The 278,771-nt window shown below is 39.6% G+C and overlaps 31 protein-coding genes, 3 long non-coding RNA genes and 2 other non-coding genes across 66 annotated transcripts; 19 read left to right on the top strand and 17 right to left on the bottom strand.

The window, feature by feature from the left end:
* Window positions 1-4,911: 4,911 nt before the first annotated feature.
* On the bottom strand, window positions 4,912-6,320 carry LOC138131284 (protein snail homolog Sna-like). The gene has a single exon (XM_069048209.1). It carries the CDS (start codon window positions 6,244-6,246, stop codon window positions 5,227-5,229), a length of 1,020 nt encoding a protein of 339 aa, XP_068904310.1. The 5' UTR covers window positions 6,247-6,320; the 3' UTR covers window positions 4,912-5,226.
* An 87,763-nt stretch (window positions 6,321-94,083) lies between these two features.
* Window positions 94,084-98,445, top strand: LOC138130987 (uncharacterized). Of its 4 annotated transcripts, XR_011159684.1 has the most exons (3): window positions 94,593-95,058; window positions 95,111-95,252; window positions 95,519-98,445. It is a non-coding gene; the product is annotated as an uncharacterized lncRNA (long non-coding RNA). The 4 variants fall into 4 exon arrangements; XR_011159686.1 differs by lacking the exons at window positions 94,593-95,058; window positions 95,111-95,252 and adding an exon at window positions 94,084-94,161; XR_011159685.1 differs by lacking the exon at window positions 94,593-95,058 and adding an exon at window positions 94,084-94,161 and having other exon boundaries at window positions 95,111-98,445.
* On the bottom strand, window positions 95,634-98,285 carry mdy (midway). Of its 2 annotated transcripts, none has more exons than XM_069047720.1 (7): window positions 97,822-98,285; window positions 97,235-97,363; window positions 97,093-97,187; window positions 96,990-97,042; window positions 96,829-96,934; window positions 96,296-96,777; window positions 95,634-96,247 (listed from the first exon to the last, which is right to left on the bottom strand). In XM_069047720.1, the coding sequence occupies exons 1-7, from the start codon at window positions 97,929-97,931 to the stop codon at window positions 95,741-95,743; spliced, it is 1,482 nt and encodes a 493-aa protein (XP_068903821.1). In that variant the 5' UTR covers window positions 97,932-98,285; the 3' UTR covers window positions 95,634-95,740. The 2 variants fall into 2 exon arrangements, with proteins under 2 accessions (XP_068903821.1, XP_068903822.1); XM_069047721.1 differs by lacking the exon at window positions 97,822-98,285 and adding an exon at window positions 97,658-97,795.
* slmo (PRELI domain containing slowmo) lies at window positions 98,356-101,491 on the bottom strand. Its single transcript, XM_069047729.1, has 3 exons — window positions 101,125-101,491; window positions 100,910-101,075; window positions 98,356-99,170 (listed from the first exon to the last, which is right to left on the bottom strand). The coding sequence occupies exons 1-3, from the start codon at window positions 101,154-101,156 to the stop codon at window positions 98,697-98,699; spliced, it is 672 nt and encodes a 223-aa protein (XP_068903830.1). The 5' UTR covers window positions 101,157-101,491; the 3' UTR covers window positions 98,356-98,696.
* A 1,168-nt stretch (window positions 101,492-102,659) lies between these two features.
* On the top strand, window positions 102,660-102,782 carry LOC138132362 (U5 spliceosomal RNA). The gene has a single exon (XR_011160059.1). It is a non-coding gene; the product is annotated as a U5 spliceosomal RNA (small nuclear RNA).
* A 471-nt stretch (window positions 102,783-103,253) lies between these two features.
* On the top strand, window positions 103,254-125,305 carry ck (myosin-VIIa ck). Of its 2 annotated transcripts, XR_011159682.1 has the most exons (9): window positions 103,254-103,414; window positions 110,284-110,318; window positions 115,996-116,256; window positions 117,232-117,795; window positions 117,843-120,071; window positions 120,118-123,068; window positions 123,119-123,386; window positions 124,660-124,957; window positions 125,029-125,305. XR_011159682.1 is itself a non-coding variant. In XM_069047713.1 (8 exons), exons 2-8 carry the CDS (start codon window positions 110,301-110,303, stop codon window positions 124,864-124,866), a joined length of 6,498 nt encoding a protein of 2,165 aa, XP_068903814.1. In that variant the 5' UTR covers window positions 103,254-103,414; window positions 110,284-110,300; the 3' UTR covers window positions 124,867-125,305. The 2 variants fall into 2 exon arrangements, 1 of the variants encoding a protein (XP_068903814.1); XM_069047713.1 differs by having other exon boundaries at window positions 124,660-125,305.
* On the bottom strand, window positions 105,497-108,121 carry LOC138130988 (uncharacterized). Its single transcript, XR_011159687.1, has 2 exons — window positions 107,475-108,121; window positions 105,497-107,414 (listed from the first exon to the last, which is right to left on the bottom strand). It is a non-coding gene; the product is annotated as an uncharacterized lncRNA (long non-coding RNA).
* Su(H) (recombining binding protein suppressor of hairless) lies at window positions 125,211-128,087 on the bottom strand. The gene is made up of 2 exons (XM_069047719.1): window positions 126,795-128,087; window positions 125,211-126,511 (listed from the first exon to the last, which is right to left on the bottom strand). Exons 1-2 carry the CDS (start codon window positions 127,638-127,640, stop codon window positions 125,831-125,833), a joined length of 1,527 nt encoding a protein of 508 aa, XP_068903820.1. The 5' UTR covers window positions 127,641-128,087; the 3' UTR covers window positions 125,211-125,830.
* Window positions 128,088-128,747: 660 nt separating this feature from the next.
* On the top strand, window positions 128,748-129,344 carry LOC138130327 (uncharacterized). Its single transcript, XM_069046762.1, has one exon. It carries the CDS (start codon window positions 128,748-128,750, stop codon window positions 129,342-129,344), a length of 597 nt encoding a protein of 198 aa, XP_068902863.1.
* A 550-nt stretch (window positions 129,345-129,894) lies between these two features.
* mus201 (rad2 superfamily protein mus201) lies at window positions 129,895-134,637 on the top strand. Its single transcript, XM_069047714.1, has 5 exons — window positions 129,895-130,696; window positions 130,761-130,936; window positions 131,379-133,277; window positions 133,327-133,540; window positions 133,590-134,637. Exons 1-5 carry the CDS (start codon window positions 130,609-130,611, stop codon window positions 134,594-134,596), a joined length of 3,384 nt encoding a protein of 1,127 aa, XP_068903815.1. The 5' UTR covers window positions 129,895-130,608; the 3' UTR covers window positions 134,597-134,637.
* A 32-nt stretch (window positions 134,638-134,669) lies between these two features.
* On the bottom strand, window positions 134,670-135,916 carry Paf-AHalpha (Platelet-activating factor acetylhydrolase alpha). The gene is made up of 3 exons (XM_069047728.1): window positions 135,699-135,916; window positions 135,318-135,647; window positions 134,670-135,268 (listed from the first exon to the last, which is right to left on the bottom strand). Exons 1-3 carry the CDS (start codon window positions 135,762-135,764, stop codon window positions 134,987-134,989), a joined length of 678 nt encoding a protein of 225 aa, XP_068903829.1. The 5' UTR covers window positions 135,765-135,916; the 3' UTR covers window positions 134,670-134,986.
* A 121-nt stretch (window positions 135,917-136,037) lies between these two features.
* Window positions 136,038-136,858, top strand: Cbp20 (cap binding protein 20). The gene is made up of 3 exons (XM_069047730.1): window positions 136,038-136,280; window positions 136,327-136,544; window positions 136,593-136,858. Exons 1-3 carry the CDS (start codon window positions 136,221-136,223, stop codon window positions 136,795-136,797), a joined length of 483 nt encoding a protein of 160 aa, XP_068903831.1. The 5' UTR covers window positions 136,038-136,220; the 3' UTR covers window positions 136,798-136,858.
* On the bottom strand, window positions 136,846-140,493 carry LOC138130978 (gamma-tubulin complex component 3-like). Of its 2 annotated transcripts, XM_069047717.1 has the most exons (7): window positions 140,334-140,493; window positions 140,107-140,282; window positions 139,619-139,852; window positions 139,493-139,571; window positions 138,626-139,444; window positions 138,068-138,257; window positions 136,846-138,017 (listed from the first exon to the last, which is right to left on the bottom strand). In XM_069047717.1, exons 1-7 carry the CDS (start codon window positions 140,416-140,418, stop codon window positions 137,105-137,107), a joined length of 2,496 nt encoding a protein of 831 aa, XP_068903818.1. In that variant the 5' UTR covers window positions 140,419-140,493; the 3' UTR covers window positions 136,846-137,104. The 2 variants fall into 2 exon arrangements, with proteins under 2 accessions (XP_068903818.1, XP_068903817.1); XM_069047716.1 differs by having other exon boundaries at window positions 138,626-139,571.
* Window positions 140,494-140,545: 52 nt separating this feature from the next.
* On the top strand, window positions 140,546-141,661 carry LOC138130983 (uncharacterized). Its single transcript, XM_069047727.1, has 4 exons — window positions 140,546-140,651; window positions 140,697-140,893; window positions 140,941-141,088; window positions 141,132-141,661. The coding sequence occupies exons 1-4, from the start codon at window positions 140,580-140,582 to the stop codon at window positions 141,480-141,482; spliced, it is 768 nt and encodes a 255-aa protein (XP_068903828.1). The 5' UTR covers window positions 140,546-140,579; the 3' UTR covers window positions 141,483-141,661.
* Window positions 141,662-141,715: 54 nt separating this feature from the next.
* Window positions 141,716-146,038, bottom strand: Kap-alpha3 (karyopherin alpha3). The gene is made up of 4 exons (XM_069047718.1): window positions 145,658-146,038; window positions 144,826-145,524; window positions 142,425-143,117; window positions 141,716-142,374 (listed from the first exon to the last, which is right to left on the bottom strand). Exons 1-4 carry the CDS (start codon window positions 145,718-145,720, stop codon window positions 142,279-142,281), a joined length of 1,551 nt encoding a protein of 516 aa, XP_068903819.1. The 5' UTR covers window positions 145,721-146,038; the 3' UTR covers window positions 141,716-142,278.
* Window positions 146,039-146,132: 94 nt separating this feature from the next.
* dock (SH2/SH3 adaptor protein dock) lies at window positions 146,133-150,403 on the top strand. 5 transcript variants are annotated; one of them, XM_069047724.1, is made up of 5 exons: window positions 146,138-146,300; window positions 146,584-146,741; window positions 146,809-147,035; window positions 148,406-149,098; window positions 149,222-150,403. In XM_069047724.1, the coding sequence occupies exons 2-5, from the start codon at window positions 146,630-146,632 to the stop codon at window positions 149,429-149,431; spliced, it is 1,242 nt and encodes a 413-aa protein (XP_068903825.1). In that variant the 5' UTR covers window positions 146,138-146,300; window positions 146,584-146,629; the 3' UTR covers window positions 149,432-150,403. The 5 variants fall into 5 exon arrangements, with proteins under 5 accessions (XP_068903827.1, XP_068903825.1, XP_068903826.1 ...); XM_069047725.1 differs by having other exon boundaries at window positions 146,581-146,741; window positions 146,809-147,029; XM_069047722.1 differs by having other exon boundaries at window positions 146,581-146,741.
* A 12,594-nt stretch (window positions 150,404-162,997) lies between these two features.
* On the top strand, window positions 162,998-168,592 carry Arr1 (arrestin 1). The gene is made up of 7 exons (XM_069047951.1): window positions 162,998-163,198; window positions 163,273-163,672; window positions 163,721-167,126; window positions 167,178-167,832; window positions 167,881-168,024; window positions 168,073-168,202; window positions 168,249-168,592. The coding sequence occupies exons 3-7, from the start codon at window positions 167,018-167,020 to the stop codon at window positions 168,339-168,341; spliced, it is 1,131 nt and encodes a 376-aa protein (XP_068904052.1). The 5' UTR covers window positions 162,998-163,198; window positions 163,273-163,672; window positions 163,721-167,017; the 3' UTR covers window positions 168,342-168,592.
* A 476-nt stretch (window positions 168,593-169,068) lies between these two features.
* LOC138131141 (serine/Arginine-related protein 53-like) lies at window positions 169,069-171,142 on the bottom strand. Of its 3 annotated transcripts, XM_069047969.1 has the most exons (8): window positions 171,006-171,142; window positions 170,872-170,952; window positions 170,713-170,805; window positions 170,234-170,666; window positions 169,915-170,183; window positions 169,755-169,861; window positions 169,437-169,709; window positions 169,069-169,384 (listed from the first exon to the last, which is right to left on the bottom strand). In XM_069047969.1, exons 2-5 carry the CDS (start codon window positions 170,943-170,945, stop codon window positions 170,082-170,084), a joined length of 702 nt encoding a protein of 233 aa, XP_068904070.1. In that variant the 5' UTR covers window positions 170,946-170,952; window positions 171,006-171,142; the 3' UTR covers window positions 169,069-169,384; window positions 169,437-169,709; window positions 169,755-169,861; window positions 169,915-170,081. The 3 variants fall into 3 exon arrangements, with proteins under 3 accessions (XP_068904070.1, XP_068904069.1, XP_068904071.1); XM_069047968.1 differs by having other exon boundaries at window positions 169,919-170,183; window positions 170,872-171,085; XM_069047970.1 differs by having other exon boundaries at window positions 170,234-170,654; window positions 170,872-171,085.
* A 36-nt stretch (window positions 171,143-171,178) lies between these two features.
* Window positions 171,179-176,461, top strand: LOC138131135 (integral membrane protein 2B). Of its 4 annotated transcripts, none has more exons than XM_069047958.1 (4): window positions 171,179-171,317; window positions 172,156-172,864; window positions 172,914-173,049; window positions 175,923-176,461. In XM_069047958.1, exons 1-3 carry the CDS (start codon window positions 171,237-171,239, stop codon window positions 173,042-173,044), a joined length of 921 nt encoding a protein of 306 aa, XP_068904059.1. In that variant the 5' UTR covers window positions 171,179-171,236; the 3' UTR covers window positions 173,045-173,049; window positions 175,923-176,461. The 4 variants fall into 4 exon arrangements, with proteins under 4 accessions (XP_068904059.1, XP_068904058.1, XP_068904057.1 ...); XM_069047957.1 differs by having other exon boundaries at window positions 175,830-176,461; XM_069047956.1 differs by lacking the exon at window positions 175,923-176,461 and adding an exon at window positions 173,178-173,499.
* Window positions 173,505-178,443, bottom strand: tim (timeless). 3 transcript variants are annotated; one of them, XM_069047914.1, is made up of 11 exons: window positions 178,227-178,443; window positions 177,624-178,177; window positions 176,939-177,573; window positions 176,065-176,425; window positions 175,732-176,015; window positions 175,323-175,521; window positions 174,711-175,260; window positions 174,462-174,662; window positions 174,257-174,410; window positions 174,112-174,192; window positions 173,505-173,906 (listed from the first exon to the last, which is right to left on the bottom strand). In XM_069047914.1, exons 1-11 carry the CDS (start codon window positions 178,303-178,305, stop codon window positions 173,669-173,671), a joined length of 3,336 nt encoding a protein of 1,111 aa, XP_068904015.1. In that variant the 5' UTR covers window positions 178,306-178,443; the 3' UTR covers window positions 173,505-173,668. The 3 variants fall into 3 exon arrangements, with proteins under 3 accessions (XP_068904015.1, XP_068904014.1, XP_068904016.1); XM_069047913.1 differs by having other exon boundaries at window positions 174,257-174,662; XM_069047915.1 differs by lacking the exon at window positions 174,112-174,192.
* A 1,617-nt stretch (window positions 178,444-180,060) lies between these two features.
* Window positions 180,061-181,210, bottom strand: Ccm3 (programmed cell death protein 10 Ccm3). Of its 2 annotated transcripts, none has more exons than XM_069047977.1 (5): window positions 181,075-181,210; window positions 180,849-181,026; window positions 180,673-180,805; window positions 180,458-180,622; window positions 180,061-180,406 (listed from the first exon to the last, which is right to left on the bottom strand). In XM_069047977.1, exons 1-5 carry the CDS (start codon window positions 181,144-181,146, stop codon window positions 180,322-180,324), a joined length of 633 nt encoding a protein of 210 aa, XP_068904078.1. In that variant the 5' UTR covers window positions 181,147-181,210; the 3' UTR covers window positions 180,061-180,321. The 2 variants fall into 2 exon arrangements, with proteins under 2 accessions (XP_068904078.1, XP_068904079.1); XM_069047978.1 differs by having other exon boundaries at window positions 180,673-180,799.
* Window positions 181,211-181,371: 161 nt separating this feature from the next.
* On the top strand, window positions 181,372-182,749 carry LOC138131130 (WD repeat-containing protein 55 homolog). The gene is made up of 3 exons (XM_069047945.1): window positions 181,372-181,945; window positions 181,998-182,172; window positions 182,225-182,749. Exons 1-3 carry the CDS (start codon window positions 181,387-181,389, stop codon window positions 182,721-182,723), a joined length of 1,233 nt encoding a protein of 410 aa, XP_068904046.1. The 5' UTR covers window positions 181,372-181,386; the 3' UTR covers window positions 182,724-182,749.
* A 269-nt stretch (window positions 182,750-183,018) lies between these two features.
* Window positions 183,019-183,209, bottom strand: LOC138132369 (U2 spliceosomal RNA). The gene has a single exon (XR_011160065.1). It is a non-coding gene; the product is annotated as a U2 spliceosomal RNA (small nuclear RNA).
* Window positions 183,210-183,662: 453 nt separating this feature from the next.
* On the bottom strand, window positions 183,663-204,159 carry LOC138131131 (transcription factor SOX-15-like). Of its 4 annotated transcripts, XM_069047946.1 has the most exons (8): window positions 204,029-204,159; window positions 203,097-203,327; window positions 190,713-190,870; window positions 186,336-186,503; window positions 185,956-186,031; window positions 185,708-185,898; window positions 183,887-184,300; window positions 183,663-183,803 (listed from the first exon to the last, which is right to left on the bottom strand). In XM_069047946.1, exons 1-7 carry the CDS (start codon window positions 204,048-204,050, stop codon window positions 184,001-184,003), a joined length of 1,146 nt encoding a protein of 381 aa, XP_068904047.1. In that variant the 5' UTR covers window positions 204,051-204,159; the 3' UTR covers window positions 183,663-183,803; window positions 183,887-184,000. The 4 variants fall into 4 exon arrangements, with proteins under 4 accessions (XP_068904047.1, XP_068904051.1, XP_068904049.1 ...); XM_069047950.1 differs by lacking the exon at window positions 186,336-186,503; XM_069047948.1 differs by lacking the exons at window positions 203,097-203,327; window positions 204,029-204,159 and adding an exon at window positions 192,573-192,966.
* LOC138131827 (sideroflexin-1-3-like) lies at window positions 197,562-198,820 on the top strand. 2 transcript variants are annotated; one of them, XM_069049054.1, is made up of 5 exons: window positions 197,562-197,814; window positions 197,854-198,202; window positions 198,254-198,339; window positions 198,387-198,514; window positions 198,563-198,820. In XM_069049054.1, exons 1-5 carry the CDS (start codon window positions 197,651-197,653, stop codon window positions 198,811-198,813), a joined length of 978 nt encoding a protein of 325 aa, XP_068905155.1. In that variant the 5' UTR covers window positions 197,562-197,650; the 3' UTR covers window positions 198,814-198,820. The 2 variants fall into 2 exon arrangements, with proteins under 2 accessions (XP_068905155.1, XP_068905154.1); XM_069049053.1 differs by having other exon boundaries at window positions 198,387-198,820.
* park (parkin) lies at window positions 203,697-206,872 on the bottom strand. Of its 2 annotated transcripts, XM_069047929.1 has the most exons (8): window positions 205,939-206,870; window positions 205,661-205,877; window positions 205,247-205,612; window positions 205,052-205,200; window positions 204,805-205,003; window positions 204,618-204,755; window positions 204,372-204,579; window positions 203,697-204,325 (listed from the first exon to the last, which is right to left on the bottom strand). In XM_069047929.1, the coding sequence occupies exons 2-8, from the start codon at window positions 205,874-205,876 to the stop codon at window positions 204,216-204,218; spliced, it is 1,386 nt and encodes a 461-aa protein (XP_068904030.1). In that variant the 5' UTR covers window position 205,877; window positions 205,939-206,870; the 3' UTR covers window positions 203,697-204,215. The 2 variants fall into 2 exon arrangements, with proteins under 2 accessions (XP_068904030.1, XP_068904029.1); XM_069047928.1 differs by having other exon boundaries at window positions 205,661-206,872.
* A 702-nt stretch (window positions 206,873-207,574) lies between these two features.
* LOC138131165 (protein FAM32A) lies at window positions 207,575-208,065 on the top strand. Its single transcript, XM_069048003.1, has 2 exons — window positions 207,575-207,827; window positions 207,880-208,065. The coding sequence occupies exons 1-2, from the start codon at window positions 207,615-207,617 to the stop codon at window positions 208,000-208,002; spliced, it is 336 nt and encodes a 111-aa protein (XP_068904104.1). The 5' UTR covers window positions 207,575-207,614; the 3' UTR covers window positions 208,003-208,065.
* On the bottom strand, window positions 207,993-209,332 carry Alg2 (alpha-1,3/1,6-mannosyltransferase Alg2). Its single transcript, XM_069047939.1, has one exon. The coding sequence runs from the start codon at window positions 209,282-209,284 to the stop codon at window positions 208,022-208,024; it is 1,263 nt and encodes a 420-aa protein (XP_068904040.1). The 5' UTR covers window positions 209,285-209,332; the 3' UTR covers window positions 207,993-208,021.
* A 47-nt stretch (window positions 209,333-209,379) lies between these two features.
* On the bottom strand, window positions 209,380-219,033 carry sfl (N-deacetylase and N-sulfotransferase sfl). The gene is made up of 9 exons (XM_069047919.1): window positions 218,831-219,033; window positions 213,483-213,677; window positions 213,107-213,359; window positions 212,892-213,057; window positions 212,054-212,687; window positions 211,274-211,436; window positions 211,037-211,219; window positions 210,767-210,987; window positions 209,380-210,714 (listed from the first exon to the last, which is right to left on the bottom strand). The coding sequence occupies exons 1-9, from the start codon at window positions 219,031-219,033 to the stop codon at window positions 210,030-210,032; spliced, it is 2,703 nt and encodes a 900-aa protein (XP_068904020.1). The 3' UTR covers window positions 209,380-210,029.
* Window positions 218,916-240,480, top strand: LOC138131156 (larval cuticle protein 1-like). Of its 3 annotated transcripts, none has more exons than XM_069047988.1 (3): window positions 218,916-219,055; window positions 238,138-238,400; window positions 239,681-240,480. In XM_069047988.1, exons 2-3 carry the CDS (start codon window positions 238,150-238,152, stop codon window positions 239,868-239,870), a joined length of 441 nt encoding a protein of 146 aa, XP_068904089.1. In that variant the 5' UTR covers window positions 218,916-219,055; window positions 238,138-238,149; the 3' UTR covers window positions 239,871-240,480. The 3 variants fall into 3 exon arrangements, with proteins under 3 accessions (XP_068904089.1, XP_068904090.1, XP_068904088.1); XM_069047989.1 differs by lacking the exon at window positions 218,916-219,055 and adding an exon at window positions 232,920-233,037; XM_069047987.1 differs by lacking the exon at window positions 218,916-219,055 and adding an exon at window positions 233,065-234,562.
* LOC138131164 (cuticle protein 19-like) lies at window positions 219,984-229,648 on the top strand. 2 transcript variants are annotated; one of them, XM_069048002.1, is made up of 3 exons: window positions 219,984-221,054; window positions 222,471-229,208; window positions 229,262-229,648. In XM_069048002.1, exons 2-3 carry the CDS (start codon window positions 229,188-229,190, stop codon window positions 229,601-229,603), a joined length of 363 nt encoding a protein of 120 aa, XP_068904103.1. In that variant the 5' UTR covers window positions 219,984-221,054; window positions 222,471-229,187; the 3' UTR covers window positions 229,604-229,648. The 2 variants fall into 2 exon arrangements, with proteins under 2 accessions (XP_068904103.1, XP_068904102.1); XM_069048001.1 differs by having other exon boundaries at window positions 220,275-222,394.
* LOC138131163 (cuticle protein 19-like) lies at window positions 231,992-258,884 on the bottom strand. 5 transcript variants are annotated; one of them, XM_069047998.1, is made up of 3 exons: window positions 258,862-258,884; window positions 232,349-232,444; window positions 231,992-232,294 (listed from the first exon to the last, which is right to left on the bottom strand). In XM_069047998.1, exons 2-3 carry the CDS (start codon window positions 232,442-232,444, stop codon window positions 232,031-232,033), a joined length of 360 nt encoding a protein of 119 aa, XP_068904099.1. In that variant the 5' UTR covers window positions 258,862-258,884; the 3' UTR covers window positions 231,992-232,030. The 5 variants fall into 5 exon arrangements, with proteins under 5 accessions (XP_068904099.1, XP_068904101.1, XP_068904096.1 ...); XM_069048000.1 differs by lacking the exon at window positions 258,862-258,884 and adding an exon at window positions 232,485-232,646 and having other exon boundaries at window positions 232,352-232,435; XM_069047995.1 differs by lacking the exon at window positions 258,862-258,884 and adding an exon at window positions 232,485-232,627.
* On the top strand, window positions 240,635-241,533 carry LOC138131158 (larval cuticle protein A2B-like). The gene is made up of 3 exons (XM_069047991.1): window positions 240,635-240,774; window positions 240,950-241,087; window positions 241,136-241,533. The coding sequence occupies exons 1-3, from the start codon at window positions 240,760-240,762 to the stop codon at window positions 241,403-241,405; spliced, it is 423 nt and encodes a 140-aa protein (XP_068904092.1). The 5' UTR covers window positions 240,635-240,759; the 3' UTR covers window positions 241,406-241,533.
* On the top strand, window positions 245,363-250,425 carry LOC138131169 (uncharacterized). Its single transcript, XR_011159721.1, has 8 exons — window positions 245,363-245,506; window positions 245,840-245,967; window positions 246,024-246,155; window positions 246,217-246,420; window positions 246,571-246,756; window positions 246,826-246,999; window positions 247,057-247,216; window positions 247,285-250,425. It is a non-coding gene; the product is annotated as an uncharacterized lncRNA (long non-coding RNA).
* Window positions 256,088-264,966, top strand: LOC138131152 (cuticle protein 7-like). The gene is made up of 4 exons (XM_069047983.1): window positions 256,088-256,243; window positions 256,296-256,370; window positions 259,325-259,679; window positions 264,773-264,966. Exons 1-4 carry the CDS (start codon window positions 256,226-256,228, stop codon window positions 264,880-264,882), a joined length of 558 nt encoding a protein of 185 aa, XP_068904084.1. The 5' UTR covers window positions 256,088-256,225; the 3' UTR covers window positions 264,883-264,966.
* Window positions 264,967-268,557: 3,591 nt separating this feature from the next.
* Window positions 268,558-272,422, top strand: GV1. The gene is made up of 2 exons (XM_069047976.1): window positions 268,558-268,743; window positions 271,647-272,422. The coding sequence occupies exons 1-2, from the start codon at window positions 268,723-268,725 to the stop codon at window positions 272,262-272,264; spliced, it is 639 nt and encodes a 212-aa protein (XP_068904077.1). The 5' UTR covers window positions 268,558-268,722; the 3' UTR covers window positions 272,265-272,422.
* Window positions 272,423-278,771: the final 6,349 nt, after the last annotated feature.

The raw sequence follows: 278,771 nt of genomic DNA, 5'->3' as shown, positions 1-278,771 counted from the left end.
GTCCTAAAACGGGAAAGAGAATATCTGCTTGGTGTTGAGGTAGCAGAAAAGAGAGATTTAGTCATTTGAAGATAAAGATGAAAATAAAATAAATCAGGTAATTAATTGCAAACAAGATTTCAAGGGAAGGGAAAATAATGGCACTAATGATCCAAAAATGGATAAAGGAAAGTGCCACATTAATGTATTTGGTCATTACACTAGAGATTATAAAACAGGTTCTAAGAGGAATTTCGAAAAAAAAGCTCAAACATAAGCAAATAATAATGGTACTACGGAGTACACAAAAACGGATAACGGGAAATGGTGATTAATGCATTTGGACGTTACTCTACAGATTATAAAACAGATTCTAAGAGAAATTTGGAAAGAAAAAGCACAACAGGTACTAGTGGTACTACGCAGTACACAAAAATGGATAAAGGGATTAATGCATTTGGTCGTTGCTCTACAGATTATAAAACAGATTTTTTAAGAGGAATTCGGAAAGAAAAAGCATAAGCAGGTACTAGCGGTACTATGGAGTACACAAAAATGGATAAAGGAAAATGGTAAACTAATCTAATTGGTTATATTACACTACAGATTTTTAAAATTAAAAAAATAATACACAAACATAAGTAGGTAGGTACTAGTGGTACTACGGATAACAAAAAAATGGAAAACGGGAAATGGTAAATTAATGTATTTAGTCTTTATACTATAGATTATATTACAGATTCTAAAACAAACATAACTAGTAGTACCTACTACGAATCACAAGTACCAAATCGGAAATACCTTATTTAACTCTTCGAAGGAACCGGTTATAAAATAATTGTTCACTCGATGTTAATCTTCCGTTTTGTGCCACTGTGGTATCTTCTCCAAAGCAGTACTGTCATAGGAGCAACAACAAAAACCTAAAGTAGCAGCTGCGACAGGTCCGGGTTTTACAAAAAGGAATCAAAGAATAAAATGATTGCTTGACTAGATCAGAGTCTAGAGAAAAAATCCTTAGCACCTATTGTCTTTTGAATCCACATCCAACTGCAAATCTTCTCTCAACCTATTGAGATGTTGTAGATTTTTTAAGTAGTACCTTCATTCTATTTTTCTTGAGTTTCTTACCCCATCTCACACACTGTTGCTTTTAGGCGGTCATTTCCAGGTCAAAGGTATTTGGGTACTTCTCACAACTCTACGCTTGTCATGTTTTATTATTCTTCCATCTGGCTATGTTTTCTTCAGTACTTGCAGTATTTCTTCACGTAAATCATCACCGAGTGAAACCTTCCCAAAAATTCGTTGTACTAGCTCTGGATAGTTTTTAAATATCGGAAGCCCATGACTGTGGTAAAGTTGAAGATTATGGGAGCAGCTTTGGTTGTAATAAAATTTGGGCCAATTATGTTGTTGTTGTGGTCCGGGGTGATTTGGTGGAAGGTGTGATTTTCGGTCAATCCCCGATGAAATTGACAGGCCGATCTGCAAAACGCAAACCTCCAATTACACATCTGGCTCCTATTTACCATTCATTTCCCATTTTGCCCGCCAACCTCGGGCCCCAATTACGGCGTTGTTCACCATTCCCACGATGTCAAAACATGTCCTAAACCCAGTGGAAATTCACCTGCGATGCCCACAATGCAAATCTCATGAGTCATCCTAATCAATCCTTTCGTCTTGCATTATTCATGTCGCGATTTTTTCCCGAGAGCCCTGAAATCGCCAACAAGTGTCTGCGACACACCTTCTCGCAAAAATCCTCACACATCGCGGGTCAGGGCCGCGCGGTTTCCGCCCGGAAAAATCCGGCAGAACCGGCACATTTCTCGGTGCAATTGTGCCGTGGAGCGGCCGGTTTTTAACAAATTGTTGGCTAACTGCTAACAATGAGTGCACAGATCATTAATAAAACATGCGCCACACACGAGGTCACGAACTTCTAGCCACACAATGCGGACCTTTATTCGCTTATTGCAAAAACGGACCAATTAATGCCGGCTCGAAAAAACGGCGTGGGGGGCGGCGTGGCCGCCACTCCGAAAAATTTCAAACAACAAAAATCGCCGCTGCTGAATCATCCCGATCAGGAAGTTGGAACAATGACGATTTTTCCGCGGGACTCTTCCAGACCCACGGACGGCAGGGTCTGAAGGACAAGTCGCCCCCGCGAGACAAAGAGATGGGTAAAAATCTTCCTTTGTCCTTGTCCAACCGAATGAAGCTTTGCCAAATCCAGGAGATAAGGAACGAATCGCGAAATAAATCTGTATGTCACAAGTGTCCCACTCAAATTCAAGTAGGTATAAATCGGGTAAGCAAACAATCTACAAGTATTCATTTTCCTTTCTAAACAGCTCGGTGTGACTTTCGCCAAGATGCATTTGGACCAACCAGCTGACCAGATATTTTTGGGGGTCAGATTGCAGGACTTGACAGCATCTTTCGGCGAGTTTTTCAACCTCGCCGGTTTGAAACAGGCACAAGAGCCATCAAGATCGATCTTTGTGTGAACAAAAATGAAAAAGCAAATAGTCCTGCAGCAGTAATTTGTGTGGAAGAATTACAGTTATGTGTTGTAAGATTGTTCCGGTTTGAATCTGCCGAAACCGCCTCAAAATAGAGCCATCAGTGTTATCTATCACACGGTCCTCTATAAATCCTCGCCTATTAGCATCACAATTTCAGTTGTTTACCTATTTAGAATAATGGCCTGCGAGATAAAATCTCCGAGCACTCGGAAATTATCGACGAAAGTCACGAATCCGGGCCGTATCCGCCGAATATCATCCAACTGTAAATTTTCAGGAACCTTAATCGCATATTCACAGCGAAGATTTGCACATAAAAAAGGTCAATTATGAATAATGCAAAATGCAAAGATTGATTGCGATGAGTCATGCGGAGAATTTACACCGTGGGCAGGTGGATTAACCTATTAGAAAATCGAACGAAAAACAGGGAATCGAACTGTAAAAGCTCGCCGGGAGGAGGACAAAAAGAACGGGCCGATATCTCACAGTCATCCTTGTAAATGAACTCTCGCGATACACCTCTGTATGGAACAATAACAACAATGCCCGATTGTGTGTGCTTTCGAGAATTAATTAGATCAAACCGGAAGAAATGAAACAAAAGACACTTTTTCGCCCTCTCGCGTTGGGCAAAAATGCGAAAGCGACGCCACTGCACAGGAGTAATTAATTGCAATCAGTGTCGGCGCGACGAGGAAATTGCTTCAGAAGCTTGCAATTAATCGCAATTCGACGGGAATTAGTCATATTCCGCGTACAACTCAATTCACCTCATTCTAATTGTACATGTCGGCGATTACGCGTCCAGCTAATCGGTTTTGTAATTATTATATTACTTACCACAACTTAAGAAGTCTGTTAAGCTGCTAAAGCACGCTGTTAATTTGCTTTTTTCATTCAATTTTTTACTGGAATGTTTCAGTTTCATTAAATTTTCCGTTCATTTTGTTTAAGTGGACGTGACAAAATGAAATTTTCTGCTCTGTCTAAATACAAAATGGGGGATGCGCTGCCAGAGGGTGTCCAAAAATAACACGAGACACGACGCAACAAAAATAATTAATTTTATTCCGGTCTGAATGCTGCGACAATTATTTTCAAGTCCGTAGAATTAATTACAATTAGAAACAGGTTTAATCGTATTTAATGCTACTGTTTAATTATAAGACTGTTCCTAAAGGATGTTTACTTAATTGGTAACTGTTGTACTAATTAATTAATTATCTAAACTTAATTAACACCAATTAGAACCAATGTTCATATTTTGGAATACCCAAAACAAATAATAATTTTCCAATCATAATTTTAACGTTTTTTTTTACTTTTCTACATTTAATTTAATTAGGTAAAGTAACAACATTTTTCAGCCGCTTCATTTGACACAAATGAGAGTAGCAAAGAAACAATTCAAGAGACGCCACTGCCTAAGCATAATTAATTTCAATCAAAGTCCACATAATGAGAAAATTGCTTCAATTGTTTTGTAATTAACCGCAATTAGATTGAAAATTAATCATCTGTGAGTACCTCAATTATTTCATTTCAAAATTGTAATTGTGGTTTTAATCATTAAGTGTCATTGCTCATAATTAGGCTGATTAGGTAGCGACTTTCAGGATAAAAAATTCACATTACTTATTATCTTATTAAACTTCTCAACTGTAACAGCTTATAAAACATTTAATATTCAGTTTCTGTTTATTCTTATCCAATTAGGTACCTATCTCGATATAATTTTATTTTGTTAATCTCTAAACTCGTTTAAGTTGATTTGACATTTTCTGGTCTTTCTATAAATAATACAAAATGGAGAATTCTCTTTAGAAGATATCTGGAAAACTGTCTAAAAATAACATTTCCAAGAGACACCATCAAACAAAGATAATACATATTATTCCAGTCTGTGGTGTGCTATAAAAGTCTTACTAATTAATTGCAATTACGGTCAGACTTAGTACTATGTAGCAATTAATTCCATTATTTAATTACCTATAAAATTGTACTTAAAGTGTTTTCTTAATTAAGGATCTTCAAATCTAATAACGAATTAACTGACTACATAAAATTAATTGTTAGGTGTTATTAGGACTTATTATACCAGTAGGTACATTAGGACCTACTTAAATTCAGTTAAACTAATAAAATTACTCGTTTTAAATTTTATTATAAATTATTTAAAAATTAGAATAAAGGAAATTTTTAAGCCACAATTATTCGATCATATTTTAACAACATATTTTAATGTTTTCAACAAGAACTGCCTCTTGTTCTTGTTGTAAAATAAATAAATATTCATACTTACCGTTTTTCCGAGGACAAAACTAGCACTTAAGTAATTGATTTAATTGAATTATAATTTTCCTGTGTTGCTTTAATGAAATGAAAGAAAATGTACTTTTTGAGTTTTTTTTATTAAATAATAGTATAAAATCTGCATATACGGTCAATAAGACTAAGTAAGGCACTATACAATGGCATAAAAATAACGTATTGACTAGAGAGTGGGGGCGGCACCAGCCGCCACAGTGTATTTACAAAAATATATTAAATTTTCTTAATTCTACTATATACAAGTGGTAGGAATTACTTTGTACATAATTTTCCTTACTGTCAGTCTTCGAAAAAGGCACTATTTACCAAAAACAAACATAAAATACTGTCAAAAAAGGAACCGAAAGGAATGTTTTTTCTGACATTAGGAAACAAACTAGTACATCTTCTCGGGATGCACACCTCCGTTGCAGCCTCCTTCGGCGTGCTTCGTCAAGAGAGACATCCTCGAGAAGGTCTTGCTGCAGGTGGAACACGAATACTTCTTCACGTCAGAGTGCGTCTGCAAGTGCGCCCTCAGATTCGACCTGTCGGCGAAGGCCCTGTTGCAGTAAGTGCAGGAAAATGGTTTTTCTCCTGTGTGCGTCCTGATGTGCCCTTGTAGGAGCCAGGGCCTGGAGAAGGCCTTCCCGCAGATGGTGCACTTGCAGGGCAAAGTGTGCGTCCTGATGTGCATCTTGAGGGCCCCCAACGAAACGTACACTTTGTCGCAGAACTTGCAGTTGAAGGACTTCTTGGGGCCGTCTCCTGCGGCACAGTGGAACTGGCGGTGCTTGGATAAGCCGGAGAACGTGGAATAACTCTTGCCGCAGTCTGGGCACTGGTGGCGCACTCCCTGGCGCCGCTTCTCCGACAGGTCCTCTGGGGCCGCACTCGGCGGCGGCGAAGCCGTCCAGGACGACGGGCTGAGCGACGCCTGGTCCACCGGATAGACGGTGGGGCGCAGCGCCAGCGGCTGGATCGGCTGGACGTGGTGCGGCGGCGACAGCGAACTGTCGCTGTACGGCGACGCCGGCCCCATCCCCATGTATTCGCGCACAAAGGGGTACATCGGCGGGTAGAGCGGCGCAACGCTCTGGTGCCACGTCTGCGGCGCGTACTCGGGGCTGATGGGGGCGGGGTAGCGCGGCTCGGGCTTGTAGAACGGCGAGGGCGAGCGGCGTGGTGGCGACGGCGGCGGCGAGGTCTTCACCGACGAGTTGGGCGACACGGGGCTGAGCGACGACGGCGACACCGACGCCAGCCGCCCGGTTCTGCTCAGGTCCTCGGGCTTGGTGCTGAGGTTCTCGGGCTCGTCCGGGAACGGTGCCGACGGGCCGGGCGCCTCGTCGAAGAGGTGCACCGGACGCTTCTTCAGCGGACAATGCGAGTAGTTCTTAGCCATGATATCCAGCATCACTACGACACGCAACACACACTCACGAAACAACCTTCCTCTCTAAAGCTCTGGTCGGATCTGACCGGATCGCGCTTGCTACCTGTGTAATAACCGGTCCCCCCCCTCTTCGAAACAGCTGAATCCACGTGCCGTTCGGCCAATCGCGGCGTGCCCCACTGGCGGCGCCCAATCGCGCTCTTGCAGGAAGGGGAAGCAGGTGTGCTACCGAATGGGACTGAAAACATTGTTAAACGCGATTTCTAGCGGGTGTTCGTTGTTTTTTGCAAAATCGCGGTTTCGTCATTTGTTGCGACAGCGCTCTTTATCCGCACCGATTTGAACGGACGCTGTTGCGACAATACCCCCCCATATGGGGGGTGCGTAACGGTCGCTCGGGCGCAGCTGTCGGCGCGTGCCTCCGCTGGCGAAAATACCTCCGATTTGGCGCTGCTTTCCCGACAAGTGTGATGTGACACTTGCATCTTATCAACCAGCAGGTTTACACTGATCGATTCATCGAAAATAAATAAACACACCTTGCATCTTTCATATAAATTTCCGCTGTAAAATCAACTGTCGTCGCCCCTTATTTGCTCAAATCGACAGAACGGTCTTTATGCTAGGTGCGCCTCGAAAACAATTTGTTTGAACTGGCATCCAGATCCAGAACCGGCTCTGGGAACCGACTCTTAATTCAATGGATCACCCAGCAATTAGCCTAAACTCGCGCTCCTCCAGCTCCCTAATTATCCGACATCTGATTTCGACTTAAACACCAACTATCGGATGACAAGAGGGGTGTTATTGGAATCGGAATTCGAACACCTTTGGCGGCGACAGATGCGATTTCTCGAACAATTATATCGCTTGTGCTTCCCAACTACATCTGGTCACCAGATTGATCGCAACGGTGGTCCCAAATACCTGAAATTTTCACGATCTTGCCCGCTACGTGACACGACAATCGCACTTTTCGCATAATTAATGCGGCGTGTGCGAGGGAGGCTTCGTTTTCGACGGGTTTATTGTCGGAAGGGCTCTAAACCGTCGGACAAGTGGTCGACAAGTGGCGGCGACAGAGCTGGATAAATACGCAAATGTGCGAAAATTTTTCTAAGCTTGTTGTGAATTTGTCAAGTCTTGAGGGCCAGATGTGGACGGCGGAACGAAAATACAGTTAGGCAGCTTTTGACTGACATTCGAAAATTCGCAAATTGAAAAATTCAAACAGACATAAAAGGAATTAGAAGATACAAGTGGATCAGATAAGAAAGGAAGAACTTTGCCGTCGAAAAAGACAAAGATCAAAATAAAATTGGTACCTAGATAATGTAAGAAATCGTGAAGTGAAATCTCTGAAACAATAAAATTATCGAACAATGTATTTAAACAATTAGCTTTTCATTTTTTAAATCTATTTACTCGGGAAGAAACTTCTGAAAGATTCCAAAAAAAGAAAATGTTATCTATCTCTCTTTGATGACAAATAACTGTCATTTAAAGATTACGTGACAAAGACATAAAGGATAATTAACAAATCACGCCACAACACAGAAAAGACATTAAATAAATTTATTGCAAATCAAATAACCTGAAAACATCTGTTGAAATGAAAAATGTAAAGACAGAACAAAGCAGTCGAAAGAGTGTCATTAAGGAAGAGGAAAACTGCACAATAAAAAAATAACATAAATAAATCAATAATTAATCTACACCAGAAATAAATAAAAAATACCTACAAGATGCTGTAACAAAACTATTCTACGATGCAATTATAAAACTATAGGTACAGGGTGTCGCAAAATTAACGTATTCCATGTCAGGGGTCTTGTAGGGAAAAATCTCAGGAATCTCGAAAAAATAAAATAAAAAATATAGGGGAGGTCTTTACAAAGATATATGGGTCTGAAGGTTCAAACTTTTCATCATGTTTTCTTCAAATAAAAAATATAAATGGTTGACATTCATTTTGAAATATGGTGAGGATGATTACGTAACATATTAAAATAAAAATGAAAAAACATTTCTTGAAAAAACAGCTTTATCCCGAAAAAATAAAAGTTTTATTTTTCCAATTTTTGTTCAAAAGGGAAGTACAACATAGCTAGAATATTAATCAGGTACTTTTGAACAAATATTAGCAACTTTGATATTTTTTTCAAAGTGAGCAATTTTTTTTTAAACATTTTTACTTGGTCAACAGGATGTCCCCTACTAAGCCTCGAACTCGGAATACGATAATTTTAAAACACCCTGTACTTTAGTTTTGAATGATACTAAGTACAGTTGCGGAATTAAAATTTTGGGCAGTATTGTCATTTTCATATTGTAAATTCTAAAACAACCTTTATGTTAATATAACCTCATTTTTTACTCTTGTCATATTTTGTCATTTTGATTTATTGATATTAATAAATAGTGATTTATAGCATATTAACGGGTAGGCAGCAGGTGGAAGCGATGATTTAATTAGGTACACTCAGTGCAATTATCGCAAAATTCAAAAATTGACTGCGTGACCGACACAGAAAAGTTTAATTTTCGAATGTCAGTCATGATGACAGGAAAAGGTGATTTTGTTGAAGTGACAGAAAAATGCTGCCCGAAATTTTGATTCCGCGACTGTACATACTTTCGATACTAGTGTAATTAAATAATTATTTGAGTAGATAAAAATTTTATAATTTCTCATGATATGAACCTGTTCAAAAGATAAATAAATATTTTTTCTACAACCGTCAAAAAAACGTGACATTTATCTACTTATGCATCGTTATCAAGTCGCAAAGTATGTCAATTTTGATAGTGAAAAAATATTTGTCAAAAAGGAAAATTTGACAAATATTTCAGCATCCAAGGAAAATTTTACAAAAATTTAAAAAATCAAAAATTTTAAAATGCGATTGTAGAAAAAATAGTGTTTGTATTTCGTGCCCCAACAAAAAACAATCATTTTGCCCACTTAATACAAAAATAACTATTCAATTCCCCTTTATTTACTTAATTTAATTTGAGTAAACCAAAATTTTTTGGTGATTCTGAAACACAAAATGGAGACTGTCCAAAAGTTACATAGGTGTGGCACACAAGAAATTAGACTGTTTAGTCCAAATGACGTAGCTACTTACCTACTATAAGTAGTTACTAATTCCATTATTTACATAATTACTTTCAAAACTTGTCACATTCTGTGAGCAATTCAATTGTCAAAGGTCTAAATTATAAAGCGTCATTGGGCACCTATTGGTTACCTATACTAGTATACTAGTATAATTCAGTAGGCGTGGATTATCTAAAGTGAGCTTTATGTTATGTCAAAAAAATTACTAAACATGTGAAACCGTCATTACTTTATTTTGAGGTTATGCGTCACATTATTTTGACATGGTTTTGACCCACAGCAGAGATAACCCATTTTGAACTTTTTTACACTTTGCGTAAATGAAACAAAGAAATTCCAAATAGATACGAAGGTTACAAAAAAAAGAAACCCAAAACGATTGACATTTCAAAATCATACCTATTAATAGCGAAGGATACCAACAGCGTCGAAACTAGGGTATTTATTAGCAAGACTCTTGCTGCCAACGTAAATTTGAATTTTCAACGCTTACTGCGATGCCACTTATTCTGAATTATAATATAGGTTAATTAATTAATTTACTCCGTTTTAATTCCTTAGCAAAAATTTTATTTTATTCATTCTCAAACAAATTTAATTGGAGTGAGGTTGACAAAATGAAACGTGTGAGTGCAAAATGGAGGACCCATTTAAGGAGCGAGATACCTCGGAGGGTGTCTAAAAATAAATGTATTTTCGTTTGTCGTCGAATTTAGCTATCAGTTAGAATGTACTCTTAATTGACCTGACTGAGGAGGTAAAAATTTGTCATTACTGTTCGGAAATGTTAATAAGAAGATTAATATTTTTTTTGATCAAACAAAATTATGGTTTGTATATTTTTGAAACAATTTGTTTTTGGGCTTTCCGGGAATCCGCAAGAGAAAATATTTGTGAGATGCTTCGAAACAACAGACTTATCATCGAGACATCACTAAACAAACATAATTAATTTTATTCTAGTTTTTGTTCTGGTAACAGTAATTAATTACGATTACGATCAGATGTAATAATTAATTCCATTGTTTAATTGGGTAGAAAACTGTAAGCGTCTAAAGTGTGTTGTCAGTGATTAAGTAATTAACTAAGTACTTCAGAAAACTAATTGTTCTGCACTTTTCAAAAGATACAACATAAATCATTTCTAAGAATAAATTTTAATTTCAAGAACATTTTCACTCACCATTCGTGCGACCCATGGAATAAATTACCTGAACAAGAATTTCACTCTCTTGAAGTGATCTCTGGTATTAAAACTTTCCGGAAACAAATTAAGAAACAAAAGAAATCACAGGGACTCGGGTCTGGACGTTAGAGAGGACTGGAGCCTTAAATTTGTGGAATTAAAAACCATTTGATTTGTTACAGGGTGGTCAGTGTGAGCTGCATTATTAGTCGATCACCTGGTAAAGGGGGTCGCGAGTTTCCCACAGATTCCCCAAATCTGCAAAAATCTCACGGTATCAAGGGTGGATTCCAGCCACAAATTCCGTCTCTCTGTGCGTGTTCACGTCGTCACGAGACGGCGACAACGAAGTGGTCTGGTCGCTATTGTCAGCCATAAATAATTACTTGCATCTAATTAATTTGAAATTATAATAGAACTGGTGCAATTAGAGACGCGCCAGTTGATATCTTACATTATGGGATTAACGGAAGTTTCGTGAAGGGATTAATTCAGATCGATTAATTACAATTAGTTGGTGGGTGCGGCAGCCAGATCGATTCGTCCGATTCCTGGAGCCAGGAACGCATAAAATAAAAACCAGCGCGCAAGGGTTGAAAAATGGAGGTCGTCGTCGTCGTCGGTTGAACGGGGGCAAGCTCCCCTTTCCTAACCTGCTCCCGTGATGGACCATTTGAGATGAGCATGGACCGGAACAGACATCCGGTTATGACGCACACCTCTACTTACCACTCCTTAAGATGGCGGATTAAAATTATTGTAGGCAAAACACGTGCATTACGCGGTTATTGTGCTACTTGTTATGGTCGAAGGGCGCATTCAAAAGGACATTATAATTTACATTTACAAGTCGGTGCCGGCGAAGGCGATTCGTCGCTTTATGGCGCCGTAAATTTCGTAAATTGCCCATCGAGGCCTCGCCGATGTTTATTAATCGCAGAAGGGAGTGAATAGTCGGCGAGTGCGACATTCTGCATAAACATTAATTCGAGGAAGTTCAATCCCATCGCTCGAACGCCTCGTTATTCATAAACAATCGTCTTACACCGATGACTCACGATAATTAATACTAATAAATACTTCAAAACACCTTAGTGCAATCGTCGAACACATGCTCGGAGACGAACAGCTGCCGACGCCCCCGTGACCGATTTGCCGAATGCTCGAGGCCAGAACAGAACACCAAAACGCGAATATTTTTCGAAAAAAAAAATCTTGAGCAGAGTTTTTGGGAGTTTGTCAAATTGGAGTTAAATTGTGAGCACGCATGAGCGCGGGCTCGATTACAAACAAATAATAATAGTGGTGGTAATAATAAACGTTGACGGGGTTAAGAACCGGGCTTTGTCTTGCCCCCGGCCGAATCTCGGCCGCGATTTATAATTTATACAAAAAAACCCGTAAAGGGTGCAGGCTCGGTGGTTTATTTCTATGTGGAGCACCTGGCAGAGAAACCAGGTCGGCAAGTTAGGGCACACCTGGAGCGACTCCGGCACCCTTGATTTACCAAGTGGTTTTTATGCAGATTGGAAAGTGGTTGTTTGAGCGCGTCGCCGGATCAAATTTGTCACGGATTCTGGTTGACCTCTTCGGCAGCGCTTCCAACAAACAAACAGTCGGGCAGGTCGGTTTGTTTGTCTGGCCGGGGCTTAATGGCAGCAACAATAAACGCGAAGCGCTCTCTAAATGCGATCGCGATTGATTCGCCCAAAGACAGCTCCATTAGGCCGAGATTGCCGAAGGACAGATACCGTTCGGATTGACATTCGATTGTTTCAATATTTGAACGCGCAGTAACCGTCGTTGCCGCGGTTTTTACGCGTTGCGCAACCCGCGCAATTCGGGAGGGCCGACGCTCGAGGGGAAGTTATCGCTTGTTTGTTGTTTCTCGTCAAGGTTAAGAGATAAGAAGGGTGAAGATCCTGCTGTTTGCACATCAATTTTGGTTGTGAGAGTTTGTTCAAATACGGGGGAATTCGTTGCAATCGAAATCGTCACGCTGTCGCAGAAACAGAAACAGAGTGCAGGTTATTTACCAGTTGATAAAAATTTTCTTTTCTATTTATCTTGTAATGGAAATTGCGATGCATCACCACCAATGGTGATGGCATTTCTAGGGAATGTTTAAATTAGTTTCTGGAGTACTCTTTGAGAAGAAATCCTGGGTTGAGTAGGCGTTGGAAAAATTAAACCGTTTAGAACAGTGCAAAGTTTGAATTTCCCGCCTTTTGACAAGAATGACATTTGTTTATGTTTAACCGGGACATAATTGAGCATGTTTGTTTTCAGCAAAGGGTGCCCTTAGATATTTGCTTCGAGAAGAGTAATCGTTAAGTTATTCTATTTTAATGTAAAACATTGCAAAGAAAGAAAAAAAGAAAGATTTCGTTGGCTCTAAATTTTAGGTTAGCTGTCAACATGCTCCAATTAATCTACGCTTTAAAAAAGCACAACAACTGACGGTTTCCAACGCCTTCCCAGCGCAGGATTTCTTTTGAACGCGCGATATAAGATTAGAAAATAACACTTGTATCGGGTGTTCATTAAAATTTTATCGTCAAAGTTGGCGTTGAACAGTCGATTGTGAACGCACCACTCGTCAGTCTGCGAGATAAAAACACAAACAACACAAAAAGTAAATTACACTTAAACAGCCGATCCGTGACCTGTAATCCGTGGTGCGTTCACAATCGACTCTTCAACGCCTACTTTGAGAATAAATTTAAATGAACACCGAATACTTATTGAATGCTTATGTGATTAGATACGCCTAACGTTATAGAATAATATTGATATAGCAACCATAGCACATGATGTCCCTGTTCCCAAATGATTTTTAACAGTAGAATTTACCGAAATGTATCAGATTTAACATATTTGGAAAAAATTTACGAGTGCATAATTAGGTATGTTACATTTAATCTGTGCAAGTGACAGACTGTTGTAACGATGACTCACCGTTGATCTTGGGCTCGTTGAGAAAACATCTTTCTGTCATAAGTGCCTTTTGTTCGGAGCATAAAACGAACAAATAGACATTTTATCGCAAATTGGATGTTCAACTTGACGAGCTTGTGGTGCGAGTTACAAGGTTTTGTAAGCTACAGCGTAGGGAAAATTAAGAGAATTTGTAACACTGCACTCTCGATCAGATTTTGATTTGGGCACCCAATATGTGCAAATTGAGCCTATTTTCAGAACAGTTAAGTCGACTTGCTCCAGAATCAATTGGCCTTGACTTTTCACTAAACCAAACATTTTCGATAAAAAAACATAACAGAAAGATAAACGGATTGTCGGAGACGTAGGTATGAAATAATGATCATTTGACGATAGTATGGAAGAGAAAATATTGCGCGTGAATTATTTGTACGATGATGTAATGGTTGCTGTGGGATAAAGAAAATAATGAATCGGTGCGGTCTAAGAAAGCAAAGCTATAGTTAAATATGGAAAAGAGAAGAAATTACGTTAATTATTTAAACATTTTTTTTTTTTTAATGGAATGGAAATACGGGTAGGAACAATATACAGGGTGACCCAAAATTGGCGTACAAACTACTTACTACCTTATCGAGGATGCTTAAATGTACATGAAAAAAATATGGAAAAAATGTTTCCGACAAAAAAATCAATTATTTTTATTATTATTATTAACGGTAATACAATGTAAACAAAGTTATATTCGTACATCATTACCTTGAAATGTTACCGTAGTGGATTTAAAATATTTTTTTCGATTTCCAAAGCTTCTAAATTCTCTATTATGCAGGATTAAATATTGGTAGTGACTGATCTTGTACTTTGTGACAATATGTACGACTAGACGTAGCTGTCATGAGAATTTCATACAGATTTTTCAAAATAATTGACGTGCTAAGTGCCACTTTCAAAGACCGCCAAATCAGCAAATAAGTCCAATAGAATTTTTTAAACATTTTTCTGACGTTTACGGTAATCTCTGCTACACCGTAGTGCACCGTTAGTACGCCATTTTTGGGACACCCTGTATTTCTTTGAAATACAGGACATGTTCTTAAATTTAAAATTAATGAAAATGCCTCCTGAAATGAAATTTTTTTTTTGTTCGACACTCAGAATTTGAGAATTTTCTCTTGTGTGAACGGATTTTGATAAATGTCACAACTTGTCAAAACGAAACGTCAAGCTAATTTTAAAGATTTTAAGCGATTTGGCTCGTCGAACAAAAAAAACGTTGTATTCAACTCGTTCTTGTGTAAATTGGGTCTTTTTTGGCACTCGTGGGCCACTTGTGAGAAGAAAGGCCCAACTTACACACGAACTCATTAAATAAACTACTAATAACAATATTCCGTGCCCGGATTGTTTGTATCTCTTGCATTATTATAAATTATTTTATATCATAAAAATGAAGGCTGGCTCAAGACGCATAAATAGAAAATATGTCAGTCCCACCTTGAAAACCAACCAAACATTAACAATACAATTACTACGTATTAGTTGTCACATGGGCGTTGCAAATCAAAAATAATTAAGCAACCTGAAACATTAACGAATTTATTTTGTTGTAACTCGTATAACTATAGAGTCACTGCTGAAGACAGGGACGAGAATTAGCTAATAATTTATATTAATTTTTTTCTATCAACTCGACATTCGAGAAACATTTAGGTACGAATATAAATTCAAACAGAGAGTTACTCTGGATTTTTTTTAGGTCAATGTCAATAAAAGGGTTGCTTGCAAAAATTATTCTTCAAAACTTAATTCTTTTTTATATCTTATTGCTTGACTTACAATTTTGGAAGAAAAGTATCAAAATAATTCAGTATCTTTAGAGTCAAAGATACATTTATTGGCGCCAGTTTCCTTACTAATAAAATATGAACCAAAATTCTACTCTCAGCAAACGCTAATTTAAAATTGCTTCTCAATGCCATAACGTCAAGAAATTTGTCACTTGTCACAAATTAAAATATTTGTTGAATAGTTCACTTAGTTCTGATGACAAAAAATTTGTCAGTTGTCGCATATTACCTAAATTAATGCATTAATCATGATTGAGACAGCACAATATTATATGAATAGATCTATTTCCATTCCACTTCTTTTTCGGTAACTTTTCAAGAATTTCCTGAGCCTCTATTTTTTTATATCTCTTTTTCCTTATTTAACCTGCAGTTCCTGTGATTCCCAACTGATTTGTGCAGTTCTTAATAGCTTTATAAAAATAATCTTTATCTATATTAGGTATTTCCAGGAATTTTTCACACGCCTTTTCTTTAATGACCTTGGCATTTAATAAATCGTTGAAATTTAATACATAATACCTAGTGAAAATATTGTTGAACAAAACCTCCATATTGAAAATGAAGCGGAATAATTTGATAAAAAAAAAGTAGGTACAGTTACGGCCACGGAATTTCGTCAGTTATTTTACTGTCAATTCGAAAAAACTTGTGTAGCCTAAGCTTTATTGTCATTATGACTGCCATTCAAAATTTTTGTGACAGAAATTCTGTCACGCACAATAAAAATCAAAAAGCCATTAGTAGCATCCATGTCAAAAATACAATGTGAGGTTAGAAATATATAAAAAACCTGGTTTACAGCTCATGTCAGTTAAATGACAACGACTGACGAAATTCCGTACATTCTGTACATTTTTTTGATTTGAACCTCAGTTTCCAAGTAATCAAGTAATAAACGTAAAAATACGTCAAAATTAATTAATTTTTAGGAAGCGTCAAACATAAATACAGACCCTTGAAATTTGCCCTTTCCATAAGACACAATGCTCTTTGAAAATAATGTAGTCAAATGGCTACAGAGAATATTATGTATTTTTTACCAAAAGAAAGATTTTGACTTCGCCTAAATTTTGAATAAGGCCCTTTTACACACGACAACCTTTGCACATTTTTAAATCTATATTTACACACGAGTTATCGATTTAGCAACGTGCAAGGTTTTACTCTTTAAATATCAACAGAATAATTTTTTTTTAACTCCAATGACGAAATTTAGTAAACAGATAATAATACAGTACAATTCCTACGAGTAATTTTTTTTAATTCTAAAACTTTAATTTTGACTCTTCCAATAATAATTAAAGTGTTTTTCAATGTAACACAAATACAGCCAACTTCTTTGATGCGACACCCTGTACAACAGTTGTACTTCTTGTAAACAGTCGTATCCACCAAGAGGGTAACATTTTCCAAGAAACATCATGATTTGCCATGCAAAAGCATTTAGTTGTTGGTTTAAATCAATACTGATAAGAACAAGTAAAGTAGGTATTGACACAGCGATTCATCAATTTGTAAGAAACCAAAAGACGTTTTACCCAAGGTCACATTTTTCCTATTAGTTTTGCACTCTTACGTTTGTAGCTTACATCACAGAATGTATTATGAAGAAATTAGCAAAAATACTATTTGACTATTTCAAACGCAAGTACCTTATTTGTTTGTGTGTTAAAGATAAAACGAGAATTTAGCTTTATTACTGATTTCAAGAAATAGTAAATTATGCACCGAGGGCTACAAACTGCACCTCGGGTAAAAATCATTCACTTCACTCCCTCGGTGCATAATTAATTATTTTATTTAACGCATATTCTTTTGTTACACAGAATAACAATTAAGAAAACTCCCAAGATATTCGAGTGACAAGCACAAGATATTGAAGTAGCTCTGTTGCCAAATTGTCTGTTCGAACACGTGTCCTTGAACAATTTACTTTATTACGCATTTTCCCAACACGATCCACTTGAGACAGTTTCCCAAATCACTTCCCGCTCCTCTTCTCGTGATTGCATCACCTGGGGAAAACCCGGCAATTTCCGGAACCTCTCCGGAATTTCCCCGCCAGCTCCATTCACACCTATACAAAACCTAAAGTGACCCAAGTCCTCATCCAGCTGCTTGAGCGCGGCGCACGTGCGTGGGTGTGCACCCTAGAAGCGTGCCCGGGGATGTTTACTTTTGTCTCGCCGCCCCTCGCCAAATATAGCAACGTGAGGGTGTCATCTCGTCTAAGAAGCGGACATCTGGCCCCGCGCTCGCCAGATTTACGACCCTGGACATGTCGAAGATAAACCGTCGATAAGCGATTGCTCGGGAGATGATGTGGTAAATCAGAGGAAAAAAATGCAGCTGATGAATGCGTCCTCTGGTATGTGTCGCAGTGTCACGTTTGGGTGTGCGTATCAGAAATTCATTTAAATATTTTCACGCAGAGATCTCGAAATGCGCTCGGATATGAGGTGGAGGAGCGGGTTACGTAACCGTGTGACATTTCCACGAAAGGAGGAAGGCGAAGTAGTTCGATGAATGGTTTCCAATTTCTTGTTCGAAATTGGAAAATTGCAGGCTGAGTCAGGGGGGCTGAAGAGTTACTCACGAATGATTGGCAGAAATTGTGTCAATAAATGCACTACAATGTAAGATAAAACATAGACAAAATTCTATTTAATAAAGAAAGAAAGAAGAATTAAAGTAGATATATAAATAAATCTCTGAAGAATACTAATTCAATGAAGAACCAACGGTATTAACGAACAAATAAATGAGAAGAGATGGCCTGAAGATAATGGTCAAATTATGACCTGATTTGGTGCTCCAACTAATCAGGCACTCGGCTTTGACTCGTGCCTGAAACCCAGTTTAGGCACTGTAAAATATCCCTACCGTACTCTAATGTAAATAACTATTGTTTGTTTCCTAATCAAAACTGCTCCAAAATCTCCAAAGCATACAAATTAGCATTTTTACGTAGCTTCTTTATTCTAGTTTTGAAATGTTTTCTTGATTTAGGTTCCCATCTTGAGAAACTTGAGAAAATAAAAATTATACATAAAAAATATTACGAGGAACCAAAATAATACTTAAAATAAATTATGTCAAACACTTGATTTCAGTGGAATGACAGATAAGATTATTAATATTAGATAAACATACTTGTTTATGTACACAAGAATAATTAGACTCCGAGACTTTCAAATGACAAACAAAAGAAATCTACTTTTAGGTTCCTTACTTGTCACCAGTGTGGCAGTAGGTATTGGATTTTCTCATGGGCTATGAGTCATATTTGGGCAAACGACGAATATCGGTCTCAAGTAGGCGCTACAAACCGACCGGAAAACATCGTCATTCGTTACATTAGTGTCGTCTCTCTTTCATCTATTTGAATGTAAAGTAGTCGATGTTTTCAGTTTTCATTTACAGTTGTTTAGCTGGTTTATCGCTCCGCCTTCGCGCAGATATTTCCAAGGTCACAGCCCATGAGAGAATCCAACATGTTTACCAGTCTTTTGCAAAAATATTGTTAACTTACTAACGATAATCCTAGTTCAACGTTTAACGTCATAGAGACTTATCTATAGTCCGTTTTTTTAATAACCAGTTGTCAGTGTCAAAATACAGAAAAAGACCAAACTGTATATTAAAAATCATTGACATTTGGTCCAGTTCTATCTCAATTTCACCCTAGATTTCCCCTAGAATATTATTGAGGTTATGTTGCATATGTTAATGAGTGTAAAACACGTGATTAATTTAAATTTAAATTGTCAAATGTGACAGTCGGTGACAATTTCAAAAGTCAATATTTCAAACGTGATTTATAAAATTCACTGTTTCGAATTTTCTGCCAACCTGACAACACTTTGATTAGATATTAAAAAAAAAATTAGATATTTTTTAATTTTCGAGTATTTCTTCCAGACATGTGCTTCTTTTTTGTCAGGAAATATTATTTTTATATTTAAATTATTTTTTCACAACACGATACATTTTTCAATACAAAAATACAATATTTGACACTTTGCTTCAGCGGTAAAAAAAAATTAAATCTAACCTCAAAATGACACCTTCATAGTAAGCACACTTGCCGTTACCAACCTTTGATTTTATCTAAACTGGTTGTGTCTTGTCTTTGTCTGTTATAAATAATAATGAATATTGACGTGATTATTCGCCAACAGAAAGACCCGAACTACCTCCTATTGATTTGCGTTGGCATCAGTTACTGATAGATTACTAAAACTCTCGTTCCTTAACTCATCTATTAAACATCAACTTCTCTTCAATCATTTTCAATTCCTTCCTACTTCCTCCTTATTCTCATCGGTCATCGCACAATTCCACTCGACCCAACCGATTGAACTTTTCTTCACGCCAACTCCTCCTTCACGAATAACTCACACAAAAATAGCCAAACCAATAAAAATTCTCGATCTGTAACCTGTCGTCTTTATTTCTCGTAGTCGCCCAATTTACAAGCCCAAATCCACCGGAACCTCCATTTACAAAATTTATTCGCTGTCTTCGCATTTTCGGTCGTGTCCTCTCGCCGATAAATAAACAAGAAACGTTACTCGACACGTCAAACCTCCAAGCCCAAACCGCAATTTGAATCAGTGAATTTGTCTTCGCGGGTCCTCCACATGTCAGGCAGCGGAATTCGCGAGAGACGGCAGGTGCATTCGAAGAATTTCTTGTGCCTTACCTGTCCCGGTAAGTGCAGCGGGACCATCGCCCATGGTATTTCGACCAGTCGCCCATTCTGCTCCTCCGCGTGGTTCACCGCCACGCAGAGGTCAAGACCACTGGTTCGTCGCAATTCTCAGACTGTTTTGTACAGTTTGATGGTTAAATTTCGCTCGCACGTGAAGAATGAAATTGTTAAAACGGCAGACGGGGCCGCTCGAATAAAGATATAATAAAGTGAAAGTATCAAAGTGATAATAAAGCCGCATCAACGTGCGCTTATAATGAACAATGAACCATTAATTTGTGGTGGAGGCATGTTATTAAGTAAATTAAATCGAATTAAATAAATCAATTACGGCCCACGGTGCGCTTACAAAACCCCGAATTAATTCGTAATGTCAAGATTATAATTGCTGGGTTTTTTTGTGGTGCGGATTAACGTTACAATCGCGGGACCGACTTTTTGGGACCCATTGTCCCAACTCTTGTCCGCGAATAATGAAGCGGAGGTTCGTTTTGGAAAATAATGGGACGGAGTGCCATGACCTGCACTAATTAATTCCATCACTGCTTACAAAATAGACACAATCGGACTGGGCCTTCTTTCGTAATTGGACCTTTTGCCGGCTATTTCTTATCTTGACGTGGTCGCCACGAGCTACGGCCATTTTTATGCGCACCAACACCGTCCCCAATTAATCTGAATTAAATAATAATAAGTCCGTTCTGAAACAAAACTACAGCCGCCTTAACTGGCTCTGATGGTACAGTTACAAGTCGGGGCCACGTCGCCATCGAGCGGAACATAATGGCGCCGGGACCGCTGCCCTGTGACACTGAAAACAATCTTTCTTCACGTCATTCTTCGACAAACCATCCACTTTTTATATCAACATACATGTAAATTTATAATACACGTTCCTACCCCACAGAATAGTACATGTCGCCGTTACGGCGCCATCGACTGTATTGCTTTTCAAAACTTCACCACGATACCAAATAGTAATATAATAATAATAATAATCGACCTGCCGCCTCTAAGGCGGTAGCCACTCTATAAATTAGCATTGATTGCATTCCAAGAATTCGCGATAATTTAAATATCATTGCCATTCCCCTGTTTTAAAAGATGTGAATTTTTTCCTAGGCCAGACAATACAAGTGCAACGTTTATGATTCGAATGATGATTGCGCAAGTGGATTTATCGTCGAGCCGAAGCAGGAATACCGAATTGAGTGGCGTGCTCGCAATAGGAAAGGTATTCCGTATTATCGGCCATATTTATTATTTTCACTTAAAGTGTAAGAGAGTTTAACGAGCGGACAGCCGCTGAACCAACATAAGTATTCCATTATATCATAGGGAACAGGTGCTATTATAAAAATTCGGCCCACGCATGTGGTTCCGATTCACTGAGCCAGCTTAAGTCGAGACACGGCCGACCACTGCTGTGTCAATGCGATATTAATTAGAGACGTTTATGTGGTTCGCGGTTGTGGTGTTGCAGGCTTGTCGCCGCTTTGCCCGCTTCTGCTGCCGGTCGGCGGCTGCGGAGGTGCTGGAGGGGTTGGTGCGCACGTTCGGGACGAGAATCTGCATCTTGGTCCTACGAGCCACAAGTCTGGGGTTCTTGGTGGCCACATAGAAAAAAAATGGACAGAATGGGTTGCTTTTAGAACGCGTTCTGCGACACCACAAGACACAAAAATGTTGGGAAAAGCTTTGGAGCACTTGCTAATCAGTTCAGGTCTTCCTGCTGTCTATAGTGTTCGTTCAGCAACACAAGATTTTCCTAAGATCTTCGCAAATTCTTAATTTTCTACAGAAACTAGCATGGAATATTTGTGAATGAGGTGAAAATGAAAAATTGGGGATTCGTCATTTAGCTAAAAATTTCGATAATTTTTGAATGTATTTACCAAAGGAAATCAGAGGAAGACAGTTCGGGTCTTCCTGGTGGCCAGTGGCCACATTGAAAAATGACCATCAGAATCTAAATCACGGCTTTTAAAACGCGTTCTATGACACTAAGAAATTTCTTGTTCTGCTTTGATTTGTTTTCCTAGAGCTAGCTTTGGAGCACTTGCTGGAGATATTTATGCAAATATGTTTTTTGCTGGTGCCAGAAGTAGTCAACAGGAGACAGTTCAGGTCTTCCTGGTGTCTAAAGTGAAAAGTGATAATCAACAAATATTTGTGCAGCAGGACAAAACTTTTCTGAGATCTTCACAAAGTCTGACTCATTTAGTGCCTTTACATAATTTTGCAGAAAATAGCATATACAGGGTGTCTTAAAATTATCGTATTCCGAGTTCGGGGCTTAGTAGGGGACATCCTGTTGACCAAGTAAAAATGTTAAAAAAAAATTCCTGTCACTTTGAAAAAAATATCAAAGTTGCCAATATTTGTTCAAAACAAAAATTGGAAAAATAAAACTTTTATTTTTTCGAGATAATCATCCTCATCATATTTCAAAATGAATGTCAATCATTTATATTTTTTATTTGAAGAAAACATGATGAAAAGTTTGAACCCTCAGATCTATATATCTTTGTAAAGACCCCCCCTATATTTTTTATTTTATTTTTTCGAGATTCCTGAGATTTTTCCCTACAAAACCCCCGACTTGGAATACGTTAATTTTGCGACACCCTGTATACAGGTGTATTTCAGAATAAAAATCTCTATCAGAATTTCTAAAAAAAATGTATGTGTTCCTATTTGAAAAAATTTTTTTTGACTGACGTGAATTTAGTAGGTCATTTTATAGCCTATTCACAACAATTTAATTTGGTGCATAGATAATTAAAATCGTCGGATATAAGGGAGCTGTGGCCTCGTCTTTTTTTTTTTAGGGACACTCTGTATGTATATAGACATAATATTCTTGAAATGAAAAACTGAGCATTCCTTAATTGGTTAAAAGTTTGGATACATTTTGAAAATGTGCCAAATGTGCCAGAGGAAATCAATGGGAGACAGTTCTGGTCTTCCTGTTGATTACATTGAAAAATGACCATCAGAATCTGAATCGAGGCTTTTAAAACGCATTCTACACTATAATAAATTTCTTATTGTTGTGCTTTGTTTTGTCGAAGCTAATTAAAAAACTGAATTTCTTGCAAAAAATATCATACCTAGATATGTGTTTCAACAATTTCTGAAACGAGATGAAAAATGTAAACCTGAGCACTATTTGGTCAAAAATTTGAATAGATTTTGAATATGTGTCATGTGCCAAAGGAAACCAATGGGAGACAGTTCTGGTGTTCCTGGAGGCCACATTGAAGAATGTAAAACACCTTCTACAACACTACAAGAAATTTCTCATTGTGTTGCTTCGATTTGTTTTGCCGGAGCTATCTACGAGTACTTAGTAAGGAAGCTCGAAAAAGATTTGGACTATTCATGCGGAGAAAAAACAGAATTTAAAAAATATCATTTATGGTGGCAGAAGGAATCAATGGGAGCCAGTTCTGCAAGAAACCAAGGCTTTTCTAAGTTTCACAAAATCTAACTCGTTTCATTTTTTTTACAGAAAATACAACAGATATGTGGCCAGCACATTTTTGAGATGAAAATGAAAAACTGTGTGAATAAATTCTGAATATGTTTCAGCATCAGAAATCTGTTAGTAATTGACACCAGAGGAAATCCGTGGAGACAGTTCGGGTGTTCCTGGTGGCCACATTGAAGCAGAATGTTATTAATTGGTGCTGGGAAAATTCAGTAGGAGATAAATAGACTAAATAATTTTCCCAAGGACTAAAAAAAATGCCAGAAAATTTGCAACTGAAGGTATCAAACTTGTCATGACTGCTTCGCCCTGAGGCACTTCCATTACGCTCCAGTCTGAAGTGTTTCCAATTATGCTTAAACGTTGTGTGTTTAATAAAGAGAGTAATAATAATGAGCCCAAGTTGGACCCCTGTGGTACACCGGAACCAGTTAATTCTACAATTTGTATAGATTTTTATTTTGAAAATGATTTGTGAAAACAGGTCCGACAGTGCCAGTTTCTTTCTTTCCGGATTATTCAACACGTGTTTGGTTTTCGCCGTCCCAATCTCTGTATTAGCAGCGAACCAATGACGGGTGTAGAAACCACGGCAACAGCTCATACCCAGGTGAACTTTCCTTTGTGACGGTGTAAATAACAGCAATCCGTCCATTTTTTAATAGAGGCCTTTCGACCGTCGCATAAATCAGTGCAGTCGAATTTTTGCCGTTGCTCTTGCATCACCACCGGACTGACCCGATTCGATGACAGACAGCACACACGCCAGCAGTTTTGAAACAAATTTATGTCCAAAATCACGAGCGAGCTCGTTTCTCAATCGTGTCGAAATTATTTATTTAGTGTTAATTCCCGGCGAACAACGATACAATCATATCTCCGGACCAGTCAACCCACTTGCTCCAAGATTTAAGAGAGTCGCGGTGCGTTTGTTTATCTAGCGAGCCTTGGAAGGCGCCGCCTGCCCAGATCCATAATTGATTTCACTACAAGGCAGTATTGTTCCACACGAACAAAATCAAAATCACCTGCTATCGATTTTAATTAATGAGAGCGACTCATTTTCCTGGGCTCGAGTACCGGACAAAAGCATTCTTCGGCGAGACACATTTTTTAAGCATCGTCGGATTTCCATAGATTTAATCACGTATGTGCGGTGAGGGCAATGTTTTGTGAGGATTTGAGTGCGTGATCGCGCATGTCGCCCCTGATTCAAAGACAGGATGAGCTTTCAGGCCTCTTCCGTCCGACACTCGCGCACTCAAAAGACCGAATATGAAAGCGGCCGCGAGATGGGCTTTGAGGGGCGAACACGCGGAATTGACGAGGACAATGGACGCGGGTCATCTCCGTCGGAACACAAAAAACACAAAAAGGGAATGCTGAAGACCGTATCTGGATCAGTCCGTTTGTTTTATCCCGAAGAGACGGCCAAGACATAATTCTTTTCACCAGTTTTGTCAAATAAAAACCTTGAAACATGGTATGTTGGTCACTCTGATGGTGATTCGCGTTTGACAGTAGACAGTCTAACTTGCATGTGGCATCTTCAATTGTTTGTTGCAGTCCAAAACGCGGTGTTTTTTAAATGGGGGAACAAAAAGAAGTCAAGAGGAGTCAAGTCAGGTCAGAGGAAGTTCTACACTTATCAATTGGCTCGGGAAGAACTCTTCTAAATAATGAATTGTTGTTGTTGCAGTGTGAGCACGAGCTGAGTCTTGTTGGAAATGACCGTTTGTTAGTTCCACGTCATCCAGTTGATTTATGAATGATTCAAGAACGAGTATTTGGGATCTTTGAGTGTGAAGAGTTTCATTAAAGAAGAAGATTTTGAGGAATATATGATGATCAAGTTGCATGATTTTGAGAGTTGATGAAAACAGAAGGGTGAAACCATGCTTCATCAGAAAAAATGTAATATTTCATATTAATCAACAAAATCTAATTAAATAATGGCAAAGTCAAAGGGCAAATCTACATAAATTATCACCACTGCTGTTTCAGCAGTAGGTACTTTATGTTACCTCATGGCGATTTAACCGGATGAATTTTCACGATCAGTACCGTGGTGATTTAAACTATTCGCTGACTTCTTTTGTACTCACTCATGCATTCGCTTGCACAAGCTTTCAAAATGTAAAGTACGACTGCAATATTCTTTGATACAATTCAAATTTTGTAATTTCTTCTCTACACATCGATGAACAGTACCTACTGAAGAAAAAAACATATAACCATCAAGAAAATTAATATCAAGGACTGGTTCTATTTAAACCGTACCAAATAAAGACAGAAAAAAAATAACTCAAAACGAAGCAAAAAGTATACATAGTACCAAAAATGAAAATTTTTGAATTTTTTATATGTAATGAAAATAATGTGGACCAAAATAGCGTGCGATCGAAAATTAAAAAAATCGAGATCATCAGATGTCATTAATTACAATAGAATCTAACTGTCATTCCGGACTGTCAAGGCACTTACTCGTACCAACAACTTGCCTGGATTATTTTGTTTTTCCATACCTGCAAAACAACGTGTTCAAAAACAGGCCTGGCACAATTCCCGAATTAATGCAAGTCATTACTGATAACTGCAATTTAATTGATGTCCCGACTTTACGAAGGTCATTTGAAAACATGAAGCGAAGACAGTAGCATTATGTTTGGAAGCTGAAGGCAGACATTTCGAACATTTACTCTAGTTCGTAAATACGATTGGAGCTCCTCATGATTCTTTTACAACCGACAGGTCACACATAATTTACACCTTTATGAAAATCAAGATTTCAGCGTTCTCAAAATAACTAACCTAACTTTTAAGACTGACATCTGATAATTGAAATTTTAACAAATTGCCAACTGAAATTTTTGGTCACAGCCAACTCTAATTTTTTTTCAATCCACGGTATTACGTAGATTAATGCTACAACTGCAGAAAATAGAAAGTAATTTGACCATTGTTTCTGCTCTATATGAAAGTTTGTCTTGGAGTTGGAAAGTACTTTCCACATGAAAGAGTTTCAGACGAAGCAGATATATTTTTTATAAAAGAAGGATTTTGTGTTAAATACATTTAATATTGTTTGTATCTCTCACATTCCTGTTTTGTCAAAATATATGTTTTTATAATAATTTTTTATACCTTTTATCATGTCAGTTGTACCTAAAAATTCTTATTCTTTCCTAGATTTGTATTTTTTAAATATTCAAAAAATCTTTCTGTTCCTTGGATTCACATTTTTAGAAATAGTTTCCAACTGCAGAGCACCGCATAAAACTGTCACAATCTTCTTTGTCCACCTCGCCCATCAGATAGGGAGCCATGAAACGTCCAAACATTTTACTAGAAGAAACTAAGATGTCCGTTGCGATTTGGTCGAAAAATCAAGATTAAACACGAATCGACAGGCAAGGTGTCACTTGACAAGCACTACCTGACGTTCGCTATCTCGTTTCGATATCTTGAACTTTTCGATGGTGCACAAATCGGGAGCGTACGTGGGCCGTTTGGCACGTCTTATCTGCGACCCGTTCGGCGATCACCTTTCTCCGTACGCACGTGCGGGAGTGTACCAAGAAAAATCGCCGTAGTTTCGGGCAATATCGATCTCGAACAAGGTTGCCAGCATTTTTACGAATTCTTCCGTTGCGCAACAATACAACAATTAATTACGTTCTAAAGAGGCGATTGTGCCTCCAGCCGTCCGGCCTGAAATGAGTAAGGACTACCTCCGGGATATTTTCAAATATCAGGGCAACCTTTCTTACAACTCAATAACTCTCCAGTTGAACCGTGGCGGGATTCCGCTGGTACTATATCGGTTCGGTTTTTATTGGTGTTGTTCGGACCGAGTACCGTTTTATTTATGCTAATCGGACTTGTGCAAGGGAATAAAGACGAAAGCTTGTTAAGTAAAGCGTGGCCGGGCATAATTCGACGTAATGAGCGGTTGATGGTCGACCCACCTGGGTCTCGGCTCCCGGTTTGCGCCGGAAGTGACCCTTCCGCTGAGAGGTCTTCGAGTGGAACCGCGAAAGAAGATCTTCCGGCAAAGAGCGCTTCTTCAAACCAATCAAATGTTTACCAAAGGCTTCACCGAGCTGGACCGAAGTGGACACGGCGCTTATCTTTCACCGTTCCGGTACCAACACCAAGACACCAGTACCGCCAATTAGAAACGAGACCAGCGACAGATAACACTCCTCATCTGCAACAAATTTTATTACAGCAATGGAAACCATCAAGGATATTTTGGTCTCAAGTCGGTAGTACCAACAGTACTGGTATTTTCAGCTGGTAATCTTTGAAAACTAAAAAATTCTTTTGATTCTGACAGTATGTTGGGGTGCCCCAAGGGTCCACCTTGAGTCCGATTCTATTTTCAAAAAAGTTCTGAACGGGTTAGTACTGGCTAGTTAGACTACCACGGTCGAGTACCACCGCGTCCGTATGTTCACCTTTATCCGAGTGCGTCGAAACGTAACCTGCATGACACAAAGCAATCCATTTAAAAGTGCACCAATCTATTAAAATGTGGTCCGATGAAGAGATACGGTCACATTAAGAAACTACCGCGATTATGTAATAACAATAACTCCCGCCAGGTGGCACACCCGTCGATTAGAAAACAATGTCGTCGTACATAGATTTTTTTCTCAGCCAATCACGCGACCGCTCACACCGTTTGAAATCTTTATCCAGTCGTTTTTTTTTTTTGAGCCTTCGACCCACAATAAAAGAATTGTTTCGGCGCAATTAGCTAATGGAACAAAGCCAGACAGATGGATCATCGGTCAGGTATCGACACCCCGCGGGGGCGCATCTGCCGACCACCCCCACGGAAAGTAAAAGTTTGTGGTCAGCAAAACGGCACGTCACTTCCGGGTTGTGAAATATCGGCGGCACGTCGCTGATTAGAGCGTCCAGCGACTCGTGTCAGCATAATCGCCAAATTAAAAATGGCGGCGAGGTTTTAGGCTAGGTTTGAGGGAGCCAGCGCCGCTAAGTAGATGCGTGACAGCCGTGACTCGGCGTCCGAAGCGATCTACGACTCGGTGTTGGTTTGTCAGGGCCGCTGCTCCCGAATTGTCCGGTCGATAATCGGCGCAAATTACACACATGCGGCGCGCAATTACGCGATAAATATTAAGGTTACTGTTTGCCGTTTGAATTCAATTAAAAATCTCGTTTGCTAGAAGGCCAATGGCGCCGGCTAGAAACAGGATTCCGGAACTGTAGGTGAGAACAGTCGAACTTAATTGCGAAAGTACGTCCAATTGTGAAGTTTTTCCCGTTTGGGATCGGATCGGCCGGCGTACGTAACTCACATCAGAAAAAAACTCGTTTGCATAAATCCAACATTATTAATCTAGCGGAACAAGTGTTGTTTGTTTTTTCGAAGTGATTTGCATAAATATTATTGCAAAAATAAATTCGCCGTCGAGAAGCGCTCTTCAATATGGTCAGGCTCGCATAAGTAGCGGCGCGACGTTGGCGGCGTTATTTATGGGGAGAAGTCGTCCGGACCATTCCGGACTAATTGACCCAATCTCGGATTTGTCATTATTCCGGGCCGTATTCTGAACACCTGTTTTAATGGACGTCTTCCTTGTTGCTGATTTATCGGCGTATTGAACTCTATTTGGTGTGGGGTTGGCGTAAATCTTGTTGATGTGGGTCTTTTGCGCAGTTTCGACGGTAATTGAGGATAATTGTTTTTTTTTCGGGTTGGCGTCAGGTGGATGTGGGCAGGACCAAAGACACAACCGGCTCGACTCGTGAAATACTCGTCTTTGATGGACAAGATAACCCAAATGCGACCAGCTAACCTTTAACTAAGACAGACCAAGATACGGCCAGATAGAAAGATAATTTCTACAAACGTAACCAGGCCACCAGGCGTGTTCATCCTAACTTAACTACAACAAACTTAAAATAGCTAAAAATGCGACTAGTTACCTAATACTTTTATTATTTATTTATAAATAAAATCTGCAATTTATTTTTACTGTTTTTTTCCCAACCTTATTGAGATATTCTTTTAACTAGTCGTTTTAAAGAAGATTAGTTAATAATATTCTTCAAATCATTTTTTTTTTGTAATATGTATAAGCTCTATTTTAAACTTTAATTTGCACTGTTTTTCGCAAACTTAATTGACCTGACCGTTCGTTAGAAACTTTATAATTTCCCAAAATCGTATTAAGATGAAAATTGGTAGCCGACTATAATCGACTGCTCCAAGTTCAAATGAAATATTTTCAAAATGGCGACACTTCCGGAATTCGACGCCATTTTTGTTTTTTTAAATGGAAAAACCCCATTTTGACTTCATATTTAAATTCTACGTTAAATTTTGAGTTTATAACGTTCTTTTGTTAACACTTATCTGTCATCGTTTTTGACCTATGTCATCTTTTTCGAAAAAAAGCCGAGTTGCAGGGCTTCATTAAAAAATTTATAACTCCTGAACCATTGGAAATAAATATATTTTTTTTAAATTGAATTCCTAGAGACTTGGACGTTCTTTTGCGCCATTAGTGAAATTTCTTTATGTCTCATACGCCTACTGCAATTTTTCAAAATTGGTAATCAAAAAATCAGAAAACTTCATTTTTTTTAAATGGCAACTACCATTTCTGACAACCGATATAAATGTAGAATTTAATTTTAAGGCCACTTTTATTAACATTGTGTATGCCCATTTCCAGCCGTTTTGGCGTAATTTCTATTTTTTGACTAAAATATTCTTTTTTATTATCAAGCAATTGTTTTATTTGAATTTTTATTCAAAAATCGCATGCAATAGACAGTAGATAACAACAAAATAAAAAAAAAAATAAGCAAATTAAAAAAAATATATTTTCAATGAAAACGGTGCACACATTTACATTAAAATATTGTTTTGTTAATTTGCTTATTTTTTATTATTCTGTTATTCTGTTATTAACTATTTATTGCAATGCTATTTTTCAGGGTTGGCAAAAAACATGTTTTTTTTATTTAAAACAAAACATACAGTTTTTTTTATTTTAAACAGTTTTTTTTGTTTAAAACATGTTTTAAACTTGGTTAAAAAAAACATGTTTTAAACCAATTTTAAACACGAATAAAACAGTATTAAACCTGTTGAAATCTTTATTATGTTGCTGTACTTTTACGCTCGACCACTGAGCATGCGCACTGCGCAGTTGTATTGCAATATTGCAATGCAAACTGCGAAATTACCGAAATTTAGATTTCTTATTATTTTTTCGTGTTATCTTCTAGTGGTACAATAGTAGTTTATTTAACGAGTTCGTGTGTAAATCGGGTTTTTTTCTGGTACTCGTGGACCTTTAAAACGCGAGTGAAACGAGCGTTTTAAACTAGACCAGTCATACCAAAAAAAGCCCAATTTGTATTGGAAATGTGAATAATCTTAATAAATGAACGTGACTAAAAAAAAGTTGAATTCTTGTTTTTTTTTTGTTTTAAAACACGGATTAAAAAACATGTTTAAAACGTGTTTTAAACAGTTTTAAACAAACGTGTGTTTTTTATACAACATGTTTAAAACACTGTTTTAAACTGTAGATTAAAACATAATGTTTTAAACATGCCAACCCTGCTATTTTTGAATAAAAATTCAAATAAAACAGTTGCTTGATAAAAGACGAATACCCATACACAATGTTAAAATTAAATTCTACATTTATATCTAGTGTGAGAAATGGTAGTTGCCATTTAAAAAAATGGAGTTTTCGACATTTTTTGATTATCAATTTTGAAAAATTGCAGTAGGCGTATGAAATACAAATAAAATGTCGCTAATAGAGCAGAAAATCGGCCAAATCTTTGGGAATTCAGTAAAAAAAAATCAATTATTTATTTCCAATAGTTCAGGAGTTATAAATTTTGTAAGGAAGCCCTGCAATCCCGCTTTTCTGCGAAAAAAATGACATAGGTCTAAGGTCAAAAACGATGACAGATAAGTGTTAACAGAAGAACGTTCTAAAATCAAAATTTAACGTAGAATCCAAATGTGAAATCAAAATGGGGTCTTTCCATTTAAAAAACAAAGGTGGCGTCGATTTTCGGTATTTCCGGAAGTGTCGCCATTTTGAAAATATTTTGTTTGAACTTGGAGCAGTTGACTATAGTCGGCTACCGATTTTCGTATTAATACGATTTTGGGAAATCAGAAAGTTTCTAACAAACGGGCTACGTGAATCACCCTGTATTAATTTAAAATGATTGAAAATGAGACTACGTATCTTGAAGCTTTTATCTAGAACTTGTAATCCGTTTTAACGGGATTAACTAATATTTACAGAAGATTTTGTTCGAAACTGATTTTTTCAGCTCATTTTCAGAAAAAATTAGATAATAATATTAGTTATTTATTTGTAATATATTTCACAAGCTCTGTTCTAAATTTTAGACTGCAATTAACTAATATAAAACTTAAAGTGCGACTAGCTATCTTGAAACTCTTATGTAGAATTTGCAATGTGTTTTAGCTAGGTTAACTAATACTTACGAAAGTTTTAGTTAGAAAATGTCGACCAGCTGATTGTTTTTTCCACCATTTAGGTAATTTGTTGTTTGAGCCAAATTAGTTAATACATAATTCTTCCAACCAAATTATCTTTTGTAATTTTTATTATATATTTTAAACTTTAGTTTGCAATTAATTTCAGCCAAGTTAACTGGTCGGATTAAGCCTTAACTAATTTAAAACTTAAATTGACTAAAATGCCACTAGTTATTTTACAGCAGAGTCTTTTAGTTTAATTTATAAGCTGCGTAATTAGCTGACCGTATTGGATAAGTTTTAACTATTCCAAGTTTTAGCTGCTCACTACCTACTTAAGCTCGATACAACTTATTAAGCGATATCTTTACAGATTTTTTTTCACTTCTAGTTTGACCACCTTGTCAAGTCCTAGTTTTTATTATTAACTAATCTTGAACTTACTTCTGTATACTTATCCTAAACTGAAAGATCGACGTTACAACGGAAAGAATTGAGATAATCAGAAATGGCAAAAAATTAAGGGAAGTTGGAGAACTCTCGTCTCCCTTCTCTGGCCCCAGATCTTGAGAAAAAATGTGGTTTATGCAAGACCCTCGCTCCTTGTACCTCGGCATGTTTCGCAGCAGGCCTCGGTTTTTTCCTGGCCACTGTGATGCAAATCTCCGACCCTTTGGCACTGAACAATTTAAAACATTTTAATCTGCCAGCTCTACGATCTGCATCAAATCACGGGACAAAGACCCGCATAATTTCCGTTGTTTTTTTCTCTCCCGTTTAGTACCGTTTGAGGGTTTAATCTCACACTGTGAAATTAATAAATCTAAATATTGTGCTGAATTATCGCACGTAAAAAGGCCGTGAGAAGGTTTATTGGATTAAAATGTGAACCGGCTTGTAAATTATCGGATTTTTTGGTCTCGACTCGTTCTCCGCCAGTTTTCTTAGTACCATTATGGGTAATTTGCTGTGTAATAGGTCGCAGCCCGTGGCGTTCTAGATGTATCAATGTATTAGTTTATCAGAGCGCAATTATAATCGTAAATTATGACATGTCGATGCTTGCCTTAGATACCATCGAGACTGGGTGCCCATTAATTTTCGAAATTATCGAGCCTGGATATCGTGTCTTAATTGATCACCGATCGAAATGGGACGACGCACTAGGATCAATATTGATCTAGAGAAACTGTGACCCTATATTTGATACAAATAAAGGTACGGTGGGAACTGCCAATAATCCCAACGGTAAACACTGATGCAAAGTGGAGAGATATGGGGATTTTTTGACCCGCAGAAGGTGCACAACACTGACTCACAAGGAAAATGAAAAAAAAATTAAAAAAGCTTCTTCGGATGTTTAAATGTTGTATTTTCGTAGATATTAAGTGTTTTGGTGCATTTTTTGTGGCGCGCAGTGTACGCCGCTCGAGAGCTGCGGAGTAGTTGCGTCGCGGTCACGTGTCACGCGCGCGATTCAAATGAGGAACTGGTCGTTTTTATTCGCGGAGGCATTTTCAACGTGCAAGGACAACGGACACGCCAGGACAGTAATATATGCGCCAGACATCAACACAATTATATAATACATAACCGAAACCCACGCGCATAAATATTTAATATCCAATTGAAAGCCATTAATCGAGACACAATGTATCGTTTAATGCAATAAATTTCGATAATAAAACAATAGTTAGGTATTTAGAAGTGGCCGTAGCCGGACTGTGGAAAACAATACCGTTCCACTTCATGGCTGGTCGACGAGGTCTAATTTAAGGCGGCCACACATTACCACAACCAACACAATCAACAAACCGCAACACGACCAACACGGGAAAAAACGGCGGACGCCAAGTGCCGACTTATCTTCCTATCATCTCCATCATCCATCATCTCGCGGCGTTTTTGTCAGCTCTAATTGTGGACTAATTGTGTGCAAAAAGTTCAGGAAATCGGCGGTACTGGAGTTTTTGCGCGTTTCGTAACTAGGCGTCTAACTAGACTAACTAGTGCGTTTCTTAAGTGATTACGGATGGCATGTCTGTATGTTGAGGCGCTCGCATACATGAAAGTTTGACACAACTGATTTAGATTGATTGGCGCGACAAAGGCGTTTCTAATTAGTTGGACTAATTGATCGGAGATATGCTTAATAGGGTCCAAGTCGGGACTTCTTGCTGGTCATTCCGCAGACGCACCATCTTCAACCCAAGAACAAACTGTGATTTACATATTGCCAACCACCAACGGATACAAAGTTGGCATTGTAGAGAACTGTCAAAAGATCAACTGTCAACAACTTATGGTTTTTGCCAAATGTGCGAAACTACCTTACCTATTTGCAAACAGATGTTATCGACATTTATTTTTCTCACACAGTTCAGTCCTTTGTATTCTTCACGTATTGTAGTCAAGAAGGATAAATCTTTTTTCTTTCATCTAAGTATTTTTATTTGACTTTCTAGATAACATAGCATATTTTACATCTCTGAAACCAATCACCTACAAGTACGTATTGTTATTATTATTTTCTTATTGTTATCCCAGTTGTTCTGGGCTGAGCCTTGCAAGACGCACTGGAACTAACAACCTCTTTGCCTCTGCTGCCCCCGTGCAATTTCCAGAATTTTTGCCATGGGCGTACCTCGTTAGCTAATTAACCCTATCAGAAGGCAAATCTAAGAAGCCTAGAGCTGTACCGTTGATGGTTTGGGCTAGATTTCCCTCTAATCGGCCAAATAATTGCAATCCGGTCGTCCTTTCGTCATCCACTTAACTGGAGGTTAATTGGAAATCTGATCTAACCGGGGGTGAGTGGGCGGCGTAACAGTACTCCGAGAGCGACACTTGTCGTCGCCAGCTTCCAGCTCGTCCATTGACGGCGTCGAATCGCGCCGCCCACGATGGCGGCGGCGCGAGCACCAGCGTCGTGACACGTGCAGATGCGCGATTGTTCCAGGATGCGTCCCGTAACGGTCATCGGGGACGCGTGCCGACGCACTTGCCTCTATGCACGGGGGCTTAGGGACGCTTTTGGGGTGCGAGCGCATGCGAGGGCTGCGAGCTTTGTGCGAGGGAGCAGGTGGGACGGCGCGAGCGGCTTGGAGTGGCGGCCGCCGACGGGATGGTACAGGGTGGATGCGCAAAAGGGCTCCAACACGCAAAACTGCAACGAAATGTATAGTTCCCTAATTCCAAAAATAAATCACAAAAATCTTCTCTTGTCTTATTTTCTTCATTTCTTTCTTGTCATTTTTCCTTTCTAATCTTCCATTATCCTGATAATTGAATATTGAAGACCAAACACCTAAACTTAAACAATCAAAAAAATTCTTTTGCTTCTTTCTTGTCTCAAGAACTCTTTGCAAAAGTACCAATTTTTTCGTTTTGAAAAAAATCATTATTATTATTTTCATTACCACTTCACCTGCATTTCCCCTTTGCATTTTCTTTTTTTTTCTTTCTCAAGTTCTCTCCGTTGGCCTTCTTGGCCCCACCCTGTATCCGTCGCGGACGAAATTCCTCCGAGGGTCCGGGGTCTGGAACAAACCCATAACCTGTGCCATTGAAAGCGAACAATGCGCGATTTCTTATAAAGAGCCAAGAAAGCGGTACCTACAGGACACCTTATATTGTGTTTAAGGTTGGTTTTCCTTTCAAAGACATCACCAACTGCATTCATTCAGCCGAAATCGTTCATTGAACGCTTTTTGCACACAACCAAATCGTAAATTATTGTAGCTGACGTGTCGCTTTTCCGTCTAGGGGTGGGTCCCCGAGATTCGCCCCGCTTCCACATTCCCCAGCTCGACTCGTCTTTGTTTCACCAGTGACAAATTCGCGCACCTGTTCTGCAAGAAGTGTTTTGTCTGCGCGATTAGAATCGGGGCTGCGTGGGGTGCTTGCGGGACGCAAATCTGGTCAAAATTAATTTGAAACGAGCTCTTATCGGTACTTATTAACTAAGTACACATCACTAATCTACTACCTGTTTGGTTTCTATTATTGCAGATAGAGGAGGCGACTGATAATGAATGGCAATTAAGTAAATAAACAAGTGGGACAAAAACAAATAAATCGAATGAGGAGTTGGTTCGAGTGTTTTCTTTTCGGAAAAGTATGGATGTGGGTCATCGCGTAACAAGAACCTGGCTCTCTTTTCTTCGAAATCCCATCGCATTCAAATGACCCACCCACTTGGTGTCGTTATGAAACTAACGAAATTGGAACAAAGACAATGGGACATAAAATATTAGATTTATTCATTAGACATTCGAAATATTCATAAAGCTGCGACTACAAAAGCTCCCAACGATAAATAGTCGCCGAATCAATTTCTTGCGCCCCTGTCAAGGTGTTCCAACCGAATCTTGAGGGCTAACTCTAGATATTGCACAATGGGCCGACGTTATTCCGATTCACTCGGAATTACCTGCAGAAGGGCATGTGCCATACCGACAGATGCATGATATATGGTACACATGTCCCGCTCCCTTCCTGGTAAAACCAGAACCGTCTACTCGACCTGGCACCGGTCCTAGACCCAAAACAACCAAATATTTTTCAAAATTGCTCAAATCGAAATCAATCACTCTGGAAAAATTCTTAAAAGCGAGAATAAACTGAACTGTTTGTAAGAAGCATCTCGGTGACGGCAAATGTGCTTACTCTGGATGGCCCAATTTTGAAAAAGTTTGAATTGGATTTTGGGGTTTTTTTTTGGGTGACAGATAAGAAGAGAAGTTAGCTTCTTGGGTGAAAAATGTTTTGGTGAGATTTTGATTGATTTTAATGGGGGGATGTTGTTGGGCCACCGGGTAGATGCAGGTAGGGAGCCGCAGATGCAACGGTAGCGCACCTTTCAGTTGAAACGTGTGTGGATGAAATATGGTCGAGTGTAGAATATTTCAATTTGGCGGCGTTATCTGTTGCAGCGAGCGCTATCGTCTGGCCCCGATAGGGATGCATCTTATTTATAGATAAGCGTATTTCTAAACATAGACAGGGGATGAGTCAAGCGATAAATCGGCGCTGTTCTCGGATCTGTAGGAACAAACACTTTCCGATTTCTTGCGTTATCGGTGTCCAAACACGATAAAAATCGAACGCTTCTAGGCAAACAGCACATCCTCACCTGTGGAGCACAAGGGGTCCTTACATCTGCCATCTTGAATCGGTACATCTGTCAGCGCGAAGGGGTTATCACGACGAAAATGAATAAGCGATTGTATTTAGTGGCGGTGCAAGACATGATTAATCTTGCACCGACGTTAAACAATACCATAAAGAGGCAGTTCAGCTCCACCCCCTTCCTCGGCGGACACGTGTGTGGAGTACGCGTGGCTACACGTGTGGCGATGACGCCTCGCACATCTGCCGCTTGTGTGGAAAGTCGCAAAGAAAAAAAAATTCAAATCTCGGGAAGTCATAATTCGACACCGAGATTAAAGTCCGGGGATTTTTTCTGGACCGGAGAGCAACAGAACAAGTGAAAATCGCTTCCTTCTCTGCGAAACGATGATTATACTTTATCTCTTTAGCATCTCGAGAATTTCGTCGACGGACAAAGACCGGCTCTGCTTTCAACGGTTGACAATGATTATCGAGGTGAAATATATTTTCGACTTGGCAAATCAGAACGACAGGTAGGTAAGAGTTCATTCTTTGCGCCGAATACGTTGCATTGTTGGGGCTTTTTGTATCTGCACAGGTATTTCGCTCGGGCTTGCGATGGAGTTTTATTGCAAGAACCAGCGATGGGAATCGCAGGTCAGGTGAGGGCCACAGAAAATAAGAAAAAATGCCGGGGGAATTAAAAATACGAGAGATTCAATGGCACGTCAGCTCAAGATTGTTTTCAAAGACTGAAAAAAATAAAGAAAGATTTTTTTATTTGCTCTAAGTATTATGCAAATCTAAATACACAAAAATGAGAAGAAATAGAAACAAATCAAAGTACCTACTTAGCTACTCTACAGTTTAGAAAATTTGTAAAAGGTAAATAAAATAACAATAATTTGTGTTATTTTTGAGTCTTGTTTCTTTTAAAAAATTATTTCTATTAAATCAATAACAATAAAATAAATAATATATTTTTGTCAAATATATTGATGTACTAAATAAGTATACAATAAAAATGGGAAAGCTATAAGTAAGGATAAAAAATAAAAAAATAAATAAATGGTGTAATATAAAAAAAATTAAGAAATACCGTGCCTTCAAATAAATTCGGAATTAGAGTAGGCTTATTATGAAGTTGGTAATATGGAATTTTTAAAGGCACAGCCGTGACCTTGGACAGTACAATATTTTTTTATACACGTGTTTAAACGTCTATTGCCAACCGTTAATAGACAAAATATATAAATCATAGCTTCCGTAATTCCGAATTTATTTGAAGACACGGTATATTGTGATGTAACATGATGTTATATCGCGCGTTCAAATGAAATCCTGGGCTGGGAACGCGTTGGAAACCGTCAATTGTTGTGCTTTTTTAAAGCGTAGATTAATTGGAGCATGTTGACAGCTAACCTAAAATTTAGAGCCAAAAATCTTCCTTTTTTTCTTTCTTTGCAAATGTTTTACATTAAAAATAAAATAACTTCCTATTCTCGAAGCAAGTATCTAAGGGCACCTTTTGCTGAAAACAAACATGTTCAATTATGTCCCCATTAAACATAAACAAATACCATTTGTGTCAAAGGGCGGGAAATTCAAAATTTACACTATTCTAAACGGTTTAATTTTTCTAACGCCTACTCAGCCGAGGATTTCATTTGAAACAGGATTAAATTAAGAAATAGGGAAGTGATAATTAAAATCTGAAATAATAGAGCAAAGGAAGAAGTAATTAGAGCAAATTTTTGGAACAAAAATCTTAAATAAATATGTAATAACAAAAGTTGAAACATTAATAAATTGTCCGTAAGTGAGAATCGATAGTTTTCAAAATGTTTTAATAGATGAGAAAGAAGTCTTATATAAAATGGTCCCACATTTGAAATTAAATTAAAACATAAAAAAATAATTATCTTCGGGAGGACAACAATTAATTAAAGAACATCTACAATTTCCAAAAATCAGATTTTTCTTACTCGCCCTTTAAATTTTTGATTAAATTAGGTTATTAGGTACCGTAACGTCAACACAATGTTGCTATTTAATAAAGCATTGCTACAAGAATACATATTTTGGAAAAAATATTATTTTTTATCGAAACCCGAAGCTATATTAAATGATTGGAAAGTAACAATTTTTTGTGTTTTATAATCAATACAATTACCTATGTTACCTGAATCACAAAGTCTCCCAGGCTTTGAATATTTTTTGGCATTCACAATTGAAAACTTAGTTGCAAAAAGGAAATAATGCCATTTTTAGGCGAATATTGTAACAATCATAATGATATCACTGATACATTCTTTTGCATTGTATGGGGTAAAATCTATTCAAAATAAACAAATGTAGACGTTTTTGGTCATTGTTCACTTTAGCTACTTCTGGAATTTTCCCGTTTTTTGGCTAGATAGCCTCAGGGCGTCCTCCTAGATCGTTTTCCAACACTCAAGCCTTGTGCAAATGAATTTTCCTTACCCTTTAGTTATACTAAGACATTGGCGTGACCTTGACGCGACCTTGAAACACAACAAGATAGAAAAAAAGGCATTTGCACAAGGTTTGAATGGTGGGAAATGATCTAGAAGGACGCCCTGAGGCTGTCTAGCCAGAAAAAACGCGAAAATTCCAGAAGTAGTTAAAGTGAACAATTACCACGTTTTTTTATACTTATATTCCGGTACTGTTTGAAGTAAAAAAAGAGACAAATTTCGATTTGGATGATCAATACACCTTTCTGTATTTTCTATTTGTTTTATTTGAAATATAGATTTAAAATTAATTTTCTTTTATAATAATTTCTAGTAAAAATTAAACTTTGGAGCAAGACACCCTTTTGTAAGTAATTTTTTAGAAAAACTGATACAATAATTCTATAGTAGGCTAAATTTTAATAAACGTGTTAAAAATCAAGAGTCATTTTTAAATTGCTAAAATTTAGTTTTACGGAGTTTCTTTCTGCACATCATTTTTAGCATCACACCGTGATGCTAAAAATATTTTCAAACATTTTTCTTCTTCTTTAAGAACAAATTTTCTTTTGTAAATCAATTATGTGACTTTAGCCTTTTCGCGGTTATCAAAAATAGTAAAAATGAGATATTAAAATGAACTGTTTATGAAACGCAACATTAGTAAACTCTGTACACTGATTGCACGTTTTTTGACAGACACAGAGACAAGTGTCTACGCGGTAAAAAGTAGAATAGCGCCCAAAACATATCATTCATACTCGAAGAATCAATACTATCAACAACAATTTATAACAATTTAAAACACTTGCACTGAAATAGATTGACAGCTGTAATTCTGTAAACAACATCATAGGCGTATTACTACTGGCGGGAGAATTAATCTGCAAGGCTAAATAACGTGAAACAATTGAGATGGAGAGTTTAGTATTTTTCACTGCGTTATGTTTTGGAACTAGAATTTAAAAACGTGCAATCTATCAGTGTACCGAGCATATCAGCAAATGTGTGCTCACTCTGAAACTCTAATTTTGAGAAAATCAGATTTTAATTTTTTTCTTAAAAATAAAAAGAAGTTGGTAGAAAAATTATATCTCTCGAGTAATGGCCTAGAGTTTCTTCTTTAGGTGATATTTTTTATGATTCCAGAAAAAAAATAAAAACATTTCATTTTAATTCAAAGTCCATTAATTGTGACTTATTAATTATTATGAATAACACTGAAAGAGTGATGACCCAAATCTTAAAGTGTTGTAAGCACGATGGTGTTCAAAATCGTATATGGATAACTAGTTGTAGACAACATGAGATTCAGACGAGGATCATTAATTTTGTGCAAATTAATGAAATAAGAAGCTAACGGTAGTCGATATTCTCCCAATAAAGTCATGTTGTTAATCTAAAATAATATTTCTCTTTTGATTATAAAATCCTTTCTATTTGTTATCCACGACTCGATCAAAAGCAAATTTTCCTTATAAAAAACAGACACCTTTAGCAATTCAAAAAACACCACTCTTCTAGGTTCGATAACGGTGTTATCAAAACACGTGCAGCGTCTTTGATAACAGAAGTAGTTACTTTATCTACACCACTAAAATTCTTACATCTGGTGAACAACTCCACCCCAAATCTGGCGACACTTGAAACATCATCTGCCGCTCTGATAAAAAAAAATTGCATCTTAAAATGATGCCGAAAAATGTTCGTTCAATATTTTTCCATGGACAACGAATTCGTGTACAATTCCTCCACTTTTCGCTTGTGCCGTTTCGAACTTGTCGAATCAAAGCCCGCACCCTGCCGGTGTCATCGATCCCCACACGATGTTGATATTCGCTGGTTAAAAGCCTGCCCTTCTTACCCTTGATCCAGGCCGGCAGCTGGGACAGGTGATGCGTATTTAGGTGGACCTGCACACATAATGCACGCGGTTATGTCAAAAAGGGCATGTGCTCGCTCCTAACGGACTTTTCGATGGGACACCTTTCGCCCATTGTCCTCCGATTGATTGTTGCAGACTCCGGATTTAATTTGCCCCACTACCTGGAAATCCGTTGCCGAGTTCCGGAAGCGCTTTCCCACAGCGACCGGGGCTTTCCCGATTCGGCCGGCGTGTCAACAGGAATGCGCCGGGGGGCGGCGGTGCCGGCACATGTGAGCCAGCTGTGTGGAAGCTAATCGATTGACGCGTGGCCCTCGGCGAGGCCTCCCAGCCGATCCGGTAAGCCACCCGCAGGTGTGCGCCGTCGGGACAGGGCCGGCCTGGGGCCCCAACTCGGTAGCATATTTACCGACGACAAACACTGCACTCTCTTTGTCCTCCTTTCCTCTACACACTCCTCCACTCCAGTTTCTCTGATCGCGCACTCCGCGACACAGCATCCAGGCCGCATCCTTTCTTACTAGATTAATTTGCGTTATAAATTTATTTACGTTGCAACTGTCTCTGCCTCGGCCCCTTTGATCCGACAGAATTGCGACCTGTTGATACTTTATTTAGTAGAGATTTCGATCGGCTGGCATTTACCTTTTTAAATCAATAAAAAATAATTCAAGGATCCGATCTAGTTGAAAACTGTCATTCACCTGTGATAAAAATCTTAATACAATTAAGAAACGATAGAATTTGAGCATAGAATTTATAAAGCTTTCACGACCTTCTCCTGAATTAAACATGAACACAGAAATCTGAACACTTAAAGACCAACACATAAACATAATAAAAGTTATCTGATAGTCAATAAACGCGGCAGGACCACGGTCAACGGGTCCAGCGTGACACCTGTTGCGTTCTCTTGTAACTGTTCCTCGACGAAATAATCTTTGAATGAGAGATTAAAAAAAAAAATGTGTTGCAAAAGTGAAACCGTAGGTGTTAGAATTTTGATCTTTGACTCTTTGTGCGGACTTAATGAAGTGTCTTTGTCCGTGTTTTGAGAGTGGTCGAGATCAGTACCGTTGGTACTGCACCAAACAAAATACGAAATGGGTCAAGCTAATTCGCAAGAGAGACACACGCGTCGCCTCGGAGCATTGCATAAAATATCTGGAGCTTAATTAAGTGTAAAGAGCTCCAATAAGCCCGTAATGCATGGATTTACAAATATAATGCAACTTTAACACGAGCCCCGGCAAGTGCTTTATCTTGCAATGACAAGACAGTATTGGTTGCGTAGGCTAGCGACCGACGCAGCTTTAAAATTAGTCTATTCAATTTATTGTCCATTGAGAGCCCATCGACCATCGTGGGAAACGCGAGACCCGGCGTCGCGGAGTACTCGCGTGTCCGTCCGGCGGCGCGCCACCTGACGGCGTCCGACCGAACCCTGACGAGACAAGTGAAGGCGGTCACGATGCGATATTGTTTCAATGACGGTACGATTTCGCCATCCGATTCCGATATTGTTCGGTGAAATTTACAGTAGAACAAAAGTGAGTTATGTCATTGTGGCTGAGGCGCACGTAACCGCGCTGATCTTTAAGGCATTGTTGGGATTTCGCAACGGTAGAAGGCCGGATTGTGCCCGATGCGAGCTGATATTTATCGGAGTTTTTGTGCAAGATGGCGGACGGAAGCGGGCACACGTGCCCTTGCGATTCTATTCTTTCGGAAGCGGCGTCTGGATCGAGTTACTCGTCGGGCTATTTGCGTAACGGGGCTATTTCCGGATTTCGCCCCTGGGATAGGGGAGGTGGAGCGATGGGGAACAAAGGCGAGAGAATTTGGGGAGAAATTGGGCCGAGAGGAATCATCACGTTGCAACTTTTCAATCATTTTTATTCAGGATTTGCTTTGTCCCCATGTTTTGTTTTGTTTCCTTTTCATTTTTGTCAAAACAATTCTCAGCATTTTTTGAAATGATTAAACAATTGTTCTTCATTTGTTATTTTTAATTCAGCTGAAAATATTCAAATTCAAATCTGACAAATTCAGAAACAAAAACTATCTAGTCACTCAGCTAAGTGAAAGATTCCTCAAGATACGCGAAAAAAACTATTTCTTTCTGCTTTTTTATTCACGCGTATAAACTTTATGGAGATATTCTTCTATGTATTCTATGGAATTTCTCTTTGATGATGGTTCCCAAAAATGTTATCTTTCTTATCTTCCCTTTTTTATCTACCTAGGTATAGAAGAAGCTCTATTCTTCTATGTACCTATTTGGAATTTTTCTTTGATGATGGTTCCAAAAAATGTTGAAACAATTAAAAAAAAATCTTCTAAATTCTTCTTTTGCCACTCTTAAATTATTTTTAAATGGTTTTTGGAAAAACACAAAAACCTCCATCGGCAAACTTCTAAAGAGTATCTTAGGTTGTTTTCCTTTCAGAGTAAAATAAAACTTCTTCAGCCCAATTACCAGATGCTTTGCTCTCATCGAAGATGTATTCTAATTCTTCAGAATCGACTGTTAAATTGTTCAAATGAAGATTAGATAATAGAGCGAGCAGTCTCTAGTGGTAGAAATCCAAGAAAGAAGTGTACCACTTGCGCGTGTTGTTACCTCCTTGGGTCATAAACTTGTAGGGCACCACCGAAATAACTCAATTAATTTTTACGAGTCCGGTGATCAGTGAACCGTCGTAGCTCGCTGCCCATCGTAATTATACCATCATCTGTGTAATTTTTCGTTGTGGCAAGATCGCGCCATTTAATTAATCGGCCCATATACCCGGTGATTATCTCGATTGGTGAACTTTCCAGCATTTCACAATTCCGAGCGCTGTATGTGTTCTTACAGTAAATCACCATTGTCACTCCTATGATAAAGCAAAATCGCCTTGTTACCCAACAACAATACGGCTCTTGGCCTCCATTAAACGCATTTGTTCGATTTTTCAAATAAGTCACCTGCCCCTCAGTAAAATTGCTTCATTTCGTGTGATTGCTAAGTGGGACGGCGCGCTTGTAATTCTCTCTCTTCACACTCGCTGATTTTATTACACGAGCTCGCCGATTTTTCCAGACACTTCCGTATCGTAACCGGAGCGGCGAGTTTCTAATTTGTTCGATCCGGGCCCCGCCGTTTTCCGGAGACGTGTCACGGCGCGCTTTTCCATCCATTTTCTGCGGCTCTCCGGCCGCTGATTTATCGCTAACGTGCGGACAAATAACCGACCAGCTACATGCATAATATTCCTTCTACCGTATAATTGATTATAATTTATAATACGTCGGCGGAGCGCCGCAGGACGTATCGCACCGCACAAAAATACGCGCTGACCTCTGAAAAAGGCGAGTCCGCCGCCGACAGCGGCTGCCCCAAAAATGTCGGCGGATACTCTTTTCACAGCCGGAAACGCACAAGTTTCTCGGGAAAAAAGCACCAAGAAAAAATTAAACGGTAGCGCGGTCGGGCGAGCGTTGAGTGTCTGACGCGCCGTTCAAATCACCGCCGCAACTTTACATTCCGCTCTAGAAGAACGTGGTTCTTCACTCATTTTTTTTTCTAAACGGATTCAACTTGTAGAAGCTAGATGTATTAATTAAATTTAATCACAGCCTACTAGATTTAATGCCAGCTAATATTAAATCACTTGACCGCAACTATAATTTTAGAGAAACACAATTTGCATTTATTTGGAGCAACATAGAAGCCATTAGTTGGTCTCATTTTTAAACTATTTTCTTAAACGCTGTCCAGCCACTTTAATCAAGTTCTGTTTTAGGTTGTACACTCGACTCAGCTCCTAACGTCACAAAGTTTGGATGCAGACAGGTGTACATAAACTTCCACTTAAATTGTCGCAAATGACACTTTACACAAGAAATACCAAGTAGATTGGGAAAAAAACTTAAAAAATTTTTTTTAAAGCAGAAATAAAATGTCAAAAAGGTCAATACTAACCTGACGTTTTCATTTTTACTCTCTGGAAAGGAAATTCCTATTTTCTCTTGAGGTGGTAGAAAATGGTGTATTTTATGACAAGGTTCTAAAACGCATCCTTTCGTCTGAGTCTATTGCACAAGTGCAGCGAGGACAATAATTACACGAGTGTGCAACAGCTTACACCCCATCAATTTGAGTGAAATAAATAATGTTTCATTTCTGGACAAGCGTGTCTTTGTCGGTTCCGTTTCTGACAGCAGCGTCAGAGCTGTTGAGATTTCCTCGTCCGCGAGAACCTAGACCTCTCCCCCAGAGGTCGGCACGACTTTTCGCTTTCTCGCTCCGCTTCAAAGTCGACGGGGTGGTTATATTGCCAATTTACGACCTTGTTGGCGCCCATAATCTTAAATCACTCAGAATTTAATTCGCGTGTTAATACACAGTTCGGGCAGTGTTACGAGTAGCACTCCGACCACTCGTAAAGTCTCTATCGAAGAAGAATTGCACTAGTCTCTTCGATGAAGCGATTTACGAGTCCGACAACGAGAAAATGCCATCAATTTTAACACCTATAAGAAAACAACCCGAGGCCTGGATACCGTTAATAACCAAATCAAAAGATTCGTTTCACGAGAACGGCTAATGCAACTTTAATGGCGAAATAAAACGAGCCGTCTTAATTACCGACACAGATCTGACGTATCTGTAACAAGAGCGAGAGGAATTTAAGAGGAAAGCGAAAATGCTGCGCGACGTTCACGAGACGCGATTTCGACGCTTTTCGCAATTAATTAGCGGAGAGCTGTCAGGATGGTCGTTCGCGAGATGCACATAATAATCATTAATTCGCACACGTAAGACGTCAAACGGCCGCAGGAACAATAAATAACAACGAGCTAAAGGTACGCACACAAATTGAAAACGAACATTGTACATGCTTCCTTAAACACGCGGCAATTACCGCAATTATTTAAATAACAATAATTACAACAGGTACAACACATTCATTAATTTATTGGCATGAAAAGGAGCCGTGATTAATGTTTGTTTTTTCGCAAATCCGTGAAAGGACTTTTATTTTCCCATGCTATGCATAAATTGCACGGATGTTTGTGAGCTGGAGGAAGTACGGGTTGCGCAAGCGGTGTAGGTGGAGCTGGGAATATTTCGGAAAAAACGGTAAATGGAATTGGAAAAAACGGTCGCGAAGAAAAAATCTTTGTAGAAATGTAAATGAATGGGTTCGCATAGTCGTGATAATTACGTGTTAATTATACGGTATAAAAAATAAATGGAAATACATAAATGCAAAAAAATGCATTAGTAAAACGTAGAAATAGAAAAATATGTAGGTATAGTGAAAGCATAATTTTAAAAAATATTTTACGGAGAGTACAATTTTTCAAGAGAAAAGAATTTCTTATAAATGTTCAAGAATTTTTGGTTGAAAGTCCATTGAATGAAGAATGTAGAACTTATCTTATCTACCAAGGCAACATCATCTATTAATTTCAAAATTCTTGATTTCGTAAGAAAAGGAACAAAACAAAAATTTTTCGGTGTTAGAGTAAAAACTGGCCACACAGAAGTTAGTGTTAGAAAGTATCAAAAGTTGTCTAAACAAGGTAATAAAAAGAAAATTTATAAAATTTGAAAATGTAGCTTAATGAAAAATCTTGCAATAAATTTATTAAACTTATTAAAAATTAGTCTTGGTGTGTTATTCTTAAACCAGATTTATTTGGTGAGAAAAAAAAATAACAAGAACGTAAATAAAACCCTTTCTATTTCTAAGAATGAGAAGATAAGAAAGTAAGACAATATCGAGAATTGATTGAATAAAATAATAGCAAAAAAATTTTAAATTGAAAAAAAAGGTTTTTCGAAAAGTAAAAAGAAATCGCGGAATTAATAGGAAGAAAAAAAATTGAATTTATCTTATCTCTATATCCAGGAATCTAGTCTGTTTCTCTTAAGTCAATCCAATTGACCAGGAAAGAAAAGAACAAAGACGAAAATACAAAAATCTTTCTATTTTTAAAAAGCAGAAAGCAATATACAGTATGTCCCCGGATTGAGTTTAGAAGAGGAAAAACATTTTTATTTTTGATGTTACGTAAAAACTTCAGAGGAATAACATTTTTTGCTTCATTTGAAACCCCCATTTGCGTTATTAAAATCTCAGTATTGATACATTGTATTCTTAAATTAACATTTTTTGTTAAAATTTGGACTTGGAATTAATTTTCATGTTATAAATTTTATTACAATTGGCCTGGTTTTTGACAAACAACTTATTACTTTCAAGATGTTGTCTTTAGAACAAAGAATTTATTTAATCCAATGTTGGACCGGTTTTTGTCACATAATTACAAAATTTAATGAAAAATTTCCCAACAGTTATGTATCAGGCATGGGTGTTCAGAAGCTTAAACTTCGACACAGGGTTGAATTATGTACAGGAAACGGCGCATAGTTTTATAATCAATTATCATTTGATTTTTTCAAAAAAAAAGGAAAATATTTTTTCTTCATTTTCTTTGATTTTAATATTAAGTGTTCCCCTGTGTTGAAAAAGACTTTTTAATAGGTAACAGAAATGGGGGTTTCAGATGAAGCAAAAAATGTTATTCCTCTGAAGTTTTTCCGTAAAATCAAAAATAAACATTTTTTCCCTCTTGTAAACTCAATCCGGGGACATACTGTACATATATTTGACAAATCTGAAGTTAGAAGGTGTCATAGGTTATCTAAATACAATCACGATAAATAAATAAAATATCGGAAAGTTAATAGTTTTCTAAAAAAATCTGAGGTGTTTCAAAAAATTATGTCAAAATGTGGCTCTTTTGTGAAAGCTAAAAGTAGAATTCATGGAAAAGAATACATGGCTCAGCAGATAATATGAATTATCTTCTGAGCAATACCACATGTTCTTCTGAAATACACCTGGTGAGAGAACAAAAACATAAACAGAAAATCTTTCAATTGGTAAAAACATAAAATACCAAAAACTGTATAAAAAAGTAAATCACAAAGAAAAAATTTCTAAACTTTCATAAATTTGTTCATGAATGTCCACTATGTATGTATTTAAATGTTGTAGAATTAAAATTTGAGTGTGGGTTGTCATTTAAAAAAAATGAGTGTGACGTCATGAACAAGTGAGGAAACTTAAAATAAGCATTATGAGAAATAAAAATTCACGTGTTTCAGCGTTTTCGACAAATGTCATTAGTTATGAAGTTACTGAATTTATTCCATAAGTAGTTTCCACACTGTATACATAAACATGACTAAACCTAAAATATCAATTCCAAAAATTTCCAAAATTCCGCCCTGGCGTTCTTCCTTTCTTCTTTCTTCATGTTGTTCCTTGACATTCCCATTTGCATTTTTTGGGTAACAATTTCTCTATTTCTTCCCAGCTCCTGTCCTCTATCCATGTTTCGACCAGCCCCACTATCTCAAATTCTCTCACGTAATCCCAAAATTCTTCTTTTTTTTTAATCCGCTACGTTCCAATATAATACCCTCACTTTTGCCGTCTTCGTTATTTTTTTTTGCTTGTCCTTCGTTTCTTCTCTCTTGTGTTCCCCTTTGTGCTTCTTTTCCGGATCTCACTTTTCTTTGTTCATCTGACTTTTTCTTTGTCTTCTTTCCATTTCCGTTGTCTCCGTTTTCTCTCTCTCTTTCTTCATTCCATCTCCACTGTATCCCCTCTGTTGTTATTTTCCTATTCCTACTTTTGCTTCTTTCCCTGCTCTTTTTTCTTCTTTCGCGAAGGTTCTTAGTTTCTTCTGTATCTCTCTGTTTTTCTCTTCTCTCAGTTTTCCCTTTTGCTTCATCAATTTTTTTTCCCACTTCTTGTTTATGTTGTACCAATCTTTGACTTCCTCTATCTTTTGTTTTTATAAAATTTTCTTTGTCGTGTTTGATCTGCTGCTTGCTCTTTTATTCACTTCTCCTTTCTTCATTTTCCATTTTCCTTTCCAGCCGTGATACTCTCTCAGACATGTTTTCCCTATTCTTAAATTCTTCCCTTACTCGTTCGATTTCTCTCCTGTATTTCAGATGATGCACAACTGAAATTTAAGTAAAAAAATAAAAAATGTGTCAACATACATATTACAATTAGAAAGACAATTACATAAAAGGTTACTTTCTTCATCACAAATAATCAGAAAAATAATCAGCATCGAGATTAATTTGAACAGAGTAGATAATAATAATCTTTACAAAATTTTGAAATTGTAAAAAATGTTTAAAAATTAATGATATAACACTGCTCCAGAGATATAATTCTTTCGACAGCATTCTTTTGATTTAAAAAGAAATCTCACAGAGCATCAGATTAAACACACTTGTCGCTACCAAGTTGCGTTTTAAATAATAGTTATTTATGCAACGAGTTTCTGTGTAAATTGGGCTTTTCTAATTGCCCGAGGGACAAGATTGAAACACGAGCGTAGCGAGTGTTTTAAGGCCCCGAGGGCAATTAGAACAGCCCAATTTACCCAGAAACGAGTTGCCTACAAAATTTTATTGTTTGAAACGATGTCCCTGAAGCTTCCAAATTTTTTAAAAATGGTTTCGCATTTGCTTTTGACAGTTTTGACAAATTTTTCAAGACCTGTCAGAAATATGACGTTGAATGTGTTGTCTAGGGCAACGGTTCGTTATCTGCTCATTTTGCTTTAGGGCAGTTAAGAGGCAGTTTACAAAGGAGAAAAATGAAAATTTATGACAGTTGAAAATAATAAAAACAGTTTATTTTATCCACACCGGTTGTCTTTATTAGATATCAAAAAAATGTAGGTGTATCAGCATAAAATGAAATATGATTTATTCAAAAAATTGAATTTTGGGTGATTTTAAAAATTATGTTCCACGTTAAGAACAACGGTGGCGATTTAGAAAAATATCTCCAATCAATTTCAATAATGTTGTGCTATTCATATTAATAAATACATTTTTTCTTGGTAAATCTTATTACAAATTATTCAGATTCACTGTAGTTTTTTCACAAATGTTCAAGAAATGACAAGTTGAAGATTTTACTGTACTTCATAGTGAGAGAAGATGCCATACTTTCAACCCTACAACAAAGGAGAAAGTGCCTACTTTCTACAGAGGTAGTAGAGAAAACCGCTTATAATTATTATTAAATATGATTTTTGAGAAAATTCAGAGCCGAGAAATCTTTCTAATTGGATTCGAGCCCAAAAATTCAAGAAACTATTAATTTCTGTAGAATAGAACGAACGAAAAGATCAAGATCTTCGAGAAACTTTTACCTCAAGAATTAGATCTCTCTTACTGACACCACCACAATAGAGCAAGGTGATCTGGTAATCAAGCACCGAACAAATAACTTGAAGAGTTTATACTTGACAGTCTAGAACAGATTAAACAAGACCTATTACATTTACTCCATCGTTCCATTTTTTTCCGGCTCGCCACAAGGTGGCACACTTGTCCCCATTTTATTTCCAGCACAATCAGGTCTCTGAAAACGTCTTCATCCCGGAACTCGCACCAATTCCACGCTGACCATAGGAAACTGTCACAGTGACGCAACATAGTGGGTGGCGCTTTCGATATTTCGTCCTCTCATTACTAGGACAAAGTGATTAAATTCTAATTGGATCGGTTTCGTCATCGGTTGGGCAACGAAGACGCCGCTAATGGCCCATTGCGATTTGGGCATCGCTCATTGATAAATCGTTGCCCAATCGTAATTAAACGGCGATACAATGGGCATCGCCAAATCCCGACCGTGTAATTACCGACCAATTAAATAATGGGTCCGAATTTGCGCAACCCGACAAGGAAGAGGACTCGGCGGTTGTGGGCGATTCGGGGGCCAGGGCCGGACTCGGCCCGAGAGAGACTACGTCGTGGGCGCGGTGCGCTACAACCTGCTGCTTTATATCTGCGCTCCCAATAATAAATCTTCGATTATTAGAGCCTTTCGAAAGTTTATGGACGGGTATCTGCTGCAGATAAAATTGTCGGCCATAAATCAGAATGTTTTCTTTACGAATTGATCAAGTGGAAACGCGTCCGGCGCGCTAATAACACGCGTTGCGAAAGAGCCACTGCCGGACCCAAACTGCAATCGAAAAATATCGAAGTTATCTGCAAGTTCACGGTTCGTTGTTTCGCGTCATTCAAGTGTCAGCCGGAGGTCCATTTGTCTCTTTTAAATTGATTTTAAAACCGCACACATCGTTTGTCTCTGTGTCAAGTCGTTTCAGCTTAATCGTGCTGATAATATTTATAATTCCGAATTGGATGGTTGGGACATGCGGTTACATTATACCATTGTTCATAAACCTACTTTCGTCGGACCACAGGATTTTATGGTAATGTCTGCACCACTTGACATGCATGTCTGCACCGAATTAAATACGACGCCAGATTTTAGGACTTTCTCTCTTTTTCTTCTTCACCAAAAAATACCGACGAATCTTCCAGACGCAGACTGCTAAATCCTTTCTTCACCAAATTATTTTCACGACCAAGACGAAGTTCTACAATTTTTACTTCCACCTTAACCCAGAACAACGTAAATTAGATTTTCCATGATTGAATTTCAGTGGTCGTCTTTGCTCACTGAAAATAGTGAGCAAAGATGGCAATTGAATCACTAGTGAGGAAACAATTTTTCTCACTAGTGAGCAAAGTGTAATGTTTTGCCAGTTGGTCGATAGAGGGCGCCAAATATGTTGCAGTGAGAGTTTTTTAAATCTGTTTTTAAAATACTTTCTGAATATTAATAACTAAAATTTGTCTTATTTTTGACTTATTTAAATTTTTAACCTGTTATTTAGATTAAAATTGACAAAAAAACGTGAAATTGCTTTGGGTTAACTTCTGGAAAAATTCATGCTAAGTTCATCATGTGTTGGTAACTCTGATTAAACTAAAATCAGTAAACCAATCACAAACACGCAACGCCTAACAACAACAACATAACCTCTTTTGTTTGGAACTTTGTTGATCCACGTTTTGTTCTGAAAAACTGTTTTCGTGAGGTCTCTGTTGGGCTAATTTTGTAGAAATTATTGTTTCAGTGATTTTAACAGTTATGAAAAATAGTGATGCATGATAGGTATGTTCAGTTTACGTAAATATAACTTCATCTTTTACTTTTGTCATGTTTTTGTCATTTTGATTTATTTACATTAAAAAATAGTGATTTGCGGCATAATAAGGGGTAAGCAGCAGGTGAAAACGATGATTTAAATACACTTACTGCAATTAACTCAAAATTCAAAGTGACAAAAAATGCTGCCCGAAATTTCGATTCCGCGGTCCTATTTTATGATCATGGAAAAAATCAAATACAACACGCATGAGCAAACGTGCATGTAATCACTTGTACGGTTGGGGTCCTCGCCTTCGGCTCAGACGCCTAACTCCCGTACTCGTGATTAAATGCACTACTTTTCTCACTTGTATTGAAAATAGCTATTTTTCACAAATGTGCTAAATCACACAACCTAATTTCTTTTCATTAACTACAGACTTGTAAATTGAAAACACTGTTTCCTCTATCAGTTGTGAAAAAATCTCTTGGTAACGTGTTCTTCTTGCTGTAACAAGTTTTGTTAGATATGGAAAAACTGTTTTGAGATTGTAATTTGCCTGGTAAAACAAAGAAACTGAAAAGAAGAAAAAAAAAAGAAAAAAACCATATTCTTGACAAAATGATCCTACGATAGCAATTTATTTTCAAAATTTGTTTTATTTACAAATGCCTCTATTTTACTATTTGGAATGACCATGATATCGTTTTTCATATTCCAACAGTTACAAATCCCACCAATGAGCCTCAATTGCCCTTTTCAATGTAGTACTATGTGATTTGATAAAAAAAAAACATCTTTACTTGAAGAAGTTTCCAAGGAAAAAAAATGTCTAGAAGAGATATCTAACTCTCTAACTTCATAATAATGCTTCAAGAAGTTCGACTCTTTTTTTCTGTTTTTTTCTTTCTATTTTTTAGTTATTTTAACTAATAAAAAAATTCAAAAAAATCTTGAAGGTTCCTGAGTGACAAGAAAAAAATACATTTTTACGGCATAAATATAATTGTTTGTCGAGAAGCTCGTTTAAAAAAAATAGTTTGTTTTACTCGTCAGGTGAGGTCATGTCAGGTCAATTCGGGTTCCAAAATGTGACATTAATTTTTTCTTCCCTAAACAATTATTTTGCTACTTAGACTAATTCAAATTCAAAAGATATTTATGAAAATGTACAGGATATTTTTTAAATTCAGCAGATTTCAATAGTAATAGCAGGTGTTCATTTAAATCTATCTTCAAAGTAGGCGTTGAAGAGTCGTTTGTGAACGCACCAAGGATTACAGATCACGGATCAGCAGTTTAAATCTAACCTCACTTTTTGCGTTGTTTGTGTTTTTAGCGAGTGGTACGTTCACAATCGACTCTTCAACGCCAACTTTGAGGATAAATTGAAATGAACACCAGGTATAACTTCATAAATAGTTATTTGTATCACAATAGTTAATTGTTAATGTTTTATTAAAAACTAATTTTTCTTTTAGATAATTCTACAATTAAATCATTTTTTCGAACTTCATTTTTCCAAAATAATACATTTTCACAATCTATAATCTACATAATATGTACTTTAGTTTTGGAATTTTTGGATTTTCCTAGATATTAAAAAAAATAAGAATCAAAGTTTCTATTTGTACTTTTTTCAGTAGGTACAAAGAAAACTACAAACTTTTTTTCTTCCAACTATAATTTTTACATTATTAATTTATTAATTTTTTTTATAGTTTATTTATTTCCATTTATACTTCATTTACCTACTCGTAGAATCCCTACAGTTTATTTTTTATCTACATATCTAATTTATTTTTTCTTCAAACGTTCGTAAATTATGACATTATACTGCTGCATTGATAATGCTAAAGTGTCACTTCATTGTCATGGCATCTAACGACCTGACCAGCGTCCGTAAAGTTATTATCTCCGCTGAAGAGCGTCCGTGAAGTTATTATCTCCGCTGAGGGCGTCCGTGAAGTTATTATCTCCGCTGATGAGCGGCTGTAAAGTAAACTAGCCAAATCATTTGAAATTCCTACCTGGTTTCTTAACATGTCTTAAATAATTTGTTATGAATGTTTGAAGAAAATTTATTTTATTTATTTAAAATTGCATCACTCTTCCAAATAATTCCCCAACAAGTTTCTTCCTTGGAAATTTATTACAAACTTCACAACGAAAAAATTTAACAATCTATGGTCAAAAATTGCTCCCAAATTTAATTTTAAAACCTTGTTCCTGGACTTTTCGGACAGTTAGTTACTTCATATATTAAGAAAATTAAATAAAATTTCTATTTGCGCAAAGGAAATTACAAACTTCTTTTATTTCAAGTTTGATTTTCAAATTATTTATAATAAAGCGATCAATAGATTTTAATTCTAAATTAAAAATTTCTCGATACTTATTTAAAACTCAGTTCTGGTATTTGGCACATTTTTCTTAATTCTTCAGAACAACGTAATTATTATTATTATTATTATGTAACATGATTGATGAAAATATCGAATGTTAATTGAAGGACAGTTACTTTTAATATCGCTTCCATGTGAAATTCGCAACAGTAGATATAAAAAATGGAGTGTAAAAATAAATGGACTGAAAAACCGATTAACAAAAATATATCTCCGGATTTGATTGATTTATTAGATCCGCGCTTAACTCCGTGTAGGTTTTAAAAATAAAATCTTAAATGTTTTCAGCTACACCGATCACCCAGTAATTTATTGCGACTTTATGCTAATGCCACAACAGAAAAACAAAATAAAAGGACAACAAAGAAAGAATGGGAGAAAGCTGCAAGTTTGTTTTGAAAAATTTCGGTTGTTTGGCGGAGAATGTGCTCTAGAAAAGTGTGAAATGTGCGAAAAGGTGAACAGAAAAATGAAAGTTTAGCACACTAAATCTCGACCTAAACGGATATTACACATTACCCGATCCGATTCCATAACTCATGCTGTCACTCATTGCCTTGGAAAGATCTCTAGGAAAAAACGTCGAAAATTAAGTCGTTAAGCGAAGCATGCACGACTATCCTTCAGATTGACACTAAACCGATTTTGGCAATCGCAAATTGAGCCCAATAAATCGCGTCCGGCCGAAGGTAAATCACCCGAAAACCCACAACAAAAGTGCGAAGCCATTAGCGTCGTCCGGCCGAAATTGGGAAATAAAAACCTCAAAGGCAACGAAATCGTTAGGAATAATTAATGTGCGAGTCGGGGAGCCCACGATTCCGCAATTAGCGCTGAAAAATCCTTTCAAAATCCACGGCTCAATTAGCGACCAATTAAAGCTGAAAATGAGTGCATTAGTATCTTTCGTCTTGAGCAAACAGCGAAATTGCACCGCGCCGACCATAAATTAAGTCTCGTAAAAATGCAATTACACACCGGTCGGCCAATTGGAGGCGAAGAAAGCCACTCGAAAAAGCGCCACGAAACGTGCCAAGGCGACGGCGACGCCGTCCAGGACTCTCCGGCCAAGGCCGATCACCTCTAAATGCTCTATTTATCCCGGTGACACGACCCAACAGCAATCACGTCGCTAATTATTAGTCTTAACAGCTACACTCCTTAAATGATTGGCCGGCTCGGCCGTTTAATACGGGCGAAAAGCGCTTTTTACAGCCAGCTCTCGCTTTCCGCGCGTATTTATGGCGTATAAACAAACCACCGATGGCAATTAGCGCCGATCGGGCTGTTTTATTGGCGGTTCGGAGGCAATTGCGCCGCGCCGGAACGATTTATGGGATCGGGGAGTTTTCAGGTGCGACCGGCTCCCTTGGGAAAATGGGAGCGAACGGGAGGGTGAAGTGGAGTGGTGAGCGAGGAGTCGAGCGGGAAAGATTGGTGACGGAGGACCTGGGGGCAAGGTGCGGCCGGCGCGCGGCCCGCTGAGCGATGTGGCAGCTAGCCAGTTCGCCGGTACCGCTCTACCGCTGAACGCCCCCGCGGCAACCTGTCCTCGCACTTACTTGCTCCACAGACCGTGCTAAACTGTAGATGGACGCGGACAAGAGGGATTTATGTGAACCGAAAAGTACCAGGTGGTGAACTGAAATAATCTTCTCTTGGGGAGCTTCATCTGACAAGTGGTAGTGCCGTCGTGGCCTCAAACTGTAAAAACCTTCTGTTGGAGGACCTCTTGCAATCAGTTTTTCTCAATACGCTAAACAGTAGTACCGTCGTGGCCTAAAACTGCGAAAACCTTCTGTTGAGGAACTTCCTACAAGTAGTTGTTCTCACTACGCAAAATAGTACCGTTGTCGCGGCCTCAAACTGTAAAAATCTTCTGTTGAGGAACTTGCTGCAACATGTTTTTCTCAATACGCCAAATAGTAGTACCGTCGTGACCTCAAACTGCGAAAACCTCCTTCAACAAGTTTTTCTCAATGTGCCCAATGGTACTACAGTGGTGGCCTCAAACTGCAAACATTTTCTGTTGAGGAACTTCCTGCAAGAAGTTTTTCTCACTACGCCAAATAATACTGCTGTCGCGACCTCAAACTGCAAAAATCTTCTGTTGAGAAGCTAGCTGCCACAAGTTTTTCTCACTACACCAAATAGTGATGATGTCGCGGCCTCCAACTGTAAAATCTTCTGTTGAGGAACTTGATCCAACTAATTTTTCTCAATACCCAAATTATTATGGCCTCAAGCTGCAAAAACCTTCGATAGGGAATTTCCTGCGGCAGGTTTCTGTCACTACGCCAAATAGTACTGTCGATGCCGTCGTAGCCTCAAATTGCAAAAATCTTCAGTTGGAGAACTTTTTCCAACAAGTTTTCTACAACAAGTTTTTCTCAATGTGCCCAATGGTAGTACAGTCGTGGCCTCAAACTGCAAACATTTTCTGTTGAGGAACTTCCTGCAAGAAGTTTTTCTCTCTGCGTGGACTGAAATGATCTTCTCTTGGGGAGCTTCATGTGACAAGTTTTTAGAACACTACGCCAAATAGTAGTGCCGTCGTGGCCTCAAACTGTAAAAACCGTCTGTTGGAGGACCTCTTGCAACAAGTTTTTCTCAATACGCTAAATAGTAGTACCGTCGTGGCCTAAAACTGCGAAAATCTTCTGTTGATGAACTTCCTGCAAGTAGTTGTTCTCACTACACAAAATAGTACCGTTGTCGCGGTCTCAAACTGTAAAAATCTTCTGTTGAGGAACTTCCTGCAACATGTTTTTCTCAATACGCCAAATAGTAGTATCGTCGTGACCTCAAACTGCGAAAACCTTCTGTTGGAGGACCTCCTACAACAAGTTTTTCTCAATGTGCCCAATGGTACTACAGTCGTGGCCTCAAACTGCAAAAATTTTCTGTTGAGGAACTTCCTGCAAGAAGTTTTTCTCACTACGCCAAATAATACTGCTGTCGCGACCTCAAACTGCAAAAATCTTCTGTTGAGAAGCTAGCTGCAACAAGTTTTTCTCAATACACCAAATAGTGCTGCTGTCGCGGCCTCTAACTGTAAATATCTTCTTTTGAGGAACTTGCTGCAACAAGATTTTCTCAACACACCAAATAGTACTGCCGTTATGGCCTCAAGCTGCAAAAATCTTCGATAGGGAACTTCCTGCGGCAGGTTTCTGTCACTACGTCAAATAGTACTGTTGATGCCGTCGTAGTCTCACATTGCAAAAATCTTCTGTTGGAGAACTTTTTGCAACAAGTTTTTCTCACTACACCAAATACGTTGTACCGCCATCGCGACCCCTGTCTGCAAAAATCTTCTTAGGGGAGCTTCCTGCAACAGAGGTACTACCATCACCCCTGTAAAAGTCTTCTCTTTGGGAGTTTCTTGCAAGAAGTTTTTCTTAACTTGTTCTTTTCATACAAATATCTTCCTCTAGAAACGTTTCCTTGAAATTTTGTTCTTTGTGATATACTCGTAGCACTTGAAACTATACATACAGAATTCTTATTTTTGTTTTCCTTGAGTTTTTTTCTACAACCAACACAAATCAATACATATCTACTGAAATTTCTCCAGATAGAATTATTTTAACAATATTATAGATAACAGCTACATTATTTTTTAGCTTCTGATCTGTGTCGGTACTTTAAAATAATCAACAGATTGATAATAATCAACAGATTATTTTATCGATAAAAATGATAACTGTGACTATTCTCTTGAATTAGTTCCTACAACAAACGTGTTTTTTTTATTAAATCTTCTTTACAAAATGGGTTACAGCTCTCATCTCCTGCATGGAAGTACCATATCAGCATTTATTAAAACAAGTAATCTCTCTTATCCTTTAACACCTACAGATTTTTTAAATAGTTTTAAATGACATAAAAAATTCTCCTATCCTTTCAGCAACTATTTTTTTTTTAAATAACTACACTATTTAACTAACGAATTTAAAATAATGTAGTATCATTTGAGAAGCTCTTTTAGGCATTCAGAAATTAAAAAAAAATGGTTTAATTTTATGTCAAAACTACAAAATTATCTCAAAATTTTACAAAATTACATGATTCCCAATTTAGACTCAAAAGGTACCACTTTTCAATTTTTAAAAAGAATTAAAGCAGTTTTTTCCCTTTTTGATGAAGTACTATTGATGTGCCACTTTGATTAAAAAAGTATTCTTTAGATTAGGTACAAATTACCTTCAAATAAGCTCTTATGATAACTTGATGATGAATTTAATTTTATGTAATGTATTTACCAAAGCTGTCAACACGTTACTTAAGTCATAAAGATTATTTCTGATGTTTCCAAAATCATTATTTCCATTACAAATGAATCGTAGTGCTTTTTTCCAAAAACTACATTTTTTTTCTAGCAGGTACTACCTCTTGTAGGTACTTGTCTTATTTCATTTAAAATCTCGTGAGGATTAATTTCTCTTCTAAGTTATTTCTTCTTAAGAATTATTAATACATATACCTAATAATAGTACATATTAAAGAACAAGAAAGTAGGATCAACGTTTAATGAAATGAAATAATCTCACTGGTAATGTAGAAAATAATCGGTACATCCATCTTGAAACAACAATTGTTCTCTTCCAAGAAGTAGTACCATTTTTCTTCACTCGTTTGTTTTAACTTTATCAAGAAACTTTTCTAAGAATTTTTTTCCTCAATTTTTCAAAACGAAGAAACCATGGTCTTCCAAAATTTTGAAAACAAGTTGTAGTACAAAAAATGCACATATTTGGTACCTGCTCTTGAAACCTTTGAGATCACAACTCGTTTGGTCAGATTCGTATAACCGGAACAACATTATAAAATTCCTGAAAATTTTATGATGACGAAAATTCAAGCGAGAGCATCTCCACGACGTTCCAAACAGTAGCAACTGTTACGCAACGCTGAAAAAAACCATTATTATAATAAAGCACAGTCGACAATGTCAAGGCCTGACTCGAGGCCAGTAACTTTTCTCTCTAACAATGTGACAGCACAGCTATCACCGATTCTGATAACGCGAACAATACCCACAACAAACCTCGAGCCTCAAGAAACCAATTAGTTTTTTCACGTCGTAACAGGTTGCTTTCCTCACCCACCATCGAGATCATCGTCAATAAAACGAATCACCTGTAATTTATAACATTTTTTTCTCTTCCTCTCCACCGTTTTACTTTTACGATAATCGACCACCGTCCCACGAACGTCCATTAATTCACTTTTCATTTATATCATTTCCCTGGACCGGCACATTAATTTGTACATAATTTACTGGGCCCATTCGGCCCACAACTGGGCATGTTTGTAATTTAATAGAGTCGTGTTTTTTACCATTGCGCCCGTTGGTGGTCCACGCCGTCTCACGGGAGTCCAACAGTTGAAAAATGAAAGATGGTTAACCGTTTGTTGACTGTCTAGAGTCTGCAAACCGAAAACCGGTTAGGTTAAAAATTGCTAAAATGGTAAAAAATACATTTTTTGAAAAAATAATGTTTCAAGGAAAAATCTAGTTTTGGTCGACCGCGTTAGGTTCGGTAGTACCTGAGAGTACCTCTAGTTGAAATGAAAAAATGTTTTTGGAAAATGATCTTTAAAACTTCTTGGAAAAATCGAGTTTTGGAGTTTAGGTCGAGCGGTCTCGTCTTGGTAGTACCCGGGAGCACTTGGTTGAATTGGAAAATAATGTTTCAGTGTCTGAAAGATTCTGGTGTAGGAGTTTTGGTTGAGCGGAGCCGGTTTGGTAGTACCTGTTCGGCGCTCCAGGTTCCACTTAGCTCAATGATCGAATGATAGTGTTCATATCCTATACGGTAAACCGTATAAGATTGTTGCCTTGGGCGTTTCACAGCGCCGCATGATTACTCATTAGCGATTAACTGATTAGAATTTAGTACTACTGCGGCCGATAGATCCATACCAGAGAGCTCCCGGCCAAGTCCGCTCTTATTGGGCAACATTTTTTCCATCTCGTGTTATAATTTATGGACAACACCGACAAAAGAAAGTTCGCGTATCCGGGTACGACTTAACGGCGAACAAGTGCAGCTAATTTTTTAATTATGCAAATTGAACGATCGCTAATTTATCGACCGATTAGCGGACAGGTTCGCCGGTACTGCCTGGAAACCTTGCACTTTCCGAAATCACCACCAGGAAATCTCGTTTTGGTGCGGTTTAATTGTCGGAAAGTAATCCGAGATTGGTTTTTCTAAATCGGTTTAAAAATAATACCTCATGCGGATTTGAGACGCGAGGAGTACCGTTAGGTCGGGAGCGCTAAGAAGCTTAAAATGAGTCTTCCGTGTAAACATAAATAATAAATTGCTGATTAATAGATTTAATTAAATTTTCAATTACTGGCGCAGATGTGATGGTTTTATGGACCGATGGGATGGTACCGGAGATGGTGCGCATTGAAAAAGGATTCAAAGGCGCTACCAGTTTCGCATTCTTTATTTGCCGAACAAATTAAAGCTTGTTAGGAGATTTAAAATCTAAAAAAAAAAAACAAATACGACAATAGGATTTGAATGAAAGAAAGATATCTGAAGTACCTACCTGTCATAAACGGTACACCACGATGTTTCACAGAAATGAAAAAGTGGGAGTTACTAAAAGAAGTAAATGACAAAAAAGGAACTAGATGTAAAGATAAATTAAAACAGACAGTGCTGGTGAATCATAGTGACAAAGAAGCGCTAAATAATAAGAAAAATATAATAAATAATTCAAGCAAAGACCCGAATAAAAATCTATAGAATATAGAAGGAAATAGATAAAGACAAGTAAGTAATAGATCTAAATTATGAGATGGAGAAATAAAATTCTAAAGTAAAGGAAGTCACAAGAAATAACGTTGTTATAAGGTAAAAGTAAAAAAAAAAGACGTTAGCACATAGAGAAAAAAATACGAGTAAGAAAGAAAAACTTAAAATTCAGAAATAAATGAATTCAAACATGACAGAAAAAAACTGAATTTAATAAATGAATTAGGTATAAAGAAAGTCTCCGAAATAATAGGAAAAGAAGAATTTTTGTAATGTGAATAATGAAAAAGTAATCAAAGATGAAAATTTAAATAAATACAAAAAAATCTGAAAATTTTCCAGAACAAACTAAATGTTTTATTAAAGTATCAAAAAGAGTAAAAGAAATATAATTGTGAAGTTAGTAAAAAAATAGATAGGGTACTAAAGAGATTGAAAAATACATATACAAAAGTAAAGTAAAAAATTAAATATGTACAGTGTACTCTCTCTTTGCGGACACTCCTCATAAGCGGACACTTTTTGAGGGACCGACAAAACATGTATGGCTTTGCTAATAAAATTTTTCCTCTTAAGCGGACTCCCTATTAACCGGACACGGACACTCTATTTCGGTGTTTAACGTCTCACAAACCTCTCTTATGCGGACAGTCAGTGTTGTAAAAATGTAAAAACATCGGGATTTCCCATGAAGTCTGCTCACGGGTGGAAACGGAACTATCTAAGAACTGCGTGCAGTAGTTTTACTCGAAGAAGCAAACATGTCGCTACCAAAAAAAATGCATTCTTACGCTTAAAAAAATATAAATGTACCTAGTTGAATTTTATGACAAGCAAAAAGATAGTGTTCATGCTCTAGCTGGTAAATTTCAAATTGGGAAAACACAGATGACGAACATTATAAGCAAAAGGGTGAATTTTTACAGAAGTGGAATTCCAATGAGTACGTCACACAAAAACCAGTTTTTTTTTTTAAACGAACGGATTTAACATCGACAAATTCACTTACAAGTATGTACTTTGTTAAAGCAAGAAACAAAAATATTTCCTTGTTAAGACCTTCTAATAAGATCAAAGGCGAAAGAAGTTGCATTACCAAAATTTTCTGTTTCGTTTTTATCATAGTCACTGACCAAAGACAAATTATGATACACATACGTATGTATTACATATTAAGAAAAAAATTCCTCTTGAACGGACACCTCTATTAAACGGACACAATTTCGGGAACCGCGGGTGTCCGCTTAAGAGAGAGTACACTATATACAGGGTGATTCATATAGTTTCATAAATATTTTAACCAGTGGCAGATACCGGTCTCAAAAGGCTCTTGACAATAAAATTTTCAGTCATACATCAAAAATTGGCAAAAATTACCATATCGATTTTTTCACTATTAGTAAATGCCATTGTAAGAGTGTCTAGGGGTTGGAATCTACCACCGGTTAAAGTTTGTATGATATTATATGAATCACCCTGTATATTAAAAAACCCTACATAAAAAGAACAGATAAAATGAAAATAGATAAGGAAAAGAAGAACCTAGATTTAAAAAAAGACACAAGATTTAAAGTTAGGTAAGTTAAACAAAATGTAGACAATTATTGTGTGTAGTTAGTAGAAAGAGAATACTAAGAGAAAAAGAACTAAACAAAGAGGGAACAACAAGAAATTCAAAACGATAAAAGAACGCAAGAAGAATCAAATTTTCCAAAAAAAAAATTAAAGAAATGAATCAAAAGATGAAATGGACAAGGAAATAAACATATGGAAATCCTAAGAGCAAAAATTGATATAAATAAGAAACGAAGTGGATTTATAAAACAAATAGTAGTTTATTTGACAAGTTTGTGTGTAAATTGGGCCTTTTTTGGCACGAGTGGGCCAATTTACACACGAACGAGTTGAATACTAGTAGTTTATTTAACGAGTTTGTGTGTAATTTGGGCTTTTTTTGGCATGAGTGGGCCAGTTTAAAACTCGAGTGAAACGAGAGTTTTAAAGGTCCATGAATGCCAAAAAAAGCCCAAATTACACAAGACCGAGTTGAATACAACGTTTTTTTGTTCAACGAGCTCCCCAAAGGCTCCAAATCGCTTAAAATCTTTAAAATTTGCTTGACGTTTCGTTTTGACAAGTTGTCAAATTTATCAAAATCCGTTCACACAGGAGAAAATTCTCAAATTCTGACAGTGTCGAACAAAAAAACGTTTTTTTGTTCGACAAGCCCCTTAAAGGCTCCAAATCACTTAAAACCTTTAAAATTAGCTTGACGTTTCGTTTTGACAAGTTGTGACATTTATCAAAATCCGTTCACACAGGAGAAAATTCTCAAATTCTGACAGTGTCTAACAAAAAAATACATTATGATATTACAAAAAGATGTAACGAAAAGTACTAAATAAGGAAAATGAGACTAAGAAGGTGAATTTAGAAATAAAAATATTAAAGAGTTTTTATAAGAATGAAGAAATAAGATCTGATAAAGAAATTTGCAAATCAAAAACTTATGTGGAAATAACGTCTAGAATAGAAAAACGACGAGATTAAAAAAAAAAGAGAAAATGATAAAATTAAACTAAAGAACAAAAAAAAACATACAACAAAAAGAAAGTAAGCAAAGAAACAAATCTAGAAAAAATTTAATAATGAGTACAGGAACAAATAAAAAACCACTTTATGCAGGCAGTTAAAAAAATTATCAAAATAAAAGTAAATAATGACAAAAATAAATAATATTCAGCAAAAAGGAGTCAGAAGGCAATTAATACCTAGAAACGGAGCTTGATAAAAACACGATCGAAAAATTAGACTAAATAAGTAATCCAAAAATTCTTTAAAGCTAGAGCTAAAAGAAGAAGTATGTAGAAAACTAGATGAAAACAAAATCTTAATAAATATAATAAATAAGAAAATTTAAAAAAAATCTATAATAAGAAAAGTAGGTACAGTGGCGAGCACGGAATTTCGCACACATGGGACATTTTACTGACATAATTTTATTAAAATGAGGTACTGGCGGCAGTTTCGTGACAGTTTAGGTGAAACATCAGTCATGATCACATATACCATGATTGATTATAACGACAATAAAGCTTAGACTAGATAGTTTTTTTTAATGGCATACAAATTGGTGTGCGAAATTCCGTGCTCCCCACTGTACTTCGTGAAATTAATATAAAAATAAATAACAAGAAAATAACCAAGCGGTGCAATAAAGAGGAATATTAAAAACACTATTCAATAGAACATTTAAATTAATAAAATCTAATTTTAACAACCGAAAAATTCTACTGTACTACCGTTGCTCTACAGTACTTTTTCTACAGATCTTATGTAATCAACCTGCTACACTTTCTATTTAGATTTGATAAATAATAGACGCATGTACATCGTATCTAGTGTATCTAGTGAACCAAAAGAAGTACCAAATATCATCTGATTTTTTTCTGAAGTATATTATAATTAGGAACATTATCTTAGTTATCATTGATTAAAGTGAAATTATCCGAACAAATACCAAATGTTACCAGGTCAAGCTTTATTTGTAACTTATTGTTACTGCAATGAATAAACCGCACCACGAGTCACAACATCATCATGATCATCATATCAAGTAATGCGATAAACATCTCAAATAATCAAAAAAGGAACTGAAATAACGATAATCTCTTATGCGGACTTACAGATGTTGCCATTTTTTTTAAGTTGTTCTCAATTTAATTGAAAAATTTTGTTATTTTTAAGAATGTAACTTTTGTTTATTTTCTTAGAATCGCTCGACCGAGACGTTTTGTTTTTCCGCGGTAAATCTCCAGATCTGAGCCCGCTTGAAACTTCGTGGTCAAAACACGAACACCCAACACCTGAGCCCTCGCCATAAATAATAATTGTGCGATCCGATCGATAACAATCGTGGTGTGGTGAATATGGTTTTCATCAGTCCCGGACCCGTGCCGGAGCGCATTTAGATTAGTCCGGATTTGGAGCAGACCGTTCCGTCCAATTAAAACCCAGATCTGAATCTGTTCAAATGGAGCTGCTCCCACATGTTTATCGAAATCAGCCGTCAGCTTGGCGCAATTCTTCCTCCAGTTCGGCCGTGATGTAGATGTTTCGGTTGCCCCGGAGTAATTCGCCTTAAATCCACATGTAACCTAGTAGATACGGTCTCCAGATAGCGAAACGGTAATTATAATATTATAATTTATATGTTCGAGTCGATTTTCAAACAACCCGACCGTGCACACTCTCGCACGCTGACCTTTGTGTCTTGCGCAAAAATGTCAAAAGGAAAGATTTCCACCGGACAGTGTCACCTGACGGAGGAAAACTTTCGTCAGAAGGCCCAAACAACCAGGACGCATAAATCAAGCGAACGAGCGTATCAATTAAAACGAAATTAAAGCCAAGGTTTATAAATCACGATTTGTAAAACTAATTTTAATTAATGTCAAATGGCACTTCTTTGGATGTGGCGAAGGTTCCGGCCCTCCCTCGCCTTGAAACAAAAGCAAAAACAAACGATGCCGGCTCACACTATCTAGTAGGCGTCCATGGCCTCCTATGTTGTTATATAATCCGAGAAAATTGCCTTTTGAATAATTATTATTGCAAAAGAAATTTACGAGCTGAAAGGCGCTGAGGGCGCTGCGGTTCCCGGAAAGCTCAAGATCTCCGTATAAGACCTCCACAATTACCTGCGATCCCCGGAGAAGTTTTTTGGAAAAATAGCATTTTTGCGATTTCCGGTCGGTTAGTGTGTCAGCGGTGTGGGCCGGAGCGCTCCGGGTCCGGACGATATTCCACAGCCCATTAACCCGAACAATGGTGAGTTCTTGTGACAGTTGAGGGCGTGCCTGATCCGTATCGACGATGAGGCGATCGTCCGACCTGCTTCCTTCTGACCCCGTCGTTCATAATTTCAATCGGGAAGGACCTCCGACATGTCCTCGTTATCGCCGTAATCGATCGCGAAATTAATTCGGATCCTTTCAGGCTAATTGGGCGCGATTCAGCGCGTTCAATGGAGGCGCAATTTGGGAATTTCTCGAGAGATCGATTCGATCGGATCGATTAGGTCGATTAAATTCGAATCAATCTGTGCGGACTGGTTTGACGGTTATTGATGGGCCTCCGGAAGCCGGACCGTGGAGAGCGATTCGGATTGATTACGAGAAAAGGTCGAGGATTGTTTCAGGGTTTGCTGGTTTCGATAAGCTGAAGAGGATGTGAACGGGCATGTGGAGTGGAGGACGTGAGGCTTTAAAGAGGAAATGAATAGGAACAAGTGAACTAAAGTAATGGGAGGGAAATGAAAAAAATATTCTATCAAAAAATTTATTAAAAATCAGATAACTTCGAGTTTAAATTAAGCGAAGTGTGCAGAAAATTTTATAAAAATATGTTTTGGTGGTAGTTTTTGAAAGAAGAAACATCAAAACAATAAAAGAAAAACAGGGGATTCAAAAACAAATTATACAGGGTGTCTTAAAATTCGCGAATTCCAAATTCAGAGTGTTGTAGGGGATCACTTCAGTAGTCCAAATACGGAAATAAAAAAAAAATCGGGACTCCCCCCACAAAGACACTGCGGATATGAAGGCTGCTGTGTATTGAACAAAATTAAAGTGCTTATATCTTCTTCAGGAAAAGCGAATTTTTTTTTCTAAGTATTTTTCGAGCTCCACTGGGTTCTTCCCTACCACGCTCTGAAGTCGGAATTCGCGAATTTTGAGACACCCTGTATAAAAAAAAATACATTAAGAGAATATAAAATTCAGAAATAAAGAGCCGTTAGAAACCAAGTTAAAGCAACTAAAGAAAAAAATAAATATGTACCACCAATTTAAATTTTTCGATGAATTAAAAAATATTTTACAAATTTAAATAATAGTGCCTAAATAATAGAAAAAAATTTCAATAAAACAATTTTTTTTTCCACCTCGACTTCATCGCGGTCTTCAATCTCTGGGCTTAGCACAAAAAGACTCACTTCTACTCTTAATGATATAATCCACTATTATTTAGTAAATTTTCCTATATTTACGGATGATAATACATTTCAAATTTTATTCTTGTAAAAATTTAAAAAATTATCTAATTTTAATTTTTTTGTCAAAATAGATCTTTCATGTACTCTTTTATCATATAATTAATTTTTCATATTTTACTATTCCTTCAGGAAATAATTAATTTACTCTTCTTTTTTCAAAATCTCAGTTTACATCATTGTGATAAATTCTTGTATTTAATTTTTTCCTGCACCTGAATTGTTCTCTTCTCCAACTACGCCGTCTCTTTGTTGCTTCGAACAATCTTCTTCTTCGTCCTGGATTCTGCTCTCTCACCTCGGTCTCACATCTCTTCAATTTTTGCATCAACGTCCCTTGTCGAACATCGCTCGCTCTCCAACTCCTCGTCTTCCATATTAATTAATACAAAGCGAACATGCGACCACCATCATAGAGCCCATAATTTATGCAAAACACAAGCAGAGCATTACCGGTTCAGCTCGCACTGTCTGCATTTCATAATTTATCGTATCGAAAACATTGTTAATAGACGGAACCGGCCGCATAAATCCTCCGCGTTGATTTTTCCCTCTTCTGCACCAGATCTTCCGTTTCCTCCTCCGGCGAAGAGATGCCGGTTAACATATCGTCGCAGTTAATCGATCGCACCGGCGGAATGCGATTTGTGTCCACACACACTAACAGTACCAGAAAGGTTTTTCACGTCTTCGGAAGACACCTCTTCGGCGCCGCCTGTTGAGCAAGCGCTCCTTGTAATTGCGTTGCAGGGACCAATTTGCAACAGTTTGCGCCAGAAACGGGTGAAGTTGATAAATTCAGCGGAGTCTTGTTTATGAAACATCGTGACTTTGTCAGACGGCAGAGTGGCATAATGGAAGAAAGTGTTGTGCTTTTATTGTTAATAACTGTCATTAGTGGCGTTACGGCAATGGTAAAATAACAATTACAGTTAATAGGACGGTAGTGTTGTTCTGCCCTCGCTTGATTTATACTTTGATACGATATTTTACACGGCAACTTGTCGCTTTCTTTCTTATTATTCGCGAGGTGCTATAAATCACGGATAAAGAATGTGGAGAACAACGCTCCACGATTAATATGGAATTAAAGATAAGCGATCGGACTGGATGTCGTGCCATTGTCGCCGGAACGGCGACGAGAGAAATGCACACGGAGAATGCACTGACACGTGGATATGCCACGACAAAAATTAGAACATTTCTAGGAGAGAGGCGCAACAAGTTTGGGACCACTAGAGTAGGCTCAACAGACAAAGCAAATGTTTTTCTGGCCTTATAAAACCAAGCTTCATCAGTAAAAAAAATATAGGTACTAGATGGGATGAAAAACAATGACACTGACGCAAATACAAAACGCCATAAAATTCATGCTCAAACTAGAAAATTGTCCGGAAAATCCGGGTTAGTTATTTTTTGCGCCTCCGGACCCGTCTGGGCCACATATCGAACCGGCCCCGCGGCCTTCCCGTGACCTTCTAGTTGCACTTTGATAACGATTATCTCCGAAACCCAATCAAGTGCACTGGGCGTTCCTCCTTACCCTAATTAAATTAGTCGTATTAATTTCAGTGATTTACGAGCAAAAACAAGGAGCGCACCTATTCCCACATGGAATTAATTTAATATCAGGGTCGGCCCGCTAAATGTTAATTTCCAATCCGACGGGTCAAATGTTAAGCGTCGTTTCATTAGCGATCCAGTTTCTCTTCTGACAGATTTCGCAACGCCGTTACTCAAATCGTCCGATTTTCCCCCTTGTCCGCCGAATCGATCACGGACGTGACCGCCGAGGCGCCTCTTTGTCGCATTAATTGGACGTTACGCGGCAGATTTCGATTGTTTTGAGCCGATGGGGTAACGTTCGCGGATTCCAGATGCCAGCTGGATCGAGATCAAAATAGCCGGTGGTGTGGGAGTCGGCCCCCGTTTACGGCACTGGCTCTATAAAACGACCGCACCCTGGCTGGGACAAGATCGGCGCCCTAGGAAGCCACCTACCGATAAATATTTCACAGTGGCGGACGCCACCTTGCACGTATTTACGGCCCCGATGGGCAGCAGCCGCCTCCAGACTCGTACGCGCGAGAACTGGACGTCACGTGGGGTCCACCCTATGGCGCTACCGTGCGAATCCTAACCCCGCCCATCCTCTTCTCCACAAAACACCCCAATCGTGCAATTTCCACTCCGCTTTCGATTAATTACGCATGACCCTATAAATCTCCCATCGACAGATTTATGGCTGGCTTTGTTGGTCGCTCGGACACTTCTCAGAAACGACTTTTTCCAACAAACACACTTAAAAGCTCTTCGCCTCAACCCAGCAAAAACTATAAACATATACCACGTCGACAATTATTCTCGCGGATACCTAATAACATATAATGTAGATGGGATTTTGCGAAATTGCCATGAGCGTGTTCGCCATTACGAGCACTTTGTATTTTTGCCAAGTGTGACGTTTAGGCGTACTACAATGACGCAACATTTCTGTCGAGATCCTATCTTAATCTGTTTTACGGCAGCAACAATGGAGTCTGCCTCGGCTATCTAAACATTGTTCGCGCGACCCGCAAGGCTCAACTGTCGGACCGATCTTGTGCGCGGAAAAATGTGAGGAGTTGGCCCCGACGGTCGCGCTTTGGCAGACGAGTCCCGCACCCCGCCCCCGTCAAAACCATAATTTAAAACACGTGTTCCTCCGTCCACAGATAGGGGAAAAGTGCGTGTTCTCACCTGTCGGTGATCGCCCACACATGGCACGCAACGAGCACGCGTCTTTCGTTAAATGCACTCACACGAGCTTTTATAACCAATTACTTCTTGTCAATATACGGCGGTGTGCCAGTGACAAGCTTGTTTGTTTCGATCCAGGTAATAAAGCGACGTGTCAATGACAGATTTATTGGACGAGAGGGAACGTGCTGCTCGTAAAGAGTTGTCAAAATGGAGCGTTTGCAAAATCGCAGCATCTCAACATAATGGGCGAGTGCTGATTTGCCAAAGAGCCATCCAGGAGACAGGAACTAATCGTACCGATAGCGACAGCACGACATTTCAGCAAAAGATTGAGATCGCGAAGAAATTGAAATCGAACCAGATGGTTCAATTTTAGAAGATCCGGTAGTACTAGATAGATTTGGGCACTAGAGGTTTCTCCGCTGCAACAGAAAAAAATCATTTCAAGATTTGGAAAGGTTCTTAGATGTGTAAACACATGTCAATGGTACTTGAACAACAAACTCTCTTCTCTTCAGTACTATTCTTGTCCACCCTGTAACCATCTGGGCTCACGTCAGTGTTTGGGCTGACACAACATTAACTAATCCATCTTGACACCTCTTTCTAACCCCTGAAGACTTTCAAGATGTTGTGGTCTTGTAGTGTCATGAACTTATTGTGGATGATGGTGGTACCGAAGTACCTATAATAGCAAAAAAGATTAGTTTCTGATTTTTGCTCAACTAATTGGAGTGGATGACGAGTTCTCTAGTTTGTAATGCATTTGGTACGACTCTGGTGTTTATGGTACTAGGTTGTTCCAAAAAGAAAAATCTAAAGAATTTGATTTTTATCAAGGTGGAGATATAAACTGTTATGGTACATGGATGTCAAGATGGATGGAGATTGCAGCACCCTTTAGCAGATCTAGATGTTGTTTTAAGAAAATGGAAGAAAGTAATTTCGATGGACAGGGAGTAATATGTTTGCAGATGTAGATAATTTCCAAAGTGCGATAAATCTGTGCAGGTTTTTCGAGTGAGAATTACAAAACAGATCTGAAGAGATAATTTTAGAGTGGAAAAGAAGTGAAACGTGTGGCACGTGTGGTCGAGAGAAGTAGTAGAATATTGGATAAGAGCGCAACAAGCGTCAAAAAGAGAAATTTCGTCTGGTTGTCCTATCGCCATTTAAATATCAAATTGAGATGTTGCCATATCCCATAAATCACAACCCTGCTACCATCAAGGCTCCGGGAGTGTTACAAGAAAGCTTCAGCTGGGCGTAGGTCGTCGGTTGCTAATTTCACTCGAAAAACACCGTGCACACTCCTTAACATTTTGATAAATCGTCCTCCGTCGACAATAAAGTTGTAATTTATTAAAAATCCGTCTTTCGAGCCTAGAGAAACCAATAAATTAGACGAATCGGTACCACCCACTCGATGACATCACCGGACCCATTCGTTACCCTCCGTTGCGCCACCAGATGCCACAGATCCATCAAACTAATGAATTTTCCATTACCAAACAAAACGACGAGCGCATCCATGACACCTGATAGATTCTCATCTGAGTCACGGACAGCATCCGGTACGAATTCGATTAAAACGGTCGCACGTGTAGTATCGGGGGCGGCGGGGCCTGCTAATTAAAGCGCACCAACAATATGCCAGAACAACAGAGGCACCCCTGTGGACCCGTGGGAATCGCGGGGGACGCGTGTGACCAATAGAGAGTATCCCTCGGGATGCTGCACACTCTCATACATCCCTAATTTAGTCGATTACGGGAGACGTCGGGGTGGGAGCATCACGCAATCATCACGGGATCAAGTGGAGGGTGGCGATGACATTGTGCAAGGGTGGCGACGGCGGTTTGGGGATGGCCCGTGGGAACGCGCGTAAGTGGCCGGAACGCACTTGTTACGCAACGGGGTGGGAAGATAATTGTATTAATTCGCAATGAATAGATGGGTGCCAAATCTGGTGGACGCGTGGGAACGCTCCAAATCAGAGCTGGCGAATTTGAAGGAGAGGACCTTAAGTGGGCACCTGTCGTGACCGCGTTCCCAGATGGAACGATAGGTACCGCTCGGCGGAATCGTGACCGCGAGACGGTACTGCCCATCTAGCTGCCGTTGGACGACGTGACTGGATCCAGAGTGCCGTGAAAGCGCACAGGTGCCTCGGATCGCCCGACTAATGCTCTAATTAGTACCGGGAATCGAATCGCGCCCGACGATCGCGTCTCCCTTGCAAATTGGTACCGCTCCGAGTACCATCCCGCATAAACCATCGATGCTCTACTCGGGTATCGCGATAGGAGCAGCTGCAAATAGATTCCTTATCGGTACTGTTTGTTTTCGCTCCGAGAGCGACCAGTACTGCTACTACAAATTGACTCTCCGACAGCGCAGCCCATTAGCTGCGATTCTGTGTCTCTCAGCTTATCTCGGACGAGATAATCGCCGCTTAATTGTACACTTCGATTTGTAATCAGCGGGAGAACAAATCATGAACAGCGCAATTACGCGCTGGAAATGGTACTGCCACACACAGACGCAAAAACACAGTTTCCTATAATCTCCACTTGTGATGGTCGTGCATCATGCCACAAAATCAATAAGGGAAAGTATCGGTACGATCGGTACCGCAGAAATGTGAAAGCGATCGCTGGCTTATCAGACTTATCAACCGTTACCGGGTTAGATAACAGGTAGGTACAATTAGCAAAATTGATACGACCACGACCAACTCCTCCGGTACTCATCCGGGTACTGCCACGATGATGATTCTTCTTCCTCGATTATTGATTGCGTCATGTGGGAATCGAACAGTGCAGCCACCCCCAGCCCCATAAGTCACAAATTAAACAACGGACATGCGTTCGATTCTCGCAATATGTTGTTTGTCTACTAGACCGGGTTCCCATGTCAGTTTAAAACGCATCCATCACCTGCACCCCATCGCCACAATATACAAGCGATAGTGTTTTGTCTTTGCTGCAGTCACGACTAGATCAAGTAGCCGGGCTCTAAAAATCATTGGGGCAGAACCCTAGATGGCGCTTTTCCGCCGGAAAATCACGACCGATTTTCTTCGTGCTAGGTGCGCCAACGTGAGCTGGACTCACCCACACTCGGCTACCACAGACGATTTAATCTGAACGTTGGCCAACTATGATATATTAGAAAATATAATTGATGGAGGAATTACGCGCAACAAACGGAACGATTAAGAAAGCGCGCTGAAACGGCGTAATTGGTAATTTCTTAATTCGGTCATGTCAAATGTTCGTGATAAATGTCGCGAGATGGCGCAATCAGATTCGCCGACGCGCGAACTGGAGCAGGCGCCCTCTCTAGTTCGGCGGCGCAACTAACAGACAACCTCAGCTACAAGGAAAAAAAAATTGTCGTGGTGGCAGGATTTCCCGATTGGAATGAAGAAACGCGTTTTTTCTGTCGAAGAAGAGGAGGAAGTGTTTGGGGCTTTGACCTTGCCCGTCGTGCCATAAATTTCGTCCGGGTTGTCGTAATTTTGTTGGGTCGTTTTCGGTATTTTAAAGCATCACACGTCGATAAAATCAGTTTAAATTAATATCCTCGGCAAATTAGCCGTGATCAAAGAGAATGTGTGAAAAGTTGGGAACATTAATCATAATTACAATAATTCCACACTCACTTTCAGGCAAAACATAAAATTATAGCTCATTACGTTCTTAAATATTAAAATATGTTGATACATCATGGTTGAAGCGCACGTCGCTGCGGGGCCTTATTCAAATGAGAGTGGAGCAGGCGCCTGAGAACGCACCTTAATCCATCGGTTCGATTAATTTCAGCTGGTCGTACAATGGGCTGGATGGTCGAGGCGCGGGTTTACGATTTTTCACCGAGAAGAGAGAAAAGAACGGGCGAGGACGTTATCTGCCAGATTTGTGCTCGTTGGGTGGAAATGATATCGAGAACGCGACCGATTTGCATATTTTAAATGTCAAATATGAGATTGAAATTCCGAACAAGTAGTTCCTAATGATGCTGAATAAGATATCTCGAGAGAGGCATTCCGATACGACGTAACCACACTCGGACAACAAATATTCGGAAAAATTGCGCAACCGGAGCAAACTGGAGGAATTCTTCAAATTGTTGAGACAAGTTTGGATGAAGAAGCGCTCACGGACTTGAAAGCGAAAAACGAACGAGTTCGCCCAATCCATTCATTCCTACTGAATTTTTTAAACACATTTCAAATTAATATTCTTCATGATGCTGTGGTTCTGCTACCAACTCCACGTTCCTATCTGGTAATTTACATTTTAATGTCAAAATATCAGTTTCTTGAATGGCTTAATAAAAAGATAGCCAATTGCTGCGCCAAACAAAATTTTGGGGCAACCTAAAGTTGTCTAAATAATTTTAAAGTAAAGTGACGATAAAATAGTGCCTGTGACTTATTCAGAAAACAACAAAGTAAAAACACTGTAATTGTGAGTAAAAGCATAAAATGAAACATCAAAGAAGTTGCTCAAAATGCTTGCCATCGTTTGCAATGCAAGCTTCAGCACAAAAATACTGCACAACGTTTACAAAGATGCTGCACAACGTTTACAAAGGTTCGTGCTTTGGGAAGTGTCCTTTGAGGAAACTTTTCACCGTAGATTTATTGTGCTAGCTCTGAATGTCCACGGGCTTCGCCATAAATTAAAAACTATATCGGTTTTCGCCAAGTTGATGAAACCCATTTGTGATTTAAATTGGGGTTAAGATTGATGTCAAAGTGATTTAATTTTGAATTAAAACAAAAAAATGTTTTTTTGACCCACTTTTTCAAAAATTTAGTGGCTCCCAACCTTTTTTTGAAAAACTTTGGGTCCCCTTTTCTCGATAAATTTCAACATTTGTATAAGGTATTATTGGTTCAATCGTTACCTTTTGTGGGGTTCTATCACAGGTTGAAATATCTGCATAACCTTCAAAATCACCCTGTATATCATTTTGGAAAAATATGAAATTTGACAAATTTTCCAGAAATATCTGAACAATGCTTATTTTCAGTGCCTCTAATTTCCTCAAATAGGGAAAAATTTATATTTTCTGGTGAAGTAGAAGACAAAACATTTTATGGAAAAAGGAAAAAGTTCTAATCTTCCAGTTTTGCTTTTCAGAGAATATTTTCAAATTTATATTATTTCAAATAATATTGTAGGTAGAGAGAGTTCCTTAACCGTTCGTTAGACATTGAGCAACAGAAAATTTTAATGACCGAGTAGACCAAGAGAGACCTTTTAAGTTTTCAGGTTAAATACAATAGAAGAGAAAGAGCAATCAAAAATTTTAAATGAACCTGTAAAATGATTAGAGTGTGCTTGAATGCCGATAGAGTTGCACCACCTTTTGATACACTTAACCAGTAATATGCGATCATATCTGCAGACATTGTAAGTGTTTGCCAAGATAAATTCAGAATTATTGATATCGTCAGACAGCCAGTCAGACATGTTGTATTACAGCTGCACTCTGATGCCATTAAAAATCATTAATCCCACCTCGGAGTCCACACGGACGTTGGCAACAAATCATTTTCAAAAACTCAACAGCACTGTCTTAATTTTGGATTTTTTTTGGATTTGTAAGTTTGTGTTTGTCTAGAAAGAAAATTTGAGGCGTGACAGTTATGTTTGCGGACTGGAGGCCCTCTCCGATCGGGCCCACATGACACGGACCACCGTGTCTGGCACCGCCAGTCATTAATATCCCACGAGTCGGCCCCTTTGCCAAAATAACGAGCGTCTTCTCCGTGAAATCACGATTCTAAATGATGCTTCTAATGCGTCGCGATTTTTCGATCAAGGGGTGAAATTGAGTCATCCGTCTGGTCGGGGGCGCCACCGCGCGCCGCTGGAAGCCCCTAGCTCGGGGATAATCACGTGGAGGTAAGCATTTCGGTGAAACCGGCACTTCGGAACGTATCATTACGTTGGAAATTGCCATTTGTTATGCGAGACAGTTTGGTAACTATATTGGGCAAGTGCGAACTATTTCGGCGGCTCGTTAATCCTTCTGGCAACCCTTCATTTACCATAATTGTTTAATTGCACGCTACTGACGCCGCAACGCTGTTTATGGATGAGGAGTGGCCCCCTTGCCAAGTCTTCCTGACGGCGCGCCGAAATTATTAGGTCTTGTGTTTTCGGCAAATTAAATCAATTTTTCACCCGGCCCAGACTACGTATACAGGGGGATCAGTAAAAATAAGCGTCCAGTATGGGCAATTTTACAAAAATATGGAACAGGATTGTTATAAATGTTTCTAGCAGGGGAGTTTGTGGATTGTGGTGGAAATTGCCACCTACTACTAAAATTTACATGATTATGTGGTTGCCTAAAACAAGGCGCTTCTAGATAAAATAATTAAAAATAAAAACAGTTAATAATAATAATTGTCTACTGTACAATTCGACAGATCCGCCATATTGTGGTGGAACTGGGAAATTGCAAATTGACAAGTGCGACCTGTCAAATGTCAAATTTACAAATCCAAGAGAAGCCAACTGTGAAACCACGATGTCAGAAACATTTACAAAAAACTCCTGTAATGTCAGAATAAAATTTGGAATAAAATGTTTGTTTTGGATGTGCTTGGTGATATAACTTTCCCTCTGGAGTGTACTCATGTCAGATCTAGTAACAAACTAAATTTAGGTTATGTTTTGTTTTTTTAGCCAATTTGAGGTGATTTAGTTGGTGGTGCGAGCCGTCCGCTCCCAGGGGGCGCTCTTTTAACAGTGTGAGCGCCTTAACGAGTGTCTTCATGTCAAAAATGCCAATTTATCGATTGGCATTTGCAAGATAGTTCCGTTAAACGCGTGATTGTTAATGGCCTCGGCCATTTTGCCGCATTTGAGAAACGAGAAATCCATACAAATGATCACAAGTGTTCGGTTGTGCCCTTTTTGCTTTTGCACTTGTTATGCACAGTCCATCGCATAAACTATCGAGATGCGAAAAATGCGAAGATAAGTGCTCCGGTAACCGGTAGAAGTCGCGGCAAGCTCCTATATTACGCCACCTACGCAACAGAACGGCGTAGTTCATCCAGTGCTGCCATCCGTCAACTTCACCACCCGCTGTTATCATTTGCAACCGGTAATTACTCCGGCGCTGCAGTTTTCTGCACAACTTCCTAGCGGACGAGATTCCCAGGAGAGCGTCGGCCGCGACTTGACCCACTCCTCCTCGGTGAAGACAATGTTGAGACGTCTTCATAAGGCGGCCGTTCATGCCGACCGTAAAAAGCTCGTAAAGCTCGAAACAACGCGGTTTGCGCGAATGGGTAAATAATGAGCGTGCGAGAGAGCTTAATATCGCACCTCCTCGTTAGTTCGTCATAAATTTCGGTGGTAATAATGGCACGGGCGCGTTAGACCGACCCTTCTGGTGGCCGATGGGTCCGGCCATAAAAAGCACCAGCTGGCCACGATTACGACCGGCCCTCCTACATAGTTTCGAATTAATATCTAATTTCAGTAAGCCACAAAAAATATTATGAATTCTATTAAGAGACTGCTATTAGGAATTTTGATTAAATTATAGGGGGGCGCTTTTTTTCAAATCGGCAGCTCCGGGTAAAACAAATGGGAGGTAAATTGATGTTCGGAAATGGAACGAACGCACCACTGGTTCTGATTGATCGATTCCAGTTCGGTGTTTCCTCAAAGCGTTTTTATTTATTTGTGGGACTACCTACGATTTGTCTTGGAGTTTTCGACATACATAAATAGATACGAACTTGGTGGGAATTTTCACAGAAAGAAAAATTTCGAAAAGCTATAACAACTTGTTTTACGTGTATTTTTGTACTTTCTGGCAGACGTTTTTTAAATAATTTAACGTTTTCAGTTGTGTAAAGTGGCAAGAATCAGATATATTGCTTTCAAAAATAAGTGCTTGATTTCTTGGCTAATACCTACTACCCAATAAAATTTATTTATTTCATGAAATACACAATATGTAATTTAAATTTTAAAAAACAAAGCAAAAATTATTAAAAATATAAAAACCTTTTATTTTTGAGTTCCATATTTCCTGTGCTTCTTTTAGTTGTTACTAAAATATTAATTATTTTTGTTTTTTTCTTTCATCATTTTAATTAATTTTTCAATGTATTCTTTTAACAGCTTATTCGTCTTTCTGGAATGTTTTGAGTTCTAAATTTTATATTCTTCTTTTCTCACTATTTTTTAAACTCACTTTTCAAACAAATAATACGTTTTAATTGTTTGTAGGTATTAGTTTTATACAGTGCGTTTGTAAAGTTCGGAATAAATTCGATAAAATTGTAAGTATTAATTTCTGAGAAAAATCCTCGAAGAGGTCAACTTTGTTTTTAAAAAGTGCATGTTGTACAGTACGTTCTTTAAGTTGACAGCTTGTCGTCTCCTAATAATGACGTCATCAATAATTTTTTTAAATGACAACCCTAACTTTTTTCATCTTTTTCTGGTACACCTTCTTAGTACTTAAACGACTAATGAAAAAAAGTGATACCTTACATAACAATTTTTTTGAGAAAATGACAAATTTTACTTAAAAAATGTAACTTAATTTTTAATGTAAAAATTTTAATTGACCTCAAACAAAATCAAACAAACATCTCAGGTTAACAATAAAATTTAACGCAAATGTTGAAATTGCCTCCCGCCAACTATTTGGCACTCACCGACACTTTGTACACTGGGCTCAATAATGTCAGGGCTTATTTGTTCCGTTTCAGTGCGAATTCTCTACCGCAAATCGTTCTAAATTGTTTGGTCTATTAAAATAAACCTTCCATTGTAACTAAATCTATTGAAAAAAAAAAAAATTAAGTTAAAAATTAGATTAAATTTTTTGAAGTCAAATTTGTCATTTTCTCAAAAAAATTGTTATGTAAGGTAACAATTTTTTTTATTGATCGTTTAGCTAGTACGAAGGCTTACCAGAAAAATAAGAAAAAAATGGGGTTGTCATTTAAAAAAAAATATTGATGACGTCATTATTAGGAGATGACAAGCTGTCAATATAAGCAAAGTACTGAACAATACGTACTTTTTAAAAACAAAGTTGACCTGTTCAAGGATTTTTCTCAGAAATTAATACTTACAGTTTTATCGAATTTATTCCGAGCTTTACGAACATGTACACTTTTCAAACGGAAAAAAGTTGTATTTTTTTACATATTTGTATGAATACCAAAGTGTGACCTCCGTTTTTTTTTCTGTTTTATTTAGTTCTATTTTGTCATTTTATTTATAAATTTTGTTCTTTCTTTTATTATTCAGTTTAATTTTCACTTTCTCGGTTTAGTAAATTTAGAAAGTTTTTTTTATTTACTTGTTTTCTTAACTGTTTTCGTGAGTTTTTTTTCTAATTTTGTATTTTTTTATATATCTATAATTTATTTTAATTTCTATCCTTTTTACTAAACCACTAAAAACTTTTTAGTATTCTAGAAGCTATTAACATGATGAATTTTAATTAATTTTTTTTTATTCCGTTTATTTCTGAATTTTGTGTTTTTCTTTTCATTCTTTCATTCTTCATTCATTCTTCCCATCTACCTACAAATTTCATTGATCTGGTTATTGTTCTTGTCAATTAAATTTAGTATTCTATGTCACGTTCAGTTCTTTTTGTTTTAAATTTTATTTTTTTATTTCTTCTATATTTGCATTTTCATTCCTAATTTTCTTTTACGTTAGACAATTTCTTCATGTTGCATTTATACAGATCTATGCCTTCTTGATTTTTTTTATTTCTACATTTTTCTCATTATTTACTTATTACATATTTATCATTTACTTCTTTTACTAATTTCCTGATATTCTACTTTAATTAATTTAGACTTTTTTCTTCTGTTCTCTCTCATTATCTCGTTTTTTTTTATATTCTTCTTTTATACGTTCTCTTTATGTAGACTTTCCACATCTTTTAGTTATTTAAGGTGATATTTATCTCTTTTGATTTTGATGCCTTTCATTTTCTCATATTATGTGTCTCATTATAAATATGAGCTTTGATTATTGTTTTTTATTGTGATTTTTTCTTTTCTTCATTTTTTGACGACTACTTGCATTTTTCTGTTAAATTTTTTAAAAGCTTTTTTCTTTATTTTGAAAAATGTTCTTTTTTTTTAATAATCTCAGAATCACTCTTTTTTTCATTTTCCTTTTTTATCAACTTAAAGTATTACTCGTTTTTTATTTATTTATTGAAATTTTAATGTCAAAATCTGATTTGCGATTTTTCTAATCTTCATTCAGTTTTTTTTTCTTTTTTGGTTTCCTCTCATTTAATTAATAAATTCTCTATTTTAAAATTCTAGTTTTTGAAAATTTACTGTCTGTCTGTCGTTTCCCTTTCTTATATCTAGAGTTTTTTGTTTTGTTGTTTTTTATCTACGCGTATTATTTCGTTACTGTTTCTTCCAAAATTGAATAAAATCTCTGTGGTACTTTTCGAAACGATAAATTGGTAACAATGAATTGATAGATAAAAAAATAGATAGATGTACTTGTGTTAAAAAATACAAAGTAATTTTACACGAGTTTAAATATCGCGCGTTCAAATGAAATCCTGGGCTGAGTAGGCGTTGGAAAAAATAATCGGGACGTAATTGAACATGTTCGTTTTCAGCGAAAGGTGCCCTTAGATATTTGCTTCGAGAATAGGAATCGTTAAGTTATTTTATTTTTAATGTAAAACATTGCAAAGAAAGAAAAAAAAAGAAAGATTTTTTTTTGACTAAATTTTAGGTTAGCTGTCAACATGCTTCAATTAATTTACGCTTTAAAAAAGCAAAACAATTGACGGTTTCCAACGCCTTCCCAACCCAGGATTTAATTTGAACGCGCGATACAAAAATCATATGTATTAACAGATAAAATACAAAATAATGAAAAAATTACAAATGATTAAGAATAGTTAATTCATTAAATTGTTAAAGTTGTCAATGTTCTTTAATGTGCAGACGGTTTCTTCGGTAAACAACTCTTTGACTTTTAATTAAAAAAAAATTGCAAGAAGGCATTGCACTTTTGCAGATTTGAATTATTGAAGACATAAAAACTAAACGTCTTGAATTGGAAAATTATCAGAATTTTCCTTTCCACTTTCGCGGTTGACTTTTTTCCATCACCCTGTATACTGTATGACAGCGGTCGTCAATTAGGGCATACCAAACAAACGGCGATACCGATCTGGCGATTATCGCCGGTTATTGATATGTTGTCACGTGTCCAAGATGGCCGCGATTCGCCTCGCGATTGATCGTCCGATAATGAATTTAAGTCTTGGCGATATATTGGCGCGACGTAACCATATAATTAAACCACTGCTAATATATAATGCGAAATATAATCACTGGTGACCCTTAAAAGTAACCCCGATCTTATCAATAAAAGCAGTTATGCGAATCAGAATTTATTTTCGGCAATAACGACGTGAATACATCTCCGGAGATCTTAACGGGCGATTGTTTCAACAGCACGTGGTAATAGTTTTAAAACATCGATTTAACGGTTATGAATTTCGGATGGGTTTTTTCTTTTTTTTTTGATGAATCGACCCCGACACAATGGCCCTTGCGATTTTCACCTGTCTATTGATCGTGGCCAATTTGGTGGCTTTTTATCTATCATCTAGCCGCTTATTAGGATTGATTGGAGTTCGCAGCGTTAGGTGTGAGCCTCGGTAATAGATCTCGACACTTTTGCCAGCGAATTATCATATTGATGGGCTGGGCCTATTAACTGGACCCGAGCTCTACTCGGAATTATCTAATAAACCAACAGCTCCCACAAGCCGATAATTAATAGACACTTCGCAATATTTTCACCGTAATTGGTCCAATTTACGCTAATCTAGGGCGTTCCGCAAGGGTCCACTTTAGATACATTCTTGTTATACATATTTCTAAGTAGTAGCTACTTAGAAACTGAAACTCTCCAGCCGCGCAATGAAATCTAGTTGTTCAAAAGTACCAGTTCTAGTTAAACAGTACTATCATAACAGGAACTTGGGTACTATTTTTATTGCTAGATCTCATAAAGCCGGTACTTGACCAAGCATCACTTTTATATTTCAATCAGCTCTTACAAGTATCGGTCTCTGCCTATAACGTTCATGGTACTTTTCGAACCTAGAACCAGACCTGGAGACTTCAAAATCTCCTTAGGACAAAATCTACTCCACGACAAGAATCTGCATAACAAGGAGCCTCAAACCTAGCCCAGAGCGTTTTGCGTCCTTTTTGTTCTGTTACCAAGCAGAAGAAAAAATATCACTTCAAGAGATATCAGTACCAAATGCTACGTTCTCTTTTAATCACTTCTTTTACGTAACCACAGTTGCTTAGAGAACTCATGGTACTGCACAGGACCAGGAGCTGTCAGAACTGAAAGCTCAGGAGGAAAACTACTCCAAGAAAGAAGAATCGGTGTAATCACAGAGGTTACTTCAAGAATCCAAAGCTTAACGTTTCTCTTTCTTTTTTACTGGTTTCTGGTTTTACCACCACATAGAAAACTTGGAGAAAAAACTGAACCAAGCCATTATACAAAAACATAACAGGGAAGAGTTTTATCTTAATTTTAAAATGACTGACTTTATAAGACCACCAGAAGGAAGTGTACCAGAATAAAAATGTCAAAACGAGAACTATATGAAAAAATCAAAAAGCAGTAGATACCACAATAGTATCTAAATAGAATTTCGATTTTTTTTCTTCCTTTTTTTCCTGTTTTTGTAGTCTCCTAAAATTATCGGCTTCTATTTAGAGAGCATATGGTATTCTTCCAAAAGCAATAAGAATCTAAAATTTAGAACAAGAAATAGTCTAGGATACAAGTTTGGTACCACAGTGAGGAAAAGCAATAAAATGTACCAGTTTTTTTTTTTCATGTCTTTCTATTTATGTCATGTACAAGCTGCCATTTAGAGAACCCATGGTACTCATACGACCAAAACGGTACCCAAAATTCAAAATACAAACTAATACACCAACCGAACCCAGAACTAGAACATAGCAGGAGTCAGTACCACAATAAGAAAAAAACTACAATTCAACATCTCCTTTTTCTATTTTCTCCTGTTTCTAGCATCTCTTTAATTACCTACCAAAAGAATCTATGGTACTCGTCAGATTCAAAAACACGTCGGAATCTAGAGCTCAGTTTAAAAACTATTAAGGAACATAAATGATCACTACAAAAACAAGTACCAAAATGGAACCCAGAAATGGAATACACGATTTCTTTTTCTTTTTTAACTTCGCTAGTTGAAGAGCGCATAGTACTCTTCAAGCCCAAGAATAAAAACTACGTTAGAAACTAGAGCTCCGAAGAAATACTCCAAGAAAGTAAATACAGTACCAAAATGAGATAAAGTACTCAACGTCTCTCCCTTTCTATTTTTCTCTGATTCTACTACTTTGCTGCTTAAAAACTGAGTGGTACTTCTCAAATTCAAAAGTAGAACCACTTCAGAATCATAAAAACTGTTCTAGACACAAAAATCGACACTATAACAGAATCCCAGAATTCAAGACATTTTTCTTCCTTTCTATCCGTTTCAAACTTTACTAGTTGGTGGGAAAATATTCGAAAAAAAGTACTAGATAACCGAAGAAATAGCTTTCTCATGATAACAGTGGTCTAAATAGCATGGACAACAAAATAAATAAAAAGGCACAATGTGACAAAAATCGAGAAAGTAAGAAAAAGGGAAAATATTTAAAATCTATATATATAAAACTGAATGTCTGTTTGTTTGTATATTTTGTATGCAAATCTACAGTTTTACTCCGAACTTAATGAAATTTTGTACACTTGATCTTCAAAACAAGAAGAAAATTACTGTCTACCTTAATTTTACAAAAACCAACCCCTACTACCATTTTCAACCCTGTTAAGAAAAAAAGACACTTTTTTCTAGTTGGAAATACCCTCACCTTCTCCGCTTCACCCCTATTTCATCCTCTGAGTATATCGTCACCTTCGCCGCTTGACACCCACAAAAAGCAACCCCTATTATCATTTTTAAGCCTGTTAAGCAAAAAAAAAAATTTCCGAGTTGGAAATCGCGTTTGGATGATATGTTCAGGTGTCATGAAGTTTTCGTAAATTTTTTTCATGTTTCTAAGATACACTTCTATCTTTTGAAAGAAGTTCTGCTAAGAAATAATCTAGAATTAATTTCGTGGCATAAGGCATAGAAAGAGGTACTATTTTCCTCCTAATAAACGTAAGACTCTTTACCACATCTTAGGCACAATTGACGATAAGTACCACCGCTTCTGTTCAACTGTCGCCGCTATCTCGGACACCCGGAGATTACTTTGTCCCGGTACTCCGGTACTCACGTTTCGTTATCACATTTCCAAGTTTTTGCTCCTTATGCGTGCGCGTAATTGAATGACAAAGGTGCGTGGGTGCGGCCGTAACCGTTACACAATTGCCTCTGGTGTTGGTTAGTTCTTCATTGTAATTGTTAAATTGGTTATGACCGAAGGCGCAATGTCCCTTAATCCCAATCCGAATGATTACACGTGTCAGCGCCCGTTTTTACCAATGGTCGAGAAAGCTCCTCGTGATGTGTATTTAATGGTATCGCCGCTGTCTAAACAGGAGGCGATGACTCGACTTTTCTCCCAAATTGATGGTTGGAACGCATATTTCCGAAGCAGGTGTGAAATCGTCCATGATTTTTCACCTCATATTTAATTACGGGGTATAAATTACAGACGCACACACCGATTTCTGACGCTCCTCATAAATAAAATAGACTGCCATCAGAAGAACTGAGCCGCTAGTGCTTTGTGCTTTGTAATTGTAATGTCGCAAACGCAAAGCTAATGAACTGGGCACTAAATGAATAATTAATTAGCGAGAGATAAACTAAGAGGTCCGACAAAGAGATTTTAACGCAACGTTTCCATTTGCAAAGTGCCTATTGTCGCGCCCAATTAGTACACCTAGATCCTATCACGCATTAATCAAATTTTGTAATGACACAAGAAAATGGGGACAGTTTTTTTGTGACTCCACTCCAGAAACAATCATTTATGCGACGTGCGTATCAATCCGTTTTTTTTTTACAAGTGGGAAGGTAACGCGCCCGAGCGCAGCTTGTTCGATTTCGTGTGTCGAGAGCGGTTTCGTCCGGAGCTCGCATTCCTGCGACGACAAAAATCCGAAATAAACTGTAAATCGACCTGTTAGTCCTGACCATAAATATAAATAATATGCACTGAAAACGTCAATTATAATCGGTGATAAATCTCTGGTAAACCACGTAACCAGTCAACAATAAAATATGAAGTGGAGGAGTCGAACACGATCCGCTCTCGATGGACGAGCGATGCTCCTCTTCGGATTGTCGAATTGTGCAATTAAAAACAAACCTCGTTGGCCAATCGTTATCATAACCTCTTGGTCCGATCGCTTTCTAAAATAATCGTCGTTCGTTAGCGAGCCCTCTGGGAGCGCCACTTGATCTCTTCGTTTCGGCACATCACAATGCAGCCGATTTCACACACGTAACTGCCTTTTCGTGTGTAATGTCTCAATTATGCACTTTTACAAAACATGATACGGCATGAAGCAACGGTCCATTGTACGGAGGTTTTCGAATGAACGGGTTATTGTGCACCTCGAGTGGACTAATCCTTTGGTATTTTCGAGGTGTTGAGACGCGCGTCCTCCAATTTGCACCACAGACAGCTCTTTGTGCCAAAAATTTGTTTTGCGAGGCCGATCGAGTGTTGCTGACACAGATCATGAACATATGGCGCTAACGTCAACCGAAGCGGTGACATTGTGAGACAATGAGAGACGCGGAGGACCCCAAAATGGGACGCAATTGACAGGAAGAGCGACGAGGCGAAGCCGAGTGTCTGATGAGTTGGAGCATTCAACGATTGAACTGTTACGTGTTAGCAATAAATTGCAAATTGCAGAACCATCTGATCCAATAACGATTTGCATTCTTCCCTGTTAAATTTAGGGAGTAAATTTTCTGCTCTATGGGAGGTCCCCACTTTACTAAGTACGACGGACATATGGTAGCCCCTGGACGAAAGGTGGTCCAAAGCATCAATAAAGGACAAAGGAATAAAGAAAAATTTTTTTTCTAAAATGTTCAATGCAAAAAGATGATATTTTGGTTGCAGTTAAAACAAATAAATGAAAAGGAAGCTTTTCAATATTGATAATGTTTTTTTTTTAAGATCAATTCTGAAAGAAAATAATACCCAACTCTTTTCCTACTTTGTTTTGTTACCACACGTACAGAAAAAATAAATTATCGCACTTGGGACCACTTTGGTTCGGAATCCGTGTAATATTTATGGCGAATCCGCCCTTCGAGATGGCCATCAGTATCCCATGACTCTTGACCTAGGCGCAGGTCGGGGGCGGCGCGTTCCGAAATTTGGTGACGAGTGTTTTACTGGATGCGTTATCGACGATCGATCTCCAATCCGGTCCACTCTTTCATCGCACCGGTCCCGTAATAGCTGTCCCAAAAATGACGTACTAACGGTGCACTACGGTGTAGAAGAGATTACCGTAAACGTCAGAAAAATGTTAAAAAAATTCTATTGGACTTATTTGCTGATTTGGTGGTCTTTTTAAGTGGCACTTAACAGGTCAATTATTTTGAAATATATGTATGAAATTGTCATGGCAGCTACGTCTAATCGTACAAGATCACTCATTACCAATATCTAATCCTGCATAATAGAGAATTTAGAAGCTTTGGAAATCGAAAAAAATATTTTAAATCCACTACGGTAACATTGCAAGGTAATGATGTACGAATATATGTTTGTTTACATTGTATTACCGTTAATAATAATAATAAAAATAATTGATTTTTTTGTCGGAAACATTTTTTCCATATTTTTTTCATGTTCATTTAAGCATCCTCGATAAGTTAGTAAGTAGTTTGTACGCCAATTTTGGGACACCCTGTATAAAATGTTATTTCTGGGTATGTGGCATGCGGAAAATCATTGAAAACAACTCAAAATAAGGCAACCAAATATTCTTCAAAAATCAATAATTTTTTATGCACCCCAAAAGTACCCAAATATCAATAGACCACCAAAAATTGGGCACACGAAGAAACAGGGTAAAATCCTACAAATTTAGCTATTTTCCCAAAAGTACAACAACCGAAAAGGATCTAAAAAACTTACAAAATGCCTTGTTTTTAAACACCCCAAAATGGCTTTTTATTTTTGGACCAGGGCATTTGGCGTCTTAAAAGACAGGTTAGAATCCTACAAATTTAGCTGTTTTCCCAAAAGAAAACAACTGAAAAAGGCCTAAAACCCTTTAAAAAGAATTAACTTTTATGCACCCCAAAAGTACCAAATATCTGTAGACCACCAAAAATTGGGCACATGAAAAAACCTTAAAAATCACCCAAAATCATGCAAAATTATCTCAAGAGCACTCTGAAAAACTTTCAAAATCCGTTGTTTTTAAACATCGGAAAAATCATTGAAAACAACTCAAAATAAAACATAATTACTTTAAAGGCAACCAAAAATTCTTCAAAAATCAAGAATTTTTTATGCACCCCAAAAGTACCCAAATATCTGTAGACCACCAAAAATTGGGCACATGAAAAAACCTTAAAATCACCCAAAATCATGCAAAATGATCTCAAGAGCACTGAAAAACTTTCAAAATCCGTTGTTTTTAAACATTCCAAATGGCTTTTTATTTCTGGACTAAGCCATTTGGCGCATGCAAAAAAACAACACCAAACAACAAAGAGGGATATTTGGCGCCTTACAAAACAAGGCAGAATCCTAAAAATTTATGTTTTTCCAAAAATAAACAACCGATAAAGACATAAAATTCTTCAAAAATCATAATTTTTTATGCGCCCAAAAAATACTCAAAAATCAATAGACCACCAGAAAATGGCTTTTTATTTCTGGACCAAGTATTAGGCTCCCCATCTACGATTGTGCATATTGTTAATATTAGTTAATAAAAACCTGCCACCTAGCGGAAAATAATACAATTAAAGCATTGCAGGTCTGTAAACATAACGCCCTTCAAAATTTTTTTGAATTTTGGGATTCGTTTTGAAATTTTATTTTACAACTTGAAATTTTTATTTCAGAATCGCTATGAAAAAGGTTTTTCGGCCTCCCAATCTGGGAAACATAGCGTTACCTTACACTTTAGGTCAAGGGAGCTGCGATTTCCCGAACGATGTCGAAAATTTCTAGTGGAGTGTTGGAAAAATCTGGTGGAGTGCGGGAAAAATGTGCGGACACCGTTAATTTATTCTTTTCACAGTTTCTTTAAAATTAAAGTGTTCAAACGTTACTATAAAATTTCTTAATTTTTTAAACAATTTAAAATAATGACAAACAATAGTAAACTAGGACTAGCTAAGAAACGCAGTCGAAAACAATAAATTAATGGAAAAAACAAAGAAAAGGTTCTAAAGCTGACACTAAGAATTTTAATAGGTACTACCACTAAAAAAAAAATAGAAAACTTTGTATTCTATTTACATATTTAATAATAAATTAGTTATGTCTTTTTTCTGTTTAAAGTTTTTCTTTCGCAGTTACAGTTATTGACAATAACACCGAGGACATTTAAGTAATTTAAAAATTATCGCAGCTTAGACATAGTCGTGTTTCATTAAGGTTTTAAGTTTTTAAGGATTGTAGAGCGCTTTTAGTTGTTTTTCAATGATTTCTGTACGCGCCAATTTGGGGTGTCTAAAACCTCTCGATTTTAATAGGTTTTGATTGTTTATTAATAGTTTCATATTGGTTCAGAAATGAAATGATAATAAGTATTTTGGGAAGTCTATGGAATTAGGGATTAAAAATCTAGGGTCCGGAGTGGCGAATCCTAATTTCAAAAGGATGAAAAAAAAGTGTCTAAAAATGAACGACTTTTATAATATTTGGGACTAATTTCCATGGTCTTTTTGAGAATTTTAATTAATTTTAATTCCCAAACATCCTGGTCCAGAAATTAAAAAATTGCCATTTTGGGGTGTTGAAAACCGAGGAATTTGAATAATAATTTTTTCGGTTGTTTCCTATGTTTATAATTTTTTTGGTCGTTTTTAAATAATTTTTGCATGCGCCAGTTGGTCTGGTCTAGAAATTAAAATTATTTTGGGATGTCTAAAAACAACCGATTTTGTAAGGTTTTTTTTTGGGTGCTTTTAAGGTTTGATTTTGGAAAATTTTAACGGTTTTCTCATGTTCCCAATTTTTGGTGGTCTAAAGATTTTTGAGTATTTTTGGGGCGAATAAAAATTAATGACTTGAAGGTTGTTTACTTTTGGGAAAACATCTGAATTTTTTTATTCTGCCTTGTTTTTTTAAGGCGCCAAATATCCTGGTACCATCCCAGTTTGATTTGGTGTTATTTTTCCTTTTTTTTTGCATGCGCTAAATAGCTTGGTCCAGAAATAAAAAGCCATTTGGAATGTCTAAAAACAACGAATTTTGAAAGTTTTTCAGAGTGCTGTAGAGATAATTTTGCATGATTTTGAGTGATTTTTAAGGTTTTTTCATGTGTCCAATTTTTGGTGGTCTACAGATATTTGGTACTTTTGGGGTGCATAAAAGTTAATGCTTTTTAAAGGGTTTTAGGCCTTTTTCAGTTGTTTTCTTTTGGTAAAACAGCTAAATTTGTAGGATTCTAACCTGTCTTTTAAGACGCCAAATGCCCTGGTCCAGAAATAAAAAGCCATTTTGGGGTGTTTAAAAACAAGGCATTTTGTAATTTTTTTAGATCCTTTTCGGTTGTTTACTTTTGGGAAAACAGCTAAATGTGTAGGATTCTACCCTGTTTCTTCGTGTGCACAATTTTTGGTGGTCTATAGATATTTGGGTACTTTTGGGGTGCATAAAAAATTATTGATTTTTGAAGAATTTTTGGTTGCCTTTAAAGTAATACCTAATGTTTGATTTTTAGTTGTTTTCAATGATTTTTCCGCACACCACATACCCTGGTCCAGAAGTAACATTTTATATACTAGTCGTAATTCTTAATTACATGTTGGTTTAAGTCCACCCTTGGAGTAACAAACCGGCGCTATTACTCACGTACCGTTAGCGCCCTTATCCCGCCGCCGGCCCGGGCCCCCGCTATCTATAATAGAATCAATTTAGAAATTAAAGGTGGGCGTTCCTCATTTCAATACAACATGAGCCAAACTCGATCCCGCTTCATTAACAGATTTGGCTCTGTTGACTCAGGTTAATTGATTTTTTGTGATCGGCGGCGGCGATAAATCCGGCCCCGCAACATCGAAAAGACATTTGCCGCATCGCGACGTACCTCCAGACTCTTGTACTGGTCGTGTTGTGACAGACGTGTCGAAGTGGAGGATGCTGTAAATCTGGACCATTTCCATTCCTCCTCTCGCTTTTTTCCTCTTTCGTTCGATTCCTCCGAGCTGGTTCGCACTGATGTAGTGGGACAGGTGATGTGTGATGATATCTGGACGATATCGCCAATGTAATTAATTTTAAAAACACTGCGTCATGTCCGTACGCCGGATCGCAACGTAACGTTTCGTGGTTATTAATTAAACCGACAATTTGTCTACAAACATTATCCGTTAGGTAATCTCCGGAGGAGGAGGAACCCGGAGGTGTCCAACTCTCTCCGCACTTTGTCCAGAGGTGACGTATCGAAAATCGAAACAACAACGGTCCAAGTGTTTGTTTGAGATTCTCTTCCAAATGATTTTGATTCCGGAAGAGTTCCACAGAGATCCCTTGACGACCACTGACACACCGGATCTTAGAATCTCGTCCTAGGGGTCATACAGATCTCGTGCTCCAGCTCCGGAGGACTCCATGGAACGGTATTTCTCGGAGTTTCTTGCACATGCCGTGTGGCGCGTTCCGCAGGGTCCAGTTCGAGGACCTATGCTGTTCGCGTCGGGAGGGAGCCACCCCCGCCGTAATTTGCATAACGAAATAAACATCTACGGCGGCTACAACAATGCGTAATGAATCACTGGTTTGCGCGAAATAAGGTAAGGCCAAGCGGACCTTGTCCAGCAGACACAACATGTAGGAACTTCCACGAGCTCCAACATTAAGAAGGCTGCGTTGGCGCCGTCGCCAAATTATGCCACGGTTCATTCATCATTTGAATCAATTACAATTCATGTATTCCAGGTCGGCTCGCATTAAGTTCCCGGAAATTTAACATTTAAATAAATATGAATGAATACATTACTCGTAGCAACAAAGCGGCGGAAAAGTGAGCTGGCTGTCGGACAGGTCGCAAGGCGGGGCCCCTCGCCGCCGATAAATCCCCCATTATCGTGTTGTAAATTTGTGGCTTTTCGTCGAATCGCTCCAGACTGGCGGATTGGATTAGAAATGTTATGTAAGCGCGCCGGATCACGAGAGAAAAAGTGCAACGGACACGAGACTCGCGTGCTATATGAGACGAGGCAATAAAGACATACCGGACAAGTAAGGCAAGTTGTCGTCTAATGTCTGGGCAGGACAAGACAGACGCTGCCAGTACCCACCTGTTGGGTTCGGCGGCGCCAAGGCGTGGTTGCTCCTTACTACTTCTTTTCGGCGGGTTTCGGCGCCAGAGGGCGCCAGCCTCGACGCGCGACTCCAGGCGTCCGTCCGCCGGAGTATAAGGAGCGCGGCGCGCTAATTGAGAGCGTCGAGGCGACAACGGACGCGAGACAAGTGCAACAATTCCGTCGCTATCTCGGAAGATCAGGATGTAAGGAGTCGACAGGCGTGGTGTATGAATGTAATAGTATAGCTGCCATTGTCAAACAGGTCCCCGGTTCATATCCATACATGCTCGCGTACATCTCATACATATTTATCACAAGGTTAATGTATGTAGATTTAACCAGGCTGTACCTCGCATCCAGCTCGCCTTAAGTCGGTGCAAAGTGCACGGTTACTCAACACCTCCAATTGGTGGACCAAGCCCAAAATGACAGATTGCGCCGCGATGGACTCTCGTTTAAAGTCGATCGAGAAAAAACGAATCAATTATCATAGAAATCGGTCCGAGTGACAATTCAACCGCAACATTAAAAAAATTATTGTGTTTCTGTCTTAGACGAATAGTCCAATTTACAACCGACATAATCCGGACAAATGTATTCGGATCGTTAATGGCGCTATAAATAAACTTCCCACCAGTCCAAAGGCGAACGGTTTTACCACGAGCAAGGGACACTCCGGACGGCTCTGGGGGCCCAGAAGCGATGATTAATGGACGCTCGACGCTAAATTATTACAACAACATTACCACCGATTTCTACATGTTTCGGACACAAAGTGCGACCTGGCCCCCCAGCTATTGTCGCTCATTTTATACAAGTTTGCGCATTTTTACTCGACGAGACCGCGACCTAGGCGGCATCTACCGGCACCGGCGCGCACCGCGAAATGTAACATGACAATTAATGTATCTGGCGATAGCCGAGCGCAATAATTACGATGGACACTCACGATAAGACCAAAAAAGCCCTCTACAGGAAATTAGCTCGGTGTTACACTTTTTGCAAATTAATTTTGTCCGCTCGCCTCTGTCATTACTCCTGCAGCACTGGCAGAAGCTGTACACCATAATTTGACCACGATCAATCTTTATTTAGAACAGATTCTTCGAATGCGAACACGTCCGGAATTCATTTCCTAATACAATACATAACGAGTTGCGTAAAACGCTCCCGGTGACAGCAAAATGTTCATCTGAGCTTAGTTATCTACTAAACTCGACACTTATTCGATAAAATTTACGAGATAAGATGCAAATTTTCTATGTACAGGAGCAGGAAGGGTTAATTCTAGTGTTTGAATCTTTACAGTGATGTATTTCTTGGATTATGGATAGTTCAATTCGAATTTGGCGCCAAGCTGGTGCCGCCACCTGTCATTTGATCAATTTAACAGAAATTCATCGCGATCCAACAGCTTCATTGTGACTCTTCTTGCATTATCTTATCAATTATCGTGAGTTATGGTGGGTTCATGCACAAGGAATTAACACTAGCATTAATTTAATTTAACTTTTTGAAAAGTTAAATGATGACAATTTACCAGAGTCGTTCATGCACACATTTAGATACTTTAATTTAATTTAGTTTAACCGAAAGTTGGGCAACTTTTATCTTTGCTCTTAAAAATTAAATGAATTCTATTCTGCGCATGTGTGGGAAACGGCAAGATGTCAAATGTGCGTCAAATTCAAATGTCATGTTGTGGTCAATGTGGTCAATTTGTCATATTCATGAGCATTTCATATTTCATAGTTTGGTGTTCTAAAAAACCAGTATTTACTGTTTACCTGTGGTGTTTAAATATTCGACGGCTGTATTATTATATTAATACGTACGAATTTATTTTCACATTTGGCAGCCTGCATGAACGGCTCTTTTTAGTTTAGTGTAAAAGTAGATTACGTTAAATTAAATTAAATTAATGCTACTGTTAATTCCTTGTGCATGAACCCACCATTAGTGGTTGAGTTGGGACAAAAACGAGATATAGAAATGCTATTTTCGGTATTGGGCACAGTGTGAATTAACTGACAGGTACAAACAATCCTTATTGGTGAAAATTTCCTAAAATTTCGACTATCTTAACCTCAACAGAGACTTCTGAAGTTCTCTTTTGCTCCCGTCCTCATTGTTGTAGCACTAGATGAAGTTCTAAATTATAATTTAAATGCAGTAAATCTTTATTTGGACTTGAGTGACCAGTTTACATGTTCTGAACCTACGAACATGCAAGAATTATTTTCCCAGTAAAGTAATGTAGATAATTATGCAAAACACTGCCGCGAAGACGTAATTACAAACGGTTTTTTGTCCAATATATTCCTAGCTTACTCGTGAGACTAATCCTCCAGTTTTGGTCTTCTAATTTTGAATTTGGCGCCACATTAGTCCTGCCCCCACCTGTCATAAATGACAACTTTGAGTGATTTTTTTCGATATATTTTTCTTTGCAATAAAATAACTAGTTTCGTGATGGTGTTTGGTCCTTAATCTCGCCTCGAGGCGCAAGTTAAACTGGAAAGAAAGTGTAGAAATGGAATTTTGGACGAAATTTGGTTATAACATGACCTGACTTGACTTGACTGTTGCAAACTTTTCAGCAGAAAATCCCTAGAAATTTTGAAAACCTAACCTCAAAAGATGTTAACGCCTGGGTGTTGTCCCCCTTGGGGCACTAGCAGAAGCTGGTAAAGTAATTTAAATACAATCAGTCATTACTTAGATGAGAGGTGGATTCTTTGAATGTAAACACGTCCAGGAATTAATTTCCTAATACAATAACGTAACAAGTATGCAAAACAATGCCGGTGAGACATAATTACTGTAGTATTTTTGCAAGCCTCGGATATTCCTAGTACGTACCCACACAATAAAGCGTGGCTTAGAGTGTAAGTTTGCTTTTAAGTTTATTACGCTCGACCATGCATGCCAGTAAGCGCCATCATTTATCAAACGTATTTTAATTTATCTCGATAATTTATAGATCGGCTCGGGCGCTCGGCGGCTAAAAAATGGAAAAGTTACACACCAAGGATCAGTGGAAGGTGTCGCTCCAAACTCTGCGGGCTCCACATGTGCAACAGTATCCTTGTGGCCTGAAATAATTCGCTTCTCGGAATGGAAAGGTCTCACATTAGTCGAGTTAAACAATTAAAACGGTGGTATTGCGGCAAAGTTCAATTAAAAATTTTTTACTTCTCGTGGTACACTTGATTGATTCGTGTCTTATAGTTTTGTCCCGGCTCGTAAAAAGGCGAAGAATAAAGTGAGAGTTAAATTAAACATTACATTGGCAGGTTGATTTGTCGGCTGCGTATGTAGCGGAATGTTAATTAACATCAATATCGTATCTCCTACTACTAATAAAATCACTTCTTTTACTCTTTTGCAGAATTATTTACTTCGCTAAGTTCACAAGTGAACCGTGACTTGATGATTAGCTGGGAAAAATGGCGGCGCAAAAATCGCGCGTTACACAACAACAAAAGAATTAAAAGAGCAACGGGTTTCTTGTAATTGCGCTTTTTATTAACTCCAAACACTTACATAACAAAGGTAATAAATGCACTTTGACCATGGCAACCAACAAAAACTTACAAAACTAATCAGTCGTTCACACGTGTCCGTAGTCCTCCAGCAGCGACTGTCCGTAATGAGTGATCACATAATCGTGGTAATACATCATGATGCACATAGGCTGGCCTATAATCAGTGACGCCCAGACGACGATGTTACCCATTCGGGGCCCGTAGTTGCGCTCCATGAACTTGGAAAAGTGTGACAGGGGGATCTGGCCCATCATCCCCATGAAGGCCCAGATCTTGTAGGTCTTCAACGGGATGCTCACCATGTACTCGTGGAAGAAGGCACTGATGAAGAAGACGGTCGTGCCGGCGACGTTCTTCCCGTAGCCCATGTCGACCAGGGGGAAGTACAGGTGCCTCAAGGCCCACCGGTGCACCGGCAGGTTCCACGTCCGCCAGAAAGTGTCAATGTTGTTGGCGTTCCACCAATCTCCGTAGAAGTTCCTGTCGGCGAAGTGCAACACCTCGCCCAACAAGTTCAACCAAGAATTGAACATAATGTAAAACATGCACAGCCAAGCCAAGTGATTGGGGATCTGAAACAACCACTTTAGCATCGTCATCTCAAAGAGCGAAGGAATTACCGCAAGTTTCAGGAGGCGCTCGGAGGCAAGCGTCACGTCCATGTTGCTGAACGGTATGAGGGAGTTTTTCACCGACGGGATCATATATTGCTGGAAGATGCACAAGATCAGTTGAGTCCCCGCCAGGACTTCAAAGATGCGCTTCAAAAGGAACCGCTTCCTTATCCTGTCGGTCCTGGGGAAGTTCAACTCGTAGCAGAGAGTAGGAGCGCACAGGAAATAGAACAAATCTTTCAAAACTAAATTGTCGGGGTATTGCACTAGAAGCTTTTCAGTATTGCTTAAATCGTCTTTGGAGTCTTTGTGGTGAAGACTCTTGGTATTGTCGTCTTTGGGCAAGTTGTTGTACGAGAGCGACTGCCTCCTCAGACTCTTGTTGCGCGCGTTCTGTCTGGCATCCCTGCACCAGAGGTTCACCTGGATGTACGACCACAACTTGAGGAAGAGCACGCTGTAGAGCGTGGTGACGGTGGAAGCGCCGACTGAAAATCAATAGAATTAACAATTGACCAATTGTTTACTCTAGTAATTACTCAAGCTGAAGCCGTCTTTGTAGTGGATCATCACCATGGGGAGGAAGATCAGGACTAGCAGATTGACCACGTGCATCGTCATTCCTACGCCTCTGTTGATGATCTCCTGAAAGCAACGGTCAAATGAGTGGGGGTTTGTGGCAGAAACTGGTCACACTTACAACGGATAAAGCTTTTTCAGTAAGTAGACAAAAAATTACTGGGACTACTGAATCTACAAAGAAAGTTGTGCATGAAAAGAAACTGTGCAAGTTTCTAACCTACAGAGTATCAAGATGATGGACGGATGTTCGCTTCCTTGTTCATCCTGGCCGGTCAACATGTAGAACCACTGTACAGGATCGACTCGAATTCCGTATCTGCGACAATCATTGTGAGCAGTCGTCTAGCGTGGACCTGCACTTACTTGATGAAATTTTCGAGCAGAAGACGCAACCCTCCCATGGACAGGAGCAGGAAAGCCCAATTCACAAAACCTGTGAAGTTCTCGAATCCCGACGTCCATGATAGAAGCGAATCGCGCGGTTTGTGGATGCTGAAATTCAAATTTGGCGCCGGATTAGTGGTAGTGCTGCCACCTGTCCCACTCGACCACTTCGACAGAAATTTACAACAACGTAACGTAATAACTTCAGTTTCAGTGCTTCACGGAGGCTGCTCTATAGTATTCTACATATCATTATCTTATCACATGTGGTTAGTTGGAAAAAAGACGGCCGAAAGTGGTTTTTGCTAAATGGGTTAGCGATGTGACTTGACTTGACCGACAGGTGCAACCCTCACCGACGAAAATCCCCACAAATCGCACCACCCTAACCTCAAAACGGACCTTTCGGTTTGTGTCATGTTGCACCAGCTCTCTTCGGCAGCTTTTTCCGCAGCGATTTAACCTCGCGACTGGCAGCTTGTGAAACAGCGCGACAATACCATTATTATTTACGTACTTTGCAATCATCGTAATTAACAAACGTTGTAGTTTGAAGGTTAACTTACGGCTTATCGGGTTGCGACTTTCTGATTTTTTGTTCGACAGCTTGGATTTCTTCGGCTCTTGTGACACTCTGCGCCCTCCTGCACCTCACTCCTTCCTGTTCACCGGACATCTTCGAGACGACAGTGGCACATCTATCGCTTGTACTACGACTTCGACAGTCTTCAAATTGATACTATGATACTCGGAAGAAATAAACATGGACACACACCTAACATGTTTAAGGGGGGTTATCATGCCGACAATGACGCGACAGCAAATACTAGAAAGAGAACGTTATTGGCTTGCGGTGTGAGAGAGAGATGCTGGATGGAAACGCGTAGAAGAACCGCGGCGAAGAGGCGGATCTAGAAGATAATTTTATTTGGGGAATCGGAAGTTAGTTTTGGGCGCAGCCGGCCCTTAAGGTTTTTTTTGAGGCGTTTTTTCGACGTGTGACCTTTGAACTCTCTTATCTTATCCGAGACAAAGTTCAGTGTCTACTCCTATGAGTCATTGGGTCAGAGTCTGCTCGGTTACGTAACGAAACCAGAACATCATAGTGCACTAGAATTTATTACAATTATGTACATCTAATCTACAACATAACATTCATAAAAGGAATGTCAATAAATAATTTCTTTAAACACTTATATACATTAATGTACATCACAATAATCCTACAGCAGGCACCGCCAAACAATACATTTTTTCGTGAGTATTCCACTAACTTTTCGAGTAAAAAAACGAAACAGGTGAAAACTGCACTGTACAATCAGCCTCAACAATCAATACAAATAATTTAACAAAGTGAGATTGAATAAATAATAAATTAAATGCTAATACTTTGTCATTTAACAAAAACAAGTAGAAAAACAACCTAACGAAATTAATTAAACTAGAATTCTGTAAAGTTCGCCGACCGTAGATTCTGTATGTCGTCGAAGCTCTTCTTGGCCTTTTGGGAGATATCATCCATGGATTTCTTCGCGCTCGAGGCGATATCGTCTATCGACTTCTTCGTCTGGTTCAGGATCTCGTCTGTACTCCTCGTCAGATCCTTCACTTCATCGTTCAACTTTTTTATCACCCATTCCATTGCCTGTCGTCCTTTGCCCGCGTTGTTCGATATCCTGTTGGCCAGGATGTCCTCCATGTAGTGATTGAGCGGAACACCTTTGACTGTGACCACCGCCTCCTGTTTCAGCAGCGTCTTGCTGGGGTCGGAAGGGTGTGGAACGTAGTTGAGAGTCTCGTTGACAGCGATGTGCCGGCAGAATGTCAGATTTATGGTCCTGAGGATCATCTGTCGCGACAAAGGGTTCACCTCGGAGTGCTCTCGTGCGTAACACACCTTCGCGCTCCCGATTAACTGCAACAGAAACGGTAAATTAAGAAACGCTGCAAAGAACAATCGACAAGAGCGTTTATTGTTGGCCCAAGACGGAGTGTTAAAACGTTTGGCTTTGCTCTTGACACTGCAAGGTCGTACGAGCGGCAACGTTGACACTTTTTATTTGGAAAGTAGGCGACACATTACGTAACGTGACGAAATGTTCGTAAAAATGTGCCAAATGAGATCAACGACAACACAGATAAGATAATTATTTCTATCAGCGTCACAACTGAGATGTTTTGAAAGATTGACGTTTTAAACAAAGATTCACCGGATAAAGACACGCACGCACATTCCAGACAACAAATAAATTTCAATTTAAAAGAAGGAAACTATTTCGTAATGTAATAAATTAAATTGTAATTAATTCCACAAGGAAATTATTTGTTAATTGTAACGCAACATTTATAATTATTTAATGTGCATTCTGTTTCAGGTAATTGATTTGGTCTAAATCTATCTCATCCAAGCGGACTGAATTGTTGATAACTTCAAGGCCTAAGTAAAAACAACTGACAAGTAATATTAGTCAAATCCGCAAGGAATACTTTAAATCATGGATTTAAATTATCAGTCAGAGCTTATTTCATTCATTTCCACTTGTTGCGCAAATTGGCATTACACAATTGTTTTCTACTTTTACCTTTTTACATCATAATCGTCTTTATTTTTAAATTACATCACCCAAAACTTCTAAATTATATTTTTAGACATCGACGTTGGTCCACAAGGTATTCATTCAAGTTCATAAAAAAGGTTTTATTTATGTCGAGAATCTCCGTGGAATAATTTTGAGATTTCCATTTCGAAAAATTTGAAATGTACCTAGAATCATTTCCTACCTATTCCTTTCGAGGGAATTCCTGCGCACGTCACAAACGTATATTGGTGGAAAATATTCAAACGGAATTTATAATGAAGTGAATGATTCACCGAACAAACAAGCAGTGTCGTCAACAGGTCCGTTGTTGTTGGGATAGTACGGACGTCATGAAAAAGGAAGAAGCTTCCATTATACATAGTTTCATCGGTGTGGATTCCCACCGTAATAAAAATTTAATTGCACGTGTGCGCAAAAACTACAATAAGTGAACCATCGAACGTAACCTCATCGACGACCCCTTATCCAGGTCACGGAATTTTTGATAAATCGTCCAGGCGGTGCGTTCTCACGGACAAGACAACCAACATGCAATTAGTGATCGAAAATCGATAAATGTAAAAGTGTGATATTGAATATTTGAAAAGGGCGACCTTGTCGCAAGCCAACACATTCTTCAATAAACGCTGAAGAGCGAGTGAATATATGAAAAGGGCGACTTTGTGGCGGGTCAAGGACCCTCCTCTTTAATCGGGATCCACGGGCCGCCCGTACCAAATGCGCTTCACGTGCCGTCCAAAGGTCGGAAATAAACCACGAGGAAATCGGAATCCGGAGTATGTCGGGACGGTTCAGTCCACTCGTCCTAAGCCGCCGTCCATAAGTCGCACTTTCGCGCGCGCTCGCCTAATCAGTTACGTTCTAGAATACACTCGCCAACACCGTGACTTAAGCCAGAACAGACAAAAGACAGACGGGGGATTATCAAAAGGAAACGTCACTTAACGTCACTCGATTGTCCGACCTCGCCAAAAGCGCACGTGTTCGCAAAATTAAAAATTGGCAAAGCTCCACCGCGCCTGTTGGGCAACAATGACAACTTTATGTAACTCACCGCCTGCGCCCATTTCGGAAAATACCAAATGGAACTGACTAGTCTGTGGGTGTGCAGGACTCCGTCGACCACTTTGCGCTCCACCACGTCCGTCCCTATAACCGCGGGGTTGTGCGGATTGGGGTACTTCCTCCACGCTGCAGTGGCCACCGTCTCCCACGGGTGACTGCAAACATTTCGTTAAACCGGACTCGGCTGAATCGACACGGACTTACTTGAATGTGTGCTCACTCGTCCAGATTTTCATGTCGTGGATGGGTTTTCTTTCAACTTAAACTAAAACGAGATCACAGTTTCGGACAGGACACCGACCGCCTCTGCAGTGCTTGACAGCTGTGTCGGGAATATTCCGCGTTGCCATCCTCGCGCCGTTAAATGTTACTAGGAGGAGCGCCATCTGGCGGGGTGTGACGCGACGCGCACGCGGAAATTATGAACGAGGGGAGTAGCGGGACTTTGGCTTTTCTCCATGGAGGGCCAACAAATGGGTGAAGGTGAAGGAGAGATCCCGATGTTTATTTCAGGTGACAGGAATGTAAACAAACATGCGTCACACCCACTGCGATTGTCAACCACGAAAATGGCAAATGACAGGATTGACAGACAGGTCCTACGTCACTTGAAGTATTTTACGAGTAATTCGGGTCAACAATACATTGAATTCTCAAGGAATTTTTTTGACAAATAAAATACATGACAATAAAAAAAAGGATAACAAAGCGATTTCATACGAATAGGATGAATTTTCAAATATGTTAATAAAAGCTGCTCCATTTGATTTTAGTACTTTTAATATTCATTGTCCCAATTCCCAATCTAGGTATTTTGGAACAACAAACTTTAACATCGTCTCTGGACTCTCTGGACTGACTTCATCAGACTTTATACTATGGTTATGAAACTAATTTAAAAATAGGGCAAATTCCTTGAAATATTTGCTTTTTGAATATATGTACTATTCCGGACACGGAATCTTGGCCAACATTTTTTTGAAATTTCTAAAAAAAATGATGTAAACCAATCATTAGTGTCATTAATAAATGACAATTATTAAAAATCACTTTGAAGTTATTATTCTGACATCAAAAAAGCAAGGAAATAGCATTATCGAGTCAAAAGTTGGGTTATATTCAATAAAGGCCAGTTCACACATATTTGTCAGTTATGGCCAAGATTCCGTGTCCGGAATAGTACCTTTAAAAACAGGGTAGAACTTTTGAAATATTTGCTTTTTTAATATACCTATTTTACTTTTAAAAACAGGGCAGAATCCTTGAAATTTGCACTTTTTTAATAAAGGTGCCTAATAACAGGGCAAAATCGTTAAAAATGTTACTTTTTAATATACTTATCTTTAAAAACAGGGTAAAATCCTTAAATTTGAACTGTTGTGCTGAACAGATTCATATAGTATAAACTTAAAAACAGGGGAAAATCGCCTATAATCCTAATTCATCAATAAAGACAAGACTTTTAGCATAGCAACCAGAACCTATGGCAACATTCGGAAATAATTTACAATTGTGTTGTCAAAGTGCAAATGATAATTCTATTGTTATGTCCTGAGTACTTGCAAAGTACTCAACCAGGGCCTGAGTCATTTATTTACCGTTTAATCAAATATGTAAGTGATACAAGTTCAAAGAATCGGTGATAATACGATAGGTACGCAACAGAGGGCACGACGGATAAGACTTCCCCACTTACTAATGTCCCTTTATTGATAAGTATCCCACTTGACGATCAAACGGTACTCTGGTTTCCCTTCAAAGCGAATAAATCTTTCGCCTTTTACTAAAGATTTCCGTGGAGGGGAACAATTTAAATGAGTCTATAACTAATTTTTCGTAGCCCGATTGGTTCATACTGATTAGGCGATTAATCAATTTAAAACATAATCAAAAATTTGCAGAATCTTCGATTCTTTATGATAGAGCTAGTTATTAGTTATCCGATTAATTAGTTAAGGGAAAGGCCGATTGGCGATTGCACCAATTCAACGTGAGTTCAATTTAATTACCTACAGATTAAAATATACGAAAACATTATTATAACAATAGGTAACTAAAGTAAGGAAGGAAGCAATTTAACCTTCAGTTAACTTTTAACTGGCGTAGGTGCAACCGGCCCTAAGAGTTTTAAATCAATTTTATTAAACAAATTAGTCCAACAAACCAAATTGCTCCAAATAATCCAAATGTAGATTTCTCATTTTTTTTTGTTGATGACACCGGCACAGCCTGTGCTCAAACCTTTTCCGTTCGAGCTGGCGCCCTCTTCCAGCGTGTAACTGCGTCCAATTCCTCACCTGTCCGTTGGGGGCGCTGCGCTCACCTGAGCGCAAGCAATTAAAGTTAACAGAAACTTGACCATTTGGTGATTGTTGAGTGTGGAGGTACGTTACTACCCGGATCAAATGAAGTGTTAAGTGTCACGAGTTCGTGTGTGTTTAAGTGAAAAATACCACCCATTATGATAAGGATTAATCGTCTGTAACCCGTTCAGGTAACCGCGAGCAACTTCCACAAATCCACGTAACCCGTCCTGCAAGAACATCTTCACGGTCTACCATTCGTTGGTAGGAAAAATGACGAAATCCACCTCATCAGCCGATGATGGAAATTCGTCTGGGGATAATAAATAACAGGTGCCAGCCGGGCCGGGTTAACAAGTTTTTTTACTTGTGGCAGACATTCTTCGGACTTACCGGTACTTCAGCTCCACACGCATTCCGCTAGATTCAGCTCGGAGCCGTCGAGTGCCTCCGAATACTGTTATCTGCGTGGTTTATCATTGTTTAAAGCAAACAATCGCGCTGTTTGCTCTGGGGACAGGTGTCGGCGAGGTGCGTCACATGGGGGAGTACCGCACGGTGCCGGGGTTGCGGAAACAGGCCGGGAAGTACGCCCACCGCACCGCTCGAACTAGACAGGTACCATTTTGACAGCTCGTAGGCGGAGAGCGATCGCGTCTGGACCGCTGTCTCACCCTCCATCAAATCGGTACCACCATCTGACACACAATTCTATGCGCTTGTGTTTCATGAACAACCGGGTAGATCGGAAGTACCATAGATCACCAGTACGCGGAAGATATGTCGTTCGAGGGTAATTAACCATCGGAATCACTAGATCGTCACAATCGGAAATAGTGATCGCGGTAGGTGGTACTCGCGGTGAAAAAAGTCCCACATATTTTTCGCAGATAAGCAAAGTAGATAAATATTTTTTTTATCGGGGATCAGTGACACTTTCGAGATGTTATTAATAGTGGGAAATTTTGTAACAAGTGACGTTTGTTTGCTTCGCCGAAAACAACAAAATCTCGAGTACTACTAAAACAAAACCGAATAAAATGGAGTGGTTAGAAAGGCGTTGCTTGTTAAGAATGCAAATCGGACCCGGTAAAGCTGGCAGTTCTGTTAATTTTTACATAATCGCGTTACGAGATTTCTCTTGATTGTAAAAAGAATGAGTGTAATGCTAATGACTAATAAGATTAGAAAAACAATGGTAATATAAATAAATAAACACGACAAGGAAGGGACAGTTTTGTAATTCAAAGAATCTTGGAGAAACGTGAAATTGTCACATTTTAAATTAGCTGTATAACGGTTTCCTAGATGTGACGTCACTCAAGGAATTAATTACAAGTATGTAGTACCATGTGTTGTCTGGACTGACGTCAGAATCTGATCAAATTTTAGTTACGTAAGCGTAATTAATTAGTTTTTATCAATGTTCTAAGCTGAGTTAAATTTAGATTCTACATATACATAAATATGACAGCTGTTTGACGCTTTACCGGGTGAATCTAGTTTGTCTAATTTGTTTCTGTTTAAATGGCACACACTATATTTTTGCGTTTGACAAATGTGCCCATGTCTCTCGGTGAAAGTCATGGCAATTCTAGAAAGATATTTTTGATAATTTTGGTAAAGAAAATCTTTATTCGTAACCTCAAAATCTAATTTCATGACAAACGTCAAAATATTTGATTTATTCCGAACGACCTTCATTTCTTATCTAAATTAATTAAAAAAGATTACCTATGTTAGTTAAAAATATTTGTTAAAACTATTCACATTTTGAATTACATATTTTCAATATATTTTTTTATATTTATGTTTAAAATTATAATAAATTGCTTGACATTTTGTCCGATAGGGCTACTTCGATAAATTGATGGATTTGAATATTTATTGATGATTTTTATGCAAATGTGACAATTCAAGGTTATGTACAGTTTTTCAAAATTCTTCGAAGCAGAATGGAATGAATGAACGAAATTAAAAAAACATTCAAATGTTTTAACTTTGAGTGCAACTGTAAATAGAGTTAGTTTCTAAGAGGCAAGCTAAATTTTATTATCAAAAAGTCGCTCTTCTTAACACTTTGAAATTACTATACTTATTAAATTAAGAACACCTCTTTTCACAATAGCTACAAAAATGTAGGTATCTGCAGATGAAATTATTTACCATAGACCTTTATCAAAAAAGATCCCATTTAGCCTACTTTGCGTGACCCTCCCAGGCAGTTTTTCATTATTTTTAAGTGTCATCACTCTCAAGGTTATGTAAAACAATTTTTTTTAACACATCGTGTTATAATTTATTTCCACATCACTTGCTGATTACACGCGAATGATGAAACATTTCACATCACAAACGTACATAAAATCTAAATTTGTTTATTATCAATTTCCTACAAATCTGTGCATTTTTTTCCTTAAAGAGAATGTTTTAAATGTCAGTGTGGTATTTGATGACACGATGATGCAATCAACGCTTCGTTGCACGTTTCTAATTATTTCACCCAATTCACTTTCAAATTTTTTGATCATTTTTGAAAAAAATTTCAAAAACTTGTCAAATTTTAGTTGGCACTTTCTTGTTTCCTATTCCTCTAAACTTAAAAAAGTGATTGTTATCTTGGTGTTGCTGTCAAAGACACAACAAGGTCAAAGACTTTCTGATCTAATCCTATCACAAAGGGAAAAGCACAGAAAACTTTTTTTTCGGTATAATCGCTCTGTATTTCAACACATTCCCAGTTTTCAATTAACATCAATTCGTTTCTTCAAAATGTGCCAAAATCACAGACCACACTTCTTCCATTCGCGATTCAGGAATAGACGGTACTCGATTGGAGTCAGATCAGGATGTAAGGTGGATGATTCAAATTCTCGTCACATTTTTAAATAACAGTTTCTACAAGAGTCGTCATAAATTAATCTTCGCCACTCACCAGCGGCAAAAATTTATTTTACCCAAAGGGGGGTCAATCTGACCCCAGTGTATAAAACTACGTTTTGCTTGTGTCAAAACTATCAAAAACAAACAAAGTTTTCACTGTAAATATTCTCTTCTATAAATGTGTGAGATTACTGGATTCAACGACAATTTGAAAAATATTGTACCAAGATAAGTACCTGGGGTCCACTTGTACCCCATAATAAAATAAACTGAATTCATTTTCACAACCTCTTCATCTTATCTGAAGTAAGGCTATTGTTAACAATGCAAAATACTAATCAAATCGTATTAAAATTTTCTGGGTCGGCGATGACCCAGGTGTGGCGAGTAATCAAGATGCGTTAACAACTGACATTTTTTTTCGGTGTTACACAAATTGCTGCAAATTAGAAATCACATTTTTTTATTTTACATAAGAAGCGTTTTGAATACAAGCAATACCATCTTGATGGACCAAGAATGCAAAAAAAAGTCTCTGGCAAAAAACGAGAGAAAGCCAGTCGAGTCAACGAGCCCATTTGTCTGACTTTTTCACGCTTTTAAGTCCCATTCTGTGCCTCTTCTGTTCACCAACACTTCCACTAATGGGAGTCAATTTGAACGAACAAATTCTCATTACCATTAACTCGCCGTTGCCTCACCTTCGTCCGACCATTATCGTTAAAAGTGTCCCAACTGTGCGACAAATCGGTTGCGCACTTTTCGCAGAAACAGTGTGTTTACGCACTATATACAGAGTGTTCGCGTCGCTGACCCAAATCCCAAATCGAACCGAAAATCTCGGTCAGCTCGTCGATTGTCTAAATATGAATTAGTGAGAGCCTGACCTTGATTCCGTCGATTATCATCCGAAAACTGTTGTCAGTGTCCCAACTGAAGACAATTATCTCTCCCACACAGCCAAAAAAATTTAATAGCGCACCCAACAACAATGAAACGGGCTAATGAGACAGAAGCACACTAGTCCAGATAAGAGCCTTACGTAAACATTACACATTCCATATATAAACAGTTTTTATTAGTGTGCCGTGAATGAAACAATGAAGTCTTCGGCGATTTTTTCCTTCCAGCGTGTCGGCCATGAGAGCCGCCATTGTATTCAATGAAATGTGGATCAGTGTACATCTCCAGTAGAAAGTAGAAAAAAGTAGGCGTGGAGATGCTTGCCGCGTGGCTTGCTTGATCTTTCGCGATGCATAGCCGTCTAGATCAAAGGTCGTAGACTCGGCAACCTTGACATTGTACGCTCTTTCACATAAAAGAAATACCAGATGAGTCAGCGGGGAGTAACTGGTGAAAAGCGATTACCCAGGAGATTTTGAAGTTTCCGGGAAAACTCGTGTCAAATCCTGAACTGTCAAGTGTCGTGGCACACTTTCCGAACTGTCATATTTGAGACCTTGTCGCGTTTGCCTCCCAAGGCCTCTCGAGTCGGGCAACCATGATGCCGTCGTTATGGTAGTGGAGCGTAATGACAGGTGTAAGGTTGGATGACACGAATTTGTGAAAAATATCGCAACGAGTGCGATTTCTTTTCGATGTGTCCACTTTTCCCAGCGAGAAATTGAAAGTTGCGTGGCGGTTCGACTGATAAGTTCGCTGCACACTGCACAATTGCAATGCAGATTAGAGAAACGTGGCCCAACAATCGTTGTCGGGGGCCTTGGATTATGGACGCGGAGCCGGTTTTACCAGGGGACGAAAATGTTGTGGCATTTAACGATTTAATTAGCGGTATGGAAACTATGTATGGTCGTTTGTCGGGACGCCATCTTGCGCCTGCGGTGCCGAAACTGCTGCGGGAGTCGTCAAGAGACCAACAACAAAAAGTCAAAGAATCCACAGTTGGGTTTAATTTTGGGAGGTTTTTATTTGCGTCTGTTTCCAACTTGATAATACCCACCAGACGTAAGCGATAGGACTCGAGTCTGGCATTCTTGTTACCATATTGAGTAAAAAATTTACAAAAATTTGATTTTCAAAATTATTATATTGTAGTATAGAGTAGTCAGTGTTTTCTAAAAAAGGATCCCTTGAAGTTTTTTTCTACAAACAATTTTAGCACTTTTGGGCAAATACTGTAGACTAAATACTTATGCAAATAAATAGCAGGAAAATGAATTAGGTAAAGTCCATCCAAAAATCAAAAAACCACCACCTGTTGCTTTAGGTTGGTAAAATTTAAAAAACCCTAGGTAGATATTTTTTCATACTATGTTGGTAACTATAAATTATGACATTTATTTGATTCAAAATAAAATTCAATTGCTTTGAATTCCGTTCATATTGTTTTATTAGCAGCACGTTTCATTTATTTATTGATTCTTATTATTTTTACTTAAACATGCCCTGAAAAACAAGACATTTAATAAACACTTAACCTCAAAATTACAATTCTCACCAAATTTTACACTAAACAGCGTTGCCGATAGTAATTATCGAGGAAACTGCGACGTTGGTGGTTTTTTGATTTTTGAATGGACTTTATATTATTTTGCCATATAAATCACTGTGAGGTAAAAATGTAAAAAAAACATTCAAGTACAAAATTGGGTTATCTATAAAAAGCAGAGGATTAAATTTGTATCACAGTGTGAAGTAGGTACTAAAAGATTTATAAAATCAGATTTGAACTATTTAGTGTGACTTTCTAAAACACCAATAAATGTGGGTCAAAGTATGAATAGCTATAAAAGCAGTTCTAAAAATTTAGTCTTTCGAAAAGTCATAACGGGTGATCGTTTAAATTTATCCTCAAAGTAGGCGTTGAAGAGTCTATTGTGAAAGCACCACGGATTACAGATCAGAGATCACGAATTAATTGTTTAAATCTAACCTCACTCTTTGCGTTGTTTGTGTTTTTACTTTGCAGATTGACGTGTGGTGCGCTCACAATCGACTCTTCAACGCCAACTTTGAGGATAAATTTAAATGAATACCCGATAGTTCGTCATTTGTAAAAATAAAAAACAATCAAACAAAATTAAAAGTGCTAAAAAATGAGATTTTTTTTAACCAAGCCTGATTTAAAAAATGAAAATAAAGAAAAAGAAAGTAAAAATCCTTCGATGTCTTTATAGTTTGGGTTTGTAAAGCTAAAATTCGACCATTTATGAAAAAGATATTTTTTATTGTTAGTGGTGCATCAAAGAAGCTTCCAAATAAGTCCACACCATTAACTTATCTCCCCAAAAGAAGCGAGAAACATTATCTGTTCTCTATTAATCCCTCAATGGCCATAAACGTGTATTTATTGGAGACAGAAAGCAATAACTCAGCTATTAACATCCAACAAGAAACAGAATTTTTAGCACCGTTAGAATATTAAAATGGCAATAAAGTGAGGTCTATCTCATTAGGACAGACTTCTAGAAAGTCAAGTTCGAACCATTTATAATGCAACTTGGCACGAAGTAAACTTCCGTTTACCAAATACGTAAAACCTGAACCTGATTACCAAAAAAAAAGAAGTTTTTGTCCGTTAATAAAAATGCAAGATAAAGTCGAACCTCGAAATGTGAAGATTTTTTGCTCTGTTTGTGTTTTGATCCAAAATGAATTCGTAACAACAACGTTCGACAAATCAAAAGGCAAGGTCAGGTCAAAGAAAAAAGAAAAGCTTTATTATTATTTTTTAAATCAAACTGTCAATGTTAACAGTAGAATTAATTAATACGTCAATTGGTTATTTTTTATGCCAACTTTAAAATATTGTTCTAATGAAAATTGTCAAAAAGTAGTTGTGTTGTTGAAACGCACTAAAAAATTTTCCATTTACAACTTCTTACGGAAGTTATTTCATATTTTTGGCCTAGAACGCATATTTTACACTAAGCGTTTATCACAATGTACATAATATGTTTATAAATATATTTAATAATTTTTTATAACATTATACTGCATAATTTTCGACTTGAGCAAACACGAAGAAACAAACACTCCATTATTTGAGCCCGTAAACTTTATCTCGATCTTGTTCCCGCCCTCGACATTGCAAGATTGCTCTCGATGTACCCACAATAAACCTGTACAACATGGGGGGCCACAGGACGGTTCCTTGCGGCGCCCCGATTTGACTTCCTCATCCACTCTCGCTAATCTGTGCGTTTTCTTTCAGATTGATGCGCCACCACCATGGTTATAGTGACACGGGTAAGTGATTTCTATGGTGCTTATTAATTAGCGCATTGTCGAGTTTCTCCATTTCTCTTCGATTTTATCACAATCGGCGAAAGTCCCGCGATCGGCAGACGAACCGTTAAACCGCTCTTTTTGTCGCCTCCGCCCCCACGTCGCGCCTTTGGACCAACCCCCAGATCCCGCTGTTCCGGTCCTGCGGACGTCCGGAAGAGACAAAGAGAGCGGGCTTGATCCGTGCACCAAAGAACCACCAAACCATGAAGACCACTTCCTGTATCCGTTTTGCTCTCCACCACGTACGCTATTGTTGGCGCGGTTTGCGTCATTTAGAGAGTGACCATCGGCGATCTTCGAAGATCGAAGATTACCCAGATTTCTCTCGGTTTCACCATTGTGTGCATCTGTCGCTTCCAGGTTTATTTCGGCGCCGCGAATCAGTGTCAAGGCGATTCCGATTGGGCTCAGGTCTGCGGGTTTCGACGCCAACAAGAATGACGCTGCGCTTTGCCCGAGCGAGTTTCTTTGTGCAGTCGAGTGAAGAACGGTCAGCTTGTTCTTTCGCCACTTTCAATTCTTCCGGTTGATTTTTACTCCAAAATGTGGACGAGTACAGTTAGGACGTGCTCGCGGTACAAATTACCTACAACGGTTTAAGCTCGTCAAGAGTGGCGTTTTTCTGACCCCGTTCCAATTGTGTCGACATTTTTTGAATTTTTTTTTTCGTTTCCGGCGAGGATTAAATAATCGACTGGACGCGACCGGTGCTGCATTTCTTCACGACTACAATAATTTCACCTCCGCCCTCCGACACTCGATTTTTATTTTTTCTCCATTCAGATGTCACCGGCCATAAAAATAATACATTCTTAAAATACCCCGACAATAACCATTTATTATCGCGTCCGTTTCAATGTCACACCGACAGTGGGGTTATCAATTGTTACATATACACAGTGGACGCGAAAACTTGCCCGTGCTGAGAGTGTCACAAAATTGTCTCAGTTTTGACTGACTGACACCAAAAGTGGCTCTAGATCGATACAAGTCCAGATAACAGTAAAAGATAAGTCACTCTTTTATTTGTTTTGGTCGCTGACATAATTAAGTGTCCGTTGACATTATTTTATCGCACGTGTTTTGCGATAAGTGGCATACATTATTAGATTCCACACGAGCACAAGAAAATGCGACCATTGCCGAGTTTTCTACAAAAAGGAGTGAGTCTTGCTGTGACTCTTTCCGTCTCATAAATAATAAGTTAATGAGCAGGTCATCGTCATCGCTGCAAAGATAATTATTTATTTATTAACACCTGCGGATGGAGCTGGAACAAAAAGCGGTGAAATTACCAACACGTCCGTTAAAATATTTTCATGGGAACTGAATAATAATATCTAATCAGTTTTCCAGAATAGGCTCAGTCGCTTTAATTTTTTTTAGATTTTTTGAGGGATTTAGCAATAAAAAAATTTGAATGTTTGATGTACAGTCGCGAGCAATAAATTTTGGTCGTCAATGTTACTCTTTGACGCAGTGTAAAATGCTCCATTGTAAAACGGTCGTAAATTTCATAACCTATCATCATGTTGTATGACATTAATTCTCATTTTTTGACACTTTGTTGACGTGGGCATAATCAGGCAGGGAATTTTTTTTAATTTGTGACAATCTAACCACATTTTGAAATCACATTGACGACCAAAATTTATTGCTCGCGACAGTAAATTGACGTGAGAATGGGATTAGATTAGAAAGAATGATTGTTATCATTGTAATATGTAAAGTAACGTTTGATAAATATAGCAGATTAGCTAAATTGTAAAAAGTGTTTACAATTTTACAAAACTGTCGTTAGATAAAATATTTGGAGATTTTTTTTCCCTATGTTTTCATTTTATCTGGAAATTAGTAGTTGGCAATACATTTTTTGACAATTATTTGAAACAATTAAATTCTTCAAGAGCAGTACCAATAGACGATTGTTCGCTCCCCCTTGTTATGCTACTGCATTTAGTTGAATTCAAATTAGTAAATGTTACCGACAAATGTGTTCTACTTTTACTTTAGACCCCCAATGACAATTAAAATCTGCATGAATTAATCTGTGAGTCTATTTTTTCATTGCCAACAAAATTATACGAATAAATACATTTTCAAAGAGGTTTACCTACATTTAATACAGTCAAATAAACCTTATAACATTACCATGTAATATTGGGTGATTCAAAATGATTGTGGATAAGTATGGCATCTATGTACGAAAATTTATGTGGCAACTATGTGATAGAGTTGACATTTCTTTGATAGTTCATGTCGCGCAATTTTGAAAATTGTCAACGTGCAATGGTATAAAAAAAATCAAATGCGAGCTTATGAAATGTCATACAAATATCAAGTCTACCCCACTCACACAGTTGCCACATAAATTTTCGTACATAGTTGCCATACTTATCCACAATCATTTTGAATCACCCAATATTTATGACAAAAACATAAATATAAAACTTGCAAATGTCTATATCTGAAAATAGGTCGAATATATTTGCAATAAATTCCAACTTAAAAGGAGCTGAGCAAGTTCTTAAGTGATTCCTAATGGGAGTTAATATGTTCATTTGCAAATACACTTCTGTACGGTTACAGAAAAATAGAGTGATACGGAAAACAAACTTTGAGTCGTAGATTGACTCGTACGAGTGTAAAGAATAGACGTTTCTAATATCTCACGTTCAACATGTTTTGTCCTGCTTTATTTAGTCTTCTTTACTTTTTTCTATTTTGCGTTTAGAATAGTAGTTTATTTGACGAGTTTGTGTGTAAATTGGGCCTTTTTTGGCACGTGTGGGCCATTTTAAAACGCGAGTGAAACGAGCGTTTTAAAATGGCCCACACGTGCCAAAAAAGGCCCAATTTACACACGAACGAGTTGAATACAACGTTTTTTGGTTCGACGAGCCCCTTAAAAGCTCCAAATCGTTTAAAATCTTTAAAATTAGCTTGACGTTTCGTTTTGACAAGTTGTGACATTTATCAAAATCCGTTCACATAGGCGAAAATTCTCAAATTCTGACAGTGTCGAACCAAAATAGTTTATTCTAGCACCCAAATGACGTCATTTGAGTGCTTTAATAGGTCGTTGGTGTGTTAGAATAGACTAGTAAAATTTACTGTATTTATGTTGGTAGCGTGAAGTGTCAACTGACAGATGTCAAAAAATAAATCTCGCAGAGAACAAAGCAAATTAATAAATAACAATGAACAAAACGTTTAATTTTCATTCTGGGATTTGGACTTCTCCGGCAGTAAATTTTCTAGCGTCTTTTGTGCAATTTGCCTAATTTGCGGCGGCGTTAGTGATAAACTTTATTCGGTATTCATTTTCAAACATCAAAAGCGAAAATAAAAAAAATCTGGCGTTTTAAATTAATTTTTTTCACAGCCGCCTAAAATTATGCCACATAAAAAATGTCACCAACCACCGCAAAATTCCCTACATTTAAAATTTTTATTTTTTTTTATTTATAAAATGGTATAAGGTGGCAAAATAAAAAAAATGGTTCTGAGTAATCTGTCTGAATTATTCCGTCTTATTCCAAAAAAAGGCTTCTGAACACGAAACGTATTCGGTAGGGAGTACCCACGTATAATTGTCCGTTTACTCTAAGGTTATATTGGGGCCGTCGAATTATCCCATTGTGTAAAAGTTGATTTGTCTACAATAGAAAACATTTTGTGATTGTAAACAGCAGGTAAACCCGGCTGGTTGTTTCGTTCAGAGTGGGACTGAGGCAAATTTGTGGAAATATGAATTCCAATTTATAAATTTTCGTTTTTAGAGATTATGTTGAAAAATAAGCTATGAAGGTCTAGTCACAAGGGGGTGTTCTAATCCTATTAAGGAGACCAGTGAATTAACCAGGGTACCATATACTTCGGTTCAGAAAATAATAAAACTAAACATTCTCCCTTAAACCGGACCTTGTACATCCACCCAACAGCTTTTAAAATTTGATTTATTGCAGGGGCGCGTGGCTTCTGAAACCCACACAAAGGGGCAGCTTATTTGGAGGTAACTACTTTTACGGCCCCAATATAACCTTAGAGGAAACGGACAATTATATTTCTATTCGTCTGACTGTTCTTTAATTTCTGATCCGTAATGAAGGATCAAGATTCGTCCATAGTTATAATATGATCCAAAGAGCTCAAGGAACAACCAAAACGACTGAGATGTCACTCTCAATCGTTTTTTGTCAGCGTTCAATCGTCTGGAGCTCAACTGGTGATAATGTTCTCATGATGACATGAAAGACACGTACTATTCCGGACACGGAATCTTGGCCAACAATTTTTAGACATTTCTAAAAAAAATTATGTAAACCAAGCATTAGTGTCATTAATAAATGACAATTATTAAAAATCACTTTGAAGTTTTCCTTGTGAAATCAAAAAAGCAGGGAAATGGCACTATCGAGTCAAAAGTTGGGTTATATTCAATAAGGCTAGTTCACACCTATTTGTCAGTTAAATGTCATTTGTGGCCAAGATTCCGTGTCCGGAATAGTACAGTGTGATTGAAAAAGAATAGGGACAATTTGAATTTGGCGCCTAGTGAATAATTTGTCATGTTGGTAACAGCAAAAATAAAACTTGATATGATCATGGGCGTATCTACTGGGGAATTGCAAATTGGTGACAATTGACAAACGAAATCAAAACAATGGGTTTGACGGAAACCTATGGATAAATCTTGACAGCGATGCTCTTCTGAAGCAAAACTGCCACACACAAAACAAAATTCAACTTTTCCTCATCCTTTTCCAATCACACTGTATATACCAACTGCTTTAGTCCCTATTGGTCGATACTTCAAAATTATATCAGGCATAGCATCACACCTCTGACCTTCATTCTTCCTTTCTTCCCATCTCAAAATCCGCAAATCAATTTTTATAGTGGAGTAGGAAGCACATTGGTCCTTCAATGTATTCGAGACATCTAGATAAACTTGCATGCCGGATAATCCTGTTAAAAAATAGTTGTCCATGTTTTTTGTCTTCCGTTAAAACATATGTTTTAGTTTCTTGTAGTAGTTTTTTACTTGACGAGTTTGAAAAACGGATAGTTTTAAAATCTTGAAATATGATCTAAACCAGGTGGCAGCCCAATCTGGTCGTTCACCGGAATGAATTCCTGGCATGCAGTTTTAATTTTCATTCATAGCACACATAGCCGGCAATTCTTAGCATCCGAAGCTATCGAACTGTGGATGATGACCATCTCCCGTTCTCACCGCCGCGAATCTAAATCTAATCATGCCACGAAACAATTCCTATTAAACCTCAACCGATAATTATGCAGCATCGGACGCGGCGAAGCCGCCAATTAAAGTACCCACCTAATCACGTCACCTCTCTTCTCGGTGCTCACGCTTAAAATTAGCCGTTCCGCGCTTTTTCCAAAGCGGCTGACCCGCGGAAGTGCGTTTTGCAAAATCCGCACGCAAAGCTCCAGCCCAACGGTTCATCTCGATCGTGAATAACGAACGGAACTAGTGGAAAGGCCAGATAAGGATGTCAACACCTGTGGTATATCTAAATGGGATTGCTGCAGGTGACGTTGACCCCGGCGGGCGTTCATGTGTGCCTCCATTATGGCGGTGGCAGTTTAAAGAGATGGATTTTTGCAGGGCGACTACATCTGGATCGAGCCCATCTCGGGCAACGAGTTCGATGTGGCCATCGGGGCGAAGGTGGTCTCGGCCGAAGGGCGCAGGATCGCCGTCAGGGACGACGACGGCGAGGAGCACTGGCTCTCCCCCGACAGGCGGATCAAGGCCATGCATGCGACGTCCATACACGGCGTCGAAGACATGATCGGGCTGGGGGATCTGCACGAGGCCGGAATACTCAGGAACTTGCTCATTAGATACAACGAAAATCTCATCTACGTAAGTGGCCCGGGTCAATAGGACGCGGCCCGTTTTTATTCGCGATCGCAGCTGGGACGGCGTGGCCGGTGAAGGGGGCACGACCTCCTCAAGGCCATATCGGCACGTTTGGCCCTGAATCGACGAAATTTCAAAAAAACATTACGCATAAAAACACAAAGTTTACAGTATATCAAGGTCATGATTTTCATTGGATGAGTTCCAATCGGTAAAAGAAAAGCGCAAAAAAATCTACTTCGCCCAAAAAAAGAAAATATAAAGTCATGTAATCTAACCTAACCTCATTGTTTCTGTTATTTGTCAACACATTTTTATGTAACAGTAAAATACGTACTTACCTTGTAAATGTCTTGTTTTTAAAAAATTAAAGGGAACTGTTCCCACACAAATATGAAGATGAATAGTAGTATCTATAACCTAAATTTATATTTTTAATAAATTATAAATAAATTTTTGAATTAAAGACAAAGAAACATATTCTACGTACTACCAACTGTAAAAGTGTCACCATAATTTTCTTACAATTTCTAATGAAATACATTTCTGACATAACCTAATCTGACCTGACCTAAAATTACCTGACCTAGCACCTAGCTACACCGATTGGACCCATAATGATTTACTTTTCAATGTAAAAATGAAAATCTCAAGTAATGAACGATACTATAGTTATATTTTGTTAAACTATTGGCAGCGTTTTTGAATTTTTTGTTGACAATCACAAAAATAGTTTAAAACCGTAATTGTTTTAATTTGACGCAAGAGTATCAATAAATTGTGAACGTGAACGTTTTTCAAATCTTGCGAAGTAAAAAAATTATATGAAAAAAATCTATTGTTGCGAAAGTGAGGTTATGTTGATGATGCAAATATTTTTTCTGCAATAAAATGAATTTTGCCCGTTGTTTCTTTTACCGACTCGTGTTCACCTCCTATTAGAGTTTATTTTTGCAAATTTCGTGTTTATTTTTGTAGACCTATACTGGTTCGATTTTGGTGGCAGTCAACCCTTACCAAATCCTCCCCATTTACACGGCCGAGCAGATCAAACTGTACAAAGAGAGGAAAATCGGTGAACTGCCCCCTCACATTTTCGCCATCGGAGACAACTGTTACGGGAACATGCGAAGATACGGCCAGGACCAGTGCATAGTAATCTCAGGGGAATCGGGTGCGGGAAAGACCGAAAGTACTAAACTGATACTCCAATACTTGGCCGCCATCAGCGGCAAACACTCCTGGATCGAGCAGCAAATCCTCGAAGCCAATCCCATCCTGGAAGCCTTCGGAAATGCGAAAACCGTCCGCAACGACAACAGCTCCAGATTCGGAAAGTACATAGACATCCACTTTAACAGCAGCGGAGTGATCGAAGGTGCCAAAATCGAACAGTATTTGCTCGAGAAGAGTAGAATAGTGGGGCAGAATCCGGACGAGAGGAACTATCACGTTTTTTACTGTCTCTTGGCTGGGTTGGGCAAAGAGGAGAAGAAGAAACTCGAGCTGGGCGATGCTAGTCAATTTAAATATCTCACGGGGGTAGGTTCGTCAATTTTGTTTGTTTCTGGTTAAAGTGTGAATTTCAGGGGGGTTGTATCACGTGCGAGGGTCGAGACGACACCGCGGAATTCGCCGACATCCGCAGCGCCATGAAAGTCCTCCTCTTCTCGGACCAAGAGATCTGGGAGATCATGAAGCTCCTGGCGGCGCTTCTCCACATCGGCAACATCAAATACAAAGCGACGGTCGTCGACAATCTGGACGCCACGGAAATCCCCGACCCTACGAACGTCCATCGAGTGGCGCACCTGCTGGGAGTGCCCCCTCAGCCCTTGATCGACGCCCTCACCAGGAAGACTTTCTTCGCCCACGGAGAGACAGTGGTGTCGACTCTGTCGCGGGAACAGAGCGTCGACGTCAGAGACGCCTTCGTCAAAGGCATCTACGGCAGAATGTTCGTCCTCATCGTGAAGAAGATCAACAGCGCGATATACAGACCTCGAGAGCGCCAACGAAATTCGATCGGAGTCTTGGACATCTTCGGCTTCGAGAACTTCAATCACAACAGCTTCGAACAGTTCTGCATCAATTTTGCCAACGAGAACTTGCAGCAGTTCTTCGTGCGGCACATCTTCAAGCTCGAACAAGAGGAGTACAACAACGAAGGCATCAACTGGCAGCACATCGAGTTCGTCGACAATCAAGACTCTCTGGATTTGATCGCGATCAAACAGCTAAACATAATGGCGCTGATCGACGAAGAGAGCAAGTTCCCCAAGGGCACGGACCAGACGATGTTGGCCAAACTGCACAAGACCCACGGGAACCACCGGAACTACCTCAAACCGAAATCCGACATCAACACCAGCTTCGGCCTCAACCACTTCGCCGGAGTCGTGTTCTACGACACTCGAGGCTTCCTGGAGAAGAACCGCGACACGTTCAGCGGAGACCTCCTCCAGCTGATCGCCATCTCCAACAACAAATTCTTGCAGCAGATCTTCGCAGACGATATTGGCATGGGGTCGGAGACGCGGAAGCGCACCCCGACGCTCTCCACCCAGTTCAAGAAGAGTCTGGACTCTCTGATGCGCACCCTGTCCAACTGCCAACCCTTCTTCATCCGGTGCATCAAGCCCAACGAACACAAGAAACCGATGATGTTTGACCGGAACTTGTGCTGCCGCCAGCTGAGATACTCCGGGATGATGGAGACGATAAGAATCCGGAGAGCCGGCTACCCGATCAGGCACAGCTTCAGCGAGTTCGTCGAGAGGTACAGATTCTTGATCTCCGGGATTCCCCCGGCTCACCGCACCGAGTGTCGGTCGGCAACCTCCAAAATCTGTTCGGCCGTGCTCGGCCGCTCCGACTACCAACTGGGACACAACAAAGTGTTTCTCAAAGACGCTCACGACTTGTTTTTGGAGCAGGAGCGCGACAGAGTCCTCACAAAGAAGATTTTGATTTTGCAGCGGTCCATCAGAGGGTGGGTCTATCGCAGGCGGTTCTTGCGCCTCAGGGCTGCCACCATGACCATACAAAAGTACTGGAAGGGATACATTCAGAGGCAGAGGTACAAGAGGATGAGGGTGGGGTACATGCGGTTGCAAGCGCTGATCAGAGCTAGAGTGCTGTCGCACCGGTTCCGCCACTTGAGGGGGCACATCGTGGGGTTGCAAGCTCACTCCAGAGGGTATCTGGTCCGGCGGGAGTATGGACACAAGATGTGGGCAATCATCAAGATCCAGTCGCACGTGAGGCGCATGATAGCCCAAAGGAGGTTCAAAAAGATCAAATTTGAACGCAGGAGTCACGTCGAAGCGTTGAGGCTCAAGAAAAAGGAGGAAAGGGAATTGAAGGATGCAGGGAACAAGAGAGCGAAAGAGATAGCCGAGCAAAATTACAGGGAGCGCATGTACGAGCTGGAGCGGAAAGAGATGGAGTTGGAGATGGAGGAGAGGAGGAGAGTCGAGGTGAAGAAGAATCTGATAAATGACGCCGCGAGGAAAGCTGACGAGCCCGTGGACGACTCCAAACTGGTCGAGGCGATGTTCGACTTCTTGCCTGACAGCTCCAGCGAGGCTCCGACTCCCGGCCGCGAGACTTCGGTCTTCAACGATCTACCTTCGCAGCCCGCGGAGTCGGAAATAATAAGCCCCATGGCGACGCAATCGGAAGACGAGGAGGACCTGTCGGAGTTCAAGTTCCAGAAGTTCGCCGCGACTTACTTCCAAGGCAACGTGGGCCACCAGTACTCCAGGAAGCCGCTGAAGCACCCGCTCCTGCCTCTGCACACGCAAGGAGACCAACTGGTAAGTTCCCGTCGCGTTCAGGTCATCTCTGAAAGTGTTTTTCCAGGCCGCGCAAGCCTTGTGGGTGACGATCCTCCGCTTCACCGGAGACCTGCCGGAACCCAGGTACCACACGATGGACCGCGACAACACCTCGGTCATGTCCAAGGTGACGGCGACGCTGGGCCGCAACTTCATCCGGAGCAAGGAGTTCCAGGAGGCGCAGATGATGGGCCTCGACCCGGACTCGTTCATGAAGCAGAAGCCCCGCTCGATCAGGAACAAGCTGGTCTCGCTGACGCTCAAGCGGAAGAACAAGCTGGGCGAGGACGTCCGGCGGAAGCTGCAAGACGAAGAGTACACCGCCGACAGCTACCAGTCGTGGCTGGAGTCGCGCCCCACCTCCAACCTGGAGAAGCTGCACTTCATCATCGGCCACGGCATCCTGAGGGCGGAGCTGCGCGACGAGATCTACTGCCAGATCTGCAAGCAGCTGACCAACAACCCCTCCAAGTCGTCGCACGCGCGGGGCTGGATCTTGCTGTCGCTGTGCGTGGGGTGCTTCGCCCCCTCGGAGAAGTTCGTCAATTATCTGAGGGCGTTCATACGCGAGGGCCCCCCGGGGTACGCCCCGTACTGCGAGGACCGCTTGAAGCGCACCTTCAACAACGGCACCAGGAACCAGCCCCCGAGCTGGCTCGAGCTGCAGGCGACCAAGTCGAAGAAGCCGATCATGCTGCCCATCACCTTCATGGACGGCAACACCAAGACTCTGCTGGCCGACTCCGCCACCACAGCGAGAGAGTTGTGCAACCAGCTGTCGGACAAGATCGGACTCAAAGACCAGTTCGGGTTCTCCCTGTATATAGCGCTGTTTGACAAGGTGTCGTCGTTGGGAAGCGGAGGGGACCACGTGATGGACGCCATCTCCCAATGCGAACAGTACGCTAAAGAGCAAGGGGCCCAAGAGAGAAACGCCCCCTGGAGGTTGTTCTTCCGCAAAGAAATCTTCGCGCCTTGGCACGAGCCCACCGAGGACCAGGTCGCCACCAATTTGATCTACCAGCAAGTGGTGAGAGGCGTGAAGTTCGGGGAGTACCGATGTGATAAAGAAGAAGACTTAGCTATGATAGCGGCGCAACAGTATTATATCGAATATAACACGGACATGAACGTGGAGAGATTGCTGACTCTTCTGCCGAACTACATTCCAGATTATTGTCTTACGGGGGTGGAGAAGGCGGTCGACAGGTGGGCGGCGCTCGTGGTGCAAGCCTACAAAAAGAGTTATTACGTCAAGGAAAAGGTCGCCATCTTGAGAGTGAAAGAAGACGTTGTCAGCTACGCCAAATTCAAGTGGCCTTTGCTGTTTTCGCGGTTTTACGAGGCTTACAGAAACTCTGGTCCCAACCTGCCCAAGAATGACGTAATCATCGCGGTCAACTGGACCGGAGTCTACGTCGTCGACGACCAAGAACAGGTCCTCCTCGAGTTGTCCTTCCCCGAGGTGACCACCGTCTCGAGTCAAAAAACCAACAAGGTCTTCACCCAAACCTTCAGCTTGAGTACAGTTCGGGGCGAAGAATTCACCTTCCAGAGTCCCAACGCTGAAGACATCCGAGACCTGGTGGTCTACTTTCTGGAAGGTTTGAAGAAACGCTCCAAGTTCGTGATAGCTTTGCAGGACTACAAAGCCCCAGGAGAAGGTTCGAGCTTTTTGACGTTCCTGAAAGGCGACCTCATCATCCTGGAGGAGGACAGCACGGGAGAGACGGTCTTGAATTCTGGGTGGTGCGTGGGGAGGTGCGAACGCACCACCGAGAAGGGTGATTTTCCGGCGGAGACAGTGTACGTGCTCCCTTGCATGTCCAAACCCCCGACTGACATCCTTCAGTTGTTTTCGATCGAAGGGGCGGAGCACGGGCGGAGACTGAGTCAGCAGTACTCAGTGAACGGTACGGAGTCGCGGGACCGCCCCCACACGTTGGCCGAGTACGCAATCGACCACTTCCGCCCCCCTATCAAGCGGACGATGTCCAAAGCTCTGACTTTGACGGCGACGCGCAGAGGCGGAGATGAGTTGTGGCGCCACTCGCGCGACCCCATCAAACAGCCGCTGCTTAAAAAGCTGCTCATGAAGGAGGAGCTGGCGGAGGAGGCGAGCTTCGCCTTCAGCGCCATCTTGAAGTACATGGGGGACCTGCCGTCGAAGAGGCCGCGGCTGGGTAACGAGTACACCGATCACATCTTCGACGGCCCGCTCAAGCACGAGATCTTGAGGGACGAGATCTACTGTCAAGTGATGAAGCAGCTGACCGACAACAGGAACAGACTGTCGGAGGAGAGGGGGTGGGAGTTGATGTGGTTGGCCACGGGGTTGTTCACCTGTTCGCAGAGCCTCCAAAAGGAACTGACCATGTTTTTGAGGAGCCGCAGACACCCCATCTCGCAGGATTCGCTGCAGAGGCTCCAAAAGACGCTGAGGAACGGACAGAGGAAGTACCCCCCGCACCAGGTCGAAGTCGAGGCGATTCAGCACAAGACGACTCAGATCTTCCACAAGGTGTACTTCCCGGACGACACCGACGAGGCGTTCGAGGTCGACTCCAGCACCAGAGCGAAAGACTTCTGCCAGAACATCAGTCAGCGCTTGAATCTCAGGTCCAGCGAGGGCTTCAGCCTGTTCGTCAAGATCGCCGACAAAGTGATATCGGTCCCCGAGGGCGACTTCTTCTTCGACTTCGTGCGCCACCTGACGGACTGGATCCGCAAAGCCAGACCCACACGGGACGGAATCACGCCGCAGTTTTCCTACCAAGTCTTCTTCATGAAGAAGCTCTGGACGAACACCGTCCCGGGAAAAGACAAGAATGCTGATTTAATCTTCCACTTCCACCAAGAGCTCCCCAAGCTGATCAGAGGGTACCACAAGTGCGCCAAAGAAGAGGCGGCGAAACTCGCCGCTCTCGTCTACCGAGTGCGCTTCGGCGAGAGCAAACAGGAGTTGCAGGCGATTCCGTAAGTGTGCACCGACTGGGAGGACTCAAAGACAGTTTTCTTGGTTTCAGGCAAATGTTGAGGGAGTTGATACCGGCAGATTTGGTCAAGGTGCAGAGCGCCAACGACTGGAAGAGGGCCATAGTGGCGGCGTACAATCAAGATGCCGGGATGAGCCCCGAAGACGCCAAAATTACATTTTTGAAGATCGTCTACAGGTGGCCCACGTTCGGGTCCGCCTTCTTCGAGGTCAAGCAAACTACAGATCCGAACTATCCGGAGATGTTGCTCATCGCCATCAACAAGCACGGAGTCAGTCTCATACATCCCAACTCGAAGGTGAGAGGTTATGTAACAAATATGAATAAATAATAATAATAATAGTAATAATACTCGATGTATTGTTGGTTGCATATATCAAATATCAATTTGTCGGTTTTAGTCATACATTTATTTTTGTTTAATTACAAAATACATCGTCTTTCTTCCTACTTCTCTATTTATTGTTAATATTACGTTTTCTTAGGGAAGGTGTAAAAAATACATAATCTTATTTAATTTTAATGCAATAATGTAATGAGTTCTTCAAGGTTTATTTACAACTTGATTCTCACTATCTTGCAATTTTTATCTTTGCAGTTTTCCTTTTGTTATGTTTTGTGAAAAAAGTCGTAGTTCGTGAAAAACTAAACATCCGTATATTATATTGAGGCTAAGACATCTTTTACAAACAATAGCGTGGTATCGTTTTATTCTTTGTAATTTTAATGGCTTGGGAACTAGCCATTTTTTGAATTTATTACTGTTCAGTGTAAGACGCGGAAGTCTCAAAAACCCAGATTACTTTACTTTCATTCTACTTCCAACGAGAAAAAAAAATTGTACTTTTTATCATACGTGGAGCATCGTACGCCTCACCCACTTTGGTGTTGACCACTTTACGTCAAATTTTCTTTCAAGGCAACGATGTTTGTTTTAGAAAAGACCATTTTGGACGGGATCAATTTTCTACCCATTTCCGAGTATGACTAACGTATTTTTATTTATTTGTTGCAATATTCAATGACGAAAGTGAACGTAAGGACGTTTTTAATTCAAAATTATGCAAAAATGATTCGCTTGGCGAAGCCTCAAGTCCAGACATGCCAGCTCTTGACCTAGATGAGCGCGTAATAATTTTAAAAATATCTGCGAAAGCGCCAACAAAAACAGTGACAGCTTTCGAATAAAAATTGTTGTCGGTGGCCAAAATAAAACTGTTATTTTTTGTCCGGTTCCCCATTCCGTGACAGGCCGACGGTAACAACATAATAACGAAAAAACGTAATAAGAAAATTGCTTAATCCCCCATCATTTGCTAAATAAACGAATTTGTTTTTCCGCAAAGTCAGCCAATAAAAAATCCATTAATAAAACGAGCGCCGTAACAATGCAGCCGCGATTCTCACGTGTTATTATAACAAGACATCAAGAGCATTTTCGTGATTATGTGATTTCCTGTGATTACCGCCGCATGTTCATTCATCAGCTGTTATTCCTGGTTGTTTTGCGCAATTAGCGCGTCCAATTAATCGTGATCGAACTGCGTCTCACCGTTTTCTCTGCGTTGCAGGAGATCCTGGTGACCCACCCCTTCACCAGGATATCGAACTGGTCCTCGGGCAACACCTACTTCCACATGACCATCGGCAACCTCGTCCGAGGGTCCAAGCTGCTGTGCGAGACCTCGCTGGGGTACAAGATGGACGACCTGCTCACCTCCTACATCTCCCTCATGCTGACCAACATGAGCAAGCAGAGGAGCATCCGAATAAAATAATACTCGAAATCCGCGTTCCACCGAATTCGGATTCCCACTGCAATTACTGCGGCCTGGGAACGGGACCGACTAATTAATATACAGTAGGAAAGTAATTATTAAAAATAATACCATTGTTATCTTGCATTCCCACATTCATGTATGAATAATCATGTTTTTAAGGAAAAGAGATTCGATTTAGTCGTGAGAACCGACTTGAATGGATGTGAAAAATCGCAGAGGCCTTCCTAGTTTTTTCTTCCCTCGCCAAGAATCTCCACTAATGCTCTTTTGTACATAGCTATTTATTTTAATGAAATATCCGGTTTTTATTGTTCTTAGGGGTTTGAATGAATACTTTGACATTATTTAAATAATTTTTTATTTCTACAAAATATGCATAATGTACAGATTGTTCATGTATGATTTTTACGTAGAATAAAACTTAATACTACTAAAATATTTACACTCATTCCATTTGCCATAAATTCGTTGTTGTCGTGTTTTATATATTCTCTGGTGCACCGACTCTGGCATTGCTTTTTTTCTTCGGCAAATTGAGCATAATTCACTTAACGCTAAGTAAAAACGGTTGGACTATTCATTCTGTGACTGACAATTATAAAACTTACATAACTTTGGTTTGTTCATAGTTAAGGCTATAAGTATCTCTTTTTACAACGCTTCAAATAGTCTAGAATTAGAAGTAAACATATCACAATAAAATATAATACACAGAAAAGGCGATGGCACACTCCAAATTCGAGAGGACTCTTCAAAATCGGTTTTTGAAAAATATTCGGTGATTTGTCAGATCCAGTGTATAGGTCGCAAGGTTCTGGGTTATTTTCGGCGTGTTTTAGCAGTGTGCCACCCAGTTGCTGGATGTCAAAGAGACGAGAAGTATAAGAAAGAGAGACCGAGAGGAAATCGTTGCATCTTATCAAAACCTAATTTATTGCATGGATTTACTGTACCCTCACCGCTAATGCATGCCCCCGTGCGAGTTCCAGGCCGACTCCTGGGCGATGGCAGCTTGGCTCTGCGCTTGGGCGACGGCGGCGGTGCGCTGCCCCTGGCGCATGATCTCGTCGGCGGGCATGCACTGGGGCCGCGGCCCCGGCTCCGGGGTGTACGTGAAGGTCAGCCCCGTCGCGTAGATGATGCCGTCGTTCCTGACCAGCGAGACGGGGACCTGGGTGGGCTGGCGCACCCACAGCCACTCGCCCCTGAACTGGGAGATGTCGGGCACCACGCACAGCATGGACTCCTGGCAGCGGTACATCGTCTCGGCCTCGACGTCGCCGAACCAGACCTGGAGGGACGGCGAGAAGTTGTCGCCGGTCAGCTCCAGCATGGCCACTTCGCCGCCGCCGTTCAGGTGCAGGCTGTGCACGATGGGGACGGGAGTGACCGGAGAGCGCACGGGGCCCATGCCTTCGTAGAACTGGTACTCGGCCTTGTCGGTGGAGATGATGGTCCAGCACGCGCCGTCGTTGATCATCTCTTTGTTGGGCTCTTTGGGGCAAGGAGTGGCTTGGAACTGGATTATTCGCTCTTGCGACAGGCACAGGTACATGCGTTCGGTGTCTTTCATGTAGAAGGCGCACTTGTGCAGCTGAGACACGGGGTCGTCGGCTTCCAACAGGGCCTGCTGCTTGTCCACCTGGAACAAACAAGTTTGAATCGCGCGCCGACACGGCGAAATCCCATTTGTTCCGACAGACCAATCACGGTGCGACAATCGCACGCCAAAAATCAAAAATCTATTCAAATTTTTAAATCACGAAAATTGCACCGATTGGGGTTGTTCACGAGTCAAGTCTAATGTTTTATGTCGAGCGGCCCCCGGGCTGTCAGTAAATGCAACAAAAACGCCAATTCTCGACTCGACTTTGTTCGGACATAACCTCAAATTTTTGTTTATGTGGTTGAGAAGTTGTTTTTACCTTGCGAATTATGAGCCTGGGGAGGGCCATTCCTGTCACCGAGCACACCAACTTGACCGTGGAGCCGTAGTGGATGTACCCGTCGCGTACTTGAAACTCCTCACTCTCCGATTCGTTATCATCCAAGAGATGGATGGTAAACGCACCCCACTGGGTGGAACTGGCATGAAAATGTCCGTTTTCCACGTGCAGATACCTCGTGGAGACAGTTTGAGATCTGAGTCTGTTGAATAGAGCCACTTTGGTACCACTTGCAATACACAAATCCGCATTTTTCAACGACTGTTTTTTCTTGGAGGGCTTCGAGATAACTTTGATGCGCTTGCTGTGAAACACACCGATGTCGTGTCCAGATCCATAAAACATCTTCACCGACAACATGAAATGTTTTCGTTTGTCAGAATCCGAAATGTACAGCGTCTTGGCAGCACAATATTGTTTGCCGTTGTTCAGATCTAGCTGTTGCATGTCTTGGTCGGAGTTCCCTATTCCTATGAAGGCGCACAGTTGGGAGGCTTGTTCGGACTCCCCCTCGCGGAGCATCTGTTCCTGTCGGAGCCTCCAGCCGTCCCCGAACAGGTATATGCAGGGTGGAGGGCAGAAGAACCTCTTCTCGTTGCCGTACGACTTCTGGGCGACTTTGGCGTGGAGGATCACGATCACCATGTCCGACCTGTCCCTCAGGTAGCGCTCCATGGCCTCCCTGGTCAGCCTGCGGTCCTCCCCTCGGTAGCCCCCGGGCACCACCGCCCCCGAGAACCGCGAGTACATGGCGCCGTGCTGGGGCGGCGGCGTCGGGGGCGACTGTGCGTGGGCTATGCCCGGCAATCCGTACTGATGGGGCATCTTTCGCGACTCTCCCGAAAATCAAATAGGCCGCATCGTTCACCAAAAAAAATCCGCACTGTCTCTTGTTTTGTCGATGGTCAATTGTTCGTGTTTGCACCAATCAGGGTGGCTGCACTCCACTAATTGTAAACAGAACACGGCGCTATCACGGCCAACTCTTCGCACGGCTACCGCTATACGTGAGAACAAATGCCATGCTTCCCCCTCTCCTGCCGCGCGCTACCTCATTCCATTCGAAAAACACCTGTTCGGAGAGAGAATTTTCCGACAGTGTGGCCAACGTTTCGCCGTCCACATTTCCATCAGATTTTTGGAAGCGGACCGGATGGGCCTGAAGCAAGGCTCGGGGGCGGCTTTAAGGGGCGGTCGGGGCCGTCACACGCGGCGAGATTGACGAGGAACGGGCCGAACGGGCGGCGTGAATTCACTGAAAATTATGTAATTTTGGCAGCGTTAAGGCGCGTTCACGCGGACAAACGGTAGTCGATGCGGAGACAGTGGCGTAGGCGCTGATCGGATTCTGATCGAACAAAATTATTATTTCAAAAAAATTACTTCTTTAAGTCTCTCGAGGTACGACAATTGCGACTGGGGACTATTTTTTAACAGAAAATTTTGAGACAACTGTCTATCACTAGAACGCAACGCCAGAATTATCGACAACAGAATTTTAATTTACAGTTTAGACAATTAAAACTCCAAATGAAGGATGTTATGTTTGAAAAACAATAACTTATACGCCATAACGTTGCGCTGATATTATTTGGCGGCTTGTTTCTCCCAAATTTGAGCTCTAGATCTAGGGTTTGGCCGAGTCAATGCCTTCGTTCGCTAAGGGTTGTACTGGGGTACTTTACCCTTAGCGAACCAAGGTTCCAGGGCCGGAGCGGACGTCTCTTTGCTGCAAACTAAAAAATTTAGCGTTAGGCGAAAACTTCCCCAACCCCTCACTAATCCAAGCATACTTGAAGCAGTGAGCGATCAACAGGGAGAAGTTCGATTGGGCGAAGCCCAACGTTGTGGGTTTGGTGGACTTTGCGAGGGAAAAAATTCGGCTAGACAAAAATCAAGACTGAAGAAATTCTTGAGCCGGTGTTGAGGCGAATGGAGGACCGTAACGTTCAGAAAAGCATTACAGATTTCTTCAAGTACGATAGAAGGGTAGAGCCGGAAGAAACGGAAAAGAAGATGAGCAAGAGAGTGAAGAATGCGATCCAGAGAATCGGGAGCAACGGAAAGGAGGAAGAGGAACCAAAGATTGAAGGGAAGAAGCAGAGGAAGAAGGCAGGTGAAAAGGTTGACGGACCGAAGAGAAAAAAGAAGATTGAAGAGAAGAGTGAGGGGAGCAGTAGTAAGGATGATGGGTCGAAGAGTAAGAAGAAGAAACCAGATGAAGAGATCGAGATTTTGAAGCAGACGCAAGTCAGATATAAGAAGCGGGTCGAGGAGATAGAGACGGAGATCCGCAACGAGGTGGAGGGGCAAACCGTAAAGAAAGTTAATTTGCAGAGGTTGCACAAGAGGGAGGTGATCTCTCAGAAGCAGAAAGAGAAGAGCGAGATGTTGAAAAATAAACTGAAGGCTATCGAAACGTTCAGGAAGTCTAAGCTAGGTCCAGGTTCCGTGAAGACGAAACAAAAGGATGCGAGGGCGCCCCAGAAAGACGCCGGATACTTATCAGAAAGTAACAGTAGCGATTGAATATTGTTACTAAAATTTTCCAAAATATTTTTTTAATTTTTTACGAGTCTTTCGATTTGTCCCAAGTTCGGCGTCTCATTTGGTGTAAATTTTATTCCAATTCGTAGATTTCACATTAAAAACAATGAGAGTAGCAGTATCACGACAACTAAACGGTTTCTTACAATTACCTTAAACTGTCATAAATAAATAGCAACTTCCTACCAAGTTTAGGAAAAAAGATAAATTAAATCGGAATGTGAGAACGAAACATTACACATTTTATGCTGAAATCACATGATTTAAAAAAATAAGGCGAATGGCCCGAGCTCAAATACTCCATCGTAAAAAAATGTGAAATACAAAAACCGATAGACATTCAATGAACTTTGAGGTGTTTTTACTTAGAAAGTGGGATTTTCTTCGGGTTCGCTTTTGCTGACAATTTGAATAGGTAATTAAAATCCATCCACTTGCAGAAATAAAAATGTATATTTTCAGTTGCAGATAATAAACATTCTGCACAAAAACATTCCGACAGTTTTTCCTTTAATTGAAAACTTGCCTTTTGATATAAATTCTTTTCTTGCAAATAAACAAAACAATCAAACTTGGAATCAAATGTATTGTCCACTTCTTTCCCTATTTTCCTGAATTGTAACCATTTTTGAGGTTACAACGTTGTCAAAGTGTCAAACAGGAAAACGTCATCGGACTTATTTAATATTTACGTCGTAACAATTCCAAATGTAAACATGTAAATGTGATTCTAATAACTCTCGTATGAGGTGTCTCTCCTAACGTTACTTTTTATCTAATGAAACTGTCAAATTCGGGGTCAATTAACATGTTTTCCACTGTTATTAAGAGATTCTCATCGACCTTGGAAGTTCATCGATAATGCCAATTTCCTTCTGCGAGTGTTGCTCATCCGAAAGCCCTCCGCCTCTGCTCGCTGGAACCGGTCCGGCCGTGAAGGGGCCTTTAGGCGGTCTCGCGCCGCCCCCCTCCTTCCCCTGGGAGGATGTGGGGTTACAGCCGGGGCGTGGGAAAATCATGGTGTGGGAAAGAGTGGGTGGCCTCGGCGATTCTCAAACATTTGATACTGAGAGATGTAATTCAGACCGCTGGACGAGATTAGGTCTGTTTTCCTCTGATTTGACGATTCTCGCATCTAAATCATGGGAACTGACTGACGTTCGTGTCGCGGTCGTTCATCGCCGCCGCAGACCGTGGGAATTTTTTCCGCCGCAGACGTTTCGCGCCCAACCGATAATTGGGAAGTATGGGAGTTCACGGTTTGTGGAGGCTCATCGAGCCTTCCGGCAAGCCCGTGCCGCTGGAGTCCCTCGAGAACAAAGTCCTGGCAGTCGGTATCCTTTTTGACAGACGACAGGCACCTCTTTCGGCACTCACGTTTACCTTAACGCATCGCAGATGTCTCGATATGGCTTCACCAGATCGTCAAGGGCTTCCAGGACGCGAAAGGGGGCCCTCTCCCCAACGCTCACCTCCTCGGCATCTACCACCGACTATGCAAATTGCTATACTTTCGGATAAAGCCGGTGTTTGTCTTCGACGGGGGCGTCCCAGTTCTCAAGAAGCAAACCATAGTGAGTAAAACAATGGGAAAATCGGAACCCCCACGACACATAACCTCAATGTTTCCATTTTCGAAAGCCCCGATGGCGTATACGTAACGTTATGCAATTGTCTTTGACAAGTGACATTTGACTTATCAATTCACAACTTCACCCATAGAAAGACGATTTTTTTTACTCCTTTCTTGAAACTAATCGAACTCAATAAATTCAATAATATTGATTTTAACCTCGAATAGAGTGCAAGTAGGTTGAAATATTTATGGCGAATCTAAAAGGGTTTTTTTTGCAAAACAAATCTCCAACCAAAATATACCCGGTGATTGCAATTCAAATAGAATTGTGGTATTTTCCACAGTAAGCGAGCATAATTAAATTAGTCACGTTTGATGATTTACTTTAATTAGCCCTAATTAGATTATAATAGCGAATGTTGACCTTGACCCTTCCTCAGGCCTTAAGAAACCAGCAAAAGGCCAAAACTCTGGGTGCCGCGGACCGCCTCCACAAAAACCTCTTGTCCGCTTTAGTGAAACACAGCGCCATCAGCAAAGTGCTTTCCGAAAAAGCGAAAGCAGCCCTCTCCGAGTCCCACTCGCCCCCCAAAAAACCAAAGACGGACGATGACGATTTGTACGTCCTGCCTCCATCGCAGCCTTTGGATTCCACCCTTTCGTCCAGCGAGGACGAAAGTTCTGCGGATGACTCTCGGCCCTCTTACGACTTGCACTCGATAAACACCGAAAGCGCCGAGTTCAAGTCGTTACCGGTTGACGTCCGTCACGAAATCTTGTCCGATTTGAAGGACACGCGGAAACAGTCGTCTTGGGGGCGCATCCACGAGTTGCCCACCGAGAGCGACGACTTCTCCGTCTACCAGATGAACCGACTGTTGAAGAGACAGTCGGTGCAGGTGGCTTTGGAAGAGGTCGAGAAGGAGATGGGGGGGCACTCGTTGTCGTTGGGGGAGTTGGAAACGTTACTCAAAGATCAAGGAGTCATCACGAATCTGAAAGGAAGCAGAATTGCCTCGGATGAGAATACGCGGTTTTTGTTGATCAAGGATATCAAGCAAGCCGTAGAGGAGGCGAAGAAACAGAATTTAGCAACAATCGAAGAAGGAGAGAGCGACGAGTCAATGGAAAAAATGAAAAACAAAGGAGATATCGAGTATGAGGATGATCTGAAGAAAGCGATCGCGATGTCGTTGGAGGAGGCACCGTCGACGTCGAAAGCTAGTGAAGAAGAAGCGTCGTCTAGTTCTAAGTCTGTTAAAAAAATCGGAGGTAAAGGGAAGAAGAGAATGTCACTTTCCTTTCTTGAGAATTTTGAAGATGCAGATTTTGGAGAATCCGAGTCTAGTGAAGAAGAAACTATCCAAATAAGACTCACTCCGGCGCAACGATATATGATGGAGTACAGCGGATTGACACCCAATGAAATTGCTAAAATTATTGCTAGCAAAAATGGAGCTTCTAAGAAGGCCAACATAGAAGAAGCAAAGATCGGTAAACCTGTTGTCCAACCGGCTGAGAGTACTAGTGACGCATCTAGAACAGCCGATTCGGGGCAAGAAACAGTTACCGGATCTGGTATTGAAGAAGTTAATGTTAGTGAATTAATTAGAATAGAAGAACAAGAAGATAGAGTTACTACGTCTAGTTCTAGGGAAGTGGAAGAAGGAAAAGATGAGTGTTTCGAATTGAAATCGGATTCAGAATCGAACGATTCCGACGATTTTTTAGATGTAGAAGATAGTAATGTGGAGCAAGTGAAGAAAAACGTTACTTCTATGGAGGTAGTTATCAAGCCTGATGAAGAACTAGAAGATGACTTGTTTAAAGATATATTTGATAATGAAGATCAGGCTGAGGTGGCGAGCGAGGTTTCGAGTACTCAGGACAAGGTAATAGAGAGTATAAAGCAGTTTGTGTCGAGTAGTAGGGAAGAAGAGTCGAAGAAAGTGAAAGAAAATATCAAAAAAGTAGTGGATACGGAAGCAGACTCACCTGCGGTTGAAAGTATAGTAGTATCAGATAGAAAAGAAGAATGTTTAAATGAAGCAAGTTCGTCTGCGATTGAAAACCTAGAAGTGTCAAATGATAAGGAATCTTCGTCTGCTGTTGAAGAAGTCAAGTCTACGAGTCAGACTGTGAAGGACAAGATCGAGAAGTTGATCAAGGATTACTCTCGCCCAAAAGAGGCAGAACCTGACTCTTCAAAATTGTCGGTGGATCAGTTGAACGAGATGCGAGAAAATTTGAGAAAGGAAGAAGCAGAACTCGCGACAGAAAAGTCCACCAAAGAGAGACACGCTGGAAGCATCACCGACCAAATGTACCAAGAAGCTCAGGTGAGTTGATCGGTCCAAACTCGGAAAAAATCCAAGAAAATGTGTTTAGGAGCTTTTGGAACTCTTCGGAGTTCCCTACTTGGTGGCTCCGATGGAAGCCGAAGCCCAGTGTGCCTTTCTAGACTTGATCGACTTGACGGACGGCACGATCACCGACGACAGCGACATCTGGCTGTTCGGGGGGCGAACAGTCTACAAGAACTTCTTCAACCAAAGCAAAACCGTGATGGAGTTCAAGTCGGACAACATCCAGCAGCACTACAGTATAGATTTTGTGTCTTTGCGTGTATTGTTGTTAACGTTTGTTTTCAGAGTTGACCCGCGAGCAGATGGTGTTGTTGGCCATGCTGGTGGGCAGCGACTACACCACCGGTTTGACAGGAGTCGGCCCGGTCACAGCTCTGGAAATCCTGGCGGCTTTCCCACCCAAATCCGAGCTCGTGATCTCGGGATTGGCAGAGTTCAAGTCTTGGTTCGCGAAAGGTAAAGCTCCAGGGCCAGGGCGGACCTCTCTTCGCGGCAAATTAAAGAACTTGGCGTTCGGCGAAAACTTCCCCAACCCTCAGATAACCCAAGCGTACTTGGAGCCGCGAGTGGAGACCAGCAAGGAGAAGTTCGGTTGGGCGAAGCCCGACGTTGTGGGTTTGGTGGACTTTGCGAGGGAAAAATTCGGCTGGACCAAAATCAAGACTGAAGAAATTCTTGCCCCGGTGTTGAAGCGAATGGAGGACCGTAACGTTCAGAAGAGCATTACAGATTTCTTCAAGTACGAGAGGAGGGTAGAGTCAAGTGAAACGGAAAAGAAGATGAGCAAGAGAGTGAAGAGTGCAATTCAGAGGATCGGGAGCAACGGGAAGGAGGAAGAGGAACCAAAGATTGAAGGGAAGAAGCAGAGGAAGAAGGCAGGTGAAAAGGTTGACGGACCGAAGAGAAAAAAGAAGATTGAAGAGAAGAGTGAGGGGAATAGTAGTAAGGATGATGGGCCGAAGAGTAAGAAGAAGAAACCAGATGAAGAGATCGAGATTTTGAAGCAGACGCAAGTCAGATCTAAGAAGCGGGTTGAAGAGATAGAGACGGAGATCCGCAAAGAGGTGGAGGGGCAAACCGTAAAGAAAGTTAATTTGCAGAGGTTGCACAAGAGGGAAGTGATCCCTCAGAAGCAGAAAGAGAAGAGCGAGATGTTGAAAAATAAACTGAAGGCTATCGAAACGTTCAGGAAGTCTAAGCTAGGTCCAGGTTCCGTGAAGAAGAAACAAAAGGATGCAAGGGCGCCCCAGAAAGACGCCGGATACTTATCAGAAAGTAGCAGTAGCGATTGAATGTTGTTACTAAGATTTTCTAAAATAATTTTTTAATTTTTTACGAGTCTTTCGATTTGTCCCAAGTTCGGCGTCTCTTTTGGTGTAAATTTTATTCCAATTCGTAGGTATACAAATTAAAAATAATGAGAGTAGCAGTATCACGACAACTAAACGGTTTCTCTTACAAATACCTTAAACTATCATAAATAAATAGCGAGTTCCTATCAAGTTTAGGAAAAAAGATAAATTAATTCGGAATGTGAGAACGAAAAATTACACATTTTATCCTTATATATCACATGATTGAAAAAAAATTAAGGCGAACGGCCTGAGCTCAAGTACTACATCCAAAAAAACGTGTAACAAAAAAGCGGATAAAAGGCATTCAATTTGAACTTTAACGAGTTTTTACTCGGAAGGAGTGAGATCTTTCTCGGGCTCGCCTTCGCTGAGCAATTGGAGCAACAATTCGTGAACGGGCTCGAAGGCCTTCCTGCTGCCGGCGTTGGTCAGCAGGAGGTAGTCGTGCATGTCGTGGTGGCTTATCGTGCCGTCCGACTGGACGAACCCTTTGTCGATCACAACCAGTTCTACTTTGGGCAAATTGACTAATTTACTTTTGAGGAGCTCGTTGACGCTTTCCATCCGCTCCCGCAGCTTGTTCGGGTGCTGACCTCTAGGCAACAGTGTCTGAAAAAATCGGCTTAAGACAGGCTCAGCGCGCCGCCGCTCAACTCACCGGGACTACGATGTAGACGTCGTGGTGTTTCTCTCTTATTGTACTGATGATTTCCATGATTCCTTCGGCGATTTCTTCAGGCGTATTCGCGTGATTGTTAGTGCCGACGTGCAGGACTATCACTTTGGGCGAGGCGTGGTCCAGTTCGCCGTTCTGAATCCTCCACAGGACATTCTCGATTTTGTCTCTGTGAATACCGAAATTTAAACAGTGTAAAGGTGCGAATAGTTCGTTCCACACTTCGGTGTGTTGTAAAGCTTGCACGATCGAGTCTCCGACGAATACGACGTCGGCGTCTTTCTCTCGAGACTCGGCGACGAAACGTTTGTGCTGCAAGGGGGCTTTCAGACCATCGTTCATTAGGTAGTTTTTGTTACTTACTATGCTCATCCATCTGTGGTCCCCGTCGCTGTCGTCCACCGCCACAGCCACCTTACAGGTATTCATTTTTACAAAAAGACACAAATTTACCCCAATTCTACGATACTAAGCCGCTAATTCTCTTAAATTAATAAAAATTTATAAAAATGACATTTTCAAGTCAATGTCTAACCAATCGTGCGGAGCGAAAACGCCGCGGCATCTACATTACCGACACACAATCGCCGACTTCAATTGTCTTGCCACCAAACAATTTCCCAATTACTAATTATTTAAGTAACATCTTTAAAATCAATACATTTACTATCATTTGCTATCAATTAAGCTTGGTAGATTCCTTCCGTGTGAGACCACCTTCAGGGAAACGAATTACTAATTTAACATTCAATATTCGAAAAGCTGAATATTTAAAAGGAGGCCATGATCGATATCTCACGCGATCAGCTGTCAGTCGCAGATGTCATTCTAGAATCGTAAACAACAATAATCTATAAGTTCGAACGTTGTAAGAAAGCTATCACAATGTCTACGATATCTTCACCCTCAGTCGAACTCAGTTCGTACCGTGACCAGCATTTTAAGGCAAGTTTCACCAACCCCCTACGACATAACCTCACTTGTGTTTCAGGGGTCCAGAGCCGAACAGGACAAACTTTTGCGCCTCACCACGACCCTATACGTTGGCAATTTATCGTTCTACACGACAGAGGAGCAACTAATCGAATTATTCTCGAAATGCGGCGACATTCGACGAGTAGTGATGGGACTGGACAAGTACAAAAAAACCCCTTGTGGATTCTGTTTCGTGGAGTATTACAATAGAGCAGACGCCGAGAACTGTTTGAGGTGAGGTGCGACGCAAACTGACCGCACGTGATGATTTTTTAACTGCAGGTATATAAATGGAACGCGTTTGGACGACAGGATTGTGAGGACTGACTGGGACGCAGGTTTCATCGAGGGACGACAATACGGACGCGGCAAGACCGGAGGACAAGTTCGGGACGAGTACCGCACCGATTATGACTCGGGGCGGGGCGGCTACGGCAAGATAATGCAGCAGAAGATGGGGGTAAATGAGGGGTCTTTCCCTCGGTAATCAGTGTGACTTGTCTAATTTTATATTTTGCGTTAAGGAAATAAAAACTTTCATAAATTAACATGTTTATTTGAAGCCGGGCCGTCGCCCAATTTGCACTTTACATAACACCGATTTACTCAGATGAAAGGGGCGACACCTTTCATCCGATACAACATCAGATATGTTTTTTTTTCTTTGTGCGGAGCAGGGAGTCGACGCTGCCGTACTTACTGACGGTGGAAGTTGGCGATCTGTCATTAACGGAATTCAAATTATTTACAAACTGAGGCGGAGGTTTATAATTATTTACAACTTTACTTTCTGGTCATATGATTTTGTAGTAATCGTTAAAACTTAGCCTGACACTCAACAATTGGAGGTTCATGTTCGAGCTGGACGACAGCAGCATCAAGTACTTCTTGACGAATTGTTCGTACGTCTGCGCTAAATGTTTCACTTTAGTCCGGATACTGTTCAAGAATTGGTGGAAGTCCTCGGCGCGCGCTTTCGCCGCAATCTCATCTTCCTCGGTCAGTCCGTAACTCCCCGGAAGTTCCATCTTGGCCTGCAGCTCCATGTACGCTTCGTACTCTTTCGTCGCCGCCTCGTTCAGAGCCTCCTGGTGGCCCTCGAGCGTCAAAATGAAATTGTAGATGGACCTCAGCTGCGAGAACAACAGCCGCGAGTTCTCGTCGAGCAGGACTCCGCACTGGACCGAATTGAGGAAGACGGTGTGGGCGCTGATGATGTCGTCGAGACACTCGGCTTGGTTCACCCGTCGCAGCATCTCGGCCCACGAACACTCCAACACCTCGAACAGGAAATAGTACTGCGTCTGGTGCAAGAAGTGGATCATCTCGCTGGTCAGGATGTGGATGACGTGCATGACCGGCTTCAGCTCTTTGATCTTGCGGAACATCTTCGCCATCGTGATCTGTTGCTTGCGCATCGTCGCCAGCACGAACTCCATGCGTTTGGCCTTCCACAATGCGCCAAAAAGACACTGGTATATTGTCATCGTCGGTTGAAAAATTGTCCCCACGGGACCGTCCACTATGTACACCAGACTGAAGACGTCCCATCCCGTATCCCCCTGAGAGTGTCCCATGAAGCTCACGTTGAGCCGCTGCAGAGTGTCCTCGTCTTCGAACTGTGCGTTGGTGACGCGAATCGCTGATTCGAGGATCGCCGAAAGAGTGTGACCGTAGATGTCTTGAGCCGGTTTGTTCAATTCGGGTCTAATAACAACCAATACAACAAAAATCTACATTTGATAAATGTCACATACACGAGCAACTCCAAAAGGTGGCGGATGAAGTCGCCCTGGCCCAACAAGAGGTACCTGCGGAGGGACTGCAAGTGCTCGAACAGGCGGTACTTGTTCTTGAGCAGGTCCAAAACGCGCAAAGACGTCTCTCTGTAGACTTTGTCCAAAGCTGAGTCAAACTCCAAGCTTTGCTCGGGCGAAAACAGCGATTCTGTCAGAAATGATTGTTAAAAATTTGGCCGCTAGAGGGCCACCACAATATCTGACATTTAGTGACTAGATGTGTAATTGATTCGATTTCTGATTGGTCGGCACTTAGTGCTAATGTCGAAAATGACAGTAGCTTCAGTTTTAATAATCGTAACAATAACGCCTAATAATTATAATACAATTATTGTATTATAACAGCAAAACAGAATAAATAAATATTATATATTGTGTATGAGTTTAATTTAGTACCTTCCGTTATGAACCTGTTTATTTAAATAAACTCTTGTGTCTTATATCAAATTATGTCTTATGTCAGAATGATGGACGTCGGGTACTTCACTTATCGGCACTATCATGAGTAAACTATACCTGACGTGGTCCTCGACAGCTTCTGCAGGACATCCTTCTCCGGCATCTGTCCGCTGTCCTTGCAGATCTGCCTCAAAAAATTGATACTTTTCCCGGTGGCGAGAATCTTCTTGGCCTGGTCCATCGTGATGAACGACGGCACCATGGACTTCCTCACGTGGTACTTGTCGTGCCAGAGTCTCTCCGCTGCCGTGATGTCCCTAGCTTCTATAAAAAACTCATTGCACGAATCGTTGATCTCCCCGTCCAGCAGCCACCTGGACAGCATGATGTAGAGCGGCTTGCACACCGCCGTCAGCACCTTCTCCGACACCTCTTGGGCACACTTGGAACCGTGCTGCAAGAACCCGTGGACCGCGGTGATCAGAGCGCCCCCCTTCTTCTCGTTGCACTGTTCGGCGATGTACGCCAGCCACTCGAAGCGCACTCTGTGCTCGTGAATGTAAACGAGAGCCTTGTGGAGCGTCATCTGGGGCTGGTCCAGGCATACCTGCTTCTTCAGGGCGGTCTGGAGGAGCGCTATCGTGCGGTAGTACGCCGACAGCTCGTCTCTGAGCGTCGCGATCAAAGCCAAACAGATGACGCCGCCTTGTTCGTCGTTAGTGTCGCAATACTGCTTGAGCTGATTGTGCAAGAAGCTCATCCCCAGCAGTCTCTCGACCAGGCCCCGCTGGATCGGGCTCAGGTTCTTGCCGGTCTTGGGGTCGATCGTGAAGCCCACACCGCCCACTTCTTTGCGCAAGAAGCGCCCCTCGATGCCTTGGAATGAGTATATCAGATCTTGGAGCAAGTCTCGTTCCGAGACGAGATTGAGTTCGGCTTGAATGAGAGAGTCAGTGAATGAAGAAAGCGTGGGTGGGGGCTTACAGGAGGGTTTAGAAGTGACAGTGTCGAACTCGTTCTTCGACGACCAAACGCTAGAAGTGGCAGTGGTGAGGCGTGAAGACTGAAATCAGACTGTTACAAGGGAAAGACTAGATTTGGGGGGCGAACCGGAATGTTGGTACTACTGGACTGGACCGATTTGATTGTGGTGTGGCCTTGAAAGATGCTACGTATAGATTCTTGAGAGTTGCCGCGTTTTAAAAATAAATTTGATTTGTGTCTCGTCGTCGAAGGAAACTTGTCCAGGCTCTCTAGCGTGTTCCAGAGGATGTCTTTCTGGGGGGCCGACCTGGCCAGTTTGAGAAGGAAGTTCAAGATAGAACCTCGGTTTTGCAAAACATTCTGCACAAAAACAATTTCTTTGCATTTTTTTTTGTTTGCTTTTATTCCAACATCTCTTTTTGCACTTCACCCAACAGGTTATGTTACAAATGTCAATTAGACAAACTGAATCAAGTTCAGACACAATTATTAGTTACAAGCTATCGAGTACCTAGTCAAACAAATACTCATTCAACAAATGCAAAACTTATTTTCTCTGAGTAAACGAGTCTTTACTTAGACTTGTTAATCAAAAACTAAACACAATTTCTTACCGTTTTGCACATATTTGAGTACAACAATTCGAACTGCTCTGCACTCTCCCTGCCCTGTGAAGCCAGAATGTGCTTGATCTGGATGACCATATACTGCTCGTCGCTGGTGATGTTGCACGCGGCCGCCGGCGAAGACAAGACACTGAACGCGATTTTGCACAAATTCGTCGACAAAACTGAAACCAAAATCTCAACACCCCACTTACTGCCACCCCACAAAAACACACCTGGCTTGTTCTTGGCGAAATGACTACATAGTTTCAGAATTAAATCTGGCTGGTTCGTCGATTCTAAACTTGTCGAAGAGTTCATTTTGGGCCCATTCGGAAATTCGCACCCCTTTGAAAATTTATGGTTATGTGGAAATGTCAAATTTAAATAGAAATAAACTGACAGTCGAACGGGGCGCCATCTACAATAACAAATTACTAGGCAACCAGCAATACGCGTCGGTGGACACAAGACTGCATAGAATGATCTCGCGAAGAGAGAATCTGCTGGTGAGGCCGTGGCAGCAACGGCGCTATGACAATCACAGAAGAAAGGTGAGTGCCGCGATAGAGAAGAATTTGAGGCGAAAGATGATCTAGGTGCAGTCGGCGGCGCCGGCTATCGACACGAGACCCCCGTTGCCTAGGCAACACGTAGCATTGAAACTGAAGAAGAAGCAGAAAGAATCGGAACGGTGCCAAGAAATTCAGAAGAATAATTTCAATCTGTTGAAGAGACTGAGCTATGTGATGCGGACCAGCCGCGTGGACAACTACTGGTCGGTGCCGCAGCCAAAGTGAGCCCCCATTTCTTCGCTTCATTGTTCCAAACAATCCCTTTCAGTTTTTTAAATAGGGTGTCGATGTACGACATCAGAGTGCCAAAATTCGAAGACTTGTACATCGACGAACCCAAAACGAGTCCGCAGGGCCCTCCAACTAGAAAATCGAAGTGTCTGGCGTGCACCCCACAAGCTGTGCAAGAAGTCAAGGTGAGTTGTTGATTGATCAGGGCACGCCTAACGTGAGTTTTAGATTCCGGAGGAGCGAGTGCCTTGGCAGCCGGAAAAGCCGGCCGTTTCCAGATTCCGGAGCAAATCGGTGCCGGTGAGAAAACAGGAAGTCGCGAGCGAGAAAGTTAGGCCGCTAAAATCTGCCTTGAACGCTGTCAGAAACAAAACGGCGCCAAAAACGAACGTGGACAAGCGAAACGCGTCTAAGTTCAGTGCCAAAGAGCCGCAGAGTATTGTTTTGAGCAGAGGATGTTTAAAGTTGTCCGTCAATTTTCCGTCAGATACTCTGGTGAAGTTGCAAGAGGGCAACCAAGAGAGAGTCCTCGTGCAAAACACTTGCAACTGCAAGAACGTGACTGGAGTGACGGTTTGATTAATCACGATCGATTGATTTCACTTGTTTATTCGCTATAATTTACAATTTACTCCAGTTTTCGTTAAAATAGTGTCAGATCTTAATTGATACTTAAAGTAAAGAAGATTCGCCTTTTTATTTTAAATTATATTTTACTTAAAACGATATAACTACCACAATACAATGGTAAGCAAAAACTATAGTTTTTTTTATTACATAATAGCCTTATTAATATGAATTAATTAAACGTGACCAGTCAAGTCTCCTTTATTTCCAGTTTATTTAAATCCATTGTTCTCTTTTTCGATAAACATTATGTATATGGCTACCAACAAAAAAAAAATAGTAAAACTTAAAAAACATGCAGATATATAGCATGATGTTTACCAAAAAATGTTAATATCATAAAAATATATTATCAGAAAAATCTGCGCATGACGCGTTCCACAAGAAAATTTTGTTAATGACACATTTTGATTTTTCGTTCATGCCCAGATTTTTTTCTTATGTACGGTCATTTTAACTTCTTTACATTTACTGTTGATATTTACCTAATTTAAACTGTCAAGTAAAAAAAATAAAACAACAACCATTACACATATGCATCTCAGCAACGTCCCTCGACGTCGTGATCGGTTTTAAATTAAATAAATATCCTATGGGAATTACGTGCATAATTATTTATATTATAAAAAGTTCTATATTTACACAAACGATTAAAATGAGCGTACATAACTCCGAACAAACAGAATGGGGAAAGGAAGCAAACGCACTAGATCAAAATAGTTACTCTGAGCAAGACAGAACCGATAAATCAGAACTTGAACCCTTCGTTCGGTACGTTTGTGTTCGGATCGAAGTGGAATCCGGACTCGGCAGCGGTCGGCGCCAGGTTCGGGTCGTCCTCGCCCTGAAACACACCGTTACCAACCGTGCAAAACCGAAACCTCCAAAACTCACGTCTCCGCTGAAGTACTGCTCGATGATATCGTACGCGATCTTATAAATGTCGATATTGTCATGATTCTGCAAAATTTCGATCTTGTCCAATCCGTTGCACTCCTCGATCATCGTGCACAGCTGCTCCACCTCCGCCCCCGCCATCTTCAGCATGTTGTTGATCCCGTCCAGCACGACCTGAATCACCTGGGCGTCCTTGCAGTTGAGCAGGTCGCAGAAGGGGGGGATGACGCCTTCGCGGATCAGGGTCGCCACCTGCTCCTTGTTGCCGCCGATGGTCAGGTTGCTGATGGCCCAGGCGGCCTCCTTCTGCGTCTGGAAGTCGCCCTTGCACAGGTTGTTGATGATCTTGGGCAGGAGATTCGCGTCGATCACCGCCTGCACTTGCATCTGGTTGCCGGCGGTTATGTTGGACAGGAACCAGACGGCTTCCTTGCAGATTTTTTCCTTCGGGTGGGACAGGAGGGCGGGGAAGTGGGACAACGCGTCGCAGTTCAGGACGACTTGGGTTTGTTCGTCGGTTCCGGTGACGATGTTGCCCACGGCGCGGAGCGCCGCCGTCTGTACTTTCACTTCTTTGTGGCTGAGCAGGGGGATCAGCTTGGGGACGACGCCGCTGTCTATCACCATCTGGATCTGCTCGTTGCCGCCGTCGGTTAGATAACTTAATGCCCACACTGTGTCCACTAATATCTGCACGGCCAAATAAAAACTCTTATCACAACTATACATAAAATGACTGAATAAAAAATATTTTCTCTCCGTTAACGCAAGATTTTTATAAAATATGTGCCAAAATATCTAATGCTACTTAATCGATTGACTTCAAAGGCACATCTCACTATCACCCTACTAGAAGAAGACAAATTTTTCTCTTCCAATTTGTTGGCTCGTCAAAAAATTTTAAAAACAAAACAAAAAAGTACATTACGTAATTTTTAAATTTGCAACATAATTTATTCTATTATGCTCCTGCAGTTTTTTTTGATAAATAATGGCAGCCATTTGGCAGTTTTTTTTTTTTTAATGTAATCGTTTTCAACAACCTTATTTGTTGGAAAAAAAATTGTGTATTATGTCAAAACATTAATAAAGATCGAGACTAAAAAGTTTTATAGTTTTCTTTTAATCCCCACGAAAGGAAAAACCACCCTTTTCTAGACTAAACTAACACCTTAAATTTGACTTTAAAAGTTGTAATATTAATGAGGTGACTTAAGGTTTACTGTCCACCTAGCGGCAAATAAAGGAAGCACTGCCCTCAGTATTCATCAAATACAAAGTTTTCTTATTGATTTTTTGGATAAATCTACCAAGTGGACGAAAATCGGACTTAAGTAATGTTAGCTGTTGATATAGCAGTCATGTGACATATGTAAACCAATTATTATGGAATTATTTACCTCGTCATTACACAGTGGAGGAATTACTAGTTAAACACGACCAAATATATTTTTCTCATTTGACTACCATTGCATTTAATTTGATACTATTCATTTTATGGTTTAATGACGCTTAAATCAATATTTAAGTCACTATATAAGTCATAATGGAAATAAATAAATTCATCACTCACACCGTAGAAATGCCGGATCTGTACTAAAAAAATAAATAATGAAGGAACTATCTGCGTCAGGTCATTTTCTTGAGTATTCATTGCACACATTTTACGACCTTGACATTAAAGAGCGACCAGGAATAAACACAGAAAAAACTTAATTAAATCCAGTGCACGATTTTTTTTTAACGGAAACTAACATAATCGAATCAATTATGGAAAGATTTGATGCAATTCGTCGTTTAAAATGAACAAGAAAAAACTTGTAATAGTTAGATATGCGAGACTAGAAAAACTTTTGTAAAAATACATCAACGTATTTATCTGGCGGCTTTGATACACAAGGCGTTACTTCCTGGTTTAAAAGTGATGTCAAAGGTCGTTGACCGATAAAAGACTGTTAGAATAAGAACTGCAAAAATTTCAGAATAAGTAATAGTACAAACACGTCTGGAACTGTTGTTGATAATATCAAAGCGTGTGATTACATCATTCAGGTAAAGGAAAAATGTTTGAACATTCGTCGACAAGTCTTGGAACTCCTTTTGTCATTAAATAAATTCGAATTGAACTTGGTCCACGCGTTCATGCGTTCGTGTTAATTCCTCCACTGTGCTCGAGTGACTTGCGCAGATGACGTGATCGTCACACCACGCACTGCCCGCCAAGTCGGATTGCTAATAAATTTCCGCTTTCTTTACTTTCTGCATTCCAAAATGGTTGTGACTTGTGAGTCATTTAGATAGAGAGAGCGCCTACGTGGGAACAAAAATCGTTAGGTGAATCGTTGGAGCGAGTCCGCCGATTTTAGAACATGTAAAATGTTTGCATTTTTGTACTCACACTGATATCTGTATGATGGATAAGCGCGTTCAAAGCCGGTAACAACTCCCTAATAGTCTGTATGGGCGGGGGCGGGTCCTTGTTCCTACACAAATTAACGATAACCCAAGTGACGTTCCTCAGGAACGAGATGGGTACGTCTGGTTTAATGAACGACAGCAATGGATTAATGACACCTAGCTCTATAACATAGTCTCTCAACTGCGGCCCATCGCCGATGATGTTCCCCAGCGCCCACACGGCCTGTTCGCAGACGTTCTGCTGCGAAGAGTGGAGCAGCTTGAGGAAGAAGGGCACGGCTCCCGCTTGGACCACCCGGTTGGTCTGCGCTGACGTGCCCGAGGCGATGTTCGTCAGGGCCCATGCCGACTCGAACTGGAGCGACGGCTCGTCGTACCTCTCTAGACACATCACCAGGATGGGGAGGATCCCGCTGGAGATGAGAGGGTCGATCGGGGGGTTCCTGTCCGACGAGAGCAGCTTCCGCGCCGTCTGCACCGCGAGGAGCTGGAGCGCCGGGTTGTCGACGGCGGCCGCTTGGGCCACCAGCTCTTCTAGGTTGGTACTCGAAAGGGACTTCTCGATGTCGTCCTCGTCGGTCGAGTCGACGACGGGCACGTTGCGCCGCTTCTGTAACGTCTCCTCCCGTTTGTTCTTGCGCAACTCCACCGTGACCTCGTTGCGCCGTCTTCGCATCTCCTGGGGGCGACAAAAGGATCAGGGGGCTAGTTTGACATGTGCACGCCGACTGTGGGCTGGGGGGGCTGAATCGCGACGGGATTCGGTCGGCAAAAACACCGGCTCGGCTACGAGGCTACTCTACGATACTCACATCTTGGTCTTTTCCTTTATTTTTGAAATTCTGGATGCGATTCTTGTAACTTTGATCCGCCATTTTCGATTGATTTGACAATGCAGTGGCTGATGGAAACACGAGGAAACGCCGGTCGTCGTATTTAAAACGATTGGAAATTTGATTTTGTTGATTTCAACATGAAAAACGTCAAGTAGAACTATTCGAAGCAAATTATCACAAAGTTTCGGGCTGGAACAACGTAATTTGGTATTTTATCTCTGAATCTGATCGGTTGCACAGGTTGCAACGCTCGGTTGCAAACCGCACCGAACTGACAATTTAACGCAAAAGTCGACCCCTGGGCGACTTCCGCTCCCGAGACGCACCCCCGCGACTTCCGCTAATTATAAAATGAGCCGATTTTGGTCGTGGCACGGTTAATCAACTATTAAACCAACTCTTTTTCGAATTTTGGCGGTTTTTACGTCAAGGTCGCGCGACCGGAGCGCTCCCAGGCGGCTTGTCCGTCAACGAAAGCTCCCCTGCGATTGTGATGTCTTCTGAAAATACAGTGGAGGGTGGGAGTTATTTTCTATGTAATTATTGTGATAATCGAGTGAATGGTGCTTCATGCAGAATACTGATGTGTAATAAAGGAATATGTCCAGTTTGAAAATTGGTGAGTCCCGTTTTCCGAGCGATCAATTCACGTTTGGTTTTTTTTATTGTTTTGGTCCCACCCCCGTGAACCTAGTATGCTTCCCTCTGGAAGACGACTTCCTGGATCCGCTCCCGTCTCCCAGAACACATCGGTCGAATCGCCACTTCGATCTAGATCAAGTTTCGACTTTCTATCGTTTTTCATTCGAAGCAACGTTTATTGCATTTTAATTCTAGCATGAAGTTATATTTGTTTTCCGTTGTGTACACCGCCGGATCATCGCATTTCATTGTTGTAGCTGTAGAAGCATGAATGTCGGCTAGCACTAGATAGTTGTGCTTGTGGTCATGTTGGAGACCAGATCTGTTCGTGGTATGCCAGAACCGTCTTGGCAAACTAAGAATAATTACGGCGCTAAATCGTCCCCCCAATCGATGGCTGCACCAAATATCAGACATGGTTAGTGCCTAGCCCTAGACTAACCCCCGTCACTTGCGGCCCCCGCTCACTCTTCCCGTGTTCGCAGGCAAGACCGGTCAAGATGACATTTGCCATGTTGTGGCCAAGTATGACTATGCGGCACAAGGGCCCCAAGAGCTGGACCTCAGGAAGAACGAGCGGTATCTGCTCCTCGACGACTCCAAGCACTGGTGGAAGGTCCAGAACTCCAGGAACCAAGCCGGTTATGTGCCAAGCAACTATGTCAAAAAGGAAAAGCCCTCCCTCTTTGACAGTATCAAGAAAAAGGTAACGGTATGTTTGGGTTTGATTAATAGCACTAAAAATGGATGGGGAAATAAATGCGGGGCCGTAAAAGTTTTACTTGTTTAGATAAACGCCCGTTTGCGAGTCGTTTGGTCAAGGTTTAGCAGATGGATTGTTTGAGTCATCTTTTGTGGATTATTATTGCGACAGTTAACCATGAGATAATGGCAGATAAACCAAAATAAAATAGCAAAATTCCAGACTTCCACCATAATTAATCTCGCTTTTCGGTAAATATCGACGTCGATTACCGCGAAAACTTGAAGATCCTATCTTAAACGTAAATATCGCTTGGTAGGTATTTCAAAAATGCTAATTCCAACGTGCCAATCCTAATCTTAGATCTGATAAAAAAAAGATGATTCAGAATTCTGGAATTGAAGGTGCCAAACCAGCACTTTAGGTTTTCGATTGTGACAAAAAAGTTGCAAGGACGACTTAATCATAAACTTGGGAGTAATTGGTGATAACTCCGTTTGTAGAAATATATTTGCAAACTCTAGGCGAAATCAGAATCGCAACAAAAGTCGCTTTCTTTCTAACTGAAATTTGATCAAAATACAGTTAGTAGAATCAGAGCTGCAATTTTTTAGGTTGTGGGAAGTATTTTCTGTTCGTAATGAGTCATAATATTGATAACTGGAGTAATTGTTATTCTTTTATTTTATCATTGTTTTTTTAGGTTTTTTAGCAAACGATAAATCGTAATTTTAGATTTATAATTAGAACGATGTCATTTATAATTCGATACATTCGCAAACAAACCTTGAACGTAGCTATAATCGCAACGTCAAACTTCAGGTATTTTTCTTTCTGGCTACTTGGTCGCACACAAGAAGTAGTGTGAAGTATAATTGTCTAGCCATAAATATTTTTATAATTGTAATTTTATTACGGAGAAAAAGAATTTGTCTCTTCGTCAAGAGTTGCAAGAACGGCCTAGTCATAATTTCAAATCTGTTCCGGCTCCAGTTTGTTTGCAAAAACTCCGATTGCAACTTCAGATGTAATTTTTCTATTAATAACAAACTCTAGTCATAATCAGGCGTAAACGTGGATTAATGAGATCTAGATGTGTACTTTTTGTACACGCAGGATGTTATCGAATGTCAACAGGAACTGTTTACCATTATGTTCTTTACTATTTGCGCTTGATTTTGTCTAATTCGTTGTTATGTAATCTAAATAATCTAATCGATAACACTTGCATAGAAAAATATTAATATTTGCAGACAGGCCATCACAAGATAAAGTTTGTCAGTTGAGTCTAGTGCACTTTTCTGTCACAAAACAATTTTTCGGAAAATAAATTTGGAAATCTTTTGCCTCCAGGGCATAATGTGCGGGTGCGTTTGCAGGTAAAGAAAGGCGCCGGTTCGAAAACCCTCCCTTCGAACAACTCCCCTTCCCGAACGGTGGAATCCCCCAGCATGGCGCGCCGCCAAGCCGCCGACCCGTCGGAGGCGATCGGCACCGCCGTCGTCAAGTACAACTACCAGGCCCAGCAACCCGACGAACTGTCCCTGGTCAAAGGCTCCAGGATCCTGATCCTGGAGAAGAGCAACGACGGCTGGTGGCGGGGCCAGAGCGGCAACGTGGCGGGCTGGTTCCCATCGAATTATACTCAAGAAGAGGGCGACGCTGACGACACCCTCCACACGTACGCGATGGCCGAGAACGTGCTGGACATCGTCGTCGCCTTGTACGCCTTCTCGTCGACGAACGACCAGGAGTTGTCCTTTGAGAAGGGCGACCGACTGGAGATCCTGGACAGGCCACCGAGCGACCCCGAATGGTACAAAGCCAGAAATGCTCAAGGCCAAATAGGTTTAGTCCCCCGGAATTACCTGCAAGAGTTGTCCGAGTATCTGACGCAGCCGTACCTCGACCGGAAGCAGGAGCCGATGGAGAGGTCGCAAGTGTCGGTGGAGAAGCCCCATCTGGTGGATAAGCCGTGGTACTACGGCAACATCACCCGATACGTGTGTGATAATTTGCTGAATCAGCGAGGCCACGACGGAGACTTCCTCATAAGGGACAGCGAGACCAACGTAAGTGCGTCTTGTCAAAATCTGGGGAGTTTGGGAGCGGGGTGTGGCAGCACTGACACTTGTCACCTGTCATTCGAACCAAATGAAGTTCGAACGGTTGAATGAAAATGTGTTCTCGTTCAGGTGGGCGACTACTCGGTGTCCCTGAAGGCGCCGGGGAGGAACAAGCACTTCCGGGTGCACGTCGAGGGGGCGCTGTACTGCATCGGACAACGAAAATTTCATACGTTAGACCAACTCGTCGACCACTACCAGAGGGCGCCGATCTATACGAACAAACAAGGTGAAAAACTGTACCTAGTACGTCCATTACCAAAACCAACCAACGGATAACATTACTAAAGTCTGTAGAGTTGTTGGGGATTTTTTTAGGAAATGTGGTATGCTGTTTTTCGTTTGTCTTTGATTTTATTTTTTTATCTGTCAGAGTGACGTTAAATCTTCATATGATAGTAGCGAAACCCATGTGTATCTGGTCAAATGTTTATTTTGTATGTATCATATATATATTTTTTTCGTAAGTTATTTTAGTTAAGACATTATTATGTGACAGTTTATCTTTTTACGAGTACACGTTACGACAGCCGAGTCTCCCTTTGGTGGCGTGTTCGTCAGTAGAGGGCGCTCGCAATCTCAAATACCAGTACAGTAGTCTGAAGCACAACTAGTTCTCAGTAGTTCATAAACGAGTTCTGTGTAAACAAACAACTTTGTAAATGCAGCTTTTATATCGTCAATACTCTAATAAATAGGTGTAAGATGTGAGGAAAAGTATGTCGAATTGTTGATAGAAAATTGGTTGCTTCCTGAATTAGGCTCAGAAATTTACGCTGAAATTTGATCTGAACAAAATTAGGCGCCGCAGGCCGAATTCGGAACAAAATTTCAAAAGCCAAACGATTAGTTTAAGGATGGGATTATATTTTTTGTAATTACGGCCAAGAGTTTTGACTAGTGGTATTTTTTCTCCATTGTATTATATACATAACGTAATATAGGAAATTGATGTCAAAATTTTTGTGAGTTCGAATTATTTATAATAAATATATCGTCTGCCTCTCTCAAATTATTTACAGGAAATCATCTAACACGCCCGTTGTGTTGTTGTTGACAAGGAACTAATTGGATCTTTTACGTCTGTTGAAATTATTGCAAAGTTGGAATATTAAAAAGAATGTAAAACAGAATTTTTCTACTTTTTATATTATAATTACACATGTAAAAAGAATCATATCATAAAAGATAAAACGGTATGTAACCGCGCTTAGATAGCTTTCTCTGTAAATTATAAAATGTATCACTACAGGATTTTTCTTATTTCCGCACCTCGTTTACTTTCACTTAGGATCCAACAGGCAGTAGCGATAAAATTTCGGGTATCACATCACCACGAAAATCGTTTCCCTATTTTGGAATCGAATTTTAAACAAAGTCAACCATTTTTACAATGTGTAATGAACCGAAAGATGCAAGAAAAAATCTTTCGTAAAGCTACTAACGTAGAAATTACTTTCATTTTTTTTATTGAGGCAGATTTTGCAATAAAATCCGTGGACGCCATCCCAAATAGAGAAATGATTAACGTTAAGAAGTAACAAAGATTGTTGCCCAACAGGCTTATTTTAAAAGATCATATCCTAGTAGTATAAGGGCCCTTATGCACACTGCCTACTTCTAAGGAAAACACCCCGATTTTCAAGGGTAAACTGAAAAGCAGAAAAAATTGTGAAAATACCCCCGTTTTAAAGGTATATTTTAAAATTAACATTTTTCAAAGATTTTACTCTGTTATAGTAATAATAGAGGATTAGGATAATTATAGAACTACTTATATCAAAAATAGATAAAATTTATTTAAAAGAATCATATGAGTTGGAAAATTTGGTGTATGCCCAAACGGTATAAAAATGACCAAGTTTTAAAAATTCTACAAATTATTTGCTCGAATTTATGGGATTTATCGACGAAATAACGCCTGGCAAAGTTTGCCATGCGTTTTTATGGTATAAAAAACGCGATTATAAGAATCAGACGATTAATTAGTTTTATCTAATCCCGTGGGATAAATGACACTTATCCCACTCATTTGAGTGGAATAAGGAACTTCATTACCGGACGCATTTCATTACTCCACTCAGTGGGATAAGTGAGCTTCATTACCCCACTCAGTGGGATAAGTTAGTCATTATTCCACTGAGTGGTGTAATGAAACTGGCGCAAATAAATAAGATTTACCTTTTTTTTTTTAATTCGGGGCGGTCTTAGATAAAATTTTGTACATAACACGTGGGCTAAAGCATATTACAGGAAACTCGTGTGATTACAGATGAACTCGGGCTAACGCCCTCGTCATCAGCAATCTTACACTCGAGTCCTGTAATATTGCTTTTATCCCACTAATTGTGTAAATAACTATCATGAATTTGATGATATTTCGAATACATTAGTTAAATCTGATAAATTTGACTTGACAGTTTTTGGATTTAAATGTGGCCTTATCGATCAAATAATAATAGTTATTTACACAATTAGTGGGATAAAAGCAATATTACAGGATTCGAGTGTGAAGATTGCAGATGACGAGGGCGTTAGCCCGAGTTCATCTGTAATCATACGAGTTTCCTGTAATATGCTTTAGCCCACGTGTTATGTACAAAATTTTATCTAAGACCGCCCCGAATTTAAAAAAAAAGGTAAATCTTATTTATTTCCGCCAGTTTCATTACACCACTCAGTGGAATAATAACATACTTATCCCACTGAGTGGGGTAATGAAGCTCACTTATCCCACTGAGTGGAGTAATGAAATGCGTCCGGTAATGAAGTTCCTTATTCCACTCAAATTAGTGGGATAAGTGTTCATTTATCCCACGGGATTAGATAAATATACTTTATCTAATCCCGTGAGATAAATGACACTTATCCCACTCATTTGAGTGGAATAAGGAACTTCATTACTGGACATATTTCATTACTCCACTCAGTGGGATAAGTGAGCTTCTTTACCCCACTCAGTGGGATAAGTAAGTTATTATTCCACTGAGTGGTGTAATGAACCCTTTTTACCTTTTTTTTTGAATCCGGGGCGGTCTTAGATAAAATTTTGTACATAACACGTGGGCTTAAGCATATTACAGGAAACTTGTGTGATTGCAGATGAACTCGGGCTAACGCCCGCGTCATCTGCAATCTTCACACTCGGATCTTGTAATATTGCTTTTATCCCACTAATTGTGTAAATAACTATTATAATCATTCTATTTATTTAATTAAAAACTCGGTAAAATCTCGTCTACTTCATTTCCAAATAGATCTTTTCATCTATGATATTCATATTTGCAATTCTTAGAGATTCAACGACAGCATATATATAGTAATTAACATTTTGATAATCTTTTAATGTCCAATTAACTTCTAGTTCAGATGATTTTGTTTTACTAAATAAATTTTCATCATTTTCTTTTGTTACATCAAAAGCAACAACTAAATAGAGGTTACAAAAATCTTTATAGTTAACGCACGTACCTTCATCCAAATCTTTTTTATAATTACAAGAGGGGAATGCGGCATACAAGCGTTGTAAATCCTCATTATTCACTTGATATTCATAAGTAGGATGTTGGGTAGGTACCATTGATTTTAATATTTATTCTTTCTAAATTCATATTATAAAAAATCATCATTGTCTTGGTAAAATTATCGTTTCGTTCAGCTCTAGAAAAAACTATAAAAACTCTAGATATTTTATTTTGATTATTTACAACGCGCCAGTTTCCACTTCCAGAAGACCACAAATTACTATTGATGACGTCGTAACTCGAAAACAAATGACTACTTGGAATTTTCTTTGGTACTAAAACATGTACTTTTATAAACTAAAATTGACCTGTCCAAAGATTTTTTTGAAAAAAATTTTGTTTAATTTTTAATGAATTTATTCCATATTTTTGCCGCTCACGGTATAAATGGAAAGCAATATAGTAATCAATTTAAATGAAAATGGTATCTCCACTGTTTGTTGTACAGTAAACGGTGAAAAAATTGAATTTACTCTGACAGGAGATGAAGAAGTTGAATTGTTACGGAAGGTTACTGTTATTTTACTTACAAAATTACCTCCAGAAGAAGCGCATAAATAAATTCTTAAAATTCGTCTAATTAATTAAAAATAACAATCGTGTTCGACAATAAGTTGGACAATTCGTGCGAATTGCTCCATAATTATTCAAATATAACCATCTATCTAAACAATTTTTACAAAATATATGATTACATTTAGTTTTAACAGGTTGATCACATTTGGTACGACAAATGGGGCAGTCATCATCGATTTCTTCATTAACAAAATAGTATGAAAGTACTATTTTGTTTTTATCAACTCTATCTTATTTTTATCAATACGACTCCGCAGCCGAAGGGAACTCAGTTTATTGCTAACTAAATGGATTATTGTAAAATATGCAAAACAAAAACTAAATCCACTGGAAAACCAGAATTTATTGTAAAATATAAACGCTGGAGAAGAATATCAACTTGCAGAATTTGTCAATCAGTAAAAAATAATATTTCTAAATCACCTAAAGATATTTTAATTTTTGAATTATTTAAACCCTCTAGGAAAAAATATCCAACACGTCGCTTTCAACACAGAGGTATTGATGATACTTGGCAAATAGATATTTATGTTTTTTATAGACCAAAAGGAAAATCAGAAGATCCAAGCTATACTTTAAGATCAAAAACCTTAAAGTCAAAGGAGTCGAAGACGAAGCCGAATGATTTTAATAAATTTAAAAAGATCAATAAGGGATTTATCTATATTTTAGTTGCTGAAGACACCTTTTCTAAATTTGTATGGGTAGAACCTTTAAAAACTAAATCAGGATTAGAAGTAGCTAATGCGTTTTTAAAAATCATACAACAAGCGATTAAAGATAAACACAATCCACCGAAAAATTTACATGCTGATAGAGGAAAAGAGTTTTATAATAAAGATATGAGGATCGTTTTAAATAAATACAATATCAATCTTTATAGTACTGGAACAAAAAATAAAGCTTTCTTTGTTGAGAGGTTCAACTATACTTTAGGAAATAAATTCAAGCCAATATTATATGACAGTTTTGATTGGCTTTCGTTACTTCCAAAAATTATAAAATCTTATAACAATTCTTATCATACTACGATTAAAATGAAACCAAAAGATGTTAATAAAGAAAATGAAAGGCAGTTATTAGAAACCGTATATATGATTACATTAACAAATAAAAAACCAAAATTTGAAGTTGGTGTTAGAATTAGATTGTCTAATATGGTTGATATTTTTCGTAACAAATTAAAAACGAACTGGACTGAAGAAATATTCACAGTTGTAGAAAAACGCGTATATAATGTTTGGATTTATTTTGTTTCTGATCTTAACGGCGAAAAAATTAAAGAGGGTATATACGAAGCAGAAATGCAACTAACATTATTATAAGAATTATTGAAATAATACAAATAAAAATAAATATAATTTTTTTCTTTTCTTTTTTTAATTCCACAATCTTTAAGTTTGCCTTGATTAATAAATTCGCTGTGTTCATGAGGACTTTGTCTGTATTCATTTATTAACTAGAGAAAGAGTATTTGCTAAACGTCTTTTTGCTCGTTCCTTATTGTTATATCTAATAACAGGATTTTTGTTCAGTAACGCGTTTATTTTTTCTTCATCATAACTATTGACCTCTTTTAATTCTTGTTCCAATACATTAATTTTATTATCTTTATACTCAATTTCTTCGTCCATTTTTTCTATTGTTTCAACCGCAGCATTTCCTAATTCTTTTAAAATTCTGTTTTCCATATACAGTTGATTAGATGCTTTAACTTTATTACCAACAGATAAACTGTTAAACTCAATGCAGTCTTTTTTTATTCTATTTTGAATAATTTTTATCTGATTTTTGTCTGCAACATCAATTAGTGCCATTATTTATTAGATAGGGAATTCCGCTCATGAGCATGCGAAGCACTAGTCAAAGAAGTTGACCGAGTCAAGGAATTCATAGTCTTATCAAAAAAATTTTCAAATTCTTCTTCGGCCTGCGGAGCCGTCTGCCAGTCTTCATCTTTTATACTCCCAACGGCATGCTGAGCACTAGTCCCTTTCAGGGACGCTTTGTAATCTGATTGAGATGTGTTTGCTTTGTGTTTAGATTTAATTTGTTTCTGTTTTTTGTTATATTGTTCTATGTTGTTTGATGTTTTGTTATGTTTAATTAACGTTTCACCAGTGAGAAATTTTATTTGATTCCTAATTGTGTTTTCACCAATTTTATTCTGTTTAGCAAACTCTTTTAAGGTTATATTTTTAGAAGTAGGATCTCCTTTTTGTGCTAAAAAATTTAATGCTAATTGTCTTGATAGCATATTATTTAAATTCTTAACTGACGGAATACTAGACTCTGTTAACGTATAATCTTTTTTAATTATTATATTTATCTTTTGTTTAGCTGACTGTTCCCTTTTGGTATTATGAGTCATTTATTATGAAATAATATCTTTCTAATAAATGGAGAATAAAGATTGTCAGATTGATCATGAACAAACATCTCCGAATAATGAGTCGTTATTAAGAAAATGTTCCATTTGTCAAACCATAAAATCTCATTCAAATTTTGTTAAAAGTAAAAATCAGAAATATGGAATCGTTATGACTGTAAAAAAAGAGGAAATGATAAATTTTCTTGTAATATATGTTTTATGGATGTTCCGATACGATATAAAAAAAGACATTTCAAAAAAATATGGCATGAAAAATTAGAAAAATATATTAACGACTTAAAAGGATAATCTCATCCATAAATGTTTCTGAATATTTTTTTCCCTAATAAATGGGGCTCTCGAAAGATCAGCTTCGTAAAATGACCCTTGAGGAAATTATAAAACTTAATAAAGACAGTTCGTCTTCGACTCACGAGATAGCTTCGCTATCGAGTTCAGCGAAGCCTGGTGAAGCCAGCCCAGAGGCCAAGCCGAAGCCTCACCATGAGCCGTCCTCGATGGATAAATATTTTTTAACACCACGGACAAATAATGAGATTGTCATATATTATATAACGAGAGGATTGAAAATTCTCGATTATACGAGACGTGTTGCCCGGAAACACCACGAGATCGTAGATCGAGTGGTATTTCCGGCAACACGTCGAGTAATCGAGAATTTTCCATCCTCGAGTTGTATACGGGTAGACTATATCATGAATTAAATAAATAAATAAATAAATAAACAGGTTCCCCAAACCGACTGGGCGCATTCAGTAGCAGAGCGATTTAATGTGACGTTAATGTGACGGCTAGCGCAAAAAATTTTGTAAGTTAAGGCGGCGAGCGAAAATACAAAGGTTGGTATATGCGAATATACAAAGGTTCGTATATTCGAAATCGCCCTGGTTACTACAATAACCGCTGTAATACATGGTTACTAAAGAAAATCAAAGATTCTTATTGGTTTATAAAGTAATGAATGATATAGTCCTAAATAAACTAAATTTAAAAACATTCAAAACCATTGCAAAAAGACTGGGCTTAAGAAACTATTCACAATACAACTCGAAGACTAAATCAGACCTCATAAAATTAATTCTAAAAGAAGAGCTCGATGCTGGCGACTGGTTTAATAAATTAAGTAGACTCAATATTAAAAAATTAAAATCGATTGCTGAAAAACTAGTTATAAAAATAAAGCAAAATAGTAAAAAAACAGATCTAGTGAATCGAATTTCAGATAATGTAAACAATGAAAATTTAAATACTGTTCTTAAAGAAATCGGATCGCAAAGTTTAGAGGAATTATTAGATGAAACCATGTCAAAAAACGAATCGACTCAGAATACAACGATAAAAGAATTAAGAAAAATTGCTAAAGAAAAGAATATCAAAGGTTACTCTAAAATGAAGAAGGCAGAATTATTACAAAAAATTAACAACCAACCGTTCGCTTTCGAAGATAGTTATTTTACAGGGTTTTCAAAAAAATCTAAAATTAAAATAATAGAAACAAAAGCTGAATACACCAAAAAATGGAAGAAACATAAAGTTTACTATAAAGTTATATTATTGAAAGGGGAAGAATCATCCGAGTCTGATCTTTCAGACATAATTATGAAAAAAATTACTGCCATTAGAGAGGGATTAAATGAAATGATTAAAATAGTAAAACAGAAAAGAAATTTCAAAGAAGGAGATTTAATGAATATAGTGGTTAATCATCCTGATCTTTGGAATCCTATTTCCACAGGATTATCAAGAACTTCTGAAATTGACAATTTATTAAACAAAATTCAAAGTATCTTAACTTCAAATCAAGATTTAGATGTATACGGTTGTACATTTTATGCTGAAGTAGTTAATATGCCTAGAGGTGCTACTAATGCGAAAAGATTGCTAAATATAGCAGAAGACTCACGAACAAAGAAAAGCATAATACCGATAAAAAACAAAGATAATTTATGTTGTCCAAGAGCTGTTATTGTTGGATTAACTTATCATACAAATATTATAGGTACTTGGTACAGAATATGATCATAATGATATAAGATACATAAGAATGGGAAGAAATTTACAAACTACTTTAGCTCAAGAACTATGTAATCAACTTGGGGAATATAATAGAAATTATTTTACTTTAGATGATATTGCGAATATAGAAAGATTATTAAATATTCAAATAAAAATCGTAGCAGCCGAATGTTTTAATTCTATAATATATTCAGGACTTGAAAAAGATGTAAAAGTTTATTTATATAAAAATGGAAATCATTTCGATACAATCAAAAGTATGACAGGTTTGTAAGGTCAGTCTTATAATTGTGAAAAATGTGATAAACCATATCAAAATAAAGACGGACATAAATGCAAAACGAAGGATAAAATATGCGTAATGTGTTTCAAGTCTAATCACAAAGAAGACTCTTCAAAAAGAATATATTGTGAAAAATGTAATAGACATTGTTTTAATCAAAAATGTTTAGAAAATCATTCAGAAGTTTGTGAAAGATTTCATAAATGCTTAAAGTGTAATAAAATACTCAAAAGAGGTGATAAAATGGTTGACGAAGGTAAAAAAATGGTTGAAGAAGGAAATAAAATAATTGAAGAAGGAAATAACAAGAAGGGTAATCAAATCATCAAAAAAGGTAACAAAATGATAGGAGAGGGTAGTAAAGAACATAGATGTGGATGGGAAAAATGTCGAAATTGTTATAAAATTGTTATAAAATCAATTAATTTAAGAATTATTGATAGCAGTAATTTTGTTCAAGGACCTTTAAAAAACTTCCCCAAAACATTCGGTCTAAAAGAACTTAAAAAAGGTTATTTTCCACATTTCTTCAATACAACAGAAAATCAGAACTATATTGGAAAAATACCTGATACAAAATACTATGGTGTTAATTCTATGAAACCAAAAGAAAGAGAAGAGTTTTTAGAATGGCATAAACAAAAAAGAAAAGAATAGTATGTTATACGCCAAGGTAGAAAAGACATTTTTTTAAGCCGAGGGGAATAAAGAAGCGAGGCTTAAAATTGTCTTCTCTAGCGTGGTGTATATATTATTTTTTTCACTACTAGATCCGTTAAAACCCTTTCTAATAATAATTATTAATTAAATTTGTTTGTCCGATGCGACGATCCGAGTTCTCATTTTTCAACGGTTGCTATGAAAATTGAAAATCGTCTGTCTACGTTAACTAATAAAATCAAAGAAAATCTTTCGTTGCTAGGTGACGGCTGTTCATTATTGACCTTGGTTAATAATGAAAATTATTATTAACCTTGGGAGAGAAATTCTACTTCTGGGGTCGGTTCGAGAGTCAATAATGACGCCTTCTGAGACTAGTAGTGAAAAAAATTATTTGTTTGATTTTAAAAAAGAATTTTATGATTATTGTAATTCTGATGTTGATATATTAAGAAGAGGATGTCTTGAATTAAGAAATCAGTTTCTAGAAAGTGCTAATATAGATCCTTTTAGATATATTACTATTGCAGGTGTTTGCTTGGCTATATATAGATCAAAATATATTAAGAAAGATACAATAGCTGTTGTTGATAATCCGAAAAAAGATCAATATTCTCAACAATCAATTTCATGGTTAAATAGTTTTCATAATCCAAATATAAAACACGCATTAAACAATGGTGAAGTGAAAATATGTGGATCAAAAGTTGACGGATTTGATAAAAAATCCAATACTGTTTACCAATATCACGGGTGTTTTTGGCATGGTTGTACTAAATGTTATAGTTCAGATTTTATTAATAATAAGATTAAAACAACTATCGAAGATCTTTATGAGAAATCAATAGAAAGAAGCGAGGAATTAAAAAAAGCTGGTTATAACTTAATAGAAATGTGGGAATGTGAGTGGACGAAGTCAAAAGAATATAAGAAAGAAAATAACAAATTGAAGAAGAAATTAAGGAATTGGAAGAACTTAGTCCTAGAAAGGCATTCTTTGGAGGAAGAACGAATGCAACAAAATTGCGCGTTAAGGGGAAGAAAATGAAATATGTATATAGATATTTGCAGTTTATATCCAACAATACAATGTTACGATGATTATCCAGTTGGACATCCTACTAAAATATTCAAACCTCGTACGTATAATTCAGATTGGTATGGTTTAATAAAATGTGCAATTTTACCACCAAAAGGTTTGTATCATCCCGTTTTACCTGTTAAAAATAAAACCAAATCTGGTGATGAAAAACTAACATTTCCATTATGTCAATTGTGCGCAAAATTAAATAATCAAAAAGATAAATGTTCTCATACGGAATCTCAAAGAATTATCAGAGGAACCTGGTGTACCAACGAAGTAAAAAAAGCAATTGAAAAGGGTTACAAAATAATAACTATTGATGAGGTTTGACATTTTTACGAAAAATCATCAAATTTATTTAAAGGATATGTGAAAGCGTTTATGAAAATTAAATTAGAAACAAGCCCTTGGCAGGATGATTTTGAATCAGAAGAAGAATATAGAAAAGCTGTAAAAGAAAATCTAGGTATTGAATTGGGTAAAATAGAAAATAACCCTGGAAAGAGGGCCGTTGCGAAAATATGCTTAAATTCCTTATGGGGTAAATTTGGGCAAAGACAAAATATGGGTGTAACAGAATATGTTACAGATGTTAAAAGGTTTTATGAAATTTTATTAGACGAGAAACTTGATAATATACGTATAAACGATATAAATGAAAATATGTTACAAATTGATTATAAGTTAAAAGATTGCTATATAGAAAATGATTTCAATACCAATATATTTATAGCTGTTTTTACAACTGCAAACGCAAGACTAAGATTATACGAAATGTTAGATAAATTAGGAAAAAGCGTAGCATATTATGATACAGATAGTATTGTATATATAGATGATGGAAAAAACACTGTTAAAACAGGATGTCTATTGGGACATTGGACAGACGAATTAGGTAAAGGCGTATGGATAATAGACTGGATATCAACAGGCCCAAAAAGTTATTGTTATAAGACTAATACAGCTAAAGTTGTTTGTAGAATAAAAGGATTTACGTTAAATTATGAAACGTCCGAAAAGATTAATTCCGATAGTATAAATAATATTTTAGAATACAAAGACAAAAAAATCAGTACACAATATAATCGAATTACCAGAGATTCTAAAACTAAAAAACTTTTAAATAAAATAGAAACAAAAGAATTTGGTTTTGTTTATGACAAGAGAATTATTCTAGAAAACTTTGATACATTACCATTTGGATATTAATCCTTATATTATTTTCTCCCTAAATGAACTATTTTGAATTTACCGCTTAACAAATTAGTTTCTTATAGTTTGGGAGCTGATTGATATATTGTCGTCAAAATTTCATGTATTCGGATTAATTGTTAAATTTTGTATAATTATGATGAAGCTTTAGCAGTCTGGGATGTAGAAAATGAGAACGAAAGACCAACAATTCCACAATTTCAGAAGAATTGGGATAATATCAATATCAAAAGAATAATTGACAATGACTTAATCTTTAATTCATCTAGGGACTTGGCTCGTTTTAAGGCTTTGCAATGCAGAGAATCAGGATCTTGGTTACATGCAATACCTTCTCCTAATATTGGTACTCTTTTAGATAACACTTCCTTCCAAGTTTGTATTGGTTTAAGATTGGGTTGTAATCTTTGTACACCTCATATTTGCAAATGCAATGCGAAAGTTGATGAAATTGGTATTCACGGTCTAAGTTGTTCCAAAAGCAGTGGTAGATTTTCAAGACACACTGAAATTAATTCTATTATCAACCGGTCTTTGACTTCTATTCATGTTAATTCAACTTTAGAACCAAACGGACTATCTCGTGATGACGGAAAACGCCCTGATGGGATGACTTTAATACCGTGGAATAAAGGTCAACCTTTGGTTTGGGACGTTACTGTCGTAGATACACTTGCAGACAGTTACGTATTGAAAACATCTGAAGTCTCAGGTTTTGCCGCTGAAATGGCTTGCAAACGCAAACATAACAAATATCGTTCAATTATTTCGTCAAACTACATATTTAAAGGTTTAGCCTTTGAAACCTTAGGCCCTTGGTGCAAAGAAACAATAGATTTTATTAATGTCATCGGAGACCGTCTTATCGCGGAATCAGGGGATTCAAAATCTAAGAAATTCCTTTTTGAGAGGATTTCCCTTGCCATTCAACGTGGAAACGCTGCAAGCATTCGGGGCACTTTTCCAGATTCCGCATTATTATCGGAAATTTTCGCATTGTAAATTAAAAATGTTATTTTATGTTAAATTTTAATAAATTTATCGACAAAATTTTTTGTGCTTAAGTTAATGTTTAGAATTTATATTTTTTATATCGTCAACATTTTTATGAACTTGAGTTAATGCGTGGGATTTTATTTTAACCCGGACGAAGTCAAGAGCATGCAGCTGGGATGATTAACTATCGAGCCCCAGGTGGGTCGTAAATGTCATAATTATCACACTTCTGCATTTAAAACTGTTTTTCCACTCTCTACATGGTAAGTACGTTGTTATGACATTGATTTGGTGGATGTAGGTACAACTTTTTTGACCTACCGTTGGTTACTATTAACGACGGGATGTAAGTAACCACTTACCTCCCTCGGGGAAATAAGTGACAAAAATTAAACCAAACAAAACACTAATATGCCTTATGGTAACGTTTATTCGATTTCTGTGGCAGGGGGAAGGAACATGAAGCGTTTGCAGCCTCAGCAACTTCCATTTCTCTTTTAATTTTGTTCAAATTCATTTTACAAACTTTTGACACGACGCTTTTAATATTGACGTTTTGTGTGATGAAAGTCGTAGCAACCGGCAACAGACATGCTAATATTTTATTCAAATATTTCAAATAAATTTATCAAAAAGAAAGTATGCAGTTCAAAATAACTTTGAGAGTGGAAAAAATATTATAAACAATTCGGGAGGTAACTAATTTAACCAGTCTCGGACTCTATTGCTACCCCTCGCTATCGCTCGGGGGCAAACTTGTCCTCGACAGGTAAATATTAGTTACCTCCCTTAATGTTTAAATAACTATTAGTTTTAGTTTTTGGAGGCATTCTGTAACACACCGCCGAATAATAAAGAGCTGATTTTGATGTTTAACGTTTTCTTTCGTTTAAAATATAATTAATTCCCTATATCAGAAGTGGGATCGTTCGAGTGTTGTGCGAAAAACTGTTGTGGTTGTGATTGTGATAAAGAAAAATACATCATTATATGTATATTTTTATCTATTTTAATTTTTAAATGCATTCAATATCGTCAATGTTGAACAAGTGAACTAAATGAAAAAAATTGAAAAAAACTCGAAAAAAGTTATTGGACTCTCCTTCAGCAACGCCACTGCCGTCTTGCTATTTAGGGATTTTTGTACGGTAAAGTTTTTTTGTCGCGAGATTTTCTCTCATGGTAAACCAGGTAAACCTAACTAAACCATCACTGTAAACCAACAGCTAAACAGCGTAAACGTGTTCTGTGGCTTAAACTAGCATAAGCAGCTCAACGAATATTTATTGAACTGGTTGAAACAGTAAGTAATTTTAAAATTATATTATTTTCTACTTGATTTTTTGACGGCGGTTAGAATCTCTGTTATTATTTTAGGTTAGCTTAAAATGACAACAAAAGTTTATGGTGTAGATATGGAGGTCCTACAAAAACTGTATCAGTTCCAGTTTTTGTTAAAGAAAAGAAAATTTAGAATAGTCGACAAAATGGTGGACTTCATAAATTACGGTCAAGTAGTTAGTGAGAAAGAAGAAATCCCATCAATAAAAGAAGTATCCGTGACACATGATACTATATTAGTGGCGTCCATACCAATATCAAAATTTACCATCCGTAAAATGGAAACAAATCCGGAGAAACCGGGGAACAAACAAGTTACGATAAGGTTTAAAAATCCATCTTGGGGCATCGGTAATTTTCTCTGCATTGACTTCAACAATTTCAAAAGTAAAAATGATTTCGTCAATGCTGTGGGCGAAATAGACACAGACAAAAGGTGAGACAACTCAAAACAATTAAATTGTATTTATGATCATTCTTGCAGTTCCTCTGAAGATGACAAACCGCCAACCACTTCAGACGATTCCAATTAAATAAAATTAAATACCTTCTTTAAATAATAAAATAAATAATAATAATAAGAAATTAATATTCAGGCCTCTCATGCATGGCTTAAGAAATCAAATATTCACCCTGAGACAAGATCGTGTTATAAATACAAGAAATTATAAAAAACACATATGCGGTTTACAATCGATAATTGATAAATGTAGGATTTGCGGAACTGAAGGGGAAACAATTGAACACATCATTTCTTCTTGCACCGTTTTGGCTCAAAGCGAATATAAAAAACGTCACGATATATTCGCTAAAATTATACAGATGAATTTAGCTGTTAAATTCAATTTATTAAAGAATACACAACCACATTATAGTTATACACCAGAAAGTTGTTTGGAAAATGACAGTTACAAGTTATATTTTGATAGAACAATTTTAACTGACATTCATATTAAGCATAACAGACCAGACATTATAATTTTAAATAAACAACAAAAGCAAGCATATCTTTTAGATATAGCTGTTCCAAATTCACATAATATAACACAGACATATAACACAAAAATTAATAAATATTTAGAGCTGTCCGTTGCAATGAGAAATCTTTGGTGTTTAGAAAAAATTTCGATTTTACCACTTGTAATTTCAGCAACGGGAATAGTACCGCAGTCTCTTTTTAAAAATTTAAAAATTCTGGATTTAGATAACACATTGGTAGTTGAAATTCAAAAAGGTGTATTATTATACTCATGTCACATCGTGAGGAAATTCCTTAACATTGACACAGAACATAATACACAACAAAGTCAAAATGCGGAGATGAGACGCCGGTAATTATGTTGATAAGCACTGCACTATTACTTGATAGTAATATCCGTAATAGTGTATGTACTCCGGCAAAATTGCCGTGCCGCCGGGTGGAGGTGGGATAGTATAACCAGAAAGTTGTTTAGAAAATGACAATTACAAATTATATTTTGATCGCACAGTTTTAACTGACATTCACATTCAGCATAACAGACCAGACATTATTATTTTAAATAAACCACAAAAGCAAGCATATCTTTTAGATATAGCTGTTCCAAATTCACACAATATAACACAGACATATAATACAAAAATTAATAAATATTTAGAACTATCCGTTGCTATGAGAAATCTTTGGTGTTTAGAAAAAATTTCGATTTTACCATTTATAATTTCAGCAACAGGAATAGTACCGCAATCTCTTTTTAAAAATTTAAAAATTTTGGACTTAGAGAACACATTGGTGGTTGAAATTAAAAAAGGTATATTATTATACTCATGTCACATCGTGAGGAAATTCCTTAACATTGACACAGAACATAAAACACAAAAAAGTCAAAATGTGGAGGCGAGACGCCGGTAATTATGTTGATAAGCACTGCACTATTACTTGATAGTATTATCCGTAATAGTGTATGTACTCCGGCAAAATTGCCGTGCCGCCGGGTGGAGGTGGGCCGGGTGGAGGTGGGATACGAAAATAACTGATACTGTTTTTACCTAACCTAACATAACTAATTTTTCTTTCGCTGTGTGAATATTAATTACAGTGGAACTGGTGAAAATCTATTGTATACCTACTCCTTTTTTAGATCAGATGAAAAGAAATTAAAGTAATGAGTAATTTGTATATATTGGCTCATGTAGCTAACTGCAACTTAATATCCCTCTCATTAAAATATATTTGGGTTATATAAATAGAAGGCACCATAAGTACCATAAATATAAATTTCTTTATCTATTTTTGACTTTAAAGTTGAACTGTTGTGCTGAACAGGCCCCCATATAGTACAAACTTCAAAGCAGGAAAAAATCGCATATAATCCTAATTTAATAATAAATAGTTTTTACATCAATTTTCTTTTAAAGTCGTTATCCTTATAAAGCAGGGCAGGACTGTGAATTCATGGACGTAGTCCACTCATGAGCGAAACGAATTCGCTTAGATGAAACCTTATTCATTTTTGTGCTCAAGTGGCCCAATGGAAAAACAGGGTAAAATCTTTGAAAAATGTTAATTTTAAAATATACCTTATAATCGGGGTGTTTTTACGATTTTTTCTGCTTTTCTGTTAACCCTTGAAAATCGGGGTGTTTTCCTTAGAAGTAGGCAGTGTGCATAGGGGCCCTTATACTACGTACTTATCCTTTTCAGTTCATGTGTCATGATTGACTATGTAATCTTAATAATATTGAAATGTGAAAAACATTAGAGGACAGTAGGTAAATAAAAAAGAAAATGATCCATTTTGCACTTTGTATTATTGAGCAATTAATTTATCCATTTGTTCCAAGAGTAAATAATTTTTTGCGGTAGGGTAGGCTCTTGCATGCTCTGGCGCTGCTTTAGCTTAACCTGGTAAATGATTAGCAGTTTAAGTAAAAAGTAATGAGGGTCTTTATCACAGACCAATAACGAATTAAGACTGTTAAAGTCCATATAAAACCCAGAGTATAGGATAGAGGGGAAGCAGAAATACCTATAATAAAAATATAAGTGTAAGTGACGACCTCTGGTGTTTAAGGCTCATAACTATTCAGTTCATAGCATTTATTTATTATTTCTCTCTGGTTCATAGGCTGCTAAGGGAAAACGGAGAGCGGGAGGAACAGTTTATTCATTATTTGTAAAATTTTAAAAAGACAATGGTGTTGCAAAAAAGAATGCATGCAACCAAGTGCAACTTATGCATAACTTCCCATGAAAAAAGAAGTGGTCCATCATGTTGATGTTGCATAAATAAATATTTGTGTCGTTGACCTTGTCAAGAACAAAAAAAATTCAAATGTCAAAAATGAGAGATATTTATCATGTGTAGCTCTTCGTTGGTTGTAATTAGCGATCACTATTTTTTTCTCGCCAGCTTTGGATTTCTGGTGTTTAGACCACATGTTTACGCCAGTCCCTCAAATGACAAAACAAATTTAATTTTATCTGATACACTAATGCAATTATCGCAATTTGGACGTTTGTTTACTGTTTGTTAACGGCGTTTATGTGAGGCCACCTCAACAGTCTCACCTTACTTGTAATAAACAATCCAGTTGTTCAATTTTTCCACTAAGAGATGAACTGGAAACAACGCCAGATTATCGTATATTTTGCCACAATAATCCAATTACACTGACGAACCATCTTTTCGTGGCTAACGCGCTAATTTAATCGCGTTACGAAGCCCTAAAGTCGCCTTATAAAAATCAAAAGAACAGAAAACTTCCACCATTTCTTGTGGAACCGTCCGAGGAGATCACCATGGTGTACAACTTCAGAGTGTTCAAAAAACAATCCCCGAATGCCAAACTCACGCTGTATTTGGGGAAGCGCGACTTCGTCGACCACATTTCCGGAGTGGAACCAGTCGGTAAGTCCCTGGGGCACAGATGTACAAAACCTAGGTTGTCGTGTGGCGCAGATGGCGTCGTCGTCCTCGACGGTGACTACAAAGACCGCAAAGTCTTCGGCCAGATAATCTGCAGCTTCCGCTACGGCCGCGAAGAGGACGAGGTGATGGGCCTCAACTTCCAAAAGGACCTCCACCTGAACTCCCAGCAGATCTACCCCGCCCCCGACAAGCAAAACCTGACCAAGCTGCAGGACCGCCTCATCAAAAAACTGGGCCCCAATTGTTACCCCTTCGTGTTCACCTTGCCCCCCAACGCTCCCGCCTCGGTCACGCTCCAGCCCGGCCTCGAGGACGAGGGGCAGCCCTGCGGGGTGCACTACTACGTCAAGCTCTTCGTCGGAGAGAGCGAGACAGACAGGTCCCACAAGCGGAGCACCGTCTCGATGGCAATCCGGAAGGTGCAATACGCGCCGTCGAAACAGGGCCGCCAGCCGTGCACGGTGGTGCGGAAGGACTTCATGCTGAGCCCCGGGGAACTGGAGCTGGAGGTGACGCTGGACAAGCAGCTGTACCACCACGGGGAGAAGATCGCGACGAACATCTGCATCCGGAACAACAGCAACAAAGTGGTGAAGAAGCTGAAGGTGATGGTGCAGCAGGGGGTCGACGTGGTGCTCTTCCAGAACGGCCAGTACAGGTCGACGGTGGCGAGCGTCGAGACACAGTAGGTCGCAGGGTTGGCACACGCTGGTTCTAATCGGGGGAGTTGCAGGGAAGGGTGTCCCATCCAGCCCGGTTCCAGTCTACAGAAGGTCGTCTTCTTGGTGCCTCTTCTGTCGTCCAACAAAGACCGCAGAGGGGTGGCTCTCGACGGTCAGCTCAAGCGACAAGAAACCAATCTAGCCTCGACAACGCTGTAACTTGTTCGTTCTTGTGTTGCCGTCGTTACTGTCACTTTTTACAGTTTGGCGTCTCCCGATCAGCGCGACGCCTTCGGGATCATCGTCTCGTACGCGGTCAAGGTTAAACTGTATTTGGGGGCTCTGGGTGGAGAGTTATCGGCAGAACTGCCCTTCATTTTGATGCACCCAAAGGTAGTCGGTATAGGGGTTGTGGCAGTTTCTCATTTGTCTTTTGCAGCCTGATAATAGAGGGAAAGTCATTCACGCCGATAGCCAGGCGGATGTGGAGATGTTCAAGCAAGATACGATTGACAACGACATCGACGAGTAGGTACTCCTTCGCTGATTATGCGTTTATTTATGTAAACCCCAAGTTAAGTAATCAATACTGCTTTAAGGAAGTGTCGTTTCGATCAGTGGAGCGCGACTAAAAAGATTACATTGTTATAACTATATGATATATGGATGTTCACGCTGTTAAACCAAAGCTTTGTTGTTGTGTCTTGAGCACAACTCGTGGTCAATTGAAATAAATATGATTTAGTTGTTGAATTAAAAAATGTAGATTTTGATTAGTGACAATGAAGATATTTTTAATGACGTGTGTGATAGACTAGATCTCTATGTTACCGACATCGAAGCAAGCAGACATTGAAGTGTTCACGGAAGCATTTTCGTGCACAAAATAATGAGATGATCACTATTTTGAAAAAAAAAAAAACTGCCACAGACGAATAATTTCTATGGCCAGGGTGTATAATACAAAAAATGCAAATCCTAGGCAAAAATATTTCACAGTACCAACTTATAAGCTAGGAACAGGTGAGATAATGAAATGTTATAAAAAAACATCACAACAATAAAAGAAAGACGAAAATATGATTCAAATATCAAAGAAGGCAGAGTTAGTGATCAGTTGAAACCAATATCAAGAATAATTAAAATATTGATTGATTTCTAAGTAATTCCCAACAAATTCCACTAGACGTACTACCAACCTAACCAAGTAAATTTGGGCGGTTGTTTGCTTCGTGATTTGTTATTGAAATGAACGTAACTTTTGCAATATATAGACAAAAATTTATTAACTTCACTTTCCACGAAAATTTATCGGGTCTTCGACAACACCTCACAGCATCAATTTAAGTAGAATGGCCGAAATCAGCCAGAAGCATAGCGTCGGATCCAACGAAATCTGCAGAGAGGCCGACACCGTGTCCTCCGTAGACTTCGACTTGAGCGATGTATCGTTGTTGCAGGGTGTCTCCATAGCATCGCAGTCTTGGCAGAACGTCACATTAAAGTCCTTCACAATCTCGCACATGGCCTTCTCCTCCACCGTTTTGGGCCAGCACCCTCTCAGCTCCGACTTCTCTATAAAAAACGTCTCAACCGAAAATATCGACTCTCGATCGGCATTTACTACCCCACTGTATAGTGAAGCACTTCGCGTCCGCTGCGGGCTCGGCCAATACGGCGTGCTTTGCGGCAAGCTGCGTCCAAAGCGCCTTCTCTGGGCTTTCGTCGGCGCCTAGAACCTCCTCCATTTTCTCTTTGCTGCACTCCATCTCCATGTTTGTCTCGGCGCCGCAGTCTTCGTAATTTTTGCATTTGATGCACTTCATCACTTTGTCGGAGGGCGCCGCCGTTGCGTCGTCATCTTGACGGCGAAAGCGCCCCACGAAGGCGTTCGTCATAACTGCGACAGAAAGTGAGTCCCGGACGAGGAAATGGGGCGACTTACCTGACTCTACCAACAGGATGGCCAAAAGACTTGCACAAGACGAACGCACGTTCATTTTAATTTAAAATCCGAAATAATCGCGGGATTGAAAAAACATCAAACTGAAACTACAAATAAATGAAGTTTAGGGAAAATCAACAAATCTCCAAGGGCACCTCACCCACTAGATATTGTCAGTTTGTTAATTAACACGTTTTTTTTTGCAAAAAATCAATTCGAGGTTTTTTCTCACAAAAACAACAGCCTCGTTACACAGCTTTTCTCATCAAAATACGACACCCACAATTATAACAATACAAATATTTTATTTAAACATTTACACAAACATCATTTTTCACTGGCCTTGAGCCCTTGTTGCAGCGCCCTCTGCCTGTAGCCGTACAACTCCTTGATCCACTTCTCCATCCTCGCCTCCTCGTTCAGAAACAACTGAAAATCCGTAAATACTATGACGACCTCCACAATGACCCCAAACTCACATTATGGTGGAATATGCTGTCAGGTTCCACCGGTTCCACTTCGGGCACCTTTATCGTCTGCTTCTTCAAGTCGATCACGATGTTTTCCATCATCTTCTTGGACTTGCTCGACGTGAACGCTCTGGGAGCGAAACCCTCCTCGTTGATGGCGTTGAGGACCTTGACGTCGATGCTCGTCACTTCAGGCGACCTCTTCACCTCGCCCTTGTTACCGTCGTCCGCGTCATGCTGAGCTTCCGAACTGGAATTGGAACTGGAGCGCCGCCGCGACTTGCTGCTGTACTCTCTGATGTATGATCTGGATCGTGAGCGCCTGTATTTGTTCTTGGATCTGGACCTGTGGTGGCGTTCTCGGTAGCGGGACCGCTCTTTGGAGCGCGACCTCCGCCGCGACTTCGACTTGTGAAGGACCGAACTCCCGCTGCGGGAACGCCTGCGTTCCAGAGTCAACCTGAGACACTACTACCGCTCTCACGAACCTGGATCTGGAGTGCTTGTCGCTGCTGCGGCTCCTGTCGCTCTTGTGCTTGCGCCTCTTGCTCCTTGACTCAGAAGAGCTGGACGAAGTCGACCTGAGAAGTCTCCGAGTCAGCACAAACACATCCGCCGGGGTCGGCGCAGTTGCTGCTTGGCCTTACCTGTGTTTGGTTCTACTTTTGTACGAGCTTTTGCTTCGCATTTCGCTATCAGAATCGCTGGAATACTTACCCATTGCAAATCTGCGAGCACACGCCGATTAATCAAATGAGATTTAATTCACTCAATATACTACCTTATTTGAGGTTATGTCAAGTTAATTCTGGTCAAACGTCAAAAAATTTGCAACTGCAACTGGTTCTGCAACCACCCACCGCGCTCCGATTGGCCCGTAGAGCCACTCCGACCAATCAAGCGTGTGCTCGACAAGCGCAGTTATTGTCGCTATTTGTTTTGGTGAGGTGAACGAAAGCGAATCGATCAATTACGTATTTTTATTAAATTTGGGTGTAAATTATCAGCCGAGATGACCATCATAACGAAACTAGGCGAAAAGAAGGACAAATCTATAGCGCCGCTCGTCGAGAATGATCAACTCGCTTCAGCTGTGAGTATAAACCGATTTTCCTCCACACTCGATAATTGACGTTTCGATAAAATGGCCAACTATGATGATGTTTTTTACCGAAGGGGGCACCGACACGGTCCGCGAACCCCAATTCGCAAAGTCATCGTCCTCTTGATGCGCTCGGATACGGAAATACAACGAAATCGCAGTTTTAGATGATGCGATTTTTGTTACAAACCGCGACAATTTTGATTTGTTTGTGCTACTCGCGAAAGAATCGCCTCGACTCGACATTGATATTAGGCAAAAATAGCTAAATGAAAGAAATTAGTCTTATCAAAGGCCCCCATTTAGGCCTGTCAATTTGCAAAGCCGCCTCGATCCATAAAAAATGTAGGACAAGGGACAAGATAAATTGACAGATGACAGATCAAAATCAAAGCCTTACAAAGGAAGTTATTCTAAATTAATACGCAGTTAATACTGCATACATGATTAATTACAGATAATGATAACACGTCAAGGTTGCAATTTGAGTAAGATTAAGAATGTGTTGAGAGGTTGTAAAAGCGGACGTTTAGTTAGTTGCGAGTAAAAAGCTAGGTTTTATAGCTTCGCTGGGGTCATTCCGTGACTTGGCACGCGTAATTGTGTCCTAACTTGGTTCAATAAAAGAATCGAACATGACATAAATAAAATGGCTTCTAGCACACTTGAACCTTTTGTGAAAAGGTGACTCAAGCGGTGTCAGCGATAACAGATGGAATAAACAGAAGTTTGATTAGAGCAGCCGCACCACGATAAAACCTGTGACTCACCATGGGTCCACAGTCTGTTATAATTTTTTCTTGTTGGCGTCAACGACCTTGTGTTGCAGCCGCCGTCGGACGACGCCGAGGCGCAGAACCCGAACGTGGTGATCCTGAAGGCGCGCGCTCGCCGCGTGTCCACCGCCACCACGCTATGCCTGATCTTCACGTCCCTGATCGTCGTGAGCGTGGGCATCATCTGCGGCAAGATCCTGTACAACCACTACATCAGCATCCAGATGCGCCGCTTCACCGGCTACGCCCAGATCCCGATGCCCTCCGAGGACGTGGAAACCATATACATGAGGGAGCGCAACCCGCTGCCCGACTCGGCGCTGTTCAAGGCGCTGCCGGGCCAAGGCGACGACAACGACGACGACAACTTCAACAACATCATACGCAACTACTTCAGGGAGGGCTTCGAGATTGACATCGAAGACGAAAAGTACGAGAAGATCGACGTGCCGGACTTCAGGGACGGCCGCAGCGGCAGGTTCATCCATGACTTCAACACCAACATCACCGGGATCATCGACATCACGGGGAACAGGTGTTTCGTGATGCCCTTGAACAGGGGCAACGTGCTGCCGCCGAGGTCTCTCTTCGATTTGATACACAAGATGTGGGACGGGTACTACAAGGTGGACACGAAGATTGTCAGGGAGACGATGCGGGTGGTGACGCCGCCGCTTAAAGATTTGGAAGGGGTGGGGAGCTACATAGCCAAGGAGTGCGAGAACAGGCCGGTGTACAAGCTGGAGAAGTACGTAGGAGGAGGTGAGTCGTTGTTCGTGTTTTGTTGCGTGGTACTAAGGGGTTGTTGCAGTTGTGAAGCGCTCGGCCGACCTGCATGTGCAAGCCAAGTTCGCTCAGTACGGCGGTAAAGACATCACCGAGTTCGACATCGTCAACTTCGACGACGTCGAGGACTACGAGAAGGAGAACAAGATCCAATAATTTGGGTATGACAAGGAGCTCTAGTTGAATATTTTTATTATTATAATTGCTTTAAAGATATTACAGTAATTCAGATTTATCCAATTCGACAGTAACCAGTTGAAACATGTATAATATATACGTATCTTTTTAGTAGAGAGTGTCGTCTGGATCGGTTCGGGAAATGGTCATCTGTCGCGAACCTTTCGGTTAGAACCTGCGTTAAGCGTTTCCAAAACGGATCCAACTGCGCATGTAAAAAGTTTAAGCCGTTACTGTGCATGTAATTGTTGTACATTTTATATACTATGAAGGACATTAAATTATGAACAATGTACTTAAGTCATGTGTTGCACGTTTCCTCCTGTCGGACGATGCATTTTGTTGTTTTTGAGACATATCACCTAACACTGTCAGTTTGAAGTTGTCTGTTTCCGTTCTTGGCCGTTCTTTGATTAATAAAGTGTGTAACAAGAGACGGTTACTCCGAAAATAATTTTTATTTACACTAATAAGTACAACGAACAGTTGACACAGAAAGGACATTACAAAAGTAATGCATAAAAAATCTACAAAAAACAACGTCGAAAGCTTATTTCACGCAACGGAGGTGACACCAAAATCAATCAACTGAATACACCGAGTCTAGTTCTTTTCCAAGACCAGGACCAGCTTGTCCTCTTCGTCGCTGACGCACATCCTGGTCAGGTCCGACGCTATCGAAGCGGTCTCGCAGGTGCTGTTGCGCTCGTTGTCGTCGTGGATCGGCGAACACTCCATGGTACCGTGCGCCACGTGATTGTCAACTATGGTCAGTTCGGGGGGCGGGATGTCACAGGCGAGCTCCTCCAGCCCGGGAATGGTTATGGAGAGGGGGTGGGCGCTGCGCGACAACAGTAACAGTAACAACAAGCCAACGTCTCACAAACAAAAAAACAACGTGTTTTGCTATTGTCCAAAATTGAAAGGTACCACGTGATCGGATAAGTTTGAGTATGAGTCAATCAAAGAGTCGAGTCTCGTTCGTCACTGCCCAAATTATCTCGACCATTTGGTACAAAGTCCAGTCATGCAGTACTCTTCTTTACCTATTGATCGGTACTTCGAAGTGGGAAAGCGGTACTCTCGATTGGAAATTGTTAGTTTGGAACCACTCGCTCGAGTTAGGTCTAAAACGAACCCAGTTTGATTGTTTAGTTTAAGCCCCACGCCTGAGTTAGTACTGGCACTTACAATGGAGTGTACCTGACCATTGTGGGGGTCTGCTTGCTGTCGGTCATCGAGAACTTGCCCTTCTGGAAGGAGCTAGTGATGTCGGCGATCTCCTTCTTGAAGGTTTCGCGCCTGTTGCGCCCTTTGAAAATGGCAACGTCGAAATTGAGCTTGGCTGAAAGTTGAATTTGAAAAGGTGAAAATTGGGCGGCTGTCGGGTGCGAACCTGGGTCGATGGGTCCCAGCTGTTGGGCCACGTTGAAGGTGTGTTCGGCATTCCAGAAGTTGGGAATCGTGACGAACATTTTTCCGGTGTCGATGGGCAAGTAGAAGCCCAGCTTGTGTAAAAGGAGGACGAAAGATTGGTACTTGAGAATGGCGGTTTGGTCGGCCGTCCAAGGTACCACCGGTATCGGCAGGTTCAGTACTACGGGTGAAACGTAAGTCTTGATTTGCTACAGGAAGGGGGACTTACGAGCAAAGTAGTAAATCACCGGTGATCGTAGCGCTTTGTTGTTGATGAACTCTTCAGGATTGGCTAGGACCAGTTTGACGTAGCAGGTATCGATCAGTACCTTCTGCAACCACGAGACAAATTTACTCTTGTTGTCTTTGCACAGGTACTCCCTCAGAATTTTGATACCATCGTCGACTGACGTTTCTTCGATGTCCACCGGACTGACCGTCGGTTTAGTTTCTTTCAAGTGATCCGGTTGCTGGTTCACCTTGATGAAATCATTGTACTGACTCTCGTTGATTATGTTCTGTTCGAGCAACTGCCGAATTATCGACAGTTGCGTTTTCTGCTGGACACCACACTTTTCATATTTTTTCGTTATGTTGGCGATAGTGTCGTGAGTGAACCTGCTCTGATTGTAATAACCCAACAAGTTGTCCTTCTCTTCTTCGGTCCATTCCTCTCCGTCACCCATATTGTTGTCCACTTGAGCTTGATTCAGCTCCGAATTGGATCGTGGCGAATTTATGAATTTGTTGATGATGTATTCGATCAAATCGGACCAGTCCTGAAATGACAGTTTAGAGCGCCACTAGCGGGCGGTTCGATTACGAATAAAACGTCACTCACGTCGCATATTTCGTAGTCCGTCTCCCAAATGAGGGAGAAGGTCTTGAGGATGCTCGGCTGGAAGAGGGTGGCGACGTGTTCGAGGTCGCCTCCGATGTGGTGCATCATCGTGAAGATGCAGTTGTTGACGAACTCGCCGTTTTCTTTGAAGCTCTCGAGCAAGAGTCCGTACTGGCGCATGATTTCGACCGTCGCGAACCTGAAATCGGTCAATTCGGATGCATTTCCAAGCCCTAAGATCAATTCTTGAAACGGTCGACGTGGTCGAGTGGTTTCGAGAATTGCGAGAGAGACACTGATCGACAGTTCAAGCAGTAAAGCCAAGTGGTACTTACTGCAGATACCGACATTTTAAAATTTGGGGCTGCGGTGCTAGCGTGAAAAGCAACAACAATAAGCAAAACCTTACTGTTTGAGGTGTTCCATTATATTAAAAGAGTGTCGCTGTTTGGTGGCAGAGTCCAAAAACAACAAATAACTGTGATTGGTCAATATCAGGTCTTGCAGATACTGTCTGCTTTGGATGTTGGGATTGTATTGCCTCAACAACAACAAAAACAACGACCTCAGATCGTCCATGTCGGTGATGTGGTTCTGCAGGTTGGCCAGAGTCATCCGGTCGTCCTCGCTCAAGTGTATCATCTTCTGATAGGTCTCCACGGCTTGCAGAAACTCCCTGATGGCGGTCACCACCTGAAACGGTCCAGTTGTAGTTGATGTCTTTAGATTTGTCGATTCCAACCAGATGCAATCGCCGCAGACAGGGTTTCAGGTCGATCTGGGGGATCTTGGCGCTCATTTCCAACTCCTCGTATATCCAGACTCCCTGGAACACCAGGTAGGACAGGACCTCCTGCGAGAGGACGGGGCTGACGTGTTCCAAGTCGAGTTCCAGTTGAGTAGCAAATTTCAAGAAGTATGTCACGAGCCAGAAGAAGTGGGAAGTATCGATCTGGACGTGTATGTTGGAGAGGAGCTGCGAGTGGAGGTCTTGCACCAGGGTGCCGTAGCCCTTCAGGAGGAAGTCCACCGTGAACTCTTTGAGGATGTTGGCGATGTCATCGTCAGTGGGCAGGTGGTGCAAAAGGCCTTTCATGTTAATGCTAACAAAAAATCAAACGGAATAAATATTTTTTTGGGCGCTCTATATCTTACTTAAATTTTAGTGTCGTGTAGTTGGTACTAATTATTAAACGACAGTTGATTCAAGAGAATTGTGCAACAAAGTTTCGTTGCATTTTGTAAATGAGATAATAATGTGTTATGTGTTTGCATTGTATAATATAAAAACAACATACTCGTTGCTTAATTAATTCGCCAGTTGTTGGAGCTGTTATGTGATAATAGCCGATCTATCCGCAATCAGATTTTTTTGAGGTAAGTTTTTTATTTATGCGCGGAAATTGCGCAAAATATCAATCTATTCAGAATGAAAAAGTCGACAAAATGCACAAACGGCATTGGAAGTTAAATTTGTGCAATTCCCTTGATTATATGATTAGTGATTCCACAAAATAAAATTAGTTATTTAACGATCTTGAAGTTGGCAGCAAAGTGTCAATCAATTAATTTTTGAATAAGCCCAATTTTTCTACTTCTTGTTTAACACCACTTACGTATTGGTCTTGCTCCTCTTGACCAACTTCTTCCTGCGCAGCTCCTTCTTATCCAGAACTGTCGTCGCGCGACTCTTCCCCGAGTTGTAGCGACTCTTCTGGAAGGTGTGGTGCTTCTGGTGCACCGGCTTCTGCTGGGGTTGATCGTCCTCGTTACTCGAAGTGGAAATCGACTCTTGATTCTCCACCTGAGTGACGTACCCGAAATCCTCGCTTTGCGACGACGGACAATCCCTCTTCTTCATTTGGGGCTTGTCGCACTTGGACATGTCCATAGAGTCGATGCTGTTGTGAGCCGTCGACACGCCGCTGCTTGTGCTGGTCTCGGTCTCGGTGGACTTGCCCCGCATCAACCCCGAGAGGGTCTTCTTGCTCCTCTCCACCATGTTGGTGGAGTTGGTTTTGTTGCGTTGGCCGCCTCCTCCGTCGCTCGAGTCGCTCGTGGGGTCCGACGTGATGATCGGGGAGGAGTCGTCGCTGCCCTGCTCGGGGGGCGAAGTGTTGCTCTCGTTGTCTTCCGAGCTCTCGCTCAGCGAGGCCTCGAGCCACAGGTTGAGCAGCTTCTGGAGGGTGCCCACGTGCTGGTCTTTGTACAACAGGGCGATCAGCTGCACCATCGTCACGCCCCAATACATCTGAAAAAGTGTTGACGACAGGAGACGCAAAGTTGGGAGTTGTGCCTCACTTTCTGCGGACAAGAGATGAGGTAGATGATGACTTTGTCGATGCTCTGCGTGAAGAGGTTCCAGATGATCTGGTTCTGCATGGTCGAGTAGGCCAGCGGACAATTTTGAATCGTCTTGGCCTCGGGAACGTGCAAGATGTTCCTCAACAGCAACAAACAATTGTTTATACTGTCACAATACTCGAGGTTCATCTCGAGGTCGCTCTCCACGATGAACTTGATGTGGTCCATGATCACTTTGGTGCTTCTGCTGTCGGTGAAGGCTTCTTTGCTGCTGGTCAGCAACTTGTTCAGCTCGAAGATCGTGTGTCTGCCGACTTCCGTGCGTGACATCGCTTCCAGCGGCAGCAGATACTCGATGGGGATGGTCAAATTCACCAGAATTTTGATGACCGCGTCGATGATCTTGGTTGAGCTTCTCGCGTCATCCTTGAGGTGCGTCAGAAGCGGGATCAGGTCCTTCTTGATGTTCTGGCCGAAGCCGATAGCTCGTCGGTATGTGCGCAGCGTGCTGTCCTCGGTCACCAACTCCTTCAAAATTTCTTGCAGTTTGGCTAGAATTATTCACGTTAGGATCAGGCCGCCACACTTTGGGGGCTTTACCGAGGCAGTCGTCGCTGAGGGTGAGAGTGTCGCCGTTTCGGACACAGATTGAGGCGAACATGTTGTGGATTTGGGCCATTTGGGGGATTCACACGGAAGTTTAACTGGAAAAATCAACGATCGGTACACATCGCGGTGGTGAACTGGCAAAAGGAACGTTCACTTTCTGCAAAACGTGACGCAGTCGGTGCACACGTTTCGCCGCATAATGCGTCTAGTCCTGCATCCGAAGGAATTTGTCCTTGGTGCAACTTTCTTATTGCACACAACCGTTATGTTGTGATAGGTTTACAGTTAGAATAACGGTGCAACCACACCTTTGTTGTTTATCGTTTTATTCATTTATTGTCATTATGTCTCGGTCAAGGGGTTTGGGGCCTTGCTCCACTTAATAGAAATGTGCCCCAATTCTCATTAAAAAACCCCCATTACATTTCAGTCCGATTCATGAAAAAATAAATTAAAAAGCAAATATAAATTTTCCTTGCATTCCAAGAGTACCAAAAAATGTACCACTGGTACAAATCGGTTCATCATACTAAGTTTTTAGAATTTGCGTCTCTAATATTATTGTATTCAATTTAGAGTCGTTTATGGCTATCTATTAAAGCACTCATGGTTTAATAGATTTCTAAAATAACATAAAAAACTCGTTTTATAAGGACACTGGCGCACTCGTCCCATAGAAAACTCCCCTACGGCTCGTTTTCTACACTTGGGACTTGTGCGCCAAATCAACCCTATAAAACTGTTTGCCTACTTGTTTTTTTTTTATATTGCGTAAAACTAAAATGGCTCCCATCTTAAATCTGCATTGGGAGGTGGTATTTAGTTGTTTAGGGTGGAAATCTATCGGATTTTATTAATCCCGTGGCGAAGCTCGTGACCGAACTATGCAAATGAAAAAACAGTTGTTTCTGAAGAACGGCAACATAAACAATGCAGTTCCGGGTAGGGCTCCCGGAGTCAAGAAAACAACTTTGATTGGTGTGTGCCGTAAGAGGGGCTCATCGTTAGCTCCGGATAGAGTTACCGGAAATACGAAGGCGAATTTGATCGGGGTTCGTTGTTAGCGGACGTCATACAAATCCAAAATACGACACGTGCACATCAATGGATGTTACGTCATTGGCAGCGGCCCGCTAGTTTGATTTAATGGGGCTCGATCGGTTGTTCGCTCACCCATTCAAATCGCACCGCACCCCGGGGGCACAGGTGCGAAGCGCGAAGGTGCAAAAACAGCGTAATTGCAGTTGCGCAACGACGAAGGTGTGCGTAACACATTAATATTTTTTTACAAGAAACGATCGTTTCTTTGGACTTACCAAAGGTGCAGCAAATAGCGTACTTCTGATGTTATTTACAAGAACAGCAGAGGCGAGACACCGAACCGAACGAAAATGTGTAAATAAAGAACCACACGAAATGATGACCGCATGAGATGATCCATGTTAAGAGACTGAAAAACAAGAACCGGCCGAGATTGGGGTTGACGAACAGATGGGCGCACGTGAAGAGACAACGTGACTCGGTTTGCGTTAACGCACCGAATCTAACATTTAAGGGAGGCTTCGCCGATTTGTAAACGTGCGAGAGGAGCTCATGTTGGGGGCGGCGCAAGCGCTCACGGAGACGGTCCCGCGTCGTGACGCGGGTATCATGTTTCCTGTCTAAGGGAAAAGTCGGTCCCGCACTCCAGATTTAACCCTTAGTTATGATTTCGTCCAGGAAAAGCACACTTACGCAAGAAAATTGGAAGTTCTGGGAATAGAACGGGTAGGATGGGAATCAGATTGTCCCATCTTTTGTGACCTTACGTAAAACGAAAAGCTCATTTCTCTTAAAATAGTACTTCATATATTTATTTATTAATACATTTTACACATGTCTCTTAAAACATCCTACTTTTGCTAAATAAATTTGACGATTTGCACTCTTTTCTATGCGAAAGTCTTGACGGGGCCAGCTCTAAACCGGAGGAAATTGATCAACGGAAAAATACATAACGAACAAAACGGCAAATCTGAAACTTGTCAGCCTCACCCATTCATAACAATACTCTAATAAATTAATTTAAATCCACTCCAACACGATTTTATTCGCACTTCTGTTTGACGGTCGCGATGATCATGTTCGTCTGATGTATGAGGTAGAGGGCGCTGATGAATACTGCGTCGGCCCTGCAACACACACGACAACGTTCCAACTTTTCCAAGTATCTCCCTACTTACAGTCCTTGCTTGAAATACTCTTTCAAAGTATTACTAAACCTCTTCGAGTACTTGACAAACTCCCTCTTGCGCTGCTCTAGCGCCTGCTTACCCGTGCTGCCCGGAATGAAACCGTTCACCTCGTTGACTGCGTCCAACAATCTCTTGATGGCACTGGCTATTTCCCTTAAAAAATGCATGAAAAAGGGTAAGAAAAATTGGGGAGAGGGACGTACTTGATCGTCTCTAGGAACGTTTTTCGGTCGTTGATCTCGTCAGGGATCCGGCTCAAGATCCGTTTGAGGGCGGCGGATTTGCGGTTCAGTTCCTGGAAAGCGTCCTCTGATCTGTTCAGTCGGTACTCTACAACTGCTCACAGTTAGGTGAAATTCGCGAATATTGTTTCGATTACCGTCAGTTTCTGACGCGGCGCCTTGCAAACGCAATATGCTCTCGTTCAGGTTGACTGTGAGGTCCCCTTTGCGCATAATGCCTATAACAAGGTCATGGGTCAGACCAGGGTATGAGGCTTCTGCTTTGGTGAGGGCTGACCGCAGGGTCTGCGAGGCGGATATGTCTTGCTTTTCCAGCTGAAAGTTCGAGGGCTAGAGACTATCGGGGCGTTATTTAGCGAGTACCTGTGACAGGATGGGGCGTATCAGCACGGGAAGAATCAGTGATGTGACTGGTGTTTCGTCGCCCATTGTCATATTTCTGGGTTGGTGGTGTGGAACGCGACAAGAGGAACACTTTGTCTTGGACTGAACTGATAAGATAACGAAAAACTTCCAGGAAAATCAACAAATGTTTTTGTGAACTGTCATCCGTCAAAGTGATTGCAGGAAACTGGACGATGTTTGAGGGAATCGCGAGAGGTGGCGCTGGCGCTCCAAATTGATTTGACGTGACAGTTGTGACACGTGCGGGCCTAACCTCAAAGATTTCAAAGAATGTGTAACAGAAATAAAAGACGAGAAGATGATGAAGATGACGAAACTGATTCTGATTCGGACTCGTCTGACGTTAGCATGTCAGATTCAGACGATTCTGGAGCAAATATCGAGTCCGAGGGTGACAACGAAGAGCGGGACAAGCCGGACAAAGCAGTCGAAGATGAAGAGGAAGAAGATGAAGTTATTAAGGCAATTCGAAGCGCTGCTGACGCGAAACGAGACCATCCACCCGCCATCCACTGCGAGGATTTCATAACCGATATATCTTTTCATCCAAGTGAAGACTTACTAGGAGTTGCAAATATAGTAGGAGATATTGTTTTGTACAAGTATACGAATGAAGAAAACACTATTGTTCGGACTTTTGAGGTGCACACAAAGTCGTGTCGCGACATCGAGTTCAGTGGTGACGGCGAAGCGTTGTTTTCAGTCGCCAAAGACAAGACTATTATGTTGAGTGATGTGGAGAGCGGCAAGTTGGTACGATTCTACGACGAAGCTCACGAAGTGCCTATTTATTGTCTTCTGGTGATCGACGAGAATTTGTTTGCAACAGGTGAGGTCTCATTTTTTACTTGGTACCATTCGAGGTAAAAAAAAAATTGCAGGAGACGACGACGGTTGCGTAAAATTGTGGGACTTGCGGCAGAATTCCCCAAATCCCATCTACAGAACGAAGAAAAACGAAGATTACATCAGCGACATGGTCACGAACGAGTCAAAACATTATCTGTTGTGTTCAAGTGGAGACGGCTCTCTCACCACAATAGATTTGCACGGCAGGTTTGCGCGATTCCTTCACAAATGACCGCACGGTGCACTCAATTTTTTTTAGAAAAATTCACATGCAATCGGAAGAATACGAAGAAGAACTGACGTGTCTGGGACTGTTCCGAACCGAGAGCAAGCTGCTGGCGGGGTCCTCCAAGGGCCGACTTTTCCTCTACAACTGGAACGAATTCGGTTTGCACAGCGACATCTTCCCGGGGACGAAATCCGCCGTCAACGATCTGATTCCGATCACCGAAAACATCGTAGTGACAGCTTGCGAAGACGGCGTCTTAAGGGCGACGCACTTGTTCCCCCACAGACATCTGGGAATTGTGGGCCAACACGATCTCTCCGTCGAGAAAGTTGACATCTGCAACGACGGCCAGTTCATCGCGTCCGCCAGTCACAACAACGACATCAAGTTCTGGAATATCAAGTACTTCGAGGATTTCGAGAGAGTGAGCCATAAACACAAGAAACACGACAAGAAGAGGGAGATGCAGAATAATCTGCCCTCGTCGAAGGTGCAGAACGTCTCAGACTTTTTCAGCGGATTGTGTTAATCACATAATAAAAGAATATGTAAAAATTGTTGCTTTAATGACGACCACACCTACAAAAACGAAAGTGCCCTTGACATACAACACATGTATAGTTTCTCATAATTTTATGAGTACAGTGTCATTACGTGTTTAAAAACTAACTTGTTGCTTGACAAACAATTGCTGTACGTCTTCGACTAGGAAGGCTAGGAAGAAAACAACTAAAGACAAAGTCAAAAACCAAATCCAAATAGTCAAATACCCAAAGAGTTGGTAAAGAATTTAAATTTTAAAAGACTTATTATGTTTGAATTAAATAAGGTGGGCCGATCCCGGCGGTACTGCAATACCGGGCCAACCCGCGACGGAGGTGGAGCAAGCCCCTAGCCTCCGTCAATTTCCAAAAATCAGTTTAATATACTGGCCCCGCATGCGGGGCGTATCAGATATTAAGCTGATAAGAACAGATACTACACTTTGATCTTAGCCATAAGGCCGAGAAGCGATACCGGTAAACTTCTCGAATCAGAATTTATCTGCAAGTCGCACCTCAAAGAGGCACGATAAGTGACAGGTGGCGCCACGTCATGGACAACATCGGTACTAACCCAACTGCAGCCAATCAATACTGTCACATTTGGACAAAAAGTTGACGAATAATTTTTTTACACCTAGTATTACCGCTTCGTGACGTAGCTTTCGAATGTGAATTGTTTTCCGTGTTTTTTTGTAGTCTTCTACTGTTGTCCTTGGGCTTTTTGATTTTTCTTCAGGTGGAAAAAGACAGAAATCCGTGGTCATTTGACGAAATCAGATTAAATACAATTTATTGAATAGTTGAATTTACAAGCCGTAGGTGGGGTGGGCGTAGGCGAGCGCCGGGGCCGCGTACGCGACGGCGGGGGCGGTGTACGCGACGGCCCTCACCGGGACCGGCACGGGCCTGTAGACCGCCTCCGTCTGCTCGATGGTGATGGGCTGTTTGACGACCGTCACCTTGGTGGGCGCCACGTTGACCTTGGGCAAGAGCGTCGCGCCCAGCGGACTCTCGAAGGGCACCAGTCCGGCGTGGGCGGCGGCGAAGAGGGCGCAAAGGACCACCTGGGCATAGTCGATCGTCAACCAAAAGCGAACGCGAGTTTTTGCACGGTTGGCAAAAACTCCATTCGCGGTGTTATACTTACAAATTTGAACATGACGATTTCGGGAATAAATCTTTGTCGGAAAATTGGAGCATTTATACCGACCGAACGACCTTAAGAGCAAAAACCCGTCTTCGGCCGCGCCCCAACCCGGAACTACATCGACGACATTGGTACGAATCCCACGTCAGTGTGGAAAAAATTCGGTTCGGTGACATTTTCGAAAACTTGCGTCTCGTTGTTGATGTTATCGATCAGGTTGGTCGGGGAGTAGGTGGCGTAGGGGAAGCTGGTCCCGTTGGGGGTGGTCACGTTCATCAGGGTCATCGAGGGCATGCTCTGGAAGTACTCCAGGATGTAGTCGTTCTGGTACTTGAGGTCGCTGCTGAAGAGGCTGGGGGAGGCGCGGAAGCTCTGCGAGGACAGGGGGAGGTGCAGGATGTCTCCGGAGGGGGGCTAAAAATGCACCATCAGCTCTAAATTATATATTTTGTAATTGAACGATATCACTTTGATATGGATTTAACACATTGTAATAATAATGGAAGTGGGGGCCGCCGCCCCCGGGCTCTAAGACCTCTATAAATGATTCTAAATACAACATACAATATGGCGCCGGACGCGGAATCGGAAACAACAGGTTTTTCATCGTGTACGGGGTGGCTCAGACGGGATCGTGTGACGTACAGGGTGTTGTTTGCGATTCCACAGCCTACCGCGCCCTCGTACAATATAATATAATGGGAATATTCAACTTTAATATATTTGTACAATATAATCTGGTGTTGTTTTGTTTTTAGCCTATTCTCTATCTATGACGATCACAAGTATATTATAGATATAAAGAATGGACCACATTAATCTAGTACAAAACGATTCTCTCTCTTTTGATTAATTCGTGATTAGTTCTGGTCTGACCTGTTGTTTGATTCGAAACTGATTCTTTTGATTTGTTTGAAGACTAAAGGAAGATTTAGAATATGTCGCTATGTTCAAAATTTTGGGAAGCATATTCTCGGATTAAAACCTTTATTTACACAACTCTCCCAAGTGTACGACGGGAAGCTCTAATAAATCTTTAACTTGTTTTTTTTTTCTTTTTTTTTTGTTGATAAATTTTGAATTAACTACTAAGGCACAACCTTATTTTAACATTAAATACATTTACAACTGATCTGTACATTTATAGACTAGATTTGATATAATGGTGGTGTAGTACACGAGGCGAGGCGAACTGAAACCCTGAAGCATCGTCTTTGGGATATGTGGGCAACCAACAATACACCGGTACCGAACGTCCCCCTAGCGGTGGAAAATCTCCTGGTCGTCCCTCGTGAACATAACGATAACCGATAAATGTCGTCTTTGGCGTTTTACAACCTCTCTAACATGGATTACAAATTTAATGGGTACATGTTGACATTAACAGCTAACTTCATTATGTACAATCATTCGACTAGAATAGTTGAGTGGAGCTTTGCCCACAACCGGAAATTAGTTTTGGTCCCAACGAACAACGAAAACGGAAACCGTGAAACCCCGAAAAAAAAGGCACAATTCCAATTTTGCCAAATTGAGCCGAAAGAACCGCAATTTAAATTTGATAATCGTCGAATTTGATCTGACCGCTGTCGAAGAAGTAGTCTATGTATCCCTTGTTGGGCGCCAGACGCGGATCGGGCGGGCTCTGGAAGCGTCCCCGCTCCGTCGAGCCGAACGCCTCGTTGAAGTCCGGCAGCGGCTTGTTGGTGGGCTTTTTGGCGGCGTTGTGGATCTGCGGCCCCGCCGCCGGCTGCGGACAGAACAACGATAACCGGCGTGTCGCGTGCACGCAACGGTTGCGTCCGTGCGCTCGATGCTCACCTGTTTCAGTTTGGCGTCGTCCGTTTGCTCGAAAACGGGCATGAAGTGCTCCTGGCTCTGGTCCTTCTCGGGTTCCTGGTCGTCGGTGGGCGGGGACGTCGCCGGCGTCGGCTGCTTCTCCATCATGAGCGGGGCGCCCAGCTCGGGGCCCTGCCCGTACGACGGGACCTCCCCCATCATGAAGTGGTTGCCTGCGTCATTTTTTATTTACATTCCCTTTATTCGCCTCTCACCTGAGGGCGTCTCACCTGATGACCTGGGGCGCATGGTCTGGTAGTCGGGCCACATCTCGGCGTGCTGCTGCAGCTGGGCCAGCGGGTTCGACTGCAACGGAACACCCTGCACGTTAACGTCATAAATCCGCCGCCGCGTTTCCAATTAAACATATTTCGACCACCTGTTGCGGCGGCCGCAGTGCACAGTCACCGGGGTCGGTTTCTTATCGCGCCACAACTCCTGTTCGGAAATTTCGCCCGCCACGCATTGTTTGTTTTGACCAATCGATAAATTAATTTTCGTGTCCGGAGAGAGCGCGTACTTTTCCGTTTTTGCATGCGGGAAATCGACGGCGGCGGCCCCGACGGTCTAACACCTATTCTCTCTAATCAATCAATACAGTGTGTCGCACCTGCATGTAGTTCGTGTGCACCGAACTGGTCGGCGGCGGCATTGGGGGCGGCGCTGCTTCCAGTTTGTTGTAGGCGTTCATGGTGCCCATGAACTGGCCGCCTCCACCGGTCGACGACGATAAAGGAAAGTCACACACGGACGGCGGCTGCATGCTGGCCAAGGGCGACTGCAACACCAATTCACAGTGCACATCGACAAAAAATTGGGTACATCAATATTATGGCGCCCGACGTGGGGCCCGGAGCGGGCTAATTCGCCCGCGCCGTTTCCATTCCAACTGTTGCGTATCCGACGTGTTTATATTCTTCTAATATATTTTTTATTATTATTACAGACATTTACAAACAAACCCATTTATTGAAGTAGACAGTAAGTTTGTGAAGGAACCAGGACCAAAACATGTTAGTCATTATTAACAGGATGCAAGAGACTATGCAATGTGCATATAAAAACATTTGTTGTTGTCTTTGTATTTTTCCAGCTGCAATAGAGCGTATACTTATTGTATCCAGAAAACTCTCACAAACTATAGTTTGGAGCGTTCAAAAGAAAAGTTCCATTGTAGAAATCTTTCAATGAGTGTAATTGTAGATAGTGGAACTTGAAAATTGTCAAGAGATCATTTTTAATTGAGCTGACGCTCAGATCTGTGACGTAGTCGGAATCGTTGTAATGGAATCTTGTTGGGTAAATAGAATATTTTGTTTGGCAGAATAAGAAACTAGGCTGCACTTTGAAATGTGAAGAGAAATACCCAAATATAGTTATGTAAACAACATTTTTGAATATTACACAAGTCTGGCAACAATTTCTGTTGATCTTCTAGCTAAATCGTTTTTATTGTTTTCAAATCAATACGCATGTCGTTTAAAAGCAAAGAACAATAGAGGTCCAAGAGTCGCACCTTGGGGAATTCGAGGTGATAAATTTATTTCGGCAGGCTAAAGAGAATGACGATCCACTAATTTTTTTCTGTCTAAAAGTGTGACTCGGGAAATTTATTAAACACCAAAGAAACCAAAATTATTGAGTTTTGAAGTATGATTTGGTAAATTTGGTATAAGCGACTGTAGATGAGACGGTTCAGGTCAAAAGAAGACAAATTGGTCAAAATTGATCGTCCCATAATGATGAGAGGAAATGATCGCAACTGTATTTAAGTTGAAGAAGTTGAAAGGAACTGTCAAAGGGTTAGCAAAAATAGAAGCTAGAACAAATGGAGAAATACAGGGTAATTCAAGTTTTATCCCCGAGCGAAAACACACACTTCTAATCGATTTAAAATTCTCAAAAAATTCAGGAATGATTGTGTAACACTATAGAACATTCTGTAAAAATTTCAAATTTTTTAATGAAACGAGTAAATATTTCGTTTTAATAACCGCTAGATTAATTTACATAATTTTTCACTGAGAGTCCTTTCAAACATTTAGTAAAAATTTGATGTCATTGAAATCATGAAAGCATTACCGGTTTTTGAAATAAATGGAATCCGATATTAAAGTGCAAAATTTAGCTATGATTTATTATTAAATTGGGCGGTCACTTCCACAATAGAGGTTGACATGGGTTATTTATGGTACCTTAAAGGGACTAAAGAATTACTGGAAAAGTTCTCAACAGATGTTTCCCAACAATGAAGTATTTATTTATGACACTGCAGTTGTAAATCTTGATCATTTTTCGGTGTTAATATTAAAATTGGAATAATTCAAAAACTAATCATTTTCTTTTGATGCGAATTTCATAAATATGTTCTTTGAATTAATTGTGAATTATGAGCGTGCACGGTTTTTTTTTTAAATTTTGGTCAAAATCAATTTTTTAAATTTTATGGCTCTGAATGAAGTGATACTGGAAAATTGATTGCACACGTTTGAAGCCTTATATCAAGGGAATATAACCCTAAAGTTTCGTAATTTTTACAAATTTTTTAATAGGGTTAATCGTGCGGGCGGTAAAACTTGAATCATCCTGTACAATCAGGTCCGGGTGGTAGTTTCTTTTTTTTTTAATAAAGCATTGGAATAATTTATTAATAGAGTAGGACGCTGTTGTAGAAATAATGTTTGAGACACAGTAAACAGCGTTTGAATTTTTGAAAATAATCAATAGAAGAGTTGACAGTCGACAGAGAATCACTTGCGCACCACAATTGTACCAACCACATACTACATACACTGTCTGTCGCTGAAATTGTGCCGCAACCTGACTTGAAATAGACGAGACTAAATTTTCTTAAAGAACTCAAAGAAACAAAAGAGTTACACGATCTTATTTCAAGATGGATGCCCTCGCCACATGCCACAATATTTTCTTGTTTTCCTCTTAACTTATTTTATTTTGCGGAATATTTTTCCAAGCATGTTACAATTATCTATAATGTAACATCGAATGTAATTTCTACCACGTATCTCTTAGTCTTCAGGAAACGGTCCTCGAAAAGACCGTTTATGTAAACCTTTACCATACCATACATCCCAAGACATTGTCAACTTATTCCCTCTTGAAGGTCGACTCCGAAAGCTGTCTTCGAACAATAATCGATTTTTTTCCGATAGTATCTCACCTTCATCCCTTCCTATCACGAGTTCACAAACAAAATTGGATTTCTCTCCCCAACATTAGTTACCGAGATATGGAATCATTTTTGCTTCTCTATGAAATGAAATTCAAATATTCAATTCTCTGGGTATCGCAATATATTTTTTTTCAGCTGATGCATGTACTCTACGTACATCTGATGCGACACAATTAATTCCCATCCTTGGCCAGTGTTAATTAACACGGCGACAGTGACGTGCAATAACTTGTAGAATAGGGATGTGCGGAACGAGGCAATTATCCACCCCGAGCCCACCCTCCCCATTCATAATAATCCGATCCGTCGACGAAAACTTTCCGTCAAAGCGACTTCGAAACCGAAACATTTCCAATTCCCGTACAAACTTCCCCCGTCGCTGACCTACCCCAGCGCTCGTTTAATTCGCAGAAACGTCGTGAATGGAAAAGCGGAAAATTCGCGGAGCATAACCGGCCATAAGTTGATCTCTCGCATGACCCGGTGACACCGTTAGTGACAGAGGGAAAGCGTCGGATCCTCGTCGATATTCCTGGCGCGGTGTCAAGGCAATTATCGATCGGGGACGGCCGGGGGTGAAGACTTAATCCGGACCGCCGGCTTTTTTGCGCCCCGCACGTTTCTCTGTGTGTGGGTGTGGGGGTGTGTGTGCCGAGGGGGCGAGAGCACAATGCAAATAGCCCCCGTCGACGTCGCGCGCCACGCTCGCTATCGAGCATTTCGCGCCCGGCTGTATATCGACGCCGGTTACGCAATCGGCGCCGCGACGCTCTCGTGGGTCGCCTGGCAACCGGTAGGCGTCGACGATCTCCGTTGCCATGGCAAAGCGTCGCACGGTCGCCGGAACGGGAAAAACCGACAGCGACAGCGAAAAATCCCCGTTCGAAAAAAAAAAAACAAAAAAAAATCTCGCACCCTTTCGCATCCTCGCATTTTCGAAAACGACAAATTTTGCGTTCGAGAACGTGCGGTTTCGGGCCGGGGGTGGGCCGCCCACATGGCCTGCGGAGCTCGCCCGGCCGCGCTCAAACAGGTGATCGGAAAGGGGTGGCCCGATCGACCCCGCCGCCGCCCCTATCGAACCGGGTTAACAATTAACTTGCGCCATAATCGTGGAAATTGGGCCGACCTGTTTACATCTAAATATAAATAACAATAGTGTCGCGGTGATTATTCCTAGCGGCGCCGTTATCGCCGCATATCTTTGCCGCGATCAATAACCAAAAGGTAAACCGGAGCCCGCACACCATCCATAATTCACCGGACGATTTTTGGGGCGATGGTCCTCCTCGTCCCGGGCCCGTATCGATTCGACCGAGCCGCCCCTGCACGACGGCCACGGGCGCACGTTTCGCCGCCTCCCTTCGCACACAAGTCAAACTTTCGCGGGCGCGCGCCGGGGGCGGCGACGATCCGTCTCGGCGTAAAGCGGCCGCTATCAACTAACCCGCACATTAAAAATAACGGCTCTTTTAACGACTTGTTAATTTTTTATTTTTTCTCCAATTTCGTTTTGGGTTCGTGACGTTTCTTGTTCGTTTTTCGAACAATTTCGGACGGGTTCCGAAGTGAGGGAGCGATCGCAGGATTTGCGAAAAAGGGTCGGGCGACGCTCCTTCGTCGCTGCGAGGGCCCGTCCTGAGGGCCTATCGATTGCTGAGGAACGCACCATGCCCGGATTTATTTATGAGGAGAAGAAAGACTCCGGATGGGGCCCACCCCGGCGATCGATGTGTTGAGGGTCCGTCGAAAACGCACAAGAGCCCTTTCGGGGAACAGGGGGAGGGAACGTACCATCATGAGGTCGTCGTGCGGCGACGGTACCCAGCCGTGTGAGGACGCTCTCCGCGCATTCGGCCTCGGCAGCATGGGGGAAGTCCCGATCGAACGTTCCCGCGTTGCATCGCGCATAGCTTTCCGTATCCTCGCCTCCTTCGGGTTGTACACGTAATCTGAAATATGCACAGAAAAATTCAGTCGAGCAACAGTTCTGGCCCTGGGGGAGCGCGGCAAGGGCGTGGAGGGCGGCCCAGATCGATCAACTTCGCACAAAAAAACTACGATTCGACTTTCGACACATGACCGAAACGTTTCTCTCCTTCGTGCCCTTTGAAAAGTTCCGCGACGTTCGCCGTATTAATTAAGCTTCACGCTACTCTATTTTAATGAACTAACCGACCAACCAGAAGAGTAATAATTGCCGCCGATAAAGGCTCCTTCCCATAAACCGTCCTACCTCATCGTTAAGCGAACCAATAAAATAATTAGGGGAAGCACCGCGATCCGCGCCGACAGATTTCAATTCTACTTTCGCGCCACTTAATGCTCGATCGGACTAAATGATTGATCGATGTGTATATTACGTTGTCTCTATTAACCCGACGCTGCTCATCTTATTAACTCGCCGTGGAATATTTATGAGGGTTGCCTCGACCCCGACGGGGGCTGCTTTACGACCGCCGCACCGCCAATGCAAACCGCGATTCTTTTTGATTGCCCGCAAGATAAGATAACAACGCGGAGAAATGAAAATTACCCGCTTTTCATTTTTATTAATTTTTCGCAGATTTTTATCTTTCCCATCAAAAATGTTTGACAACTTGCTTATTATCACACGCTCATCCACACTTCTTCCACGAAATTCCTCTTAAAATCGGCTCTACTCTTTTTTAGACCACCTATATATGCAAAAGAGCTATCATTTAAAGAGGTATTCTAGTCTAGGACGGGGTATTTTATCCATCCAGAGATTTTTTTTAGCCAGAAAACTTTTTACTGCCGGTTTTTGGTGTACAACTTTATTAATGTTTTTACAAAAATCCAAAAACAAAAATATACATAATTCAAAAATCAATAGAATTTTGAAAATTAACAAATTAAAGTTTTTCGGGTTTTTTTTTTTATTTCTAAACGAAAATACCCTCACCATCAAACCTAGGTATGCCAAAATAAAATTTCCAGGTGTTTAAGCGAATTTAGTAAAAAATAATTAAAAAATGCAATTTTTGAAAAATCTTCATGCTGTAATACCGCTTTAGAAATTTATTCGTTGTCGTTATCCACACCCAAAGATAAAATAATTATTTGGTCATAACCTAAAAATATTTTTCGACGAGAAAATCGAAAGTGTGTTGGATTGATGTGGATTTGTCGTTTTGATAAAATTTGAAAATGTTTGCGTCGGGGACGTTTATAAAAAACAAGCGAGCTGTGACGTGGGGCGGTAGTGGCGTAACGCGCTCGTTCAGGTATTCGTGTTGCGTAAAAATGCATGAGCCACCTCGTATACGTTCTCCTCGAAGCGGAATTCCTGCGTGGGAGCGGGAAGAAATCCGCAGGAAGATTTCCGGGTGCTCGAGAATATTTGATGAGACGTCGTGGTGAGAGAGCGCTCGAAAAATGAAGGAGTCGATTCGTTATGAAGCAGCCACTCACCAGGAAGCCTCGGAAGCATCGACGGTCGCCGGTCGAGCAACAACTGGCTTATTAACAAAGATTGTAAAAATTTTATCGCTCCGGCAGGGACCCGGTGAAGAGCGGCCACTCATCACCGAGATAATTAATTAGATTCGAGATCGATCGACAGCAAGGTCGGAAGCGAACACCGTATGCAGGCGGGCGACGAAAAAACAACAACAATAACCGCGGTGGTACCTGGGAAGGAAGCGGCACAGGGCCATTGTTGCGGGTAATAGGGGGGGTTGCCGTAGTACTCCTGGTACGCCTGCTGACCGTAGAAGTCTCCATGGTACGCGGGCAGAGGGTCGTAGCAGTGCGACCCGTAGTAGGGCTGGTGGTGTCTGTACTGCATGTAATTGCAGCAGTCCATCCCCACGTGTCCTCGACGTATGCGTGCGGACGAAAGAGATCGATCGGATTTGGCACTAGGTGAGGGCCATCGCGGCGTGGGCAGAGCTTCTGGTTTCGCGCCAAAATCGACACGCACTGAACGGAGGTCCGCAACGAGCCCCCACACGAGCCGGAGTGCGGCGGAGACGCGCAGTTAGCGACGCCGGACGCCGTCGCCGACTGAACGCCGCAATCAATACGCCTAGCCTCACCTCGCGGGCGCGCCTTAGTCTGCAGTGGCGCTGCCGGACAAGTGGGTCATTTGCCCGACACGCACCTCCGAGGGGGCCCTGCCTCGCCGAGGCCGCTGGGGCTCCCTCGCTCTCCCCGACCTCGAGATCTAAAATTTGTAACCCAAAAAACTTTTTTTTTTTTGGTAACTTTTTTTATCTTCTATAGCATATGTACTGAATTTGTTTTGTAAACCTTGTCGCACCTTGATACAACTCCAAGTGATACATTTGTTTTCCGAAAACACGAAGACATTCTCTCTTGAAAAGTGTGGCTTAATATATAATATACATAGTTTGTCCAGCGAGAGATTGGTTGACATAAAAATCACTAAATTCTACGTAGGGAAAGTAGTACAGTTACGGCCACGAAATTTCATCAGTTATTTTACTGTCAATTCGAAAAAACTTGTGTAGCCTAAGCTTTATTGTCATTATGAGTGACATTCAAAATTTTTGTGACAGAAATTCTGTCACGCACAATAAAAATCAAAATGCCATCAGTATCATCGATGTCAAAAATCCAATGTGAGGTTAGAAATATATAAAACCTGGTTTACAGCTCATCTCAGTTGAATGATAACGAATGACAAATTCCGTGGTCGTGACTGTACCTAGCGCACGTAAAATTTGAAATACAGGTGTTTCTGAAATACGTGTGTTAATTTTAACCAATGGAAGAACGCACCAAATCATGGAACTTTTCTCTATAACATTTTTACGAAAAAGCAATACAAATTGATTTAAAATTTGGAATAAATTAACCATCAAAGTGTATACCCGCCTATGTTGTGATAGAAACAGAGCTTTGTTAAAAAGTTCGATTGTTATAGAAAAAAAAATAATCAAAATTTAGATTCTCATGGTTACAAAAAATAGAAACTAGTTAATTTGGTAAAAATTGTGGGGCAAAAAATCTTGGAATACTTTTACAAATTTTACAAAATGTTATAGAGAAAAGTTTCATAAATTAGCGAGTTCTTTCACTGGTTAAAATTAACACACGTATTTCAGAAACAGCCTGTATATCCTTCAAGCAGTAACATTTTTGCCCTGAAATTATGCTCTAATTAATGTATTCCAGTACATTTTGTAGTGTTGGGTCAATTTAATAAAATTTAAAATCTCCCAATCTCTCGCTGGACGAAGTTTAGTAGTTTATTTAACGAGTTCGTGTGTAAATTGGGCTTTTTTTTGGCATGAGTGGGCCAGTTTAAAATGCGAGTGAAATGAGCGTTTTAAAGGCCCACGAGTACTATAAAGAGCCCAATTTACACACGAACGAGTTGAATACAACATTTTTTTTGTTCGACTACGTTCCAAATTGCTTAAAATCTTTAAAATTAGCTTGACGCTTCATTTTGACATTTATCAAAATCCGTTCACACAGGAGAAAGTTCTCAAATTCTGACAGTGTCGAACAAAAAAGAAATATCTCAGTTCTACCGTGTGTATTATTTATCGCAAAATCATTATTCTTTTTTTTTTGTATATTTTTGTTGTCTAAAAACAGGGTGGTGTTATAAATGTTATTGTTTATAAAAAACAAACGAAAAACCATAAAATTGTCTTCATCTATACAGGATGTCTCAGCTAAGACTTTCGAGCCTAATAACTTAGTTATTCTCCAGCGGATTTTTGTGAAATTTAAAATGCAGATATTTTAGACGGTGAAGAATAAAATCCCATTAATGCAATCACCCAAGTCTTAAAAACGTAATTTTTACATGCCTTTTTAAAATGTTGAATCAATTAAGATTTACATCAAAAATTGATCGTCAATAAAAAATGCTGTAGGGAAAAACTCGTCTTTGAAAGACGTCTGGTTTGCAAGAAAAAAGCAAAACACTGTGTTAAACGTGGCTGCAAATGCAAAAACGTAGACGCGCAAACGCGCAATTTTCCAGAATTTTGGTCATCCCTTTTCGCAGAAGCGCAGGTGACATATTTGACGTTTATCTTGCTAACCTTACAAACACTTACAAAGTTAAAGACAACATTTGGACGTAATTTATTATACTGGATGCTTAACATTCTTCCATAAAGGACTAAAACACGATCGGGATATTTTAGCAAGGTAATTTAGTTCACGTACGCTTCCTCTGTGTTCAAATAAATTGACGACTCTCTTAACCTTACATTTTGTAAAGCCTACATTTGGATAGTGTTCCACGAGAAAACGAACTGTGTCATTGAAGTTCTTACGACACTCTCCATAGCCAAAGTTTTTTTACTTTTTCAACAATATTGAAATTTCTGCCGCTGTAGTATATTTTTAGAGTATTTACAATAAATTTTTGCGATTTGACGTTTCTAATAAAGCGCGCCCAATTTTGACAGACTTTAAAGGCTGTACAAAATGTTGCTTGGCAATTAATCATCAATTGTTTCAAAAGGTAACTGCTCAAATACCTTCAAATTTTACATTAAATTTTTAACGACAAAATCTAATCTTTTCGTTGAATCAGACAAGTGATTTACTTAATTGTTTGTGTAGACCCCTATTTTTTAATGTTTAACAATCTAATAATAATCGCGCATAATTTTCGATAAAGGAAATATGTGTTAAAATTACATTTTTTAACTCGAGGTAATTTTATTATTACTAATTGAATCTTCATGGTCTAAAATATCTGCATTTTAAATGTCACAAAAATCCGTTGGCAAATAACCGAAAGTCTTAGCTGAGACACCCTGTATAATTTAGGGGGTGAAGAACTAAGAAAGAAATAATTATGAAGTTTATTATTGAAGGGTTGTGGAAGAAGACAATATACTCGTATTTTTTTTGTTTATTTATTGTTAGATTTTCATTAACAGTTTGTTGTGTACAATTTCACAGTAAATGTTTACGCATTCTGTAGATTCTTGCACAGTCAAGATATTTTGTCCCAAATTATTAATTAATAAATTAATTATTGAATTGTTCAAGAATTCTAAAAGAACGAAAAACAGCGATTCAGTGTCATTGTCAGACCTTTCGCCTTGCAAAGAACAAATTGGAGTCACAATTCGGCATTGTTGTTGCGAAACGACGGTGAAGTTTAAAATTGGAATTTTCATTTTTGTTATTTAAACAAAAAGAAATACTTACTTCAAAACGGACAAATTTGAACTTAAATTCAATCCGCAACCGGAATCAGAGTTCGCGATTTTGTTCTGAAAATAGAGCACGTCGGGAAGCCTGGAATTGAGTTAGGAAAATTTTTTTCGCGATCAATTTACCAATTTATCCGTTGACGTTAACCTCCGCAAAAATATAACTCCTGCGGAACGTAACACTTCGGAAGATTCAATCGACCAAATATTGATAAGAACAATATCATCGCCCCGATTCGTCGAAAGGGTTAAAACCCTTTCAACTTGTAGATAACAAAATGTTCGTCGTGGGAGCGAAATCAATATAATATTCAATTTCCATCAATCGGAGTCGGCTCTAATGGTTTTATATATATTGCGTCGTTTCGTTTGGGTTATTAAACATACACATAACCCCGATATGGTCCATAATGTCACATGTCCGTTTATCTGAAATCGGGTTAAGGCTGAAATATGAAGTAACCTTTCATGACTTCCGATAATCCTCAATAAAATCTCATATCTGCGCCAGGATGGCTTTATACACTCCAGTGATGCATTTGTTGACGTGAAATTTATTTGCCTTGATACACGGCTGTCCCGTATTTGCATATCGTTTAAAAAAATCGAATAATAATTTTTTCATCCGACTTTAAGACTGTTTTTAAGTTCTGTGGCAGAGCTGCAAGGAAAATGTTTTCTGGATTGTATGTGAAGTTTCTGGGTCGAGTCCGGTTAAACTTGACACTACAGCGCGCCCTCCACCGGAGCGCGAGATTCCATATCAATCAAACCGTTTCAGGCGAACTCTCCATCTTTCAGTTTCATATTTCAGTTGGAAAGTCAATAGCGTTGTCGAGTCCGAATGCACACAAAGCGCTGAAAGGTCTTCAATCATTTTTCCTCCGGTTTTTCCGGCGACCTCCTCCCCGGAACGACGTCCTCCTCCGCAAGAAACGTTCCGGACTAAAGGTCAAAGTTCAGTCAAGTACGCAACAGTCCCTTCTCCCGCTGGTTGACGGTCGCTCGGGGCGGGGGCGGCGTCCTGGAAACGATTTTTTTCCCTTCGCCACCGGAAACCGGCGAAATTGGACGGTCAACAAACTGTAAAAACGTCGAAGACCGGAAGAGGCATCGTCCGGTGTGGCGGCGCGCACACACTCCTCCGTGTGCAGTTATTATAACTCCGGAGAGGAGCAACATGTTGCCGTCCGGAATCGAGAGAAACATCCCCTCTACACCCTCGTTCCGCGCGCACAAATCTATGAATGAAACATAACATACGTCCTGGGGGCGGCCGGCCGACGACCGAGGTAAACAAAACTCCGGCCCGGAGTCGACAGCGGCGTACGCGACTCCTTACAACTCCTACTATTTAGCTCGCGAGGAGAAAAAATATGGAAAAATCACCCTAAAGAAAATGGTGGAGGCGCCGGGAAAGCTTCATTAAACAAAGAAAAACAAAAACTACTCAATTAATCTCCCTACGCTGTGTGCGTAAACATTTTTTTTTCAAATGTCAAAATGTCAAAACACAAAATGTCTGTCAAGCTCTGCCCCACGTAACAAATCAAAATGGGAAAAGGCACCCCTATCGACATCAACATCGACGAACCCCGCTACGACCAAGACACTTACATCGGTCGAGCCAAACACTTCTTCCAGACCACCAACCCCTTGAACATTTTCGTCACCAACACCCGCCTGGAAGAAGCCAAATGCTTGCTCACCAAATACAGGTAGACTCCTAAAGACAATAGTCTCTCGACTCCTCTCAGATTAAAACTACCTTTGCCTCCTGGAACCACGGAAGAGGACCTCTGGCGTGCCAAAATCATCTACGATTCGGCATACCACCCCGACACCGGAGAGAAAATGTTCTTGGTGGGACGAATGTCCTTCCAGATGCCCGGAAACATGTTGATCTGTAGCGGAATGATGACATTTTACAAGTCTTGGGCCGCGGTGGTCTTCTGGCAGTGGTTCAACCAGTCTTTCAACGCTGTCGTCAACTACACCAACGGAAGTGGAGAGTCCACGTTCACAGAGAAGCAGTTGTTTGGGGCTTACATGGCGGCGACCGGTGGAGCTGTGGGGACGGCTCTCGGTCTCAACCACGTGTTACGAGTGAGACGGCTTCGAAACCACCCCCACGTGCATGTCGAGTGATTTTTTTAGAATGCACCACCACTTTTTGGTCGCTGGGTCCCTCTGCTAGCTGTGATCGTTGCAAACTGTATCAACATCCCCGCGATGAGGATGCAGTGAGTCCCGGTGGTGATACGAGATTCTTTCAAACCAGTTTTTCAAGGGAACTCCAAAATGGGACTCCAGTGTTTGACAGCAATAACAATGAACTAGGATACTCGAGGAGGGCCGCTCGGAAAGGGATTCTTCAGGTCATTGTCAGCAGGATTTTCATGCCCATGCCTGCACTGGGTGAGATCGAAGGATTAAGCAGGATCAGGACGAAGATTTTGGTTTCAGGGTTGACCCCCGTTTTGATGAATCACCTGGATAAGAAAGGAATCTTGGGGAAGTATCCTTGGATCAGTCTACCAACAAATGTTGGAATTGTTGGTTTGTTCGTGGTAATTGTGAATCCTTTGGCTTGTGCTTTCTTCAAGCAGAAAGCTCGAATGGAGGTGGACAAGTTGGAACCGGAGGTTAGGGCGAGTGTTGTAGAAAAATTCTCGGGGGCTCCCCCGGACTACGTTTATTTTAATAAAGGTCTTTGAGATTTTGGTTGCGAGATTTTTTTGGACGTCTCCGTAGATGAAAGCGAGCGGAAGAAACCACGGTTGGACGAGCGTTAAATCCCCTCCGGAATGATTGGCAGCGATGACCGGAGAAATCCGGAACATCGACTGCGAACTACATTCGCTCTATCCCTCGTTCCTCCGGCACCTACTCGATACTAGACCGGTCGATTCCGGGCAATCCACACATGCCCGGAACGTGGAAAAATCGCTGTGAAAACACGTTCGACTCGTCGCGTCCTCTGTAATTTTCCCTCCGTGCAACTTCCTCCGCGCTGATTGGGAAGAAACCCTTCTATTAATTGTCCGGGCGGCGCCAGGAAATTAGTCCGGTTTGCCGGCTGATCGTTGTCGCGTGGAAGTGACGCCGAAAAAATATATAGGGAAAGCGAAGCGACATAACGATCACCTCGCATAATCGGATTTGAGAGGCGGCTTCTAGAATTTCCCACCGGACCTGCGCCGCGACGCCGCTCCGGTTTCGACCGCCACGCTTTCCACGAACTTCGAAGGCTTCAATTGATTTGCATCAATTTGCGAAGGAAGCGAGGGCATTAGGCAGATGCAGCGGTAAACACGGCGGGGGTGACGGCGTTGTAAAGGCGCCAAAAGGGGAGGGAAAAGTCGGATTTTCGGAAAAGGGGAACGAATTGTTTTTCTCGGAACGGAAATTTTCGTTTTTGGAGTTTTTTGAGACCGGTCGAGCGTGTCTTTTTTTTTTCTTATCAAAGCGAAATTTAAAAATGCTGTCAGTTAGATTTTCCTGGAAATTGCCGTTCGCTTTATTGTCATACTTCGGTATTGATGAGTCGTAGAAATGCGCCTCTATTCAGTGGCGTAGATAGCTTTTTAAATTAATTTTTATATTGATTTATATATTTTGTGTATCCATGTTTAATTTTGACAAGTCTCAAATACTCTTATGTACTCATGAAGACTATTGTTATCAATATTAATCATCTGCGTTAAGAGATAAAAAGAGTCGACGTTAGATGTGATGTCGCTTAAAAATAAGCGAACAATAACGGTCCAAGAGTCGCACCTTGGGGAACTTAAGGCGACAAATTTATTTCGGCAGGCTGAAGAGGACAAGGATGCACTAATTATTTTTTTATCTAAAAGTGTGACTCAAGCAATTTATTAAACAGCAAAGAAACTAAAATTACGCAGTTTTTGAGTATACTTTAGAAAATTTGATATAGACGACTGTAGATGAGACGATTCAGGTGGAAATACAAAAGAACATAAATTGATCACAATTGATCGTCCCATAATGATGAGAGGAAATCATCGCAACTGTAATTTTAACCAAAAAATTTTTAGAATCCAGGCCATTTGCACCAACAAATTAATAAAACCACAATTGATTGGTGCAAAAAATCTGATTCATATTAAAGTTAATAATTAATCACATTAATCCCAAGTGCAAAATTTTTTATCGGAAATTTTTTTGCTAATGAAAGAAAACATCCATAAATGAGGTCAGAATACCAATTATTATTAGCAAATAAGAGCACGAGACGAAGTCGAGGGCTTTTATTTGATAATAATTGGTCTTCTGACCGAATAATTTATGGATGTTTGAGTTCATTAGCAAAAAATCATCATGATTATTTCCTGAATATAATGAAACCAAACGCATTATTTCCAATCCTTTTTATTCAAAATAATTTATTAAAAAAAAAAATCAGGTACCGACATTTATTTTTTTATCAGATTATTGCACATGTGCATTTTAGAGAAATTTTATCGGGTTATTTTTTGTTTTCTCGTTTTGATTGGTCAATATTTGTCACACATGAAGGAAATAATCAAACAAAATATTTCATGAAGATGTGACAGCATCGTGAAATAAAATCTCAAATTTTTTTGAAAACCTCGAGTGAAGTGCAATTTGACATTTTTTTACACTGCGACTATTACCTTTTTGAGAACTGGCACGTGATAGATTTTTTCCAATGTGACGGGGATGTACTGGAATTTAGAGATAAGTTGAAAACAACTGACAAAAATGGAACCAGGAACAAATGGAAAAATACCTATAGTCAGGTTCGAGTGGTAATTAATTTTTTAATTTTAATAGAGCGTTGTTCGCTGCCTCTTCATTAAAATAAGTTTCAGACATAGCGTTTGAATTTTTTGAAAATAATCAATAGAAGAGTCGACAGAGAATCACTTGCGCACCACATCAATAAAGTCTGTTTTTTTTTAATAATCAATTGTCAGTGTTGTCAGGTTGGCAGAAAATTGGAAACAGTGAATTTTATAAATCATGTTTGAAACATTGACTTTTGTAATTGTCACCGATTGTCACATTTGACAATATAAATTTAAATTAAACACGTGTCTAACCCTTTGTTTCCAATCACTTAAGAGATTATAATTATAAATTATACTTAGAAAATTATACTTTACAAAAAATACTTTCACTTTTGCTGTTCACAATCATAATTAATAACAACTACAGACCAATGAAAAACTAGAGAAAATTTGCAAAACAACTGTCACTAGTTTTGACATTTTACTAGTTTTAGTTTGGTGCAATTAGATATACCCAGTAAATAGTTACAGTAAGTGCCACGAAGGTAAACGTAATGGATATTGAAACTAATTGTGGCCAATTTTTCATCGAATGCGTCCATTTGGCAAAAAAACGACCTCAGAGATTTGAGGTTAAAGACAGCTAATGATCTGATTGGTCAAATTATCTAATTGTACGTAAAAACCTTGGAGTTTGCAAGAATTTGATAATTATAAGTGAAACACAAATGAATCACAATTTGTTAAGTATAATTTTCTAGTTATAATTTAATTGTGCACACCGTCGTTCACAACTATGGATCAAACTTTGGTAATTATAATTTATAATTATGTATAAGTGATTGGAAACGAGGGGTTACACTCATAAACATATGCAACATAACCTCAATAATGATCTAGGGTGAAATTGAGATAGAACTGGACCAAATGTCAATGATTTTTAATATACAGTTTGGTTTTTTCTGTATTTTGACACTGACAATTGATTATTAAAAAAAACGAACTATAGATACAAACCACCTGCACGGCCATCAGTGAAATTGCATCACAAGTTGCAGCTGATTTTTTAAAATGAAACATCTTAAAAACTCATCTGGATGAAGAACAAAAACGATCAGATTTTCTTAAAGAACACAAAGGCACAAAAGAGATGTAATATCTTATTTGATGACCTCGTCATGTCTTTGCACGCTCCCTTTATCTTTCCACGCTTAAAATAACACACTTTATTTTATTCTCGGGAAACCTTTTTCAAACATATTAGTTATGTCGGGAGCTTCTCTGCAGTATTGGGAGAAATACTTAATTTCCATAGTGTCGTTCCTAGCTAAAACAAGCGTCTGTCTTTTTTTTTTTTAGAACAAAGACGGAATAATTCCGACAGAATAAGGTTGAACTCTCGCACAAGTAAACTGTTCTTCCTTATTAAATATTAAAAAATGTTCCAGAAAATCTCGCGGTAAAATGTCCAAAGTTCTCTTGTCGTGGGCCTAGTTGCATTTAATCAGGTTTTGAATTGACTAATCAACGACCATCCACCATATTCGCCGGATTTGGCACCATCGTATTATCACCAATTTCAAAAATTCAAAAAATATTGGACACGGAATAATTTTTTTCAAATATCTAAAATTACTTCATGACAGCAATAAAGTTAAATGGGGATCATATTGATTATAAATAAAATGTTTCAACTTTCCCTGTTATAGATGAAGAACCTATTGATATCTCTTCGTGTAATATTTGAAATTTAGAATTGTGGGATTTAATTTTTTTGGTCGTAACAAAAAATTTTGCTCATGAGAAACGTCCTAAATTTTTGTGCCGCAGCAATTTCATTAACATTTAATTATTTTTTCTTAGTGATGCAAGCGGTCTAAATGGATGTTTTTCTAAATACGTAATTGTTATGTTATCACATTGTGAATGTACTGAATCGATTGATTTATTTTTTGACGGCAGCGTAGCATGATCAAATTTCGTTATTTATTCGGCGGGTATTTCCTTTGTCCCACTCTCGCCGCCCCTGCTTCACTGTTTACACTTTTAATTTTCCCTTTTACAATTCCCAATTTTTCGTCGCCTCGATCCGAACTCGCCGCAAAGTGGAACGGTTCCGGTGGGCGGCCGCGTCCCAGTTTTCGGCGGACAAAGCCCTTTCGAATTTAAATCAATCTCCGGAGGCGCTCGATTCTCGCCCTTGATCGCGCCCTCGCAAATACCTGGATACTCCTTTTTGTGCTGCAGCCCGATTGCTTTCGCCCGCTCGAAGAACTTCTTCCTCTCGTCCTCGTTCAGCGACTTCCACCCGTTTCCCAAGCGCTTGCTTATGTCCTTGTTCGATTCCGTCGGGTATAATTGCGACATTTTCTTTCGGTTCTCGTTCGCGTACAGCATGAACGCGTTCGGGGGGCGGGGGATTTTCGGTTTCTCTTTGGACTCATCGTAGAATTCTGCAGAGTGGAGTAATTCGATTAGAAATTTCGTCGGGCGCGGACCTTTCCACCCGTTCGTTAACGTGAAAATTGTCCTGGAAGGAGGACGCCTGAAAGTGCTCTCGCAGCCAATTTCAGCGAAGGGAAAACAAGGGAAAATTGTCGGGAAAGCGTTTGATCGATGCAGGTGCATTACTGTGAAATGCACCTGATGTAGACACTCTTTTAGCCACTCAGAAGTCATTTAAACGACGATTCGTCCCTGAAAACTGCCGCCGAGGCTTTCACCACAAAACGTTACGTTTTCAGGGGGAAAACTAACTTTTTCAAGGAAAATTTTGCCACTATCAACGAGGGAAAAGGTGCACAAATGACACTACCTCACTTGAAAAGACTTGTTTTTAATTATTATCACAAAAAACACCAACAATAAATTAAATTTTAAATGATAACACTCCAGATGTAAAACTGGTTGCCTAACTGTCAAATACACTCTGCTAATAAATTGGGGCCTACACATTGACGAATAATCCATCTCACAGATATAAAAATTGTACAAAACTACCCTTATTGACTCTTTAGAAAATTAGATTTTATTTATCTCAATCATCGATGGCCCAAGAAAATCGAGTTTTCTTCGTTTCTGTTGACGAATTTTCCCCAACTTGGTGCAGAAGCAAACAACCCCTTCCGCCTACGAAATACGTAATGGAACTTACCCCGCTTTATGCAATAATTCATCCCCTCTGTTGCAACACTCTACTGAGAAAAAGTTCACAAATTGGAGTCCGATTTTTGGCTTAAAAACGTTTGTTGATGCTATTATTATTTGATTAAATAACAACAATATCGTATCCATGGCAATTATATTTAACAATCGTTAACAACTTGATCCTTTTGGATAAATTATCCAAACCAGTGACTCCCCATGCAATCCCTGGTCCATGCAGTCTGACAAACCCAGCACCAATGATACTCGCACCCGGCCCTGGTACACACCATGTGCATGCAACCCCCTAAAAATCGGTATTAGGTTGGCAACACTGACGCAACTGTGCCTACCATCTCTCTCTGTGGGGGTTCGACACTTGGGACATGGTTTTGTGAGTACTTTAATGGCGACCCTCGAGGCCTCGTCCCATCGAGCATCTGCGGCCCTCGTGGGGTCGACATTGTAGGAACAGTCGGTGGTGTTAGGGGAGCTATTCCCCTCGGCAACATCACATTCCCCTATGTGATAACCTTGCAAACACGAACGACAAAAAACATACTGAATTTGGGTGATGGTGACTGCTCTGGGGGACTTACCCCACAGCCGTTGATGCAAGTGATTTTGGTGCATTCGGGGTCGGCTAAAATGCCCATTCCGCACCCGGGCTGGGGGCAGAGCACCCCGCCGGCCCTTAGCACAAACTCTTCAGTCGCGAATCTCTGATATTGCACGTACTGCAACACTAGATGTTTAAATAAAATTATTTGTTATTGCGAATCTTACTTGATTCTCTGGTAGCAATTTAAAATGATGTATCTCTTTGATGAACGAGTCTGGACATCCAGCTGGACACGCTAGAGTGTATCCGTACTCTGGATGTTGCCAGAACTGGCGCTCGCGCAGGCGCGTCGTGCAGTACTGCCGGAAGCAGTCCAGACAGGTGACGTGACCCTCTTCGCACGGGAAAACGAACACCAGATCGCTGGAATCTGCTATTGAGATTTTGCAAAAAGTGGGGTTATGTGCTCACTTGACGTCAGCGCAAGCCAAACAAGGCACTTCTTTTATGTTAGGGCGGATCAGGTAGAGGGGCACGGCCCCGTCGTCCTCTCCCAAAGACGTGTGCTCCGAACATTTGAAATAAAATTCTGCAAATGTGGGTTCTCTGTTGTCCAAAATCTGGAAATTGCGTTGTTGAGGTGTTCGAGCAGCATTGAGAACTTACATTGGCGCATTGTTCGAGACTGTTCTCGCAAAGCCCTGTTATCCGTTTGGGTTCTAGAACGTCTGTCCAGTTTTGTGGGTCGGCGTGAACCGTGAACGCGCCGTATTTGCAGAAGTGGCACCGGACGCGCAGTTTTCCGTTTTTGAGACTCTTACAAGTTGGACAGTACACAAAAAAATGGACTTTAGTTTGTGGGGTCGAGGTTTCCTCGACCTCGTCGTTGGAAAAACTCAGGTCTGACAGAGTCTCACACAGGGGTTTCCCCTCATCACTCTCTTCTATTGGAGCATTGTCCAGCTTAGGTGGAGTCAGTTTTTTTGTTACTTTAATCGCGTGTAAAGTACTCTGCTGTCCTAGATCACATTCCTGAAGAATTCATGTCAATTAAAAATGATGTATCAAGCAAGTACTCACTGATATGGTGATGGAATCTCCAAGTTCTTTCCCAGCAAAAATAATTTTCACCTCACCAGGGTCCAGTCCCAGCTGTGGCGCCACAAACTCTTTCACGTCTTTTATGTCCCAGTTGGGGTCCAGATCGACGGAAAGTGTGTTCCCGTTGTTTGTTTTGATGTAAATACTCAAAGAATTGCTTATTGTCTTTCTACTGAACGATAAAAATTGCAACATCCTATGTAAAATATTTTTTATTGCATTAATAATAAAACTCATTGTTGAAAAAATTGTTTAACCTTGTCCCCCCTAATCTCACGTACGATTATATTTAGATAATCGTGTTGTATTTTTGTAAATACGTCCCATAACCTCACTTTGTGGAGAAATTGGGTGAGTCAGGGGTGCGTTCAGAAATCGTACCCAGGTGCACCTAGGTCGCCATGCGCCGTTCGTAAATTGCCGGTAATGCAGACATGGTCATCTGTCATGCGTTCAGAATTGTTTGGGTGATTGCCTGACGGTGTTCCCAAGTTACCATGCTCCATGAGTGTGGGAAGAATTGCCGCACATGCGCAATAATAATAATAAACTGTCAATTCACCGTCATTTTGGCGCCTCAATAATAAGCTGGGGCTGGCTAAGTCGCTAAGGACTATGTATTGCCAATTTGCTGATTATATAGGTTGAACGGAGTAAAATAATGTAATATGTATTTGTTTTAAAAAGTTTATTTGATTTATATAATTTTCTTCAGTTTATATTTGTTTTAAAAGGCTTATACAGTGACCGGCAAAAGTATGGAATAAATTCATTAAAAATGAAACAAAATTTTTTCAAAAAAATCTTTGGACAGGTCAATTTTAGTTTATAAAAATACATATTTTAATACAAAATAAAATTCCAAGCAGTCATTTGTTTCCGAGTTATGACATCATCGATAGTTTTTTTAAATGGAAACCCCCAATTTTTTTTCTTAATTCTGATAGCCCTTTTAATTGTCTAAACGCCAGTATAAAAATTTTGTTACCTTACATAAGGAAATTTTTGAGAAAAAAAAAATAAAGTTGGAAAAAATAAATTTTATAACGAACAAAAACAAGTCAAGAACTGTGTTACTAAGTACTTAAAATAATAATACGAAAGTGTTGCTGGAATTGTTTTGCATTGTAATTGGACACAGTGTCTAAATAGTTCTGCACTCTTGCAGGTTTCGTTTTGTATTTTTTTCTGACAATGACAGTTGCTAATGTTGCTATTATTTCTTCATCATCATTACTACTTTCTTCTTCGCTTTCAAATGCTAAATTTAAAATAAAGTCTGCAGCTAACGCAATTGACAATGTCCACATTTTATTTTATACGTATGTACAATTGTACTATTGCGGGCAAAAAAAGTGGGACATCAACGTCATTGTCTTGACTTTTAATGTGAAATAACCCTTACCTGATTCTAACCCTACTTTGAATCGATTGACGTTGTCATTATGTATTGTACGTTGTAGGGAGCGATTGTAAGTAAGCACGTAGTGAATATTTATTTAATGCAAAGTTCCAATCAAAATCTACCTTTATAAAAAGAAGAGGGCATTTGGAAAAGGAAAATAGGAGGATAAAATAAATTTTTAAACTGTCAGCTGGAATAGTGTCAAAAAAAATGACAATAAAGCTTGAACTACATCGAATTTTTCAAAACTGACAGAAATTTGATGTCCCACTTTTTTTGCCCGCAATAGTACATAACCACAAACCATAGACTAGAACAACTCCCACTCCTACCAGTACCACAAAATTGCAACAAACCGTTCACAAATGTGATGTTGCCGCGGCACATCTCGGCAATGACGTCATAATCCTTGGGTGTACCATTACCTTACCATTACCTATTCCCACAGCACATTTCTGAACGCACCCCAGGTTGGCAATTGCTGGTTTTGACGTCACGTTTGTAGAAAGAAACGTCAAAACAATAAACATGGGGGAAGGTGACGATCCTTACGCGCAAGTTAGTTCGGGAAAATTGCGATTAAAAGGCGATCATGGCGTTAAAAAGAAGAAGAAAAAGAAGGACAAGAAGTTGCTGGAGCAGGTAAATAAAGTTGTGGAGAGCGAGGGGACTCCCGAACCGAGATCCTCCAGGCAGAAGACCCAGGCAGAGTTAGCTTTCCAGAAGATGCAAGAAAAAATGGTAAATCGATTTATTTTAGTGTGCTCCTTGTTCTAATAATTGCAAATTTCAGCAAACGCAAAGGATATTGGAAAAAGCGTCGATGACTCATAAGGAGCGTGTGGAAAAATTCAATCAACACTTAGATGGGCTCACTGAGCACTTCGACATACCAAAAGTCTCATGGACTAAGTAGTTTAATTTTATTTACTATATTATGTAACATAATTATTCAACATTAAATTTTTTTTTTTGTTTATGCCGTCTACAATTTTTTTCAGATTTTTGGCAAAAGTGTCAAACGAAAATTTCTCCTCCAAGACCTTTTTCCCTCTGATCCCCATTTCTTTGGTGTCGCTCTTGAAAATCCGGTACATGAATTGCGCCATGCTCTCAGGGGTGGGCTCGCACAGATATCCCGTGTTGCCGTGATCGACGGTTTCTCTGGGGCCCCCGCTGTTGCACGCGATGACAGGTTTCGCGACCGTCATAGCTTCGAGGGGCACGATCCCAAAGTGTTCCTTGACTGGGGTGTAGATCAGACAATCGCACGCCAAGAGAAGCTCAGTTTTTATGTCGTCAGAGGGAGACTGAAGGAACGCGACGTTGCCTTCTAAATTTTTTTCTTCAACCAGCTCCTGCAATTGGGAAAAGTATTCGGCATTTGTCGCCGATCGAGGGTCGTAACCCCCCGCGACGATCAAAAAAATCCCGTCCCACTCTTCAGGCGGCGAGGTTTGCCTCAAACGGTCCATCGCGAGCACGGCTAGGTCCAGCTTCTTGGCCGGATGGAAGCGGTTGATGGACAAAAACACGCATCTGGTGTTCGAGGGGATCTTTGGAACGATTTGGCTCATCAGTCTTGGGTTTGTGATTTTTTTGGCGGCTTCTTGGAATGAACAGGCCACAGTAGGGTACACCACTTGTATCGGTTTTTCGATTTCTGGAAACGTCTCGCGGAAAACTGTCGCGGTGTAGTCGCTGTTGACCAATAAAACGTCGGCTCGACTGGTGGATTTGAGCTCCAGCCAGTCTATCGGTTTTCTGTACAGTTTCTTCAAGGCGCCTCCTGGGGGACTGGCCAGCAGGTCTGGATGGTGGCAGTAGTAGATCACTTTTTCACCGAACACTTTCAAGATAGGCACTGCGATCGGTATCAAGTCTACAAAGTACAAGTGGGGCTTTACGTCTTTCCGGTAGAACAAAAGGAATGTGAAAGTTAGGTAAATCATACGCAAGTAGGCACACAAGGCTTGACACTTTCCGAAGACACTGCGGGGCAACCAGTCCCCGTACACCTGAACGGGGAATTCCCCATTTTTGAGTTCTTCGAAAGTGTGGTTCTTGTCGAAGTGGTTGGTTAAAAAAATCACATCGTCGCCCTGTTGGGCTAAAGCACTCGCCACATCTAACACTAGTCTTTCGGCGCCCCCGATTCCGAGGTCGGGGTGGAGAAATGCCACCTTTCGTCGTGGCATCTCACAAAGTGAGGTTATGTCCGTACCGCATTTGACGGATCGGTGATCGTCAACAAGTGCGGAAATGTCAGCGTTTACGAAATGAGAAACGTCAATCAATATTATATCATTTTATTGTCATTTTACGTCTTTTTAACAGCTATGCAATCCGTGAAATATGTACATCAATGTGTGACTTTTAAAATGTTATAAATTACATGCAATATACATCAATCTCATAAAATAGACATGAAACATATCTAACAATCATAAACTGCCAGTTATCGATAAAAATGGAATATGTACAAAAATGGCACGAATCTTAGTTATAAATAAAAATATATACACAATTATTACACGAAATCACACTCTATTCTGCGTACCCGTACGAGGAATAGAACGGTTGAAGCTTACAGTACATTCAGTCGATGGATATGCTTGAAAGAGGAATTGAATGAATTCTAACCTAGCAGGTATACTTCGTTTAGAACATCTATTAAGCTCACATCATGGACGTAAGGAAAAACTATTGCACATCGTCTAGCTAACACCGTATATGAAACATTCCTACTGACATGAAAAATGGACAACGCCTCGAAAAACTATTCGTCGTTGCATAATCTCGGTTATGCAATTAATTGATTTCAACTTTAGAATAGTATTGCCTAAAATTCAAACGTGATATGTCATTTCATTACATTAAATAATCAATTTATTATTATCAGCAAGATTGTTCTATTAAAATATCACACCTAAGTACCGAAACCTAAGCCGACGAGTCGGACAAGTCATCTTTCAACCAATCAGGTATGTTCCTCAAGCCTATCCTCTTCATTAGCTTGACCAGCGCCGTGTTGTGACTGAGGTAGTATCTCTGAAGCAGCTTGAGCGACTTCTCCTCCATCGGCGGGTACTGTCGGCCCTTGCTCCTGCCCAGACACTTGGTGTGATCCCCGCTGACCACCTGACAGTAGAACCCCTTCTTCGGGTCGAACCTCAAGTGGTCGGTGTAGTTGAAGAACGGCGTGATCTTGAGGAACTTCTGCATCTCGTTCATCACTTCGACCGGGTTCGACTTGAGCTCCTCGCCGTCGATGATGTGCAACGACTGCGGTGAGAAGAACGTCAACCAGCGCTCCAGATGCTGGGCGTACTTCCCCGGGTTAAGGCACCGATTTCGCAGGTCCCGCAGCGGCTTGGGCGCCGTGTCGCTCGCCGTTATCACCTGGTGGAAGCTGTAGTTGTTGGCGATGATGTCGCCGTGGGCCTTGGTGTGCTGGTACCAGGAGTAGGCGCGCTTCGCCGGCGAGATCAGAATCGTGACCAGCTTGGCGTGGGGCAGGAGCGCGTGCACCCGCTTCGGCACCAGCTCGCCGTCGAAGTACGTCGCGCTCTTCTCGAAGTAGAAGTGGGCGGAGGAGTTGGCGTCCACCGGGAAGAAGTTCATGTACCTGCGACAGACAGACAGCGTTTCCTCTCCCACTCGCGCTCCTCGCCACTCACCAGTCCAGTCCCCGGAGGTAGTTGTGGGCGTTGAAGAACTGGATCTCCTCGAACGTGTCCGGACTCGGCAAGTTGCTGGCTATGGCTGGATGCAGAGAGAGGAAAGTGTAGAGAGCCGTCGTGCCGGTCTTCTGCGGTCCGATCACCAGAAATTTCGGAAGAGAGTCGCACGATTTGTTCCTGGACCAGATCTTTTGGTGTCTGCTGTCGTCGCAGGGATTCTACAACAGCCGGGTCACACAGTTATCGAGACACCCAACAACAACTCACCCCCCACACCGGGTCGGTCTCACCCGGGTACAGCTTGAAGTAAGTCTCGGCTAGTTGGAGAGGTGGCGCTGAACTAAGCTTAATATTGGTCCAACATTGTATGAACTTGATTACAGATTCAAAAGTGTATAAACCTAACCTATCGTTCCCGTAGTTTGACATGTGCGTCATAAAAATATTGATCTGAAAATTGACAATTAATCGATCTTTCTTTGACCATCTACCACCGACACCTACAGGGTTGTATACTATTGTTTGAAAGAGTTCTCCTCCCTGTATAGATTCATCCAACTTCTCCCTTCCACCTGGATACTTGTCTATGAGCATCGTGTGTGTGAACAACCCACAGGTTTGTCTCGGCAAAACCATGATGTTCTTGTGGATGAAGCCACGTCTCAATCTACGACAAAACAAACTAATCCCGGGACTCTAAACGCCAGTTCATATTGGATGTTAACGTAGGATGGTATCTGCAATGTTTTGTCGTCGAACGCATGCGCATTTTCGTATCTTACGTTAGTTTTTGTTGGTCATTTTTACGTCCTGAAATGGACGCAAAAATTGAAAGTGTTGTTTCTCCATCATTTGTAACAATTACACACGCCTACATAAATCTGGATTTTGATCACTGCACTGTTAACTATTATGTAAAGATTGCCCAATATCAATATTTATTATGTAAATTGATTTTGTCTATCACTTATTATTTTCGAATAAATTTAAAACAGAAAAAAGAAGCAAACACAGAAATGATTATAAAATGTCAAAAATACTGTTAGTGCTTTTTGTTGCCAACCTAGTTTCCAGTTGGGGATTTTTTTTTCTCGCCAACTTAGTGCGCCGCTAGTGGCTCGCGATTGGAAAAAAAATAATTATCTGTGAACTTTACTGACGGAAGTTAACACATTAGTGCCTACTACACGAACGTACGAAATTGTTATGGTTGAAGTTTTGCGGTTTGAGCATAAATTGACAATTACATCCATTATAAACCGGTGTGACAGTCGAGATTTGCACCTGGCCGGCCTCAAGTGCGGATACTCCTCCGTGGAGGTGACCCTGATGTTCCAGACCTTCTTCCACGCCGTGTAGAGCAACTCGTGCACCGGATAGACACCGGAGTGGTGCGGCGCCACCGAATAGCCCGAATCGACCGGAATCCCCTTCATCTTGGCGAAATTCTTGTTCAACATCATGTCGTCCATCAACACGGTCAGGTTGTCGTACAAGTGGGGCTGCTGATGGTTCCACATGTGCGAGAACCACATGAACTTGTCGATGTTCTCGAGGATGAGGTCGTCGCCCTTGTCCTCCTCGCCGTTGCCGTGGTGGAAGTACTTCCCCGAGAACCCCAGGTTGAACTTGAAGCGCGGAATCATCGCCTGGATGCGGGCCTGGGTCGCTATCAGCGCCCTCACGTCTTCGGGCCGCAGCCTCGTGCCGATGTCTCCGACGAAGATGTCGTCGATGTCCACCAGGAACATCCTGTCGAGCGAGAGGGACAGCTGGCCGTGGCTCAGGTAGCTGAGGGAGTCGAGGAAGAGGAGGCGGTGCAGCCAGAACTTGAGGCCCGAGCCGAAGATGACGCGCTGGATGTTGTCGAAGAGGCCGTGGTCCTGGATCACGGTGGGGAGCGGCGTGCGGACGTTGCCTGCGACAAGGGGGCGGTTGGGGCGAGAAATACAAATAGAAGAGGAGAGACGTTTCGACTGTTTTGACGAGTCGAGAAATCAAACAAACCACTATCGCGGCTCGGCAAACATTTGCACATTTTGTTGTGATAAAAAAAATAAACATCGGGAGTTTCGGAGAAAACTGTCGAAATGTCGCACTGATTGACAGATTCCGGAATTACTTTCTGTGGGTTGGTAGTCGTCGTTCCTGTGGGCCCACTCCAGGGGCTCGTAGGTGGAATGGTTGGCCTGGAAAACTGTCCAGTCGTTTCCAGGCAGGTCCCCCCAGGCAGTCTCCCCCGCCCTCGTCAGGCGCAGGATTTGCGAGGCCGCGTTCAAAGCGGCATCCTGCAAATTCGCATTTGTACAGAATCTCACCGGTGCGACTCACCTTCACCTTCAGTTTCAGGTTGGTGTGTATGAACAGCGGAAATCCTTTGAGCTGCGACCCGACCAGGGTCTCCTCTTCCGGCGTTATAAATCCTATCATCCCGACGAAATACTCGCGGCAGTACTTGTCCAACAGCTCCCGGTTCCACTTGTCCATCTGCAGGTACTTGTTGAAGTTCTCGAAGACGATCACGCCGTAGCGGCCCTTGTCCAGGTTGGTCAGCACCGGGAGGCTCTTCCCGGCCACTTCCACTTTATACCTGAAAGACCAGCTATAGCGGGACTTCCCCGAAAGCGGTGCGGCCGCGGCCGAACCGGAGCAGTCTCGATTGACGCCCAAAAATCGTTGTGGTTCGGCCGCGGCCCCCGGCATCGCTCGTTACTTGATCCTGGTGTGGACGAGCAGCTCGGCGATGTCCCGGCCCAGCTTCGAGTACATCGTTTCGACGAAAACGAGAACTTTGGGGTAGCTTCTCAGTCTCGCTTCGGTTTTGTGGTCGTGGTTCTGCGGTATTCGGGGGCCGTTCATGACGCCGCATCGTATGTTCGGCTCGGGGCGGTTGCTTCTTTGTATGAAACTGGAAACGTTGCGATTGAGTCTATTTCGTCGGTTGGGCGAAAAACGGCGTCGCCACGAGAGAGTGAACAATTCCGTGGGCGCGGATCAAGGCGGCTTTGCTCGCTTAACCCCGGGGCTCGGTCCTGATGCGTGCTTATCTGGGTTCAACAGATTGCCGTCGACGTCGATCCTCTCCGGAAGAGATGCGTTTTTGACGCGACGGTGCGAACATGTTGTTGCTTGTTTTTAACGCACTATTCTAATCCAGAATCGGATATTTTATCCATTTGGGGACGATTCTTTAACTGTAAACTTTTTCACCGTCCCTCTTATCGCGTACCGCTTTATTAATATCTTCACATAAACCAATACTTTCAAACAAATCAAATTATACTTGAGCTTGTTGTGACTTATCAGGCCGCCATGTTTCAGGAGTTCCGATCATCTCAAAATAAGAAAAAAGAAACGAATAAATCAATCAATAAAGTATCGAGTATTCATATAAATTCCCGGTCAAAGTTGGCGTTGAAAAGTCGATTGTGAACGCATCAGCTGTTTAAATCTAGCTCAGCTTTTGCGTTGTTTGTGTTTTTACACCAGTGGTGCGTTCACAATCGACTTTTCAACGCCAACTTTGACCAGAAATTTAAATGAACACCCGATAGTTTTTGATACATTTTGGCGGCCATTTTAAAAACAAGTTTGTGAAAACCGCATTTAAAATTCTTCCGTCTTCGTTTACTTATTTCAAACAACCAACTTTGGGAATTTACGAAAAGAATTTTATTTAGAAACACGTTTTCGAAATCCTAGCTTTAAGAAAATACCATTAGAAAAAAATTGTTAATCGTGCTGGTGTATTTGTGTCGAACCGCGACTGTGATTTTCCATTGTCAGATATAAAAGGTTGCTATTTAGCGGTGATTCTTCCAAGTTATCTTATCTCGGTTATGAAACATGAAATACATCATTTTTTCCTGCCCATTCATCGACGATTATGATATTTTTAAATCCGTTCACACCCGGTGAACCGTTTATGTAACACCATTAAAAAGATTGATACGATTTTGACCCTTCCATGTCAATTTTTTATTACGTATTGACCTTGTGTTTTGATAATGTTTAAATATACTTTGGTCATTTTGGTTTCGACAGAAATAAACCCGACTTTCTAATTTTAAACGAAACAACACTGATATACACGGTGAACAATTGAAGAGCGTCAATATTTCCAAAATCAATCGAAAAGATAATATCACATCTTGAAACATATTTTTGTACGATTCCTTTGTCAACGCTATCTCCTAGATACATTTGTTTTTTTTTTCACGGAAATTTTTAGATAATACTCCATCATTCATAGCAAAGGGCTGATGAGGAAAGTAAAGGTTTTTCTACTTACTTAAAAGAGTAAATATTTTCCAACTCTTTCAAAATGTCTGGATTAGAAAAATCCCTGAAGCAATATAAAAAGTAAACACTGTACCAGTTTTAAGCAAATAAATGTAGACAAAAGCTAAATTATAATTGAGAATTTTCTCCTGTGTGAACGGATTTTGATAAACGCCACAAAACGAAACGTCAAGCTAATTTTAAAGATTTTAAGCGATTTGGAGCCTTTAAGGGGCTCGTCGAACAAAAAAATTCAACTCGTTCGTGTGTAAATTGGGCTTTTTTTGGCATGAGTGGGCCAGTTTAAAACTCGAGTGAAACGAGGGTTTTAAAGGTCCACGAGTTTTGTTTCGTTTTGACAAGTTGTGACATTTACCAAAATCCGTTCACGCAGGAGAAAATTCTCAAATTCTGACAGTGTCGAACAAAAAACTACTACATATTTATTGTGCTGATTGATTGTTTTTGAAATGTAAATTGCAACGTTTTTATTTTATTTTTCCGTAATGGATCATACAGCTGAATTTAAAAAAAAACCGGGAAATGTCAAAAAAAATTACACGTTTTTTTCCATTTTTGTCATAGTTTGAAAAATAGGTTAGAATTATTTAACGGTATGTCAGTTTATAAATAAATAATTCAATGACATTTTTAAAAATTATTTCATAGGTACTGTCAAGTAGACAATTAATTGGCAAATATTTAAAACCAAATTTACATTAGGAAAAATTTAATTTCCCGTTTTTTTAAATTCAGCTGTACTTGGATGGGTTTTGTTCATTTTGATTACACAACAAAAGCGTCGAAATTTATACAGTAGAAAATAATTATTTCACTTATTTTCCTGAAATTATTTTATGAATCGATTTGTTTTCGCTTAAAAAAAAACACTTTCTTAATTGGATCCCATCATAGTTCGATACTTAAACACGACCAAGAATAATTTATCCTTGTGACAAGGAAAGAAAGAATGAATTCTTGACTAACCTGTTTATAATTTCACTCGAATAGATGGAAAAATAGAAAGATATAAAATTTCCTTTTTATGCCCGACAGGTATTCTGCCCATAACACTTAAAATGTTGGAAGAAAATATTTCACGTTTGAGAAATCAAAATATTTGTTCTTTATAAAATATTAAATTTTCTCAGATTTTCTTTTTTCTATGGTCTACAGTTCGACATGTGAAAGAAAGTAATTTGGCCACTTTTCTACTTTGTGTACAAAACAAACAAAAATCATTAAAAAGTTCGCTTCGGCTTTTTTGAATTGACACAACAGTCCGAATTTTTTTTTAATTTCGAAAATTTTGAAAATCGCGCGTCTGGGGTAAACATCCAATAGAAAGCTTCCATTTGGTCCCATTATCATGGCAACGACAACAAACATCTCCGGAAATGTTTGGCAATTTCTAAAATTAATAAATCACTTTTTTTTTCTGTAGTTTATAACATTTTTTGATCACTGTTACTGCGAGAACTCGAATGTTGCTCGTTTGACATTTACGTATTTTATTTAAATACACCTCTTCTTGGAATTCTTTGGTGTTGGCGTGCGATTTTCTTGTCGAATCTCCCACGCGCGTGTGAATTAGTTTCTGTAAATCTTTCCTCATTTTGCACTCATTCTTTTGCTGTTGTACGGAAATAAAGCGCTCGTCTGCGACTCGTGCTTGCTTCCGGAGCCGAACAACTGTTCGTGAGCTCGAAAATTCTTCCGGAAATTTGTAATTCACTCACTCAATTGAGGATTTGCCCTCCCAATTAGTAAACTTACTGTTTGAAGATATTAGAACTAAAAATTAAACTAATCTTCTATTGTTCAATACCGAAATACGATTAAATATGATTTATCGCTGTTACAATGGAAAAAAGGAATAACAAATCCTCAACAAAGCTTCTTATCACTTCGCTTACGCAAATTGCAAATAATAATTTTATTAATACTTTCAGAGACGTTATAAAAAACAATTTTACGTTGGGGAAATGAAAATCAACTTTGTTCTTCGTCCCTGATAAAATGTTAAATTAAAAGATTGGCTTTTGCATTTTACAGTGTGATTTAAACAACACTTTCTGAAACTATTTTATGAGAGGACTTATGTTCGAGAAAAAATAATTCCTTCATTGAAAATCTTCCGTTGTTTAATAACGACTTACAAAAAAATAATGTATCACTGTTAAAATGGCAAAAAAAAGGAACAACAAATCCCCAACTAAGCTTCTTATCATTTCGCTCGAACAAATTGAAAATAATAATTTGAATACGGTTCGAGACGTTAAAAAAACGCAATTAATTTCATATTCGACCCAATTGCATAAAACCGAAATTATAAATCAATTACATTCTTCATGTTGACACTTATTGGACCATTTGTGGCAAATCAACAGAATATTGGAACTAATAAAATGTTGATTAATGTATATCTGCGGAGTGGAATTAACAGTCAATGTCAAAGGGATTTCACATTTAACGAACTGAAAACTACTTGTTTTACATAAACACAAAACTATTTGCATTAAATCCAACCTCATGAATATTTTATTTATTTTTTTAATATCGCAAATGTGACATTCACAACAAACTCGCAAACGCTTAAAAACTGGAAGTTCACTTTTCGGCGAAACAAGAAAAATTAAATTTCAATTTACTTTTTTAAATATCAAACCTTGGTAAATAGTCAAACAAAGTTTTTATTCCCGAGTGTTTGATTGTTCTAATCGAACTATACTATTGTTTACGTTTACCACAGTTAATAAAGCATAAAAAAATTAATTTATGTTTGACATTTCAAGGGCATCGGTGAACTTTTACGACTCACAAATCGAAAAAACCTTTAGCAAATGCCGACTCGTTGCTTATTGCAATTTTTACGGTACCTACGTTATGTAAATTATTATAACTCGTGCGACATATTAAATTGAGATGTTTTTTTCGGCGGACTGCACTCTAAACCGCTGGCACCCGATCCATTACCGATACGCACCTCGCGCGCAGTGTAAACCGCGCTTTAACCAACAATAACAGGGCGTAAACGCGGCTTTAGTCCAGCAGGAACAATCAATAAGTTTAGTTTTACTATGAATTATACGAGGCCACCGATGTAATGCCGTCGTAAACAAACGAAGCACTTGTTCCTGGTCTTGTCGGTATCGAAACGTACCGATTTCTTCGCGCTTTGTCTCGCCGAGATTCGTCTAAAAATACTCTAGGAAAGGTCGAATCAACAAGTTTTCGGCTGTACGATTTTGAAAACACGGAAAAAATCTGCTGACCATCACCGGTGCGCTCACCCCGAATCCAGAAATATCCGCAAAAATATTCCACGCTCGTTGGATTCGATGTTTTTTCACAGGAGCGATATCTCCTTTCACGACGGCTCATTAAGTATTCGTGTCAACAGAAAATCGCGACTGTGTAACAGATTGTCGGCGTTTCCCGACGGTCCCATGCGGTGTTTGTTTTCGGTGGGCCTGTAATTATTACCCTCGCTTTAATCGCTGTTTTGAGAGGCGTAAAATCACCAAGTTGTCGTTGTCGCGATTACGATTTGTGTTTGCGAGCTGGCTCATAGGTTCATGGCCCTCGATTGTGCTCGATTCGTTCGGAAAATCTGCGAAAAATGCCCCAACTTATTCGTTTAACGCGCGTCATTCGTTCATGACATCGATGCAGGCCGAGATTTACGATTTGGAGCGGTTGCGTCACATGCGAAAAATAACGTGTTCTTTGAATTCGGCGATAGCGCTCGTCTTTGATTTGGTCGGTCGTGTGACTCACCCCGAGAGATAAGAGGACGAGTGACCGATGTGCTGCGAGTAGAAGATGATGAGGAGGATGCTGACGAAGATGATGGCCACCACGCATTTCTTGAGGGTGGACGCTTTGTAGACGCAGTGGCTGCGCTTGCGAAAGCGGCGCAGGACCTTGTGCACGATTCGAATCTTCGGGACCCCCAGAAGAGGTCTGCCGTCTTCTCCCATCACCGACTTGTTAACATATGAGGTATGTGCTAGTGAGGCTTTGGTTGCGGAATCGACTAACGAAAATTATAAATATGGCACTAGAGCTAATCAACGTGGAATGTTTAATTCGAGATAGTTGCGGTGAATTAGGTATAACTTAAAATTTGGTTGTTTATTATCTCAGTTTGTCAATAGTCCTCCATTTGCTGTGCTTCCAGATTTCCAGGTTACACCGCACATGTACTCTTGCCATTTTTCCGGTGCACTTCACTATCGACATGATCACTTTTAACTTGTGCCTCGCATCGTAAATACATCACTCCCCCTTCGTGTCTTCGGCTCCTGAAACAACAACACCGCTGCATCTGACTCTCGGCCACGTTCAACAAAGACAACAATGCATCGTTAGCGATACAGACGATCACAAATTCGACGCCTGTTCCAACGTGAAATGCAAATAAATTGAAATGAATGGCTGGCTGACATCCACATTCATATCAATATAACCTCCAATTCGGACGATTCCATCCGGCGGGGCTCGCTCTCCCGCAGCCCCCACGTGATCCCCTCGACTGACTACACCGTCCCCAACGTGACCAAAAACGTGCAATTACCTATTTATTTCACAATTCACATTTTACATCACACTGACGAGTGAAGGATCTTGATGCGTGAAGTTAGCTCCCTGAACGCGCACCTAACCGCAGGACGTGCCGAACACGACTAACTTCGTTGCTGTTCGGGACGATGGGAAAGGCGCATCGGACAATAATAAAATTGTACAGACGCACTACATTAAAAATAATTTATTAACATAATAAGTTGGAACTCGTTCCGCTATTTGCGCTGTTAAGCCGACAAATGCCCCAATTTACCAATAACAATTATTTGTTGTAATGAAAAGTGGGCACCGGAGTAATGTCGGTCTTCCGCACCTCTGCACCGGTTCAAAATCGAAAGTCGAGGGGCGTGCAGACTCACACCACTACACCGGTTGACCACTTCAGGTATGTCGCGGTTGTTAATTTAATCAGACGTATTTACACAAACGGTGTTTGTTGACATAGGTTTGTTTGTTCGTTTTATCTTTCTATTTGTCGAGATTGGGTAATTGTCGTTTTCATTAAAAATAATTTCAACTGTGGGAACACGTGGCAAAGGGTCAAACGGTCATTTCTCCGAATTTAGACCAGCAGTGATTGGACGCGGCCTTGGGACTCGTCAACCGGAAGTGGTTTCGCATATTTTTTATCAATCATTTTGGGCAATTAACCGCTATTTACACTCAGATTTTATTGGATTTTGGCCGCTTTTATGTGGAAATGTTTACAGTTTCCTGTTTAACATGTGGGAGTTTGACATCTTGTCAAATTGATCCGGATCCAGTTTCCAAAAAATCAAGCATAATAATTAATTAAGATAATAGTAACGAAATGCAAAATAAGGTACTTTACTTCCGGAGTCGCCAGTAATGACTAATAATCAACATTGTCGTCTGCAAAAGGTGATGTCACCTGACAGGAATAATTTTGATCGTGATCGTGAAAAGACCGTTATCACAATTAATGTTTTCTGCTTTTGACCAAGCATCAGGAAGAAAACTCAAGAACTAATTGGACAGGTAGAGCGAGTGGATGGGTCCCAACACTCCCAACTGTTGAAAAATACCGTAATCTCTTGAAAATGTTTGTTTGCTTAATCCTCAGGTGTGTAGGTAGGTACATAAGTATAGTTGTTTCGTCGAAAAGATGAAAAAGATTTGACATTCTGCGAAAGAACAAATGATAGGACTTTTCGTTTACATTAATTTTTACGGAGTATCGGAAAGATACCACGTTTTATCGGTTTGTTTACGAAAAAAATTAAGGACGAGCTACTTTGAATGTCCCAAAAATTTTAGCGTCCAGATTTTTTTTTAAATGTCATTTTAAACACTTGATTAATTTTAGTCCCTTAATTTTCATTGTGTTGGCATCCCCTTTAATTTCAACTTGGCCAACTCTCCAGTCAACCGATGACCAGAACCCTCACCCAGAAAGGTAATGTAACGTCTATCCCTGTGCACACAGCCCAACTCCTCCATTGTGACCATAAACCGCGCTAACTTTTAACCCAATTCGCCCCATTCTGCCAATTCCAGTCATCGGTGAGTCCGGTTGTGTTAGTTTTAGTTTAATTGGGCAAGTTTGAAGACCGTCTGAGTGCAGGTGAGCCGCCCCGTGCCTCACGCACCCCCAAATCATATTTTTCATCCCCTCGTTAGCTGTCGCACCCTCGGGCCCCCTCTCGAGATGCACCGCCGCCTTTGTTCCGCTCGTAACGGCCTGTTTACATGCCATTTGCATGATCGCTGCACGTATGTCTGTGACGCAAATGGAAGCGGAATTATCTCGGGAGTCGATTAAGGCTGACTTGGATGGGGCCGCGTTTCGACGCACTTCTTTCAATTAGCGCAAAAACTCGTCTCGCGGTGATTGAAGTCGGCGGCCTTGGGTTGGCGCCCCTGATGCATCCGTCAAAGATCGCGGCACACTTCTTCGCGTTCGGAGGAGGAAGCGGCGGAGGCAACGACCGGCGCCTCTTCAGGCGATGACCATTTATTGAAGAAACGATTTACCGGCTTCCGGATCGATTGTGATTCAATAGTGTTTGCGGCGCTTCCAGATTTATATTCCAGTGAGCTGCCGCCGCTCGATTCGTATTATTTAACGTATGAGCGTACGAGAAATTTCCAAGCGGGAACTGCGGTTGGTAAATAAAATAATTCGACCAAAAACGGAGACTTTATGTAAGTGAGTTGCGAACAATCTGGAGCACCAGCGTTATGCAAAGAAATCAAAGCAACCTAATGTCTGTCACTTAAACGTCAACAAACGTCCAAACTGTCAAAACTTTTATCTGGCGTAAATGCGTGTTTTGGGGGTCACAGATCCTCACAATTTCTTTCAATTTGTGGCGACAAAAGTGATGAGGCAAGCTCAGAAGAAAAAAAATGTCGGAAATTGGTGTTTTTAACCTCGACAGGTTTGTGGGGATGAGTTCAAATTAGATAATTAGACTGTTGTGGCAAATTTTCCACAATCATTACCATGTAATGTAACACTCTTTATCCAATAAATGCTTTACGGTCTAGGAGAGTTACAAGAACTCACGTAAAACCGCAACTGACCCATTAAATCACTCACTCACCATCTACATCGACCATTAGATAAGTTCACTTGTCACATTAGCAAAGCCGCAATATTTCACGAAAACATCCATCCAAGAAACTCACAGACCATCAAAATTGCACAATTTTGGGTACATTTAACCAACTCCACCACCAAACTGGCTCCAATTCGTTGGTAGAGTTGTCACGATGAGGATGCTGTTGATTCTTGTAAGTGCTAATGGTAAATTTCCAAACGTTGGGAGCCTGTTTGGTTCGTGCAGACGACGAAAGCTTCTCCTTCCAGAAATTTAGAGGTCCTGTGAGTGGCGAAATTCATCAAGTTGTAGTTCTTGGACACTACCAGAACTCTTTGGACTACGTGGCCAAACCTGACTATCTGTACTCGTACGGAGTCCAGGATCCAGAGACTGGAAACGCGCAGACCCATAGAGAGACGAAGGATGGAGACGAAGTGGTAGGAGAGTATAAAGTGTTGCAAGCTGATGGCGTCTTGAGGATCGTCAAGTACACAGCTGACGCGAAGAATGGGTCTAGGGCCACGATTCGATACGTCAACCCGTGAGACTGCATTTGTGATTTCGTTGTGTTAATAAAAATATATAACGTTTGGAGTAGTTCTTATTTGGTAGTTTTTGCAGCGGCTGGAAAGACTGTACTCGAGCCCCCACGTGTGTAGCTGTCAACCCGAAGAAATTAACTTGGCTCGTCAAGCAAACAAGCCCAAGATCAATAAGGCGAAATACAACGTTCGCCGAAAACGCCCCCAAACCGCGTTTAAAATTCGCACATCTGTACAAATCCCATCGCTTCCGGCGGCCGCCCGTTGACTTCTCGTGGACAAGAACGAATTACGCAAGGCGAGTTTGTTGCACGTTTTATAGCCCCGCGCTTGATTCACGAGGGCAGGAAGTGATGCATAAGCACGGCGGTTTACGTCCGCGTCCACCAGATCGCGGAGAAACTTTATGTATGTGTGCTGGCATCGCTTTTCTTTTTCACTTAATTTTCCGTTATCTGAACGGCGCCGCTGACTAACGTTTATCCCTTTCACGCGCGATTTCCGGCGGCGTGTGCGGCTCCGGGAAAATCGAGAGGACGGCGAAATACCTAACACAATAATATATTTGCGCGCGGATGTTCCGCCGTCATGGAAAAGTCGATATCGGTAATCTACATCTGCTTAGGAGCGAACGCTCTCTTGGGAATTTCGTTTTTATGGCGGATGGCGCAGCGCAGCGCTGCGGATTTATTAGCGGCGCCGCTCGGGCCGACCAGCCGAGTTTTTAGGAGGCGGCAAATTTGGCCTAATTGCGAGGCCCACGGTGTAGCTGCGGTAAAAATGGACGACGACGACGAATACTTTCCCGATTTGACGGCTCTTCATTACCCGAGGATGATGTTGCAAAAATGATGTATGCAACTTGTGTACAAAGCTATTTTGCACGCGCGGGATTAAACGCTCGCGCGTGTATACTTCCCACTTCTAAAAAAGTTGTGGCGTACACACATGTTGCATAAATAACCATTATTGAAGAGTAAACGCTCGAGAGGAACCATAAATAAATAACTAAACTAAATAAACAAATATTTTTTCGGCAAATTCCACAACGAATTTAATTGTTGATGAGCATCGCTGAAGATCAAAGACCGGTCCGAATATTCGGTATAAATATACACATAACTTTGTAAATTTTCCATGAGGGATTACTACGGACAAATAGGTTTCTGCATACAAACCAGAGTAAGCAGACGTGTATTAAACTTTTACGGTTGCATGATTTGGATTTTAATTTGTCGCAACAGAGTTGAAGTGTTTGTCGTGTCTTAAATTAAATTGTGTTTCGTATAAAATGTCATTTAAACTGGGTGGCTTGAATTATCGCGCAAAGCAAAGTAGTTCTGGATGTTTCGAACAGGAACAAAAGGAAGGGTTTAGATCCTCTAAAACTGATTGCGTCTAAACAGACATATTAATTGGGCTGTGTGAGAAAAAAAGAAACACAAATGGGTGTTTTTTATTTGGGGCGAAAATGTTTTGATCTTACCCTGTAAATGAGTTTGTCGTGAGAGATTAGATAACAAATCACGACATTTTATGACTCGTTTGTGTTTTTAACGTTATAAGATCGTTCCAAAAAGTGCTAATTATCATTATTCCTCTTTATATCTATGAAATAAACTCTTTGTGTTGTATATTTATACTTACCAGGGGCACTAGAAAAGTTTTCAGACGCAAACTCCGAAGCAATCCGATTTCTTGTTTACCAGAGAAAAATCACTTTTTGTGTTGCTGTTTTCTGCAGTCTTTGGTACATTCTAACCCTTGTGGTGGAATTTACAAAAGAATATTTTCGTGTGATGCTTTTTTATTACATACTTTTAAAAAGCTGGATCGTGAAGTTAGATCCAGAAACGGTTTTTTTTTAAACAGTCAATTGGAAAACCGTCAACGTCCGAGAGACGTCAGCGATCGCCACGCCACACGGGCACCAGCGATTTTTTTGATTACATCTATTTGAAGTTGAAAGTTTCCGTTCATAATTTCGATATTTTCGACAACTCCCAACGCTTCGCATCGCTCGTAAAGTGAATATCTTGATTGGTGATCTGTTTCGTCGCGAAATTGCTTGGCTCCAGTTCCAAATCGCGACTAAATTTGCTCGTTTCTGTGTCATCCAACAAAACGTTTTCAATATATTTAAGGCATGGAGAGTATTGGAAAAACGCCACATCAATAATGCATTATACAGTATTTTACGTAAAGTATCGACAATTTAACATACAATTCGTCTCAAAGTATTCTATAGCAAGACAAAGAAAACAACCTCGAGATGGAAATATGGGAAATCGCAAATCGTGAAAACTACGATTAAATAATTCGAGTGAAAACCGTTTCAGTTTGTTTTTTATCAATCAATGAAAGACTTCAACTTGTCAAAAAATTTATTAACGATAATTTAATTCATGTATAAAAAATCCCATAAGCCGCGATGCATTTGTCACTTTGACATCGGATAAAGTTAGCCCTACTTTGCATCTGGATAAAATGTGCTTAAACTTCCATGGCAAACTTTTTCGAACCTGATTATTGTTTGTTGTTATAAACTTATGATAACGAGCCAACAATCTTATACATTGACACAGCTTGTAATAAATTGAAGTGCAAAATGGCCAATTCAATTTTTCATAATTACCTACCTATTATTTTTTATTATTCATTAAATTATCTCATGGAATTACGCTCGAGGTTTTTTTCGTCCAGGATAAAATTTCATTTTTTAAACGTACATAGATCAATTTAAATTAAAAGTGGATTTATCAACTTACGGCAAAAATCTCCCCAACCATTCGGTAAACTGGCATCCTCCCCAAATTTGGGCCATTTACTGTCGCGAGCAATAAATTTTGGTCGTCAATGTCACTTCAAAATTTGGTTAGATTGTCACAGATTAAAAAAAAATCCCTGCCTAATTATGCCCATGTCAACAAAGTGTCAAAAAATTGAGAAAAAAATGACAATTAATGTCATACAACATAATGATAGGTTATGATATTTACGACTGTTTTACAATGGAGCATTTTTGATTGCGTCAAACAATGACCTTGACGACCAAAACTTATTGCTCGCGACTGTACTTCCCAAATGTTTTTAAAACACCGGTGAACACTTTGTTTTGTCTCCAAAGTGAGGCATTTTCTCTTTATAACTCTGCCTGTGGCCTACGCTACTTAATCGTATTTTTTTCAATAATTATAATCTGACAGTGTCAAATTTTTTGACAAATTCAAAACGTCTGCTTTGAATGTTCAGTATTAGAAAAAATAAAACACTTTCATTGCAATACAAAAAAAGAAAATTCCCTAACAGTAATGTATATTGAAAATGGATGGAGTTTATAAAACTATAATTTCCTGCAAGGCAGGCAACCAGTACAACACATAAGCCCCATATAGTGGCGCACCCTATAAAACAAAAATAATGCTTAGAACTACGAATGCGGCTGGCCGAATAAGAGACGAGTCTCTTATGAATCTAGGAGGCCGTGGAATAAACTGTTCCTCCCGTTCCCCGCTTCTCCTCAGCAGCCGTCGAACTGAATAGTTACTAGCTACAAACACCAGAGGTCGTCACCTACACTTGTATTTGACTTTATTATATTTATGCTTCCCCTCTATCCTATACTCTTTGGGTAGATGATGGAGAAATGCTCTGCATTGTTGCCAGATGTTGATATCTTTTAGTTGGATGTGTACGATTCCAATACGTTTGTTAATTGATCTGTTTCTCTGGTTTAGTTTGTGTTTGGTGCTTTTTTAACTTTGTTTAGAAACAATGGGTGGTAAACGGGCTCCTGCACAGAGTATAATTGTATAATTAAATGTCCGTCACGTGATCTTAATTGTGAATTTTCTCTTATTCGATACAAATAAATAAGTCTGGCAACGTTGTACACATTTAGCACGGTGCGCGAAGCGATGCACAGTAGCACAGTTTGGGCGACGTAAACTAGGTACAGTTGCGGCCAAATAAAACTGGGCAGCAATTTTTTCTAATGTAAATCTGAATTAAATATTAAATCACCTGAAAAATCATCTCCTAGGAGATAACATAAAAAACTATTTTTCAAATTGACATCATCCGTCACTGATATGTTGTGCCACAGGTATGGGTATCTGGTTGCCAGAGAGACTTTCATTTTAAAAACCTGAATTACCAAAATTTATAAAGATGACATAAAATGTCAATTTAGTGGTCGCTTTTATTTGGCCGCAACTGTACAACATTACCGTAGGTCGGTATGAGGCAATCCCGGCAGGCCAAATATTGCGACACTTATCAAGATAAATAAATTATTACTTATGTAAGACTCGAAGATTATTGTTTATTACCTTTGACTAACTGTCTATGGACTAACTCTGGCGAGCACCGGATTTGTACTCCCAATAGTGCCAATCTTTGGTTACTAAATCGTTTTCCCCTAGATCAAGTGGCAGTGACAGGCCCGTAATGACACAATTTGGTGTACAGTTGGTTGCAAAAAAAATGGGAAACGAAAATTTTCCTAATGTAAATTTGGTTTTGGCCATTTGTTAATTAACTGTCTACTTGACAATACCTATCAAATAATTTTTAAAAATGCCATTGAATTTTGACGTTAATTCTAACCTATCTCTCGTAAGAAGGTTTCACACTATGAGAAAATTGTAAAAATGTGTCAATTTTATTCTGACAGTTCCCGGTTTTTTTTGCAATCAACTGCAACACCCGGCCTTTGCCCCGTATTGCAGCACCAGTAAAATCACTGAAAATCGGACTTTGACACGCAAGCATTCATCATTATGATCAACTTGACTTATAATAAATACAATTTCATAAATTAAAAAATACGTTTATTTACAGCTGGTTGCAAAAAAATCGGGAAACGAAAATTTTCCTAATGTAAATTTGATTTTGTTTATTTGTCAATTAACTGTCTACTTGACAATACTTATTAAATAATTTAAAACAGTGTCATTGAATTTTGACGTTAATTCTAACCTATCTCTCATAAGAAGGTTTCACACTATGCAAAAATTGTAAAAATGTGTCAATTTTATTCTGACAGTTTCCGTTTTTTTTGCAACCAGCTGTACATTAAAAAAACAACTAAAGATCATTCACAATAGTGATTAAGCGTAAGTCTTGCTGTGATATTCATCGCCTGTAGTTCGGTCAGGAGCAGTTTAGAATACAAACGTGGGGCATGGTGCATGGTGATACTCTACACTTGGGCAAAACTCTTGCAACTGTTGCACCAGTGCACCACCCACAGTAACCTAATGTGGACTCAAGTTGCAAAGAAATAAAGGCAGAACGGGACCAGAAAATCATAGTTTGGATTGAATATTTTCCATATAACTACAGTTTTGAAGTAATTTCAAATGACTAATGCCACAAAAATGCTGTTGCAAATGACAAGTGGTTCTTTGCAACTTGAGTCAATGTCTGTGACGCAAATGGAAGCGGAATTATCTCGGAGTCGATTAAGGCGTACGCGGATGGGGCGGCGTTTCGACGTACTTCTTTCAATTAGCTCAAAAACTCGTCTCGCGGTGATTGAAGTCGGCGGCCTTGGGTTGGCGCCCCTGATGCATCCGTCAAAGATCGCGGCACACTTCTTCGCGATCGAAGATCATTTGGAGGAGGAGCGGCGGAGACAACGACTGGCGCCTCTTCAGACAATGACCATTTATCGAAGAAACGATTTACCGGCTTCCGGATCGATTGTAATTCAATAATGTGCGGCGCTTCCAGATTTATATTCCAGGGAGTTGCCGTCGCTCGATTTGTATTATTTAATCGACGAAGCGGCGTACGAGAAATTTCCAAGCGGGAACTGCGGTTGGTAAATAAAATAATTCGACCAAAAACGGAGACTTTATGTAAGTGAGTTGCGAACAATCTGGAGCACCAGCGTTATGCAAAGAAATCAAAGTAACCTAATGTTTGTCACTTAAACGTCAACAAACGTCCAAACTGTCAAAACTTTTATCTGGCGTAAATGCGTGTTTAGGGGGTCACAGATCGTCACAGTTTCTTTCAATTTGTGGCGACAAAAGTGATGAGGCAAGCTCAGAAGAAAAAAAATGTCGGAAATTGGTGTTTTTAACTTCGACAAGTTTGTGGGGGTGACGAGTTCAAATTAGATAATTAGACTGTTGTGGCAAATTTTCCACAATCATTACCATGTAATGTAACACTCTTTATCCAATACATAAATGCTTTACGGTCTAGGAGAGTTACAAGAACTCACGTAAAACCACAACTGACCCATTAAATCACTCATTCACCATCTACATCGACCATTAGATAACGTCACTTGTCACATTAGCAAAGCCGCAACATTTCACAAAAACATCCATCTATGAAACTCACAGACCATCAAAATTGCACAATTTTGGGTACATTTAACCAACTCCACCACCAAACTGGCTCCAGTTCGTTGGTAGAGTTGTCACGATGAGGGTGCTGTTGATTCTTGTAAGTTCTAATGGTAGCAACGTGAGTGAAATTAATGTTTGCCAAATTTCCAGACGTTGGGCGCTTATTTGGTCCGTGCAGACGACGAAAGCTTCTCCTTCCAGAAATTTAGAGGTCCTGTGAGTGGCGAAATTCATCAAGTTGTAGTTCCTGGACACTACCAGAACCAGCAGTTTAACTCTTTGGACTACGTGGCCAAACCTGACTATCTGTACTCGTACGGAGTCCAGGATCCAGAGACTGGAAACGCACAGACACACAGAGAGACGAGAGATGGAGACGAAGTGGTAGGAGAGTATAAAGTGTTGCAAGCTGATGGCGTCTTGAGGATCGTCAAGTACACAGCTGACGCGAACAATGGGTTTAGGGCCACGATTCGATACGTCAACCCGTGAGACTGCATTTGTGATTTCGTTGTGTTAATAAAAATATAGAACGTTTGGAGTAGTTCTTATTTGGTAGTTTTTGCAGCATCTGGAAAGAGTGTACGGTGAGCGTGGTGGAGTGTACTCAAGCCCCCACATGTGTAGCTGTCAACGCGAAGAAATTAACTTGGCTCGTCAAGCAAACAAGCCCAAGATCAATAAGCCGAAGCACAACGTTCGCCGGAAACGTCCTCAAACCGCGTTTAAAATTCGCACATCTGCACAAATCCCGTCGCTTCCGGCGGCTGCCCCTCGACTTCTCGTGGACAAGAGCGAATTACGCAAGGCGAGTTTGTTGCACGTTTTATAGCCCCGCGCTTGATTCACGAGGGCAGGAAGTGATGCATAAGCACGGCGGTTTACGTCCGCGTCCACCAGATCGCGGAGAAACTTTATGTGTGTGTGCTGGCATCGCTTTTCTTTTTCACTTAATTTTCCGTTATCTGAACGGCGCCGTTGACTAACGTTTATCCCTTTCACGCGCGATTTCCGGCGGCGTGTGCGGCCCCGGGAAAATCGAGAGGACGGCGAAATACCAAACACAATAATATATTTGCGCGCGGATGTTCCGCCGTCATCGAAAAGTCGATATCGGTAATCTACATCTTAGGAGCGAGCGCTCTACTTAGAATGGCGGATGGCGCAGCACTGCGGATTTATTAGCGGCGCCGCTCGGGCCAACCAGCCGAGTTTTTAGGAGGCGGCAAATTTGGCCTAATTGCGGGGCCCACGGTGTAGCTGCGGTAAAAATTGACGACGACGACGAATACTTTCCCGATTTGACGGCTCTTCATTAACCGGGGATGATGTTGCAAAAATGATGTATGCAACTTGTGTACAAAGCTATTTTGCACGCGCGGGATTAAACGCTCGCGCGCGTATGCTTCCCACTTCTAAAAAAGTTGTGGCGTACACACATGTTGCATAAATAACTATTATTTAAGCGTAAATGCTCGAGAGGAACCATAAATAAATAACGAAACTAAATAAACAAATATTTTTTTGGCAAATTCCACAACGAATTTAATTGTTGATGAGAATCGCTGAAGATCAAAGACCGGTCCGAATATTCGGTATAAATATACACATAACTTTGTAAATTTTCCATGAGGGATTACTACGCGAGAACGGACAAATAGGTTTCTGCATACAAACCAGAGTAAGCAGACGTGTATTAAACTTTTACGGTTGCATGATTTGGATTTTAATTTGTCGCAACAGAGTTGAAGTGTTTGTCGGGTCTTAAATTAAATTGTATTTCGTATAAAATGTCATTTAAACTGGGTGGCTTGAATTATCGCACAAAACAAAGTAGTTCTGGATGTTTCGAACAGGAACAAAAGGAAGGGTTTAGATCCTCTAAAACTGATTGCGTCTAAACAGACATGCTAATTGAGCTGTGTGAGAAAAAAAGAAACACAAATGGGTGTTTTTTGTTTGTTTTTTATTTGGGGCGAAAATGTTTTGATCTTACTCCGTAAATGAGTTTATCGTGAGAGATTAGATAACAAATCAAGATATTTTATGACTCGTTTGTGTTTTTAACGTTATAAGATCGTTCCAAAAAGTGCTAATTATCATTATTCCTCTTTATATCTATGAAATAAACTCTTGAGTTGTATATTTATACTTACCAGGGGCACTAGAAAAGTTTTCAGGCGCAAACTCCGAGTCAATCCGGTTTCTTGTTTACCAGAGAAAAATAGCTTTTTGTGTTGCTGTTTTCTGCTGTCTTTGGTACATTCTAACCCTTGTGGTGGAATTTACAAAAGAATATTTTCGTGTGATGCTTTTTTATTACGTACTTTAAAACTTTTAAAAAGCTGGATTGTGAAGTTAGATCCAGAAACAGGTTTTTTTAAACAGTCAATTGGAAAACTGTCAACGTCCGAGAGACGTCAGCGATCGCCACGCCACACGGGCACCGCCGATTTTTTTTGTTACATCTATTTGAAGTTGAAAGTTTCCGTTCATAATTTCGATATTTTCGACAACTCCCAACGCTTCGCATCGCTCGTAAAGTGAATATCTTGATTGGTGATCTGTTTCGTTGCGAAATTGCTTGGCTCCAGTTCCAAATCGCGACTAAATTTGCTCGTTTCTGTGTCATCCAACAAAACGTTTTCAATATATTTAAGGCATGGAGAGTATTGGAAAAACGCCACATCAATAATGCATATATACAGTATTTTACGTAAAGTATCGACAATTTAACATACAATTCGTTTCAAAGTATTCTATAGCAAGACAAAGAAAACAACCTCGATATGGGAAATCGCAGATCGTGAAAACTACGATTGCACAATTCGACTGAATACCGTTTCAGTTTGTTTTTCATCAATGAATCAAAGACTCCAACTTGTCAAAAAATTTATTAACGATAACTTTCCTACAAGTCTAGCGAGAGTGGTGGTACCCTCCGTAGATTATCGGGGCTGCGACTTTCGTGTGCGGATGGACCGCGGGGCCGGACCTCGTCACGATCGCGTTGAACCCGCTGTGTCCGTCGTCTTGGTACTGCACCTTCCTGACGGTACCGTCAGGCTCCACCAGAGTGTACTCCCCTTTGACGACGTCTCCGTCGCGCTCTTCCGTTTGTTCTTTGATGTCTCCGGTGTGATCATCTTTCACTCCGTACTCGAAGCGGTACTTGGGATAGGCCTGGAACCAAACAAGGTGATACCGTTCGCACCGCTCGCGTTAGATCGGTCTCACCACGGGCTCCACTTTGGCCAAAGCTTGCGAAGCGTACTCCACAGGGTAGGCCGCCGTCGCCGCCGCCGCCAGGACCACCAGACAAGCCTGCAACATCTTCGGAAAATTACCAAAGAGAGACACTCGCGACCGCTACCTTGTTCATTTTGCTACCGTGCACTGCTGACTCGAGAGAAAATCTAAACGTATTTATAGGGGCCGGGGTGGGCCCCCTCTAGCGCGATGACCAGGGTCCATCCGCGAGCCCCCGATCGAAGCTTAGAAATCGGGGCGCCACGGTTGCGTAATTCGCGTTTTGTCAGTTTTCTTATCGGGGGTCCTTGCATTGTTTGGGTTTGTTTACAAGGAACTTCCTGGCCTTGGGCCGGTGAAAGTGAGGATTACGTGATCCTTGCATCTCGTCCTGCGAGAAAGTGCCATTTTTATGGTGGCAAATTGGACGGGGTGTTGCGTAAGCGGACGCCAACTGGGGCATTTTCGAATTTTTCACATTCTTGGAAAGGCTCTTTCGAAATTCGATTTTTGCCACTACGGGAAAAGTGGCTGTTCTAGTTCTTTCTCGCAGAGCGGTGGGCAGAAGCGCTCGCTTCAAACGGAAAAAATCGCTCCTACCGAGTGTTCGCGGGTCAGTAGCAAGTGGATGCGCTTTTGCAACACTAGGTGATGTTGCTGGTTCACCACTGGAGCAGGTGCGTACCGTGAGACGTTTAAATTAAATTTATTACAGTGAAATCCATTTAGAAGCAACGAAACGAAAAGAAGAAGAAAAAAGCAAATAAAACCATAGAGATAGATAATAAAGGTGACAAGGAACTATTTACCCAAGGCATGATGAAGTCAAATTGCTTTTTAACAACAGAAACAATATTTTAATGTTGAATGGATCAAGTTAAAAATTAAGGTTAAGTCAGAAAGTGAGGTTATCTCACATGTTTATAATAGTCATTTTATCATTTTAAAACTGGAATTTATGCTGAAATAGGAAGAAATTAAATTCCGAAACATCTTTTGCGTGTTGCGTTAGCTGATATTCACCTCATTGCACAAAATAATGCGCTTCAGTGAAGCTGTGCATTGTTGGTTGCCTATATTGGCATGTTTGACAGATCGACTATAAAGAAGAAGACAATTAGCCCAACAACGACCTGTCCTGGCCTCGCAAACCCCAACCGCTAAGTATTTGCTCTTCCGTGTTTGCGTTCGGATTACCACGAACTTCCTCCTCTTCCTCCTCCAGACACCTCTATCATTGCTTTCAACGAGCCTTGTTTACCTGAACGAAGAACAGTAAATCCCGGTTCCAGACGCGCTTAATAATGAATGGATCGATGCGACCCCTAAGAGGAGGTGCATCCTCATAATTTATGCACCGCTCGGCCGTAAATATCTGTTTCCGAAAGAGGAAAATGCGAATTTTTCAAAGTAACGGCGCTCGCACGATCCCGCCGCCCCATTTCGCCCGATAATTATACCATCACCCACTACGGTCCCGTTTTGGGAAAGGCTGGTCGCGTTATCTTCACATCTGGAGCGGGGGCGATGGTAGTCATTAAAGGTGGAGAGGGCTCGAGGGCAGCGATGAAAGATGCGATTTGCGGTAGCGGTGCGGATTTGTTTGGGGGCAGGAGCCGCCCACTTGTCTCAGTCAATCAGCAGTTTATCGCTGGGGTCGACTAATAAGAGGAAAATAATTTTCTAGCGGTATTCTTTATATATGAGTGCAATAAAAGAAGGTAATGTCCATGTAGGATGGTCCTAGTGATAGTCGCTTATAGCGCTCCAGCTTTCGGAATTATTGCATAATATATTCTTCGTTGCAGGTGGACAATTATGGGCGAGATTAGATTTTGCCCGAGTGGGTCACTAACCCCCCAAAAATTGGCCCGAGGCCGAGAGTCCGAGAGGCACGCGAGCCTCCGAAAAAATCGCGCAAATTCGAGTCGTGCGGTTGGGCGGCGGCAGATTTTTTGGCAATTTGTCGATCGTTTGTTTGTGTTCCGATGATGATGATTAGTGTTATTAGGAGCGATTAAGCGTGTTTCGGTGCAGATTTTCATGTTCCACCTCTACTCGGGTAGGAGTTTATGTGTTATAAAGATGGGGCACGAGGCACTTTTTGTCAAGTTCATGTTAATGTGGGCCTTGGTGCGGGCTCATCGTGTTAATTGATTTCGAGTTGCGACAAACGGCGAAATGAAGGGGGTTCTGTGCGGGGTAAGTCACCCTGACATTATTTTCACAATTTATTGCACGATCCATTAATAACTTGATCGAGAAATGCAAGTTGGTTGAAAAAAAAATGCGTTGACAACTCGACCAACAACTTGAAGTTTTCTTAATTAATTATCATATTAAAGATTTTGATATTGTGTAGATTTAAATGTACTATTTTTTATTTTAATTAACTGCAGAGGTTGATTTTTATGTGTTTTTTTAATATTTTGAAAATATGTATAATAATCTGAACAACTGGTTCTTGCCTCGTCGATAAATAAATCATCCATGAATAAAATAATGATCTGGCGTACTGTTACATATTTGATTACAGGACAAAAAAAAGTTAACAAAAACGTGGAATGTTTCTTTTTTCTGATATTAAAAATAATTACAAAAATTAAAACAAATAGCATCATATTTCTTTTTATGATTTGTCGGTATACCTAAACCATCTAATGTTCATTTTATAACAACCGGTTTGACCTTTTTTGATTATTTTTTTTTATATCATTTTATGACAAACATTTGAAACAAAACCATTTAAAACTAATTTCTTGAAACAATGAATGTCAAAACATTACATTAGAACAAATTGTACGAAGAAACTAATAACTTGGCAGATAAATTGAAAATAATGTAATTTAAAAATTGTCCGAATGCTTGATTCTTGGCATAATCTGCTTTAAAATGAACGAAAAGTACCTATTTTCCATGAAATTTTCTAAATTTAAGCGTTTTATGAAAATCTAGAAAAATTCCAAGGGTGGAATCCAGAAGCTTGGAGGCTATCATGCTGCTCCTATGCACATAATTATCAAGATATTTGATGCTCTGTATAATATTTTTCTTCCATATCTTTCATTTTGCACAAATATTTCAGTGGGAGTTGCTATACGTGCATTTTTTTTTATATTAAGTGGGATAATTTATCGGCTAATATTTCTTGTATCTTGTCAATGTATTATTTTTTTCTTCAAACGTTCGTAAATTATGACTTTATACTGCTGCATTGATAATGCTAAAGTGTCACTTCATTGTCATGGCATCTAACGAGGTGACCAGCGTCCGTGAAGTTATTATCTCCGCTGAGGAGCGTCCGTGAAGTCATTATCTCCGCTGATGAGCGGCTGTGAAGTAAACTAGCTAAATCATTTGAAATTCCTGCCTCAAATTGTAACAAATTCGTGTCTGAATGCTGAATGTAAGATATTGAAAGCTTAAGTGAATAAATAAATAAGAAACTTGTACATTATTGCAAATGTACAGTTTGTTGCAAAAAACTCGGGAAACGAAAATTTTCCTAATGTAAATTTGATTTTGTCCATTTGTCAATTAATTGTCTATTTCACATTACTTATCAAATAATTTTCAAAAATGTCATTGAATTTTGACGTTAATCCTAACCTATCTCTCGTAAGAAGGTTTCACACTATGGAAAAATTGTAAAAATGTGTCAATTTTATTCTGAAAGTTCCCGTTTTTTTTGCAACCAACGGTACTTACAAAATCTATCCAAATTAAAACGGGTTGACAGACGGGTAATTATTTCGCATTTTATTCACAGCGTTGTTTATACTAGTCATTGTCATAGCAACGCTTTGCAAAACGACCTATATTAATTTATCACTTTATCAGTCTACCCAATCTCCTACCTGGTTTCTTAACATTTCTTAAATAATTTGCAATGAAGGTTTGAAGAAAAATAATTTTTCAACCAATTTTGTCAGATATTTTCCTTAGATGATTTTTTAAAAATCTTTATTTTCTACTTACTGCGTGTTAAATTGTTTTTCAAGTTTTTAGCTCCACCATTTTATTCATATCATATAATATTATTTGCAATGTGTTTTTAATATCAATTTTTTATACCGGATCAAAAAATTATTATTATTTTATCCAACATTTTTTTACCGAATTTTTTAAAGGGACTACGATTTTTTTGAAGAATTTTAAAAACATAAGTAGGTCATTTTTAAACTATAATGTCTTTTTCTAAGAATTCCAAAATTTTCATCTGGATCTATGTATTTTCATTTTGATCTTCATCGAGATCTTGATCTACTTCGATTTTGATCTTCATCTAGAACTTCATCCACATCAAGATCTCGATGTTTATCTAGATTTTGAATTTCATTTAGATCCTGATCCACCTTTGTCTCGATCTCGAACTTCATTTTGATTTTTATCGTAGTATCCAACATAGATATTGATCTACAGGGTGTCGCAAAATTAACGTATTCCAAGTCGGGGGTCTTGTAGGGAAAAATCTCAGGAATCTCGAAAAAATAAAATAAAAAATATAGGGGGGTCTTTACAAAGATATATGGGTCTGAAGGTTCAAACTTTTCATCATGTTTTCTTCAAATAAAAAATATAAATGGTTGACATTCATTTTGAAATATAGTGAGGATGATTATGTAAAATATTAAAATATAAATGAAAAGACATTTCTTGAAAAAACAGCTTTATCTCGAAAAAATAAGTTTTATTTTTCCAATTTTTTTTCAAAAGGGAAGTACAATTTTTTTTTCAAAGTGACCAATTTTTTTTTAAACATTTTTATTTGGTCAACAGGATGTCCCCTACTAATCCCCGAACTCGGAATACGATAATTTTAATTCACCCTGTATATCTCTATCTGGATCTTTTGTCTTCATTTAATCGGACAAATTTTACATTTTATAATATATTAAGATTAGGAAGCTTTTTTGAATTTTATTTTACTTGTAAAGGGATAATCTTTCAAGCTGAACCGATTTCAGGGTGAAAAATATAATTTAATATTTGTTCAAGTTTGACGTGAAATTTATAAATTGGTGTTACCGATATGTCAGCGCTTGCATTATCCTTTTGGTAATCCCACATTGACAAATCGATCCAAACCTTTGCAAAGCGGCCTAAATCCCCATCAAAAAGCGATTCTTTACATTTTGTCCGATTGGTTCGATCCTCGCATTTCCCTTTTCGATCAGCAGCGAGTCTTCCTGGTCGAAAAATGATTTTCCTAGCCCTCGTCGTAAAACTAACGAGCTCTGTAACTCGATCCTCTTTGGCAAACCTCGCCAACACACCTCTCCCCATTTCGGTAAAATAAAATTCCCAACGATCAAATTTTAATTCTTTCCGCTGAAAAATCGCCATTCTTTCGTCCCACATGAATATTCATCGCCTTTATTAACGCCAAACCTACACTCCCGACAAATTAAAACTTCATTTAACCCTCGCAAAACCTGCAGCGATTAATTACTCTCGCCCTCCTCGCTTATGGTAATCGCGATCCAGATCCGCCAATAACCGCGTCGATGATTCGATATCCACCTGTAGGACGCTCCGAGATAAATCACCTGTGGGTCGCAGCCCAGTTGTGCGTCACTTTTTAACAGCTAACGGTGATCCGTGTCTCTTCGCACCTCCGAATCCTTTTCGGTCGCGACCCCATACATCACCAATAAAACCGTCAAGACAATTTATTGCCGATAATTCCAATACAATATTTTATTGCGGCGTGGGAGCAATTTTAATACAATACAGTTGGCGATTTGGGAGCGCCTTCAACCTGCTGACTGCTTCAGGTCGCGCTCTTGATGACGACCTGCTCGGCGGCACCGGCCGCCAGGTTGTCCCTGGTCGACTGGAACCACTACAACTACCACGAGCCCGCGGGACCGGGGACTTACGCCTTCGGCTACGACATCGACGATCCTGCCACGGACAACGTCCAGTTCAGGAACGAGGAGCGGCACCCCAACGGGACCGTCACCGGGAGCTATGGATACGTCGACCCTGAGGGCAACGTCAGGGTGGTTAATTATGTTGCCGACCACAGAGGATACAGGTGCGTCGGAGGCTCCCTCTGGTTGCCCCAACCCAGGTCCCAGGTGTATCTTAGGTCCTCTTCCTAATATTTATTCACTTTGATTGTGACCACAACGAAAAACATAGTAGACGCTGTTTAGCTGTGTGCTGCATACGTTTTACACTAAATATTTGTGTGGTGATGATGTGAAAATGTCAGAATTGTCAAAACTTGACCATGGTGGTAAAGCAATGATTTTAATGTATTTAGATTTATCAATATTAATAACGGAAATCAATATTTGACGTAGGAGAAACTAAAAACGTCTGTCTGATTCTGTGATCACGTCTGTTCAAAAGTGGGGTTATATATCCAGGTACAGATTATTTAACGTAAAAACTTCGAAATCACCTCATGCAATTCTCGATATTAATGAAGAACGAAGGAAATAGTCATTTGGTAGTAAGACAAACGCGAAAAATGCTTGGGGATTACCTACTAAAGGTATTCAGAACTTTCAATTAGCATTGATTAATACACATATTTTCAGATAAAAACTAATCAGACAGAAAGTTCAAAAAAATGATTTACAGGGGATGAAAAGGCAGAAGGTATCAAACTACAACACTTACTAGCCAAAATGTACAACAAAAAAGCACAAATAGAGTTAACTTTATTGGTGATGTTCGTCTTTGTGCGTTGTTTTCCCGTTGGCTTCAATAAATGTCTCGAAACAAGTCAATATTAACCGTTTGGTCCCAACTTTGAGAAGACGACGTGGCATTTTCTTTTTGAATTCTAAAATTTTGTACCAAAACTCAATTTTATTGATATGCGCACAGTGTACGTCGAAAAACGTTTGCGCAAGTCGTTCTCTGTTCTGTCTTCTGTGAGCGTGACGTTTCTGTCAAAATGGCGCCTCCGAGAGTTGCCAACTGCGACTGGATTTAGTGTTATCTAAAATTCCCTATCAATAACCTCGCAACTGAAAAGTTACTAGGGAGTGGTCACAATCAAAATGAATAGATTATAATTATGTGCAAAAGACATTTTTACAGTTCTTACAATTTTTGTTTGTTTGTTTGAATCCACTTGACTCAGTCGAAAGATTTCTTCCCGACAAAACCAGTCACAAAGCCAAAGAGTCTGATTGTGTCCTGCACTTTGTTGCATCACGATGTGGCGTCAGAGCGATGCGTACTGACGATAAACCTACGCGGAGTATGTCGTGGTGTAAAGAGCTCGCCCCGCTTATTTCTGTTTTCTACGTTGCAATCCTAGACCTCAGAGATTGATTTTCAATTGTTTTTTTTTTTCAGAGCTACGGAAGAAAACTCGCTGAAGCTTTCCATGCTGAAGCCCATCCGCTACCCCGACACCCCATTCTTCGTCCCCCCTGCGAGCTACCAACAGCCGAAGCCACTAGATCGGTTTCGAGCGCCCCACCAACGCATCTTCGGGTACCAAGGATATCCGGTGTATCGGCGATACTTCTTCCCACACCATTAATTACACAGTCCTGCTTTGTAGCTTTAACTTATTTAATGCTTAAATAAAGAAACAATACAAACATCGATTAAATAATTGGGGTCCCGGTGGGCACCCCCGCCGCGCTCCATCCGCGCCGATTCCTAATGTTAAGGTCGCAGCTTAATTTTATCGGCGCGATTAAAATAATTACCTTACGCTTATTGTTGATGGATTTTTGTGGCGATTTCATAACAAGTGAACTTCGACCTTCTCGGGTCTGGGTGTGTCTCGCCGGTAAATATCAGCAATTGCAATTAAGAGTGCCTTAGTGCATGTAACAAATTGTATTTTTATTTTTACCGGCGGGATAATGGCTGAGCGAGTGCTTTTGTGTCGAAGATTGATGTGAATGACTCGAGAGTACGATTTATTATTCATAGTGGCGATGGTGGAAGTGAGACGTTCGGGCCTCGACCTATGGCTCGCTCCCAACCGTTGCGTGCCCGACATTGACCACAGATGAGTTAATGCTCAGTTTTGAGGAAATGATAATTCGACTTTCGTCCGATTTAGCATTGAGTGAACATAATTGTATTGCATCACTTCTTGTCGGCGGAACCAGCATGATTGGCTACTTTATGTGGGAAAAGCTCCGACCACCTGATAACGGCCGTTAATGTCTAGAATTAAGATCAGAGTAAAGTTCACGCGATATTAACACCGTTCACGACCTATTAAATTTATTGTGGAGCAACAGAATAGACGGCACAAGACCTAGAAGGGGGATTGGATTTTTTCGACGTTCCGAAAAAATCCACAAGCCTTGAGATGAGTGCCGCGGTGAAGGAGCTCATTGGTGATTAGTATAAATACGGTTGGTCGGGGAACAGCCCCAGTCGAGCTCCGTACTTGCAGTGCTACCAACACGATGACTTTCCTCCAGGTGAGTCGATTTTTACGACAAGTTGACATTTGGTAGGTCGTGAGACTGTGATATATCACGACTCCGCCGTACAAGACTCGATGACTCGCCTTGTCAATTAGTCTGATCGATGCCCTCGCATTTAACTCTTTGGATTGTTGGTTGTCTACACATCAGGCGCTTAATTCATTTCTAGCTGAGCTTGTTTGCCCTCGCCGTCGCCGCCACCCGCGCCGGAGTGGTCCCCGGAGGCTACCCTGGTTTCGGTTTCGGGCACGGCGCCCTCGTCGCCGCCGCCCCAGCGCACGACCCGCTCGAAGGAGTGGATTACTACGTACTTGTCGTATTTGTTTGCTTGCAAGAATTAAAATCGTGATTGCAGGCCCACCCTCGCTACTCTTACAACTACGGAGTCGCCGATGGTATCACCGGGGACAGGAAGACCCAACACGAGGTGCGCGACGGTGACGTCGTCAAGGGTTCGTACTCGGTGGCCGAACCCGACGGTTCCATCAGAGTTGTGGATTATGCCGCGGATGGAGTGAACGGTTTCAACGCTGTTGTGAAGAGAATCGGACCTGCGGTACACGCTGCGCCGGTGGCTGCAGTAGCCGCGGGACATGGACTCCTGGGACACCACGGACACTACTGAGGGTAAATGATTGGGCGAGCGATGGGGACCGTTTGTCGCAGGCAACTTGCAGTATTGTAGTATTATTATAAAATAATGTGTTTTTGTACTTTTCTTCTACTATTTTTGTAATAAAGTGTGAAATTGGATTTGGAGTTGATTTTGACGGGTTGTGTGGGTTTGGCTGACAGGAAACGTCCAATATGAATTATTGGACAGATAAATTCTTCAAAATGCGCTCTTTGCAACACCATAAATCGCTCTACGAGTGAGATAAAGACTTGTTCCACACATCACAGTGTTTCTTTTGTCGAAAAGTATCAACGTTTTTACTTTCAGTAATAAATGGCTTCGTTTTAGAAATCACTGTCAGTGCTTTGTGTAATGGTTTTTCGGAGCTCTGGAGCCTTCTGTTGCCAGCGTGGTATATTCGTCCATGTTGACGACGAAAAAATCTTCAAATGTGTGTGTAACGAGTGAGCTCAAATGCACCATAGAAACAGTATCGCGCGTTCAAATGAAATCCTGAGTAGGCGTTGTAAAAATTAAATCGTTTAGAACAGTGTAAAGTTTGAATTTCCCGCCGTTTGACATTTGTTTATGTTTAATCGGGACATAATTGAATATGTTTGTTTTCAGCAAAACGTGCCCTTAGGTATTTGCTTCGAGAATAGAAATCGTTAAGTTAATCTATTTTTAATGTAAAACATTGTAAAGAAAGAAAAAAAAGAAAGATTTTTTTGGTTAGGTGTCAACATGCTCCAATTAATCTACGCTTTAAAAAAGCACAACAATTGACGGTTTCCTTCCCAGCCTTCCCAGCCCAGGATTTCATTTGAACGCGCGATATCAGATAATAATTAGTGTTAGAAAAAAATCATAATTTTTACGTGCCTTTTTAAAATGTTAAATCACTTAGGGTAAGGTAAGCTAAGAGTACGCACCTAGTGATTTTTACCCTCTAGAAACAAAATTACTAGACATTTCATATAAAATTTCATGAACTCAGTTTCATAAAAGTATCTGTCAAAGTCAGAAAGCATCAAACTCCAAATTAGGTTATAAATATATTTTTTATTGAAAAAAAACGACAAACAGCAGTTTGCGTATTCTTTGGTTACTGGTAACTAAAGAGTACGCATTAAGGTTACCTAAGAATACGCACCCATATGAAAGTATACACAAACAAGAAACATTTTGAAAAGTTGATTAATCAACTAAAAAAACTTAAGCAAATAACAAAAAATGAGACATTCTCTAATACAAGTAAATATAAAAAAAATAAAAAAATAGAAAACATAACATAACATTTCAAATTAAATAATCAGAATTCTATTACCAAGTATTAAAAAAAAAAAAAATGAAAAGAAAGTTACTTTTTTGTTCGACACTGTCAGAATTTGAGAATTTTTTCCTGTGTGAACGGATTTTGATAAATTTGACAACTTGTCAAAACGAAACGTCAAGCTAATTTTAAAGATTTTCAGCGATTTGGAGCCTTTGGGGGGTTCGTCGAACAAAAAAACGTTGTATTCAACTTGTCCTTGTGTAATTTGGGCTTTTTTTGGCACTCGTTTCACTCGAGTTTTAAACTGGCCCACTCATGCCAAAAAAAGCCCAAATTACACGCGAACTCGTTAAATAAACTACTATTTACTTTTGGCCACATAAGTTACAAACAAATATGCCTCCTGTATATGAGGTACATAATTCGTGCCACCAGTCCTGTCCTGTAGAACACTGAATTAAATCTACTTCAGGAGGTTCTGAGTAAAACTCCTGGCAGCCTGGACAAACTCCTGCATTCTGAACAACACCCTTTTTACCCTCTGTTAAAGATTTTGACTTAATTGACTTTACACTCGAAAATTTTAGTTTCTTGGCAATCTTCTTTATTGCAGTATTTTTGGCTTTTTCTAACTTATCTTGGGATGTGCTTGCTTTGTTCTTTAAGTTATCAAGAAAAGGGGAACTCGTTAGGATGGATGATTTCTTACTCTGGCTCTTCCTCTTGTTAGTTTTAGGAAGTGCTTGGGGAACACGATATATTTCGTCAATAGATACTGTCGCTGATGTTTTGGAAGTGGATGGGCATGTTAGCTCTTGTAAAATGGAAACATCTTCAAGTTCCATTATGACATTTTCGACTACTGACTCCCTGTCTAGGTCTTTTTGCTCTATTAGTCGAGTTTATTCTGGACATATTATAATCTCTTGTTCTATTGGTGTATTCAATTCTACATGCTGTTCTCTTTCTTCGTTTTTAATTTCTTCGCTTGAAGTAGTGTCAACACTGATTATTTCACCTATTGGGTTATTTTCATTATTTTCAGCCAAGGGTCTATCTGTCACCTTTGAAGGTGCAAAATCTTCTTCCGAAAAAACATTTTGGTCGTAAGGCCAAATACGTTTTTATTTAACTGCCTTGTCCAAGGTGGCGATTCTATTATAAGACCTTCCAAAAATTTCAGCTACTTGGAATTGTGTAATGCTTCGCCCAGGGTTAGAGATCTGCCAAGTATCTGCTTCCTCGGCGTAAACTTTTTTTAACGATCCATAAATACCTACGTCAAGATCCTGATCCTGAAGGTGCTCCATTCATTAGTTCTGGCTTCTGACGCTTTCTTGGGAAAATAAGTGCTGGTGGTATGTAATTTCCAACGCAGCGCGTGCGATACTAGTTTTTTCTGGTTGTCGAACAGATAAGTTATGTTTCTGGCAAAAAATTATTGCCTATGGGATAGATTATTTGCAGTTGCAAATTGAAAAGCTATTGTTTGTAGCTGTTTCAAAGTGACCCCATAGAACAAGGTATCTAATTTTTTTATATGCTGGACAAGTTCATTTTCCATTTGCTCGGAAAAAATTGGCTTAAAACGTCCTAAATTTTTGGGAATAGTACCTGATTTTAGCCTTTTCCTCAAGGTACATTCATTGATATTTAATGACCGAGCAACAGATCTTTTTGATTCACCCTTAGATATTCTTTCTTTGGCTTCTTCCATTAATTCAGACGTAAATAAACATCGATCGGTTTTTCTTTTGTAGCGATCCTACGAAAACAAAATTTTCGGTGTCAGGGCTGCTTCCCGAAAAAAAAAAAAAATCTAGGCAAATATCAAAGAGTACGCGCGTACTCTTTGATCCTGATTTAGTGCGTACTCTTTGGTAATAACGAACAAAAGCAAATATCTTGTGTATTTAAATTGAAAAACTTAAGGTACTATATCTTTAGAAGGTAGCGCCATTCCGCTCCACAATTTTTTGACTGGAAATTAAAACAGATGGCATTATCGATAAATCCTGTGAGTGTGACAAAGATAGAATCTGTCTGACTCGATACAAACATCCCTTAAAATTGTGTATACACTCAAAGAAATAGTAAAGGTTGATTCAACCAAAATAAATGTTTAACTAACAATGTCGTTAATTTTGTTAAATTAAACTACATTAATGTTGTATTCTACTAATTTGAAACAAAACGTGATGGTTATTACAACCAACAAAAAAATGTCACACAACAAAAGCAGCAATAACTTAAAAAATTGGTGCATTATACAATTATTTTAGTCATTTGACTATTAATTTATAGAATTTTGTCAAATCAACCTAGAAAATAGTACATATTATTTCTCAGTACTATCAAATTGTAATTCTAACCCTGTATCTGTTTGAAGTACTATTATAGTGGTAGACAAACCAAAATCATTGTTGAATTAACCCTCAGTTTTGTTTACAAAAACATAAAATTGTTTCGCAGTCCACTATAATAGTCGACTAGGAACGTTTGCGTTTGCGCACTTATATTGCGTCTCGAAACCCACGGGATTCACGGTGTTATTGTATCATGGGATTCACGGGAATGTGAAGTGAATATTATATTGTGCACCACGTGCTTATCTTGATTGTAAAGTAGGTACTTTCTACAAGTACTTATAATGGATGATACTGAAGATATTAATAACTTTGAATATACAGAGCTATTGGTAAACACGTTTACAAACCAATCGTCAGACTCAAACGGTTTGACGCCAGCGGAAACAGTTTTAAACGAGGCAGATTTGGATTTGAGCAGTTTACTAAATAGCTGGGGATTTGGGCACTTGTTCCAGATACTAAAATGTAAGTGCTACTCACATTGTATCTCTGACTAATATCATAGCTCACAAAGGTAGCATAAATAGGTATTTCTGCTACCACAGGTGTGTTGGGACTGTTGGGTTAAATTGAAACATACCAGGTGCTTAATTAACCCAAAGAATAGACAAAGTACTTAATTTTTATTTGCTTCTTTTCTGGACTTCATTGTGACACTTGGCCTGTTTGAATCTAAGCTAATACTAATAGGTAGGTACTAATCGACAGAATTTATTCTATAATTCTGTTGAATACCTACATAATCATAATAATAATAATAATAAACGCTTTGAATATAATGTAAGTACATAATTATAGCCGAAGAAGTCACTCGAGAAAGATTGTTGTATATGACTGAAGAAGATCTTAAGGAATTACTGAGGGCTTTTAAATTGGGCGTTAGAATTGAATTTCGGCGAAGATTAACGGAGTGGAAAATACAAAACGTTGAGTAGACCTATTGGGTAAAATGTTATAATAATGTAAAAATAAATTATTTCAGAATGTGACCACATGGTCGACGTGTGATACAATTACAAATAGCGACATCTCAGCAGCCGCTGAAACATTTCCATCTTCGTCTTCATCCACTTTATTAAATAATTATAATCCTTTGCCATACTCAAATTCTTTTGTAAGTTACTCACGTTTTGCATTTTTTTTTTCATTTTTGGGCACACATCATTTTCTTTCAGAACCTTCTAGAGACTGTGAGAAACTTTCCCAATGGGGACTACGTTTTTAGAATTTTTGACAAGAACAAGAAGTTAGATGATGCATCAAGAAAAATTATTATAGATTCCATAATACAATGGCACATGCAGCATTCTATAAGAATTACACGGTTTATGTTTGAGTCTTTGGCATCTGACATTGAAGTACATTTTAAGGATAACAAAGTATGTATATCTAAAATACATAGTCAAAAAGATATGTTTTTGAATTTTTGATCCATATTATAAAATTTCCAATTATGGTATGTGGATGTACCATTTTGATTGATATCTCATATTATGTATAAAGTATGTTAAAATTTCAATTATTCGTAGACCATCTACTATAAAAAAACTGGAAATATTCCATCTGGAAGACTCTATGATAAATATCAAAACCATACTAAAAGACTTAGAAGATTAGGAATACTCTCATCTCCTGTGAGCAGATCAGCAGCATCCTCCCCCATTTCAAATAACATCAATGAGGAAAATTTTGATTATGATGAAAATAATGATGAGGTAAAGTAAAGCATACATATTTATGTACTTAGCTGACTTTTGAAATATTGGTAAACTTATTTCGTCCAGAGCAATGACAATAAGTTGTGGTTAAAATTGAATAACAGTCCCTGGAGTGATGTGCAAAAAAAATGGGAGAGTACATTTACGTTACGAAGAAAAGAAATTTTGGATAAAACTAATAATACCGCAGATATTGTTAAATCTTGGCCTTTATATAGACACTCCGACGGATTTAGTTTGGTAACGATCAGTGTTTTTTTTTTATGAAAAATATTAAAAGATGGTATTATTTTGTAGATTGAATTGGACTTCTCTCAGTTACATAAAGAAAAAGGCTATAACTTGCTACGAAATTGGGACAAATTCAAAACTATAATTCTACCTATTTTGAATGAGAAGGTTAAAGATAAACAAAACGTGAATCTTCTTAAATCGATAAACACCGCAAATCCTGGAGGTGGGTATAATATATCATGAAATATGAAAATTTTGGATTATTTCATACTCAACTTTTCACTATTACAGATGTCACATGTAATGTAATTGTTGCTTTATTGATGCATTCACTGTTACCACCTACTGTTAAACATACCATAAAGAACAACAATAAGAAGTTAATCGTAAAATCAACTATTAAGGATTCACAAGATTCCTTTTTTCTCCATGTCACTGTGAACAACGACTTTGAGAGGAAAATTGATGTCTACAGGAACACACTGATAAGTAGAAATGAAACTCTCCAACCAATTATAATCGGAGTAGGAAGTAACTTGCTCACACTTACCGAATTTATAGTATTTTATGACAACATTAAATATAAATTTAGTAATTTTATTGCAGCATTTGACTGTTGTTTTAAAATTTTTCATGTATTAGATCTTCAGTATCCAAAAGACAGCTACAGCTTTTGGATATTTATACAAAAATTTTTCTTTGATATAAAGTCAGCTGATGATAACGTAACACCCAATGTTCTTTGTCTAATCCAAGATTTAAGTTAAATGAGTATACCTTCTTGAGTACTTATATTAATGATTAATTTGAAAACAAAATTTCTTCAAAATGCCCAAATGCCATGAATGTATACGACATAATATTGATACCAACTTTAACGTGGAGCAATTAATTGCACATTTCAAATTTTTTCATCAATTACGACCCTCTGATAATTTTCTTTGTTTAGAATGCTCACATGTGTTTCAATCTTTAAAAGCTTTTAAAAAACATTTTAAGAATAAAGAAACTTGTCTTATCACCGACAACAATAACACAGATTTTTTAATAGAACTTGCCGATCTGAATAATTCATCATCAGGTATATTATTCGATAATGAACAATCTACTAGTTCTTCTAACTTACAGTCGGTTTTAGAGCGTATTGAAACATCGGCTTTATTTTTTTTAAGTAATCTTCACAGTAAATCAAATTTCTCAAGATCAGATGTTGAAGACATCATATCTGAAATAACAACCAAATTATTAGATAAAATAATTTCTGAATTAGAAAGTTTCTTTGCCGCAAATTTTCAAAATGAACCGCTACAATGTGAACAATACAGTAGTATCCTTAAGTTTTGTAAAAACCCTTTTCAAAATTTTAAAACATTTTACAAATATATTAAAACAGTGGAAGGCAAAAATTGCTATAGCGAACCAAAAATAGTTGCTATAAATAATGAAATTGGACCAGTCGTCACAAGAAATGACGTCCGTATGACTGAAAACATAAGCAAAGGTATGGTCATGCCGTTAAAGTTTCAATTTCAGAAATTTTTTGAACTAGGTGATAATTTAGACGTAACACTTAAAACTATGAAAAAACTTCTAACCGAAAATCAAGCGACAAGTATAATAACAAATATAATTCATGGTGAAGTGTGGAAATCCAAAGTAGTCAGTTTCAGTGACAAAATTGTTATTCCTTATATTCTTTATTATGATGATCTTGAAATAAATAATGCCCTAGGTTCCCATGCTACAGAGCAGTCTTTAGCAGCATTTTATTACAGTTTTCCTACACTTCCTCAACATTATTTATCTTCATTAGAAAACATATTTGTAGCCCTTGTATATAAATCCAAAGATGCTCGGCATGGAAATGACGCCTGCTTAAATATTTTAGTCCAAGAAATTAAATTTCTAGAAAAGCACGGTTTATTACTCCAAACTAAAGAAGGGCAATTTAAAGTGCATTTTCTTTTAAGTGCTGTTGTTGGTGATAATTTAGGGTTGAACTCTCTTTTAGGGTTCACAAAAAGCTTTAAAAGTTCTTATCCCTGCCGAATCTGTAAATGTAGTCAATCAGAAATTGTATCAACTTGTAAGGAAATATCCTCAAAACTTAGAAATCGAATAAATTATAATGAAGATCTTGATATTGAAGCTGATGTAGCTAAACGAATAAAACTCAGTGGTTTAAGAGAACGCTCAATTTTTAATTCAATTGATAGCTTTCATGTTACAACTAATTTTACAGCGGACATTATGCATGATGTGTTCGAAGGTGTTTGCATGTACGATGTTTCTCAAGTCCTACTTCATTTAATTAGTAGCGAAAAGCTGTTTTCTTTAGAAATCTTAAATAGCCGTAAGCAATCATTAAACCTTGGACAAACCGAAGTTGGTAATGCTTCACCGCCAATAAAAATGACTCATTTACAATCTTCAAAACTACATATGTCGGCTGCTGAAATATGGACATTTTGTCACACTTTGCCACTTCTTGTTGGAGACTTGGTTCCTGTAAACAATGAATACTGGAAACTTATTTGCCTTTTAATAGAAATAATGGATATACTGTTGAGGGTCGAATTTGATGCAAAACTTTTAAAACTGCTTACACAAAAAATTGAGCAACACCATACTCATTATATTTATTTGTTTGGAGACACTCTGAAACCAAAATTCCACTTTCTCACTCACTACCCAACAATTATTAAGAAAATTGGACCATTAAGGTACATTTGGTGTTTTAGATTCGAAGCGAAACACAGAGAAATAAAAATGTACACTAATAATACAAATTCTCGTAAAAATATTCCTTATACAGTTGGTATCAAGTGTTGTCTTAAATTTTGTAATAAAGTATTAAATAAAATTGGACTGAACGATAAACTAGAATTTAACATTAAACATCTCAGGGTTAAATCAACAATCAGAGAGCAACCTTATTATGAGAATATTCAAAACTTAAATATATTCAATGCTGACAATTTAAGTAATACGCGTCTGACTTTCATTAAAGAAATAAAATTTAAGAATACGTTATATAAAGAGGGTTTTTTTTTACTTTCAAAGTCTATGAAATTATATGAAATTGTGCATATAGCCATTGAGAATGAAAATGTAAAAGATTGCTATTTAATATGTGTTGAACATAAAATGGGCCCAAAAAATAATCATTTTCAATCGTTTAAGGTATTAAACAAGACTAACATTTTTTTTATATTTTCTACGCAGCTTCATGAATTTCATTACAGTCCCATTCATGTGTATAAATCACCTAATGGCAATATATATGTACGACCAAAGTATTATTAATAATTAATTAGCTTGTAATACATATTTATTTTTTCATTTTAGTTTTTGTAGGAATTAGGTTAAGTTGTATTGTGTTTTAAAATATGTATGTACTTACTATATTTTATAATCAAATTAAATACTAAATTGTATTATATAAATGAATATTTTATTTTTAACTACCTATGCCAAACAAAAGATGGTTAGGAAACAAAACAAAAAAGTCAACTTACTATTTCATTGTAAAGCAAACAAAAAAAAATGGTTAGAAGACAGAAAAATGGTTAAAATACTATTTAGTTTGTTGTTCTACAAGCTATAATAATTACTCAACTAATAATTGTTTATGTAAACAAATAAAGTTGTTGCCAGACCAAAGAATAGTTACTTAACTAAGATTCTTGGTCAAAGTAACGATAAAAGTTGTATAGTAACAAAATTGGTTCAACTACTCTTTTTGGGTTGATTTAACTATGAAACTAGATAGGCGCGATTTCATATGCTCTTTATGGTTGAATTTACCTATCATTTTCGTTGAGTGTACTTCTATCTTTGTCACACTTACGGGATTTACCAATAATGCCATCTCTTTTAATTTCCAGTCAAAAAATTGTGGAGCGGAATGGCGCTACCTTCTAAAGATATAGTACCTTAGAAAAACTTTACTTGGTAGCGCCATCTGACGACAATGCCAAGATAAGTCTCAACCGAATAACACAAACGTAGTTTCAAAACAGAAACCGTAAATCGAACCTCAAAATTTCTAATATTTACATCCTATGGTACTGAATTTTTGTAACCCTCATAATTTTTGAAAGAGTAATCATATCGAACTGATTTTTCAGCACTGACTTTGACATAAATATACTTACCATTTAGTAAAATTTAAATTTTTCTACCACAGATATTTTACTGGAAAACGCGAATGCGTACTCTTTCCTCACGCGTACTCTTAGCTTACCTTACCCTATAATTTATATCAAAAAGTTGATTGTCCATAAAAAATGCTGTAAGAAGAAACTCGTCCTTTAAAGACGTCTGGTATGCAAGAAAAAAAACTGTTAAACGTGGCTGCAGATGCAAAAACGTAGACGCGTATGAAACAAATGGGCACTATGGTCGAATTTTGGTCACCCTTTTTCGCACGCAGGTGACACTTGACGTTTATTGTATTGTTACTATTGTTAGGATTTATTGTTATTTATTTTTGCAAAATTTGTTTCTTTTTTCAACAATATTGAAATTTCTGTCATTGTGTAAGAAAATGGTGTGTGCTGAACAAGCCCATATAGTTTTGCTTTTTTAAAAATACCTTTGAAAACAAAGTCAAAATGCTTAAAAAACAAAGAGTTCTGAAGGGGCCTTATATGTTTAATTTTTTATTAAAATTTTGTTCAATGGGTTGATTTCTAGAATCGTTAAATTTGAACTGTTGTGCTTAACAGACCCATCTACATGAGTTTGTATAGCATGCCTTCTGCCTTATAAAAACAGGACAGAATCCTTGAAATATCTGCTTTTAAATAGACCTTTAAAAACAGGGCAAAATCATTAAAAAACAAAGTGCTCTGAAGGGGCCTTATTAGTAGTTCATTTTTATTTATGACCTGCTACTTGTGCACTTGTAAATTTAGGTGACAATGGGAACTGTAAATTTTATGGCAAAGCTGTAAATAAGAGGCTTCAAAACAGTCGGCTACTAGTGAATGATCCTTTTGTTGGCAATTGACCGTTTGATGCGCTGGAAGGTACAGATTCATTTGGCGTAAAAACTTTATAGGTAAATTAACAGTTACGGCACTATTTATTAACACATTTTTTTTTTAATCCTCAAATATACCTTATCATACTCGCGTGCGCGTATACGATGCCCCATCCGGTATAGTTAGGTAGGTATAAAATACATACAGGAAATACATACAGAAAAAAGTGCATTTATTTTAACCGGTAATAGGACTCATCTACTACTTTTCTAATTTTTTTTTTTTCGAAAACAAATTCTGAAGGGTTTTAAAAATTAATCTAAAATAACTAAAGATTTGCATACCCGCCTATGGAACGATTTTAATCTAACTATTTTTAATAAAGAAACAAAACAAGGAGGTAACAAAAAACAAACGAAAGTGAAACCTTTTTATTCATGAAGCGCAATTGTAAATTGTAACTTCTCATGACATTCAAGAAAAGCAGCTGCAATAAAAAAAAACAAACGAAAGTGAAATCATTTTATTAATCAAATGCAATACGAAGGGAATGAAAACATTCAGTTTTTACGATTCCTGTTGAAAAAACTTTTCAGATTCATAACATTTCATTCAACATGAACGACACGTCAAAATAAAGGGGGGACAAATGGCAGTTCAATTTTGCTAATTCCAAGAAACTTTATTGAGAAAAGTTGTTGTAATTGATGAGTACTAAGTATTACCAGTTAAAATAAATGCAATTTTAATTAATTATAAGTCGCGATTTCTCGCCTGGGCGTAACCCCACCTGTATACAGGCTGTTTGATGAAAAACGCCTCAAGCCATAACTTTTTTATTTATTACCCGATTTCAATGAACAAAAAAATCAAAGATATGCTTTTTCAAGCGCTACAAAACAGCCATAAAATGTATTTTTTTTGGCGTTATCTTCAATAGCTAACGATAGTCAACTTTTTTTCTTTAATGGACACATGTAGTTTTTTAGGCTTGGTCTGGTAAGTTTTTTTTTTCTGAATCTAATGATGTATTGAAAGTTATCATTTGATTCATAGCTAACTGAAAAAAAAATAAAACATTTTTTTGTGGTTCAACTTATAAAATTTTTAAGAGTGCCGTGAAAAACAATCGGAATACAAAGTACGATAAATGTCATCTAAACGTCAGCTTAGAAATTTTCATCTGCTTTTTAAAACTTTTTTTACTTAAGAATAAAATAACATTGTCTGTCATGCAGTCATTTGACTATTATTTTTTGTTCAAGTGTAATAAAAATCGTAATTCGTCAAAAACAAAAAGTTAATAGAAAAAATAATAATAATAATTGTTATTATTCATGTTTTCTAAAAAAGTAATAATAAAACTCTTCAAGATTGCACTATAATAACAAAAAAAAAAAAATTTTTTTTTGTTATTATTCATGTTTTCTAAAAAAGTAATAATAAAACTCTTCAAGATTGCACCTGAAAATTTTCAAACTCACACTTGACATTTGTTGCTATTTGTATTCCAATTGTTTTTCACGGCACACTTGAAAATTTCATAAGCTGAACTACAATTAAAAATTGTTTTTTTTTTTTTTCAGTCAGCTATGGACCAAATGATAACTTTTAATACATCATTAGATTCAGAAAAAAAAACTTTACCAGACTGAGCCTAAAAAACTACATGTCCATTTAAAAAAAAAAGTTGACTATCGTTAGCTACTGAAAATAACGCCAAATTTTTTTTATTTTATTGCTGCTGCGTAGCGCATGAAAAACCATATCTTTGGTTTTTTTGTCCATTGAAATCTGATAATAAATAAAAAAACTTACGGGTTGAGGCGTTTTTTATCAAACAGCCTGTATTGTGGTAAAACAGAGGTTATGTAAGCCCATTAATGGCAGGTCAGGTCAGAATATAGAAAGACTGAAGAAACTCACAAGCATACATAAACAAACACAAGCATAATTTTACATTTGACAGTTGACATCTGATAAATAAAATAAAATTAGAGAGCCTCACAATTCCACAGGACTGTTGATATCCGTTCTTTTGTAGACACTTTGTACAATTTTGTGCTGCTTTTATCCAATGTTAACAAAATGTCAATAAATTCAATGGAATTGTGATGTTTTTTTTGTTCAAAATCATGTCCCCAGCATAATATTTTAATGGAATCAGATCATTTTGTTCCAATATTTATTACGTTTCATTTTATGAATAAAATTTGACAAAGAGAACATAGTGACAATTAATGTCATAACATGTTATAGGTTATGTCCGTTTCACACTAGAGTATTGTCTACTGTGTCAAAGAATGACATTGACGACCAAAATTTATTACTCGCAACTGTACTTCCTGTGAATCGGTAACAACCTTGGTGAATATTTTAACAAAGATCTTAAATAGAATTTCCTGCATATCGATAATATTATTTCCTCGGCATTGTCTTCTCCAAGTTTTGTTATCTGCAGTACAAAATCTCTGTACACTGATTTAATTTTGTTTCGAAATTTTGTTTGGAATTTAAACTGGAACGTGCCACACTGACTCGACAGAAAAAGTGCAGGGAAGATTTCCATGACATTTCCGAAGGGTCCTGAAGCAGCAAAGACGATGTACTGGTTTCGAGGAATAAGGAGCCATGAAGTCAGTGAAGCGCTGAGGCCTACCTGGAATGTTGAAGACGAAGTTGGCTTCGATATCTATTATTTCTGCTGTGTTCAGATTGTTTACTTCAATTTGTTTACTTGTTATATTTTACTATAGTACTAGTTTTTCCTTTTCCCAGTCAAATAAATGTATTATCATTATTATTATTTTTATGGAAAGGGGTACGGTATCGAGGCCGGATTTGTTTATCATCACAAATATTTCCATCAAGCAACGATCAAGCTGAACGTGATTTCCTCGGCGGCCACCCATCCAAACACTGACCTCGCCCGCCATTGCTTAACTTGGACGACTATCGCTTTCATTTATTATTATTATTATTCTTTTGTACTTTTCCGCTCTGGGTGCAGGCGGCGTCGAATTTCTCCGGCATGTAATTGACATAATTCTCACAGAGCTCGGGAATGTTGCTACACTTTACCATTAACATTAATTATGACACAACAATTAAAGAATAAGACACGCTTGTATAATTGTAAAACATTTGACAAGTCCTTTGTTGGAGTATATGCAAATTAGACGAGTGCGCCCTTGTTCTCCCTTACATAATAATTTTCATTCGACTTTCTTCCTTTGTGTCTTAATTTTATTTTATAAATTATTCACCGCTCCGCCAGATAACGCGACCAAATTCGTTTGTCCCGCTGATTATTTATTGCGGCGATTCGGTGGATTAAACCGAGCGGAGTACATTACAGTCGACGATCAGATAAGGCCAGTTTGGCCAACTCTTAAAAAGATATTAATGTCTGCGAGATTGCGATCTGCTTTCACTCGCCTCCTGCGAAACACCAGCAGGACCAGAGATAAGATGCAAATCCACGAATTTTTGTCGAACCTGTTTCGAGTGATTTTTTCCTGAAATATGGATGCGCACTTGCGATTCATTTGCATACAGCATCCTTCCGATCATGTCGATATGGTTGTACACAGTGGCGCATTAATACATAATTAATCAGCATATCGTAGCAATGCCGTGAATGGGCTGAGATCGCACGATTCATAAGGCCTCCAATCTCTTTTTTATCTGTTGGGAAACGGACCTTGAGGAGAGAGAAACCATTACAATGGACCTGGCGCTGTCGAAAACAAGCGACAAGCGTTCGAGCATTTTTATTAAGACGTTAGAAAAAATACCGTCGTTTTGTATCGCATTTTAATATGTATTAGGTGACGCAGCTTCCTCCTTTTTATGTAATAGTCAATTGAATTAATTAGGGTGGTTAACGAGCGTTTAATTGTCGGGCGAGATCGGTATCTCCGCCACTGGTAAACCAACCGCAAAATATGGATAGTGACGCACCGGAGCGGCGCTTCTTATGTGATTTGAGCGTTTCGACAGCGCTTGTTTGTAAACAGACCCGGACAACGCCCGCTTTGAGTACCGATTACACGAATTAACACCGTCCCGAAACACCGCCACCTCTAATTCGGCGTTTTGACGGTGCGGCCTTGTTTCCAGTGGCGGGTTGCGACACCGGGGAGGGGGACACAATGTCCATTGTGAACTGGGAGTCTCTTATATATAGCAAGTAGGTTGAGGAACTTCCAGTTTGTTGATTTTTTTTCCGTGGAAATTCGAAGATGGCGGCTTGTTGCAAGGTAGAAGTTGCGGCGGTGGTGGCGGCGGACGGTTAATTTTGTTTTTTTCTAGTTCTTCGTCGTGGTTGCGATTTGTGTGCAGAGAGTGTACGGAGGGGTGCAAGGGGCGCACGCCGTCGATTATTATGTAAGTACCGTCGGTCTCTGCGGGGGTGGTTGTTGTGTGTTGTAAAAAATAGAGTAAGGCGGTCACGTAAGCCGACATTTTTCCGGGGATCACGTAAAGCGGAGAGGATTAAATCTGGACTTCCTGTGTGGAAAGACGAGCGTGGAAATGGATTGTTGGGAGATTTTCTTGTAGTTGGACAAGCGATTGTTGTTCGGAAAATGCGGCAACTTTCGACACATATCGCTGAGAGAAATCGCAGCGACACTTAATAATAGTCCACAAATTTTCGGTTAATCTGATCAGGTGACAATGAAAATGTTGCAAAACTTGACACCCAAGCTTCAATGCTGTGAGAAATGACATTGTAACAGACGAGATTTAAATCTCTCAAGAATGTAATTGCGACAAATGTCATAATTAGGTTTCCTTTATTTGTTTGGATAATTTTTTTTGATCACGGTCTTCAACTCTCGTCTGCGATAATTCAGTTAGATTTTTTAGATGAAAGGATTCTTCAGCATATTTATTATTTCATTTTTTATATTCTTTTAATCGCATAATATGTGAAGCACCATTTTTTAGATAATTTTTAAATAGTTGTGTTTATTAGAAGTTGCTTAGATTTGAATTTAATGATTGAGATTTAATCTTGAGATGTTCTGCTCTCACAAATTTTTGCTACTTTTTTCTATTGCTATTAAAAAAATAATTTGATAAATGAGATAAAAAGTAAGTTTGGAACTTTCAACGGAACAAATTTTTTACGTGACAGAAAATTTCTTTTTTAAATGCGAGTTATCGCCAGTGTAATTTTGACATTGTGCGATGCGATAAATATCATAAATAAATAATTCATTTTTGTCTTGTTTTAATTTGTGCGACTTGGGATATCTCGCAGAAAAAATGTATTACAAGAAAAACTGAAATTCCAGGAATCATAATTTTTCATAATTGTGCCAGGCGATTCTTAATTGTTTTTCTTTTTGTTCAATTCGCAAGCTTTTTTTATTGCATACACTACCTACACTATCTCAAAAAAGTTTTTGTCTTTTCACCTGTTCTTAGATTCAGTTATAAAATTTTTTGAATGATAAGTATTTATTGAGTAAGTAACTTTTTGTAGTTATAATATTAATACCTAGATAGGTAACCTTCTAGATAACCTTCAATGGTTTATAATGTTTTAAAGTCTAATACAAATATCGTACGGTAATTATTTTACAGCGCTCCAACTAGTCAGGCACTCGGCTTCGCCTCGTACCTGAAACCTAGTTTTCGCACTGTAAAATACGCCTACCATACTCGTAATACGTAAATAACTATTTCAATACATACTTGGATTTTACAACATATTTTTTTAACGATGTTTCTTGAGTTTCTTGCATTCTTTATAATTACAGCAATGAGAAACAAAATGAAAAATATTTTTTGCTCACACTAGAACTCATAAAATCACTGCGATTTATCCTACAAAGCAAATATCTGCGACTTATCGCAAGCTTAATTGCGACACAGGAAAATCACAATACATATTATTAGAAATCAGGTTTTGATTTATGCGACTTGCGATGAATCTGAAAGATTTACGTTTAAAAAAACGCACATTACAGATGATTTCTTACATTTCTTAGAATGTTTTAGTGGGCAAACTAGGCAAATTATTTGATTCTAATATTTCGTGATACTTCCTTTGCAATTAGAATTAGAACTTTGTTCTCACAAATTCCTTGCGATTTCTGTCCGGCAGAAAAATGCCAGAAACTGTTAATTATCAATCTTTCTTTAAATGAAATAGATTTTTTTTAAATTTGTTATCTCCACCTGTATTAAAAATAAAGTATGTATGTACATACAGGGTGTTTTTGAAATGCGTGAAGAAATTTTAATTACGAGCCACTGGCTTCATATAGAACTCGGAAAAAATATTTAAAAAATTCAATGTCAAAAAATAAAATGACATTTATTTTTTGAGCTACAATTTTTTTTAAATTGCTTTTAGTTTTCTACGTTGTCAAAAAACCTCGTAGGTAAAATTTCGGCACATTTTAAAAATACACCCTGTATATCATGTTTTATAAAATGTACGCCAATGCGAAGTAACCTATAGGAAATATGCTTTAAAACACGGAAACCGCATTGGTGTACGTTTTATAAAATATGATATACAGGGTGTATTTTTAAAATGTGCCGAAATTTTACCTACGAGGTTGTTTGACAACGTAGAAGACTAAAAGCAATTTAAAAAAATTGTAGCTCAAAAAATAAATGTCATTTTATTTTTTAAATATGTAAATGTCATTTTATTTTTTGATATAGAATTTTTTAAATATTTTTCCGAGTTCTACAAGAAGCCAGTAGCTCGTGGTTAAAATTTCTGCACACATTTCAAAAACACCCTGTACATATTTACAATAATTAAACATAAAAAAGTCACATTTGAGTCTACATCTGATGTCGTAAAGCTCCCGCTATTTATTACACAAATTAGTCTAATCAAATAGTTACTTACTTTCTGATTTGTTTTAATCTGAGAGCTGCCACTTATCTCAAGATTACTTGCGACACCGACCTTAATTATTGTAACAAGCACAATGCAATCGCCAATCTAATCAAACTAATAAACACAATCAAATAATCTTCCCTGAGAGATAACAAGATATCATTGACGTGATAAATCGCTGGGATTTGACAAATCAAATACTCCCGAATTCTCCCATTTTTAAAAATGTGTCGCTGCAACTTGTGTCGAGACCACTTGCGCCACAATAAATTCCAGAACCCGTTCACTCTTCGATTTTTCTTTTTTCTCTCATCTTCCATTGCGTAAAGCGATTTTTACACTGTCAGGGCCGCTCTATTTATAGACTCGCGGCTGTAATTAGTGCGATAAGTTGCTGACAGACGAATGTCTCGCGTCGAGCAACGTGACATGTCTGTGCGAATCGATCGATGCTGATTGACTGTGCTTTCAGTCTCATCCCAAGTACGCGTTCAAATATGGCGTCTCCGACCCACATACCGGCGACGTGAAGAGCCAGCAGGAGAGCAGAGACGGAGACGTGGTCAAGGGCCAGTATTCGCTGGTGGAGCCCGATGGCACCATCCGCACAGTGGACTACGTTGCCGACCCGGTGAACGGGTTCAACGCCGTGGTGTCGAAGAGCGCCCCCTCGATCCATCTGCCACCTGTGAAGCACGTGGCTCCCGCTATCGTCAAGCAGGTGGCGCCAGTGTACAGGCCGGTGTACAAGCCGGTTTACAAGCCGGTGGTGCACAAGGCGATCGTGGCGCCACCTGTCGTCAACACCATCTACACTTCTTCCATAGGTGAGATATCGCCGACACAATAGTGTGTCAAGAGTTGTTTTTCAGGCAATTAAGGCGTTTTTTCTAATCAGAGCAGTCGAAAATGTCAAACCGGTCGGGTCGGCCGAATTTTAAATATCAAGGCCCACTGTGCTCCGAATAAATTATACAGGTGTCAACTGGTTCGAAGAAAAGCTTTCAGATGTTATCGAGTGTTGTGAAGTTTGGCTGAGCTGGGATCACAATAGTCGAAGCGGCGCTTCCTGGTGCTTGCATAACACCCAGAACCATCATTAACAGTGCTGGGGTCGCCGCGAGAGCAAATGATAGCTTGAGAGTAGAAAATTTTCAAGATTTTTCCCAGTCGAATCCACCTACGCCTGGCAGAAACGTGACTGAAAATATTTACTCGCCGTAATTAAATTGCCTGTCCAGGTTTACATTGGCGTTCGTGCGGCGTAATTGACAGCGAAGGTGAAAAAATGGCGGACATTTGCGCGCTGTCACTGAAATAAATTACTGGCGGGCGGAGGTTTTTTACCGCTTTCTGTTGTGCTTTTCAGGCGTGAAATCCACAGGAAGTCGGTGCATCTCGGGAGATCGCCGGCGAGATTGCGACTTATCGCAGATCTCGGCCCCAATAGATGAAATTCTTTCGTTGGTTTTATCGATTTGGTCGCGCCATTCAGTTTTAATTGGAATTTTTTGCTGACATTTTGGTGGTGGCTCTTGCCTAATACAACAATTACAGAATACTGACTGAGCTTGTTCGAAAAGTGTCAGCTCTCGAGACGATAACGGAAAACCAAATATCAATATAATTTTCAAAATTGTCTTCTAAAATCTCTAACATAATGCATATGATTAATCATTTTCTGCCACGAGCAATTACTATGGATAATTTTTGATGTATTAGCGTGTTATTATGACTGTAACTGGCGACATATCGCATTGATATATGGCGACTATCTTTTACTTCTTGCAACAACTATCAGGTCATTTGTGCAACTTATTGCTGAAATACGTGTATCACTAAAAGCCACTTTTACCATCGTAAAGGGTTCTACTGCTGTGTAATTGCAGTTAATTACTTTGTTGTTGAAATAAGAAATACTTTAATTGTCTAAACAGTCTTGTGTTGAAATAACGTATTAGTAAACAGATACTTCAAAAAGAAAAACAAATCAAATTATCGGAGTTTTTTTTTTGTCTCAGCTCTGTCTAAAACAATCTCTTTTGAGATTATCTTTGTTATACAGGGTGTCGCAAAATTGACGTATTCCAAGTCGGGGGTCTTGTAGGGAAAAATCTCAGGAATCTCGAAAAAATAAAATAAAAAATATAGGGGAGGTCTTTACAAAGATATATGGGTCTGAAGGTTCAAACTTTTCATCATGTTTTCTTCAAATAAAAAATATAAATGGTTGACATTCATTTTGAAATATGGTGAGGACGATTATGTAAAATATTAAAATATAAATGAAAAGACATTTCTTGAAAAAACAGCTTTATCTGGAAAAAATAAAAGTTTAATTTTTCCAATTTTTGTTCAAAAGGGAAGTACAACATAGCTAGAATATTAATCAGGTACTTTTGAAGAAATATTGGCAACTTTGATATTTTTTTCAAAGTGACAGCAATTTGTTTTTAAACATTTTTACTTGGTCAACAGGATGTCCCTACTAAGCCCCGAACTCGGAATACGATAATTTTAAGACACCCTGTATTTAATTTTTGTACAATATGTTGTTCAAAAACAAAAAATATTCGGCATTTTCTTATTTCATTCTGTTTCAGTTTTTGAAAAAGTAATTTTCATTTTCGCATTCTTTAATTTTCTGCAAATATTGCACAATTTTTTCTATTTTTATTTGGACAATACAAAAAATGATTCTGATTTTGGACAACTTTATTTACATTAAATTTGAACGTTGCCGTTGTGGCCATTTGTTCAAGAAATCCGTCACAATTAAAACTGGCAAATCTCGCGACTAAATACTCTCTGCTACAAGTCGCACCGCTCCACTTTTCGATTCTTTCCCGAAAATCGTTTCGGAACCACCTGTTCGCCTTTGTCTAAATCCGTAGTAAAAGTGGTTTCACTTTCGTTACCCAACGAATATTCATGAATCGGTCCGGACTTCTCAATCGCCCCACAAAAAACGTCTTTCAGTCAATCACGCAACCGCCCAAAGGTCACAGTTTCAGCCGCGACGTTCTTAAGATCAAGGAAAAGCAGTGTTTAGAAAGCCTCCGAAACCGTGTGCGTTTCAGTTTTTCAGGAGAAACGCTCCTGCTGCACCCATCGCACCAACTGCACCGATAAATTCCGGGCAAACATTAGTACCTGCGGAGCTCTCGCAATAAAGTTATTAATGGGGCAGGATATTTTCATAAATCCGTGTAAGGAGAGCGATCCGGTACCGCTAAATGTCACGCTTACAAGGATGTCGGGTACGGTTCCGGGGAGTCCTCCAGCTTGGGCGAATTGGGCAACGGAGATTGTACCGGAATAATTGCGCACGGGCGGTACGCGATCCGATCATAGACAGCCTAGGAAATTGCAAGAGAAGAAATCTTATATAATGAACGAGAGGCGGTTTGCAGCCTCTGCAACCATCATCTTGATAACAATGCGAGAAATTGCCTAATGAGGCGGATTCGAGAGGCACGACTCAAATGTTTTTCGATTCAATTTGGCCACAAAATGCGACCGATTAGGTATGCTGATTAGGCACTCACATTATCAACAAAATTGCTTAAAATTCACAGGTTAGCCTTCGTGTCGCCGATATCTGTAGCGATTTATGACGGCTACTTTCATTTCAAAAAAAATAACTGAATTATATCGCCCAGCCTTGCCCTCACAACAACTCGTAAACAAATTCTGTCACGGGGAGATGTGTCGCGTGAAAGTAAAGAGTCGCAGCGGGTGCGCAAGTTTGGCGAGACTGGCGGGGTGGATGTCCAAGAGATAAAACTTGCACAGGAAAGTTACGGTGTTGTTTGCGATGCGATAAATCACTTGTCACATAATCGCGATTTATTAATCCGCTTATTAGCATATTCATTAATCATGAAGATGTTACCGCGGTTGACACTAAGAAGCTAATGAATGAGAGACCGAGTGTTAAATTATTTCGACAACAAGGAAAAGAAAAATATTTGTTGCGAGAAAAATGTGTTGGGGTTTTTGAGACATTTTTGTCGCAGGATTAATTAATCTGTTGCGCGGTTGAGAATTTTTGTGTCGTAAATCCTGTTAACCTCGACGTGTACAAATTAATTTGTATGAATGCGAGATATATTGCTGTATTGTTTGAGACTTATAAGTTGCATAAGTAAGTGACATCAGACATGAATAATAATTTGTCCATTCATGATGACTTACGCAAGGGAAATAATGCGAAAGGTTTAAAGATTGACACATTTTTTGAACGATTGTCCAGTTCCGGTTTGGACAATTCGATCAGTTGGATTGTGAAATTTTTATTTTTGGACGAGGCAATTTCGAGTGGAAAAAGTGATGAAAGTTTGTTAATAATAATTTTTAACAACAGTTAATTAAGTATTCGTTCTGGGTTCAATAAGGATTTAAATTTAAAAAGGGTTTATAGACAAATTTAAGAAACTAGATTTTTGAGTCTTATTATTTTGAAACTAACGCTTTTCATTTCATTTCAATTCATTTCAAAATGCTGTTCTTGACAAGTGTAGAAGAAAGAAAAATGGTAAAAAAAATGTACAAATGTAGTCAGTCAATGCCTGTTCTGATTTTTTAAAAACATTTTCACAATATTTTAGGACAACTTAAATATAAATTGTCATTTTTGAACAGTTGTGGCGATATTATCATTTAAGAAGCTTTTCCATTGTTTTCATTATTTTTGAACAATTTTCTGTTTTTGAACAATGATCAATAATATCTTTCTTCTTAAATACAAATTATTGTCCAACATTTTCTTACTTTTTTGTTCCATCTTCCCACAGTAATTAAGTTAATGATATGAATACAACAATAAAGTGTAAAATGTCCATTTTAGGTTAACAGGATTTTTAAACAATCAATTCTTCCAATTTTTGTTTTCTAATTTTTTCTGTACAACTTTATTGGCGTTTGAGAAGAAAATTTTGGCATAACTTTTGTACATGAAATAAAATTCTGTCTGGAAATATTTTCCGTTACAAAAAAGAAAGTAAAAGATTTGTCCAATTCTGTTTCTGAACAATCAGTTTACATTCTTGATCGCACTTTCTTCTCTATTTTTATTCAGTTTTTTGTCGCTTCTGGACAATCAGTTTCCTAGCAATATTGAACCATTTCTCATCACTGCATGAATTTTCCTTGTACTTGAACAACATCAAAAGAAAAGTGTTTTTGAGCAACGCTGGACAACATTGAACAAAACTCTTCATTTTGCACAAAAAGTAAAATTCTGCTCGACGACGTTTTCCACTATTACAAACAATAAAGTAAACGACTTCTTAAATTTTTGTAAACGCTGCTTCTGTTTTTGAACAATCATTCTATATTTCTGACCGATCATTTTCTTTCCTCTTCTATTTTAAAAGAAAATAACAAGCTTCTGGACACTTGTTACAATAATATTGACACGCTTTCCAGAACTGCACTAATTTTTTTTCACTTGAACAACACTGGACAACGCTGGACAATACTGAACAAAAAGTGTCTCGATCTACATTGACAAATATTTTTTTACCGAATTTGCCAACTGCTTCTGTTTTTGGACAATCATTTTTCCATTTGGAAGTACACAAAATATCACTTTAAGTTTTTGGACGGTCACGGTTATTTTTAACCTTTTAAATCATTGTTAAGTGGTGAGATCTCTATGAATTGCCATGCACCTTCACCATTCTTCAAATATTTGCAAGTGTAATTTCAAATACCGTTTACCATAAACACTGCAAGTATTCGTTTTTTGTACAAAAACAATTTTGTCATGACTAAAACCGTACACTTATCCGTCCCTGACATTTGAAGAACCGCCTTTTTCCCATTTTTGCTCGAAAACCCCAATCCGCTCCGGCGATTCTTCACCACTCCACCTTGAAAGTCTTCTCGTCTCGAATTATCGATGATTTTTTTCCAGGCTCGGCCTACAAGGGCCCCTACTACGGCGACTACGACACCTTCGGCTACTCCAACTACGACCTGGACGCCCTCTACGACCACCTGCCCGACCACCACCACCACTACTGAGCCCCCAACCTAGTTCTAAGCCGCATATTCTATTTTTGTACAGCTTAATGTAACATCTACCAATAAAACAAGGCCAGTTCTTAATTTGCATTGAGCCCACTCGTAGATTAGATAATTCGGCGGCGCTTTCGCCCGCCGATGCATTATTTATGATGACAATGTCTTCGGCAACCGTTGCGCAACGCGTTTCCACCGAGGAATGCGCGGCGCAGGTGGAAAACGTCGGAAGGCGGAATCGATCGCGACATTGAGAGATGGGTCCATTTGCATAACCAGAAGAAAGTACCAGAGGAGATTAAATGGCAGAGACGAACAGCACCGTCTTCACTTTCCATTGTGACGTAAGATTGTTTTGTAAGCGATCGGACGCGGTCCGATTGAAAACAAGCAAGCGGTGGTACTGCTGGTACCGCCGGACCAAGACCCATCACCGACGCCCGTGCCCCACACGACCACAATTTTCTTGTTTACGACCATTGCGCAAAACAATCTGACATTTTCCACTTCATGACCCACTTGGTCGCGTAAAAGTTGTCAAATTGTCGCATTATTTGGAAATTGCTGGCATTTCGCTGCACTGACCCAGCGATCGACCCACTGATAACCCGATTGTCCATTGTTCGACCAAACGCTCCTACTGTCCCTCGCCCAAAGCAAACTTGGGGCGTCCCTCGCGGCGCCACCTCGGGGCCCATCTTGTCTAGATTTTATCGCCGTGTAAATCTTACACATCGAGGATGTCTGGAATTTCAGACATTCTTGTGAAACTCATGTTTACATTTTGCGCGTCCTCCCTTGACATTTCTGAAATTGTTGTTGTTTGTAATTATTTTCATATTTATTGGACCAGATTCGATTTGCAATTGAGGATGGGTGAATTAGTGGTGTGGGTGGGGCCATGATGTAAATGGGTTGGTGTTTGCATCAAGATCTTCTTTTTATGCTTATGTTGTGTCTGGGATCTCGAAAATGTCATTGCAATTTAAAAATTAATAAACAAATTTACCGAAATGTTAATGGCAAAGAATTGGTCTGGCACGACCGACTGAATTGAATTAAATTAACACCGTGAAGATTTTATAGGGTCTGCACTTAATTGGAACCTTGAAGCTGGAGGTCGGAGGGCGTCGAACATAATAATTATAATTGAAAATCGAAGTAAGTATAATTGAGGAACCGATTTAAATTACCAAGAATTTCAAATTCTCACCGAGAGAATCACAATGTTTTAATTAATTACATTCTTTATCTAGTCTTTAATCACTACCTGAAGTGAAAGAAAGTTAATCTAATTAATTTCACAATTACATAAGTTACCAAATTTTCCGAGTGATGTTAACATATGTTTGTTCCTTTGACTATTGCTAATTTGTAAAGAGCGTAGAAAGTGAGCATTAATGCAAGCAAAAAAAATTGTTGAATAAAAGGGGCCCCAGACTAACGCCCTGAAGCGCGCCGCAATTCCTATGGAAATACCAACAATCCCATCACAATAACAGTTAGAAGACCGTAACGGCAACCATGTAGAACCGATATGTTGGACATCAAGGATCATTAGAAAAACTGCAAGATTATTCAATAAAAGGAAAGGCATGCGTGTTACAGATTTTTTCAATTTTTTTTAAATGTAATCACCATTCATAATACTCGCTCAATGCTACTTCAGCAAGAAAATTGTTACAAAACATCCTACCGTTACTGTAATTAAGCGGTGCGAGTGGAGAAGTTGCATCGCGACATTTGACTCGCTCAGGACACTTTTTTGGCCTATGTAATGTGACAGTAACGGTTTTGGGTTCAAGAAAAATTGCAGCTTGCTTAACGTATATGTCGATGGGTTTTTTTGACAAAGTTAAAAAAAAAATTTTCCACTCTCGTGTAGTTGTGTCTCGAGAGAAATAAATCGCAAGTGCTATTATCAACTCGGATTAGATGTGGCCATTTTTCGAATCGTTCTGAAAGGTAAATGTTTCACGCGATTTCTCTCAGCTCGCAGGGTTGCTATTTCGACAGGATTTTGAAAGTTTTGTTTTTTTGGGCACATTGTCTTGACAGAAAAAAATTGCAAGTGTTGCTAACAACTAGCCAAGCACGAAAAAGAAATATTTCAGGCGATATTCTCAATTGAGAAAAATTCATCTTTTTTAAAAAATAAAAAATGTCTTATTGTGCTTTTGGAAAAAAATTGTTACTTTAACTTTAATTTTTTTTTGTTGTTTTTAATCTCTATAATCGATGTCGTCACTTAGCTCATTTATAATAAAATTAAAATTAATTTTTCAGCTCATAGTGTCTCGGAAGAAAAAAATCGCAAATGCGAGCTAATAACTCACTTGACATGTCGTTTCAGAATAACGTAAGGCGATTTTTCTTCTCAACAATTTTTGTTTAATTTAATTTCCTTCGAGTCTAAAATAGTGACACCTTGACAGAAAAAAATCGCACGTGAGATCTGAGATCGCACAGTTCAATTTTTTTTTTGTGGTTTTTAATCTCTATAATCGATGTTATCACTTAGCTCATTTATAATAAAATTAAAATTAATTTTTCAGCTCATAGTGTCTCGGAAGAAAAATATCGCAAATGCGAGCTAATAACTCACTTGACATGTCGTTTCAGAATAACGAAAGGCGATTTTTCTTCTCAACAACTTTTGTTTAATATAATTTCTCTCGAGTCTAAAATAGTGACACCTTGACAGAAAAAAATCGCACGTGAGATCTGAGATCGCACATTCAGGATGATACATTTTTTCCTCTTATGAGATATTTTTTTAAACTGAAACAAATAGTACTAGCTCACCAGAAAAACTTGCAATTGTTGTAACAACTCTGAGAGAAAAATATCTCAACCAGCATTTGTCGAATTGACTTTCCCCATTCTTTTCGAGCAGTTTTTAATTCGCTTTGAGAGAAATTACAAACTTGCAACTGGTACATCACATTTCCTTCCAACAAAACTAAAAAAGTACCAGTTTAATTATTCCAACAATTTACTGAAAAATTGCACAAAGAAGTGATAGAGTCGCAAGTCAGATTGCAATTTTTTGACCCTCTCCACCGGCATTCCGGTTGAAAAGCCACACTGTAGGTCAGTCTTATTCAAATAAAGCCATAACAGTTTAATTACAAAATGATGACGCGATTTGTCTCGCCAACAGAAAAATCTCAAAGGCCACTTCTCGTCTTGGCATTCGCTTTGAGCGCCTTTTCAGTAACGACGTCGATTGTGGGTCAATTACTCTGATATAACCTCAGCATTTTAATTATTACAAATCGTTGTCGCAATAGATGTCCCGGGGAGAATCGACTCGCGCGCTCCTGGAGGGTGAGAGACGGGGAGAAAAAAGTGTCGGCGAGATGTGTCACCACCAACTGTCTCCCGCAGGGAGGAGGCTACTCATCTAAGTGTCTGGGGGGTGAGCGACGGGGAGAAAAAAGTGTCGGAGAGATGTCGCAAGGAACTGTCCTGCGCAGTGAGGAGGCGTCTCGATTGCATTATTCCAAATTGTTGTCGCAGTGTCTCGGGGAGAAAAAAATCGTTGGTTTTTGGAGGGAGAGAGAAAAGTGTCGGCGAGATGTGTCGCAAGGAATTGTCCGGTTTAGACAGCCCCCGATCGGAGGAGGCGTCCCGCCCTGCCCCACCTGGCGGCACCACCGGACCGCGACCGCACAACAAACGAAGATCGTTGCGAAATAATGAAGCAGCGATCCGAGCGCGTTTAGTTTATTTGGTAACTTAAAGCGATGCACACGCATTTTTCCGGAGCCGTATAAAGTGATTATGTGCATCGACTGATCCGGAGTCGCGACTCGAACCTTGCCCAGAGTGATACCAGTGATGGCCTTTGCCCTTAACACGGTAATTAACCCTTTGGAGAGAAAGTGATGTCAGTTGAATTTGCTCGCACCGGCGATTTCTCGCGGAAAGTGGCGCCAAGTGGAAAATTTAGTGAACGCGCGTTTTGTCACCCTCAGGTGAAGACGTCGAGTTCGCGGCCCGACTCCGGGCCCGGAACCGACTTTTGCAATGTGAATGTGTTCCAAAGGCCAGTAATAATGGTCTCGCGAGATAATTTAATACACGAATTCTTCGCTTAATTGATAATTCGCGCCTCGCGAGCTTTCCTCGGCTTAATTGCAACGTTGCCAAAGAGATTGATCGCGAGAAATTGCACTGGATATGAAACGGTGAAGATTCAAGGCCGCGCAGCAGCTAGGTCGCGGGCCACGACCAAAGGAAATCGAAAGCTGAAGCGGAAAGCAGGAAATGAAGCCTGAAATCGGGAAATTTCAGACCAAAGTGGAAATCTCGCTAGGTTTAGGTGGCGGAAAATGCGGAATATTTTCCCGGTCTCGAAAAATATTGGCCAGGTTCTTCGGAAATCGGAAAATTTAAAATTGGACTGTTCGAAACTGTCTCAGATCTCGACAACCTAGACAAGGTTGTGCGTTTTCGAAAATTAGCCAGGTTTGGGGTTTTGACGTGTGTGCTAAAATTTCAAAAGCTTTAAAGCTTTCAGTTTTTTTTTCAAACATGAACTCGATTTAGAAAATTTGCAAAAGAGATCAGGTTTCGTTTTTATTTTTACATTTAGGTTTGAAAATTTCCAAATTTTTCAACATATTCCTATCCATTACTTTTTCTTTGTATCTGAGTACTTGGCATATCGAGTGGGTTGGTAGAACTGGTGGAACATTTAATTTTTCAAAAACGCGTCAAAATTAAATTTCTGAAAAAATGCAAAATTAAAAACGTTTTTGGCTGGAGACGTTTCTGCGTTTTTCGGAGAAATTGACCAAATTTGGAAAATATTGCCTAAAACGGTTAGGTTTTATTTTTAAATTAACATTTGTATTTTGAAAATAAAAAAAAAGTTCTGACTTCCTCTGAGTAATTTGGCGATGACATATTTTGTGGAATTTTTTATTAAGTAGCCGACATTTAGAACCCTAAAAAAAAGTGAACGTACGTCCTTGATATCTTACATTTAGGTGTTTAGGTGTTGGAAACCATCTATAAAAAATGTAATTATTTGGAAAATCCGTCACATTTAGACTTTTGAAATATGTATTTACCAATTTTCAAAAATGTTTTCGTTGAAATTTCCGTACTTTTTCAAATGTGGCTAAATTTCCCCAAAATTCTTTTTTTTATATGTATTTAGTTTTTGAAAATTATAAAATATAAATAATAAAATAACAAACTTTTTAAACCGGTTTCAGCATTTGGAGTAGGTGCTGAAAAATTCTCAAACTGTCAAAAATTTATTTTTTTCAAAAATGAACAAGTGAATGATGTAAGTTGTGTTTAGTGACAAATCTGTCAAGTGGCAAATGCATAATAAAATTAAACAAAAAGTATTCTTTATTTAAAAACGCAACTGCGCCTAATTAAAACTTATAATTGCAATAACTCTCAAACATGCAAACATTGGTTGAATGTTCCTGCGAACAAAGATCAAAGCTGCCAACCATATAAAGTTGAAAGTACTAGAAGGTAACTTGCCAACCTTACTTTTTATCTAGTGGGCGGATGGCAATGAACTCGACTTTACCTTTTCTATTTTGCTTTCTAAAAAGTACCAGGTTTAGGTTTCCAAAATTTTGAAAATTCTTGTTTTTTGAGATTAGACTGTAAAATTATGTCGTTCGTTGTTAGTGTTCTGTGAGTCTTCAGACCCAAACTAAACAACCTAAATTCTGAAAACCTGAAATTCAGGCTTTATCCAATTTTTCTCTTGGTGGAAACAATTTTGAAATTTTTTTTCCACCTGAAAAATTAAAATCATGGCTAAAACTTCCTGTTTCGTCTTGCGGTCTTTAAAATGTTGTCAAAAAGCTGAGTTAGAGGGCGATTAGGGGCGCGACGGTCGCGCAACAGTGTCAAGTGCAATTGTCGGTCTGTCAGGTCTCAGAGGCTTGTCATCTGGGTAATAACTCAATGACGATTTCAACAGGGAGAAATCTTTACCATTATGGGTTTGTTAAAATTTGCCACCGGCCACAGACGGCCCCGATTTCGGCCGCGGAGGTAAAATCGATTTTTCTTCAGATGGCAAATGAAGAAAATAATTAAACACTTTCACTCGATTGTCAGAGGCGCGACGAACACCTCCTCCAGTATTACACAACAATTAACAGTGTTTTTGAGAAGCGTTAGAAATTCGAGTGTTAAGTGTGTACAAGAGGACCACCAAATTTCTACAAATCTTAATTTGTCGCTTATACAACCGTTGAAATCACCAGCACTGCACCTGAAATGCCATTTATAAAACAAAGACATTGCACATTAATTACAAATTCAGTTTCTTTGGGGACACTTGAGTATTTTTCAGCAACAAAAAATTATCTCTCCAACTGGTACCACCTCGTCTTGGGTAGTGGTAGTACCAAGGTACAATTTTTTAGTCCAAACTGACCAAGAAATATTTGTTGACTTGTTGATTGGCAAAACTGTGCCAATGTTATCTTAAGGAACAAGACTAATTCCTCTTGAAAACTCACCTACGCCACTGTACTAGTTCTTGGTGCACAACAGGAAGAACCCGCGTTGCATTTTGATGTTAGATAATTTAGTGAATGTCTACGATCTCTTGTTGCAGTGTAATAATACTCGAGCAACCAACTTTCTTACATAAGAGAAAGCATTTCGTCTTTTCCCTAACTGTGTCCTTGACTTTAGGGTACCACCCAAGTCCCACCGACCCATAAAAAATTCTCTCGCGAAAATTTGTACCTACTAAGATTCTCTGTTTTTTCCAGATTGCCCTGTTGTGCCTGATGACCTTGGCGTCCGCCAAGCCCATCATGGTCACCTTCGGCACCAACCAAGGCCCCATCGAGCCCCCCGAGACAACCTCCAAGCCCATCCCCCGAACCCTCGACAACCGCAACCCGGCCCCAGTTTCCGAACAACCCGACGACGTTCCCAACTCTCAGACGTACCGGCCGCCGGTACCACACCAGTACCGCACCAAGATCTACGCCCAGCGACCCCCACCCACACTTATTTTGGGCACCCCAATCGACCGCAAGTTCACCCCGGAGGTGAACAAGTACGACGCGTACAAGAAACAAGGCAGAGTCGTGGGGGTGGAGTACACCGGACCACACGTCTTCGAGAAGCAGGAGTACGAGGTGTTGGAAGAGAAGAGGGCGAGACCGGTGTGGTACCCCCGGCCGCATTATCAACAGGTGCAACCGCAACAGCAGCAGCAGCAGCAAAAGGCAGTACCGGAGATCGGGATTGTCTACTCGGCGGGAGTGAGGTACTACGTTCCTCAGATTGTTTATGTCCAGCCTAGACAGGAGGAGGAACAAGAGAATTCGGTTTATGATCACAAGGATGAGAAGCTGTACTACAGGAAGGGGGGACAGTGAGTGATCGAGGAGAAGGAAATTCAGTGCCAATGCCCAAGTTTTGTTTCTGTCGTCAATCTAAAAAAAAAATTAAGTGGAGAAATTTATTTCAGTGTCATAGTACTATGATACCAAATATGTAAATATATTTTAATAAATTTATTTAGTTTTTATTACAAGCATGTTTTGCTTTTGCTTCATAAATATCCCATTCAGATCAATTAAGTACTACCTACTCTGAAAAAAAATTAAATGTCACAACACATTCAATGTTATTTATCATTTTCTACTCGAGCAAAAAAACGGAATCAAGATTTAGATTGTACAGAAAAAAATTGTTACAAGTACTAATTGCAGATTTTTTTGGATAGTACCTGTACGAGTTCACATTTTTTAGATCTGTAAAGTCCCTTTCATCGAGTTCAAGTGGATCAAATTTCAAATGTCAGTTTGTTTTTTTAATTTTTTTAAAAGTCAAGAGTACCTACTTTGAGTACCAGTTTACATCAGATCTGCAGTCATTACGTTGTGCTTCTTGTTACAAGTGTTGAAGTGACGTACGAAGAGGAAAACTTGAAAATGTCAAAAGTTGGAAAAGTACCATCTATCTAATGTTTTTGTTTTAGTACCTCAATTAAAGACAGGAAAAATTACAAATGTCCATATTTTAATTTTAGGATAAGCATCTCAAAGAAACTGGTCCGCTTTCAGTACTACCCGATTTACTGAAAAGGTACCACTTTCGCTTGATTTTATAATTCATGCCAAAAATTGATCTCGGCTTGAAAATAATCATTCCAAAAGAAAATACTACTACTCGTAGGTGTTAGTACCTGCTAGTAATAGTAGTACTGTGAGTGTTGATACTAAAAAAATAAATTGTCAAGTCACTAGTTCTGTTAGTATTTCAAAATAATGGTGCGCTTTGAAGAAGGATTACAGAATCACAGCGGAGACAACCTTGATATGTAGTTCTAGCCACTCTGACCCCCCGATTTGTCCCCACTCGAGTTCGTCTGGACACCTTCTCTATTTTGCGCTGAATTGTGACAGAATTGGTGAAAAATTCGCCAACACCCAAGCTATCCAACCGCGAAATCATTGAAATGCGTAAAATATCTTCTGAATTCGGCATTGATCACGCATTTAACGCTTGCGCAACAATTTCTCCGATATTGTTTGCTTTCTCTCGCTTATCCTAATATTCCGATTTACATTTCGGCTACGCCCCACATATTTAAATGCCATCATGGTCAAAACAAAGCTGCACAGTATTAATTTTTTGTTTCATAACACTCGTCCAACTGGAATTTTTCCCAACTTGGTCGCCGCTTATGGCAGCTATTATGTAGCCGATGTAATCTTCACAAGCATTGGCCAATTACCGCGAAGGTACACCGAGAAGCACCATTATCCTACCATTTTCGGAAACAACTCATCTGATGAAAATTCAACGACGTTTCCCAATCCGCGCCGCCACCTCGCGGCCCAGATTTGGCACCTGTGGAGTCGCGATGGTGCCTCGAATTCCGCCCTTTGCAAATTTGATTCCGGAGGTAGCATTTATCGAAAACTTTCGCTCTTCATAGAACATTCAAATTTTCCTTTCACACGGTTCTGTTAAATTACACCAATTACGACTCGTAAAACCATTCTTCGGTCGTAAAACAATTTCTGAACAAAAAACCATGACACAACAAAGAAAAAAGTATTAGATGAATACAATGCGACGCGAAGATTTTTCAGGTGTAAATTTTTTATTTATCAGTTACGCAATCAGTATGTGGTGTCGACGAGATGCGAAAAGTGTCAGTGACACTTCTCGCAGTAAATCAGCGAGTAAAAATGGTGCGATTACGACACCGCATAATTAAAATGGAAACTTTCATATGATTTTTTCAGCGGGAGTACTCACATGGCGCAACTCCGGTCATGAAAATCTAAGACTGTGCTTATTATACGGACCCGTCTCGCTCTTTACACTTATTATCTCCCATCCATTCTTGGTCTAATTGCCGCTATTTTGTAACGCATATTATTATTATGGTGGAATTATCGCAACGACTCCCAGCACCACACGATCCGTGCGAGTTCCTTATTGCGTCGCGATAAAATACTCTCCGACAAATCAATTTCATCATTTCCATTAACGGCCAATATTTTACTTTTATGTAAGCGAGTTTCTCCCGCAAAGGGCGACAAAATATCTCTCGGCGACATGTGTCATCTCGCCGCGATAAGCAAAAAGCGTCGTGACGAGTCCATCAGTGTTGTGACACTTTCTGCTCTCGGATTTCCGTTCGGGTCATAAATCGCAGCGACTGAGAATCTCGTTTGGGCGTTGGGATGTTTATGGCGGCGATAAAAATTCGCCGTAACGCGATTACTTTATTAGCTCGGGTCTTTTAGCAACAATGCAGTTCCACTTGCGGCTAATGGAGTCGCGGAAAGGTCACATTTGTTCTTTCACGATTTATTACAGAAATGGGAAAAACAGGTTGTGGTTTTTTTTAGAGCGATTTGTCAATTTAAATGGCACCGAGTCTGGACGACATTGGAAAAAAGAATTATCGGACTCATTTCAGTAATGTAGCTCGAGATCGAAGAATCGTTGGAATTTTATGGGCGGATTAATCGATCCAATTGCGATTCGATTTGGACAGCTGCGAGCGGTCGAGTGTCGGAGATAAGTCGCAGGTGGGAGAAGTCGCAACGATGCGCGGTGGTGGCCAGCCACGAATCAGATTGTTATATTGTATCGTCACTCTTTTACTAATCGCTGTTGATACAAATCGCAGAGATAAGTTGCGGAATCGCTTCTTATTTCTCTAACAGAACTTGGAAGAGTCGTAACAATTGCAGAGATAAATCGCGCAATTATGAAATGATTACAATTTGCTTCCTACGTGATCCTGATCATTGTTCTTTGAAATTTGTTTGCGATAAATCTCCGTTGCATAAAATGAGAACTTAAAATTTCCACCGACTGTTTGAATTTTTTTCATAATTTTGCAACACTTTTGGATTACTTTTATAAAGGATACTTATCTCATGCAATTTTTTTGTTGCACGTAGATTTTATTTCGTGCAGTAATAGATAACATCACAAAAACAGTCATCAGTAGTGATTGTCTGGAGATCTTTTCCTACTTATATAATTTTTCAAAAAAAATTGTGCAAGAGTGTTGCGAGTCAATTGGGAAATTTATTTCAGCGCTGCTACATAAAAAGTCGCAGAGAAATATTTATGTTATTTGATTTAAATTGCATTGGAAATTCCTTTCCTTATTACTCTTTGTCTGCTTTGTGATATTTACCGCCGTTATTAAAACTGAATTTGTGAGATTTTTAAGTCTCGGTTAGTTTATATTCGAGAGGTTAGGATGTGATAGTTTCTTTTGTTAAAAGGCGACAATACCAGCAATCTAAGTTACATAAAGCGAAACATCAAGATATCAAATTAAATTTAACGCATTATGGTTATCCTATAAAAAGTATCTGTCGCACGCGATTTATCTCAGCGTGACATGTTGCATCAATTACATATTGAAATGTGGGGAATTTCTTGTGATTTATCTCCAGTTATGTTTTTAAATTTAACGCATTATGGATAGTCCTATAAAAAACACAAATCTGTCGCACGCGATTTATCTCAGCTTGACATATTACATCAACTAAATATATTGGAATGTTTTGATGTGTGAAATAAATCTGGGGACAAATATTTTTCTTGTGATTTATCTCCCCTGACAGATCGTTACGTTTTCTCATCGCACTCATCAGATAATTTGCTTGCGAGTTTAATATCGCTGCGAGTTTTCTCAGAAACTGTTTACTATAAAAACTTGCGACTTTATTTTATTTGTTATCCTGCGCAAGACACTTTTGCCACAGTGAAGTAAAATACAAAATAAAAAAGGTACAAAACAATCTTGAGATTTTTTTTTTTAACTTTGATACACAAAAACTTGATGAAATATTAATTTGATTCAGCTCTGCATTAATAAAAAAGTTGTTTGCATTGTGGAATTTATTTCCTTATTGTCCTTTGTCTGTCTTGTGAAATTTGCTGCCGTTATAAAATCAAACAAAAACTGCAAATTTGTGAGATTTTTAAATCTCATGATTTTTTTTCAATGATTGTTAGATTGTGACGTAAGTTTAATGAACGGTTGGACTGTGACAATTTATTTGTTGAAAAATCCGGTAAATTCTAAGTCACATAACTTGAGACTCACCAACTACGATGTTTGAGATAAATATGTAACATGCGATTTATCTCAACTCCATTCACCTGATTTTTCTCTGCAAATTAAATGAAATCTTAATAGCAGTAAAATTGGCAAAATAAAATGTATTCCAGATAATGTTCATTTTTAGAAGAAATCTCTCTCGAGATATTTATTGCTTGTTATTTATCTTAACTAGTAATAAGAAAATTCATACTATTCTTGCTGACCCAATGATAGGTTATTACCTCTAAAATAGAAACATGATAAGATAAAAATAATCTACATCATATTTTAATGTGGCTGCGATTTCTCTCAGCCCGAGAGACACTTCTTTTTGGTCTTTTTTTTTGTTCTGTTTTTCATAATAAGTCTCCCGTTATTACATCTAGGAGGTAGATGTAAACATCTCACGCATGCGCTATTCACACTAGTGTTTCATCTTGAATATTTCAAGGTCTTTCGGATTCACTACCCTCGCTAAAAAAGTTTCACTTCAAAAACTCAAAGTACATAATTCTTCGAAACCAATATAAATATTTCCTGTGATTTATCGCACGCATATAGATATAAATCTTAAGAATTTTTTTATTGTAATATCTTTTATTGTTAAACAACATGGTCGAGAAGTTTTTATTGCTGCAATTTACGTCGTATATTATGACTATGAAATAAAAAAATTTAATTGCCTCTTTTGTAAACACGTCTGTGCGAAGGAAGCTCAACTTCTTTGATAGAATTATCTCTTAAGGCAACCGCATTTGCATCATGCAATTAATCTCGTCGCGCATGCGAGCGACATTGCGTATCTAATCACTCCGAAAAGCCCCCAAATCTAACCAATTTGTCTCCGAGACAAATGTATTTGTTGTCTGAAGAGGTCACGAACCTCACGTTTTGATCGTCGTAATGACAGTCTAGCACCTTTGAAATCCCGCTCGTTAGGCGACAATTCGCCGCGAGTCGAATGTCGCGGCGATTTCTCTCGGTCCGAAGGACAACTTCGATCCGGTAGAACACCAATCTCGACGTTCGATCTTAATTAATTCGTCTGCATATTTGGGCGTACAAATCGCTCCGATGCAAAACTTCCATCAACAAAAACCTGATTAATGACAGTATTACCAACACATTGTTTCCATTTGTCAAACACACCATTAAAAAACAATAAAAATGCGATGGTTATCTGGAGGCGTCATAATGGAGTTGCGGTTAATGGCAAACTAGAGGCTGCATATTAATCAAAACCGGCTAAGAGAGTCTGGCCGACGAGAGTAAAAGTGCAAGTCTTTTCTTAACGAGAAACAAAGCGGCAATTACCGGCGGATTCCTATCGGAAGTTAATTGTGGTGAATCGCATTGGCGGCAATTTACATAAGTAATTGGGCGACTCCCTCGAGTAAAAGGTTGCCAACTGATCGCCAATTTATCTGATTGGAGGCTTCCATGACGAGATTGATCCCGAGAGTTGGGCGACGGTCATTTTTACTTTCTTCGGAACCGATACTAATCAGAATTTGCAGTCGTCATTGAGCAATTGTCGGTACTCCAAGAGGGCGACAGATCGAAAGTACCAGGTATTGTCACGGTACTGTTGACAAGACGAAAACTGTCTCAGATGATGTCCAGCATCTGCAAGGTCATCTAAGAATGATTTTAGAGATTTTTCTTTTAGAATGTTTTGGACTAGTACCAGTCTGTGGGGAATTTATATTACCCACAATTTCTAACATTTCGATAAAGTAATCTTGCAACATTCGTGATTGTGTAAAGAACTAGTTGGTACTTTCAAAAGGGCAACACGTTGAAAGATGTAAGTATTGTTACGGCACTATTAGCAAAAAGAAAACAACATTTAAGAATGATTTTGTTTCAGAGATTTGGGTACTACTGTCAATCTGTGGAGAATTTATAGTACCCACAATTCGGTACTTATATGAAAATATTTCAATAAAGTAAAATTCGTAATTGTGCGAAGACCTAGTTGGTAATTTCAAGAGGGACAAGGAAAGCTGTGGTACTAGGTAGAAAGAACACTGTCTGATTAAGTATAGGTAAACTAAAAAAAAATCGTGTGCAAAACAGCGTTATGCAAAATTTTCGAGTAATGTAGTGTAATTTATGTGGTAATAATTTTACAAAGTTTTACAAAAACCCTATTTAAATATTGTTATATTTAAAATCCTCAAACCGTCTGGTAGTGGTAGAGGTGTTGGATTTTCTCATGGGCTGTGAGTCATATCTGCGCAAGCGACGAATATTGGTCTCAAATAGGTCCTACAAACTGACCAGAAAACAT

Source organism: Tenebrio molitor, chromosome 5 (genome assembly GCF_963966145.1).
Source record: "Tenebrio molitor chromosome 5, icTenMoli1.1, whole genome shotgun sequence".
Classification (NCBI taxonomy): domain Eukaryota; kingdom Metazoa; phylum Arthropoda; class Insecta; order Coleoptera; family Tenebrionidae; genus Tenebrio; species Tenebrio molitor.
The sequence above is the reverse complement of the archived record's forward strand: the minus strand, read 5'-3'. Positions and strand labels throughout refer to the sequence as shown.

What these genes read in the sequence shown, in the direction of transcription:
- Ccm3 (XM_069047977.1), bottom strand. Translation starts at nt 181,146, where the DNA reads ATGACAATGGGCGACGAAACACCAGTCACATCACTGATTCTTCCCGTG. An exon ending in ACGTTCCTAGAGACGATCAA is followed by an intron (nt 180,623 to 180,672) that starts GTACGTCCCTCT and finishes GCATTTTTTAAG; the next exon opens with GGAAATAGCCAGTGCCATCA. An exon ending in GAGTATTTCAAGCAAGGACT is followed by an intron (nt 180,407 to 180,457) that starts GTAAGTAGGGAG and finishes TGTGTGTTGCAG; the next exon opens with GGCCGACGCAGTATTCATCA.
- LOC138131165 (XM_069048003.1), top strand. Translation starts at nt 207,615, where the DNA reads ATGGGGGAAGGTGACGATCCTTACGCGCAAGTTAGTTCGGGAAAATTG. An exon ending in AGAAGATGCAAGAAAAAATG is followed by an intron (nt 207,828 to 207,879) that starts GTAAATCGATTT and finishes TGCAAATTTCAG; the next exon opens with CAAACGCAAAGGATATTGGA.
- LOC138131152 (XM_069047983.1), top strand. An exon ending in CGCACGCCGTCGATTATTAT is followed by an intron (nt 256,371 to 259,324) that starts GTAAGTACCGTC and finishes CTGTGCTTTCAG; the next exon opens with TCTCATCCCAAGTACGCGTT. An exon ending in CATCTACACTTCTTCCATAG is followed by an intron (nt 259,680 to 264,772) that starts GTGAGATATCGC and finishes ATTTTTTTCCAG; the next exon opens with GCTCGGCCTACAAGGGCCCC.
- LOC138131141 (XM_069047969.1), bottom strand. Translation starts at nt 170,945, where the DNA reads ATGGGTAAGTATTCCAGCGATTCTGATAGCGAAATGCGAAGCAAAAGC. An exon ending in AAAAGTAGAACCAAACACAG is followed by an intron (nt 170,806 to 170,871) that starts GTAAGGCCAAGC and finishes GAGACTTCTCAG; the next exon opens with GTCGACTTCGTCCAGCTCTT. An exon ending in GACAAGCACTCCAGATCCAG is followed by an intron (nt 170,667 to 170,712) that starts GTTCGTGAGAGC and finishes TCTGGAACGCAG; the next exon opens with GCGTTCCCGCAGCGGGAGTT.
- LOC138131156 (XM_069047987.1), top strand. Translation starts at nt 234,542, where the DNA reads ATGAAGGGGGTTCTGTGCGGG. An exon ending in TGAAGGGGGTTCTGTGCGGG is followed by an intron (nt 234,563 to 238,137) that starts GTAAGTCACCCT and finishes TGACTGCTTCAG; the next exon opens with GTCGCGCTCTTGATGACGAC. An exon ending in GCCGACCACAGAGGATACAG is followed by an intron (nt 238,401 to 239,680) that starts GTGCGTCGGAGG and finishes TTTTTTTTTCAG; the next exon opens with AGCTACGGAAGAAAACTCGC.
- LOC138131827 (XM_069049053.1), top strand. Translation starts at nt 197,651, where the DNA reads ATGGGAAAAGGCACCCCTATCGACATCAACATCGACGAACCCCGCTAC. An exon ending in GTCTCAACCACGTGTTACGA is followed by an intron (nt 198,203 to 198,253) that starts GTGAGACGGCTT and finishes TGATTTTTTTAG; the next exon opens with AATGCACCACCACTTTTTGG. An exon ending in ATCCCCGCGATGAGGATGCA is followed by an intron (nt 198,340 to 198,386) that starts GTGAGTCCCGGT and finishes CAGTTTTTCAAG; the next exon opens with GGAACTCCAAAATGGGACTC.
- LOC138131164 (XM_069048002.1), top strand. Translation starts at nt 229,188, where the DNA reads ATGAGGGTGCTGTTGATTCTT. An exon ending in TGAGGGTGCTGTTGATTCTT is followed by an intron (nt 229,209 to 229,261) that starts GTAAGTTCTAAT and finishes CCAAATTTCCAG; the next exon opens with ACGTTGGGCGCTTATTTGGT.
- LOC138131131 (XM_069047946.1), bottom strand. Translation starts at nt 204,050, where the DNA reads ATGAATTATTGCATAAAGCGGG. An exon ending in GCACAAAAAGGAGTATCCAG is followed by an intron (nt 190,871 to 203,096) that starts GTATTTGCGAGG and finishes TGCATATTTCAG; the next exon opens with ATTACGTGTACAACCCGAAG. An exon ending in CATGCGCCCCAGGTCATCAG is followed by an intron (nt 185,899 to 185,955) that starts GTGAGACGCCCT and finishes AAAATGACGCAG; the next exon opens with GCAACCACTTCATGATGGGG.
- dock (XM_069047724.1), top strand. Translation starts at nt 146,630, where the DNA reads ATGTTGGAGACCAGATCTGTTCGTGGTATGCCAGAACCGTCTTGGCAA. An exon ending in GTATCAAGAAAAAGGTAACG is followed by an intron (nt 147,036 to 148,405) that starts GTATGTTTGGGT and finishes GTGCGTTTGCAG; the next exon opens with GTAAAGAAAGGCGCCGGTTC. An exon ending in TAAGGGACAGCGAGACCAAC is followed by an intron (nt 149,099 to 149,221) that starts GTAAGTGCGTCT and finishes GTTCTCGTTCAG; the next exon opens with GTGGGCGACTACTCGGTGTC.
- Arr1 (XM_069047951.1), top strand. Translation starts at nt 167,018, where the DNA reads ATGGTGTACAACTTCAGAGTGTTCAAAAAACAATCCCCGAATGCCAAA. An exon ending in TTCCGGAGTGGAACCAGTCG is followed by an intron (nt 167,127 to 167,177) that starts GTAAGTCCCTGG and finishes CGTGTGGCGCAG; the next exon opens with ATGGCGTCGTCGTCCTCGAC. An exon ending in TCATTTTGATGCACCCAAAG is followed by an intron (nt 168,203 to 168,248) that starts GTAGTCGGTATA and finishes TGTCTTTTGCAG; the next exon opens with CCTGATAATAGAGGGAAAGT.
- park (XM_069047928.1), bottom strand. Translation starts at nt 205,918, where the DNA reads ATGAGTTTTATTATTAATGCAATAAAAAATATTTTACATAGGATGTTG. An exon ending in AATTGCTACCAGAGAATCAA is followed by an intron (nt 204,756 to 204,804) that starts GTAAGATTCGCA and finishes CTAGTGTTGCAG; the next exon opens with TACGTGCAATATCAGAGATT. An exon ending in CTTGCATCAACGGCTGTGGG is followed by an intron (nt 204,580 to 204,617) that starts GTAAGTCCCCCA and finishes ACCCAAATTCAG; the next exon opens with TATGTTTTTTGTCGTTCGTG.
- LOC138130983 (XM_069047727.1), top strand. Translation starts at nt 140,580, where the DNA reads ATGATCTCGCGAAGAGAGAATCTGCTGGTGAGGCCGTGGCAGCAACGG. An exon ending in ATGACAATCACAGAAGAAAG is followed by an intron (nt 140,652 to 140,696) that starts GTGAGTGCCGCG and finishes AAGATGATCTAG; the next exon opens with GTGCAGTCGGCGGCGCCGGC. An exon ending in TGGTCGGTGCCGCAGCCAAA is followed by an intron (nt 140,894 to 140,940) that starts GTGAGCCCCCAT and finishes AATCCCTTTCAG; the next exon opens with TTTTTTAAATAGGGTGTCGA.
- LOC138131284 (XM_069048209.1), bottom strand. Translation starts at nt 6,246, where the DNA reads ATGCTGGATATCATGGCTAAGAACTACTCGCATTGTCCGCTGAAGAAG.
- Alg2 (XM_069047939.1), bottom strand. Translation starts at nt 209,284, where the DNA reads ATGCCACGACGAAAGGTGGCATTTCTCCACCCCGACCTCGGAATCGGG.
- ck (XM_069047713.1), top strand. An exon ending in CAGGAGTTGCAGGCGATTCC is followed by an intron (nt 123,069 to 123,118) that starts GTAAGTGTGCAC and finishes TCTTGGTTTCAG; the next exon opens with GCAAATGTTGAGGGAGTTGA. An exon ending in TCATACATCCCAACTCGAAG is followed by an intron (nt 123,387 to 124,659) that starts GTGAGAGGTTAT and finishes TCTGCGTTGCAG; the next exon opens with GAGATCCTGGTGACCCACCC.
- LOC138130978 (XM_069047716.1), bottom strand. Translation starts at nt 140,418, where the DNA reads ATGAACTCTTCGACAAGTTTAGAATCGACGAACCAGCCAGATTTAATT. An exon ending in ACTCAAATATGTGCAAAACG is followed by an intron (nt 139,853 to 140,106) that starts GTAAGAAATTGT and finishes GTTTTTGTGCAG; the next exon opens with AATGTTTTGCAAAACCGAGG. An exon ending in GCTGTCGAGGACCACGTCAG is followed by an intron (nt 138,258 to 138,625) that starts GTATAGTTTACT and finishes CATTTCTGACAG; the next exon opens with AATCGCTGTTTTCGCCCGAG.
- Paf-AHalpha (XM_069047728.1), bottom strand. Translation starts at nt 135,764, where the DNA reads ATGAATACCTGTAAGGTGGCTGTGGCGGTGGACGACAGCGACGGGGAC. An exon ending in ACCACAGATGGATGAGCATA is followed by an intron (nt 135,648 to 135,698) that starts GTAAGTAACAAA and finishes GCCCCCTTGCAG; the next exon opens with CACAAACGTTTCGTCGCCGA. An exon ending in ACGTCTACATCGTAGTCCCG is followed by an intron (nt 135,269 to 135,317) that starts GTGAGTTGAGCG and finishes CGATTTTTTCAG; the next exon opens with ACACTGTTGCCTAGAGGTCA.
- LOC138130327 (XM_069046762.1), top strand. Translation starts at nt 128,748, where the DNA reads ATGGAGGACCGTAACGTTCAGAAAAGCATTACAGATTTCTTCAAGTAC.
- LOC138131158 (XM_069047991.1), top strand. An exon ending in TCGAAGGAGTGGATTACTAC is followed by an intron (nt 241,088 to 241,135) that starts GTACTTGTCGTA and finishes TCGTGATTGCAG; the next exon opens with GCCCACCCTCGCTACTCTTA.
- LOC138131135 (XM_069047958.1), top strand. Translation starts at nt 171,237, where the DNA reads ATGACCATCATAACGAAACTAGGCGAAAAGAAGGACAAATCTATAGCG. An exon ending in ATGATCAACTCGCTTCAGCT is followed by an intron (nt 171,318 to 172,155) that starts GTGAGTATAAAC and finishes CTTGTGTTGCAG; the next exon opens with CCGCCGTCGGACGACGCCGA. An exon ending in GGAGAAGTACGTAGGAGGAG is followed by an intron (nt 172,865 to 172,913) that starts GTGAGTCGTTGT and finishes GGGTTGTTGCAG; the next exon opens with TTGTGAAGCGCTCGGCCGAC.
- mus201 (XM_069047714.1), top strand. Translation starts at nt 130,609, where the DNA reads ATGGGAGTTCACGGTTTGTGGAGGCTCATCGAGCCTTCCGGCAAGCCC. An exon ending in TTCTCAAGAAGCAAACCATA is followed by an intron (nt 130,937 to 131,378) that starts GTGAGTAAAACA and finishes ACCCTTCCTCAG; the next exon opens with GCCTTAAGAAACCAGCAAAA. An exon ending in AAATGTACCAAGAAGCTCAG is followed by an intron (nt 133,278 to 133,326) that starts GTGAGTTGATCG and finishes AAATGTGTTTAG; the next exon opens with GAGCTTTTGGAACTCTTCGG.
- mdy (XM_069047720.1), bottom strand. Translation starts at nt 97,931, where the DNA reads ATGTCCGGTGAACAGGAAGGAGTGAGGTGCAGGAGGGCGCAGAGTGTC. An exon ending in AAGTCGCAACCCGATAAGCC is followed by an intron (nt 97,364 to 97,821) that starts GTAAGTTAACCT and finishes TTTGAATTTCAG; the next exon opens with CATCCACAAACCGCGCGATT. An exon ending in GTCCATCATCTTGATACTCT is followed by an intron (nt 97,043 to 97,092) that starts GTAGGTTAGAAA and finishes CTTTCTTTGTAG; the next exon opens with ATTCAGTAGTCCCAGTAATT.
- sfl (XM_069047919.1), bottom strand. Translation starts at nt 219,033, where the DNA reads ATGGGAGAAGACGGCAGACCTCTTCTGGGGGTCCCGAAGATTCGAATC. An exon ending in TCGTCCTCTTATCTCTCGGG is followed by an intron (nt 213,678 to 218,830) that starts GTGAGTCACACG and finishes CAACGTTTCCAG; the next exon opens with TTTCATACAAAGAAGCAACC. An exon ending in CGACTACCAACCCACAGAAA is followed by an intron (nt 212,688 to 212,891) that starts GTAATTCCGGAA and finishes CCCTTGTCGCAG; the next exon opens with GCAACGTCCGCACGCCGCTC.
- slmo (XM_069047729.1), bottom strand. Translation starts at nt 101,156, where the DNA reads ATGAAAATCTGGACGAGTGAGCACACATTCAA. An exon ending in ACGAGTGAGCACACATTCAA is followed by an intron (nt 101,076 to 101,124) that starts GTAAGTCCGTGT and finishes AAATGTTTGCAG; the next exon opens with TCACCCGTGGGAGACGGTGG. An exon ending in TTCCGAAATGGGCGCAGGCG is followed by an intron (nt 99,171 to 100,909) that starts GTGAGTTACATA and finishes TTTCTGTTGCAG; the next exon opens with TTAATCGGGAGCGCGAAGGT.
- GV1 (XM_069047976.1), top strand. Translation starts at nt 268,723, where the DNA reads ATGGCCTTTGCCCTTAACACG. An exon ending in TGGCCTTTGCCCTTAACACG is followed by an intron (nt 268,744 to 271,646) that starts GTAATTAACCCT and finishes TGTTTTTTCCAG; the next exon opens with ATTGCCCTGTTGTGCCTGAT.
- tim (XM_069047913.1), bottom strand. Translation starts at nt 178,305, where the DNA reads ATGGCCCAAATCCACAACATGTTCGCCTCAATCTGTGTCCGAAACGGC. An exon ending in TCATCTCTTGTCCGCAGAAA is followed by an intron (nt 177,574 to 177,623) that starts GTGAGGCACAAC and finishes ACACTTTTTCAG; the next exon opens with ATGTATTGGGGCGTGACGAT. An exon ending in ATAATGGAACACCTCAAACA is followed by an intron (nt 175,522 to 175,731) that starts GTAAGGTTTTGC and finishes GACCGATTTCAG; the next exon opens with GTTCGCGACGGTCGAAATCA.
- LOC138131130 (XM_069047945.1), top strand. Translation starts at nt 181,387, where the DNA reads ATGTGTAACAGAAATAAAAGACGAGAAGATGATGAAGATGACGAAACT. An exon ending in CGAGAATTTGTTTGCAACAG is followed by an intron (nt 181,946 to 181,997) that starts GTGAGGTCTCAT and finishes AAAAAATTGCAG; the next exon opens with GAGACGACGACGGTTGCGTA. An exon ending in ACAATAGATTTGCACGGCAG is followed by an intron (nt 182,173 to 182,224) that starts GTTTGCGCGATT and finishes AATTTTTTTTAG; the next exon opens with AAAAATTCACATGCAATCGG.
- Cbp20 (XM_069047730.1), top strand. Translation starts at nt 136,221, where the DNA reads ATGTCTACGATATCTTCACCCTCAGTCGAACTCAGTTCGTACCGTGAC. An exon ending in ACCGTGACCAGCATTTTAAG is followed by an intron (nt 136,281 to 136,326) that starts GCAAGTTTCACC and finishes CTTGTGTTTCAG; the next exon opens with GGGTCCAGAGCCGAACAGGA. An exon ending in GACGCCGAGAACTGTTTGAG is followed by an intron (nt 136,545 to 136,592) that starts GTGAGGTGCGAC and finishes TTTTAACTGCAG; the next exon opens with GTATATAAATGGAACGCGTT.
- LOC138131163 (XM_069047995.1), bottom strand. An exon ending in TGGCCAAAGTGGAGCCCGTG is followed by an intron (nt 232,295 to 232,348) that starts GTGAGACCGATC and finishes GTTTGGTTCCAG; the next exon opens with GCCTATCCCAAGTACCGCTT.
- Kap-alpha3 (XM_069047718.1), bottom strand. Translation starts at nt 145,720, where the DNA reads ATGGCGGATCAAAGTTACAAGAATCGCATCCAGAATTTCAAAAATAAA. An exon ending in TCCATCATACAGATATCAGT is followed by an intron (nt 143,118 to 144,825) that starts GTGAGTACAAAA and finishes TTGGCCGTGCAG; the next exon opens with ATATTAGTGGACACAGTGTG. An exon ending in AGCAGTACTTCAGCGGAGAC is followed by an intron (nt 142,375 to 142,424) that starts GTGAGTTTTGGA and finishes GGTGTGTTTCAG; the next exon opens with GGCGAGGACGACCCGAACCT.